This window comes from Cydia splendana, chromosome 12 (genome assembly GCF_910591565.1).
Source record: "Cydia splendana chromosome 12, ilCydSple1.2, whole genome shotgun sequence".
Taxonomy (NCBI): Eukaryota; Metazoa; Arthropoda; class Insecta; order Lepidoptera; family Tortricidae; genus Cydia; species Cydia splendana.
This window is the reverse complement of record NC_085971.1, coordinates 5,806,863-6,037,762: the sequence shown is the minus strand read 5'-3', so window position 1 is coordinate 6,037,762 and position 230,900 is coordinate 5,806,863. Positions and strand designations below refer to the sequence as shown.

Genomic DNA, 230,900 nt, shown 5'->3' with positions numbered 1-230,900 from the left:
AAAGGAAATGACACCAAACTAATCATTATTAACCCAAAAATAGTAAATGATTACCAAATTTCAAACCCCATTTTAATGTGAAATGATAACCAAATTTTTACATCTTGCTATCCTATTAAAGAAAATGACACCAAAATAATACCAAAATTAGAACTCCATTTTAATGTAAAATAATACCCAATTTTTTTAATCTTGCTATCCTATTAAAGAAAATTACTCCAAAATAATCATTGTAAACCCAAAAATAGTAAATGACCACCAAAATTGTAACAACATTTTAATTAAGAATGTGCAAATATTTAATATATCGTTATCCCATTAAATTAATTAATCCACTTCGTCACCTTTTTCTAGTAGCATTTTATTTCTGTAACAGTCGGTTCTAACCTAACCCACAGAACACCGCCTCTAGAAACCTAATATTGGCCATTTTGTTCCCGACGCAAATCACCAAACTGTGAGGTGCGGGAGGGGTGCTCACGGCGTTGCGATTGGTCGTTTTAAACATGGCGCGCTGACACGTGTAAATGTAGGGATGGGACATGTTCATTACAGGTAGTGGGTACTGCTACCAGTGACATCGAAATTTATTGTGGTAAAATTGTTACCAATTTAGTATACTTAGAGTAAACTTACTTAATAATTATACTTATTGATTAATTTAATATTTCATTAAGTAATTTAACAATGTACCTGAAATTTTTACTTAACATATTAGGACATTTCTGTTTAAAGTACTTACCCAGAACTTGAATTTTAAAGTTTAGAATTTTTATATTATTTCCACTCAGAATCGCAATCTCTTTCGATACGAGAAAAAAGTGTCGCCAAAATCTCATACAATTATTTTCTTTTGTCCGTTTTATTAAGGTCATAGAAGGTTGTATTGAAAACATATTAAAATGGACCAATAACATATGCCTATTACAAATCAACTCCGAGTTCTCTCGCACTTCTTTGACGTTCATCATCAGGTCCATCTCGTGACATGAGACCTAACTGCTCACCTAGAGGATTCTAAAAAACCCATACAACATATGTCTATCACAAACCAACACCGAGTTCCCTCGCACTTCTTTGAAGTTCATCATCAGGTCCATCTCGTGACATGAGACCTAACTGCTCACCTAGAGGATTCTAAAAAACCCATACAACATATGTCTATCACAAACCAACATCGAGTTCCCTCGAACTTCTTTGAAGTTCATCATCAGGTCCATCTCGTGACATGAGACCTAACTGCTCACCTAGAGGATTCTAAATAACCCATACAACATATTTCTATCACAAACCAACACCGAGTTCCCTCGCACTTCTTTGAAGTTCATCATCAGGTCCATCTCGTGACATGCGGCCTAACTGCTCCGCTGGCCTAGAGGATTCTAAAAAAACTTACACAACATGTTACCTATATATTATGTCTAAAATGGTACAATACGGTATGATGAAGCACGAAGTTTCCGCAACTGAAAAACCATCATCGTCACATCACTAGTCGAAAGGGAAAGGGATAGCGCATTGCATTTTCAAGGTGACGAAAAGGGACGGACATACTTCGCCTCTGCTTACTGACCAGTATAAAATGAACCCCGCGGACAAGAAATATTATTCAATGAAATAATGAATTTCGCTTTCCTGTGGGATGTTATTCCATCTGTTTTGTAAGTAGAAGTCTTAGATGACTTGCCACACCATTTTACGCTGCAATATCCCATGATTTCCCAATGAATTCAATAGTTTACGATTTATTTTCTTAGACTCGTGCACACTGCTAACAGGTCGTAACCTTGGGCGCAACTGATCGGAGCGGCGCGCGAACAATCTTACATTTGACCTATACACCATACGGGCGGTGACCGCGAGTCGTCCTATAAGCTCGGTCTATAGGGGTTGTTCTGTGAACCTAACCTAACCCACTTTTCTAGTAGCATTTCTTTTCTGTATGGCTCGCAGTTCAAATCTAACCTGGCCCACTTTTCTAGTAGCATTTCGTTTCTGTATGGGTTGCAGTTGAAACCTCACCTAACCCACTTTTCTAGTAGCATTTCGGTTCTGTGAGGATCGCAGTTCTAACCTAACCTAACCCAGTTTTATAGTAGCATTTCGTTTCTGTAAGGGTCGCAGTGCTAACCTAACCTAACCCACTTAATTGATAGCAGTTTAACCTACTTTTCTAAGAGCATAACGAAATGCTACTAGAAAAGTAGGTTAGCTTAGGTAGGTATGCGGTGCGGGGTACGGGGGGTTGAGCGGGAGGGGCTAGTAATTTTGGCGTCATTTTACTTTATTTGGTAATATGTATAAATTTTTTGGTAATCATAGTGGTTTATTTAGGTAAAATATCGCATTAATTTGGTCTTCAAGATTTGGTGATCATTAATGATTCTTGGTGATCATTCAATATATTTGGTATTTGAATACAATTTGAAGTGTAGTCGTAATTAAAACGGTAGTACTTTTGTATTTTTAGGCCTTATTTTTTTGGTGTTCAGTAATTTTTTTTGGTAAGCATGATTTTTTTATTTAGGGTACCAAATAATTTTTTGGTGGTCATTATATTTGTAGCCCTTAAGTAACGGCTACAAATATAATGACCACCAAAAAATACTTTTAATTGCGACTGCACTTCAAATTGTATTCAAATACCAAATATATTGAATGATCACAAAAAATCATTAATGATCACCAAATCTTGAAGACCAAATTAATGCGATATTTTCACCTAAATAAACCACTATGATAGCCAAAAAATGTATACATATTACCAAATAAAGTAAACTTATGCCAAAATTACTAGCCCCGCTCAACCCCCCGTACCCGGCACCGCATACCTACCTAACCTAACCTACTTATCTAGTAGCATTTCGTTATGCTACTAGAAAAGTAGGTTAAACTGCTATCAGTTTGAACTGCTATTAGTTAAGTGGGTTAGGTTACGTTAGCACTGCGACACATACAGAAACGAAATGGTACTAGAAAAGTAGGTTAGGTAAGGTTTGAACTGCGACCTTTACAGAAACGAAGTGCTACTAGAAAAGTGGGTTAGGTTAGGTTTGAACTGCGACCTTTACAGAAACGAAGTGCTACTAGAAAAGTGGGTTAGGTTAGGTTTGAACTGCGACCCTTACAGAAAAGAAATGCTACTAGAAAAGTGGGTTAGGTTAGGTTTGAACTGCGACCCTTACAGAAAAGAAATGCTACTAGAAAAGTGGGTTAGGTTAGGTTTGAACTGCGACCCTTACAGAAAAGAAATGCTACTAGAAAAGTGGGTTAGGTTAGGTTTGAACTGCGACCCTTACAGAAAAGAAATGCTACTAGAAAAGTGGGTTAGGTTAGGTTTGAACTGCGACCCATACAGAAAAGAAATGCTACTAGAAAAGTGGGTTAGGTTAGGTTTGAACTGCGACCCATACAGAAACAAAATGCTACTAGAAAAGTGGGTTAGGTTAGGTTTGAATTGCGACCCTTGCAGAAAAGAAATGCTACTAGAAAAGTGGGTTAGGTTAGAACTGCGACTGTTACAGAAATAAAATGCTACTAGAAAAAGGTGACGAAGTGGATTAATTAATTTAATAGGATAACGATAGGTATATTAAATATTTGCACATTTTTAATTAAAATGTGGTTACAATTTTGGTGGTCATTTACTATTTTTGGGTTTACAATTATTATTTTGGAGTCATTTGCTTTTGATAGGATAGCAAGATTTAAAAATTTGGTTATAATTTTACATTAAAATGGAGTTCTAATTTTGCTGGTCATTTACTATTTTTGGGTTTACAATGATTATTTTGGTGTCATTTTCTTTAATAGGATAGCAAGATGTAAAAATTTGGTTATCATTTCACATTAAAATGGGGTTTGAAATTTGGTAATCATTTACTATTTTTGGGTTAATAATGATTAGTTTGGTGTCAGTTCCTTTAATAGGATAGTAAAATGTAATAAAATTGGTAATCATTTCACATTAAAATGGTGTTATAATTTTGGTGATCATTTATTATTTTAGGGTGGTAAAATAGATTTTTTTGGTATTAAATTTTACTAAATCTGGAGATCAGTTAAATAGCAGCCTTACTTAAGTTAGATTAGAGAAAAAAAAAATTTTTAATGCGAATGTATGAGAATTGTACCTACCTACAACTTTTCAGCCGGGCAATATCGGGTTTTTTGAAGCCTAGGAACACCATTACAGGATCAAAAATCAAACTGCGATCCAATAATTTATGCATACTTGCATAGGTAAGACATCCGTTCTTAGAGACCCTGCACTATTATAAGTAAATATAATATTATACAATCGTCGCGTGTATTTTCTAACACGTAATTTTCTCTACGAGTATGCTTTCAAGTTGATTACTTGCAAGACCTTTACCCTCAACGAGGTAATTTTACTAATCGTCGTGTTGTGTTGAAACTTGTTTTCTATTACATTCAATATGTCACTAGGCTCAATAGTAGGTACTTGTGTTTGCCGACGGAAAGTTTTCATATTTGCAAAGTATTCGAAATTGGAAATTTTCAGAAACACTTACATTTTCTGAAAATTCCATGAACTTTTTCAACATAATCGAAACTTTCCGCACGTTATTATTGCGCGTACGTTATAAGTAAAGCCTGCCTGTAAATGGTACTATATGGTTTTTATTTTTTGTTATAAATAAGTAAATTTTATCAAACAATCCACTTTTAAATGTATTAGTTGTGCCCATGGTTCTGCCCGCGTCTTATTTTTATGCCAATAAGTTTAATAGGTACTTTAAGTGGCATACCTTCGTCCATGTCGTCCATTCCTAAGATATAAGGTTTCTATATCTAACGTAAGAAATAACAGACAGTCAAACATATTTCTTGCATTTCTAGAAAAGTAAGGATTTGAGATCAAGTATGTTCTCGAATCATTCTTATCCAGTGCAGATCTCTCTCTGGCTATCCCGCCACTCAAACACCGATCCCATGACAAGTCTTTTACTGTGTAATACTCTGTCAAATTATGGAATTCCTTACCGTCTTCTCTTCGTAAGTGTCAATCGGTCGCATCGCTAAAGGCGAATTTAACGCATTCACTGCCAGGGGGCGTGGCCTAGGAACAAACTTTTATGACGGTGAACGCACATGTGCGTTGGGGGCAGTGAATGTGTTAAAAAAGTTATGGCTTTCTGACGGAACTTGAAATCTAAAAGATGCGGTTAGGTAGTTTTAGTATATATGTATTATATCATATATAATGTATTATATGTATTATATATTTTAAATATATATATAGCTGTTTACATATTTGTTATATTTCATATCCCATACTTTGTATATACATAATTATAGTAGGATATAGGTTTACCTATCTTGTAGGATATTAAATATTTTATCTGTATGCCGTTTAGTACAGCTTTTATATCTACCGTTCCCCAATTCTCCCTCAATTGCTCAGGGGTTAACTGGAAGAGATACTTGAAAGGGATAAGTTCGCCTTTGTACTAATGCTGTGTGTTCTTTCATGTTTTATGTTTCTTTTTGTACAATAAAGTATTTTACTACTACTAGGTAGGGGAGAGGGGGGTAGCTATCACTGGAGGCAGCTTAGAACATATGAGTTTAAAAATGTATTTTTGATGCAATAATGATCCAAATCCATATTTTGGGCTTGCAACATCGACCCACACAACTGTCACCTGACATATTTGAAGTTTGACAGAACATGAACGAACTAGTAGCTTAGTTCGTTTTCGATGCTACCCGTTAGCGTTATTTGTGCAGATTTGTAAGGTTTCTCAAGCTGTATTTGAAGGAAGTGGTTAGTGAAACTTAATTTAATAGATATGTTTTATCTATTATGTTTAGTGACGAAGGATGAATAATCAAAATTTGCAATGTTTCTACATAATAACGACGTTTATTTTTTTAAGTAGGTGTTGGGGTAGTTATGAAAAAAAAATACGAGGCAGTTTTGATTAGCTGTCTGTTCAAATCTACCCCGGCCATAAGAAATGTTCATATCTGCCCCGATATTGACGGGCATTTAGTATGTAAATTGAAACCGTAATAATATGTATTTTAGTTATTTTTTTGTAAATGCTAATAATGCATTTACCTAAATTCCATGAACTAAGTGGTTCTGTACTTAATACGATTAGTCTTGTTTAATATAATATTTATTAGAATTTTGTATTTCGGTACAATATTACAAAATATTAAATTAGTACAATTCAATAAATAATTAAAACATTGCAGTTTATTGATAAAGAACAAGTAAAAATGGTACGGAATTATGAAAAAAGGAGAATCACAGAGAACCAAAATATAATAAATATTAAATACTCATATAATCCGCTGCTGCAACATTATTGAGGTTGTTTTGAACAATGTTATGTTCAAAACTGCCTCAAGGGGGTAGCTTTTGTAAGATTTCAATACTTTTCAAAGGTACCCCCACTGAGGTACCTTTGAACACTCCAAAAAACATTAACGTACAAAACTACCCCATCTTTGTTGTAACTGCAAATTATACGAGTAAAATGTTAACACGATTATTTCTAGTGACAAACTGTGCCAAGTACAGATAAAAAAACGCGTACATCTCGATATTATTGCCGTTACAGCCCATTTTTCAAATCTGCCCCACGTAAGTTCAAAGCTACCCACTCTTGGGGCAGTATCGAACATTATTCCTTGAGTAGCAAAAATCTAATTTGTACTTTTATCTTTAGCTTTATATATGTGCAAATGCAGTAATTACATAGGTTAATAATGTAGGTTGTTGTGTAGAGGCTTAAAACTGGATTCAATAGGTAATATTTTGAACTATGACAATTAATGTAAAAAGTGTACCAGGCTACCCCCCTCTCCCCTACCTACTACTACATTTTAACACATTAAACACCAAGAACCCGACTGTCGGGTACACTGTTCGTAGCGACTACGCGCTACATACGACGAAACCGTGGCTACGCGCTACGAGCGTAACCCGTAGCACTTAGTGGTATTGAATGTGTTAATAGGCCTACTTTTTAGCGAAAATCCGTTCAGAAAACAAAAAGCGCCTATAATTGTTTTATGAGCAATTGTTCTAAATACTTACCTATTAAAGCATATGTAATTTGGTATCTTGCCTATACATTGAAAACGTATATAAACCAGAATAGCTATGTCGTGAAAATAGGGAAATCGTGACGAAATCAATAGACCGGTGTCAAACGTCACGAATATGTCATTATCACATGACGAATCAAGCTTACTCAACACGTCCTTTGCTTCAACCGTGTTAACAACCCGTTATTTTAGGGTTAAAATACTTTACTTAAAATAAATGTCGGTCCGTTTCAAGACCGTTATCACGCAGAAAAAAACGGTAAGTAGTTCTTCGCGCGTTGTAAGGGCGCGAATATTTGCTTAACTTCATTTTTTGTAAGTAAAAGTATGTAGAACAAGATGTCATTTTTTTAGGAAGTGTTCATTGGAAGGGAACGTTCACAGGCATACATATTTGTCTCTACTTACTTATATTTTTAATGATTGCATGTGAGAATAGACTTTAACAGTACCTACATAATAGATAATAAACAAATAGTTTCTAATCAATGTGTGCAGTGCACGTCCTTAGAAATACTTTACGAAATGTAGGTATTTATAATGTATTAACAAATAGAAATACAATACAAATAGAAATTTTGATTTGTTATTTAAATCAAATCTATGATATAGAATAGAATAGAATTTATTCGTAAGCACAAAAAAACGAGACAATACATAATATAAAAGAAAACTCAAAATAAGATTAAAGTGCCACGAAATGCATGTTGCTGGTGGCTTCCCAGCACTGAACTTCCGATGAGACCATCCTTCATCCTTCATCTTCCAGTGAGAAGATATAAATTAATTAATTGAGGCTTAAAAAGTTGTATTAATTATGTTCCCATTATAACAAATAATAAAAACATGTTCTAATGGAATTTACCAACACTGTCCTACTTGACTTTTTTCTTGAATGCACAAGACAAAACTGTACGAAAAACCCGATAGTCAGAATATACTGGATTGTAAAACTTGTTTTTCGGCCAAGTCAATTTATCTGAACTAAAAACGTTACGCATTCATACGGCGTTATAAGGTGTGTTTAAAAGCAAGTTTTATAAAAAAAAGAATGTGATAATTAAGTGAAACTTATATAATTACACTAAGAAAACAGCTTACGCTGTGATACGCCTTTTTGAGAGTTGTGAAATATGGTAAAGCAGGAAAATTAACCTGTGAAAACTGGTTTAATTATACAATGGTCAGCATAAGTTTAACTTTTCATAATTTTGTAATAATTCCCAAAACGATCGACAAAATAATTACATACAGAACTTGCTCACAAAATTTCGCGAGAATCGGTTGAAAAATGCGCCCTGAAATTCAGAACAGCCGGCATACGTAAGCATTTTTGTCCAAGCCTTCGCTTCACCCGGTCAATTAATAAAACAATGTTGACATTTACACAATAAATTATTTTTTGTAATGAGCACGAATAATCATGCAACACATATTATAATAGCCATTATGGCATGTTGATAACAAAGAAAACTATGTATAATTCAAATAACATGTGAATGAATTGTGCGTCAAAATCTGTAAATGCGTTAGAACGCAAATACGTAATGTATGTACTCTACATATTTATTACAAAGATATGTAAATAATAAAGTTTGTTAGTTTAATGTTGAATTAATAAAATTGCCCATCATTGTTGTAGATTAGAGGTAGTACGAGTATGTGAACGTTTCGACCTGCATTAGTTCATGTAAATAAATTATAAATATCAACCAAAGTTTAGTTCAAGGGATCCGTCAAAGGAGTTTGGGATGTTGACGTTGTTGAAATATTAAAATTAAATAGTATAAGATGCAACTTAAAGGTGTAGGTCGAATGTTTTAAATAAAAGGACGCCTACCTACGGAAGACAGTGTATATTTTATCAATCCGAGGGATAACTCGATGACGTTATGGTGTTAAGACTAATAGACCTCAACAACACCATTTACAATAATGATGATAACGAGATATGTGTATACTTTAAACCTACCTATAAACGCAAATTATGTGATTTACAGTCTTTATTATATCATTGCCTTGGGTCGTACACAACTGCCCCAAGAAAAATATGTTAATCAACCAATCAATCAATCAAATTCATTTCAGGCAAAAAAAAAAATACCCATACAAAATATTAAAATTAAAATTATTAAAATAAAATAATGTAATGTTGCGTTAATGTAAAATAAAATTGGCCGACTTTTTATTATCTATAATCTTAGCCGATTATCGCTTGAGATACTATTCTAGTTAGTTCTGATTTTAACTGGTTATCTGATCAAGATAAGATTGATGTTTAAGGAAGAGTATAAAAGCAATACCTACAGTCAAAAAGCTACAGTTATTATTATTTATTACAGTTGTTGTCGAATATCTACAGTCAGAGTCCAAAATGAAGATTATTGTGGTACTCCTAGTCATTGGTGTGTACACGTCGAATCGTCTTTATTTTCGTTTGTGTAATATTGTATATTACTAGGTATTCACTTTTAATTAGTACATGTAATTGGATTCAACGTTTGTCACTCGATTGATTGATTCATTGATGGTTACGATCGCCTGAGTCACTATTAAAACACTTGTTTTATGGTATTTAAAATAACCAAACATACAATTCTACGGCAGTAATAATCCCTTTCCATAATGGGCAACTCGCTCGTGACACCATAAAAATTGCAAGCGGTCGAACCACTTGAACCGAATAAACTGTGATAGCTTATCATCATAAACGTGTTTCTACTCTCTGCAGGCGAACTATGGATGGCTTTATCCACGTGATAAAATAAGTGTCACTTTTTAACACCGTGTGATTGAAAGAGACGTACGCTGTTTTTATCACGCTGTCAAGTAGACATAAGTACACGACCATAATATCCGTGCAGTAGGGTTAAGATGGTCGGCTCTTTATCATTTGTCACCATGCCTATCACGTTCTGACAAGTATGTAAGAGCGAAAGTGACGCATGACACGACAAGTGATAAAAATACGACCATGATACCGCTGCAGGACATTGACCAAGATCCCGAGTAGAGATCTCAGGAATGTTTTAATATGGTAAATTATTTGATTAAATGAACATAAAAAAAAAAAACAGTTTTAAAAGTTAAATTAATTCAAATAATCGACACGTCCAATTCATCTATGTCCAGAGGGTAGAGACACGTTGTATATGGCACACTTATTTGAGAAGCATAAAAAATAACAAAATACGAGTATCATCATTCATTACTTTTCCACTACCTGTGTAAATTATAACTTTTAATTATTGTTTTGGCACCTTTTCAGCGCACTTCACATCTGGGGTACCACTTAACAGTAAGCCTCAGAACGTGAATAAACATGATGTTAACGTTGCCAGGAGCTCGAAGAATCTCTATTTTCTATTCACAAGGTCAGTTTAGTAAACAAAAAGTGCATAGATTGGTTTACAGAATAGGTACTATCCTGTTCATAACAAAGGATTCTGAGCAGTCAGAGATTCACACGCCTCCCAGCAGAGTATAAACGTTGGGCAGGATACGAAAACCGTAATGTATAATATTCTACATTGACTCATCTTTGAAATAGTAACCTAGTATGTTTTTACAGACTAAACCGCACAACAGGCCAATTGCTAACTCTGGACAAGGATTGGATCCTGGCGTCAAATTTCAACGCCAGCTGGCCTACGGTGATTGTCTGCCACGGATACACCCAAAGCTTAAGCAGCGAGATCAACCAGCTCATCCGAGACGGTACTTTCTGTTCCTTTACTTAATATCATGGTAGGAAATCGTGCGTAGGTACAACTTGTTATATGTTAACTTTATAGTTAATAAGCAGTAAAGACCTCAAACGATCCCAGATGTCAAAAGAGCCAACCCAAAACAGAGTAGCTTGGCGCAGAAGAGTGAGGAGGCCCGACCCCAAAGAAAGGGAACAGGGAAAGAAGAAGAAGAAGAAGATAGTTAATAAGCAGTCACGTAGAAATCGGCATTAATTCCGCCTGTTATACTTTTTGTATGTGCAATAAAGTTTAAAAATAAATAAATAAATATAACAGAATTCAATATATTAAGGATGATGAGGATTCGAAGTATTTATAGCGTATAGAGGACTCATAAATTAAAAGCTTAAGTCGACCATGCTGAGAGATTCCTAGTTGGATGCCTTCAACACATCTGATCATTTCTAAAACTATCTTTTGAGTCCATTTTTGTAGAGGGTGGTTTTTTCGACATTTGTATGGCAATTTTTTAGTTTTGGAAAATCAGATTCTTAATTATCGTTTTAGGGTTTTAAACAACAAAAAATAGTTATTATGTACGAGGCACCACTATACTTTTTATAGTTAGCTATTTGAAAATTGATTACTTTTGTATGTTAAAGTTTTGTCTGTTTATGCAATTCGCGTTTTGATTCATAAAAACTTACTCGATGCTCACTTTAAAACCTTTTTATCATTTCAGCTTATCTAGAAATCGGGGATTTCAACGTTATCATCCTGGATTGGAGCCACTTAGCCCAAGCCCTCTACGCGACCGCGATTGCCTCCGTCCCGTCAGTAGGCCAAGACCTTGGCTCCCTACTTCTGTTCATCCATGATGTAACCGCGACTCCTTTTGAGACCATGCATTTGGTCGGCTTTAGCCTTGGCGCTCACGTTGCTGGGAACGCTGGACGATATACGGGGGGCAGGGTTGGAAGGGTTACAGGTTAGTTATTGTTTCGTACGCGTGCTAATGAACTTGTCTTTCGTTTTCTCAATACTGAGGATAGTGATACCATAATTGGCAAATCAAGTCAAAACGTCAAAGTCAAGTCTCATACTTAATACATATATGCAGTCATTATTAGCTTAATCATCAATTGCACTAAGAAACGGAGATAGGAAATTTCGATTTTAAAAAATATTCAGAAGTGAATCTATTCAACACAATATAAGAAGTTTGGCCTTACCTACTTTAAAGCAATCATTTAAAAATGATTTATTATTCACAACTGCTTTCTGATGTTGTGAAGCCAAACAGGCTAATACCGCAGTATTTAATTTTTACAGGATTAGATCCCGTCAGCCCAATCTGGCTCATAAACCGCAACCGCATTGCTTCCACCGACGGTATCTACGTCGAATGCATCCACACTTACGGCAACAACAGGGGTATCGCCTGGGGAGACGTCGACTTCTACGTCAACGGTGGGGGCTCCCAGCCAGGCTGCGTTCTTTCCATTTGCAGTCACAACCGATCTTACCAGATATTTGCCGCGACTGTTAAGTATAACCACTTGGTCGGAAGACGGTGTGGTAACCAAGATGAAATTGTGGCGGCGTTTTGCTCCGGTCCTGAACTACGTTTGGGCAATAGTGACGTGTATAAGTCTGGGTGAGTGAAGGGGCAAATATTTATTTAATATTTTGTCTGAATATTTGCCTTTATTTTTCTTATTTCTTCTTTAATCGAATATAAAATTCGATGACATCCTGGTTCTTACTAGATTTCGTTAATAGAATTGACCTAACTTTCTCCAACAGTTCACTCTTGAAATTTGGTTCATTCATTCTATTAATATGATAAAAATCTTTCTATTTAGGTAGTATGTTTCCTTCAATTCAAATCGTAAATAAACAAATGTACTCATATGGCCTGGCCTGATAAAAAGTGTTTTGAAATATGTATGTTAATTGAATTCAAGATAATCGTATTATCACCAAATCAGATTAGCCGACTTCCGAGTTTTTATCGGTTATTACTAAGTTTGTTTACTTTTTTTTCAGATCTGGATTATATTACGTCAGCGCTGGGAGAAGCTACCCATATTGATAAGGGCTTGTGCACAAATCACGCGAGGTTCAATAGGGGAGGGGGGTCACGAAACGCAAAACAAAACGTCATGAAATTCGAATAAGCATAATTTTAAGTTGTTAGAGTCCGTCGAAGCGAACTCTGCAGTCTAATATGCACCGACTTGAATGGAACAAGTGAGATCTTTGACATTAATGCTGTCATTTCCACACATTCGGCCCGATTCTAACTTTAAGATACATCAATTAATAGAACTAGAAACGATATGGATTAGATATGTCAGTGTCAAATGTGACGTTTCTTAAAACAAATACGTCACTTATGACACTGACACATCTAATCCATATCGTTTCTAGATCTATTAATTGACGTATCTTAAAGTTCGAATCCGGCAGATTGCCATTGCAAATTCCATGCAGAGTTTGCTTGTTTCGACATGTAAGCATTGAATATAAGTGGTATTTGTTTGTCCCAAAATAAAGAAGTAACAGTTTGTACTAATAATTATATTTAACGATCAATGAATCGCCTATGAATATTGTGTGAACATCGACAAGATGCCAAGAAAACCGGCTATAAGTAGTAAATGGGTACAAAAGTTTTATAAAAATAGGTAGGTAAGTACTTAATAATAAAAAGTAGGTACCTAGACTTGGGTCACGTGATAACCGCCATATGGGATGTTAATTCGACGATCATTGCCCCAAAGTTCAGCGAACGGTCTCATAGCGAAGGGCCTCGCCCAACATCTTGAGTGACTCTCGCTAGGTGACTGAATCAAGATTCAAGAGTCAGGTGCAGTACGCGGTAGTCTTAGACACGGCGCGGATAGTCCGACGGTTCCTCTCACCGCGGCCCTGACCACTGGCAGCTTGGGTCTTGCCCCGCTTCTGGCGGCACCCTAGGTTAAGTTTTTTATAATAAGTTTATATGTTTTTTGTATTGTTTTTATATTTTACTTTTATATCTATATTATAAAAACTTAAGATGAATAGGTTTAGAAAATAAAAATAAACAACCTTTAGGTTTCTATACAAATATGTACAGATAAATATTCTGTAATGAAGTTATTCATCTTGATTTTGATTCGGAACTTTTTGAAATAATAAAATTTCAAAATAAATTTAGGTAAGAAGGAGAATTAGGAGATATATTAGCCTAAGCTAATGTGTTAGTTGACATTGGCAATTTCGTCTACAGGAAACCAGTTTTTTCTGATAGCACGATTCGTTGGCTAAACTATAATCTCGTCTCATTCATTAATAGTAGATTGTTAACCAAGGGTTGAAAGGCACCCATTTCTGTCGAGGTAGTTTGGCGCTCGAACGTAGTGAGAGCGCCAATAGTCCGAGACGGAAATGGTGCCTTTCACCCGAGTTAAACACTCTACTTTTCATATCGAATACGAGGAAACCAAAAAAGACAAGGCAATTTCGCAAAATCAGTAATTGAAGTACCCAATAGACCTACGGCCATGATTTTTTCCTTAGGACTTACTTGCAATCGGAGACTTTACATGTGTGAAGATTAATAACCCCTAGCGAAAAACATTTAGATTGCAATATTTACGAAAACACACATTTTTTAACAAACTGCAGTAATTTTAAAATGATTTGTTCATTATAGTATGAAAATCAGCGGGATTGCCTCTTACTTTTTACTTTTATACTTTTTCGTTCTTAAAGCCGCAACAGACTACCGGACCGCACCGCGACCTTGGTGCGCCGCACCACGTAATAACATAATAAAAGTATTTTAAATATTAAATAACAATTTAATTAATAATATAAGAAATTTTTATATTGTATTTTACTTTATTTCATGAATATAGTGCTAAATAACTTTAAAAACCAATTTAATATCGTACAAACGTTTAACTGTGGCTGTATATGTATAAGATTCTGCCTTTGCTCATTTACGCAAGTGTAAGGTTTAAAAAAATATTTTTGGTGTATTCCTTTTGGTTCCCGCCTTATGAAATCGAGTAAATAGAATTCAACGAAAGAAATCAAGAATTATTTGTTTTTAACAATTTACTTACATAATTTTTTATTAAAAAAACGATCAACGTGGGATTAGTAAAATTAAACAATTACCAATTGTTCCAGGCGAGGAAATAAAGACACTATTTTTCCATTTTGTTTCCACCCAGTTGTTCGTGGGACGGGGACGCAGAGGAGTACACCACTTTTCTGCGCTAGAGCATAAACGTATCACTTTCTTCGCACCTTTTAGAACAACAACGACCCACTTTCAGAGCATGAGATATGAAAAATAACAATCAAGAATAGACCCTCCGATAGTCCTATCATGTCTGAATAGAATCGCATTATAATGCAAGCTCTGGTTGGCATTAATGAACCGGCGTACGTTTTCCGACAACCGGTCCGTATATTGTCGTCATATTTGGGTCGATCGTAACAGACGATGGGCGCAGACAGAGCCCGGTGCATCCGTTTGACGAAGGCACCGTCTCCACAGGACTGGACGACACGATATTTGCATCTGGTATTTGTCATCATGTTAGGTTAGGGTTGACATTCGCTCGGAAGGAACCTACAGGCTGGGGTTCTTCCAAATATTACGTCACAGCAACAGGGGGGGTCATGCCAAGTATGGCAGTAGGTATGTATTAATACAGAGAGTCCTCGCACGTGACACCCCACTTGAATAAAAACCACATTATGAAAATGTCCACGCGTCAAAAGGTCCATGTCCATTTAGCGTCGCTTATATTTGGCATTGTGCACAACCGAATGCCTTCGTACCTTTTAACCTGGGCTCATAACTCTAAATCCTCAGTGGTCAAATCATCCAGGTATCTGCAACTTGTTTGCCCTTGTCACCATTCAGCAGCCTTTCGCGGCAGTTTTCGGTACGCCACGAAGTGTTGGAATGATAACAACAAAAATATATTACTTATTATTACGTACCACCCCCTGCCTGTTGTTTATGTTTACCTCTGCTTGTATTTCTGTTTTCTTTTGTATTGTTTTCTTTTATTTAGGTGTGCAATAAAGAGTATTTGTATTGTATTGTACCATTTTAATGTATTATCACTATCAATGGAAACAGACCCTACAACGAGTAAGTAATGGATCATTGCCATTCACCGCACCAACGGACGCATTGTATCTCCGTCTTACATAACAACAAAAATATTTCACTTGTTTTGCTTCCGATCGCTCCGTTCGATTGCACCTTTCATCTTCGCAAAACCAACACATCTTGAACTTCCATCACCTTCAGAGTGAGCACAATTGGTAACGCATTTAACGGGTTTTGTTATAATGGCCGTGTTGTACTTACATCACACAAGCCTTTACAGGAAATGGAGATAAAAATGTTGTTGGCTTTTAGGTTATGCTAAAGTTGATTGTTTTTGTTTTTCGACGGTTCTTGTTTAATCTTACTTAATTTAAATTAAATTGGTGTGCAAATGCAATCAATAAAGGCACTGCCATATTTTTTTGGCGCAAATTATAATAGACATCCACTAAATTAATTTAAAAAACGTCGCTGACCTTATAGCCTACGAAGCATACGCCCTCGGAATGAATTCACAATGCACAAAAAGCATGATCTGCATCAAATGTCGTCCAATTTTTAAGTCTACATTGTAAAATGCAACATGCGTGCAACAATCTGCCATACGCATACTTAATATTTGTCAAAATAACTTCCTCGCCCGCACACACACATAAATATAATGCACCTCACACCTTTAGGCCCGGGGCGACACGACACCACCTGTATGTATTCCGCGCACATGTGCTAAATATGCCGCCAAAATTAATTATAAATACACTGTCGAATTATTTGTTGGCCCGGAACTTCATTTTCTTGTGTTTATTTATTTTTTTGAAAAAAAAAAAAGATTTTTGTTCTAATTGTTCGTGTTTTGCACAGTGATGTATAGCCCCAGTTATTGAATGCATATTGCTACGGACAGACAAACATAGACTGACATGACTAAACTATAAATAGTTCCATTATTGCCGCTTTGGCTACGAAACCAAAAAAAACCGCGGCTAAAATACTGTTCAATAAACCAAGAAACGTGTTAAAAAGCATTTTTTTTGTAATAGGTAAGTATATAGATTGTTACAATAACTAAAATAGTAAAAGTAAAGTAAAATCGTAAGCAAATATTGTCATGAAACGAAAGCGTACGAAATTGCTTATGAATGGAAGAATAGGCAAGAAAGTCGATCAATGAAAAAATATAAACTTTATAACGATCACGAAATTGGATAAAGTACTCAAACAAGGTTCTTACGTAGGTTTGTTCATTGTTGTTAATTTTTAACGGTACACAACAAAAAATCTAATTGTCAACAGATTAGCTTGCCTAGCCGTTACAAAGCTGTTACGAGAGGTTATTGCTGAACAGCCGGACAGCCGGACATACGTAAGCATTTTTGTCCGGGCTGAAACAGAGACCTTCATACCGGGCTGAAACAGAAACCTGTCGCTCAGTCAAAAACGATCGGTTTGTGTACACCGGCCTACGGAAAACTTAAAATTAAGGGTTTTATTTTAACTGTACGTCATGTATGTGTCTGTTAATGGATAAGGCTTCTAATACGAAGTGATTTTGAAGAATGAAGTTTCAATCAATTCGTATTTATTACCCGAGGGACAAAGTTATACCGATGTCATGTGATTTTAACTTGTTACTTTATAAAACGCAAGAGCGGTAGAAGGAAGTTAGCAAGTACATACATGATATTATTTCATCGTCTATTTTAATATTGTGTTATGTAGGTAGTTACAGTTTCTGCAATGTCTTTTGCTTTCCATCTATCATAAAAAATTACTAAGTCGTAAATTGTTACGACTTAGTAAATTTTACTTTTTAATAACCATTGACCAGCTTTACCCTTTTTTGGAGCGCCCTAAACAGACACGTGTGCTGGTAACTAGTATAGGAGTTCCATACTACGGTAAATCTGGGGCGCTCCAGGGGTTAATAACCATTGACCAGTTGTACCAATGACAATTGATGGACTGATCATCGTCACTCAGCAAAGTAAGTAGGTACTATCAGACTTCCAATACAACAAAATTTTGCGAACATGACAGTGGGTTCGGTGCGATCGACCCTTAGCGATGAACACCAAAGTTATCATCATTATCATTATATTGATATACTTAGACTCATTTGAATCATTTACGCAAAAGAAAATGTGAAATTTAAAGTTTCTATGGGTAACGTTCCACCCCTACATTTAATTTGCCGCTTTTAAAGTGACACGATTTTCTGGACTATACATAATTGCATTTGCATCCAGATATAGAATGCAGTATGCATTGTCCTTGCTGCGATTGAGCGACTAATTTAGCTAATTAGTTATTGTGTTACCCTCTGACATTATGACACGCGTCTTATGTTAGGATACGTACTCATATAGTTGATCAGTGATCACGAATAAATGCGATGATTTCTGATTACTGATTTCAAAAAATGTCTCCTGCTCGAATTTGCAAGAACTGTAAAACATTACAATGAACGTTATCAAATATTTACAATACCTATCATACAAAATCATCACTTAAAAGTTTAACATAAGAAAACAACTCAAAATTTAGATAACTTTACCACACTTGAGGATAAAATGCAACTTTCTCATCAGTTTTTTAATAATAAAAAGTGATTTTGCGAGCTGGTATGGTGTAAACAGATTTATGTAGATAATGAAAACAATAGTGGAGTAACGAGATGAGTGGCGGAAATTCTACTGGCATCGACAAAAGCTAGACTGACTAGATTTATGATGAAGATGAATGGATATTGTTTGTCTGTAACCGTTTGAAAGTCGGTCCTATATTTAACGTATTTGTCTTCGCCATTCTTCGGGTCTAACGCCGTTTCAAGTCCTTTTAGGTCAGCTAAGAAAGAACCTAATCTTAAAGGCGTTGTAAGTTGTCTTTCCTTATGTGCTGAGAACGCTTATACGAATATGTAATTTAATAATATAAGTATTTAAGTAATATTGAATACTTTCAACTTTTACTTACTAGTAACAATGACATTTTTCGATATGACGAATTGCGCCCAGGCGAAAATTGACTCAAAAGTGAGACTTAAATTTTCTAAACCTGTATACCTGATTTTCATTATTTAAATATATGAGCAATAACGTCGTGTATACATATATTTGGCCCTTTGTCCGTGTCGATATTTAATACCTAATTTAACTGTACAATAAAACAATCGGTCGTCAAGACTATCGCTGACATTGGAACAGAGGGCGCTACCGTGGTTCTACGGTGATTTATGACATAAATTAGAACAAGAAGAAGACGTAAGGCATGTTCTACATTGAACTTTTTGTTACCTATTTTTTTTATATGGACATTTGTTTTCTAAATGTGAAAGTGATCTCAGGAATTTCCCTATTAAAAAAAAACAACGGGTTGCACTCCGGGAGTGCCGACAGAAGTGAAAACTCAATGACTAGTCCAAAATGTCTGCAGCACTATGTATAATTGACCCATCCTCCTTTCTATTCAAAAACTTTAGTTCCGAAATTGCTGGTCAGTGAGCTTGTTTAAAATTCGAAATTCAAATTTGTAGCGTTAATTGTTTTTTCTACTCCCGTACTTTTATTTGTCATTTAAAGGGTCGTGCACACACCTTTAAAACCCTACCTTATAGTTGTCAAGACAAGTCTTTAGTCTATTCCCCAAAAAAGAATTTGTGCATACACGCAGTATCTTTTTGACGATTTTACGATACTTCGTGTAATGACCACTTAAAAAATATTGAATGAAATACAGTGTTGCCAACCTTATTTTAAATGTCATCTCTGACAAATAAGTGAACCATAGACATGTTTTTTTAAATTTCATTCATTCATTCATTCTTTCCCCGCCCCTACCCTTCATTTTTGCTACTTCTTGAATTAAAAATATTTGTTAAATTTACAATTTTATTTCAAAGTAAGTGCTCGGTCGTAGAAAAAGTATTGTGTGCAACGTTGTTTAACTGAGTCAAAAAATACTCGTGACGTCTTTATTAACAATTTTCGGCTTCGCCTCAAATTGTTATTCACGCCACTCGCCTTTTTTGACCTCTCTTAAACAACGGTTGCATAAAATACTATAAAATTCGAATAGACATTGTAAAGTTACCTTGCAGACCTCGCATCTAAATATATTTGGTCATGATATTTTGAGGTTTATTCACCAGTACTAGAGTTCACTTTTATTAGCGATTTCATCAAGATGTAGCTTAATTGAATTATATTGGAGTGATATAAAGTTAGAATGTAACTGTGAGATCCTCGTATTTCAGCCCGTACAAGATTAGAACATTGAGCATAAAAGTCCAGTTTTAAATATTTGACCTGATTATGATACGTTATGACTAAAGTTCTTTGGTGAATAACATTGTCCGTAACACATGACGTCAGCGCGTTACGCGTTACGCGTTACGCTGCCTCGAGTTTATCATTTTTTCCCCACCTCAAAAAGTGCTCAGCGCCGCTAAAGAAGTTTTCACTTCAAAAAATTTATATAACTTGTATGACGTTAATCTGTCCGTCAAAATATAGATACTTACTTAAGATATTTGACGAAACTGTCTTTAAGTTAAATCCTACTCATGTTCTAATCAGGCTTCATCTCAAAATCTTATCTACAATAGGTACCTACCAACCAAGCAAGTTTAAGCAATATGAGAGCGCACGTGACTTCAGTATTATTATTGTAGGTACAGTCAACTATAATTTAGACAAATCGAACGCGCGCTCACATAATACGATAATAATGTCCACAATAGATTTATTGAAACTCTTTCTAACCTCGTGTGTCCTTAGTCTGGGAGCAACTGTGACCCATGTACAAATTGCCGGTGTGATTACTCAGTTAACCGCCTCAGTACGGCGGCGGGGACGCGACCAGTGCCATCCCGAACGGGATTTAAAAAAATAAAAAAAAAACGGCGCGTTCTATGTTTGAATATTTAAAGAGTTTGCGTTTTGTTTCTACTAACGGTGCCGTTTTTAGTGTTTCACAATTAAATAGAATAGAATATAATCAATCATTTCTAAAATATATTTTTTATTACTAAAATATTTTTTTAGCCTAACTAATATTTTTTAGTGTCAAAACATGATTGTAGCTTGCGTTAGGTGATATAAAAAGTTAAATGCTGGTTTTTATAAAAGGATTACAAATTATATTCATATTCGTAAGTATACACTTATATTTTTCCTAGCGATAAAAATGAGGGATACATTTTTCTCTTACCGATACTGTTATTATGATAAAAGAGACCCTTAAGATATTCGGGTAAAAATGTCAAATCCAGACACGTCAAAACCAATGTGTCAACCGACACTGGAGGGCTACAGTTATTTGAGCCAATTTAGCTCCTAAGCAAAACCAAGGATCCTTGACCCATGACATTTCTGCAAGGCCTGCTTTGACCTCCGTCTTATTAAGAAAAGACAGAGGCAAGGCGGACCTCTTTACATTGGCCACTTTCCGTTGCCCACACGAGTCACATTTCCGCCCGGTACCCTATGCGAATTAAAAGGTTTCTATTTTAAACTCTACGAGTAAGGGTTTAAGGATTATAATGGTTTTAATGATTGTTTTGATTGTTAAGAAAGGAAGTATATTTTTTAAGGAAATTTCGACAGATGTTCCGAGTGACCGTTGGTGGTAAGTAGGGCCACCGGTATTCTTTGTTGTGTCATGCGTCATGCGTCATGCGGCAGTTGTTTATTGACCCTCCGGTGGCTATTCCACTCGGAATAATATCGCAATCGTGTGACAATAACATAGTCGCCAATATTATTTACTGAATATTTTGATCCATATCATGTAGGTGTGGAGCGATCATTTCCGAAAATATTCATTTTATTACACAATGGTTGTTGGAAACACGTACTTGTTTTGAAAGACCTATCCATCGACACCGCACATCATAGGGTTAAAGCGAAAAAGCGACTTGCTTTGCTTATCGATAACAGTCGATATTTCATTTTGTCAATTTCTCGTTTGTGATAGAAAATGTATACTAGACTCTGGTTTCTAATAAGAACTGGGTCCAGAATGATGTAGTATTATTTAAATTTGCGTGTTCATCCCCAGATAAATGACCGTAACACAGAATGGGTCTGTGGCAAAGAAGAGGGATCCTAGTAAGCTGGCTGGTACTTCAGATTTTATGTGGGACAGCTGATGTTGAGAGCAGCTTGCCCGTAGACCTCACTCCTGATGAGAAAGGTAAGATTGATGTATCTGTTGAATTTAGGTAAATCTTCTTATAGAAGAGCATTTCATGATTTACTTTTATATCAGAAGAAAAACTTGGGATTTCTATCTAGACTGCACCTAAAAGTATGACTCGTCAGACACTTCGTAGGTATTCTATAGAAAGTATCACGTGATCACTGATCACTCATCATAGGAAACGTAATGTCGGACGCCTCGGCTTAGACTATCCTTTAGGCCAACCCCTAGGTTACGTTAACATTTAACTAAATACACATCTTGTCATCACCTATACCTATAAAGTTATAGTGAGTAGGAACTATTGTTGGACAGTTTACGAGTACTTGTAGACCAGGTACATCTATGGGGCCCTATTTTTAAACAGTAATTAAATTTCAAACAAAACACATTTTATCCAATCAACAGTTCTACCACCAACAACGCTAGCATTAACTCCAACAGCCTCCAGTGTTTCCACGTACAACATATCGACCTCCACATACGCGACTGTCATACCCCCCATACCGCCGAGCGACCGCGACCGATTCCTGACATTCGCGGAGTCTGGGCACCATAGGACCTTTATGTTTGCGGAGAATAACACTTTTATACAATTGGATGGAGATATTATACAGAGGTTTCAGTTAAGGTAAGAAATCTGTAGCATATACACAGTAATAATCAGTGATCGTTAATTTTCCAGCAATTTTGGTGCAGCATTGTTGGTTAAAAGCATCTGTACCTATGCCCTACTCTAGGTGGAATAGATGATTAGTGTTAATAACAGTAATATTAACCTTAACCAATCATCACCCTAGAATTTTTTTTAAGAAAATCCTTTATTTTTACTATGCTGCACCAAAATTGCTGGAAAATTAACGATCCCTGGTAATAATGAGCAAGATACCGCCCATTCCGCAACTTCTTAGAAACTTTCAACTTGCCGTGTAAGTTTATCAACACTTCCTTTCGATTCCATGTTCGATTGGCCTTTGGTATATTTATGTCAAACAAAAGACAATGCAATATTATGATGACATCGAACTTACTTAATCTGATGAATGATGATGGATACTGAAGGTGGCGAATGTTTTTTTATTTATTTAGAAACAAACAGTCTTGTATTGTTACATTAGGTACAATAGTAAGTATTTACTAATATTGTAGACTTACAGTTTTCTTAATTGAATTACGTAAACCTAAACATTAAAACATGAAAGTATATGAATTATGAATTATCGATAAGACTCGTTAATAACAATCTTATACCTTTAAACGAGCAATTCTTGTTTATTTATTTATTTATATATATACACGGTGTAACATGAGGAAACCGAATAATTTTAACAGCGTATTCCTGATCATATTTAGAGACAAAAATGTCCTATAAACTTTTTTGAAATTCGCCTAGTTTCAGAGATAATATTAATTTAAAAAAAAAACATGTTTTTATTGTTACATAGTGTAAAAGGCCTTTTTGATGGTGATGTTGCTGCTATGGGACGTGTAGTCTAAATATCCTTATTGATAGATGTCAAAAAGTGACAAGTAACACTTTGCAAAAAGTAGGTTTTACGAAAAAAATCAATTTTAAGTGACAAGTTTACATTTATTTTTTATGTACAAATACATCCAAAAAAATTAAAAAACAAAACAATAAAAACATTTTTTTTTGGCGAAATTTACCTAAACTCATATTACATTTTTTCCTTCTTTTGACCTCAGAAATGCGTGGTTAAAATTATTCGGTTTCCTCATGTTACACCATGTATGTATATTATATATTGGGGATCTCGGAAACGGCTTTAACGATTTCGATGAAATTTGCTATATGGGGGTTTTCGGGGGCGATACATTGATCTAGCTAGGTCTTATCTCTGGGAAAACGCGCATTTGTGTGTTTTTATATGTTTTCCGAGCAAAGCTCGGTCTCCCAGATATTAGGTACTTAAACGGTGTGTTAATAACAATAATTATTGTAACTAGGCTGAACCTCATTGAGTTTATGTTTTTTTAGAGTTGCTTCGATCGATGGCTAATAAAAATTATTGGCGATAAAAGCTTGTATTGAAATTCAAATATTTGAAAAAAAGTTATTAAAAAATACTTATTCGACTTTTTCAGATTATGCAGAGAAATATCATTCAAGTTTCGTACGAGGCTACCTCATGGTCTGTTAGTTTACCACAATGTGAAGAATCCTGTGTTCAAAATGCAGCCATACGCTTTATATGTTATTGTGGAGAAAGGAGAACTTAAAGGTAATATTTTTACAATTATCTTAACAAAAAATGTTAGCTGGGTCGGGCGAATGAAATACTGGGAAGGGTCAGCAAACCAAGCCAAATTTTTTTGGGGTTGAGACATGAAAATCCGCATGCAAGCCGCAAGCGGATTTTCATGTCTCAACCCCAAAAAGTTCTAGACAAGCTACATCTACTGCGGCTAGATTTTATTTTTAAATATTCGCCAACCTGATCTCCATATAGGTATTAATGTCGAAGTATTATATGCTAAAAACCAACATTGCCTATAGCCCATAGGCTAGATTTTATTTTTAAACATTCGCCAACCGCGGGCGCAGCACGGTTCCATTTTTATCGACTATCACTATGCGCGTCCCTTTTGCACTTACATACTTGTTAGAACGTGACAGGCATGGTGACAAGGGATAAAAACGCGACCGTGCTACGCCGCCTGATCTCCATATAGGTATTAATGTCGAAGTATTGTACGCTAAAAACCAACATTGCCTATAGCCCATAGCCCAAATTGTATATTGAGTGCACATTTCGTTGGGTGACCTCACCTTTCTAGGAACCATTGTATAGCACTGAAATTTTACAGTGGTCCACGTATTCGGAAAACACCTGACATCCGTGACGGTGGGCCGCGCCCTGAACAGGGACCAATGGCACAGTGTACAGGTCACAATAGACGTACACGGCGCACGACTCATAGCCAAAGTGGACCAGATGAAGGAAGAGGTGTACCTCAAGGTAAATTACGACCACTACTTTTTACTATAATTTAAGACTAAAAATTCCTGGAAAAAGAAATGTTAAGAACTCTTTTCATTTTTCAGGGTTTAAGCTTCGATACAAATTATGGAATTACTGATAACTTGACATCTGTTATACTCATCGGAGGTAAGCATTAATATTGCAAATACGAGTAGCAATGATAACAATGATAATGATAGCAATAGGTTCTGTAATTTAATATATTTCCAATTTAGATAAATAACAAGCCAGGAATTTTGTTGCCTTGATGCAGTATTGTTCTGAGATATTGAATAAATTAATCGATTTGAAGCGATTCTAAATTTCTAACGCGATTTGAAGAGCTAATTGATTGACAGACATTAATAATTGACATATTAGTGTCTTTTTAACTATATATATGCGCCGAAACAAATACAATTAAACCGATTTCATTTATATTAAGTAGGTAGGTTTTCATTTATATTTATATTAAGTACCAACGTCACTTTCACATTTAATAACAACTGATTAACATCTTATAACAGTTATAACACATAGTCTGGAGGTAGGTAATGTGCAAGTTGCGAAAAAATTGCATAAAGTAGGAAATGTTCTCAGATATTTCTGGAAAAATTTAACGAGATGCTTCCGAAATTTTCCTTTGTTTAAAATTTCGCTTGGAAACTTTCCAACGGCACACCGTAATACCGTCTTTGTTATTTGTCTGCATTTCCAGGTTTAAGCTCAGAAGAAAAGCTGCACGGGGTCAAATACATCATAGAATCCTTCGTAGGCTGCATCAGCGATATGGTTCTAAGTTCCGGCAAGGCGGCCTCAGACCTCCTTCCCATCGTACCACTAATCGCAACCAAACATGAAAACGTCAAAGAAGGCTGTATAGACAAATGCAGGACGTTAGAAAACCTATGCTTCCAAGGGTCGAGGTGTATTAATGAGTATAATGGGTATAGGTGTGACTGCTTTGGAACTAGATATGAAGAGGATTTGTGCGATTTTTACAGTGAGTAAAATAATTTAGGTACGTTTAACAAAATGTACCCGGAGTGACTAAATAGCTATTTCACAGTCAAAATTAAGTATAAATCTAAACTTAAACATTAAATATTAAATGGGTCCACGATAGCCAAACTTGAAAACATCTTCAAACACGAGGAAAATCCAACAAAAAATTTAACTTATCGGAACCGAAGCATGCGGAGCAGGTATTATCTAAAATCAGCCAGAAGTTTCGACTTATCGGAACCAAAAACGAAACCCTCCTTATTTAAAATATTTACAGCAACAATCCTAAATGACCTTCATTGAACCGTATGTCTTTGCAATAAGGACTATAAGTGATCACTCAAGTGTCCACGACGGTGCATCAAAAATAAGTCAACTGGTTTATCGAAATTGTTCAAATTTGGTGATAGTACAATCCACGTAACACCAGTTTCCGGATTACCTGTACGTCGTAAACTATTTATAATAGGTACAAAAGCCGATAATTGTCCACTTTCACCTTATAATTGGGAATGTATTTACGTCATAGATTACTACATGTTAGATCTCACATAATGAAACACGATAAAGTGACAATTCACGCTCACTGCTTAGAGTACCTACTTATTTCGCGAGCTGCAGCCAGGGCCGTAGCTAAGCGGCTTTATGGGGCAATGCTAGGTAACCTTAGAATCCCATTGCCTTATCTTAAGAAATACCATCGACTTTGATAATATTTCGACCTTTAGCTGTAATTACGGCTGCCCTATCTTAAATTCGGATCTATATCTGAATCCCTAAAGTCTTTTCTCCTATTTTTGCAAATCCCATTGCCTTATCTTAAGAAATACCATCGACTTTGATAATATTTCGACCTTTAGCTGTAATTACGGCTGCCATATCTTAAATTCGGATCTATATCTGAATCCCTAAAGTCTTTTCTCCTATTTTTGCATTACCTAATATTGTTTGTCATAATGATCAGTTACCCTAACACTCGTATACCCTAATTTTGGTTTCCCTATTATCGAATGGCCGATTTTTTTTTGTCCTAATATGTTTTTTCCCTAATGGCACTTTCCATATTGAGTATTTATCCTAATGTTATGTAGCATAATTCTTTTTTTGCCTAATTATTGTTAGGCCTAAAAATTATATATCCTAACCATCATGTTACCTAATTTTACTTAGCCTATCGTTGATTGACCTAACACTCGTATGCCCTAATTTTGATTTCCCTCCTAACCTAACCCACTTTTGTGGCAGCAATTCGTTTTTGCGAGGATCACAGTTCTAACCTAACCTAACCCACTTTTGTGGCAGCAGTTCGTTTTTGCGAGGATCATAGTTCTAACCTAACCTAACCCACTTTTGTGGCAGCAATTCGTTTTTGCGAGGATCACAGTTCTAACCTAACCTAACCCACTTTTGTGGCAGCAGTTCGTTTTTGCGAGGATCATAGTTCTAACCTAACCTAACCCACTTTTGTGGCAGCAGTTCGTTTTTGCGAGGATCACAGTTCTAACCTAACCTAACCCACTTTTGTGGCAGCAGTTCGTTTTTGCGAGGATCGCAGTTCTAACCTAACCTAACCCACTTTTGTGGCAGCAGTTCGTTTTTGAAAGGATCGTAGTTCTAACCTAACCTAGTTTTAACAGCAGTTCGTTTTTACGATGGTCGCAGTTCTAACCTAACCTAGCCCACTTTTGTGGTAGCAGTTCGTTTTTGCGAGGGTCACAGTTCTAACCTAACCTAACACACTTTTGTGGCAACAGTTCGTTACCATTAATTATAGAAAGTAATTGTTATGATAACTGATGAATAGGAAAAGTAACTGTTATGACAATTGATCATTAGGGCAATAGCCATTAGGCCAAAACAGTTAGAGCATATTATTTTATGCCAAACATTGTTAGGAATTTCGAAGAATATGGTAAAAAACATTAGGGATCTTGATAGTTATGGTACAAATGCTTAGGACAAATGAGTCTTAGGCTAACTATTACATTATGGAAAATAATCGTTATGACAATTGATCGTTAGGGCATGTGCCCATTAGGACAAACCAGTTAGGGCAAGTGACTTTAGGACAAACGTTGTTAGGGATTCAGAATGACACCCCTTAAATTCAACTCAAGCTACTTACGGCCCTGGCTGCAGCAATTAGTTTTGGCCACATTTACATCCACCTAGCCTTTTCTGTTCTGAAAAATTAAGAACATTAGAGAATTTGGTTAACTAGTTATTACCCACAATTTTGACACAACCCGAACTAATTCAAACCGGTATTTGCTGATAAAAGTCTTTAAAAATTAGGTTCCAGTCTAGTGTTCTTAATTTTCCGATGAGAGAAATCTTATTTCTCTGTATTTGCATGACTATTATACTCCATCTACTGATGGGAAGCACTGTAATGTAACCGATGATGTGATATTACGTCAACGATGACATTGCAGCCGCCACGGTGCTGACTCTTCGGGGCTCAAGTTACGTGTCATACAGGGTGTATGATTGGAAGGACCGGGTGCATTCGACCAATACGAGGGTCAGCTTGCATTTTAAAGTAAGTGATATCTATCTCTCTCCAGTCGTTCCCTCATTCCTGAGGATCGTGATCACTAGGTTTCACATCCTTGATGATCCCTCACTGCTTGATGGAATTTGCTTGAGGAAGTGGCTTCTCTAACTTGGTCAGTCCACCTGGTTGGCGAGCGACCGCGACCTCTCTTACATAACCAAGTACTTAATTTAATAACGACTCCTGAGGTCCTAGCCAAGAAAATTTAGATTTAGATTTATTTATTTCATAATATGAAATTACAATATAAATTATTTTACACTAATCTATACGAATTTATATTATGATCGTCAACCGTCAGTCGTGTCGTTAGTGTGATCGTTATGTGTTTGCGCCGTAGCGAACGAAACGATAATGTCTCCCTATCACTCTTCCATATTAGTGCGTCAGAGAGACATTAGCGTTTCGTTCGCTACGGCTCAAACGATTGGCATCTTGCCTAGGCTAGGCCCCCCGACTTGACTATTTTATGACAATTGCATTTTTTTTTTCGTAAAATGCACTGGCCAACATGTTACTAATTATTTCGAAATTTATAACTTTAAAAAAATAATATCGAATAGCGCTAGAATATCGTTGCTCTTTTGTCGAATGATGCCGCAGCCGCGCTACACATGAAAAAACCACAACACGAAAAAAAAATGTGTTTTACAATATCTTATTGGTTGTTATGCGTGTTGGTGCAGAATTATTCTCTTGTTTGTTTAAGAATATCGAATCGCCACGATATGGCGGCTACTTTAGTACAAATTTATGATAAAAATCTACTTACTTATATAATAATCATGTCACAGCTGGCAGTCACTATGTAGGTAGGTATAATAGAACCTGCAGCTACCGCATGATAAAGAGCCGGCCATCTTAGCCCTTCTGTGGTTGTTAAAAATTTTAGAAAATTAGGCATAAATTCAAAGCGCATTTTAACATTAAATATTTTAAAAATCGGATGTCATCATCACGTTTATTGAGCCTGGCCAGAATAAGCTGAATAAAATTCACGTAATGATCCGATAATTGCTCGAGGTCTGTAATTGGACATGATCGAGAGATTGTCGAACGATATTCAGTTACATGATGACATTCATTGGGGTTAATTATGAGATAACGTATCTCGTTACATGATTTTATGTCTTGATTTTTGCCGCTTTTCTTGGAGTCTTCAATAACGCGGCCACGGCTGTTCACTTGACCGTATTCACTTAGCTTCTTGTATTCGAGTTCAAGACATCATTTCCACTTATTACATTTCCAGACACGTTTCGACGACTCAGCACTTTTCTACGCCAGCGGCCAAATCGACGACAAGCATCATTACATAGCTCTCTCAGTCCATCAAAGGAAAGTTGCATTCCAAATAGATCTTGGAGACGGTCCCATAGACGACTACATTGGCCACAATGTCAACGACAATCAATGGCATAACTTGACCGTTACTCTTCATGAAAAGATACTCGTTGTTTACTTGGATGGCGTGATAGAAACTTATGAGACTCCTGGAGAAGCCAAGTTTGTTTATATTGATCCTGAAATTTATTTAGGCGGTGGACCTGATTTACACAAGATGAAAGGATTGAAATCATTCAATAACTTCGCTGGTAATCTCAAATATGTATACTACAACGACGTGTCGATACTTTACGTGCTAAAACAGAACAATCCTAAGGTTCATTACATTGGAGCTCTTGATCCCGAGTTTGAAGAAATTGATATAGAAGTGATACCAATTACTTATCCGTTCGCAACATCACATATTTGGTGGCCCGTGCATAATAACACGCATAGCTTTAATTTAATATTTGAGTTCAAAACTAGCAAGAACATGGCAGTTTTGGCCTATAGCGAAACTACTACTGCTTCTGGTCAAGGCTATTGGGAGGTGAGATAAAATTAATATTTCAATCCACGACTCACATACAGTCTTATCTTTTTAATGTAGTACTTAACATTATTAAGTGTCCTTTTGTCCTTCTCTACGTCAGAGAATATTTTGGGTAATTATCATCAAGTTGCACTGCAATAAAAGAGGTGAACTAGTTGCTTTGAATTCCTCTGGTTTTGAGTAGCCGTGGCCAAAATTATTTTAGGTAGGTACCTTCCATTTTATTAACGACATTCTTAAAACTCTAATTAACTGCGTTATGCGCAATGAAATGAAATATAAAGACGCCTATGGAACTTTCTAATAAATAAAAGTATTTTTGCTAATATTTTTAACCAGGAGTTTATAAGTTATACACGTATGTTTCACAACATAATTATTATTCATACATTTTTAGGTGAGGATGGTAAAAGAAGAAATAAGATTTGAGCTAGTGTCAGACGTAGGTAAAAATGTGACTGTATTGAAGTCTGTAAAGTTTAATGCTAGCAATGATTGGCACACTGTCGAATTAGAATATACTAAAGGAAGATTCAAGCTGACTGTGGACCATAATAATAAACCAGCACAAATGTTTGGTAAGTATTTTTCATCTAATTTATAAAGGATAATACTCTCCATTAGACAAAAATGGCGCGAACCGACCTATATGTAAATTTACAGAACACACTCTTAAAGTGTCACAAAAGCCCGGTTTAAAAGAGGTGGTGTGAAAAAATGGTTAAGGTGTAATTTCGGTTGTTTGTGAACAGGCTATTATTTTTTTAGGTTTGGACTTCAGTCTCCAAGACAAAATAGTCATCGGTAGCGGTCTAAAGTCAGCGAACTTAGGCCTGATCGGTTGCATGCGGAATGTAAAAATTAATGGACTCCTCATCGAACCAAGGTATTATTTTTAATCTACTTGCTTGATATGTGAATATTATATATTACTTGAAAAAAAACACTGTGGCAACTTATAACGCAGCGCGACCACATCAACGCAGTTAAGATATATATTTCAAGCATTTTTTTGAAAAGTAAAACGTAAAATAAAAAATCTTTATAAACGACATCGGTGACAAACAATACGGTTGCAGTATTTACTGTAGCTGATAAAAGTTTGAAACGCCGAGAAAAAGCAAAAACCCCGATTTTTTTACATTTCTCAAGTCGATCAATGACTTTACAGATACGTTATAAATACCGAGCGAGTGGTAGGCGAAGTGGCCATCGACGATTGCAGATACGTGGATCCCTGCACGAGGCCAAACACCTGCGAGCACGGCGGCATCTGCTCCATCAGAGAAGACAGGGTCATCTGCGACTGTGAGAAAACTGGTATGTTACCAGCCTACAGTATGTACTCATACTGTTTTTGTTCAGATACGTTATAAACAAGAATGAATGGTGGGCGATGCCATCGATAACTGCAGATACGTGGACTCCTGCTACAACAACCCCTGCAACAATGCATGCTAGCATTGGACGCTCTTATAATAAGTACATAGTATAAGTACCTACTACTGACAAAGAAGTTTCTAAATAGGTAACTCCCGACAATTCTTCGTACTTCGGCTCATAGCAATTTAATGGAAAATTTGAAGAGGGTGACAAAAGAATTTATTTTATTGTATAAAAACAACTTTTATGCACATTTTCATTATTGAATGCGTGTGCGACACGACATTTGCCATTCAACTACCTACGAATTAGTTTCAGGAAATAATTAGGATTTTTAAACTTGTTATTTACAGGATACATAGGGGTGAATTGTCACTTCGCCACATTTCGTAAGACATGCGAGGAGTTAGCCCTCCTCGGCTACACCAGGAACGACGTGTACCTCATCGACATCGACGGTAACGGCAAGTTCCCACCAGCACACGTCAAGTGCGAATTTCAAATCGACGCAGATTCCTCTACCACGGTTGTTGAACACAATCTGCCTAGCCAAGTGGTATGTATTATTTTAAACGTTTATGCTCAAATTAAAGTCACCATTACTCACAAGAGTCACAAGGATTCACTGCACTTTCGCTGTTCTTGGATAGCTCATCTGGGCATCTCATTGGGCAAAATATACACGAAAAGCCTACAACATCCTTAGAGTACAGTACAATGACGCTTTGCGAATTCTCACCAAACAACCACGGTTTTGTAGTGCGTCAGCGAGGTTTGTTGAAGCCAGGGTACCTGACTTCTTTGCCATTATTAGAAATCGAATAGCGTCATTCTGGAACAGGGTACGCATTTCTAATAATAGGCTAATTACGACTGTAAATGAAAATATTTACCAAAATGTGTTTTTCCGGCATTGGTTGTCCGCGCATCAGCAACCCAACCGTAAGTAGTTTTGTAGTTTTTTAGTTATTTTTTAGTAGTTATTTATTTTTACATTTATTTCCTTTTATTTTTAAACTTATTGTATTTTAATTTTAAAATTATGTAATGGGTCTATTGCCTGAATAAAGAAACATTCATTCATTCATTCATTCATTGAACAGTTCTGTTTGTTGTCCATTCCACTACCTATAAAAGCCTGCAAAATTTTGAGAGTCAATTTGGTCCTGTGCTGCTTGCAACTACCTTCTACTAGTTAGAAAACAAGTGAATCCTAGTGATTCAGTTATTGAGAGGACTTCATAGATCCATTTTCTCGTAAATTTTAGTACCCAGTTTCGGCGATAGTCGTCATTGGATCTTTTCTCCTTATGTCCAGGATGTTACGATAAAGTGTACCTAAGTATTCTTGTTTCCAGATAAACTTTTATTGCATGTCATAAAATTCCACGGATTATGGAGAATCAAAGTTGATGAATACCTTAAATCTTTTATCTGAAAACCATTTTATATCAAATAAATATTTAAAATGATATTAGGATATAAAATAAATATTAGTTATTTGCATTTCAGGATGTCCGATCAGCATCAGGCCAAGATTTTAGCTTCCGAATAAAATACCGCGAATTCACGGCAGAAATGCTTCAGGAGCTGATCTCCCACTCTCTGTTTTGTCGTCAATATATCAAATACGATTGCAATATGGCGCCGTTGGAGCTACATAGTTCCACTTGGTTCATATCGTCTTCTAATGATACCGTGGATTATTTGGGAGATGTCAAGAGGTAGGTATTCAATTCAGTTTTACAATTTTAAGTAATTTCCATTTTATAACCAATTTTGTGACTTTTGACCTGAATTCCATTAAGGGGCCGGTATATGATGTTTTCGATTTAGACCTCACTTTGTAACCATAATTTGTTCAATAAATGTTTAATAATTGCATTAAATTACACGTAATTTTTTTCACGAAGAAACCGTGTACCGACTCTTCATGCCATTATATTTTTAATTTGCTGTAATTAAAAACTCATTTATTTACATACAATAATTATATATACAGTGGTACTACTAAACGAAATTAATAACTAGCTTAAATCTAAAATAGGCCCTTGAGGCATTGTACCAAGGATGCTGGCGGCATTTCCTCGCTGTATCGCAATGCTGAAACGTTGTGCGAGGTAGCCGCCAACTCTTCGGTCACGTCAACCAGACGCTTCGCGACAAATCGACACTAAAAGTATCAAAAAATCTAAATATGGAGTTCCGTTTGAGACAGAAGCAAAACAATTTTGTCTTTGACAGTAATTGAATTATTGTATGATTTTGAAAGCTAGATAATTCAGCTACCAATTTATTATCGATTTATATTTTTACTCACAAAGACAACACAGAAATTCAATCTCAAATGTAAACTTTCGAACAATTTCCATACATTGACGACATCACTCAAAATTATTCTTCAAGTCAGATGCCCGTTGGGGCTACACCGGAGCACACGTTTACTTCTTCAAATGAAAATGACAGCTTGATTTTCTTGCTTTTGACAATTATATTGACATTAAATCATATACGCACACGAGAAAGCATACCAGTAGATAAATTGTATTTCAAAAAATAGGGTTCATAAATATCAGCTCGCGTCTCATTTAAATTTGATTTGCTCTTATTTACGGGTCATAATGGTTGAAAACCGCAGTAAACTATCTTAAAACAATACGATTACAGTCGAATTTAAGTATTATGTTCCTTCAAAACTCGCTTAAAATGAAAAAAGTTTAAAGACTCATCTTTACTGATTGAGATCAATTTTTATTATGCTGGTATCATTTTGCGTCATTTTAAAAACGTATTTGACTTCTGTACGTCAATGAATTTTAATGACAATTGTAATCTTGTATTATATTATAGAACTTGTATCTTAAAATATTGCCTATTCACAGGAAGAGTTATGTAATTCGTATAAGTAATACGTGAAAGTCTTGTACCTAGATCTGTAATACCATGGATTGCGACGAATAAATTATTATTATTATGCCGTTGGTTCCGTCTATATGTATAATGCGTCTACGTGCTGTTCTCTGAAAATCTTCAAGAAAAAATAACGGCTAGACCAGCACTAAGTACTAGCGAGTTTTTGCGGCTTTGGAGACCGAGATGAAGCTTACAGGCCAATTAGCGCTGTGGCCTGGTTATTGTTATGTATACCCATGTATCGAATGTTTTATAAATTTACTATAAAAAGCAATGTTTTATTTCGATTAGGTCTACATTTTGTGCATATTGCATATCTGAAGTATTTTCGTACTAAACATGAAACTTTCGTTGAAACTAAATAAAATAATTATTCCAAATGTACAGTCACCTGCAATTTATGTTACACAACGAAGGCCGCAAAAATATCTGACACGATCTTATTTGCAGAACCATAAGAGCATGTCACATATTTTTGCGGCCTTCGAAGGGTAGGTACCGTCATTATCACCAACTTTGCCCGCTTTTTTTTTTAAACACGAATTTCTCAAAGAAAATCAAATCATATGACTTTTTTTTGCTCAGCACGTCCATTGTGATCAAACACATCAGTTTATTTGAAGAAAAAAATGTTATATCGTGTTTTTACCCATTTTTTTGCGTTTTAGAGGGCCGGCAAAGATATCCGGGGTTTTCGCCAACATTGCCCACGTCAATTTGGTATTCAAATACAGCTCGTATGATGATGATGTCTAAGGACCACTTAAAGGTTTTGGGCAATCCTACCATTCCCTGTTAATAACTTAGCGATAAGTGTAAAAACTCTTAAATAAATTTGCTGGGCAATGTTGCCTACCCGTTTTTGCCCATTTCCAAATAAGGCTCGCCTAAGCATTTTACAAAGGCTAGGATTGTCACTTTTGAGAAAATCTGTTACAATAGTTTAATGGCCATAAATATGATTTTTGTTGTGTTTTTCATTCGGTAACGGGATAAAACATCTAAATAAAGGATAATAAGACAAATTAAATACAGTATATATTTATAAACTTATTTTAGTGTACAAACATAACCTTCTTTTACTGGCGAAGTTGGGTAAATTAGATGAAAGTGACAACCCTAATCCGTTTTTGGTGGTGGGCAATGTTGGTATGGATGCCAAATTACCGGATTACATTGCCCACCGCTAAAACTTTTGTGTATTTAGGCCTTTTTAGGTTAAATCTCAATAGACATAATGAAGCATAGTTCATGTGTTATAACTCAAACCCGGAAATATTTGTCAAAGGGTTCTCAATTTTTTCTACTTGCATTCATTATTTATTAATTTTTTGCCCGCCGAAATATACCCTATATTAGACAACTCGCTCAAAATTCCCAAGTCAAGTTATGCACAAGTTTGGTATATACTTTGTCAGAAATATAACCTATTTTCTACTAAAAACAGCAGGGTGGCCATAATTATTATCAATGTTTCTACATTAACGTATTTGTTTAAAATTGTCGTTTTGGGCAAAGTTTCCCTGGAGGCAAAGTTGGCGCTAATGACGTAACATATTATTGCAGGTGACTGTAGATAAATGTTTCGGTGATTTTGAGATTATTTTCCAGGTTAGTTTACTAACAATCAAGTTATGCAGATACCGATTTCGTGAACGTATAAGTAGTAAGGTACCGCTATTGTTTAGCGATACCGATTATTTTTGAAGGTAAAATATAAAGATATTAAAATTACAGCAGGGACAACCATTTTTTATAGGTGTACCTAAACCATCATTGGCCGAGCGTTAGCAAAGGTCTCCGTTTCGGCTTGGGCAAAAATGCTTTTGTATGTTCTCCTTTGCAGATCACATTTCTCAACTGATTCTCGTGAAAATTTGTAAGCAGGTTCGATATAACTATTCTGTTTCGCTTTATCCGCCAAAATGGAATTGCCACCCTGCTGAAACTTTATTTATTTAAATTCCTATTGAATGGATTTGGCACCTTATGAAAAACCGTATAGAGTAGTAAATAACATTTTACATCTGACTTAATAACATCTTGTTTTATTCGCTTCAATTGTATAAAACGCGTATCTCGACAAAGCAATATTAGGCAGTAAAACAGTCAACAATCAAATGAATTAAATAGGTACGTCACGTGTGACATGAACAGACAAGGAAAGCAAGATTAAATGCATTGTTTCTCTTTCATCTTTAAATGGAACGCTTTTACCCTCAAAGGAGGCTAGTGGTCAATACTAAACTAAAAGTCCAATCTTAAAAAAACATGATGGGTCACTGACCTGTCCCAGTAAAGTGAGGTAGTGTGCGTGAAGTGCGCTTGTGTGTGAAATGGGGTAAATTGACAGAATCTGAAATTTTACCCGCTACCGTCGCCTTAATAGCTACAGACTTTATTGGAATTCACACATTCCTTATTGGACTTGTTAGGTGTGTATACTGTTATTTACATAGACCTCTTGAAACTCGCTCACATTTAACAGTCTCTGCTTTTTTGTAGAGGTTACTGTTCTTGTGGAATCAACTCAACTTGCATCTTCCCAAACCAAACATGCAACTGTGATGCTAACGAAAACAAATGGCACTCCGACGAGGGAACCTTCGTAGTGCCGAACAGCTTGGGTATTACGGAGATGTTCTTCCTACAGCAGAAGGATCTGACAGAGGAAGCCCAGGGCAGGATCACCTTGGGGCCTTTGGAATGTGTAGAGACAAGTAAGGATATTTTGGTTAGACCAAATATATTTCCTTTCCCTCATCGTAGCACTTTTTCGATTGCATCCTTTGCTACTTTTACTATTACTTGGAAGCCCTTCTTCGCAAGTGGGTAAATAGGCTGCTTTTCTGGTTGAAGTTTCTAAACCGGTCAAAAACCTCTGTGATCGATGTGGCAAAACTTGGGACCGACAAAGATTTAATGGTCCTCCCAAGTACCACTCAAAGTGACCGCACATCATTCTGCTTCTAGCTAAGTTGCTTAACTTGAGGAGATCGGTCCTGATCTACGAGTAGGGGAAGGAGTGCCGGCAAGGGAAGCGCTGCACAGACTTTTTAATGTCAAGCCGTTTTATTTAAAGTTAAATATAGTTAACATTCTGTCCCCAGATACACAGAGATACGTAGTGACATTTACAACATCACAGTCATACATCGAAGTGCCGGGTTGGAGGAAGGGTGACATCGCCTTCAGTTTCCGCACAACTGGCACCAGCGCCATTTTGCTATTCCAACCACCTATCAGACCCAACTATCCATCGTTCATGGTCGCCTTGACTAGTGGTAAGCACTCTTTTAAGTAAAGTGGAATATAATATGAAGCTGTCCAAGACTTACGTACATGAAGGATCGAATATAAGAGCAAAATAACTTTATACTTAACAGAACACGAGCTAACATTCAACTTCACTCTAAACACGGGCACAAATAGAAAACTGGTAATCAACTCCAAGAGGAAACTAAACGGGGGCGAATGGCACAAGATCTGGATCGACTACAACTTCTACCACGTGAGGTTTATGCTGAACACCGAGTACCAGATGCTGAACTTGCTGCAGGAGGAGGAATTTGGTCCGTTTGAGGGCTCAATGTTCATAGGTGGAGCCACTGCGTAAGTCGGGCATTACTTTTGTTTCTAGAGTAGGTATACTGGTCCAATAGGGTTGTTTTTGCTCCACCTGACTTTAGCCCGTACTTAGAGCAGAAATAATCCACATTAAATTGTATTTATTTTGTACCCAATGTATAAGTAAAGGAACCATATTGAACCAAGTCAATGTGCAGAAAAGAAAATATCTGAACATTTTTACTCTATAATTTAACTTACATACATTCGAGTTTTCTTTCCATTTAAAAGTGTAACAGCCGTCGTTCATTTTGTGTCCCATACAAAGTTAGGCCACAACGACAAACTTCAGAACACGGGAATGGTAACCACAATTCCAATAGCATGAAACAGACCATTACGATAGCATGAAAATATTTTTTAATATTTCAGTGAACATTTCAAGAAATCCGCTGCCGCTGTAAGTCAAGGTCTCATAGGATGTTTCAGAGGCCTCGTAGTGAACGGTGAAATCCTAGACATTTACAGTTACATGTCCGTACATTTGTCTGAAATCATCAAAGACTGCAAGCCGTCTTGTGTTCCAAATCCATGCCAAAATAAAGCCACTTGTAAGGAACTCTGGTCCAGTTATGAATGCATTTGCAAAAATCCCTGGGCTCATTTAGGAACACATTGTGAAGAAAGTAAGTCCATTAATGCTAATAACACTATAAAAAATATGTAACACCAATTTAAAATGATGAAGAATTTGGGAGTTGATTTTACAATAAATATTTCTTTTTTACAGACATAAACATAAAAGCTTTAACATTCCAAACAAAGGAAGCTTACTTGAAAAAGAATTATTTAGTAGATAATTCAACAGATGATGAAAAACACAGACTGAAAAAAATGATGACAGAAAATGTACTCATGAACCTAAGAACTTATGATGATAATTCTTTAGTGTTATACGCAAACGATAATCTTAATAACTTCATCCATTTGTTTATTCATAATGGAAGTGAAATCATTTATTTGTTTAATCATGAGGATGAAATAATTCAAATGAATGTAACATATGAGAATATAAATAGAGGAGAGAGTGTTCAAATTGCTATTATAAGAACGAATCATACCACGACGTTACACGTTAATGACAAAAATACTACAATCGAAAAAGTTGCAAAGCTTTTGAGCAATTATACAAATAAACCTTGGATCAATCCAGAATTAGGTGAGATTATCAAAATTGATGTACGTATAAATACAAACAAAAATATAGATTTAAATAACTATCAAATTTTTACAGAGGTTATCTTACCACAGCGTCCTCCAGCCCCTCCGACCGACTATTTTCAGATGAATCTTGGAGGCTATGACAACTATTCGCTGCATTTAGCACCCCGTGTCGCTATACTACCTCAAGGGGGGTATGTGGGCTGCGTGAGAGGCTTTAAAATAGCCGACCATGTTGTTGACTTGCCTCGCAAGGCTAAAGACAATGTGGATCAAGGTAGACATATTAGAGTATAAAATTTTTCGATTTTCTTCTATAGGGTGCTATCCGATGACAGTGTCGTATGTTGGTTGACCAATTATTATGTGTTTTTTTATAAGTAAACATATCAAAGTGTATTTGAGTTGCCCACTGGTTTATTGATATTGGGATAGGGTCTGGGCTTCCGGCTTCCACTTATTCAGAAGGAATACTTCTACGAGCGCTTGCCCACGATCTAAATCAATAATATGATTTTTTTAAAGTGATTTGGCAAATCCATAATATAAATAAGTAACCTAAGACCTCATGTTCACAGACACCGCGGGAGTTCTACCTAAATGCGACATGAAATGCGACTCCGAGCCCTGCAAAAATGGTGGCATATGCACGGAGGACTTCACCAATCAAGAAAGCAGCTGCAACTGTGAACTGACAAGCTATTTTGGTGAATATTGTAAGGAAGAGAAAGGAGCGGATTTTAACGGCGAGAGCATATTGCAGAGAGGGTTCACCCTTAAAGGACCCGTGCTAAAAGTGAGTAAATGCTTTTAAGCATCTCAGGTAAAAATACAGGTTTTTGAAAAACCCCCAATATTATTATTTTTTCCTTTACTACTTACATTCAGATTTAAATCATTCTCATCAAGTAGGGTAGGTATCCAAAATTTTGCTAAAGGACACTTCCATGCAATAATAATTAAGCCTTTAAAATCAACATTTTTGTTTTTATCAATGCCTGTTTTTATTACTAACGCAACAAGAACGGGTTTTAAAAGTTCAGTGTATCTTGTTTTACTTTGGTTTTTGTAATACGTTCCAGGTGAAAATAAAACTGGCTTTCTCCAGCAACGACCTGCGACAGAAAAATACTGTCCTTCTCTTAGTTCAAACAGAAAACCAGTAAGTGACATTTATTAACCCTAGAGTAGTCGCGCCTCTCCGTGTAACGCGAGTGCTCGCGTAGGGAGCATTTTGCCGCCTTTAATTAACATGTTTTTTTGTTTAATATGATTACTAAATCATTTTGTAATAATTTTTATGGGATAAAATGAATCAAATACTATTAGAAAAAGTAACTTGTGTTATAATTTTATAATTCATAGTACATTAAAAAAAAAACAGGAAATCTTAGGTAAAAATTTTCGAATTTTAACACGGCCTTTGCCTTAGCTTACGTAAAAAAACGAAATATTGATATTTTTAACAAAATTAAACGTTTTGATTATCTTCTATATACATTTTAGCAAATCAGTCCTGTTACATGGCTATACAATGTACGTTGCACAGTAACTTTGCACTTATATTGTGCTCTTTTTGGACCTTCTATTTTCCATGGACGGGCATAGTACAAATAATGTATCTTCTCCACCTGAGGGTGTATTTTGGTGTTCAGATGACACGAGATTTGATTCCCCATTTGTTTCTGTAAAGTATTTATGTTTGATCTTTTGATTATATGTGGTATGAACATAGCTCGAAGAATTTCTTTCAAAAAGGTTCGTCACAATAACATGTGCTTAGTAATTTCAAAAAACAATATGGAATAGAATAGATTAAATAATATTATCTATTATTTTTACTTTGTTAATATCAAAACAATATTAACCTTAATAAAAACTATTAATATTTTGACTTAAGAAAAAAAACGGACCCCAAATTTTACTTACGTTAGTAATAGTCGCGCGGTGAGCAATTTGCCGCCATACGCGACACAGATGCAGCAACATTTGCTTCCTGCAGTCAACCACGCACGAAAATTTCTCCAAATTTGGAAAATAGAGAGCTAAAGAACGGGGGGGGGGGCAGCTACTAGGACGCATGGCCTTGACAAACGAACCGTTTTCAAGTAATCATAGTTTTTTCGCCGAGGGCGGCAAAATGCTCATAGCGCGAGCACTCTAGGGTTAAGAAACTTTGCTTTCTATGACGATAAAATGGTAATTTGGAAACTGACTACCAATTTATTATCTTCAGACGCAGTTACTATTTGCTCATAGCAATAACACAAGATGGCTATCTTAAATTTGAAGAAGATCGCGAAGAAGCTGCTTATGGAGTTGAAGTTAAAAACCGAAATTTCTTAAATGGTAAGAATTTCTCATTGGACTTATATCAACCGGGATGTCCGGGATCCATATAACGGTCCATAGTGTGATTACCTTAATTGTACTCGTATTGTTTTTGAGGTCCCGATATTTCGTTAACCCTTCGGGTGGCAGCACCTCCGGTTGAACGGTAGTACAAATGGCGCGGCCATTTTTTTAAATATGCCTCGGCGTGGCAGAGGCCGCGAGAAGGTTCGGTCATAACAAGCCCGTAATTGGCAGAGACCGTCTCGCGGCCTCTGTGCGACGCTGCATTTCGCGCCTAAAATAAAACCGTGAAAACTATGCCTTGCTTGCTCACTCTTGCAAGATGCATTCGTCAATAAACAAGGATGGTATTCCCTAACGGTCGAATTCCCGCGTAAAACAAAGTTTGTTAGAAATGACGTGATGTTCCTGCCCCACCTCGCCCATTACGCGCCGACCGTCGTCGAGCCGCGAACATTCAAACGTAATCGCACTGATAAAAAGTGAAATAAACTGTGTGAATCGTGTTAAATGTATTGTTTTGTCATAAAGACTGCTTTTTCTACAATCAATTGTTTTATTTCGTAACTATACGTATTTTTACATGAAAGTAGAAAAAAATTGGTAATATGAGATTAGAACAAGTCTAGCATAATTCACATAAATAGAATAGAATTCATTGGTATACAATCAAATAACCCATTTTATGCTGAATTCAGTGATATATAGTTTGTATATATCATTCATAGATTTTTTTTGGGAAACGGTCATATTTCTAACACGCGCCAAATTCGCGATGATCACCCGTTGAGGCCCCGCCACTTGACGTATATTTTTCCAAAATGGCTGCGCCATTCAACCGGCTTGTTATGTCTGTCCGTCTCGCGGCCACCGCCACTTACCGTAGAGACCTCGAGGAGGACAATGCCACTCGAAGGGATAAATAACGAAAAGGTAATCACGGTCCATATCCCGGTCGATATAAGGCTAGTGAAACTAACCGTGAATCATTCAAAACTGTTAATTTCTCATTGCTCGATACCGAAAGGAAACGAGAAATTAATAATATCTTACTTATTCGAATTTCAGGAGCCAGACATACAGTATACTACACTAGAGAAGGCGATGACGCTATTCTTTTAATAGATAGGATAGAAATACCTTTAGAAAAATTGCCTGTTCAAGGACCATGGGAAGTTCTGGATGTTGGATCCAATGAAGTTCAAATTGGAGGACTTAATACAAGTGATCCGAGGCTTAAGATTTACAAGGGGTACAACGGATGTCTTTCCAGTAAGTGCACTTATTTTTATACACATGTATTTGACCGAGATATATTAAACTTGAGGAACTTCATCAATAAAAGATATAAAAAGTGTAGTGAAGTCTAAGCCAGGACAATGTTTAAGCCTTCTAAAATCTATTAGAAGATGATTCACTGAACATGAACCCTGCCATATCCACAGATATCTTCGTGGAAGTAAACGAGTACATAATGAAGCCGCTGGAGGAGTACATGATGTTCACACGCGACTCCGAAAAGGTAAGGTGATATGTATCACATGAAATACTTACTCCAAAATTAAATATTTCAATTTTATTATCGTACATAGGTAGGTATTTAAATGTACCACATTTAATTTCTAACTTTATACGTTTATGAATCCACTAAAAAAAGTAGCTATGCTTCCAATTAGTTTTAAAGATTGTGTTGTTTCATATAAATTTATTTTTATTTTCATTTAACTCTATTTGGATTTCTCACTTTGCTTTTGTCCTAGTAGGGTTTCTGTGAATATAAACCGATAAATTTCGTATTTAGAGAACCTAATGCAAAACTATGTATGTCTCAGGTGAACGTGGTGAACGCACTGGGAGTACGCAGCGCGCAGTGCTCCGCTGATTTCGACGAGGCCTGGCCCGACCGCGACCAGCTGGCCTCCGCTCACAATGGGAGCTTTCTTATAGTACGGATCTATGTTTTTATCTCTCTCTGTCTCTCTCATTTTAGCATTTATCCCTATTGCATCCTCTCGAAATGACAGCTGTTTCGGAGCTTAGGGTTCACTTCCCATTCCCAACTATCCTTTTACATCTTCATCTACATATATCGTGTTGACAATATTAACCGAGGTATTGTTGTCATCACCGTAATAGTTATCACATCCACTATAGTCACTACCTTTATCATCGTCATCGTCATTATCGTTATCGAAATTATCTTCGTCGCCTTAGTTAATATTATTTGATTATGACCATTACAAATTTAGCGAAGAGGTAATGAATTTTATTTATCTCTTGCTACTGCAATGTGTTTATTGTAAATTTAGCTAGTATCTAAATTACGAAATGTACACACCTCTTATTTATTTAAAACGTACATATGCCTAATTATGACTTTTTGTTTAGTTAATATAATTTTATCAATGTCATATTATATTTTATCAAAACGCCCGTCCTGCAACCCATACACATCTTTCAAGGATTTAAGCACTTGTTTCAAATGTTTAGAACTATTAATCTAGACTAGACCACCATTTTGTACTTACTTAATCGTCTTCAGAGTTCCGAGTGTCCGAGTCCAATAATACAATAATCAGTGCCCACTATTCTTGCAACATCCAGAGTGGCGACAAGACCTGGGTCGAGGACCCGCCGTCCCGCACGCCTTACGACCTGTTGTACCAACAGCCTGATGCCGAGGAAGAAAACACAGATAAATTCTTCATAGCCCTCATCGTTATTTACCTACTTGGCCTGGCCTACTGCGGTTATCATGTGAGTGTCTCTCAACCCTAAAACATTCCGAAATGACAAAGATAAAAAAATAAATATACATATAATTATTAGGCCTATTAATTAGGGGACATCTTACAGCAAGCACACAGGCAACGTGCTAGGCGACGATATACATACTTACATAGACAAATACGTAGGTACTTATATCCATAGAAAACACCCATGACTCAGGAACAAACAAATAAATGCCCTTACCGGGATTCAAACCCAGGACCATCGGCTTCACAGGCAGGGTTCACTACCCACTACATAGGCCAGACCGGTCGGCCAGATATGTTTAACCCTTAGGTGCATGATGAAAAATATATGTGATTAGAAAATTTACGTCAATGATGGGAAAAATAGTTAAAAAAATCAAAGTCATTTTTTTATATATTTTTTTATAAAAAAAACGTTGCTATCATTTTTGATACTCCATGGAGTAAGCACAAAAAAAGTACTTGTAATCTTAAAGAAATTTAAAACGGAGGATGGAAAAATCGCAGTGAAATCGGGTTCCTGTATTAAATTTTCTTCTTCTGTCATACTTGTAGGTTCTTCTTCTGCCTAATCTTCCTCAAGAGCTGCTTGCAGTTCTTCTAGTGTTGGATAAAACTCAAGATCATCTCCGTCAGACTCGGCATCGTCTTCCGATATTTCTCCACCTTCTAACTGTGCCAGCAATTCTTCTATGTCCTTATCTTTTAATGTTCTATGACGAACCATGCTGTACAAAAAATAAAATCTCAAATACACACCCAAAGTACATGCCAAATCATAGTAAAATGCAAACAAACACAAAAAAAGTCACAAGCCGTGCGAGTAGAAAAATAGAGCAGACTGCATGGAGTATCGTTTTTGATACCACCAAAAAAGACGTTATCACATGGAGTATCGTTTTTGATGCCAACGTAAAACCCAATAAAATATAACAATTAATACAAATCTAACAAAAACGCATACAATGTATGATAAATATAGATACCAACCTTACTTGTACAATTTTTTCCTGTTCAAAATATCACGGGATTCACCAGATAAACAATAATTAAAACTTTCAAATTTCACTGTCGCAAAATGTTACCGCACATTTGACACTTTTGACGTTTAGTTAAAAATGGATGCCCTATGGTTGCCAGTTTTTTTTTATAGTATTGGAGCAAAGGTATCTAACTTCGGTCAATAGACCATGAGGACAAAAAAATATGAATGTTGGTGCGGGGAAAAGACATGGTATCATTTTTGATACCGTATGCACCTAATGGTTAAAGTGTCCGTTAGCTATAAGGTAGGCACTATATAAAGGTACTAAGTATTTAAAACTATTTTGATAAAACAGATGTGGCGAACGCACAAGGCTCATAGGCTTCGTCTGGAGAAGGAAACAGACGAAAACATTATGAAGAACAAAGAAATAGCGACGAAACTACAGGAGCCTAGCTTTGCTTTCATGCAGGTAAGGTAACAGGTATTAAAAAAGATACCTACATTTGTGTTTAAACACATGAACCAATAAACAGAGACAAAAAAATTATAGACCAAGAAAATTCTGCAACAATTTGAATACCTAGCACACACAATGTAAGTGTTATTGTAAACGTAAAACTTCTATAAAATTATGACGTATTAAATAATACTTGCACTGAGTGTGCTATCAAAATCGTTGTAGATTTTTCTTGGTCTAACTCTAAGCTTTACTTTTCTTAATTTTATGTCAATATATTATTTATGCGTATCTGTTTATCTATAATTTATATAATTAAATGTAAAATACCTTTTCTCAAACATGCAATGAAATGTCGTCACTCCGGGCGTTATATCAGGCTTCGAAGTATCACGTTTAGGGCGGAGCAACTCCAGAGAACTGTAAAGGAATTTCATACAAAATTTAAGGCCTAGGCCGGGAAGTAATTTTTTTTAAAATTTCCATTTCACAGATATGTGTGACACACAATCGTGGCATTCAGCCATTAAAGTGATAACACACTATCGCACCGCTTTAAAAAAAACTATAGGCAGTTTATGCTTTTTTTTTTTTAATCTTTATAGGGCTGTATCTCCTAAACCGTGCGTCGCAGCGCAAAAATAATAAAATGTTCGTTCCTCTGTAAGAAACCCTTAATTAATATTAAAAACAAAACACACAAAAAAGAAAAAAAAATAACCAAAAAAAAACTTTATAATGCTGTACCTCCTAAACCGTACGTCGTAGCGCAAAAATAATCAAATTTTCGTTCCCCTTTAGGAAACCCCTTAATAACATTTAAAAAAAACACAAGAAAAGAAAAAAAAGAAAAAAAGGCAAAAATATTTATAGGGCTGTATCTCCTAAACCATGCGTCGTAGCGCAAAAATAATAAAATGTTCGTTCCTCTGCAAGAAACCCTTAATTAATATTAAAAAAAAAAAGCACAAAAAAGAAAAAAAAATAACAAAAAAACTTTATAATGCTGTATCTCCTAAACCGTACGTCGTAGCGCAAAAATAATAAAATTTTCGTTCCCCTTATGAACTCCACGCACTGAATAACCTATCACATTAGGACATGAAACAATCATCATCATCAATTTTTATTATTATTTCATTGCATGTTTAAGTAAAGCACTATACATACCTCGGCGTGAAAAGGGGTTGTCGGCCTCATAACTATCCGGTCTATATGCATTCGGCCGGCAACCCCTTACTTCCCAGCCTCTGTTGCCCACAGCCTACTATTCCCCAGTTGAAAGACGGAGACGAATCAAACAAAGTAGACAACGAGAAGAAGCCCAATGGAGTGACAATAGAAATGAATCCTACAGTCATCGTGGACGTGCCGGAAGACAAGCCTGCCATTAGGAGAGGTTCTTTAAGATTTAGAGGTTTCATTTTAATTTATTTTAATTTAACTTTCATTTTAATTTTAATTATTAAACTTTCATGTTAATTAAAAATTACACAAATATTTTCGATTTCAACTGATAAGATAGGCTAATGGGTGCTTGACTAATTCTATGAGATTTTCAAACTGACAAAAAAAATAATAGGCACTATGGCGTTTATATGAAACAGACATCGGCATGGTCAGTTGAATGAAATCACCTATTCTTTATAGTTCTTTCCAATTTATTGAATAGAATTCGTGTCAAATATTACGAATTTCTATGTAGGTATTCCAATAATTTTCTAATGCTTTATATCCCGCATGGTATAAATTAATGCACGTCAACTAGATCACCTAGTTGTATTTCAACTATTTACAGTCTTGTACCATCAATAGAATTTAGAAATATAATTAACTTATTATCTACATAACTATAATAACAACTATACATTTTTTAGACTTAATAGATAAAGATGTAACATTTGAGCCCCTTGAAGAAAAGGATGAAACAGAAGAAAACGAAGATGAAGAAAGTGAGGATGAAGATGATCACTCTAAAACGGACGATGATCACTCTAAAACGGACGATGATCACTCTAAAACGAACGATGATCACTCTAAAACGGACGATGACCATTCTAAAACGGACGATGAACATGAGGACACTTATGAAAATGGGAATGGCGAAAATGGTCACGGGCAAGACAGGGAAGCAGATTGTGGAGAAATGATGGACAATGGAGAGGAGGATAATTATACAAATCATCAGGTAATTATTAATAAACAGCTATAACTCAGGCCCAGGAAATAACATTTATTAATACCACGTCGGTGGCAAACAAGCATAAGGCCCGCATGATGGTAAGCGATCACCGTAGTATATGAACGCTCGCAAGTTCCTAGCGAAAACCTACAACGCATTGCAACGTTATCTACTTTATAAATCACTCAAAGAGCTCTGACGAGACAAACGTCTACACGGTGGCTAAAAAATAACTGCAATCCCGTTGCCAGGGAGGTTTTAGGATTATACTGAGCAACTTTTACTATGGGACCAACCCCAAAATCGCAAAAAAAAATTGGCTGTTTCAATTTTCTATGGGAGGGTAATTTTTTTGCATGTAAGTACCTAGTTATTTTTCTGCCACTCTGTATATTGGCTATGTACAAAGCGCATGGTAGTGATGGTAGGGGTTAAGAAAAAAACATATATTATGTACAAAGAAGGGTTAATCTGTCGCGTATACATTAAAAATGTCTTTTAAAACGTTATCGTAATTTTACAGCCCCCGCAACGTATCTCCAAAGCCACCGTCCAGGGTCCGCCCACCTTCACCACCCAACTACCCTACAAGATAGACGAAGATGGTTCCAACGAGCTATTGACCTCTAGCGCTTAAAAACTGTATACATATTTTACTATAGATAATAAAGGTTTTTTTTATTGTATTCAGTTCAATTTTATTTTCGTTATCTTTGATCAAATTAATAATTTTACTGGAACGCAAATTTTCATGAACCGGATACTTGAACGTGAAATTTCTTTTTGGGTTCTGCCAATATTTACCACAAAATTACCTAATGAAATATACTTGTGTACCTACATTAATAGAGAAAAAAAAATACATTGCTTTAGGCCAAGCGCGCACTATGATTTTTTGTCTCAAAAATGCAACGTAGGTATGTGGTTAAGTATATGTCAGCATAATGTCAGTGCGCGCATATACCACAGAAAAATATACATCATTACAATATATTGCCCAACGGATCAGCATTGCCATCCAATGCGGCCAGCCTTCTACCGAGACGAAGTTACATATACTTGGTCAAGCAGATCTTGTCAGTAGAAAAAGGCGGCAAATTTGAAAAATGTAGGGGCGAAGGAATATCGTCTCATAGAAAATTTGAATTTTGCGCCTTTTTCTACTGACAAGATTTGCTTGACCATCTATATGTCTTTGTACCGAGCGACTACGACTTAAGTCAAATATTTTATTTATAAGTTTTTAGTGTTTTTCTTATGTTATAAGTATTATAAAAATGTTAATAAATAGAATTTATAACAGCGAGATTCTAAAATCACTTCGCAAAAATTAAAATCGTAGTGCGCGCTTGTCAGCTAGCAAAATTTAAAAAAAAAGCAAAAATAATCGCCCCCGGGTGGGCTCGAACCACCAACCTTTCGGTTAACAGCCGAACGCGCTAGCCAATTGCGCCACGGAGGCGTTGAGCAATGCGGCGAAATTAGTGCTCGGGTTTCGTATACATATTTATAGATGTGTTTTTGCCTTATTTGGTTATGTAAACGGAACTAAACTAATAAAACACATTTTGTAAATTTCGAAAATTCAAAAAAAAACTACTAATTACTGTTTATTATTGTTTAGATATTAAAAAAACTTTAGACAAAACAATGATTATTAATTTTAGCTCGTGAGTGATCGTCTTTATTTGCTGATAAGGAGGATAAGATAACAAAGGCTGGCAACATTCGAAATCCGTGACAAGTCTGAAATCTGTAGTTTTTGGTCGGTTTTGATTTCAGAAGTAGGTCGTGAAATTGTCAGGATATGGACGAAATTGAAAAAGAAAGAATAGCGGCCTTGCCGTCTCAATTGCTCGTTACAACAATATGCCACCCCATGGAATATGTGAAGGTCCTCATCCAATTAGGTTACGAACCTATGCCTCCTCGGCGATCGACAACATTGTTCGGCCGCCCTGCCATGATATTACCTAACGGTTTCCAATACATCAAGTATATTAAAGCTTCGGATGGATTCTTCGGTTGTTACAGAGGCTTATCGGCACGACTACTCGGCCTCATCGCTTCAAGTCAGCTCACGTCAAAGGTAATACACGCAGTCGGGATTGACCTGCCAGAAATCAATGACCCCCCAAACATCATCACTGACGACGAGCCGAAGCTGGATGACTACATCAGGCTCGGGCGCCGGGACATGATCATGCACACCGCGTCCGTAGTAGTGTCTTATCCATTCCACGTTGTGTCTGTGCGAATGATGGCTTCATTCATTGGCAAAGAAGAACATTACAGCTCATTGATAGGCGCTATTATATCTATCTACAAGGACGACGGAATCCTCGGCTTTTTCCATGGGATTATACCTAAACTACTCGGGGATTTGACCTGTGTAGCAGTCACGGGAGCATTAGCTTACTATGTAAACAAATACTTTGTGAAGACGAAGGACCTACGTTACTACACAGTGCCGTTGCTCACGTTTTTGACGAGCACACTGACATACCCTCTGGTTGTGGTGTCCACTTGCATGGCAGTTGCGAGCTCCAGTCTGCAGGCCGGCAACCCTCCAGCCATGCCCAAGTACCCCTCATGGCACGCCTGCTGGCGGGACCTGCTAATAAACAAGCAACACAAACGTGGGGCCTCCCTAATCTTTAGGTACTACATTGCTCCAATTGCAGCCATGCAGTAGTCACTCTTTAGCCCTAAATACATTGCATTTATCTATCTATGTTTATTTGCTAAGTGTTATTCCACAATCACCAAAGTAGATTCAAAGTCTTGTAGAAAGATTAATGTGTACAATGAATGTGTAAATAATTTAGTGAACGGTGTATTTTGTGGATATTCTCGTTTTGCTAGATTGTTGAGTAATGGTGTGGATATATTTAAATAAATATGTTGTTTCTCAACTGTATATTATTTTACTCGCTCTTGGGTTATTTATATATTTAAATTTAAATAAAAGTCATACAAGTATTGGAGTTATTTTATTTTTGCTAAAGTTTGAGCTTTAATGAATTCATCCACTAATTCTTTTTTCAATGTTGCAACAGCTCTTCTGTAAATCGCTGGAGAGAATTGAGCACTGCCGAGAGTTGACTCAAAATTCATGTAATCCATCCAGACATCAACATTATCTTGCCCATGATGATGGACCAAATATTCATAGTACTTTCTTATCAACTTAGCATTTGGTTTATCTTGAGATTTCTCTATCTCAATCATAACATGTTGGACATCTTTTTGAAGAGGTGGGGTCTTGATTAACTCATCATATAACTCCCTGGCTGCCTTTAATCCATTATAATCATACATTTTTTGCAGCAATTTCGGCTTGATTGCTAAGAGGACAGCTGTTTCACAATTTTGGAATTTCTTGTGTAAAGCCATAAGCTGGAAACAAATAAGTAAATCAGTAATAAAAGACGGTAGATAACAATAATCCAAATAAGTCAAAATATTTCTACAATCTTACAGTTTCTTTCTTTTCAATAACATCCAATGCGCTATTCCATAGATAAATGGCATCATCTTGATCCAATACTTTAGTAGCCTCCTTTAGAATAGACAATAATTTGTTTTCATTGTGTTTGCTTAGAAGAATCTTTTCTTTCCATACACTTTTTGCTCGAGGATTCCTCATTGTTGCTGTATCCAATATCTGAAACAATATTTCAAGATCAAGTGGCTACAGTCTCCGTGGAAGAGGTTTGGTTTAGATTCTTATCAAAACTGATGATTCATCTTATCACAGTGCTAAGTAAATAACAGCCACATTAATTACAACAGTGAGACTATTGTACAAAAACACCGGACAAGTGCGAGTCGGACTCGCCTACCGAGGATTCCGTACTTTTTAGTATTTGTTGTTATAGCGGCAACACAGTTCACGGTTCATGAGATACAGCCTGGTGACAGGCAGACGGACAGTGGAGTCTTAGTAATAGGGTCCCGTTTTTACCCTTTGGGTACGAAACCCTAGAAAAAGAGAAAGCCATCTAAATTACAAGTATTACAACTAGCAACAGTATACCTGTCCCAACTCTACACTATTCAGTGAATCTTCTAGTTTCAACAGTTCTATGCCAAAAGCATACATATCATCGGAGAGGAGTCCGTTGTCATGGCCAAACATCCAAGCATCTTTGATAGCAGTAACCTTTTGATTTTCTGAACATACATTCTCATTTAGTCCAAGGAGTTCATGAATAAATTTACTGCATAATTTTTCATCTGGAAACTGCAAATACAATTTAAATGATGTTACTTGTGTGCATATGCACTTTAACGGGCAAGACTGAAAAAAATCCTCAATTCAAGCCTCATCGCCAATCTATAGTCCTAAAAATTCCCTAAAAAGTCCTAAAAAAACCAGTATGTTAATTAAAATAATGTGTGAAGATCATAAAAGTTTCATGACTTTACACTAGGTAAAATTGTACCGTACAATTAATGGAATGATTACTAAAGGGGCCCACTGATTAACAGTCCGCCTGACGGTATCGGCCTGTCAGTTAGAACAAAATTTTGACAGTTCCGAACAACTGACAGGCCGATACCGTCCAGCGGACTGTTAATCAGTGGGCCCCTTAAGACTATTGAACACCCACCCTTTGTAAAGCCTCCTCATAGACACCAATACATCTAAGAAGATTTATAGGGAATTTTGAGTCTTCATCTACAAATTCATCAATTTCCTCCCAGTGGCAACCCTGCAAATAAAAGAAATAGAGTAAAGATACAGCGCCTAAAAAGATAATATAAAATAATTAAAAAATATAGATAGACCTTAAAGTTTTGCTTTAAATAGTATTATCATCATATTGATAATGATTCAGTCATCATTATTTTGATTAGAAAAGAAAGAGTATAAGGAATCCTCAATTCAATCCTTATTGCCATTCTGCTTAAGGATAAAATATAAAATACACAAAGATTTATTGTGCCCTATAAAGGGGTAATAAAATCTTGAATACATCATACTTAGATAAAATGAAAGTGCTGATATGATACGTACTTCTAACTCTTTAGATGCAATATAGGGCCAGACTTCCTTCTTATCATTATGACTCCAAATCTCTCTTTTAACTTCATCAGTTATATTCTCAGTATTTTGGAATTTCAGAGTTAAGTCGCAGAGCTTGAACAGGTATGTGATATCATCAATACTCTTGGCACCATTCCTCCATATCACATCTGCCCTTTTTATTTGTTTTTCCTGTGACAAATATAAAGTTATTGATTACCAACTGCTTTTCTCCTTTTAGTGTTATCTAAATGAGCTTTGTTGTGACTTGAGTCGTCACTGTCGAATTTTGTAGACGTAGTGTACCTATATGGGGTCATCTATTCCTGAGATCTTGGTGCCTCCTAGACATTGAGCCCTAAGGGTGGTATTCCACCTGTCCAATGACAGAGCGTCTCACTCTCTCATTAAAGCACAATGTGAGATACAATACACATTGGACAAAGAAATTGGATAGGTGGAATACCACCCTTAGCAACTGCTTATAGAGATGTTATTACAACAAATAAAATACAGAGTAGGGGTAAACAAAGAAAATAGAGAGAGTTAAGCAAAGAACATAAGAGTTATGTATGGTTAAACAATTAATACACATAAAAAACTTCTACTTACTCTGTTTTTTTTTGTATTGCAATTTTTAGCAGCAATAACTATTACCAGACATAGATAAGTACTTATTGATTAATCGGGCCCTGTATTTAGTGCATTACTTATATCCATAATATAAAGTTACAATGAAGGGAATAAGATTACCTTCTCTTCTTCATCCTCAGCTTTCAAAGCAAGAGCCACTTCAATTTTGAAGAGATCCAAGTAAAGCTCTTGCGCTTGCGGGTGTCTATGGATACCCTTCAGCAGGAAGCTCTTGGCATTGTCAAGGTTGTCTTGCTCCTCGCTTTCCCACAGTGCTGCCATTTGCCACATCTTGGGTTTGTCGCCATGCATCTGTGTGTGTATATAAATTACTAGTAAAAACTGTATGTAAGTCAACAAACAACACCCGTCTGAGAGGTCATCACTTAAAGTTAGAAAGGCATAGGTCCCACAGTAACCTATACAAACACTTTTTGAGCAACCGAGTAGTGAGGGCTTGGAACAAACTCCCCGAAGATGTGTATTCTGCACAAAATGTGAACCAATTTAAAAATAAATTAGACAAGCACATCTATACATCTACTTGACAACGATAACTATTAATGATTACTGGATACAGGCAATATCAGTTGTCACAACTGCCTGCCTGCTTAAAGAATAAAGAATAAGTCAATGTAAAAGTTATTGATAACCCTTCAGGTGGCTAAAATTGTTTTAGTTATTAAAATGTTCTGTCAGTTAAATACATTCCCGCTGCGGGAGATTGCAGCCAAAGGGATAATTAATCACATTTATGAGCCTTTAGAATAATAAAAACAGGTTTTGGCTGATGTCTGATTAGTGGCGAGAACGTGAATTCAATCAGATGTAGATCCCATGTGAATAAAAGATGCATGTATAATTTTGAGCCAGGTTTTATGAGAAAAATTAACTTCGAACTACTTCAAACCCATATTAAAAGGGTGCTGTTTTCAGCAAAGCATATTTACCTGAAGCATCTGCCCAATAATAGCTGATACAGCGTAATCAAAACCCACACTCCTACAAAATTTAATATACTGGAAGTATATTTCCAAATCATTCTGGAACCTGTAAATAAACTGCTTGAATACTTTATTCACACGCTTAGCTATGGCATACTCCAAGTCCTTCTTTTTCTCATTCAGTTTAATCTTCTTCCTTCTAATTGCGATGTCTTCCATCAAGGCTAGTTCGTAAGCTATGTAGTGCACGTAATCCTCTTTCTGTTTTACTCGACGTTGTATTCGATATTCATATTCTTTACGTTTACGTGATATGTCTCTGTGAACATTTATATGTAAGTTCATTAGTAAGATGGATACAACTTGTGTTATTTTTTGTAAATAAAATACAACACAAACCTTATTTCGTCTTCGTCATATAAGCCAGTCCTTCGCATCTGCTCCAGCTCATTTATCATATCCTCAATACGTTGATTGACTTGCTCCGCCATTTTTTATAGTTTTATGAAAATATTATTTCAGAAATACAACTTTTAACTTTCTAAAACTTTAACGTTCTCAAAAGAGAAACACAAGACAGCGTGATATTTATAGGTTAGACCATTCTGTCAAACTGACGTTGTCTTGACAGTTGTTTTTTTTTATTGGTAACACATTTGATGGACCTATCTATACATGACCTATACAGCGGTGCATAGACGATCGGATCCAATCCGCAGATCCGCAGCAAATCCGCAGTCACCCCAGGCAATAAGTTTATTGCACACGGTGCATGTGACTAGGGGCAGAGGGCCTACTGCGAAACTGCCTCTTTATTCCTCTTTCGTATTCGAGAGGCAGATAATAGTTATTTGTTTTACAAGGGGGCAAATTTTGTTTAACCCTCGTGCTAATATTGATACCCGAGCAAGCGAAAGATTGCACAATTGGAATCTTGAGCGTTGCGAGGGTTAAACAAAATTTGCCCCCGAGTGAAACAAAACTTTTCACCACACCAACCCAAAGCAAATATTAAATGTAAAATATCAAACAAAATCAAATCCAAATGAATGTTATTAAATATTTATCATCCACAACAATTCTACCAGCAAACATAAGAAAACAACTCAAAATTTGCATTTGATTACTTTGCCTCACATGTGAATAAAATGCAACTTTGCTATCAGTTTTTGAAGTGCAAAGTAATCCTTTCCGAGCTGGTGTGGTAACAAGAAATTTCTATTTTCGTTTTTTACGGTGAACCTCGTTACTCGCGTGTGCTTTTACATCGTGTAAGGGTGGTATTCCACCTCTTCAATTTCTTTGTCGCATCTCACATTTTGCTTAGTGAGACAGTGAGACGCAATGCACATAGGACCAAGATATTGGACAAGTGGAATACCAACCTAAGTAACAATCCGAATTCGATAAGTAATTAAAATTAAGAATAGGATGCCGAATGCAACTCACAGCATTTTCGACAATGGTAAATTATGTTTTAGATATAAAGAAAGGAAAACGAATTAATTAATCAACATTCGTTAATATTTTTATTTCATAATACAAACAAATCACTGAGTATTGTACATACTTCATTACAGATAAGAGATAAGATTAACAAAATTTAAGTAGTGTACGAGTATGTCTGCATGTGGTAGCTTCATTTAATATTAATACCTGGGAGACCGAGCTTTGCTCGGAAAACATATAAAAACTCAAAGATACGCGTTTTCCCACAGACAAGACCTAGCTAGATCGATTTATCGCCCCCAAAACCTCTATATACCAAATTTCATCGAAATCGTTAGAGCCGTTTCCGAGATCCCTGAAATATATTATAAATTAATAAATAAACAAGAATTGCTCGTTTAAAGGTATTAGATTAATGAAAAAAATGAAAAGGATTAGTCATAGACTTTTGTGCGTCTTAACTCGGTTATGTTATTGTTAATGATTAAGATAGTAACTACTGAAACTTGCAAAACTGTAACCATCACTGGGCAAAAACTTTTAGTGATTAATTAAATAGTCATTAAAATACGTTTTACATCTAGGAGCAGTCTACCTAAAATTATATTATTCTCTTTAATTAATCTAATTTATACATACATTTTCAGGCACTGAAAATAATCACTAAGGCATTCATGTTACCCGACATGAATCTTGTCAAAATGTTATGCCATAACAAATTTGATTATACTGCAGACAGCACAAAATATATTTGCATACACTCACAACAATTGAAATTTCGCCCATCCGTATAAATGAACTTGATCATTCAGTCGCGTATCATTTACAATATTATATGTAATATGTAAGGCATCTAAATGCCTGTAGTCTACCTGGCGGTAAATCTTATTACGCCACCTTCACAATGTTCGATCACTCCTCTACCTTTGAAGCAACTCAGCCATGTCTTTGAGAAGGATTTGAAGCTGTCTCTCTCTGCATCACTGTTTAACACTGGAGTCACGTTGATCTCTGGTATGCACCTGCCAAAGTCAATGGCTGGCAACCACACTTGGAAATCAGAGTCGGGGGAGTATTTGAATATGTCCTGGCAACCTTGGAGGTTGATTTGTGGTACGGGTGGTTGCCGCTGTAGTAATTTCTTTAGTGTGATGAATGTTAGCAGGTTACTCTTTAGGGAGACTGACTGCAAATTTTTCGCGCGGCCTAGACTTCTGTAACAATAAAACGTTAATCGCTATTGATTATGTTTTCAAAACAAACATGGACTGTCTTTATTGAATAGGTTCTGTTACATAACAAGTAATTAACTGTTATTAAATATTTAACAACAGTGAATTTTAGTTGGTTATTTTTCCCCAATGGGGAGATAAGCTGGATAGGAGAATAAGCTGTGTGCGTGATTACTAGTGTCCGACCGAAACCGAATTTTTGACGAAACCGAAGGTTCGGTTTTGCTCTAGTTTCGGTCGAAACCAAACCAAGGTTTGCCCAAGGGCCGCAACATGAGTTTCATGCCGAAACCGAAACTTCCGTCAGACTCTAGTAATTCCGTCCATGGTAAAATTAAAACAATTTTATAATACGAAGAACGAATAAGTACGAAGAAGATACGATTAAGTCTGACCCAAGGCAGTAATTTTTCCACTTTTAAATTTATTCTAAGCTTAATACGAAATAATTTTGTAAAACGACTGTACTTATTATTATTTAAAATGCAAAACATACCTAAACACTCTCATGAATTGTCCATCCACCAGTTTGCAGTTTGACAAACTGAATCTTCTAATCCTCAATTCCTTGGCGGAATCCATGAACGAAGCCACGCATGCGACCACTTGGCCTTGCACACCCACACTATCCAAATCTAGTTCCATCAGCATATTAGGATTCAGTGATGATACTAAACAGCTGACTGTCGGGAGTTTCACATCATTATTACTGATGTCTATCCCTTCTAAAGCATTGAAATTAGCGTTGCACTCATTTATAACTCCAGCTGCGTTCTCCGTTAATCCACAAGAGTTTAATTTAAGCGTCTTCAGTCTGATATGTTGCGTTAACTTTAAGATATGCTTGAAACCTTCATCGGTTATCGGGTTACCACTGATATCTAAGAAGTCTAGTAACTGGCAGACTGGTCTTGAGGCTTTATCAAACATTTGCGTCAATATCCTAGCTCCTTCGGCAGTGATATTATTTCTGCTAATGTCTAGATGTGTTAGTTGCTTCATAGTGCACATGCAGTCGGTGAGATACTTGACTCCATCATCTCCTAAGTTGTTGTCTGAAATCATGATAGCGGTGATGTGTGATTGGTGTGTCAGGGCTCGGAACAGCGGTCGGATTTGTGATGGGGGTAATGTTCGCGCTCCGAGTGCAAGACGGTGTGTTGTGTGACTCCTCCCTATGGTTTGTTGGATTTCCTCACAGGTAGCTGAAATAAAAACAAATTTAAGTTTAGCGTTTTGTTAACAGGTTTTGTTTGTATTGTATTACATACTTGATGAAATATTCTAAATCCATTGTTGGTGCCTTTACTGTAAATTTGACTTGACGTGTATTTACATGATGTGCATCATAGAAGAGCTGACGTGGTTAATAGAAAAATATTTCATTAAATAAGCACAATGGATGCCAACTTGAGAAAACTGCCAATAGCTAACTGAACTAACAGCGCTGATGGCCTAGCGGTAAGAGCGTGCGACTTTCAATCCGGAGGTCGCGGGTTCAAACCCCGGTTCGTACCAATGAGTTTTTCGGAACTTATGTACGAAATATCATTCGATATTTGCCAGTCGCTTTTCGGTGGAGGAAAACATCGTGAGGAAACCGGACTAATCCCAATAAGGCCAAGTTTCCCCTCTGGGTTGGAAGGTCAGATGGCAGTCGCTTTCGTAAAAACTAGTGCCTACGTCAAATCATGGGATTAGTTGTCAAGCGGACCCCAGGCTCTCATGAGGAATGCCGGGATAACGCGAGGAAGAAGAAATAACTGAACTAACACCATAACCCCTTTTATATGGTTTAAATGTCATCATCATCAAATCAGTCTAAATTCATCCACTGCTGGACATAAGCATTAGACATCCTCTAAGAAGCTGTACGGTCGTGCACTTCCGAACTGACGATCTTGACCAGATCATAAGTTCACCTTATTTGGGGTATTTTATACTTACATATGCCTAAAGCTTCGCAGCACTCCAGATATCTTTCCTCAGCCGGCGACGCCTTCCAGTTGGTGATGCAGGTCTTCAGCTCCGGCGAAGACAGCACGAGGCTCAGCGGGTCGTCTTCAGACAGGATGGCGCCGTCCGATGTCATGAGGCTGAACACTGGACGGACGCCGGTCAATCTGAAATGGGGGTTATGACGTGTGCATAAAGTTTAAATTAAACACAGCAAATAATCTTCACACATTAAGACAGGTGGTGATTCAGATGCCTCTATTGTGAGGATCTGGCGTGCCTACGATAAATGATTTGACAACAAGGGTAATTGCCATTGCCAATATTGCCATACGTAAGCTGTTTGCAGCGACACTATCTCAGGGTTAAATAAACTGTTGTCAGGCTTTACTAAAAAAATAGCTTTATTTTAGGGGTGCGATGATTAATTCTTTTTTACGTGTTTGGGTGACTGCTGTTCCTCAGCCCATCAACGAAGCGGCAGCTGACGTCCACGGGGGTTCATTACACATTCATTTCAGGGATGCTATAGGTCATAGAAATCTGTTCCTGGCTCCCGGGCTTACATGATTGCGTTTGATTAACTGCTATAACTAAATCTATTTGTACATTATTACTTACTTGTAATATCTAGTCTTCACTTCATCAACCAGCCAGCTGATTGTCTGTTTGTTTATCATGTCCAACTTCAGCGATATCAACAACACTTTATCCTCCACTTGCACCTTCACCGCCGCCGGCGGCAGAATCTGCGTCTGCGTAGTCCTCCCGTTCTTATTAGATTGTACAATATTTATAGGCTGTATCACATTTAAAGGTTGCATCACGCTAGGATTCATATTCATCATATTGAAGCAGTCTTTTCTTGGACTGTAGTTACTGAATTCGCCTGATGATTTTCTCGAAAACGTTCCGGATATATCATTTTGCTTGCGCGGACTGAAATTGTTGAAATTCTCTCCTGAGGATTTTCTACTGAATGTCCCAGTGGGCGTCAGTCTTTTAGTGTTTCTGGAAGTAAATTCACTGTCGCTTCCACTGTTACTGGATTGATCAAATTCCTGTCTATTTCTTTGGAAACCGGCTCTAAGGAGTGTACTCTGTTGCTTCCAGCGTTTCCTCATATTATCTCTAGTATCTCTACTCTTAGATTCATTAAGCTCTCTATCTATAACAGGCCAACTATTTCTAGACTCGGGGCATATATTTTCGTTGGAGTCCGAACTATTTTCGTTAATAGCAATAATATCGCTCATTCGTTTCTTTTGTTTCTCAGAGGATTTCCTATTATTGCTGTCTATTAGAGGTTCAATTCTGTTAATATTTTCAATGCTGTCTTTAATGGAATCGTAGGTGGGTTTCTTAGCAATAGTTACTGATGATAATGGGTCACTGAGTTTTCTCTTCTTACTTTTATTTCCGCCCATATCGTCATCAAGCCATTCATCGTCACCTATTTCATTGGGGTCTAATAAAGCTGATTTCGGTGGTCCCTTCACATCAACCTCTGGTAAGTCGTCACCGTCAGAAGTCCGTCTATGCCTTAAAGCGGATATGACCGTCCTGTATTCTTTAACTCCTGAGACGTCTTTCTTTTTCTTAGATCTGCGTTCATCTGATGATCCGCTCGACGACTCATCTGATGGGAAAGCCGGTTGATTTCTTCGGGGTGATAGAACTATATCGTCATCGGAGTCATCTTGGATGACGTTTCTCTTTTTGAATCCAGGTGATCTTGCTACGTTACTGTTATTAGCTACAGACGTGCTCGCAGGTGATCGGTCTATCTTCCTACTCCTATTTAAGTAAGAGTTTCCTGGAGGGGTCGGGGATAAGTCGGCCGGAGCGGCCCTGATTTGGCTCTGGAGCCGGGCGCAGATGTTCTTGTACATTTCCTCCTTCTCTCTATTGAGGACTGTATTGGAGCGCCACTGTCGCAGCGAGTCGAGCGCGGTGTGGCCGAGATCGTTCTTGATGGAGGGGATGGCGCCGCGGTCGAGCAGGAGTTGCATCACGTCCATGTAGCCGTTGCATGCGGCGTCGTGTAAGGGCGTTTGTCCTGAAAAATATGTTTAAGTTTAATGAAACAAATATTTAGGAAAAATATTAGTATTATTTTTGTAAATACTCAGTTCAATCGATAGCGATTCTCTTTTGAATTTATTGGGCTTGCGGAAAAAAAATGGGAAATACGTCGGAGGCAGATTATCATACGGCGGCCCGCCTTATGATAACAGTCACTGTAACCTACTTAACCTAGGAATGCCTGCAAGGTGTTAAATGATGACGCTAGACTGCAGGGGAATTAATATTATCAAAAAACATTTTTTAGCAAATTACAAATAAGTGCTTTACCACCAGTGCAGTAATTTTATAGTCTCTCTTTATCTTATTATTTCGGGGGCCCTTCCAGATACATTTCGACCCATAGAGATCTTTTGTGCAAAAGCTTCCTTAAGAGCAACCTTTTACCTACTCAAAAGCATTTTCGACCATCTCCATGTCTCGGATAATGGGCAGCGTTTTGAATTCCTTCAGTTCCAGGTAGCTTGCTCCAAAGTTCTTCATTCCTTCTGGCGAGGACGTGACATTATAAAGTCCCCTACCTTTACTCTCATTTGTCCCACGATCGTTAATCACAGCCCCGTAGTCTATCAATATCTGAGCGATCTCATAATGTCCGTTGGACGCCTTCATGCAACGGAGTCTATCCGGCGAAGTCGCGCACATTGATGGGGTACTTCTGTACGATCAGACGTTGCAGCATGAACTTATATAAAGTCCCCTACCTTTACTCTCATTGGTCACGCGATCGTTAATCACAGCTCCGTGGTCTATCAGGATCTGCGCGATCTCGTAATGTCCGTTGATGGCCGCTTCGTGCAACGGAGTCCATCCGGCGAAGTCGCGCACATTGACCGGGTGCTTCTGCACGATCAGGCGTTGCAGCATGAACTTATTATATTATTTTAGCCCCTACCTTTACTTTCATTAGTCCCACGATCGTTAATCTCAGTCCCGTGGTCTATCAGGATCTGCGCGATGTCATAATGTCCGTTGATGGCCGCTTCGTGCAACGGAGTCCATCCGGCGAAGTCGCGCACATTGACCGGGTGCTTCTGCGCGATCAGGTGTTGCAACATGAACTTACTATATTATTTTAGCCGCTACCTTTACTTTCATTAGTCCCGCGATCGTTATTCACAGCCCCGTGGTCTATCAGGATCTGCGCGATCTCGTAATATCCGTTGATGGCCGCTTCGTGCAACGGAGTCCAGCTGGCGAAGTCCCGTACATTGACCGGGTGCTTCTGTGCGGTCAAGCATTGTAGCATGAACTTATATAAAGTCCCCTACCTTTACTTTCATTAGTCCCGCGATCGTTAATTACAGCTCCGTGGTCTATCAGGATCTGCGCGATCTCGTAATGTCCGTTGATGGCCACTTCGTGCAACGGAGTCCATCCGGCGAAGTCGCGCACATTGACCGGGTGCTTCTGTGCGATCAGACGTTGCAGCATGAACTTATATAAAGTCCCCTACCTTTACTCTCATTGGTCCCGCGATCGTTAATCACAGCCCCGTGGTCTATCAGGATCTGCGCGATGTCATAATGTCCGTTAATGGCGGCTTCGTGCAACGGAGTCCATCCGGCGAAGTCCCGCACATTAACTGGGTGCTTCTGCGCGATCAGGCGTTGCAGCATGAACTTGTTGCCTGTTATGCACGCCTGTGGAACGGGATATGCTACGATTATAATTTTTACACCGTGATTATGTAACAATGATCAAGAAAGAAACAAGTTAGGAATTTAAAAAAGAGAGAATTATAGAGTATACAACTCAAAGAAAGAAGAATAAAAAATAAGAATCACACAAATAAAATGAAAACGGGGAGTGGATTTAATTGGAGTTAAAAACCAACAACCTTCCTTCTTTCCAACCTTCCAACTGTCTTGGAATCAAACAAACCTGTAAGGGTGATATTCCACCTGTCCAATGTCATTGCGTCTCACTCTCTCATTAAGCAAAATGTGGGACGCAATACACATTGGACAAAGATATCGTCGGTATACTTCTAAAACATGATAACTACCTGAAACATAGTTTCGAGAAAACGCGAGGTGAAAGTTTGATCCTCAAATAAGGGAATTTAGAAACGCGTTTTGTCAAATTTACTTTCACACTTAAAATTTCTGGATATTGAAATTGTCTATAAATTGATAAAAGTGATATTTATAAACCGAAAAATATAAAATATTGGCCGACAAAAATATGGCACGTGTTAGTTATCATGTTTTACATGTATAAAAAATGGACTGATTTTTGTGTATTTGTTTATAATCATATAAAAAATAATTACATATAATAAAAAAAATTACAGTGATAAAAAATACTAGTTCAAACGGCATTATAAACAAATTTTAAAAACTAACGTAGAAATAAAAAGTAATAAATTGTTATTATTTACAGGTAAACAGTTATAAGTGATTCTAATATTATTTTTTTTGATTTTTCCCTCCTTTATTGAAGAGACATATGACAATTTACACTCCTTATTAACTAAATTACTTCAAAAAATCATGATACTGATTTTGTTACCGTTTACCGAGCATATTTAAATCTGTTTTAAGTGAATTTAATATTATCTATGTAGTTGTATAATAGATCGCGTATTGAAAGAAATGTCTACAGGTTACTTTATATATTTTGCGTGACCAGGCGGCTTAGCACGGTCGCGTTTTTATCCCTTGTCACCATGCCTGTCACGTTCTAACAAGTATGTAAGTGCGAAAGGGACGCGCATAGTGATAGTCGATAAAAATGGAACCGTGCTGAGCCCGCAGTTTTATGAGATATGTTATTTTAAATACCTTTATTATTTTTTACGTGTACACTATATTTAATTTCCTGTCTGTTAGTACTTTTTTACACTCTATAACTTTGTAAATAATAAACATAAATAAAAAATGTCAAATGTATATTTAAAACAATAAAATGTGAACAAAACTGTATAAACAACTCATTTTTGACCATTTTGTCAGTTATCATGTTTTGGAAGTATACCGACGATATTTGACAGATGGAATACCACCCTTAGTCTATGGTCTATGTATGTTTATTTGGATTTTACATATGTAAGACATATTTTTCAACGATTTCTACGCCAACTGAGTTAAGCTTTGCCCGTTTATCTTCATTCCAAGCTATTTTTGCTTTCTGTGAGTTACGGCAAGATGCTAAATAAAATAATTAAAATTAAGTTTTCGGTTACTGATGAAGTTAAAGTGACGTCACAAAGTTTGTGACTCCCCCCTCCCCCTTGTCACAACATGTCACATTTACTTGACCCCCCCCCCTAAACGTGTGATGTAAGTAATGGATAACCTCAATTTACCCGCTGCAAGAGTGACTCTCCTTTCTCGTTCACTTTGTTAACATAAGCTATTCCAGCTCTCCTGGGCCTGCTTTTACTTCCACCTGCTATCTCTTCATTAAAGTTCTCGTCGTCATCTGTAAAAACGGATAATCATCATCATTGCATATATTCATGGATCTTAGGAACCTGTTCCCTTAGCTCTGTGTTTGCAAAACATACAATCTGGTCTAGTCCTATCCAAAAATATTCTCGCTTGCGGAAAAAAACCTTCGCATTTTGGGCGGTATTTTTCGTCCCATCTATCTGTTAAAGTACAACTCCATTTCGTAAAACCGTGTAGGCACAAAATTCAGCATGCACTTAATTTGTGTAAATTAAGCTGTATAGTTTTCTATTAAAAACTACAAAAAAACTAAACTACAATAATTTTATTGAAATCAACATAGTTGTTTGACTGTTTGTCCCTCTGGGCAAATAGACGATTTTAGATTTTTAGTACTTACCAGTAATATCCTCACAACGGATATCATGCCCAATGGTAGTTGTAATCTCATCACCTCCAGCCGAACTCTCATCTTCAGAGTTCTCCAGATTGTCAAAGTTTTCATACCCGAGGTACCTGAGTTCGTCTTGTGTCTCCTCCATTTTGTCCAACTCGAAGTATTCCTCTTGGTATTTAAGGAGAGATTTGAGAGCTCGGATTTCATATTTGCGCTTATTCCATTCTTTAGCCTGAAAGAAAAGTATATATATTTGTTGTCCATGTTACATTGTATGATTCAATAAACTTTTAATTTTAAACTAATATAAGTGGCTAGTACAATCCATAGGTCCTTCTAACACTTTCACGCTTTCATTCGTCAGTACATCACATGGTAGTGACGGAGTATCTGTTACTCGCCACGTTCAAACATGGTGAATAAACATATAGCATAAATGCTGGTGCTAGATTCCTTTATCAGCTAAAACAGGTGATGATATACAAACTACTAAACCAATTTTCACCAATCATAGAACAGAACACTCTTGACTTGATTTCCACCTATCGATCGAAAACTTTGATCCAAATTAGATTATACTTTTGGTTGCTATGAAGCAATCAAAATATTAGACTCAAATGCACACATAGAGTGCTAATTTTTGCGTCGGAAGCTAAAAAATACAATAAAAGTAGACTTACAGCGTTCCTAGCATGAAGGCAAGCCTTTTCAATCTGATCATAGGGCTTCTTGGCCAAGTAACTAGTCTCAGCAATGTTGTACAGGGTGGTGAAGGCTTCCTTGGGCTCGTCCTTTATGAGTTCGTATTCTTTTTCCAGGTACATTAAGGCATCGTTATACGAGCCCATGTCTTTGTAAGTTTGATACAAACTGAAATAGAATAAAATGTATAAGTAAGTACACTTTGTTCAGGAAATAGATACAGGCATAACATTCTCCAGATTTGAGTTTCCAAAAAGTTAGAAAAGTGTTAGTCATTGTCAAACAAATAATATGAATAAATGTAATTTTTACCTGACGTAGATAGGTATGAGCTGTTTCCCAGCCTCCCCAGCCAGCTCAGCTTGCTCCAGCATCTGCAGATAGTTGGAGACGGCATCATCATAGTTCTGCAGATAGCAGGCGCCGTCGCCAAGGCTCTCGTACACTTTTTTTAACTCTGAATGGTGGCTTGGGTCTATGCCTACTCTTTGGTCGTCTGTGTAGCACATAGCTGCGACTGTTGGAAGACAGTGGTCATTAAATGAGGTTAAACAAGCAAAGCTTCATGCTGTATTTGAATAGGACCTAACAGACAAGTGTTAAAATATTAAAAATATGTAGTTACAGAAAATAAATACACAATTTTGTTTAGAAGGATATAAATAAATAATGGTAAAAATAGACATAATATGTGACGTTCCACGGGAAAAGGTACCTTATGAGGGTTTCTAGTTTCGGAGATATTAAATGTTTTGTAAAGAGGTGAAAAATGCTCAATTTTTTTTTATTGTGTGATCTGAAACCTTAATGCGTAACGTTTGTTTACCTGTTTTTATTTTTGTTATAAGTTAGTTATAAGCCTAGTAATGTCGTCTCAGAGTTTAGTAGAAAAGGTACCTTATGGAAAAAAGATTGAAAATTCCCAAAAAAACTAGTCAATACGGGAAAAGAAGTTTGGTAGAGAACTGTATTAGCATTCTGCAAAACTAATTTGAAAATTTTAGTTCTGGTTGGGGCGCCTCGCAAATATTATAACCGTACATAGACCGACATCACAAATCCAAGTAGACTGCTATTATACCAAAGTTACTCTCGTCAAGTCTTTCTTAACTAGAATAATCTTCATTTGGTTTGGTCGCATGCAGTAAATCAGCCATTGGTTTGCTGAAAAATGCCAATACCCGACGCATTACCTTATGGAATATCTGAGGTCATTGAACCTCAATGCCGCTTATCTTCAATAGCAACCGAAATATATTATTGATAAGAAATAGACGATTTATACCATCTTAACCCCAAAATATTATTAGTTTATCCTAACTGTTCCATCATCATCATGCCTCATCATGTAACTTGACCACAAGGTACCTTTTCATTACATACAAATTATTGGTCTTTTTTAAGATTATTATGACGAAGAACTAATTAAATTGGGGGCAGTTTAATGTAAATTAATATTTTCTATTCATAAAAGATAAACTATAATATGATTGATATTTTGTAGTGATGTATTATTAGATTTATTTCCATAAGGTACCTTTTCGTAAATGTATGGAGCAAATACTGTTATTGTTATGTAAGTTTAAAGTGGCATAAGGGGTTAAATATAGTATTTAGTTGGGGTTTTAGGATTTATTTCATTTGAATGACAGAATTTCTTTCATATGTGCTCAGAAAAATTGATTGTGTGTCACATTAAAAGTAAAAATATTCAATTTTGTGATTTTATATGAAAAAGTCAGAAAATACATTTTCACCTCTAAATCGGTATTGTTTTTTGCTTAAACTGTCTGTCAGTGTCGTTTTCTAATAGATAAAATTTAAATCTTGAGAGCTCATTGCAATCAATCGTGAAAATGAAATAAAACTTTATTTTCAAGAGATTGGTTAGTATACACATAAATCAGTCGATATCAAAAGTTTCTATTTGCATTACAGAACAAGTCGCAATATTTTTTTAATCTGAGATATATAAGGCATTATTATTTGTAGTCAACTATGTAACTTACTTCAGGAACATAGTTTTTTAGGCGGCTAAACTTAAAACTTCTCTATCGTAAAGTTGCTCATTTCACAACATTATTTTCAAAAAATCATATCTCTGTAACTACGCAACCTAGAAGGTTGATCTTTTGTGTTATCGATAGGTTATTTATTGTAGATTACTGGGGTATGCATAACTCCATACCCGCCATAAGGTACCTTTGACCGTGGGACGTCACATATACGTATTAGAGTGCTAGTAGTTTTGGTTAGATTAGTGCGTTATTATTTATTCTTATGTATTTTTTTTTTCTCATTTAAGTGAAGTTTTGTTATATCTTCTTGAGAAATAAAAATTATTAAACCTGATATAATATTTAGATTAAAAAATACAATGTACACTTGTACAGTCAGCTACAGAGGTAGTAGCCTGACCTCCCTCTATAGACTGTTTGTATGCAGAAGGGGTCAACTATCTCTGCAGCAATAAATTACAATTACAACTTACCAACTTTAAGTTTAGACTCAATGCTTTCCCTCTCATCTTCATCAGGCGTCTTCATTTTCCAGGCCTTTACAAGCACTTGTTTGGCGCTTTGGTAGTCTGCTGTCTTACACAAAACATCTGCTTTTGATGCCAGAGTCTCACATAGCTTTTGACCCTACAAAACAAAGTTATAAAAGTATTATCACAATAATGAGATGAAGGTAAAACACGAAATACACAATAGACATAGATTGGGATGAATAATTAGTCAGTACAGACTTTATACAAGAATGGCAAAATATACCAACCTTGTCTTGTAACCTCTTAGCAATCTCCTCAGCTTTACTAAGACAACTCAACGAGTTTGTATAGTCATTCAGCTTATTGCAATAAAGCAATGCCAGCGTAGTGTAACACTGATGCAACACATCATATATGTCCTGGTTGACGCATATGTTGATGGCTTTCTTGAGACAGTCTACTGCCTTGTCGTGGTTTCCTAAATATTCCTGGCACACTCCAATATTGAGGAGCAGTCGAGATCTCATGTCCATCAGCTCATATATGTTTATTTTTCCGCTCAAACTGGAACAGATAAAGAACAAGTTGAGATGTATCAGTACCAAGACAATATGACCATTAGTGGATTTATATCAATCTGGCTATCTTGAGTAGCTGGCTATCTGTTGTGTCGCTTCTCATATTTCATAGAGGGACGGGCAGTCTATCTCGCGGGTGAGATACTGCAACACTCCTGTGCTAAGCCTACTGATATCTTGTATGCAATAATGTAATGTGTTGTAAAATTAGTTGTAGGCTATTGTAGATTTGTGGAACAAGGAAATTGGCAGTATAAGGATATCAACATTTGGGCCACCATTTTGTAAACAAGCTCATTTATGTTTGACACTTGATGAGTTCAGTTACAGTGAGGAGTAATATTTTCTTCAAAGAGAGAACTTTTAAATATGTGGAAATTTGTACCAATGTAGCCTTACATTAGTGCTTGTCTACAAATATATGTGATATTGATATAGGCACATGCCTTTTAAGCTACTTCAATATAGCAGGCACTAGGTACTTTGATTTTGTTTATAACTACATGAAAAATTCTCAGTCATTATAAAAATTATTACTGTGTGACATAGGCTTATCATCTAAATAGCTGCTCGCCTATAATTATATAATAATGTCTGCTTACCTTTCACACAGTGCGAGGCCTTTAAGAAATGCCCGCTCAGCAGCTTTCAAAGACTCTTCCGCCTCTTTGCCGGTAGTGCTCTGTCCTTGCAACAGATATATCCTACCGAGAGTAGCCAGTGCTCTCTGCTCCTCCACTGTGTTGTTGAGTTCCTTCGCTACAGCTGTTGGTTTCACATTTTTCAGTTTAATTACCAGTTTTATATTAAATACTCATATTAGATATATTTTTGGATTGCAGTTTAATATTCTTCTATTAATTTATTTTTCTACAGTGATCTAAATTGCAGGGCGATGATGCTATTAAACCAAAAAGGAAAACGAAACCCAAATGTTTAGATACATACATAATAAGACATTAATGTCAATAATATCTTTATCTTACCTAAATGTCGCTTCTCATATTTCAGAGCTTTGTCAAACTCTGCTAGGAGCATGTACATTTCACCAATCATCCTGTTGCAAGTGCCCCACTCCATTCGAAGCCCCAAGTCTTTGCAGACCGAGGCCTCGGTTCTGTATTCATCCAACGCATCTGCATATCTATTTTTCTTGTAGTAATATGTTGCCAAGTCATTACAAGCCTCAGCGTAAGCTCTTTTATTGCTGCCATTTAGAGCCTTCTTCTTCTTACGTATCAGTTCTGAAACATTTATTTACATTTTGGAAGTTCACAGACAAAAGTAACCTCAACTGTTTGTAAGTGAAAAGTGAGATTCTTTTGAATGCATACTTACTTTCTTCTGCCATCATTAGTTTTTTTACTAAGCATACTACATCAAAATACTATATTAGTCATAAATAAATTGAATACACAATAATTTAGCATTATACACAAGACAAAGTTTACAAATCCGAATCTGTCACAGAAATTGTCAATCAGGAAAATGGCGGGCGGAATCCTATTACGGGGTTGCCATGTATACAATAATAATAAAAAGGTTAACAACCATCGACAATTTATTAAAAGGTTCAACACTGTCGGACGGATTGTTTGATTGTTTTCGGGACGTAACTGCAATACTCGTGTAATTACGACTTAAAAGTCTATGACAGTATTAAAAAAACGATTACGTTGTTTTTGGTCTATTCGCATTTTTGTTTATGATCGCGATGTTAGAGTTGTTTGACTCCCATTGATTCATAGTTTTCATTAAAATTGCCTTTTTATTGAATTAAAGTGACTACAATTATATACCTTGAAGACGTAAAAAACTTTAATAGACAGTTTAAAGCCATAAATACCAGTGTTACTTCGACGTGCATTTTGAATTAAGTTGAAAACCCTCCTGCCGGCTCTGTTTTTGCGCGTAAGTAGGTACTTTGATATTTTGATAAATTAAATTGAATGTAACATTTGTATTCCACGTTTTCCCTAGATTCGATTACCCTCGACATAGTAAACTATTCCAGTTTTTAATTTCTTAACTATCCATTGAACCTAAGCAGGCTAAGCATTAAATTTGCCGGAATTTGCCTATCCTTATGAGTGTCTTTGTTTACTTGTGTACTTTTTCATTTCTGTAACGTTTTTTTTTTTGTGTTATTCTTGAAAACAATGAAACAAATGTTACAATTTCGATTGCGCTTATTTAGAATGTGTTAGATTACCTACTCAATTTTCTAATCCGTTAAATATCTCGTAATGTTGAATAACTACATATTTTTATTACCGAGTCATATTTTATGCTATTTAATACAAGAGTTATATTACAAAATAGTTTTTTTTATTTCTGCATAATTATTCCGTTTCATTTTAAAGCCGTAATCGTAATCTACCAAAATCACTATACTACACGAAATAGGGCTTCTAGTAATCTCCTTCATATTTACTCGTTTACAAAACCTTACATTGAACTCGAAAACATTGAAAAATAAAAAATATACCTATTACGTATAAAAAAATACCTACCTAATACCTGCCTAATCTAATCATAATACCACATTGAAAAGTAAATACCTACCTAGAAATTGTGCGGAAAGAGTCGTAGAATGTAGGTATGGGGCCCAATACATTCCACGACTCTTCTCTTTCCGAACAGACTATCCACACCTGTGACCTGTGATCCACACAAAACAGTAAGTAGGTACCTAACTTAAAAGTGAATGCAATAGGTGGGTATATAACTTGATTATTTTCCGCAAATCCACGTTTGAACTTGAAACTACCGTAAACTTCCTGAATATTGCCTTGCATCGCCTTTCTCCGAGTATTAGGTATAATATACATACACCTAAATATGTAGCTATCTTGTAGATATTTTTAGGATTCCGTCCGCCCAAATGGCAAAATCGAACCCAATGTTTCTTCATTTCCTTCTGTGCGTCCGTCTGTTTGTGTCCGTATGTCACAGCCATTTTGCTCGAAAACCATAAGATATTTCAAGCCAGGTACCAGGAACATGGTAGGCAAACATGAGCAAGGTTAAACTACCTAGTTAGATACCTAGTATATTTTCTGGTATTTGAAATGAATGCTGGATATACAATGACATACATTCTTATGCGTGAACTGGTAGGCCAGAGAGGCGACGACGCGGCGGCGCCTTGGTAGGCGCCGCCCTTACAATCTTCCCCTTATAGGCGTGGTTAATTATACTTCATACATTTTGATACGAATCCTCATCATAACATAACGTAATTATTCGACTGTTGTTGAAACTATTAACCAGTTTGAGATAGTTTCACGGTGGATTTCTAGTTCAGTATCTGTTGTACTAATTTGGATCGAAATTTAGTTGAAGTTAAGAATTTAAATTGCCTGCTGATGCTGCCAAATCTTTAATCACTCCGTAGTCGTCTAATGGTTATAATAACTTTCTACCAACCTTCTGAGATATGTCTAAGACCTAAAGCTATCAACATTCATAAAACTTTTCATAAAACTTTACGGGCCTGATTTAGTTAAATTACCTACATTTTATCCCTTTCATACAAATACATAAACATAAGTAACATAAGTCAAAATGACAGATAAAGACAAACGATTATTAGCTAATTGAGGTTTGTAGCGCGTTTATGAAATAACTTATTTTTGGGTCCCCTTATACATACTTTATGTAGACAGGATTTAACTAACTTCCACTTCTTATTAGTATTTATATGAAAAATCAATGAATCAGAAACATTTGTGATATTGTTTGTTTATTCTACGGCTAGTCTCTCTACGTAAAGTACCGTGAAGTACCGTCACAGATGCAATATGTAGTCAATTACTTTAGTCTTGAATTATTTTCACTGATCTTCCATTCCACTTTGCTGCACCTAAAATGTATTTCAATTCTATTATCTAACCTCGCAACCGAAATAACCGCGGAAGCGTTTGAAAATTCAACCGAACGCGATACCTGTCCGAATCGCATTTCAGAAATATAATATCGGCTTCTCTAAAAATATATCCGTTAGGAAACGACGGCTTAAAGGCAACTTCACGTGTGATTTGTTCGATTCGCATTCCCCAGACGAAATTGGCCGGCGAACCGGCAAAACTGGGACAAGAAAGCATCGAGCATTTTACCCCAGATATTCCTGCGGTTCAATTACACAAAACTGCTGATTCGTCAATTAAAATAGAAGAGTCCCACGTAATCACGTATGCTTTAGTACTTTGTCGCAGTAAGTCGTGATATGCCTCGGCATATTGAAGATTATCAATGCAAAAAATGACAAGGTGGTACGTGTCCACATTGTCGTACATTGTAACTGGTGAATGCGCGTGTCGCTCGGCCGTTAAGTTTGGTTGCGAAACCATCCAATTAAGAATACTTCCAGGAAACTGCCGTAAGACTATTCTTAGTTTTGGATGTGCCTGGAGACAATCAATTTAGATAGATCTTATCATTCTTATCAGAGTTTTCTAAACTGGATCTACAATGTAATCTACTACAATGTAAACATTATTTATTGTGTCTGACCACTGACCAGCCTAAAATTCCTAGATTCTCGGTGCCCTATTCTGTGCGCACAGATCCGGTGTCCGGTGTCTGCACTCTAGCCTTTTATGTTTGAATCCTATCTGTAGTTTTGCTGATACCTATTAAGTGGACAATATTTTCCAAAACCACGTCTGAAAGCCAAACGTCAATGCAAAATTGTGGTGTTTCGACTTTCATTTTTTACTTATGTTTGCCACTGCACAGTTGCAGACAAAATTTAGTTTACGGTTAACCAAAGTTGTACATCTTTTTAGGGTTCCGTACCCAAAGGGTAAAACGGGACCCTATTACTAAGACTTCACTGTCCGTCCGTCTGTCTGTCACCAGGCTGTATCTCACGAACCGTGATAGCTAGACAGTTGAAATTTTCACAGATGATGTATTTATGTTGCCGCTATAACAACAAATACTAAAAACAGAATAAAATAAAGGTTTAAATCGGGCTCCCATACAACAAACGTGATTTTTGACCAAAGTTAAGCAACGTCGGGAGTGGTCAGTACTTGGATGGGTGACCGTTTTTTGTTTGCTTTTTTTTTTCCTTTTTTTTGCATTATGGTACGGAACCCTTCGTGCGCGAGTCCGACTCGCACTTGCCCGGTTTTTTTTTACATTATTCTATTAGTTTTATTTTGGTATTGCTCTGAGTCAAAGGCAATTTACTAACCACTTATAGCAATCCATGCAAAATACCAATAACATGCCAATGTCCTCGTGACATAGAGGTGGGTCTCTATTGTTTCCCAAATAGTTTCAAGTCATAATGTATCGTTTGTCCGAATTTTCGTTAGTCATAATTGGTTTTTCTCAGAAAGGCGTAACTTTTCAGGATTGCCATAAAACAAATCTACCTAACCTATCTACAGAATAACCTTACGAAAATCCTGAAAAGTTAACGGTTTCAATTTTATGACTAACTATAATATGACAAACAATACATTATGACTTAAAGCTTTATGGGAAACAAAGGCCATAGAGGCCTATTCAGATAGTAATTTCTTGGTCTCAAACGGTTATGGATGATCACTATACCTAGATAATTTTCTAGCAGGAACAACATTTGTTTAGTGCTTGCCACAATAAAAATATCGACAATCCTGTTATCGATAACTAGGTACATACTACTTCAACAACAAGACGTACATACAACCACAGACTTATATCGGCTACCTACCTAGCCGCGTGCCACCGATCTTGTACAAATTGAACGTAATCCGTACACTTTTGATCCAATTTATTTTTATAATTTTGCAATGAATAGTTCTTTATATAGAACAGCCTACATAAAACATTTAGGGTGTTATTGTCTTTTTTGTTTATCTTCATTGTAGTATAAAAAAAGAGTTACAAATATACAAAAATATTTAAGGCAGGGGAAGTTTATCCAGTCAATCTTCTGTGTGTCTACTACAAAAACATTCTACTGAAGTCACGTTTTATTTGTTCAGAGTGTAGCATGTTCGCTGACGTACAAATCACTGTACTTGCGGCATGTACTTCATTATGTCTGTGAAGAAAACATGCAGTATAGCTATTTAAAAATATTCACATGTCACCCAACTCATAGAAGTACCTACTTAATGATAAAGAGGCAAAATAGACATTTCATTTAATTCCTCTACTTATTACCAACGTAAAATGGAAATCAACTTTTTATATTAATTGACGTTATTAATTAAAAAAGTAAATAATTGACATATAATGTGATGTTTGCTTATCGATAACAGGACTGTCGATGTTTTTATTTAGTCAATCACTTACAACAAGTCGTTCGTGCTAGAAAAATGTCTAGGTATAATGATCACCCTTTCCAAGGGCAGTATCTGTCACGAAGTGATTTATATTTTATCTGTGCCTTGGACGCCATTCACGCCATAAAGGTGTGCATTCGCATCGTCTAAATGTTGCGTTCGGAGAACACCCGCGTCCCATCTCGAAACGGTACTCGGATTCCGGTTCTAATTAAAGCGTAATGAGTCACCGATCCCGTTCGTTGTTGATTTTCTTAATATTCGCACTATATCCATCCATAAAAAGCATCATGCTTAGTATACCAAATATCTTGTTTCATCTGGGGTTTTCACTGAAAGTGAAACACCAGTGTCCTTGTGTCCAGGATAGCGCGGCTTACAGTGTCTGTTTGGAGTTGGATAGCGTCCCGCTGTTGACTAGCATAAGCAGTCCTTATACTCGTACTGCTCCTGAAACATTAGTTTTGTAGGTATAGAATGTGTGTAATATTATCCCACTTCTGATGTCAGATTTACTTTAATATTATCATTGATAAAATAGGAAATAAGGATTTACATCCTTATTTCCTGATGGATGGATAACTAACTGGCCGCTGCGTTGACGATAGGCTTATTTGCCTACATATAAACCTACAAACAAACATTTTAATTTAAAAGTTTTCAAACAAAAAAAGGTATATGAAAATCCGACTTGCTCATGCTCTTTAAAAAAAATATTCCAAGTTTTTCGTCCGTTGGGAAAAAACTCCCCAAAATCCTATATTTTATCAAAAGTTTAATTTAATAAAAGTTACCTATCACCAAATATCACACCAACTTTACCAATGTCATGAAATGAAATAGATTAAAAAACCGGGCAAGTGCGAGTCGGACTCGCGCACGAAGGGTTCCGTACCATAATGCAAAAAAAAAAAAACAAAAAAAAAGCAAAAAAAAACGGTCACCCATCCAAATACTGACCACTCCCGACGTTGCTTAACTTTGGTCAAAAATCACGTTTGTTGTATGGGAGCCCCATTTAAATCTTTATTTTATTCTGTTTTTAGTATTTGTTGTTATAGCGGCAACAGAAATACATCATCTGTGAAAATTTCAACTGTCTAGCTATCACGGTTCGTGAGATACAGCCTGGTGACAGACGGACGGACGGAGGGACGGACGGACGGACGGACGGACGGACAGCGAAGTCTTAGTAATAGGGTCCCGTTTTACCCTTTGGGTACGGAACCCTAAAAAGAAAGTTAGATAATGAAAATTATGGAAGTTCAATATTTTAATTTCCTATACTTCAAAACCAAGTTACTTACAGTTTATAATGACGTTTCCATTTAGCATAATTGTGTGTGTGTGTACCACCTACTAACATTAGTTGTAAGATTAAAATGTCACTAACGAAATTGATCCTTTGTTATAAAAAAAAAACTGAACTAAAATAAGTCATAATACACTAACACCAAGTAACGTGTTCTCTTTTCATTCTCCGACATTCACGAGGAACAGCGTAACATTTTTAATGCCGAATTTATGGGCGAGTTATAGGGGTAATCTTACACAACCCCGTATTACGCCGACCTAGTTTAGCCAATACTGTAATCTGAAATCAGTGCATTAATGTTTGATAATAAATTGCTGTAAACGCACGGCGGTGCCGCTGTGTTTGTTCAATATTGTCCCAATTTCAAGCGAGCGCCTCGGGTTGAGTAACGATTACCTGATTCACGGCAATGTGGGAGTCTGTTTTTTTTATTATTTGATCTGGAGACCCGTAAAACCTATGTTAATCAGAAAATTCGCTAAAATCTTTGCCTTAGAGACGATGCACTATTAAGGCTGCTATCCCATCAGATCTATGCTCTTCTACGCTTACTATTAAGTGACACCTAGCTTCGTAGCATTGCCAATTTGTATACTCAAACGTAGCTTTGGTACATCTAGTAGAAAAGCAGCCTAAGGTAGGCTTACGGGCCTTACGGCTAAACGGTTGTTTATTAAACTAACCTAGGCGGTAGCAAACTGTCTTTTATAAGTTAAAACACATCAACGAATCATGTAACTTGTGAACAATGACTGACCCCTATTTGACCAGCTCGATAATTGTCACCTGACACTGACAAATTGCTGTACGTATCATGGCCTACAATAACAATGCTACTGAATGCTACCTAGCGGTAGCGACTTGTCGACCAAGGAGTACCTTTACGATGAATTGTCACTGTCAAATGACAAGTTGGTAAAATAAGAGCCCGGTGTTAGCAATTGACATATGACGGCAACCCTCGCTAAGGTTTCCTGTCCAGTTTCGTAATATGACGGATGAATTCCTCTTCCAATGTTGGCAAAATATGAAATGTAACTAAAATTTTTGGAAATAGCTGATAACTCTTATTTTGATTGCGTACCTAATAATATGATTACATAGAGCCACCAAATCCCCTTAATCTACTTACGAGGGGCGTTCAAAATATTCTCGGTATTGATATCTTACAACCTCTTCTTAAATTTCTTTCGTTACTGGCCGCTAAGGTTTATTCATTGACATTAAAAAAAAATATAATTGGAACCGAGATGTTCTTTTGTTTTTCTGCAATTGCTGAACAAACATGAACATCATGTGCGAATTGACAATGTTAACTAAATTAGAACATCAATGCGTCATAAGATTCTCGACAAAACAGGGTAAAAATCAAAAAACCATAAAAGAGGAAATGGATTGTGTTTACCGTGAGTCTGCTCCTTCTCTATCTACCATTCAAAAGTGGTCAAGCGAATTTAAACGTGGAAGGGAGAGTATTGAAGATGACCCTAGACCTGGTCGGCCTGTAGTAGCTACTTCACAAGAAAATATTGATAAAGTGGAAAAACTTATATTGGAAGATGGTCGAGTGAAGGTAAAATCTATAGCTCAAGTAACCAATCTTTCTATTGGTATCGTACATGATATTATCCATGACCATCTTAATATGTCAAAAGTAAGTGCAAGATGGGTTCCGCGAATGCTGACTCGGCTTCAAAAAGACATGCGTGTAGCGTGTTGTTCCGATGTTATTGACCTGTGCGGTGAAAATCCTAATGAGGTGCTGCAAAGAATAGTTACTGGAGATGAAACCTGGGTTCATCATTATGACCCAGAGAGTAAACAAGAGTCCATGCAGTGGCACATTAAGGGTTCAGCTCATCCCAAAAAGTTCAAGGTCGTCCCTTCAGCTGGCAAGGTCATGGCCACGATATTTTGGGATTGTGAAGGAATATTACTAATCGATTATAAAGAAAAAGGTGTAAATATCACACGACAGTACTACGCTAACATTCTACGTCAATTAAAGGATGCAATCAAAGAAAAGAGGCGAGGAAAGTTAACCAAAGGTGTTCTGCTTCTGTGTGACAACGCCCCCGTCCATACTGCTCATATTGCCAAGGCAGCTATTGTTGAATGTGGGTTTGAAACTGTTACTCACCCACCGTATAGTCCGGACTTAGCCCCCAGCGACTTCTTTTTGTTCCCCAATCTTAAAAAGGATCTGCGTGGAATTTTTTTTTCTGACGATGAAGCATTGAAGGCTGCAGTGGAGGAGCATTTTTACACCAAAGATAAAAAATATTTTTATGAGGGATTAAAAAAAAAAAATTGATCGATCTTTTAAGGGGATTAACATAGGGGGGGAGTATATTGAAAAATAAAAATATCAAACTTTTCGTACTTGTTTGTTTTCATTCTCATACCGAGAATATTTTGAACACCCCTCGTAGATCTAAATGTGATTGTTTACTAGTTTAGGTATGTTACATATTTTTACTACAGAATAACTCATATTTATTATGTACGTTTTACAAATGACTCAAAGTGTGTTGCGTACCTTACCTACATTACGAAATAATTCAAAAGTAAATTATTCAAATGTGTTCTCCCAATCTCAAATTCATCTTGATACCCTTCGTGGCTCTCGTTAAACATTCATCCCGTTATAGGTCGTAGGCCCAAATGAGGTGCTCGTCGTATTTCCAGATTTAGCCGAACCCATTACGAACTATATGTGGAAGTGACGATATAGTTTGTTGAACTATGAAAGTTTGAGCGATGGCTCTAACGCTCTTAAAAGATAACGACTAAAAAGCTAATCGTTTCGAACATTTTATAGATCAAAGTGGCTACCTAAAGCTGTTAACTGGTACATGATAATTAAGAATAAGAATAAGAATAAGAATATATTTATTTGAAAGAACCTTGTTTACAAATTGTTTACGTATCCTGTGGCCCCACACTAGGCAAGCCTGTAACGTGGCAGCCGACTTCGCAGTTCGTAGGCTAAGGTTAAGAAAAACTAAAAGTAATCTAATAGGTGGTTAATGAAATTATGAAATTCAAATAAAGAAAAAGGAATGAGAAAGTGTGCGTGTACGCGTGTGTGTGTGTGTGTGTGTGTGTGTGCGCGAGTGTGTGTAAGGCTACAGAGAATGTTATAAGTGATTAGGTGATGACCTTCAACAGCATCTCAGTTTGATTGTAGTTAAGACCTTTCAACCAGTTCTTAATTAAGAATTTTGCTTCAAGAGGAGACTTTTCAGATATGTTGCATGCCTTTACTACTGTATTGTAAATATACGGATGCAGGAAGTTAGGAAGACGCCTCGCGAATGTGGTTTTAGTGATGGGCGTAGGAATTCTAAAGACTCGATTACGGATTAGGGTAAGGTATTCTTCCGAATTTATGGTTTTTTGATGTACGTGAGTTGCGACTCGTAGGATCAATAATTGCCTTACACTAAGAACATCCGCGTCTTTATAAAGGGATACCGTCGGAAACCACCGGGGCTTGCCGAGCATGACCTTGAGCACAAACCTTTGGGCCCTTTCGAGAGGCAGCAGAGCAGAGCTCGTGGAGCCACCCCACACACCATTGCAGTATGATAGAATGGATTCGCAAATAGAAGTGTATACAAGCTTAAGCAACTCCCTCGTAGCACAATTTCGTAGCAGCTTCATAATGAATACCACCTTTCTGACTCTAGCAGACAACGCTTCGATGTGCTTTTTGAAATTAAGATTTTCATCAAGCGTAATGCCCAGGTACTTTACGGTGGTACAATTACTAACCACATCGAGAATTCTACTCGAGTGAATAGCTGGGACATCCTCTGCACTGCCATAAGAAAGCTTGAGATCTGGCCGCGAGTTGGGGGCAGAAGAAGCCGTTTTATGAAAGCATAAGTATTTTGTTTTTGAAATATTAAGTGAGAGCAGGTTGTTAGCGAGCCATTTGGCAATCACAGTCAAACCTGTCTCCGCTACCGCAAAGCAACGTGCCCAGGAGATATCGTGAAACAGCAGAGCAGTGTCGTCTGCGTAGCAGATAATTTCGGCTTGATTGATGGGGAGAGAAATTAAGTCATTGAGGTATATCAGATATAGGGTGGGACCGAGGATGCTTCCCTGCGGCACACCGAAGGTTATAGGGGCTGAATCACTGACTAAAGTGCCGAGTCTTACACACTGTTTCCGGTTTGTAAGGTAGCTTTGGAACCAGTTCCAAGCGATACCGCGAATGCCTAACAGTTCAAGCTTCCTTAGCAATATGGGGATTGAGACAGTGTCAAACGCCTTGGCCAGATCTAGGAAGATTCCCACGCATGATTCTCCTCTGTCAAGGTAGGAAGAGACAAGATTAATAAGTAAGGTGGCGGCTTGTTCAGAAGATCTCTTTTTCCGAAAGCCATATTGTCTTTGGGAGAGTAGGTGTTCTGATTCAAGGAAGTTGATTAGTTGATTATTAATAATCTTTTCCAGCATTTTAGACAGACTGCTAAGAAGAGAAATAGGGCGATAATTCCCGGGGCAGCTCTTGTCACCTCCTTTATGAACGGGAACTACTGCAGCTACTTTCCAGCACTCCGGGAAAGAACCAGATGAAATGCTGAGGTTAAAAATATGTACGAGTGGTTTGACGATATAGTTTTTTAGATTTTTTAAAATACGTGTGCTTATTTTGTCAATGCCGGACGCGCAATCAGGGTTTAAGGACATGATTAATTTTTCTACTTCAGCATCGTTGGTAGGATTTAAGAAAATAGATCTAAGAGGGGAGTTGGCTAAGGCTACTTCAGTCGCAAGTGTGGCCTCACTCGTGTTTTTTTCAGTGAGTATAACATTTGCTAGGTTTTTGCCCACTGAAGAGAAGAATTCATTGGTGTGATTTAAAGAGTCAGAAAAATTTGGCTTGATGGTGGCTAGTTCGGGGGGTGTATGCCTATCCCGATTGAGGTGAGATATGTCTCTAATAATTCTCCAAAGTTTCCTCGGGTGTTTTTTATTATCCAAAAGTTGTTTTCGGTCATAATCGTCTTTGGTTTTTCGTAAAATGCTTATATAAAAATTTCTATATCTAGTATAAGTTATTTTGGCTATTTCATTTTGGGGGTGTTTCCTGTAATTGACATGTAGTTTGTCCTTGACTTTAGAGCATTTAATCAAGCCTGGAGTCATCCAAGGTTTTATAATAAATTTTGAATTACTTACTGATCTGCATGAAGAATGTTTTGAAACTAAGTTAGTCAATATGGAGTAAAAGGCTTCTGCGGCTTCAGTAGCTGATGTTTTACTAGTGACCGTCTGCCAGTTTTCTTCTTTAAGCTCCGCTCCGATGGCTTCAAAATCCTGACTGATCACAGTTCTGGATGGCTTGGTGTGATTAATCTTATCGGGGGCCGTGATACCGATCATAACTAGGTCATGGTCTGTAATGTCAGAGACACAGACCACTGACGCAAAATTCCTCACTGACCTTACAAAGAAGTGATCCAAACAGCTGTTGTTCCTCGTAGGTTTATCAATTGCAGGCATAAACCCCAGACTAGCCAAAACACATAAGTACTCGGATGCATGGGTATCAGTACAGGGAGAGTTGATGTTAATGTTAATATCTCCTGTAACTATAAAGCAGTTTTGATTTAGAGAGTAATTATTAATGAAAGAATCTAATGAGTGTATGAATGGGATAGGATTTACAAAAGAGGGGGAACGGTATAAGCCCAGCAAAGAAAAGCGTTCCGGAACATGTATAAAAAGACTGTCTGCATCCTGTATAACTGGCTCGGTGACTGTGGCATTTAAATTTTTCCTTACATAAGCGACTACTCCGCTAGCTTGATTGTGAGATCTTACAGTCCGGTAAGAGGAGTAACCATCGAGCTGTCCTATAACCGAGCCCTCTTTCAGCCAGCATTCTGTTAAGACAACAACGTCAAAAAGTATCTGTAGTCGGTTGAATGTTACAAGAAACTGATCAAAATTGTGTTGAAGGCTTCTGATATTAAGTGTAAGAACTTTGATAGAAAAATTAGGTTTAATGATATTCGAGCAGTGCTCCGCAGATTCTGCAACATGGCAGTTGACAGGGAATGAGTTGTCAAGTTCATTTCCTATGTCTAGTCCGGCCATGGTTTAATAAAGCGGCGGTTAAGTGCGAGGTTGTTGCAGTATTGCGGCGGCGGATGCACTTGATAAATATAATTGTAGCCTATGATATTGAGTGTGTATATGATAATTGGTGTGTGAGTGTACGTAAGTGGGTGTAGATATAATTGTATATATTTTTTTAGAATAATTAATGTGCATATTAAGCGTAAAATAAATGAGTATGGTAGAAAAAATGAACATATTGGGCTATTTTTTCCTAAGAAAGCGCTAAAGGTTGAGGATTGGAGGCAATCACACAGGTTTCTCTTCTGAATGATCTGAATGGTCAGCAGTCGTCGCAGTCGTAGCATTTCCGATGCCAGGAGTAGCATAGGGATTCTCAGGTTCTTTGTTAGAATCCCCGGCAATACGATCCAAGTCCAGAGGATTGCGGATGTGAATAGCAGCCGCACCATCGTGCTTCCTGACATACACCGACCCTGAAGATGTCCAGCAATGTTTAAATTAATGCGATAACATGTTTGAATAACAGTATTTGTTGACGTTACTAAAAATGACTCTTTATTTTTAACGTTGCCGCGAATAGGCTCACTGTTTAATATTTCACCGACTCGAAACAGTCGAAACAGGGCTGAGTTTCGAGTTCGACCCGTTTCATTCATCAGTTTAGACTCCTAAAATAACGGCACAGATTGGCCCCTGGAACTGAATGGTTCTATTGTAGAACTTCATCTATTATGCAATTGGCGGACTCCAATTGGCTAGCGGTAAATGAAAATCATTATCTCTTGAAACTGGAACAGAGGACGAAACTTGAATAGCGCGAGTTCTACAGGGTAATCCGTAATAAACCTACATATTTAACAATTCTCTCCGATTTTTAATAATGTATCTAATGAATTTTGAGACTTGTATAATTCTCAACATGAAGCTTTAAACAATTAGTGTTTTGATACTGCTTTAAAATTTTCATTAGTGGTTATAATATATGAGTATGAGCATGTAATTTAGTGACCTTATGAGCCCCATAAGTCCCATAACGTAACGCATCACATAACTTGTCGAATCAATGTTGTGCGTACAAAATGGCGGGACGCAATAAACTTTGTGTTAATCTCGATAAAAGAAAGCAAACATCTACTCGGAGACATATAGTCGCGTGGGCGCGACAAGTTATTGACCAACACTATCTATGTTAATCGCATATTTTCATTTCGAAACTCGCAAATCGGGTCTTACACGATTCGTATGTTATGCATGTAATGTACTGTTACAATCGAAATATTCCGAATCGATCGTGCACCGCTTTTTATTAACATTACCTTTTATACTCGTATACCATAATTTTTTCTTGTTATGAGTTCGTCCTACGTATATATGGAGCTGGTCCACCTACTTCGAACTCGTATTGTAAAATTGGCACAGTGAACTTTCTTCTGGAATATTTAGTTTCTTATCCTCGCTTCCCATACGCGTCACTTTGCAATTATTCATGTTAAAGTTTGTTCGCAAAGTAGTTGCCCTCAACTGCTGTCAACTGTAACTCGCGTTGCGGCCTCTGCAAACTTTCGACCTCTCTTGTATATTAATTGTGGTTGTTATTCCTTGGTTGGAGTTTATTCAAATTTAAATATAAATTTCAAATACGCTATAAATAAATTTTTGATGATTATGCTTTATTTAGTAGGAATGATTGATGTAAGAGGCCATTGGTTTGTGAACTAGGGTTGAATGTAATAATGCTAATGTATTGGCTGCTTTGATAGTTCCTGCTGCTTCATCATGTTTATTACACCATTCAATAGAAATGGACTAAAGGGGCCCACTGATTAACAGTCCGCCGGACGGTATCGGCCTGTCAGTTAGAACAAAATTTTGACAGTTCCGAACAACTGACAGGCCGATACCGTCCGGCGGACTTGTTAATCAGTGGGACCCTTAAGTAATCTCACCGTTTCACGGATGATATTTACCATCAAAGGATATTGCTAAAATATTTTGTACCAAATTCGAATTCAAGATGATTCGGAAATTGAATAAGTTGTTTTGAAGTAACCAGTGATGCAAAACGTAAAAAAGCCACAAAAACGGCGAGAACGCTCTATGACGCAGGCAATTTTAGTCGAAGATCAAAGATTAGAGTGCAATGTTCTCTAAATCCTAATACGGATGTTGCCTTGTTTGGAATCTAATAATGCCGTTAGCTCTTAAAACGATATAAACAACTATTTTTGGAGAGTCTAGAAATATTAAATTTATGTTGTCAATCGAACTTTATTTTTTTATGTTGTTAAAAGTCGTTATTGAAGTACCGCTAAATCGTAGAGAACCGTTCTAAATTCTGGACGACGACGTAGCGCATGATTTGCTGATATAGAGATCTTTAGGCCTGGGACTAGCCGTGAAGATCTAGGCCATTATATAGCCATGGCCATCTTTCGTGTTTTTTGACGTGCAGATTTACTTGAAAATCAACCAACTTGATGATCGGACCCGACCGAATTCGCCCGTCTGTAAGCGTGGCGCGAGGACGAGTCCTAGTTTCCTTATTCTAGTATTGTGGACGCCAACCGAGCGTCGGAATTATGTAGATATGGCTGGAGCTTATTTCGAACAATGGGTGTATGAATGGAGGGAGGTAATCGGGCCGAACGGTCATAACGCGGAGTTTCCTTTACTGGCTGCTTTACATGTGAAAAGGGCTGAATTAATTATCGAAACTGTTACACTTTTGAACAATTAACCCATTGAATTTTGTCGATTGCAGTCGTGAGATTTGGATGCGGCGATATCGCTTCGTATTGATAATATGTATTGTCTGTTAGCTGCCGTTGTTTAGTTTTCTTGTTGTTGTTTCATTTTGGTGAATAATGAAGTTTGTTCAATTATTATATTGTCATGCTTGTTTATTTACATTGGTTTGACTAACGCCAGTTGTCAATACTACTACTACTACTACCATTGGCGATTATATTGTGTTTTTACACGTTTTGAAATCCACAATAGGTAGGTACACCTGCTGGAATCAAGAATTCGTCAGTGTGCCGTAATGCCGAACTTGTATGTATTCAGGCAAAGTATTCCCATCACTTGAGCCCTGGCCAGAATGCTCAGCCGAAGCAATGTTACTATTATCTCGCTATCCGTAAGAACTACGCTTAATCAAACAGCTCAGTTGTATTGTATTGTATTGTAGTTGTGTTGTATTGTAGTTCGGGCGATTTTCCGCAACTCGACGACTTGCGCCTATTTTGCGTGATAGGGGGTGGGCTAGTCCTGCCAGCCCAGCTCCTCGAGGAATCCTATCAAACCTTTGATGTTTGGGAGGTCTCTCGGGGATCCGAGATGTTTTGCCCTCCGCTCCGCTGCATTCCAATACCACGTGAGAGGCTGTTTCGTCTTTTTCCATGCCTCCACGGCATAGGGGACTGTGTGTGACACCTGTTATAAAAAGATGTCAGAAGAAACATCTCAGTTATACTGGTTACGCTGAGCCTCGCTGAGCGTACAACTTGCCAGAGCCTTCCAGCAATCAGAATGAAACTCCAGGTCCGATAGCGACTGCAGATAGGATAATCCATTACAGTCTCGCCGGTAACATCGTTACGTTTCGGTTCTGCATTTGCATACAGACGACCGATGAAAATGTGTTCCCATTTATGCTTAAATTAAATGCAAATTTCGTTTCCTCGTGCCGATTTTCCTATAATACCTACCTCCTATCATATGCACTGCTTTAACCGTGCCGCGTTAATTCCTGAATTGAAAAGGGTAATGCACGTGTACTACTCATACTGTATGATTTTCCCGCTTCTTTTTTAAAGACTTATTGAAATATAAACTTACATTTCAATTTATACACTTTAAACATATATACCTGGTTGATATTTTTAACTCAACTCCTCGTTTAAACGTTTTTCCTATCGCTCGGCAACCTAATGAACCTAATTTAGAAATATGAGTAGGCTCTATTTTTCACGAAAGTGACTGCTGAATCTAATTTAACAACAATCAAAATCTGACAAACCGTTTGGGCCCCCGAAGCGCCAAATAACATACTCAATACTTTGTGTAACATACATTATACCTTCTCTTCTTCGTTTGCAGGCAAAAGTTAAATTAACTCATTTCACCACAAACATGAGCAATCGACTAATTCGCACTTTATTGTTACACAATTCCATCGTAACACGGTTCTTAAATTAAGAGTTACTTATAAAGCATAGTTCGGAAACCAGAGCGGCCCATGACTCAGAAAACTACAAAAGATAGTCTTTCGAAATCTGGGACAATGCTCTGCGGAACCACAATGCAACGTCATCCTTGGCACTCCTTTTTGGGACGCCCGTTGTAATATTTCGGGTGTGTTTACCATTGATATGTTGCAAAACGTTACGTACGATTAATTGAAAATGGCGCGTGGGCTTTAATTAAGCACAAAAGATGTTAATAAATTAACTACGTTTCATAAAGTCTTGGAGTGTTTATAGCTTTTTACTTCTTTTGAGTAGGTGGAGCTGGAGTGACGTAGGCTGCGGTCATCAAATGGATGGGTGACCGCTTCCGTGCTTTGAATGTATCGTTTACTCTTTGAATAAGGGTTGTTAGCTACAACAAACAATGCTGGCTTTCGGGCAGCTTGAGAACTTTAAGTAGCACAATCCACAAAACCTACTTTTTCCTTTCATAGGTCAGAGAGCAATCCCTGTCGTAAAAACTGATATGAGACGAGTGAACCCAGGAAATCTTAAAAATACAACCAGGAAAACCCTAAGATAGGGACGATAATGTTTCATTAGCAGATTAGCACTAACACTAATCATAACATAAAGAATGCTCAGCGAGGTTTCAAGTTTAACGGGCAGGCTAGATAACGGTAGAATATTTAATGAATTCCTCAGTTTATGACGATCGCAAACACTTTCTGTACATACGAGTAGTAACATTTCCTCTTTTTATAGCATTTAGACGTCCCAAATTCTTATCATTCTTAGGTCCCGTTATTTCTCGTTATTCTTAGTACTGCGTGCTGGATTGTAGTCATAGTCTTACTACAGGTCGGTTTTTATTTGATGGCACTCGGGAAAATGGGTAGAAAAACTAAATTTATTGTTAGTACGGCTACGATCCACCTGAGCACTAAATTTGGATAGAAACATGGGCGCTATCGGTGCTCTGTGCAGACGGAATGGAATTCTGAAATTACCTGTCTGTTATTTATTCAGTGATGTCCAACATCGTATTAGTTGCATCAAGATGTACCAATATATAGAAATAATATCTATATCCCGAAATAATAGTACGATAAAGATTTATTTATACTACATATACTGTAGTGTGCGATAAATAAAAACTCGCGTTACGTAATTATATTAAAGAACTTGTAAGAGATAATATTAGTGGCCTTCACAAAAAACGTATCCAAGCAATAAAGAACACCCGTTTTACCATCCATATGGCTCCTCTACACGTTGGGCCAACGTCGGCCAATCCAAGGGACGCATTTATGCGTTAGAGGGAGCAAGTGATATTGCTATCTCATTCTACCGCATAGCTGCGTCCCTTGGATTGGCCGACGTTGGCGCATCGTGTAGAGGAGCCAATAGAAACATTCGTCCGACGAGGGTGCCTGCACTGATGTATTCAAAACTTCCACCGGCATTTCATTTATTTCCATCTCCTCTTCACATTAAAAGGATTAAAATTCTGGCTAACTTTGTTGCAAGGTTGCAACGTACAGGTACAGTTGCAGCGATCTATCTTTTGAACAGCCCCTAAACCTCTCTGTTTCTAGCGTTTTGATTGTTTCACCTGTACCAGAGAGCAACGCAACTCTCAAAACGAAACAGTTTCTGACATATCTCCGTTTTGTATTAAAGCTCATCCTATGGTGCGAAACACGAGTAGGTAAGCGCCACTTGCACCACTCCATTAACCCGGGGTTAAGCGGTTAAACCGTTAAGTCCAGTGTCAAATTATACTGGTAACCATGGTAACTCCATCAGGTTTAACCGGTTAACCCCGGGTTAGTGGGATGGTGCAAGTAGCACTAAGAAGTTACAACAAATACGTATCCAACTGAAAATTCGATATTATCCAGCTATATGTTTTTGGACTCTTCAGTCTACACTAATACTCACCACATTTACACACATTATTATTATGTTCAATCACTACACCTTATATTATAAATAAAACAAAGTCCCCCGCCGCGTCTGTCTGTTTGTATGTTTGCGATAAACTCAAAAACGCCTGAACGAATTTTCATGCGGTTTTCACCTTTCAATAGAGTGGTTCTTGAGGAAGGTTTGTGTACAATTTGTTAACCCGTGCGAAGCCGGGGCGGGTCGCTAGTAACATATATGTTCAATTAACATCGCAAGTATCGCAACCAGCCAGATTTAATTGTTCCAGCTTCATTTGACACGTATTCATCGAACACAATTTTCGCTCGATATATTTACGCTACGATAAACATTTTGGTTCCTTTCTCCGTTTACGGTAGTTATCTGCGATGGGAGATTAGAAAGTATCGAATCATCGCTCGTACGCGTCCCCTTTCGTCAGCACATTTGGTGCTTGGGTGTCAACACTGGTTACACAGTATAGGGACAACGATAGTAACTTATCTCTGAACAATTAGAAAGTCACGCTTGATATCCAAATCTTGGGCGCAACGACTGGGTAAATAATAGATACCAAGTTAAGCAACGTTCTTGTCGCATTTTCTTTTTGTTATTATCTCTCAGCGAGACAGCGGGCGTACAGTGGACGGTTTTTTCGGCGTGATAAAGCAGACGTCACTTTTTAACCCCGCGCAGCAGCAGGACTGCAAAAATAAATAATCATAGGCCAATTTTGCTGAGATCGACCTAGTCCCATGTCCCATAGTAAGTTCAGTATAAGGCTCGTGGTATATATGTGGGTACTAGACGATAACCACCTACAAAACAAGAGACAGACACCTACAAAATTATCACGTTAAAAACTACGTCCATCATATCCGTGCAGCTTTTATAAAAATACTAAATTTGTTTAGCGACTAAACAAATGATAAAACCGACGACTTGGCGACTTGTACGAATGACGGTTGATCCTACTAGTCCCTATAATCCAGGTCAATTCATTGTCCCTTTGTGGAGTTTGTCACTTGTTTTTTTTTACTTTTCTGAAGCTTCAAGAATGCTTGTCTGAAGATGGACTACTATATATAAATTATAAATGTACTCTGCCGTAAACTTCACTCGATGAGGTCCGTACCTCAGTACTGGGTCAACAGGTTCAACGCATTCAAGATGTTCGCACAGGTCACCGAATACCAATAACCTTATAGCTGCCTATTTATATTTTATATGTCCGATGCGGATCTCGAACTTTACGATGGCTAGACTTCGTCATAATTCACGTTAAACGTGAACGTGCAGCGATAGCATTATCGCAATTTTCACGCTGTGTTTATTCAGCGGACGACAGTATTGTTCACAAAATTAAACGTCAAATACACTGGAATCCTTCGTATTTTACTAAGCTTTATCATTACTTTACACTCGAATAACAAGGATTATAGTCGCTTTCATATTTAATCGAATGAGCTGAATTCAAAGTTATACTAAAGTCATATTAGCGTGCCATTACGCCGAACGACGAATGGGGTGGTGGCGCCGACACTAAGCTGAAAACTTACAATAGCTCGTAGGTATGTTACAGTAAGTAAGCACAGTTTCAATTTCAAACTTAGCTCATTTCTCTAAACCGACTTTTAGAGTGAAAATTCTCGTTTAAGTTTATCGAGTTTTAAATTCAGACTAGGTAAACTTAGTCATATCGATATTCTCAAAGTTTTCATATGACAAACAGAGGTTTCGTTTGAGTTGGCGCAGCCGAAGTACCAGGCTAGCATAGGTACGACAGGTGCGGAGATTTAGCCGCGAGCGCTGCGCAGTAGGTCAACAGGTTCGCTCGAGCACCAGCGCAGAGACGCGAAGTCTCTCAACCACTTACTTAGAGCTTTCATATACTCCATGCAGCCTGACGTCACGAAAGATTGGAGGCAAGATTGATGTGGCAGGAATTAGGGCAATCCCCCTCTCCGAGCGCATGGCAGAGTTATATTCGGTACGAAACAAAGTGAAGATTTTCCGCTCATAACAATTGTTTGTTTTTGTTCAACAATAGCAACGATTGAAACTAATAAAAAGCTATTTCGGGATTTCGCTGCCTTCCGCTCGGGACGAGCAAGTAAACAATTAGATATTGGAGAGTTTCGGAAGTGTTAAAATCATCTCTACAAAATTGTTATTTAATTTCATCAAGATTTCCGTTAACGATTTCGACGGAATTTATATGTATGGAATGTTGGACATTATACCTAAATGTACTTTTAGCATCATCACAAAAAAAAACAATTTATATCGTAAACACACTCAGTACCAACAATGTACAAATTGATAGCGCACAATGTGCGAAATGGGAATCCATTAAATTTCAAATCGTGCTACTGTGCCTAGTTATTAGGCCGTCGCCGTCCAATAACGGATGTCCGATGATCTATTGTTTGTCCGTCCGTATGTCTGTGAGCTGTCTGAGAATGCCGCGTGGCTACCGTTTGTACAATGCATAGGTTGCTGCGTTATTACCCTGTTTATCTATTAAGGTTCAACCTGCAAATTCAGCTATGGTGTTTGCATTCTCTGTAAACAAATCCCAGCAAACATGATAACGTAAAGTGGGCAGGGTCGTCATATTTACTACGTTAACTTCAGCTTATTAGTAGTGCGGTTACCGCGGCTTCTGTAGGTCCTGAGTCCTGAATTCCTGATGGTCTGCGCGGACTACTGGTTGAAGGGTATTCTTAGTTTGTGATCTAAGAGTAACCTACTAAATCTTACAGTAATACGGCCCCGCCGTTATATATATTAAGTTGCTTGTGTCGTTGAAGTAATGTTTGTTAAAATTATTTTTTTTGTTTAGTGCTACTTATCACATAGGGGCTGTCCATAAATTACGTCATCGATTTTTGACGAAAATCATGCTTCGAATTACCCCGTTTCCTCCTACGTCATGCTACCATTTTGTACATAAAAAAACCAAAAGGTAAATTAACATGATAGAGACAGACCAAGAATAGTCTGCAGCGGATTTGATAGCCCACGCAGTGAAAGTGTTATTTTAAACGTCAAACTTCTATGAAATTATGACGTATAAATGACACTTGCACTGCGTGGGCTATCAAATCCGCTGCAGACTTTTTTTGGTCCGGCTCTAACATATTGGTTATTTACAAACAGGTTTTGGGATTAGATGCCTCTGATAAACATTAGTTCAAATAATATTTTAGGAACTAGAAATTATAAACAAAGTGAAGTTTATTTTTAGAATAGTCCTCTGTGTTATTTGGTGTGGCATTTATTGTACCGTTCCAAATTGCCCTAAAAGAATAAACGTGTTTCGAACATGACACTCCCAATATGGAGCATGCTAAAACGGTGACTATAGTTAATTTTGTTCAAGTCGGGCCTGCGTTCCCCGCTCGGCGTATTGATTTTTGTTATTTGCATCCCGTCTGCTCTCCTGCAGCTATTGTTGGATGGGAGTCGATTGTGGTTACTTTAAATGCTTCGCAATTTTGGACGGCATTTGGTACCAAAGTACTTGCCCCATGGCGCGGAGTGTTTGCGCCGAGCTGCTGCAATGGGAGACATTTGTTGTGTCTAGACTTGCTAACTGTTTTTATCTTCTGCTACTTTCGTTACGTTCAAGAGTATTTAATTACAGCTTATATGTTACGGTTCATTTGTCTTTATGGCACCAATTACGGTCCCATTTTAGAAATAAAAGTTACTGTAACTGCTTTTTGTAGGTATACGGTTAAACTAACTAACGTATTAGACACGCCAATGCAGTTTTAAAAGACATTTATACCGCACCGTTTTCTGCAGTGCCATGGGAAAACCCGATGTATTTGCGTATCTATAAATCTTTCACCGGCGTCTAAATTGGTTTACCTACAATTTTAGTAAAAATGTCAAGAGGCTGCGAATGCGAATGTAAACAGAGTTGTTTATGTCGATCGCTATTTCGAAAGCTACCTGACATGCCACTCCCAGTATTGTCTGGAAATAGTCTTTCACGTGTGTTCAGGAATTGGGTCGCTCGTTCGGGCCATAATTGTTTATCTTTGACTCGTCGCTTCGCCGCCCGTAATGTCCACAGTAAAATGGCATGCTCCTAAACTGCATTGCACAATGAAAATTTAACGTGTCGCTCTAGTTAGAATAGAGGCGGTCACGATACTTTCTGAAATCTCTGTGGGTTATGGGTCAGAAGCGTTAATTTTAGACTGAACTATAGGCATATTTTATGGCTTGCTTGAAATTGTGGATACAGAAAACACTTATATGAATCCGCAACTCAACTTAATAAATCCAACACAAGACAAGACATCGATTGATCAAGAGTTAAAAAATAAATTCAATAATTCAACAAAACCTAGTGTATAACGAAACGTGATTCATTCTCATTAAGTTCAGATACTCCCGATTCACCCCTTCCATAATTCATTCAAAGCACCAACATCCATCATGACGTGTTCACTTAATTTGAATGACATAATCGTCACTACATCTGAGAGCTTTCGTCGAGTCGTCCCACGTGCTCCCTTAATAGTCTAATGGTCTAATCGGCACTTTGATGGTATCTTCCGCCTTAGCAAAGTAAATTTAGTAATTACCGCTCAAGATTACCTGGTAATTTGAGGCGCGGAAGGTATCGATCATTCCACTTAGGAAACACCCCGATAGATTTATTAATCACATAATCACCTTATTACTCTAGTATAAACTCAAAGAGTACCTATTTATATTGCATGCTTGATGAATGATGATATTGTATAGAATACGAAAACTAAAAATCTAAATGCGTTTGGAATCAGTCGACCAAGTTTTACCAGGAGCTGGAGAAATTATTAACGCATTTTTTTTTTTCAAAGTTGCAAGAAAAAACGAGTCGGACGCTTTTGACAAGAAAATTACGTTAGTAGTCGCTTTTCAGATAAAAGCGTCAGTAGATAGATATCTATCTACACGGTTTGCCGTTTAAGGTCTAAAGATTGAACAAAAACTGCAACTAAGAAGTCAGTGCTCCGCAGAAAAACATTCTTGCTATACCATACCTCTTGCTGCTGTTATCGTGTATTGGAGTCTCGGCTGTACCAAAAAAATATTAAATAATGCAAACTCATTAAGACCTATTTTGAAATCAGTCACTATTTTAACAGGCGTGCGTTATCTGAAATTGGAATGGTTTCGTTAAGTGAATTATGCTAATGAAAAATGTATAGTAGACACCTTGAGATCGTCCTTGTCAGACGAAGTACATAGTTCAACGGTCCGTCTGCCCTTTGCGAGTGTAGTCTAGGCCGCTAGACCGTTGTCTCACTCCGTTAACTTATTTTGATCGCGAATTATTAAATTAACCTAGTTCAGTTCGTGTTGCTAGGTAAAAAATTTTTAAAAGATTGAGTTTAAAAAATCTGTTTTTAATAATTATTCTATAACAAAATAAATTTGCTAATCCGCTAAAATTTAAAGAGCTAATCAATCAGTGCTATAATAAGCGCTGTGAGTTTTAATATTCTATTTTGATCGATCATTGTTGTAAGTATAAAGTAACTTCGAAGAATTATGTCAATCGAAAGTTTTTACTTGATTAAGTTTTACAAATACATTAATTCTTAGTTTAGTTACTGTTAATGGTATTGTTTGATCTCCATACTAGAACTCGAATCACACAAACCATTCATCCCATATCCCCAATTCCCCACTGATTATAACTCTGTTTGTCTGTTACCTCTTATGCTTAAACCGCTGAATCGATTTTGATATGGAGATAGTATAATTTTTATCCACAATCATCATCATCCCACACAGACGAAGTCGCGGGCAGAAGCCAGTATAGACATATGTACCTATTATGTATTGATCTAAAAAGTAGAAGATTAGATTACCTAAAAATTCTGTAGATCTTTCTGTTATTAATTTTTTCGTTAGCGGCCGTTTTCAGTATCTGGCAATGCAGACAAAAATATGCAAGTATTTCAGTATCTGGCGTACGTGGGAGACGTCGCTGACCTAGTCGCGTCTAAGTTATTACTATGTAACTCTATTTATCATGTTTGATTTCGTTGTTTAACCGATTTACTTCTCTCTGCTCTTACGCCTCTTTAATGTGACATCTAATAGATGTCAAAAGAGAAGTAGAAACCTGAATCGTGAGAATTTTAAATGAAAATTGCTGGCATCTGAGAGATTTATCATGTCGGGAACAGTAAAACACGCCTACGTTAATAACATGGATAAGCATTGTTCCATGTCTAATTGTCTACAGAAAGAGAAGTTATGAAAACGACGCGTCCGGACAATGAAAATTACTTTAAGTAATTAATAAGATGTACCCTGTTTAATTAATGATATTACTTATACAATCCAACATGGTATAATGATTAGTACAGAGCAGGTTTAAAGAACATACAATTCCGATCATAAGTTATTATAAGTTAATCATCACTTAATTTAGTATTCTGACTAGAGGACTATTTTTGTGAAATAAACAATATTAGTACTTTCAGCATGGATATAGAATAAATAACTTTCTTTTATTATACGGCATTGATTTTTAGTAATAATTGCATACTTGTTCCATTATATTCGATTCACTGTTTGCTTTGTTCCGGAAAATACAGAATAACATCAACATATTTCACTGAATGTGAATGCATTATCTCAAATGCAGCAAATGATTGTTGGTTAATTATGCTCTACTGCGCTAGGCTTTTCGGTGGCATCAAATGCATTAAAATGTAAATTCCATCTATAATTTAAGGCAATCCAGGCAATAATGTAAGTGGCATGACTCAACCTAAAGAATTTCTGTTATGTCGCATTTAGTCATCAACATTAAAATATTCCGGCTTAACCCATGAACTAAAGGTAATGTTGATGTTGCCATTCATTCAGTTTATAGTCCTTTGTATTCGGTGCTTTGCTTTCCCTTCTGAACAATGTTATTTATACTTAAAGCAGGCTTCACTCGTAGATATAATGTGTTAAATCGATCAATAAAATTAGGTGCTGTAGTATATTTTACAATGTTAATATTTTTATTTCCTTTTTAATTGTGGGACGTATCACATTACAATCTATAAATTGTACATGCAGATGGAAATCACAAAAAAATAACGATGATCAACTCTGTCTAACGTTAATTATCGTTCATTTTTTACTGCATGTACAATTCATAAATTTTACAATGTTACAACATTGATCTTTTGACATGATACAGAAATAACAAAAGTTGGTTTGTTTTGAGGCGTCTTTGCCCTAGTTAGACATGGACAAAGTTTTAGAAGAAAAACCTTGTACCCTCATACATATAAAAACTTAAGATCCGTCTCGTGCTGACACAAATACTGTGTAAATATGAAAGTCGAGCTCTTCTTTGTGCGACATGCCAATAAAGTCTATAAAAAGTACTAACAATTTCAATTGTTTACACTCTCACCATTAGGTAGTAAACCACGATTATAAAACTAATATTTAGAACATTATAAGGTTGACTGGTAGAGAATGCCTTATGGCATTAAGTCCGCCTTTTGTACTATAAGGTTTTCTTTTGTGCAATAAAGATTAAATAAATAAATAAATAAACATTCTTCAAAGAATTTGATGTTATTTCGTGGAATAAAATTACGTTTATTATTTTGCATTAGGTATTTAATTTGATTGTTAAAGAAGGTCCAATGTCCATAGCATAATTTATGCCGGCAAACTTCGTGGGCGTATTTTGGGCTAGTATTTTTTTTTTATAATAATAGCGATATTTTTATATTCTTTTTAATGTTTGTTACTTCAGAGCTCCATCATTTCGGAATATGGATTTATTAAAACTAGGTATTTACTTCCAGATTGCTCCCATTTTTGTCAAAATCCAGTTCTGACCATGGGATATCTATGGAACTTTTCAAATCTTTTAGGCATGCATATTTTTGTATTTTCATCAACAAATGGAAGCATTTGTATTAAAAAATCAGTATTTTACATCCTAAGACTTGTTGTAGTTGCTAGAAGATGACATTTCAAACTGTGATGTGTATTGATGTGTACTGATCATGTAATTTTCTGTCATCTTGGCCCTTTAGATGGTAGCAGAGCGTGGTTGTTAAATGTCATTCTAATTTCGAATATCGCGCCTTATTTGAATCCGTCTCGCACTTGACGATTCTTATGTCAATGTCACTTCATATTCTTGTACTCCGTGACCCATGTATTTTACGAGTCCTTTTTATAGAAAATTAAAGCAATCTTTACTAGATTCCCGTTAATTTTCGTTTAATTTATCAGGTTATGGGCCCAGTAAAGCCTAGAAAAGAAGGCAGTGCGAAACTCTCAGTGCAAAAAGTGTAAAAATGTGTACATTGATTTGACAAAAAAAAAACGTGATTTGCAATTGTTTCTTCGTAAAAAGATTGTAAAAAGTGTTTGAAAAATGGCATCAAATAATCAAATGGCATTAATTGAAAAACTAACCGGCCGTGATAATTATGCTACATGGCGATTTGCGGTAAAAACTTACCTTCAACACGAAGAGTTGTGGGATTGTGTTGAACCGGCTGCAGACGCTAAAACAGATACAAAACGAGACACAAAAGCAAAATCAAAGATAATTCTTTTAGTTGATCCTACAAACTACGTACATATTCAAGAGGCCAGCACCGCCAAAGAAGTTTTGGGAGAACTTGTCAAAAGTTTTCGACGACTCTGGGCTGACACGCAAAGTCGGCTTACTGCGTGATCTGTGTAATACCTCGTTAACTGAATGTCAAAATGTAGAAGAATATGTGAGCAAAATAATGAATACTGCCCATAAGCTCCGGAACATAGGCTTCAAGGTGGACGATGAATGGCTCGGAACATTGCTACTCTCTGGTCTACCTGAGTCATACCAGCCTATGATCATAGCTATTGAAAGCTCTGGCGTGAAAATAACCTCAGATTCTGTAAAAGCAAAATTATTGCAAGATGTCAGATGTATCGAGACTGATTCTTCACCTTCAGTATTTGTCGCTAGCAAGAAGTTGCACAGAAGCCACAAGAAGCAGTCTAAAGGGCCAAGATGACAGAAAATACTGATCATGTAATTTTCTCAGCAAAAACAGAAAATCTGACATGCATAACATGCCAAGAAGGTAAACAGACCCGACTACCTTTTAAAAGTGAAGGCCCCAAAGCTAAAAGTTTACTTGAAGTCGTTCACTCGGACCTATGTGGACCTATGGAAACTCAGTCGCTTGGCGGAGCAAAGTATTTCATTACATTTATTGATGACTTCTCAAAGAAAGTGTATGTGTACTTTCTCAGGAACAAGTCAGATGCACTAGAAAAATTTAAAGAATATAGAAACGAAGTTGAGAACCAGCTCAATGCCAGGATCAAGGTTATTCGTACCGATGGTGGAACCGAATATGTTAACAAGAAATTCTCTGACTACTTAAAAGGTGCAGGTATCATACACCAGACAACCACACCTTATAGCCCCGAAAGCAACGGCTTATCAGAGAGGATGAATAGAAGCCTTGTGGAACGAGCAAGATGTATGCTTCAGAATGCCAAGCTACCAAAGAAATATTGGGCTGATGCAGTACACACTGCTGCTTATGTGATCAACCGCTCTCCAACTAAGTCTCTATCATTCAAAACTCCTCAAGAAATGTGGTCTGGACAAAAGCCGAATGTGAAACACATGCGCATATTTGGCTGTGAAGCTATGGTCCACCTGCCCAAGGAGAAACGTAAGAAATGGGACCCCAAAGCACACAAGATGATCTTCATTGGATATTGTGATCATACTAAGGGCTACCGATTTATAGTACCTGAGACCACTACAGTAATAAAGAGCAGAGATGCTGTATTTCTAGAATCTACTGTGAAAAGAGATTATGTTCCTGTAGAACTATCTTCAAGTGACCTGGCAGAAAATGATAATACCCAGGAGGAAGCAAATGAAAGTGTCAGTGACACAGATGTCACATGTCTAGACAGCTCATATGATACAGTATGTGAAAACAGGTCTACCTCAGACAGTGATTATGTACCTGACACAACTCTGGATACAACTGCAGTCAATAAGATGGAGCTGAGACCTAGAAAGAATATGGGTACTAAAAAGTCAGAAGAAAATACTTACCTGTGCTATGACGAAGAACCTATGGAAAATGTTCCTGAAACATATAAACAAGCAATTAAATCAACTGCTGCTGAAAAGTGGAGAAAATCTATAAAAGAAGAATTAGATGCTCATGATGAACACAATACCTGGACATTGGTAGAAAAACCCCCAAATGCCAAAATAATAGGATGCAAATGGGTGTTCCGCATCAAAGAAGAACCAACTGGTCAGCGCTACAAATCACGCCTGTGCGCTAAAGGATTTACACAGACAGCAGGTATTGATTACCAAGAAACCTTCGCACCAACTGTAAGGTATGATTCAATTCGGTTATTACTCTCTCTGGCCGTTCAACAAAATCTCAAGATGGTCCAACTAGATGTCAAGACAGCTTTTCTCTATGGCGAGCTTGAAGAGACCATATACATGGCTCCACCAGAAGGACTTCCTCATGGAGAAAATATGGTATGTAAACTTAACAAATCATTATATGGTTTAAAGCAAGCGCCACGATGTTGGAACAGCAAATTTGATTCGGTGTTGAAAAAGTTTGGCTTTATCAGTAGTAAAGCTGATCAATGTGTTTATATTGGTCAAGTCCATAACAAGAAATGTTACCTATGTCTATATGTTGATGATGGACTATTATTCTCAACTGATGAATTAGCTTTAAAAACAGTAACTGAGGAACTGAATAAAGTATTTCAAATTAAAGTTATGGATAAGCCTAGCAATTTTGTTGGGATGCAAATTGAAAGGTCTAGTGACTATATATTTATTCACCAAACAAAATACATAGAGCAAATGTTGAATAAATTTAATATGCATGATGCTAATCCCAACAGTGTTCCTGTCGATCCTCACATGAAGTTGCAGAGGGGAGAAGAAGAGCCTGAGAGGAATCTGCCATACAGAGAAGCAGTGGGATCTCTCATACACCTGGCAACTGTGAGTCGACCCGATATAACGTTTGCTGTCAACCTGGTGAGTCGATTTCTTAATTGTTACAACCAAACACATTGGAATGCAGTGAAAAGAATTTTCAAATATTTAAAAGAAACAAAAGACTATGGTTTATATTACAAAAACACTAATCAGTCTTCAGAAGTGACTGGTTACAGTGATGCTGACTATGCCAATGACCCAGACTCACGTCGTTCTGTGACCGGTTATGTTTTCCTAAAGAGTGGAGCAGCAATAACTTGGTCTAGTCAAAGACAGCAAACCGTGGCACTATCGACAACCGAGGCCGAATTTATGGCTGCATGCGCAGCTACTAAGGAAGCAATGTGGATCAAACAATTTCTCACCGACATTGGTGAATATCAACAAGACACTTTGTGCCTTCACTTAGATAATCAAAGTGCCATAAGTGTGATTAAAAATGTGAACTTTCATAAAAGATGTAAACATATTGAGGTGAAATACTTCTTTATTAAGGAAAAGTATCAGCAAAAAATCATCTCTTTAGAATTTGTTACAAGTGAAAATCAATATGCTGATATTCTTACCAAAGCTTTGTCAAAAGATAAATTCAATTCTCTTAAATTCAAACTTGGAATGTGTTCACTTGGATCTATATGATTGTTATTTCTTTGAAATTGTTCTTATGTTGTACTTTTGTCAAGCAGCTACATGCTATTGTTATGTTATTTTAAGAGGCTCGAATTCAAAGGGAGTGTTAAATGTCATTCTAATTTCGAATATCGCGCCTTATTTGAATCCGTCTCGCACTTGACGATTCTTATGTCAATGTCACTTCATATTCTTGTACTCCGTGACCCATGTATTTTACGAGTCCTTTTTATAGAAAATTAAAGCAATCTTTACTAGATTCCCGTTAATTTTCGTTTAATTTATCAATTATGTAGGCGGTTTTTTTCTGTTAAAGATTACATATTAGTTTTCCTAATACTTTATACATGTCCACCCATAATAAATATGTAGGTATTTTAATTTTACGTAAAAGGCTATACAGTTTTGCAATAATTTATCTAGTCCTTATTGTCTTTAAGTTCCTGTTGATGCGAGAAATTTATTAATTACTACTCCGGAACTTATTCAGTATAATTGGACTCTAAATCCTTTTTCGTCTAAATGTGATTAGTTAATTTAAGAGCGAGGATTTTACTTACGGTCTTAAGGTCTTGCCGTGGAATTGATAATAATACAGACGCTTTAACAAAACCGTCACGGAGTGTTATGGCATTGTATTTTCCATTAATTTGCTTTCTGAGATCCTCGTGAATGGATCATGAATCATGATGTCGTTGGTATCTATAAAAACCGACTTTGGCTCTTTTGGTTGCAGAATTCTTGGAGAAATTCTGAAACTATTTTATGATTTAAAACAGACGCCGCCGTGGTTTATTTTAAATTAAAATAAAATAAATGTGCGTGCGCAATTTGCGGACGAACTTATTTGTAGTAAAAGATAAATTTATTGCGCTACTGGGAATCATCTTTTATAAAGTTAACAATAAAAGTTTGTACCGTAATAATAGTACCTACTCTTGGTTTTAATTTGTGTCTTGATTGACTAAACTGTAATAACGGCGAAGTTTAATTTTAAGCTCTAATCTTGGAATTTTCGTCTTATTGTTTAGCCTTTATCACTTGCCTCTAAAATGAACCACATCGTGCAAGGATATCGGGTTTAGTCATTGTCAAGGCATTCAGACCGTTATGCAAGTTCACCCACGCCTTCTGCTATCGCATAAATATTGAATTTATTATATTTCGTTTTTTCTAAGAATTGGTAGGTACTATGCGACTCAAACTCAAAATCTTTTAAACTAGAGTAACCCATCAAATTTAACTATTACTTTTATTTACTTTGATATTCAAAATATTTCAGAAATATGTATTGGTTTTTCTTTATTTCACCTCTTGTCACCCTGCACGCACCCTACGTGCACCCTGAAAAAATAGCCATATTTTACTTGCCAATTAAAGATAAAAGATTCTTTCGATTGTTCTCAAAGGGTTCACCTTTAAGCGTCTTTGCTTTGACATTTCTTTTAACAATATCAAATGCAAATCCGTGCAAAACGTGTATGTATACATTCAACAGAATGTTTCTGCTGTAATGTTAATAGGTTATAGCTCCCGAAGCAATTTCCTTTGATTAACCTCGTTCATGGTCACCACTCTAAGTGCACTATCTTCCTCTTATTATCTTGGCTCTAGGAGTGACCCAGTTTCACCGACAGCAAACACCGATATGAAAAGTAATGCGAAAATTTACTAATATGCCGAAACTCTACGCAATATGCCAACAGACTTATGACTAACGACATGGCATTTTATCATAATTACATAGCTTGGAATTTTCCCCATGAAATGCTTTTTCATCGTAATCCCGTTCAGTGTAATTTTATGTCGCATTATTATTATAAGTCACGCAGCTCTGGTGAACCAGGGAGGAGCGAGAAATTCTTCTAAGTAACGTTGTTTGCTGCTTTTGTCATGCTAAGATTGCTAAGAAATCTTATTACGGATGTCTGTCCAATTACTTCTGTTAGTATCACAGTGCTTCTTCGAATAAATATATTCAGTAATTATGATAATACCGCGTCTGCTGCTGCGGTCCGGCTTTTCTTACTTCATATCAAATGTTCAGCCAACACCTGCCATTCACATTATAATGAAGACCCAAAATTATAATGGCGAACTCACAGCAAAAATCAATAACCCCTCGTATGATGGAGCGACGGGAAAAAAAGGAGCTGCCACACACGCCGCAGCGCAATAAATCTTCCTTACGTTTGCTTACCAAGTGTCGCCTGAAAATACAACAAGCAAATTTGTGCGAAGCCGATCGGCACGTTTGTGATCCACGGGCGTGGTCCTCGTATATTTTTATTGCCTCCCTTCGGCGGTGTAAGGGATAAAACATATTACTTAACTGTCGCCCAGCGTGGTGCACCTTCACTATCTACTTCTCTGTAAAACATCATATGTATTTGCTTGTCCAACTATTGAAATCATCTAAGGGGCCGCCGCCGCCTTGATAGTTTGCGTTTTAAAATATAACACATATGTTTTGAACAATAACGTTGGGGTAAAAGCTATCTTTAACCAGGATTACAGTAATTTATGTCGGTTCAGTTGCATCCATGTCGAGCCCTCCAAAATTTTAAAGGCAGTCGACACCGTTGAATGATTTACTTATGGTTGTTTATCTTCGTTCTCAGTAATTAAACTCGGAGGAGTTAATGAGATTGGGCTGATATCCTGTGCAAATGATCATTCTTCATCATTATTCAATTAATATATAATCTGATCCAGCACTCATTTGCCAGACGATTGCTCGCTTTTGATTTTACGATGCGGTTTATGAATCAACGACAGTGCATTCATTAAAACGGGACGCATGTGTAACTGGACCGCTCGGACCGTTTCTCACATGACTAAGCTTCAAGACGATGAAACTGTGTTAAATGGTTCAAGTTTATGGTAAGTAAACCACGACGCATTATAAACGTGAGACAAGACGCAACAAATTATAAGATATATAAGACAAGGTGTTCACGATAAGTCTCCGTTGGCGTAAGACTATTAAAGAGATTTTCCATGAAGCCTTAGGATATAAATAATGTTTATAACGAAATTCATGTCAAGAATACAGTATTTAAAAATAAAACTTAATAAAAGCGCTTAGATAAAATGTACATGTACTAAGTTCTTGTTATTTTAATAAGCTCCTCTGATTTATGCAAAACATTGAGAACATTATTTAAATTCCAATTTACCCTTAAACGAGATAAAGAAATACTGAATGTAATGTTAAAGATGCCGAGTTATACCCGAGCATTTCACAACATTAAATACTTCAAGTGCTTTTGGAAAACTCAAAGTCGTAAACAGTCGTAAGTACCCTTTAAGTACGCACGTATTCCGATTCACACAAATGGCTCTAAAGTGGCTCGAACCAATTTATTAGTTAACCGTATTTTATTCGTCGACAATTTCTTTCACTTATTTCACTATGGGAACCTCTTGATTAGTTTTACGTTCAGTCTTCATAAGCCATCGTCTGTCGTCAACATCTCTTCGGTGTGGACTATTTTCGGAGTCTTTCCTTTCTGTCGTTTCTATTTCAATATTTGAACCAAACTTGTTTTAAACATTATGTAAGACCGGAACGGAGAGTGACTTTCCTGTCATTGTTATTTTAGAGTTATCAGAATAAAAGAACCAACACATAGTTATTTTGATCGATTTATTGAACATTTTATTTCTGTATTTAATGTCTTCATTACCAAGAATTCAGGCCTCTCAAACGGAATTTTATAAAGTTTTTCTATGCTTGCTATTAAGTTAACATGTTCTACTTTTTTATCATCTTAATAATCAGATGTTGGGATTCAAATCTATCGGAGTGGCTAAGGGTTATTATATTGATCTTTTGACCGGCAACACACCAAACGGTCCCTCTTCCTTGTTACGCTATTGAAAAGATTTATTATCCTAGTCTTTTCTTCGTCTTTGTTTATTTTTGTTAGACCTTTTGTCAATACAACATCTGTTTCGGTTGCTCTTCGCTGTCGGCTACTTTTGACTTGTTTCTAAGCCTCGTCTCATCAAATAAGCTGAGTCATATTTAAATTATGTCCTAAATCCTATCCTATCCTTATCGAGCTACTTTCTTTGCACAAGCGGGGTTGTAACTTGTAAGAATAATGGTATCATCTATCTGGCGTCAGTAAATTCTGATATCGTCAGCTTTGTATACATTCGTTATCATATCAGCCGCGGCAACACAAGGCTAGTTCGACGCCCCTCAGCAAGCTCGACGCGCGCCTCCTGCTGCGCTCTCCCCTCGCCTCCGCTCCCCCCGCCGCCTGTTTGACTGACTGACTGATGCAGTTTCCTCTCGGTCGTCGTGGAGTCCACACGTCTCGTCTACGTAAAAAGCTTCACGTATCCGAGCTTTGTATGTTTTATGTGTAAGGTGTCATCAGAATTACGGTGCCGCATTGTCCTCACTTAAATCATCTAGTGCTTGTGAACCTGTGAACGGCTCCGTTGACATATCTTATCTTAAAGTGATTAAAACTGTTTGTTGTTGCAATAGTATTTTAAACTAAGTTTTAACATAATTTTTAAACACGGGATGTTTTGAAACATTAGGATCTTTATCTCAAAGGTAAGTGTACAATGCATTGTACTTAGTGACTTCTTATTTATAACTAAAATTATGGAATTATTAACATGCATGCTATTTTAATTTTGCCGATTGTACTTCGATAGCTTACTTAACTTGTCCTAGTCGTTTTAGTACCTACAGTTACAGTATCATTGTAGCCAGCCCTGACATTGTAAACCGTAGTGAGCTCTTAATACATCCCAATCCCAAGCAACGCTCATTTCTCCCAGGCCATCTAATCCAGGAAACAGTCCTGTATAATCAACGGTAATAGAACTAAAACTTGATCGTTCTGTTGATGACATAAATATTTAATTATTCCACGATGCGACAGGGCAGAGGGCGAGCCCGGTGAGAGAGAGCGGGACGTCAATACCCATACAATTTCAGAGGGGGTTGCCGGCTATGGGGTTTGTGTTTAGGTACTCGTGCGTTCAATTTTTCGGCTGTTTAAGGACCGATCTTATTATACAGTCGACCATTACTTGCAGGAACAGTTGATAGCACTTATTTATGTTGTATGACTTGTATGGTAAGGTAAAGCGGATAAACTGTTACCTACTGTAATCGGGACGATAACAAAACGAATATGGTAATCTCTCTGCTTTGCCTTAAGGTTGACTGATAGAGAATGCTTAATGGCTTTTGTACTGTAAGGTTTTAGTTTGTGCAATAAATAAATATTGAATCAATATGCACAATTACTAAACTCTTATTATTAAGAAATCCTAGATTCTATATCTTAACTAGATGTCAATTTATTTACTCAATTCTACAAACATTTTGCTTCTGTTGCCCAATTTTTTGCGAGACGGCCATCGATCATTTTACTAGATAGTAGATACCTATCCGGTAATTATTAATAAAGATAACATGGTGACAACCAGATACAAGACAAATATGTATTATGTACCTATACCCATCTAAACTATTTCGCATTTAGCTCGCCTACTAACCTAACCTCGCTAAGTTTTAACTTTATACCTGTAAAATATAATGAAAAGGACCGTTGTAGACCCTCATCACCTCATCAGGCAAGTTTCGACATCACTACACTAGTTTGGACATGTTCAAGATTGTTTTATGTTTGCTCACCGATATTAGGTTATCAACTTATCATTACCATGTTTGAAATAAGCTGCTTGTGACATACGTTGTTTAACTTTATTAGTTATATTTACGATGCACGTATTAAAATTCCTTTATTTCATCATGAAAATAGCAATAAAGGCTTCACTGCTATTTTTCAATAAGATGCTTTCTACGTTTACACAGTATGTTGTGTATTTTTCAATATTGTGATAAATTCCCTACCTCATTGTTTACCCCAATCCAATCATTTCCCAATATTGTGTTTTTTTTTTAATGGCATAGATATATTATCCTACGTACCTATCTATCTATTTTATTAATTTGTTATGACATAACATACGTTATACAAATACAATAAAAGGAAAAATGGGGAAAGGCATATATATGGGTAAGGGTATGGGTAAAAATGTAGTAATGTTTTTTTTTTAAATTAAATATGGAAAATAGGAATGGGATTTATAAAGATCATCATTCGACGCGAAAATAAAAGGACTGCTTTAAAATGTGCATTGGGTAAAAAGATATACCATGCATTACATGGGCCGACTTTATCGTGTACAGTCTTTACAAATCGTTTTTTCGTAATCAGTACAAGTTAATACGACTTTATCAAGATCGATGATGATCACTTGCGACGACAAGACTTTAATCTCGTAAATAACAAGCATTCCTACATATGTAAATATTCTCATAAGCAGATTATCTTGTCAGATAGCCCTAAAGGAGCAAGTTTTAATGGACTCCATAGTCTCCATACTGTTACTTCCAAGAAGCGATTTGCAAGATTCATTGTGTGAATAACGATTACACTTTCAAATTTATGTCTTCCAAACAAGGCTGGGACATTACAAAGCTTAACGCCCTCACTGGCAATAATGTGGGGCGAGAGAAATTTAATTTTTATCCGACACCATTTCGCGAGAACTAGATCATTGTTTCACAGCACTATCTCCATACATTTTTCTTTCCACACAATTGTTCACATCGCTTGTCTGTTAAGAGATCACTTAAGATCCAATGTACAGGACATTGACCCATTTATCAGATTCGATTTGAGTCACTTAGCACTAACATCAATTTTCATCATCGTAAATTGCTTATTTTCAAACAAGACGTAATAGAATGTCATATTTATGTAACAAAAGAACTCTCATTTCAAACTAATTTTTAGACTATTGTTAATTTTATAATGGGATGAGATTACATTTGAATTTCAAATGATCTGAAATATGTTACTGTTGAGTCACACTTTCATTCTCACAAGTGAATGTTGAGACCAATTATATGATATGGACCTCTCATAATATTAAATCTATGCTTGCATTAGAGATATCCATGTGAAAAGAATACATTCATCGACATTAATTTATGGGATGAGTGTGAGTGAATCTATTAGTCTTATTTGTAATATATTATCAACCCATTTAGTTTCATTTCAATCATTTTTAGTAGTTCTCTTTGCATCTTCTAGTTTGGTTTTATCTCGAACGGTATTCTTTCCTTTTTGGGGTTCTTCATAGCGTTAGTGATATATTAGCGTTTATTTAATAAATGTCTATGTTGTAAGACAGATACAGTTAAATAGTATGTAGATCTATGAAGAAATTTTAAACTGGTTTTTGTTGACGACAAATATTACGAGTTCTACTAACTCCGTGACTACCTTGGCTACTTAATTTACTAATTAATATTCAGTTAATGTTCCAATAAATTAATCGAGTTCAGTGTAACGGTTACACTTATTTCTACATAATCAATGGAACTAATAGAAAATGGGAGAATACTTTTTCCACATTCGCTAAATTATGTATTCAGGTCAACGACGTAACAAATCGCTACTTTATCCTTATGATTGATTACATCTGTTTGCTTACATAGGTCATCTTCGTTTTTAAGAACCTATGTAGTCTTAGCATTAGCTCCTACAGATCATGTTTTATTCATAATACGCATTCCTTCTTCGCTCAAATATATTAGCTATTCAAGGCATTCCTAATTACGAGTTGAAAATGAGCATCAGACAATCGGATCAAAGGCCGCTGACCTGTCTGCGGTTCCCATTGAATCGGTGTTTGTCATTAATATTTATGGGTCCTCACTCTTCTCTCCGGGAAAGACTTGAGTGTTTGTTCATTTATACCTCCGTCCGGTTCCTTACAGCTTGATAATCAGTGTTAAAGTGTGGTTGGATTGCTGTTAGCGTTACATGGTTTATGGGCAGGCAACTCTGGTACACTGATGATAGTAAATTCATGTTTTAAATCTGCTTATACGTAGCAGAAAAAGGATTGGCTGATGGTATTCTTACAAATTAATAAAAAGTGTTTGAATGTTTCTTTAGCCCTGCGATTATCTTTTACTAGCGATCCGTTCCGGCTTCGCACGGGTTAACAAATTATACACCTAAACTTTCCTGAAGAATCACTCTATTGATAGATGAAAACCGCATGAAAATCCGTTCAGTAGTTTTTGAGTTTATCGCGAACAAACACATAAATAGACAGATTCGGCGGGGGACTTTGTTTTATAAGGTGTAGTGATTATTTATGATATTGTATTGTTTAGCTGTTTTGTTCTGTGCACATACTTGAATCAATTATAAAATGCTCAACATATATTTATTTTACTTCTGACTTATCTCATTTTTTACCGAATTATGTATTCATATCATCATCAATATGATAATTAGGGTTCCGTACCCAAAGGGTAAAACGGGACCCTATTACTAAGACTTCGCTGTCCGTCCGTCCGTCCGTCCGTCCGTCCGTCCGTCTGTCACCAGGCTGTATCTCACGAACCGTGATAGCTAGGCAGTTGAAATTTTCACAGATGATGTATTTCTGTTGCCGCTATAACAACAAATACTAAAAACAGACTAAAATAAAGATTTAAATGGGGCTCCCATACAACAAACGTGATTTTTGACCAAAGTTAAGCAACGTCGGGAGTGGTCAGTACTTGGATGGGTGACCGTTTTTTTTTTGCTTTTTTTTTTGTTTTTTTTTTTTGCATTATGGTACGGAACCCTTCGTGCGCGAGTCCGACTCGCACTTGCCCGGTTTTTTTATAACCATATGACACGGTCATCGTATCGTCGTTACAGTTCCTTGACTCAGGCAGAATCTCGCTTCAAGATAGTGTAGTGTCGTGTACCGCATTTACCGTTTCCTGCCCGTAGCGCACCAATTTTGTATGGAAATGGATGCAGTTGCACCCTGCAACTAGACCTATTTTCGCAAACTCATACCTTATAATCAGCTGTTTCTACATTTACAGCTGTATAACTGAAAACGTAAAGTTCAAAGTCAACTCACGGATTACTGTTATACGAGCTCGCCTCGATACCTCAAAATCCCTTTGTGTTCGGTCGTGGATTTGACTCTTCCGATTTGAATCAAGCTTCCGGTTAATGTGGTGCCTCGAAACGAGAGTCTCCTGGTTCAAGTTAATCATGTTTTGTGTCGAACTCGTCGGTGTCGGTTTCGAAATTTTTACTATCTTAAAATTCATTTCATTTCATCAATTTCTTTATTAATAGTTAACAAATCCTGAGAATTCAGTTTGTAAACAATTAGTAACAATACCATAAGGTTGTTATAATACTCTTATATTTTTATTCTCATAATTTTTTAACTTTTCTTTTTTTTTGTGTTTTGTTTTTGCACGCACAAATAGCTCTGTTTTACTATGTAGAAACTACTTAATAAGCATGATGTTAAAATATTTTCATTAAGGAAACTGTAAGTCTAGTTTTAAGAAAAGTTCCAGTGTTATATATAACTATAAAAGACTGTTTGTTTCTTAAATAAATAAATAAATAAAAAACACGGACGCCGTGCTGAAGATATTGCTCATAAAATACTAAAGCAACTGCAGTATCCTGCAAGGATACCAAATGGATTAGATACTGAAACTTTGTTTGTTTGTATGATCTGCAGGAATGTTTTGCTTACCATAACCACGCCCTGGACATTATTAATACATAATAGCAATTGCTGTCAAATCAAGATATTTCAGTGATGGGCTAGTAAAGGTCTTAAAGCAAGGAAACTAAACAATTATTGGGAATCATACTGCGTTGAGTTAACTTACCACTAACGAACGGACGTGGGACGCGTCGGTCACTCGTTGCGAAACTTAGCTTCCACGAATACTCCTGACCCTCCGCACGCCGTTAGCATAAGTAATCTTGACACTAATACACCCAGAAATGTATACGTATGTTCAGCTACGTAATTACCTACACGCTCTTATCCCCAGATCGAAGATACAACAGTTCCAAACTGGTCGACGGCTTTTCGAAAGCTGTTTGTACATAGATAAGCATCTGTTGTGTAGCGTTTTTATTTCTTTTGCGACGTGCAATTGATTTATGATTGATCCAACCAGACGGACCAATGTCACCACCTTGTCGCTCACCATCCCAAGGCTCGAGTTATCGGCTATTGATCTGCTGCCGTTGGGATCACATCGTTAATTCTACAATGCATTGCACAACTTTTCTATACCGTGATGAGGTCGACACGTGAATGTAAAAAAACGTGCGTGGGAATCCTATTTACGTATTTGTCCTTGATTTATTATTTAAGAATTCATTACGATTATTGATAACTTTATTAACTCAAATCAGCACTTTGAATATGAGCTATCGAGATGGATGCAGAACTTTTCTATAGACTAGAGATCAAGTTTTTTTGCTGATGCTGTAATTAGAAATCTCTGCGGATCTAATGGACGAAAGTCATTAGCGACATCGCTTTAGGCACAATTTAGCAATCGTTCCAGATTCTAGATCATTCTCAAGGCTTCGGATCGTTAATAATTTGCTTAAGAATTCACTAATTAAAAAGAGCATTTAGTACCACATCTGCACAATTGCCGACACATTAGGATTCGTGGTTGATGCTTACGTGCATTTAATTTTAGGTCGTGACTGTAACAAACAGGAATGGTTTTTTGTTAACGTCAACGGAAGCGCCTGTGATGAGCACTGCACGAAGCAAGATTGCCTCTAAAACACTTGTTGATTGTCGCTTACTGATGACTCTCGGAACTCAAGCAATTATCCACCATGCATTTTAGGTAAAATAAGGTGGCTTAGAGGTCATCGGAAACATTAAGTATCTATTTACAATGCAGGATTAAAAAACTAGCGTGTTGATTCGTTTTTTCACGTTCTTAAATGTTAAATAGCGGACACGTTATTTGTAAAATATTTTGGGTCGTTTAATTCGTCTAAGGATTATTATTTAGTATATGTAACTTTTTAAGTCTCGGTAAGTTTAGCGTCGCGTGGTTCCCTATAATTTAGCATGACAGTTTTTGTTCACACCGTTTTATTCGGTTACTTACGATAGCGATCGCCTTAAACATACCAATTTTGTCGCAAAAATTGGTAAAGTACATATACGTCAGTGATAAAATAAGGTATTAGTGTTATTATACCTCTGGACACTTCAAGGTAGCTGAAAAGGCTCTTATTTCGCAATATGCGAGTGATATTAGATGTAAACAAGCTTTTTAAGTAACCGTGTCACGATCAAGACCCGTGGCATTTGCAGGGAGCATTTTTGCGACATTTAAAGGTTAATCGATATCAGGTCAATAAAGTTTTTTGTTAAGTGTCTTGTAACTTGATACTTTTGAGAAATTCATGTACATTTTGAATGTGTCACCGAGCAAAAAAGTGTATAAGGAAATTATCAAATTTAATACTCACTTTCTGTATCGCGAATAGGTGTGTTCTATACATCGTAACAATCCAGCATGCAGTCTTAGAATACCTATAAGAGTACTTATTATTATAAGTATTCCTTTAAAAGTTTACATTATGCACTGCCGCCAACGCACGTATGCGTTTATTTCCATACCAATGGCAGAGTTAGCTATTAGTCCTTCTACCTAGCATATCTGATATGTATTTCCTAGGACACGTTAAACTAGGCGTAAAGTTTTTGCTTGCTATTGTCGTCTGCGTAACCGTTTACAAATGAGCATGATATGTTACTATCGCCGCTAGCCTCAACGGTTTGCTGCCACATCTAACTGCTAACCGACATAGTTCTATGCAACTGTTCGATTTCCACTTTTTATCAGGATTTATTACTATTCGCACATGGTCTCAACGACTATAGATCTACTTACTCCTTTAAGCTTTTTTGTTAAGAGAACAGACAGTAGGTAGTAGGTATGAGCTTGAGCTTCTACAACTTAGAAAAAAATGTTTATGACTGGTACGGTCAGCCAAGAAAGTGGTAGACCACTTTCTTGGCTGACTATACCTAGGTATGCTAAAAATCTTATATTCAAAATATACGTTTGATAGATTTTGTGAACATTATAACTGTGTTTACTTACTTACTGTGTAGGTAATTGTGTAATTTTTACACATTTTGGGACTGGGGTTAAATACGGGAATGTAACAAAGATCGCTCTATTAATCAAAACCTTACTCACTATTACAACTTGGATCAATAATCAAATTCAAATCATCAGTCTACTGACTAATGTCTACACAGTGAATATAGGGCACGTCCCACATATTAGGTAGGTAAAGGGTATTGAGTGTAAAGGGCGTGTGCTCCTGGGCGAGTCAATTAACGCGCAGACTACACCATTAGTTAATCTGTTCCGACGAGTCGTAAACCTGGTATATTACCGCTGATACTTTACGAATATGCGGGTCGTATATCGCCCATAAAATTGTTGTTATTAAGCACTTAGACTACTTAGATATAGAAGCAGCTTCAGCCCTTATGTCGTGTCAAAATTGACCTCAATTAAATAACAAAACAAACATTTCTTAGAGTCTTGATCATAATAAGTACTTACTTACATCAGGAAAGTGTACTTTCATAAATCACTGGAATTATAGCTACCTCTAATACTACTCTTGGTATTGGTATAGTACATTGTGCAACGAGGGGAGTAAGCGAGATTTTGTAAACGAGTCGGGGACTCGAGTTTACAATATGCTTACCCCCGGAGTTACATACAATGTTTTACATCACACTTGCGAAGAAAAAACTAAATTTTAAGCGGGATCATTCTTAAATACGGTGACATTTCAAACATTCGTCCGCCATATTGTCTTGTTTTGGCAGGTTTGGATTCGAAGGCACAGACCCACTCGGATTCAGCCATAATCGAAAATTGTGTAAAAATTAATTTAAACGGCTATTAAATAAATCAAATTAAATATTTTTAAACATACACATAAAAAATAATTTATAAACGTCAGTATTTTCAATGTAAAACTCATTTAAAACTACTTTTTTCGTATGAATTAGTGACATAATTAAAAAAAAAGTCATAACTCACTCGTGAGTTATAGCTTTTTTTTTTCAGAATCTGTAACTCCCGCGGGAACAATATAGGCCTTTGTCCGTCAGTACACCTGCATGAAATAAGATCTTTTTCGAGCAAGTGTGATGAAAACGTAATTTCTTTACTACCACTTCGTTGAATTTATCGAATGTAGTGAAGATATTGTTTTTTTTATTAAGATATGCAGTAATATAAGTAAAACTCTCATATTCAAAATGAAAATCTGTTACCGATTCATTCCTAACCTCCTTTCCCGCCGTAGTCTTGCAAATGGCTTAGTTATGAATTCGAACAATTAGTGGTTCACCAGTGCGTGTCTTTGCCGGGGCTAAAAGCATTGACCCATCTCTATACACTCATAACTCAATATACCTATCGCGTTCGTTCTGCTTTGGTGCTTCTACAATTTTCCTATGCAATTTCAGTTTTTTTTTACAACCAATTTGCAGGTTGGGTGGTTTGAATATGGCATTATGAGATAACATTAAAAACAGCAGTTTAATAGCTTAGCGTGCATTTTGATCGGAGGTCACAAGTTTGAATACGATATGTCTCACGATATGAACGGTTTCCCACGGCGTCTTTTGAGGAAATTGTGCTTCAATCATGTGATAATAATCACTAAAATATAAACTAACACTAATTAGTAATTAATAACTGCTTCCTATTTTATGTCTATTTTAAATGAAGTAGAACACACAGAACACAGAGTGAAAAAATTACTGTGTTGGGTTGGGTCTGTTCTGTTGGGGTTTTTTCCACTTTTAAAATTTATTCTAAACTTAAAGCATCGTTCGCAGACGTTTCTGCTTGTTAAAAATTAAAAGTAGAACACTTCCGGTTTACTAACCGGAAGTGTTCTAAGACATATTCTACTAAATATCTCTTAGCATTATCAGAAACAAAATTTTCTTATAAACGAGTTACCTTAGTTTAGTAGCTACCCTAGGCAACGCTGAATCGAAGCTACTATATGCTCAAAAATGTAAACTTGTGTGGTTTAACGTGGATGACGGAATTGCCCTAGAAACTGGCATATACGTATACAAATATCTATTTCCTTAACCACTACCACGTTTGGTTTTACCACGACGCGTGTGGCAATTTTCCTACACGCCATCACTTCACCATTCTCAAATCCCTCAATCACGTCACGTCAGTTTCGGAACCGTCTATAACAGACGGAGGGCGGTAAATGTGATCGTGATGAGGGTTCTATTTATTTTCAGACACATATGGTTCGTATGAAGAACTTTAAATTTATGCATGTAGTTTGATGTTGTCAACAAAACACGCTATTTTATTTCAACATTACAAGATTTCGGTTGTAGAAATTTCAACTTGACTTGTGATGTGGCAATTTTTCTAAATGTGATGCAATCATTTTCTTGAATCCCTTTATCGCGTCTAATTCAAAATGACAATAACAGACAGTGGGCGGCAAAAGTCGTAGGAGTGTCCCATATCTTTTTACAAACATACGGTTCATATGAAGTATTTTTATACTGTATAGTTTGTGTAGTTTGATGCTCTTATCCGATGAAACAGAAAGTACATATGTTATCTTTTTAAATGTAAACACCTGATTTCAGTAACATGAAGCCGTTGTTGAGTTTTATCACTGTCTCTTCTTGTATCGTATAACAATTTTCCTGCCGCAATTCCCCTCCCTTTATCGTAGGTTTCAAAATGTCAATAACAGACAAACGGTAAAATTGTAAGAAGGGTTCCATTTCTTTTTATATATATACGAGTATGTTTAGTTTGAAGAAATTTTCATTTAAATGCATGTAGTAATGTAGTTTGATGTTCTTACCCCTTGAAAAGTTAAAAGATATGCTTTCAAATTTAATCACCGGTTGGATCTCAGTAACGTGAAACTGTTGATTTTACCGCCATATTGTAACTGAGCTGAAAATACCCGCTATATGTAGTTAAACGGATTCAGTGTTCGAAATAGCTGCCATATATCATTTTCGTAAGTAGAACATCAAAGGATTTAGTTGTATCGGTATGCGACTAAGTGACTTGGTATAATTAACGTACTGCTACTAGTGACTAATAATAATAAGGACTGGTGATCTTCACACAAGTTTATTCCTTATATTTGTTTGTAGATGGTGTCACATTGCGAGCGACCATGTATTGCTAGTTCGCACTACCAATTTTTAGGCGCTTTGATCTCGGTAGTTCAAATAATAGTTCACGGAGACCAAAGCGCTCTATAAAATGTTTGGGTCTGAGACCTCATTTACCATAGCCGCCATGCCAATGGTGAGCATCGCGTCCTTGTTTGGACTTTTGGATATTGACAGCATTTATTATTGAGTGATCTATGATCGCTATGCTGATTGAAATACGAAACTTGTCGGTTTGAAAGTTACAAATATTAAGTTAGTTTCTAAATAAAGAAGACGTAACTTCGAGGCGGGAATTCGATCTGATGACAGCTTTATTTCGCTGTATCGGACTTTAATGACGGTTCCGTAATTCCTTTGAAATGTACTCGCTCGTAATATCTTGAGCTATTAAGAGAAAGGCAAAAATTTCATTGTCTATTCTTCACTATTTATAATTAGTCTTATTTTTAATATACAACATTTCTTGCAGCAAGTTACGTTCATTATAATAATGAATAACCGTTAATTCATCATTAATTTACAGTGAATTAAATTATGTAATTTATTAGGCGTTCAAGTTTAATCGAAATTGAAAGTAGGTACACTATATTGTTTCGCCAAGAGAATAATTAGGCAATTACTTTCACTCGTAAACAAATCTTAAGACATGAGTCAGATCTATGATAAATCAACCACGTTGTACTTCCAAGTAAATAAACATAGACATGTATTTATGTAGATCACTCAAAGGCAATCAGGCTCTATTAGTGATGGGCAGTTCTCGAGAAGTTTCGGAAACAAGAGATTATCGCAAGAAGCTTCTCGAGAAATTTCTCTCGGAAGGAAATTTCCGAGAAAGTACTTTAAATATAATAAAAATTAGATTATTTGTTTTTTGTATGTGTTGATATTAGTAATTTATAGGTATTCGCAATACATTTTGGTGCTTCTAAAACCTTTAAAGGCAAAATTCTCTTCGTCCTCGAGAAATTTCCGAGAATTTCTTGAAAATGTTCTCCGGAGAACTTTCTCGGGTTCATTCAGTACCGTTTAAATGGTAAATAGTTAATAAATAAAACACATTTTTGTTAAACAGGTAATTCGCAACTCGTGTCGATTTAAAACATTCCCTTCGGTCGTGTTTTAATTATTTATCAGCACTCGTTGCAAATTTTCTAATTTTGCACTTCGTACTACTTTTGTATCGTAATATACTATTATGTATTAGCTACTGGAAAAACACATTAAAGGTTACCTCATTAAATGTATTCCCTGTAATATGGGCTCATCCGAAACACTCCACATTGATTAATCACTTCAGGTTCTTTCTTTCCTAATTCGTGTTTTACTTCAACCGGACTTTTTTCGCAAATTATCATATGCCGTACCAAATCTTGTGATATTTTTGCATCTATACACTGCATCATAAAATGAACACACGTCTTTGATACAACCATCGTCCGACAAAGTTCTAAAGTACCTACTCAAACAGTTTACCTTTTTAATTTTAATTTATTAACACGTTTGATTTGTCACAACCGTCCACTTTCTTAGCATTGATGACACTGATAGAAAAAAGCATTTGTACCCTTCCCTATTCAAAAATTACCTAGAGAAAAAAAAATCACAAGCAATTAAAACAATGGAATATTATTGGCGATAAGCGTTATGTACAGGGTATAGGAAAGTTTGGCGGCTTTCTTTTGTTTTATAAACTAGGTACCTGAGATAGTTCATGACATGACCATGATTCTCTGCCAAATATTTCAAATCTGTTTTATTAAATATTTACCGTTCATTTAATTATTGAGTAGAAATTAGTCATTTTGTATTAACTCCATAATATTATATTTTATTGCAGTTTGTCAAAACAGATTTCAAGTTCTTTAATATGAAACATTTTTTGTTTTATTATTGCACAACTAGCTTCTGCCCGCGACTTCGTCTGCGTGATGATGATGATGATGATTGATAAAAACTATCCTTTCTCAGGGCCCAATCTATCTCCATACCATGTCCAAATCGGTCCAGTTGTTTAAGCGTGAAGAGGTAACAGACAGACACAATTTCGCATTTATGTATAATAATATCGGTATGGATTGGCTGTTTTACATGAACGCCAAATGTAGTCGAGAACAATTTCAAGAAATTTCTCGGGAACAAAATTAAATTATCACTTAGAACGTTCATTTCATTTGGCAGAAACCAACTTATCAAGCCAACAGCTGTATATAACATAAATCCAGACTATTTGAGCTTCTAAACAATAATACTCGAAATAACCAGTATTTTTTTCTTAAATATTCAATCGGGAAATTTTCTCCTGGAAAGCTTCTATGGAGAACGTTCCCGAGAAATTTCTAGAAAACTTCTCGAGAACAAAGAGAAGTTGGCCTTTAGTATCGCCTAATTGGTTCGAATACCTTACGCATATTAATCACTAACAGTTATAAATTAAAAAAATATGAAATTTGATATTGTTTTGATTATACAGTGGAACCTGGATAATTGCAATTTCAAGGGACCGGCCATTTTTTGTCAATTAACCAGGTTTTTCATTTAAGCAGGTCGTGTCAATTAACGAGGTTCACAAAATCGTTGTGTCAATTATAGAGGTTTTCATTAATAGAGGTTGCGTTCTGACAAATTTCTTTTATGGAGGTGCAAATAACCATTGAAAGTAGATTTACACGCTTACGTTCTGGGTTTCTGGTCTATATATAGCTTCTGTCTATACTTGCACTTTTACACTACATGAATTACTACTTTATTTTCTTATTAATCATTTGGGTTTAAAAATTCCCTTGAATTGTAGAAGAAAGTTTTATTGGAATGTAAAAAGCATACTTTGTTTTTGATTTAATTGAAACTATTTCACCTACTACAGGCTGTGATAGATACCCAATAAATAAATTGAATTCTGGATGAAGATATAAATAAAATGATCATTGCTATTAAAATATTGTTTCTGCTGTCTACAACTACATTATTTCAATTACAGAGGTAATAAGTAAGACTCGTTTCAATAATAGAGGTAAAAAGAAGAGCAAAAATAACGGATTTTTTTAGCACAGTGTCAATTATAGAGGTCTTAGTTGCGACGTGGTCAATTACAGAGGCAAAATTACGAAAAGCCCTAAAATCTAAATTGCAATTATAGAGGTTCCAAAATTTCAATTATAGAGGCCTTTTGGTCTCAAGGGACCGGGACCGGACTTTTGGTTGCAATTATTGAGGTTTTCCATTTATCCAGGTGCCAATTAACCAGGTTTCACTGTATGTACATTCTCAGAAATTTCCGTCCAAGAGAAATTTCTCGAGAATCGCTGAGAATTTCCAGGGGAAGGAATTCTTAAGAACGAGAAATTTCTCGCCGGCACATCACTAGGCTCTATGTACAGAACTCATTCCATAGAATTATGAAATATTTTTGACTTTGAATGAATTGAATTGGTTTTAATACTTAACCCAAACGATTGTTTATGTATATTTTCTAATGATGTATGACCATGGTCGAATTTTATGTGATACCAGACACTAACTGAATAGATGAATCATATCTAATTATGAGAATCGGTTACGTCCACGTTTTGTCCCCACTATCTTAATTCCAGCCCATTTGGGCTTTCGATTTTCATATAAGTCGCGGCATAGGGCATTGACACATAATTATATACCTTATAACTTTTCCTTGTCACAATGAATACTCGTATGTAAACCGCTGGGTGAAGTAATATAATATATCACTGCGACGTACAAAGTAGAATTTAAACGAGTCGGCTTGCATAGTCAACGGCAGAGATACCTGACGCCCCCAACCCCCAACCCCATCCATTAATTTCCATGTATGGTTCAGATTCAGACGTCGGCAGCTGCCTGCGACGTCTAGTCGAATATATATCTGTGTATAAATAAGCTAACTTTCAAGTGTGAACATTCATAATGACAGCAACGGAAATAGTGACAGCTATAAAACAAGTGACATACAACGGTACCTTGATAAAACACCATAAAGACGTAATGGTCTTCGTTGTTTAACGTACTAACAGAAACACTATTTCTGACCATCGTTGGACCTTATGCCTTTGGAATAAGGCATACGAACTGTCAATTAACAGCTCGGTACTTGGACTTGGACGATGGTACGGTGACCTCAGCGAAGTGGCTGTTAACGGCGTTAACCGAACCGAACTGAACGAGCTATTTTATCTGTCTTTAAAACTTTTCATATTCAGTCAATAAACTCGTCATTTATTTTTAGTCGGTCATAATTTAACACGTTGTGTGGCAATGGCTATCCAAAGTGTTTTCACTGTGTTTGGGCTCTTAAGTTTTTCGTTCCTTAACGTCTTCATAGCATTGCTTCTATTTTTATCGTTAACAGTTGTGGGAGAAGCACTTATGGCTAAACAAATCTGAACTTCCTAATATTAAATTTAAATGTATTGTGTATAAATTTAAATAGGTAATTAAAAACTCATTTATTATACAGGTTGGCCGAAAAATAAGTGCATACTGAGCATCTTTTACTATGGGACCAACCTCGAAATCGCGAAATAAATATTTATCCTCCCATAGAATTGGTTTGCATATCAGTATTGAAGTGTCTATGTCCATTTTCGATGCATTTATGCAGCGAATTAGCAGTGAAAAGATTTACATACATACTTTTGTATTTATAACTTTGATTTTCAGAATGATCCTAAACCAGCTAACATAACGGGCAATAGCAGCAGGCTATACTACGAGCTACGGTGTGAGCCTCTCACATCGATCCCGTCGAGGCAATCTTTATGGACGTTATGACTCATAAAATTACCCACTACTGTTATTATGCCATAATGAAACCCTACTTTTGTGTATTTGCTTCTGCATTCGTACTAATTACTTGTTTTTGTTCACAGGTACGAATGTAAACCTGACGTTTCTCGGTAAGAATGTTTTACAACACGTTCGGTTCGACGCGAACGCGTTTGCGATATTTGATAAGTAGATCGAAATACACTTTTTCCGAAACATCAAAGAGTCCGCGGGGCATATTACGAATAGCGCAAGTTACAAAGTGATACATGCCGAAAAAGACTACACTGCTTTTCTAGCTGTATTGATTAAAAAGAGACGAGAAGTGTTTCGAGAGCAACCAAAATTTACGCTATACCTTTCAAGCTAGTTTGCTAGCGAATATTACAATTAATGTACATCGACTGGACTGGTGGTCGAGAAATATGATAAGCCAGTGTTTGATGTAGATGTAGTATGTAATGAGAATCAGCAACTTCCGCGAACACTAACTCCAATGTCTTGCTGTAGTTCTCAAAACAACAAGCACAGTCGGTGGCAAAATCTTCACAAAGCGAATTATTCAAAAGATCTATATTTCTATAATACCTATACGTTGGAGACCGACTGTGTGCAGTGCACGTCTATATAATTTTGAACATATTGGCTTTGCAGCTTTTTCTGTAGTTAACTAATAATCATGTGAATATTAACAATGGCCGTACCAGAAGCATTAGTGCTCCACTAATGAACAAACTGTGACCTATAATTACCCTCCTATCACTGACACAGTTCGTCGTACCGATTTCTTGCCATCAGGTCGACGATCCACGGTCAATAAATGCGTCACGCAAGGGTTCCCATGTCTAAATGTTAAGTCAGCTTTCATGTGATTACAATAAACTGGCCCTGCCCGCAAAAAGTACCGCATTATAGGTCTTTGACTTTGCTGTAGACGTGTTGCTTCGAGGTGTAATAAATTAGCGATACAACGAAAAGGTCATGTTAGTACCTATATCGTTAATACTGGTTATAACTATTAGTGCAGTAATGCAGACTGTACCAGTATTACTAAACTTCTTACAACCGACACGTACCGGACTAAATCGCAGCTGTAGGTAATTTTTAGGAGGATGGCACGTTGACTGTAATTTTTCTACACAATTTGGTACTGGAATTGGATGCAGTCTATTTGAATCCCATATTCACACCATTTAATAGTTAGAAAGCTTTGTGTACATTTTCCCTGCAAATGTTCAAGACAAATTAATAGGTTCTTACATTGCTTAGACAAAATCGCTGCAACCGGTTGCTACCGAAGCAGGTAGGTTATTTATTGAGAACAGAGAACATAATTGTTGTATTGAATCACCATTAGCAATCGTTCGTCCCTTATTGCCACTCAAAAGAGAAACGGTTCATCAGTAATTTATTGTCGTTTATTATAGCGCCAAATTTTGCAGCATTTTCTTCCTAAAGGTGCAATTTCTTTCCGCTTTTAAGAACAAAAGCGCTCTTGTTTTCATACGTGAACGTTGAATAGCCGAAGTCTAATAATGTAACAACAATAACTCCTATCAGAAACGTCTCTATAGAAACAGTTTGAAGGACGGTGGCAAAACAGCGTGAGTTGAGTGCCCATGTAATATTAGCCACAATACATCTTTATTACTCGTGCCACACTAAGGGCCAGCTTTCGATTGTTGTTGGTCAAAAGAATTGCTGCTTTTGTATGGAGTTTCGAGGGTTCGCTATTACATAGGGTTTAATTCGCGTTTGGCCGACGTGTTATTTGTGTATGTCTAAATTAAAAGCGCGCTTTTGCTTACATCTGGAAATGTAATTTGTTTTAAAGAAGTGACAATAAACCGCCTTCAGTATCGTTTACTTAAGTTAGTCACAAATTGTTTCTACTTATGGGACAAATTGCAACAAGTAGATAACCAAAAATGATAAATAAAATACATAAAATCGTGCAGGTCTTATTTTAAAAAGTAGGCAACCTATATAATGTACGTAATATTAAAAGGTCTGCAGCTCCGCATATTTTTTAATCTGCTTTGTCTTTTGGGTAGACATTCATTAAACATAAAAGCTGTTTTTAATTTTAATGTTCAATGAATACTTGCTTTCTTGTAACATAATAATAGTACATTGTGCAACGTGGGGCGTAAGTTGAATATTGCAAACGAGAGTAAGTTAAATCGCGACGGCTTGCCGGAGCGATTTATAGACTCGAGTTTGCAATATTATTACGCCCCGAGTAACACACAATGTTTTTCATCACACTTGCGATACAAAAATTTAGTATAAAGACAAAAAACTGTTAATTATGGCACTAGAAAATTCATAACTCCCTAGGGAGAACGCTTTTTCTATAACTCCCGCTAAACGTGCGTGCAATTCCACATTTACTGAGCGAGTGTGATGAAAATAACATTATTGTGTTTTATTTAAACTTCATAACGTCACACAGTGTCGCCCTAGCAAACTTGACAAGTTGACAGCTCCCTGCAGCGGTGCCGATTTAATTGCAGTTATTATGCAACCGTCTAGGTCGAGAGCTAAGCCCGCGAACCACCCTTCGCACAGATTCTCACGTTCGTCTTTGCCTAGTGAAACCAGACTCCGACCGTGATTGGTAGGAAAACACAATTGGCCAATTTTGCTACCCAGAGGCGATTTTAAAATGTAAACGCTCCTGAGAGCCTCTCTTCAAGTTCAGACTTTATGGCAAAAGTTAAGATTTACGAGTGTTATTAAATTTTGCCGTATAATATCCGAGGGATATTTATCTTCTTAATTAAAACCACCGTTCTATCTGTGATTAATAAGCCTCTTTTTTGGGTACTTATATCCATGTAATGTTTTCCACAAAAGCCGTTCTAAGAGCGCCATTGTGTTTCGCCATTTGCGGTCTCTGATGACGATAAGCGCTTGAAAGTTGTCTAAACACAACCTTCATAAAGTAAATTGCATTTGCGTTGAAAGTACCTGGCAATTCTTCCTCTACAGTAAAACATCTAGACGATACGTGGGTATTTCAAAGAATTTTCTTTTGATTCCTGTTGTGGTTTCTTATTTCATTCATTTCCGGTAGCGTAAGACATATTATTTTGGTGAATTTCGATTCATACGAAGTTTCACAAACAAGTAAAACCAACAGATTTAAATCTATGGTCAGTCTTTTGCCATATATTTCGATGAAATTGCTTTTAGATTAACTCGTCCAATGAATTCGCAAGTGCAGCCTAATTTATCGAAATTCAGACGCATCAGTTATTTTCCCGGCGGACCGGCGCTTGATCCGGATACTGTTGCGAGAGCCATTCCGCCCTCGTGAAAGCCCAATGGGACTCATTTGACGGAAATCGAGATGCGAGGTACACACGACTGACCCAGATTACGGCACTACACTGAATTCCCCCCGTGTACTAAAAATAAATAACGCTTTTTTCATCCCCTTCAATAAAAAATGCTTTGTCAGTTTTCCGACTGTCACTTCCAATCGTACTACTCTATGATGCAAAGAAATGGCGGTTTATTTTCACAGACCATTATATCGGTTTTCTATTTCTTACTTTGCCATTTTATTTCTTTCCATTGTCTTAACCAGCTAGGTTGCCATTGCTATACCTAGTTCAATTGAAGCAACACCTGCCGCTTGGAATTTTCAAGCGAAAACCGTTCGGATATGAAGAATGCCACTTTAATCGAGTTACCTTTTATTGGCAATCTTAAAACTGGCTCTTACTAGTTTTCGAGATTCCTTCGTTAATTAGCCATAATTTCTTTGACTCCATTCCGCGTTTTTAACTTTAAAATTATTGTTATTAACTACGTTTGAACCTGTTACACTCCTTTTATTTATGAACTCGTTTTTGGAGAGATTCTAATCGTATTTATTATATTCGTATGCAATTAATATAATTTCTCGGCTCGTTAAACTGTCATCATCAATTGTAATTCCTTTCCGGTTAGCTATGGCTCATCCCACTTTCTTGTTTATAAACATACTATTTTTGGAAGTAAAGGAGCGACGAGAGTCTAATTTGCAACGTTCCCAAACAATTAGAAGCCATAGGTTATATTTCGTAATACAGATTTCAAGTTCGTGTCTCCGATTTCGTCCGACAAGGGACAATAGCATCATTACATGTGGGATAAAGTTAGAACGTTACAAACCTTTAGGGCGAACATCTGGCGGCAAATAGCTCTGTAAATTCGAAGCTTATTTTGTTTCACTGTATCTTTAGTATGGTTGGACACAATTTAACAATCGAAATGTTTACAGGATGAGTAATAACGCCTCCATTTTGATCAGTAATAATTAGCTAATGAGATCATGCCGATTTGAGACCTACTTAATCATATATTTTCTTGTTAGTTCATTGTCATGTTTCTAAATACTCATTCAGAGTATAAATATTTACGAAAACATCTGAATGATATGTTTATATAAAATATGCAGGTGGTTTTCACTTGTTACAAATGTAAATATCTACGTGAAAGGAAATTGTTACGAGTATTAGCTTAGCTCATACTTAAGCATATCAACATTTTATAGTTACGTTATATCTGGGATTGATTATATTATATACGAATCAATTTACTAATGTTTTGACATATATTGGCAATCTTAGGAAAACGGCAATTCTATAGATAATGTCTTATTTATCAATCGGGTATCCAAAAAAGGTTCGTAATGACGTGCCCTAATTCGATTCGCAATGAATCCTTCCCCGGTGATTATTATTATTAATAAGACTTTCCTCGTCGAGTGATCCAACGAACCGTTTCTATCGCGACATTGTTTTATATGAACGGGTTGGGCTAAAAATACGTCTGCAATACAGTCACAAGTTCATGGACCCTGCGATTTATCGAGTGCCGCTCCGTCTAGCGCCGCAAGTGCTTTCGTCTGAGCTGAGGCAAGTTTTAAGAACCTCAATCTTCCTATTAGTTCAACCTCATAAAACAGCAAAAACGGTAATCAAGCACAGACTAAGTAGGTGAACAGTATCTTTCTGTTTTACATCCCTACCTTAACTATCCGTATCCATCCCTATATTGTGGAACTTAACAAATCTCGCGTGTAATAGCCAAATCCTTTCTCCTGTGCCAACGAAGTTCGGTGCTCGGAAGGCTATAAACGTCTCTCAGCCTCTCAGCCACATTCCCGTTCCCCTGTCAAGCAAAAAGGTAATATTGCGTAAAGGGGAAGTGGCGAATACGTGAAATTAATAAATACCGAGTCGCGAACAAAACCAACGCGACACTGTGAGCCTTTGACGACGCAAAATGCTTCCCTCCGCCCGCTCGCGATGCGTTTCCTCTCTCCGTTTCCCGGCCGCAACCCTGCATTTTTAAAATTCATTTGCTGGAAAACAAAGTGTTATTTTAACGGCACTTCAAGCTAATTGTAAAGAGTTTAACAATTCTCGTAATTCCTTTTTTAATTTTAAATACATTAAAATTTTCTCTTGAAACTTTTTACTGTTTCACTTTTAAAAATCAGCAGCTGCGAAGCGTCTCAATGGTTATTTGATTTGGTAGAAATATCGGATATCGGACGGCGGCTGCACTGACTTCTCATATTAAACATTCCTTGAAAGTGAGCGAAAGAATCTCAAAGATTGTAAACGAGTAGTTATTTGCAGTGATTCCAGATGCTCCTTTTGCGCGGAGGAAAGGAAATGTTCTGAATAGTGTATTTTACTCTGCATTTATTAAAGCTCGGATTAGAAAACTCGGGACATAATTCCGCAACGCAGACAGCTTAAAAGCTCTAACAGAGAAAGCTACTACAAGAATTTTGGTGCACGAACATTCAGTTTAGACAATACAATCGCCTTTGTTTTCGAAATCTACTCTCGAATAATCGATGTTCGTTTTGCTCAGGCAGCTGTTGCCTAATTAGATTCGGCTCACCTGTTTGATTAATTCTCTCAAAGGTTCTTAGGGTCTAGGATCGAAACGGCTAAAGAACTTTACGCTGAGAGGCTATCGTTGGCAACTGGCTCCCGTTGCGTCGTCTGTGTAATTGAGCGTATGATACGTGCAGGGTTGCCCGGCTGCACCCAGTGTCCAGCTGTTATTCTCATTTGCCGATCGACCGCTAGCGCCTTCAGTCACTAGTAAGTATGACCTTCTATTACGGATACTGAATTGGGATCCAGAGTTCATTGATACTGGTTCGCAAGAGTCGATTGATAAGCTATGGGAAGAGGGATGTCCAGTCTATGGCAACGGTCTTATAGGGCTGCTGCCATATGCACGATAATTGATTTAAAACCTGAAAAACCTGTCGTAAAACCAATTTGGATTACCTTTCAATGGAACTGCAATCATTGCTTTTACAGTTTTTACAACTACGCCGATGCAGTTACCAAGGAATCCGTTGCAAGTGCAGCTTTTTTACAATACACATGTCTGCAGCTGCAGATTTAAGATTAGCAACAGCAACCACAGGAATGCCATATTAAAAACATTTGAGAGCCTATTCCAATGGAATACGTTAGTAATTAGTTTTCGAACACCTGTCAGTGATAGCCCTAAGTTGGCTCGCATTGTCTGACAAGACCTTATATAACCACATATCATACTGCGGTAACCACAGCTGCGCATTGTCGATAGATAAAACATGCACATGTACATAGAAATTATCTGCATGTTTAGTAATACCCACCTAGGCACACGTGCAAGGCAATCACGTTTTGATACCAACCTCGCAGATTACTGGTTAAGCAACCAGAGGAAGCAATCGCCCACAAAAGTGATGAATTAACCAATAACATGCAGGAACTGAAAATATTATGGCTTGTGCGAACCCATTATTACATAGTTTACACCGTGAAGCGCGGAAGTGGCAATATGGTTGAAAGCGTGGCTATGCTTGCTATGTCACACATCGATCAGCGTCCAGGAAATATGATGGATCGTATCATACGCATTGATTCGTGATAGTAGATTCATGTTATGTAAATCAAATTTTATATGGATACTCTTTGCCTTTCACCGTGCAGTTAATACGCTCGTCTTTCAATGCTTACAGTTACTCCCCCTTGTAACGAACCGGAACATTTCATAGCCCGTTTGTATTATTACGGGGGAGAAATTGAGAGAATTATCTTGTGGACAAAAATTCAACTGCGTTGTTGGATTTATTTTGGGTTTATTCCTCTTTTAGTGGGTGGCTTCTGTCTCTGGTGACGCTGATAAAAGTGTTGCCTTAACTACGGCCGAGCGCTGCCGTTATTTCACACTTCAAAAATTCGAGACTCTCAGCCTTCCTTTGAACCTCGGTATGGTGTAATGTCTGTGTTTATTTTCGAACTTTGCTACGCCGTTTTCATTGCTTTAATTAAAACTAAAGATTTAAATAGTTTCATGATCCTTTAACTTGCATTAGTTCTCTTTCAAAATGAGTTTCTGAACGAAAGTGGTTACCCGATTTAACATGCATAACGGCTGAGACAGATTTCGATACACTTCACTGGATTTATTTTATGTACCTAAAATGATTGGCTAGACAGTATCGTTCAAGTGTAAGTTAGCAATGGTTTCTCCTTGAATAAATTTAGAAATCCCTTTGCGTTCAGAAATATTTATTCCTTTCGAGTCCTCAATGACGTTACCGAATGAGGATTACTCATCAATGATTTACATCGTGATTACGATTCCTCGAGGATGTTTAACTTTACGTATATTAAGGATCGTGCGTGCTCCGTCCCTGGCCCTTCGTTCGTGTGTATTACTCATAGCAATCAACGTGTTTTGATCACGGATATATGTTTGCTTGCAACCGATCATTACGAACTACTGCCTTCCAATTTATCCACCTGGTTTAGCAATACTCGTGATTATCATCTACAAAATCTTGATAAGTATTTTAGGTATGTTAATTTCCGATGTACAAACACAATTTGCCTCTTAAGATTTATTGTAGGCAATGTATCTTTGCAAATTTCCAGCCCGCTCTTAAACGGTGTCAACGCACTGCAAACCATTTAAATTATGGCAGTAATTTATGAACTGGACCGTAAAGTATGGGTTACGTAACTTGCAATACAGCATGTGAATTTATAGATTCCCACGGCTGACATAGACGGATATCAATAACTAAGCCATATCTTGACCGGCATTTATAAAATCTAACAGTTCTAACACGCAACCTCACTTTTCCAGTTTACATATGCAAGGGGCTCCGCATATAAAGCCAAAATAGGGCATAAAACGTTTGCTACTACCCTCACGAGCGCAACAATAGGGTGTTTTATGCTCGGAACTACGCACAAATTATGGAGCGGCGCGTTCTGGAGTGTACTCCAAATACCTTCTGTAAAACTTATTTACATATTCGCAGTAAAGTTCGCAGAGGGGAGTGGGCATTTGGAAATGGTATACCGTTAAGTCCGCGGGGATGGGTTAATGCGTATAGGGTAAACGAAATCGGATACAGAACGACGGTTTGCTATGGGTTCAAAAAGCCTTCTTAAGTAGGTAGCACCTGATTTCCAAATCAATGCAAATTTTATGTTAGATACAAAAATTTGGGTTAAGATGAGCTTCTTCAACTCGATTTAGTGCCTACGATTATCGTTGATCTATGAATACTTTACGATTATACGAGCCGATTTAACAACTGTTGAGAAAGGAGCTAGACTAGACTATAAAGTTGCGCAATCTCATCGTTAGGCGTAACATTACAGAATTATTACACTGTAATATAATAGTACAGTCATTATATCCAAAAAACCGACCCTACCCGTGAATAATTAGTTCTTGGATTTTTTTTTCGTAGGTCCCTCGGGGGGGTCACTGGGAGTGTAAATTCAAAAAGTAGGCTTTATCAGGCTCCTGCGTATATTCGAAAAATGATTTTTTCCAAAAAAACGGGTTTTCTTCAATAACTCGGCTATTTTTGATTTTACAGTAAAACCGTAAGGACAAAAATTGTAGGAAATTTGATTCTCTACAAGTTAGTCCAGTCATTATATCCAAAAAAACCGACCCTTCCCGTGAATAATCAGTTCTTGGATTTTTTTTTCGTACGTCCCTCGGGGGAATCACTGGGAGTGTAAATTCAAAAAGTAGACTGAATCAGAGTCCTGTGTATATTCGAAAAACGGTTTTTCTTGAATAACTCGGTCATTTTTGATTTTACAGTAAAACCGTGAGGACAAAAATTTTAGAAAATTTGATTCTCTACAAGTTTGGTCCTCACAATTTTTCTTCTAGGATCGATAGTTTGGAAATAAAATTTGAAAAAAGCAACTAATTCAAAATATTTTCAACATCTCGTTTATTTTCAACTTTACGACATAAATGAAGAGGACTAAACTTGTAGAGAATCAAATTCTGAACAATTTTGGTTCTCACCTTTTTCCCCCCAAAATCGATATTTTAGAAATTAAACCTGAAAAACGCGACAAATTCAAAATATTATCACTATCTCCTACGTTCCACGCTTTACGGCATAAATGAAGGGAAACAAAGTTGTAGAGAATCAAATTCTGAACAATTTTTGTTCGAACTTTTTTTGCACCAAAACGATATTTTTTGAATAGGACCTAAAAAAGCGACAAATTCGAAATATTATCATTATCTCGTTTATTTTCAACTTTACGGCATAAATGAAGAGAAACAAACTTGTAGAGAATCAAATTCTGAACAATTTTGGTTCCAACCCTGGAGATAGAGCGTAAACTCTTTTCCGCCCCACCACAGAGGTAGAGTATCAGGCACGTTTTTTTTATGACGTGGTTTCCCCTATAGGCCTAATCCAGGTATCGATACTAATAACCAAATATAATGTGAGAGTCAAGTCTCATGAATACTCGAGGAAAAAAATAAAAAAAATATATTTCAATTTATTATGGAGTTACAAAAAAAAATTAAAATCGTAACTACATGTATTCTGGTATTTTTAAGGGTTGTGGTGAATAGCAGTGCTACTTAGGTTGCCGATACAAAAAAAAACAGATATATTTCAAAAATTGTAGACATGGTCGTTAAAAATACCATTAGGGGTGTCGATTTTAATTTTTGTGTAATTCATTAATAAATTGAGTTTTTTTTTTTTATTATTTTTCCTGGAGTAGTCATGAGCAGGTCCATCTTCTGGTGCCAGCTTATCGTAAAATTTTGGGACACGTGGTATAAAAGACGCTATGACCAGCGTCTGGGGCACACTGGTGAAACAAGTCCCACTACCTGAAATGGGTAATAATTAAGTTGTAATTAATTAATGGCTAATTAATTAAGTTTAATTTCCAAAATATCGATTTTGGGGGAAAAAAGGTGGGAACCAAAATTGTTCAGAATTTGATTCTCTACAAGTTTTTTTCCCTTCATTTATGCCGTAAAGTTGAAAATAAACGAGATAATGATATTTCGAATTTGTCGCATTTTTTTAGGTCCAATTCAAAAAATATCGTTTTGGTGGAAAAAAAGTTCGAACAAAAATTGTTCAGAATTTGATTCTCTACAACTTTGTTTCCCTTCATTTATGCCTTAAAGCGTAGAACATAGGAGATAATGATAATATTTTGAATTTGTCGCGTTTTTCAGGTTTAATTTCTAAAATATCGATTTTGGGGGAAAGAAGGTGGGAACCAAAATTGTTCAGAATTTGATTCTCTACAAGTTTAGTCCTCTTCATTTATGTCGTAAAGTTGAAAATAAACGAGATGTTGAAAATATTTTGAATTTGTCGCTTTTTTCAAATTTTATTTCCAAACTATCGATCCTAGAAGAAAAATTGTGAGGAACAAACTTGTAGAGAATCAAATTTTCTAAAATTTTTGTCCTCACGGTTTTACTGTAAAATCAAAAATGACCGAGTTATTCAAGAAAAACCGTTTTTCGAATATACACAGGACCCTGATTCAGTCTACTTTTTGAATTTACACTCCCAGTGATTCCCCCGAGGGACGTACGAAAAAAAAATCCAAGAACTGATTATTCACGGGAAGGGTCGGTTTTTTGGATATAATGACTGGACTAACTTGTAGAGAATCAAATTTCCTACAATTTTTGTCCTTACGGTTTTACTGTAAAATCAAAAATGGCCGAGTTGTTGAAGAAAAACCGCTTTTTAAAAAAAAAACCGTTTTTCAAATATACGCAGGAGCCTGATTCAGCCTACTTTTTGAATTTACACTCCCAGTGACCCCCCCGAGGGACCTACGAAAAAAAAATCCAAGAACTAATTATTCACGGGTCAAAATCTATAATGACTGTACTATAACGGTTTAAATGGTGTTAAGTTAAATTGAGAAGACATTTTCGACTACGTTTACCTTCTCAATTTATCGCCGAGGCGTGTTGTTAATTCTGCAAACTGTGAAGGTCCGAATAAATAACAATTACCCACGCCATGTCTCCTAGTTGCCGGTACAAGACTTGATTTATTTTGTAGAAAATTCCTTTAGCTTGAGGCTAATACAGCGGTGATTAGAAAAACGACGTAACAACAATATGTGATGGACCGAAGGTTACTATAAGGTAAACGTACTGGTGCTCGACGCGGTCCCAGCACATGTCATCTTGAAACTTAATTCATTGTCAATAGAGGTGACAGCAAGGTGTCATCTATTGGGCATTAGCATGTCGAGCACTAGTACGTTTACCTTATTATAAGTCAGTGCAAATACGATGTTTGTTATGATTATCATTGTTAAATTTACAACTAAGTGAATTTGTGTAGAGTCGAATGTAATATGTATCACGAAAAACACCAAACAGCTTCTGTAAAAATCAAAATAAAGATATACCTACAAAAAAAATGTTAGTTAAGTTGTTAGAGCTATATACAAGCTATTCTGTAAGGGTCGATCACAAAATCAGCAATCATTGCCACTCTTTAACATTCTGCCATACTTAAGATGTATTGTATGGCAGGTTCCAATTATGTAACACAATAAACAATACATTTTATTAGTTATTATTTCTTAGTCTTCTTACGTAACCGTGGTTTCTTTAGGAATATTAAGGTCGTGGGAGATAAAAGAAATGAATAACGTTATCTCGCTGGCTGAGACAGACGTCCTCTATTCCTCTCATGTTTATGTAATTTGTTTAACCCACCTCAGGTTCCGCCAAATATTTTTTTTGGGCCCGCGCTTTTAAAATCCTAATGCGGTATTTTCACGGGATAAATTGTGTATATTGCGTAATAAGGACTTTTGGCCTTGAGTATACGGGTTCTATAGACGAATTTTCGTTGAAGCTGAAGGTTTACATTTTTAAGAAGATGTGTGTAATCTCCCATCGTACTTTAAGTTCTTTTTTTAAGAGAAAATGTGCTTGTTGATATCTACTTACGGCACATAGTGACATGCGTACGTGTCCATTGATTAAAATTAGTTGTAAAAGAAGCATCATAATAAAACACCTGTGCCGCAGGTGTAACGTATGCATCCGGCCAAAACCAGATCTTGGTCGGAAACCATAACTTCGTACCGCGTTTTAAAAACTGTAATTTTGATAATAGGCGGCGTTTATTGAGTTAATGGACTCTCTGTAGATCACCGCTCTTTCAACAAGGTGCTTTAATAATTGACTACTTATATACCTATTTGTTTGCGATAATTACTGAAGTGATAAAATAAAACAGCCCTATTTATTTCCAAGTTAAGAGTGTTGTATAAAAGTCGGTTTTTAATGTTTTTGTTTAACCATAGAATGTGACCATATAAGTATGTTATTAGATATGTACTTAAAAACAACAGAAAGAACGAACTCACGAACAGGACATACCTACTGACAAAAACACAAAATCTGTTGATAAGAATATAATACAACATGCTTTTCATCTAACCAGGAGATTGCCCAATTTTTAGTCTTCTTACCCTGGTGTTGTACCGATCTGTCAGACCATATCAATTAGTAAAGTAAACATTTATAAACATTAACCGTAACGTGGCTACTAAGTGCCTATAAATAGCACTTGCACGCCTGCTTCTACCACATTATCGTCGCCGCGAGGCACTAAAATAAATATCAGTCGTTTTCACCAAAATGCCTAATTAGTGTTGTTGGTACACTAATGAGACATTTCGGTGGAAATGCTTGCACATTTCGGTGGAGGTATATTTATTCGCTGTTAGATAGAATGTACACTGTGTACTGTATCTTTACAAGCTTATTCTCTGTAAGCATTTTTGACTTAACGTTTAAGAATTATTTTAGTTTGTAAATCTTGGAAATAAAATTTGATCTATGATCTAGTTACCTAGTTAAGCACAATAGGGTTAAACTTTAGCATATAAATGTCTTGAAAATAAATTCAATAACATTTCGTCAGGTGACAACCAAAACTCACTAATTACCATCACAAGTTCATAGCCATAGTGAACCGTATTGATAACTAAATAAAGTTCATTTTTGTTTAATTATTTTTAGGGTTCCGTACCTCAAAAGGAAAAAACGGAACCCTTATAGGATCACTCGTGCGTCTGTCTGTCTGTCCGTCTGTCACAGCCCATTTTCTCCAAAAGTACTAGACCAATTAAGTTGAAATTTGGTACACACATGTAAATTCGTGACCCACAGATGGACATCTTACGTAAACAAATGAATTTTAAACATAGAGGCCACTTTTGGGGGGTAAATGAGAAAATTAAAAAATAATGTTTTTTAAACTATATCGTGTTACATATCAAATGAAAGAGCTCATTTTGAGAATCTTAAATATATATTTTTTTTGTAATTTTCAAATAAATAGTTTACAAGTTATTTAAGAAAAAAATGACTATCCCCCGCCCCCCTTTATCTCCGAAACTACTGGGCCTAAATTTTTGAAAAAAATATACAAAATAGTTCTTTACCATGACCGGAAAACCTATTAGAAATATGCAGTCAAGCGTGAGTCGGACTAATTACTTAGTTTTTGATCCGACCCCTACGGGTTTTTTTAAAGGCAATTCACTCGCGTTTCACATATAAAAAATACATTGTTGAAAATTGGGTAATGTACGGAACCCTTGGAACGCGAGTCCGACTCGCACTTGACCGGTTTTTTGTAATTAGTGAGCTTTGGTTGTCACCTGACGATTTGGGTGCCGGATATATACTTTTGTGAACACACCACCATATCATTATACTTTTTCCCATTGACGATGCTACCGCAAAAGGATCAATATCCTTGAATTGAAGACGCAATATAATCTGAGCCCTCATTATTTTTTCGTCTATATTTCCATGGTATTTTTTTAGGTATGTGGACATCTTTCATTGGCTTTCTATTTTGTATCTGTAAGGTTAGTATTTTTTGTTGGTATTGCTGTCGATGCCCTCAAATAAAAACGAAAATAAATAAATAATAAATTTATTCTTATATGCCTTACCACGTTACCACAGAAAAAATGGAGGCTCATCGCAACATGATAGCGTCGGGTGACAAGCAAAAGTCACTAACTAACACCATTGAAATTATTGGACAATAAACCGTGTTACAAGTGTAATAAAGTGCATTGTTACTTTAATTTTTTGATAGATCGACGATAGATCGGCACTCGAAATGTTACCGTCCATCTCTAATGCTGTACCTTTATAAATATTTAAGTTACTACTCAGACAAGTCCCAATGGTATGCTTCTAGAAGACCAAAAGCCTAACTTCGGTTTTATTTTAAAGTCCTCAGAGTTCATTATCATTTGTTGCCATATAACGCACATTAGTATTTTAGTACACATTACGATGACGTTAGAGTCATAGCAACATTTGGTACTCCCTAGGGCACGAATCCACATTTTATATAATTAATTACTAAGTATTTATTTGTATGTCTACCCTGTCTATTATATGGAGTGGAGTGGAATACCCAATGGACATAATTTCAATGTTATTGGAATTAATATTGGTAGCCATGCAAATAATGTCATTATTTCATAAAAGCTCTGATAATCAGAATGTCACGTAGTTAATTTAACGTGTTTATTGGGTAGCCAGTTTCATCTACAATCATGGTGAATACAAAACGTGATCAGACATCAACCTTTTTTTTCGTCTCTATTAAATATGTTTATGACGTCACTGAGGAAATATGCTCTCTGAATTTTGACGCAAACTATGAAAACAATTACAATCTTAGGATTACCTGATTAGGCTCATACCTATGTATTATAACAAAACTGCTTGATCGACCAGCTCCAACTTAATATATCCAGATTGTATCCCGAAACTACTTTTCCAATTTTGCCTCGCAGCAATTTCGCAGATCGAGAGTTTCTTCGTATGCTTACAAATAGGTAATAAACAGTACACCGGGCACTTTATCGACGTGTCGGTTTTCCGATTTTATCTGAACAGATTTCACGAAAAAGTACGATTTTTACTGTCTTACATCACTTATTACTGCCTGTGTTTTATTAATAAAACATCTGAATCTGAATCTGACATGCAATGTCCATGAGCTAAAAGTGCAAAAAGCATAACACGAGAGTGTTTTACTCTAAATGAGACTGTTTGTAAGTGTTTAAATAACAATACTTAATAAATTTGTAAGATGCCAATAACTCAAATTGAGAGCATACGTATATCAAATAAATAAATTAAGAAATCGACCATACCTAAAAGTAAAGGGATACAACACGTCACTGCGAATGGGGTGCAGCGTCAAATTTCAGTGTGGTTAGTTCCTTTATTTTTAAGATTGCTGGAAAGTTTATATGTCTTTTGCCCTGCCACAGATTCCGGAGGATAACTAAAAGCATATTTGCGCAAACTAAACATGTAAAACTTCGTAAAGTCACACGAACTTTGAACAAGATTATTAGACCATACGTATTCCACACCCTGTCCCGAAGTCGTTTAGTAGTAAAAAACCCTGAAAGTTCCAGGCGTCTGACGCAGGCTGTTTGTCTAGTCTAGTTGGAAATGTTGGAATGAGGCAATAAATTGGAGAGGACGCTACCTCGTACCTGCTAACACTTCGCTTCTCTGCTTACCGTCTCAGACATAGATTAACTAAACTTACTCGGCGCTAAGTGACTATCGATTAAACGTTGCGCAATTGCAGAGACATCGTGTGAAGTTGGCTCACGACCTATTAAACTTTATTTAGATTAAAAATGTTCCACACTTCTAGTATATGAGAAATATGTACCATACTTTACCGTTTCCAAAGTTTATCTGTTATTTTATTTCTCATGCTCCGTATCCCAATAAAGTTTCCGTTTCTATTGTTACGGCTAACTTCTGTTTGTGTTCAATATCTGAAGAGGAAAATGTTATTTCGTTCAAAAAACAAATACACGTACCCATACCGGAGGCGGTGACATTCCCTCATGCGGTTCGTTATAAACCCTCGAATTGCCGCATGGAGGTGGAATAAAACTGGCAGAGTATTGTCCTTGGTCCTGCGAGCGTGAGCTCCTCGTATTCTCAAGGAACCAATACAACGTGACCTCGAGCTACTATCCATAATCTAAGAGCTTTCTGCAATACAATGGGTAGCATGAGTTTTTGACTCGCACGTGTTTGGAAAACAGTTGGAACGATGCTCCTGGCCCACAGACAGACGATCTTATTCATTCGGTCACGTACGTGCGTGGTGCATAGCTACGGAAACCGAGATAAATACATAGAGCAGCACGCTTGATGTGTATCTGCCCACATAACCCGTCTTCACGCCGCGTTCCTGTAACAAGCCAAACAATTAATGCATTTGCTCAAGTTACGGACAACGTTACGTCCGCGTGTAAGTAATTACATTTTGCAACACCTTATATAAAATCTCTCGACACTTATATTTATCGAGGATCTTTCTGGTGACTAAGCCTGATAGTTCTACCGCCCTGGTAAAAATCTGGTCGCAACATATGTAATACCTGGGGCAACACGAACAAACGTTAATTGTTTCTGCTAAGAATTAGAGTAATGGCTTTGTAGGGAGCGTGAAGCGTTTCGGAGTGGGCTACGCAGTGGCAGTTGGCAATGGCAGTAGGGAAGCCCTGTGGTATTGATCGTTCGCGCCCCACGCGTTATGACCATCGGCGACAGAAGGGCGCTCCCGGCTTCACGTAAACATTCCGATGCCCAACATGTGCGCTGGGGAAGGTATTTCGAAGTTGTGCGAAGGATAAGAAGCTTACACGTGATAACTTTAAATCTGTAATGTCACGTCCCACGCAGTTACCGCTAAATTTAGATGTACGTATACGATCTATATCGTCTCTCCCCAAAATTTCCAGGATTTCTGCTTATTCAAATTAGTTTTAATAATTTGTCGCAATTCATAATACTAGCAGTTATAAATGACATACTGTTACAGAAGCGAGTTGAGATAATTAAACATTACAGATGACCATGACAGCGTGAACTATGAATTGATTCATAACTTAGACAAGATTGCCGATTAAGTCGAGTCTCTTGATAACCGATTTATAGCTACGGACACCGTAGGTGAAGTGAAATTGTTAAAGTTGGCGTCGAAATTGCTCCAGTTGAATCTGGGACCGCTTTAGAACCGAACTTGATTGCGAAGCGCTGGCGAGGTAATAACCTCCGACCTGCAATCTAGGGTCTTTGCACTGAGGACCTACGTCTAATCGACGGCCCTGAACGCAGAGAAAAGTTTATCACAAGAAATACTAAACGTAATTGGCATACAAAATTGTTGCTCCTGCTCAATGAACCATAACTTAATTTGCTACAGCTATTTCCGGCCGATTTTATGGATGTGTTGTGAGAATATTTTTTGCTCTTTAAAGATAATTCAAGAGTAACTAGCTGATTGTTCGACGTATCCTAAGAAAAGATCTACCCCGCTAGTAATCATACGCATCATTGGTTCTTTCTTATTATATTGACCTTCTTTTTTGCCTGAACATTGTTCTATAGTTTCGTCTATTTGGAAGTGTTATTTAAATAAATATACATTTATAATACGACGCCACATCCTTAAATTTCAGTCTTCCTTAAAGCTTCTAATGCCAACTTCCTTCCATTAGCACACCGCTTTCAGTGAATCCGACTTGCGAGATTTGTCCCAGTTTACAGTAAACTGTTTCGAATGCAAACATTGCATCATAAGCTCCGACATAAACATCCCGTGAGTCCGTCGTCAGGAAGTAGGTTAACCTAATATTTCTTGAGTTTAATCAGTGAACGATAAAGTTACATTGAAACTTAATAACTTAACGAAATTGTCGCTCGTATTGTTTAACAAAGGATAAGCGGAACTATTTCGTGTCAGCGCCGGAACGAAACTGCGTTCTGTTTATCGAACAAACTGCCCCTATGCGGGTGCATTGTTGTCTCATCCTGTACACAAGGTCCTTTGTGTTGCCCTGCTGAGCCCCGTTGACGCTTCGCGAAAGAGATAAACAAGATTAAGTGCTTATTCAGCACCTACCTTGCGTGTATCTGGGAGGTATCTTGCAAAGTGCGGTGTGTCCGAGCGGTAAACGGAAATTGCGGAAACCGAGAGGGTTACGGAGGGGAATGCCCGTAATATTTTTGTTAAAGCAAGATTTAGGGCGTGAGATAGAAGGGACCGAGTTTATCTTTACTATTCGCATTGATATATTGGATGAACTGCCCAAAGGTCGCGCTGGGTGAGTCAGAATACGATTAAGAACATGCTCGTTAATATTTTAGTATGCTCTCAAACGACGACCGCAACGTTCTACTTCGAAGTGTTTTGAAACAAATTGTTTCGGTGCGCCGCTGAGCTGATATAAAAATTGAATGAACAAGATTCTATTCTCTATGGTAATGTGATCATCACTTGTTTTCTTGCATTATGACATGTTAATCTTTTACGTGATGTGCGTTTTGTTACTCTTATAAAAAAGATATCAGACGTTTTCCAGCCATATTTAGGTTTTAAATTTTTTTGATAATACAACAGCATTTTTACTATAGTGTTGTATAGTAAAATTTCTGTTAAATCACATTTAAACATCTCACATGTTGTCTTACCAAGCTATGTCCGCCTGTACTACCGATGCAGACGCTTCAACGTGACCACGACCGCTCTGTCAAGAGCGATGCGACAGAGAAAAAGAGATGTAAGTACTAAATAGGTTATCGCACGATTTCTTAGTGCTATCGTTTCCACCTAAGAAACCTTTTCGTAATTTTGCTTGACCCCTTCAATTCTTGTTATACGGATGTTCAAGCCGTAGGATTCCAAGTTCGTTCTTAGAGTCAATCCGTTGGGTGTTGTCGACTAGACCGTAATCTGCACCATTGTTTATATCGCCATTGTAGCTGTAACAGCTCAAACGCATGTAGCCACATTGTGTTCTTGCGTAAACAGACGTTACAGGCAAATTGCATGAACATTGGTATGTGGCATAATTAATTCGTAATCCAATAGCTTATGTTTATTCATACGCTTTCATGTGGTAAATGACTAGATTAAGATATTAACAGAGGCAGGTGCTTACTGCTAATGCTTGTGCTTTGAATTTTGGGTGTCGTCCAAAGTCCTTTAGCACCCTTTACTTTCCGGCTTTCTTGCAAAATTTTCTACATAAAGCACCGGGCAAATATAACCTCAGTAACAAAACCCCTAACCTAAGTTACACATCTAAATATGTATAATATTGTCCAGTAGATGTTGCTGTATAGGATAATAATGATGTGATGTTATTCATGTTATTGAATCATGGTATTCATGGTATTCCATAGTGCAGTCGATAATTTAAACAAGTACCTATCGTTATTGTACATGGTAGGGTTTCCGGCGGATAATGTCTCAATAATGGTATTCTCGGTATCAGTTGAGCGTGAATCGTGTTTTGAATAAACCTTATTATTAAACACAGCTCAACGCGAACAAAATCAGAATTTACACGAAGCTAAAACTTGACTTTCACGGTACAGAGCATACTAACGTGCAAGACTCAGATGTGAAAAGATTTTACGAAGTGAAACTGTGATCGAAAGTAAGCGTTGTCGATGCTATTTAGATGTCTGGTATTTTGACAAGTTCTGTTTATATTTGGGCTTACACGTAGCCACTCTACGTCTGGTTTATTAAGGTCTCAAACTCTCAACCCCTAGACGGTGATAAGGTCGATCAGACATTGCAAGGTTAAATTTCAATTTTCAACCAGAAGTTTCCCGAGTAACTCAATTTGGCTAATCGTTGGAAGTTACCGCTGCATTTACACGCTCCAACGGCTTAATTGAACCGTCTTTAATTGCATGCATTATAATTATAACTATATCGTTGTTCGAATGGAATTTGTTTCGCCTTGCCTGATTTCACTGCTGTTATTTTATTTCGGTGCACGATCTGGAATCCAGGGTCTCCCAAGGGTCAGATATAATTTCGTGCTATTTGCGTTTCCATCTCCTGATTTTTACTTGTACATATATACATTTGTGGCTTAAAATGCGTTGTTTTTTCGATTTGCTCGTTACTAAGAGGTTCATTCAACCCATTAATATTTGTAATCGAAAAAAAATAAGTACACAGTATGTGTTTGGTTAATCAGCACTTATTAGTAAACGGTTTGTCAAATGAACAATATTGATTCTAACCTAACCTAGTTAAAACCCATTAAGTCAAGCATAATGCAAAATGCAATGTATTTTATGAGTCCACATGCTCAGCTTTTTCCAAAAAAATAACCATATTGGAAACCATATATTTGCCTAATATTGTAAATACTAATTAAGCACGAAGTGTCAAATCAAGGAACCGTCATATTCAGTGTTCGTCACAGTCAGTATCCGAGTATGACTAAATAAACGCGATAATATGTCGAACAATTAGGGTGTTGGCGGCTCAGGATTAACTATATTCTGAACAGCCATTGTCTCCGCAGCTGTGCCTGACACACCACGTCCGCCAGACATGTTATCATTGTCAAGTTCAACAGAAATACGTGTTGCGACTATACAAACATAGTTCAAATTTTTAAATTAACGGATCTAACGAATTCCTTTTGTCTTATACCAATACCATGTTCATACTAATACCTAGCTGAAAAAGTCTGTATTTGTACGTGTACATGAAGATCTTAAATGCATTCAACACAAACGATCTACTAATTTGTAATTCAAAAAATTGTTTTCGTAAGTTACGGATTATCATGTAATAGTAGAGTTTATTTTCTCATTGACATATGTGACGTTATATATGAAAAGGGACCTTATTGTCGATGGCGCTTACGCCATTATTAACGATGCTCCGATATAAAGACAAGGCTACAAATATAATGACCACCAAAAAATACTTTGGTAAGTACCCTAAATAAAAAAATCATGCTTACCAAAAAAAATTACTGAACACCAAAAAAATAAGGCCTAAAAATACAAAAGTACCACCATTTTAATTACGACTGCACTTCAAATTGTATTCAAATACCAAATATATTGAATGATCACCAAAAATCATTAATGATCACCAAATCTTGAATACCAAATTAATGCGATATTTTCACCTAAATAAACCACTATGATTACCAAAAAATGTATACATATTATCAAATAAAGTAAACTGATGTCAAAATTACTAGCCCCTCCCGCTCAACCCCCCGTTTGCCCGCACCGCATATCTACCTAACCTAATCTACTTTTCTAGTAGCATTTCGTTATGCTACTAGAAGAGTAAGTTAAACTGCTATCAGTTAAGTGGGTTAGGTTAGGTTAGCACTGCGACCCTTACAGAAACGAAATGGTACTAGAAAAGTAGGTTAGGTTAAGTTTCAACTGCTACCCATACAGATACGAAACGCTACTAGAAAAGTGGGTTAGGTTAGGTTTGAACTGCGACCCTTACAGAAAAGAAATGCTACTAGAAAAGTGGGTTAGGTTAGGTTTGAACTGCGACCCTTACAGAAACAAAATGCTACTAGAAAAGTGGGTTAGGTTTTAGGTTAGGTTAGAACTGCGACTGTTACAGAAATAAAATGCTACTAGAAAAAGGTGACGAAGTGGATTAATTAATTTAATAGGATAACGATATATTAAATATTTGCACATTTTTAATTAAAATGTGGTTACAATTTTTGTGATCATTTACTATTTTTGCGTTTACAATGATTATTTTGGAGTCATTTGCTTTAGTAGGATAGCAAGATTTAAAAATTTGGTTATCATTTTACATTAAAATGGAGTTCTTGTTTTGGTGGTCAGTTACTATTTTTGGGTTTACAATGATTATTTTGTTGTCATTTTCTTTAATAGGATAGCAAGATGTATAAATTTGGTTATCATTTCACATTAAAATGGGGTTTGAAATTTGGTAATCATTGACGACCGGTCTGGTCTAGTGGATAGTGACCCTGTCTGCTAAGCCGATGGTCCTGGGTTCGAATCCCAGTAAGGGCATTTATTTGTGTGATGAACACTAATATTTGTTCCTGAGTCATGGTTGTTTTCTATGTATATAAGTATGTATTTATCTATACAAGTATGTATATCGTCGCCTAGTACCCATAGTACAAGCTTTGCTTAGTTTGGGGCTAGGTTTGATCTGTGTAAGATGTCCCCTAATATTTATTTATTTATTTATTTATTTATTTATTGACTATTTTTGGGTTAATAATGATTAGTTTGGTGTCATTTCCTTTAAAAGGACAATAAAATGTAATAAAATTGGTAATCATTTCACATTAAAATGGTGTTATAATTTTGGTGATCATTCATGATTTTAGGGTGGTAAAATAGATTTTTTTGGTATTAAATTTTACTAAATCTGGTGATCAGTTAAATAGCAGCCTAAAGACAATGCCGCGCGACGCTGTGCGGCGTATAAGCACCATCGACAATAAGGTCCCTTTTCATAGATAATGCCCCATATTAGAAACAAGAGTCACCTTCACGCAAAATAGGCGCCAGTCGTCGAGTTGCGGAAAATCGCCCGAATTACAATAAGTATGTACCAATATAAGAGTCGCCTTTACCTGATGGTAAACCACGTTTCTGATGAAATGGCTGTGTGCAATATACATTTTTTATAGGTAATATGTGACGCTTATAAATACATATAATCGTATTTATCACGGTGCGAATTACTTTACATGGATTGATATCATAGCCTACGATTTTACAAAACCATTTAGAAAATAAACTTAGACATGATTTTAAAACGAATTGACTAAATCATAATCTTTGGTTTAAAAATACCGTTGAAAATTTTATTTGTCCTTATTTCTTACTTTGACGTTTGTGTTATTAAAAATAAGCAAACAATTTACTACTACTTAAACGGTGACTAATAAAATTTTACAAATTATAGGGCAGTGGTGGGCAAAGTACGGCTCGCGGGCCAGGTCCGGCCCGCGAAAGGATTTTTCTGGCCCGCCGCCGGTCATTAAAAAAAATGTAGTTATAATATCTATAATATGGCCAGCAATATAATAAAAATATATTTTTGCTGTAAATCTGGCCCTCCTCTGAAATTCCCTCAAGTTTTGGCCCCTCGTCAAGAAAGTTTGCCCACCACTGTTATAGGGGGTAAAATAACTTCTCCAACAATGCAAATCGTAAACGCTACGGTAATACTCAACGTAAACCAACCTATTTTCCATAATCTTAACACCTCAGCGAGCAAAAATACCGAAAGCCGTTTTCACCTCACTCGAATATAAAGTAAAGTAACGAAGTCATAAAACGTTACGAAAAAATACTTTCAGCGGAACGCGTATGTGTTTCTTAAATCAGACCATCAAACGAAATTCAAGCTATATTGTATTATCACGTATTTTCCAATCCCGTGATTTCGTATTTTCTTTACTTTACTCCGTAATGATACGTTTTATGCAGACGATTACCGAGTTCAACATTTTTCTTCTAAATTGTTGAGGGGTGGGAGATGTTTTCGCGATTGTTCAGTGGTTCAAGTTCAAGAGTCGCTCGAGTTTATTGACCGGCTTCGGAACCTGCGCGATGCTCAAATTAGCTTTCCCCCAAAATTTGCCTATTCTCCAACATTCTGTTGGAATGGGGTTAAACACTGGTTAATACAGTATATAGAGTACTAAAGTCTAAATGTTCCTTCTACAGATTGCTACATGGTTTATTACCCCCTTATTCATGAAACTTTACGGGCCTGATTTAGTTAAATTATATTTTATCCCTTTCTTACAAATACATAACACATAAGTCAAAATGACAGATAAAGACACGATTATTAGCTAATTGAGGTTTGTAGCGCGTTTATGAATAAGGGGGTTGTCTTTACCACCGTCCGCCATTATAAAAATTACAGCTGAGCTGAATTTTAAACCAGGCATTGCACGTTGACGGTGCTATCGTCTGACCTGTCATCGTATCAAGCCTCCCAATCCCAATCAGTTTTGAACTTAGCTATTAATTGTATTAATAGTAATTAAAATAACTGATCAGTGATCGCAAATACGCGGTTTCGTACCCATATCTATAGGTACACCATGCGGTTGCATTCACCGAATGATTTCCAGCGTTTTACCGTCGCGAGTATTCACAACATTTGCGTATTGATTATCCTCTTATCTAAAGCGCTTGTGTTTGAGCAAGGCTTCCGCTAAGCCGTTTTATTGCCCTCTCGGGTTTAGCCATCAGCTAGGGAACATTGATTTAGTTGCACCGTGGACAATGGTCATTCTAAGATTCTATTTATGCGGCGTTCATACCTTCCTACTTCCTAGTTTAAATAAATATTTTCATATATGGCATTAGTTATTAGTTTATCTTAATCTATAGTTTTGAATTTTAACTTAATCTGATATAATTTAAATTTTAAACTTGTGAACATTTGGTACAGTCAACAATTATTAATCATTATCTATTAGTTTAATTTGGCAACCTTTCCTTTTTGCTTGAATAGTAAAATTTATGATCCTTCTAAAACTCTTATTATATGGAGCCTGCCAAAAGAAACAGTTGCGGAAATCACGTTGCCAAAAAATTGCGATGTTATATTAAGAATCTTCAGGTAGGCCTAAGGGGTCTTTATCACGCCAACTGAAACTGCAAAGTTTCGACCTAACGGCGTTATATACCAATCGCTGTATTTGACGTAGCATTGCGTTGTTTTAAAGCCACTGACTGATTTATTCGGCAATGGAGCGAACTCGTCGAGTGAGGTTTAGGGGAACAATGGTGCTGGGTTCTTATTGATTGGAGGCAACAGGTAGCTGGGGCGTTCCCCGCACTGGGCTTTCATTCCAACCGCTCTCCGAACACTGGCAAACTCGAAGACAGTATAAATGTGCAATTAAATATGCATGTACAGGCAGATACTTCGAAATTTCATGTTTCTGTATATTCATCTCTGTTGCTTCAATATGGCAAGGATGATAGAGATGGAGATAAAACATCTTCGAGTTTCGGTAGTAACGGATTTTAAAGTAACATTAAACATACGCTCGAGAATTGACTCGCCCTCGCACAGATTATGAGAACGCATACGCTCCTCGTGACTTTGTCCATAACTGTTTTATTCCTAAATTTGACTTCATTCATGAAAGCGGAAAGCAGGAAGGCAACCCAAGGTAGATAAATAAGCTTGATGTTAACGAATTGCCCCGTATGTTGTATTCTTTGGTACACCCTGTACCACACACGGCTTGACTAATTTTGTCTCTGCTGTGGGGGTCACACAGGGTATTATGATAAAATAAATAAACTGTTTACTAACTTTAATGCATGAAATATTTTACGAATGAAAATAAATTTACTTATCATACACGGAAATTCAACTTCATCGACTGATGAACTACGGAACGGAACTACGCTCCAAAACTAGAGTTGTAGATGTAGGCTTCAAGATCACTAAGCTTAAGTGGGACTGGGCTTTACATGTTTGCCGCATGCACCCGGAAAGGTGGGCCAAAATGGTTACTGAGTGGGACTCACAGAACACCATAGACGGTGCAGGCCGGGGTTCAGGCAGACCGAAAAGGAGATGGCGGGACGACTTGGACGCATTCCACCCCAAATGGTGGGAAAATGCCGATGATAGGGTCGAGGGGAGGCCTTTGCCCAGCAGTTGGACACCAAAGTAGACTAAAAGAACACGGAAAATAAATTTTACTATTGTATACAACATATTTAAGTAGGTACAGGCTTAATTGACACGAGGAAAACACGGAACCTTTCCTATATAAAAATATCCTAAACGTCAGGATAATTTATCAATGTTAATAATAACAAAATATTGATAGTAAAAACGAATTTATTATCAATTAAACTCTGACAGGGGTGTAAAGCCTGCGAGCTCCACAAACGCCGTAAGTAACATTGAGACAGCTAACAATACACACCCTTTTTGTCCAGCGCGGCAGACTGTTGCTTAAAACGTCCGCGATGGATACATAGTCAAATGCCCACAGACTCTTTATTATGAAGACTTCACGAAGACCTGCCCTTCATTATGAAGAGTTTACGAAGAGTGACCACTCACTAAACATACCTACTCGTATGCGTTTTTATAATTGTCAAGTGCTTGGAGGTGAGACATCTTATGCATTTGCGCAATTAGATTTTTGTTATCAACTTGACACTAATTTAAATTAGCGGTGACGTTCGGTCGCATAGTGACGAGTCGTTTTATATGCTTCGTCCGTGAGGCAAGTGATCTATGTACTCGTACAAATTACTCACAGGGTTGCTTATCTTTGCCCGACGCCGATTAATTTCCTATTGTTTTCATTTCGTGGGCTTCTATTAGCCGTATCTCGAGTGGGCGTAGCAATAGCTGGATGAAACATTGTATCCTTCCCTGTCGAGAATGCTATCAATCTTATTTTTTTGGTAAAATGATTTGCATTTGTAAGTGATATAGCGGCTCTAGGTAATTGAAATTAATTTGAAAAAGAAAAAAACTGCGGTTTATTTCAGTATACAATAAACCTTCTCACAAGAACCTTTTCAACACACACTTAGTCGTTGTTTTCAACTCAGTGTAAAATTGCAAACTGATTTGCTATGTAACGATTTACCCGTACGTTTGTATGCCCCACTAGCCTCCCTTGAGTACGGTGTGGGCGACGCTGAAAAATGGTCTGTTTACCCTTCTATGTCTTACGAGCGGGCCATAAAACGGGAGCGTCATTCCTTCTTACAATTGCTAAGCAATGGAAATTTTTGGCGAACTAGTATAAGCTATCCGATTAAGCATAGTGGTTAGGAATCTCTCTTTACACTGGTTTTGAGACCTCGACTCGCTCGCGCTATCGAATAGAAAATGGAAATACATGACTAGACCAAGGTTGACAAATTGGATCGCAATGATCGGATGGTTCGGGGTTGTTCTTTTGTTTACATAACGTGTAAGAAGAGTACATGGCGGAGGCGGAAGTAATTGGGTGTACATATTTCTTGTACAAATAACGTCAAACTTTATACAGAGCCTTAAGACAAAATATTGCATGGTTGAGCGTTGCTTAAGATTGAGCTTTGCCATATCGTCAAAGCGGAGCGAAAAATATCATACGCTCAGCAGTACGTGTAAAAGTAATTACTCTTATCGACAATCGCATGAAATTATAATTTCCCACTCCTCGCCTCGCGACTATAGTCATTTATATTTAGGCTTGGGATAGTAAAACAGGTGTTTTAAAGGTAACTTGCATGCGTTATGAGAGTGAGCTTATTTACGTCGTTACATGAAATGTTTTTTCCTGTTTAATTCTCAACTTCATATTCAATACTCATAGTAACAGTGAAACTCTTAACCGACCACTAGTAGACCTTACGTCTTCGCAATAAGATTTACAAATCGTCAGTTAAGTGTGGAAGACCGTTGTGTTGCGTGGTGGTTTGTTGCGAAACGCCCGTTCCCTGGCTCCGCGAAGAGCCGTCAGTATTGTTTGCCGGTGTTAAATTACTGCGGTACCTCACCTCTTCTGCTTATACTGAGGCTACAGTTGCAATGCCATTGTTTACTAATACGACGCCATTACATGGGAAATCATTCTTACACCTGATTACTGAGAATTAGAAGTAAGGAGCCCGATTCTAGTTTTAATTTCTTGTTCTGAAACTGTTATGGATTTGATCAGCTGGACCAGAAATGTCACTTTTGATAGTTGACGGATTAAATCGATAACAGTAGGATGGTGTTTAGCAATAATGTATCAACCCACATTAAATACGCAATAAGATGTCAACTCAAAAAAATGGCGCTTAAAGTTGACATTTTATTGCAAAATGAATGTGGGTTGACACATTTTTGCTAAACACCATCCAGTTTTAGAAAAAGAAATTAAAATCACATTCGGGTTCAAGGTTTATAATTTAGAATTCAGTTCCATCAGTTATTTGACACGAGCTTTTCATATTGTCAGTCCTTTTGTTTGTAATGATTAACGGCATATAAATACAATTCTAACTTCGATAGCTGAATATTGGGCCTACCTTTGGCCATTAATATTAGATCAGCTTCAGAGGACATAATTAAATTATATTATCAGATGACAATGCAGTTAAATAACTTACAGTACGCAAAACTTTGATAAACTAAAATCACAATTAAATTATTTTGACGGAATATTACACCTAGCGTACAGTTCATTTACCTAATCAAAAATATGTAATTTATGCGCCAAATATAACAACGCCAAATATTAAATTCATAATTTTACATTTCAATAAAGTAATAATAACAAGCAATATCAGTCAACCGTTCAAACATTAAATATTTTGACGAACCACAAATCAAACTGCATGTTTCTGAAACCCGACCTGTGTTTAAAATACCAATACACCGGATGTCGTTGTGTATTCTCCTCGCGTGAGAAATTGTTGACAAAATGTCATTATGCCTTGTTACCATCGACCCGTAGTGTTTCGTAAGTCCTATTCTTATCAAGTTCAGTCACACCAAACAAACGTTCGCTGTTAAAATCTCGACCATCTTTATTACTTCTGACAAGAAAAACAAAGACGCAAAATACAAATATTTTATCTGCGTGTAGAGATTTGAGAAGCTAAGTAATTTTCAGACATAGCTGTCGTTATACTTATCCAGTAGATAAATTATCGCTAATTTTTATTGTAAAATTGTCACTTTAATACGTTGACGGAATCCTGGAATTGTAGATTTCATTTTATCATCGTTATAATTTTGATATCCTGCCAAACGTTAGCATAAGAAACGAGATACATATTTTATGATAACAGTTTATGTAACCGATATATAAGAATGGGATAGTTGGAAATTATTATCGACATGTATGTCTCGTAAATACCATAAACATTGGTTGTATTGACGTAGGTAATTGACGCCAAGATTTTCCTTTAATTGTTTGGTTGTATAAAACGTACGAGTATGATAGGAAAAATATAGTTATTCACAGCTAAGCGAATGCCGTATATATTTTTTTATGGAAGTTGCTAGCTCGATGATAACTTTGCCCTAATTAATGATAGACAAATTTAGTTTCAATTATCAATATTATCATTACCCGTATTCACGTTGCATTCAAATATCTCAAATTAAACAAAACTTATTCGCCAGCATCGGCAACGTAGTTAGAATATTATAGAGTCCCATCTTGTTTAGAAGAATTTATTAAATACCTACCTCTTAATTCTGGGCGTCTGCGAAGTTTCTTTATAAAACTCATAAATTACAGTCTCTGGTCGCACAGGTGTGCCGAATAAAGCTGCTATCTATAAAATAAACAAACCAACGCAGTTATTCATTTAATTTCAAATCATCAAAATACTTATAGGTTTTACCGACCCTTCGTACAATCGCAATACTCAATATTTATCAATTTCAATTTTATGATTATATTATAGCCATTGAACAACTGCTACTTATTCGCAAAATATTTCAGAAGAAATTTTCTTTGTCTTCTATTGCAGAAAAGAATATAATATATAATTTATTGAAACTGTTGCCTTTGCTTCTAAATGTAAAACCAACGTGTATTTTCTAATATCCAAGTGAATGGAAATGTAGTGATTGTGACAGGTGTAAATGAGCGTAGGAAAAAGCAAGTAGTAATTCTTGTATTTTTCCGAGTTTTGGTGTGCCCCAGAGTAATCTCTAAATGTAGGTACACAGGGGAAAACACTCAGGGGAATGGAGCTGTTAAAAAATGAAATCTTACTTTCGAAAAAATACACTTGATGCTATCGACTTTTCAAATGTCAAATCAAATTGTTATCGCCAAATGTAAGCGCGTGGGAACATGACTGTATCAGTCATAATACTGATAAGAGCTTAAACACGCCGATAAGCGGCCGATACAAATACCTACACCGTATTACATACGAGTATAATCACTTCACGTGTTTAAAAATATGCGTAACAAATTGTCGGGGAAATTACATGTAAATATATGTGACGTATATTGTATAATTCCCACAATCGGTACAAATATTATAAGCATTGCACTCAACTCTTTTAGTTTAATTTATGGAATAATGGGGCTTCACATTTTTTCTAGATCATTAATTATGTTATCTAAGTCTAGGATTAAGTAAGGAATACAATTTTCTATCAAAGTAATACGTCCTGATCTGTCATTGGTTGCGGTCAGTTAACGTCAGATGGATCGGATTATTTGCTAGTATTTATAATCGCTAATACAAAACAATTGCTACTGGTAATATAAATAGGAACTATTGTTATTGTTAGTTTTTCCTTACTTTATTGGATCAACGTGACTCGCTCTACCTACAGATTATTTATGGACATTACACGTGTAGCTTTCTTGTAATAGCTACTTCTCAACGTACTTGCAAAATGCTGTATTCGTCCTTCAATTCGTCAAGAATCCTGTTTTATCTCGGATCATCAGTAATTAACCATTCGGTCATAAGAAAATAAGAGATTCAATGATTAAGAAAATAAGGGATTTGTTTCAAATGTGCGGCATTACTATTGAATAAGACGAAAAGTAGAGTAAATTGGTGGCGTACCATCCCGTCGTCTTTTCAAACTCGGGTCAGGCGTTCACCACTCAGGTAAAGGTTAGGTCAAATAAAAAGGTTACGACAGTGTTGAGGTTAAAATGTCTCAGTTTTGAAGCTTGGCTGAATGAATTACTTCGTTGCGCTCTTATCTCGGCGTCAAGATAACATTTACATTAGGGTGGTTCACGTTTGTATGGGAAAAATTCAAACTCTAGCTAGAAGAAGCGGCACCCTCTCATTTTGTTACACTTGTTCTGTTGACTAAATATGCCAAGTTTTGTAATCTTATCTCAACTACAAGGGGGTGCTCAAACACTTTGAAATTTTTGAAAGTTGTATGAAATCCAAAACAATCAAGTTATAAGTTTTTTGAGTTTTATGTAAGTAGTAGTTTTCACATTATTTGAAAGTGTGATTTAAAAGTTATTTGGTGAAAAACCATTTTTATTTCTATTTGTTAAATGATTTTTTAGGTGAAATTCTAAAAGTCTTACTTTTGAAAAATTATAAAAAATAAAAATAAAAATGTTTTTCTACTTAAAAACTTATAAATCACATATGCAAATAATGTAAAAACAGATACTTAATTAAAATTCTGAATAATAAATACAACAAGTATTTGTTTTCATACAACATACAATATTTTCAAAGTGGTTGAGCACCCCCTTGTAGTTGAGATAATATTACGAAACTTGGTGTATTTTATCAGCATAATAAGTGTAACAAAATAAGGGGGTGCCCCGTCGGAAAAAAAAAAAAAAATGTTTTTTGAACCACCCTAATTTACATATTTGACTAACCCAAATTTCTGTTTTTGTTCTTAAGCTCGGATTGTGGTATATTAACTTATATATATTATCATAGGATTAAAATTTAAATCCAAGGTCTGTTTGACCAGATAGTTTGTCTGGATAGAATAACATCTGCAAAATAATCTAAAAAGTGACTAGCTCTCGTGTTGAAACAGATACCTACTTATCGCATTTTTTTTTATAGCAGGCAACTGAATAAATCTATGAAACATTCAAAGGAATCTTCCTACGGTATCAGGAATTGAATTTGTACCTTACATACCTACTACTGAGACAAGAAACTCTCGACTCTCTCTATTATTCTTATCTGTTCAAGTGCGCTGTTCATTATTAAATTTATTAAAGATAGAATATTTAATTAATAATTCATAAAATATCCCTATCTTTTCATAAATAACGATTTCCACTTCATAATTCTGTCATATTTAGATGTAATCGAATAATTTCTTCATTTCAGATCTAAAGCCCTTCTCCGAAAAACCGAAAGCCGAGAATTAACAAGTAATATAAGCCGCGTTTGAGCTATCTTTATACCAATGTTTGTAATCTCATCATTATGTTTCAATACACTCATTTCATGAATTCGCCCACGCTAATTCTGTTTCTATCTAATCTACATTTAAAGGCAAGCCGGTTCGATCGCATCACAATTCTTAGAGTCTGTGCGGAAAGAGAAGAGTCGTGGAATGTATGGGGCCCAATACATTCCACGACTCTTCTCTTTCCGCACAGACTCTAGTCTGTTTTGCGTTACTTTTCGGCCGGTCACGCGTCGTTAGTCTTTTATCCTGCCCAAAAGTTTTCCCATCAACGGCTGTTTTTCAGATACTTTCGGCCATAATGGCTTTGATGTGCCAAAACGTACTAAACTGTAACAGTACGTTATCACGCGTGTCCTTAAACTTAATTTAATATGTAATCGTTATAATATACTTACTTATTTTCCTGAATCGTCATGTTACTCATCATAGCCAAGTTTAGCAGAACGTTCTTATCGCTACTGGCAATCGTAGGTGAATATTTGCATTAAACTAGTATTACGTCTGCTCTGTTCTCCGTTAATGGGTGGTCGTTACGAATCTCAAGGCCGTTCTTATACTGGTCCAGCTAAGATTTTGGAACGATGTGAATGCAGAAACCTAACATTCCCTCTATAGTAATACAGAATGTAGGTGTCTATCAGTACGAACTAATGAGCTTTCCGTGTCGAATAGATACTGCGTTGAACGTAATGTATCAGGTGTGATTTCGCGCAACTATGAATTTTCAAATTAGTTACCTTTCAAAGGTCAACGAGGATTTTCGTAACATACATTAAGCAGGTTTTGTTCAGATACCTTTTATTTGCTAAATAAAATAACAAATAACAAACAATGGAGCTGTCAAAAACAATTGAGGACTGGATCTATTATACTAAATTACGTCCTTTTGGGAGTTACGTAGCCACAAACTTTGTTTTGAAAAAATCTAACAGAACGCTTTTTGTTTCCAAAATTCACGTTATGTGTATTTATGTATATGAAATGTTTCATCCAATATAAAAGTTGTTCAGCAACGTTCGGCCATCTTTTTGTGCTGCAAACCAATTTGCGCATTCAGCAAATGGATTCATATTCTATCGAATTATTTCCATTGTCACAAGTTTTTAATTGCGTTGGTTGTTATTTTTTAACTCGAAAGTCGTTGTTTCTGTTATCGAGTTGTTATGCAAGGTGTCGTTATTAACAACGTTTGAGTGTAGTTATTAAATGTCTAATTGGCGATTGTTATTGTTTATTTATTATGCCGACAAATAATAAATTGCGTATTTAATTTATGGCTTGTTTTCTTATCGTGTAGTTATCATATATAATTTCTACCTGGCGTGGCGTAACTATATGATGGCAAAGCCGGTAAATGCCACGGGTCCCTGGCCCAAGAGGGGCGCCTCGAAGACCGGCCCCCATTCTATATTTGCCAGGTGCTTCAGTAGGTGCTGATGTCTGACTTTAGGTACCTAAGGGAAGGATATTGACGGATTTTAACGTGTTGGTGCCGTTATACCTTTCGTAAAATTTGCCTGTTATGTTTATGTAACAAATCTGTTATTTTATTTGTTAAGGTTGAATGTAGGTACTATTACATCATCCCGTTTTTGTATGAAAGCCATAAGGACAAAAACCGAGAAAGTATTGAAACACAATAGTGTTGTGCGCATCGACGCCTACTCAGGTGTATCAATCCACTTGAATGGTTGACTGCTCGCGTTGTATGTATTTGCAGATTTATTTATTCGAAGCTACAGATATATTATTTCCATTAATACTGCCATGCGGGCGAGAGGGTTGCTTGGACTTTACATGTATGTAGATGATCGGCATAAAGACGTGCAAATTCAGACCACGATGCACTGGTTGGCCCAAGAAGTCGACTTTCCCACATTCGTGCTTAATAAGAAAGATACACGGTGGGAAAAACACGCGGAAGCATTTTCGAATTAGGCACGCCTCCCTGGGAGGGTTTTCAATACTCCCAGCTCACACTAAACCCCTACTTTACGAGTACACATAACAAGTATTAATAACAGTTTGTATTGTTGCAGAAGCAGCTTGGCGCGGCGTAGCGGGCGGGCCGCGCCATGGGTAACAAATGCTGCAGCCGCCGCCATGACCCGGAACGACCTCTAGGTAAGCGAACTTGTACAAGTTCACAAACTCGAAGCATAAAGCCTTAGGTATGTCTTGTTCTCCACGCTTTCATGTCAATCCTTCTTTGCCGTCCTTAAACACAAATTACCTACCATCAGAATCTACAAGGTGGCTAAAAAATAACTGCATTCCCGTTGCCAGGAGGTTTTGGGATTATAGTGAGCAACTTTTACTATGGGACAAACCCCGAAATCGCAAAAAAAATTACCCTCCCATATAGAAAATGGACCAGCCAAAATGTATGATACATACCTACAATATTTTTTTTCGCGATTTCGGGGTTGGTCACATAGTAAACGTTGCTCAGTATAATCCCAAAACCTCCCCGGCAACGGGAATGCAGTTATTTTTAGCCACCCTTATAGGTAAAAAAGTAAAGAGCGAAAAGAAAACTAAAGATAATTCGAACACATTTTATTATATTCTTACAGCCTTATTCATAAAAAATCCTTACTTAAATGAGGAATGATCATAGCTAATTCGCTGTTTAGGCTTAATAAGCGTTTATTAATCATGTTTTTTGACATCCGGTTATCAGCAACTGTTGATCTATGCTCTACTTTTTATGAATAATTAAGGCTGTTACATAGAATGTAGACCTACTAATAGTAGAATCCGACGGAAAACTCTGAGCAAACTTGCGGCAGTTTAAAGGCTTCGTCACACAGGCGCGTTTTCCGGGCGGGGCGCGCCGCTTTTACATATAAAACGCTCACGCGCCGCTCACGCCCCGCCCGGAAATCGCGCCTTTGTGACGGAACCTTAAGTTTCCGAAGCTGCCTCGAGGGGGATTAAACCCTTTAAAGAGTAGTATGTCATTAGGGGTCATCCATTAATTACGTCACACGTTTAGGGGGAGGGAGGGGGTCAAGAAAATGTGACATATTGTGACATGGGGGAGGGGGGAGACACAAACTTTGTGACGTCACTTTAACTTCATCAGTAACCGAATTTTTTTTTTTAATTATTTTATTCGCTGTACATTTAAATAACAAGTTTTTAAAACGATAATCGTTTTTATTCTTTTAATTTTCTTTCCTAAGCAGTTTTGGGTTATAAAATTACTAATATTTTTATCGTCAAAAATATTTTGATAAAATATTAATAATACTTAGGTACTTACTTAATTCGATTTGGCGATTTCGTAGAAAAAATGTGACGTCACACTAGGGGGGAGGGGTTTGCCAAATGTGACCAAATGTGACAAGGGGGGGGAGGGGTCAAAAAACCTAGAAATTCGTGTGACGTAATTAATGGATGACCCCTTATCACTGTTTCCGTGTTCGACTAATCGGATCAATTTTGACGTAATTTTGTGGAGTGTCCCGTTGTTTGAAGTTCGGGGTCGTCCTGGCAATGCTGTCAAGTTCGGACTTAATGGCGCTTAGTGGTTTGAAAGGTATTTCGATATAAAATACAGAGAAGTGGGTTTAGTTCAGAAGTGTTGCAGAGCCTTCAAGCGAAAAGCACTTAGTCTTGCAATATATGTATTTGTGAATGGAACACTCTAGGTGCCCAGTAACCACTAACTCAGCTACTCAGCACTAGTCCTGCATTTTCTATCACATACTGAAAACTCTATTCAAAGGAACCAATTTCTACAAATGCGACCGAAAATTCGTAATAAGGTGGGAAGAAAATTAATTAATAATTACCTTAATTAAATCAAAATAACAGATTCAATTTAAGTCAAACAATATTCAAATAATTTCGGTAGACGAAACATCATTAATTCGTGAGAAACAAGATTTTCTATACTCTTACTCGTACAACAATAAATATGTAGCTGTTTTTTTTGTTATCCAAAAACAAAATAAAAACATATTAACTTTAGTTAAACTACAAGTAGAACTTACAATTTTATACAAATACATACCTACCTAAATTGGTACGGTAGGCAAAAGGTGGTTTTTCCTATGTAGGCAGATATGACATAATAAAATTAAGAGCGCTATTACATTTCGGCGTTGAGCGAGTTTAGGTATTTTACGCGCTGCGGCAGGCCGTGCGAGCTCAGTATGCCGATCCCTTCTACCACACTCGCACTACAATGATGGATGAAACATTCTTGATCCTTCGCGAAGCATATTGAAATCAACCATAACAACACTAACTGTACTTAACTTTTAAAGTTCTAAAACTGTTATTTGGTAAGTACGAAAATACTAAATGCAGTGCAAATGTACATTGGGGCTGTTCATAAATTACGTCATCTATTTTTGACGATTTTTGACCTCCCCCCACCCCTCAAATCATCCAAAAATCAAGCTTCGGATGAATCTGTTTCCTCCTACGTCATGTTACCATCATCCGATGTCCAGACCCCCCCCCCCCCCCCCCCCCCACTCCTCCCATTTGAAACGACGTAATTTATGAATAGCCCCATACTCGTACTTATGAAGGTATATTACTCGAAAGAAATTATAGGTACCTACTCGCTTATTTACATGTTTCGTCATTGCATTTGGTACCTATAGGTTGTAAAGTTTGTATCAACGAGGGTTTAAAAACGAACTGGTACTGAGGATCTGATGATGATTAAGGTGGTCACGGATACCAATCATCCATGTAGTAACATGATTAGGCTCGTTTGATTCGCCTCAACAAGATCTTTGACACTGAAGATACACAGGGTCTGATGATGGAGCTGGAAGGTGGCCACGGGTACCAGTCTATCATGTAACTAAACAACTTCGTGTTTGGGCTCGTTTGATTCGTCTCAACAAGATCTTTGACACAAGACAGTACTCAGGGTCTGATGATGGAGCTGGAAGGTACCATTACCAATCAACCATGCAACTAAACCACATCGTGTTTAGGATCGTTTGATTCGTCTCAACAAGATCTTTGACACTAGGTGATACTCAGAGTCTGAGGATGGAGCTGGAAGGTGGTCACCGGTACCAATCAACCATGCAACTAAACCACTTCGTGTTTAGGCTCGTTTTATTCGTTTCAACAAGATCTTTGACACAAGATAGTACTCAGGGTCTGATGTTGGAGCCGGAAGGTGGTCACCGGTACCAATCAACCATGCAACTAAACCACTTCGTGTTTAGGCACGTTTTATTCATCTCAACAAGATCTTTGACACAAGGTAGTACTCAGGGTCTGATGATGGAGCGCGAAGGTGGCGACGGGTACCTGTCTATCAGCTCCATCATCAGACCCTGAGTAGTATCTTGTGTCAAACATCTTATTGCGACGAATCAAACGAGCCCAAACACGAAGTGGTTCAGTTACATGGTAGACTGGTACCCGTGGCCACAGTCCAGCTCCATCATCAGACCCTGAGTACTAACTTGTGTCAAAGATCTTGTTGCGACGAATCGAATGAAGCCAAACACGAAGTGGTTTAGTTGCATGGTTGATTGGTACCGGTCACCACCTTCCGGATCCATCATCATACCCTCAGTACTACCTTGTGTCAAAGATCTTGTTGCGACAAATCAAACGAGCCCAAACACGAAGTGGTTCAGTTACATGGTAGACTGGTACCCGTGGCCACAGTCCAGCTCCATCATCAGACCCTGAGTACTAACTTGTGTCAAAGATCTTGTTGCGACGAATCGAACGAAGCCAAACACGAAGTGGTTTAGTTGCATGGTTGATTGGTACCGGTCACCACCTTCCGGATCCATCATCAGACCCTCAGTACTACCTTGTGTCAAAGATCTTGTTGCGACAAATCAAACGAGCCCAAACACGAAGTGGTTCAGTTACATGGTAGACTGGTACCCGTGGCCACCTTCCAGCTCCATCATCAGATCCTGAGTACTATCTTGTGTCCAAGGTCTTGTTGAGACGAATCAAACGAGCCTAAACACGAAGTGGTTTAGTTGCATGGTTGATTGGTACCGGTGACCACCTTCCGGCTCCAACATCAGACCCTGAGTACTATCTTGTGTCAAAGATCTTATAGAAACGAATAAAACGAGCCTAAACACGAAGTGGTTTAGTGGCATGGTTGATTGGTACCGATGACCACCTGCCGGCTCCATCATCAGACCCTGAGTACTATCTTGTGTCAAAGATCTTGTTGAGACGAATCAAACGAGCCTAAACACGAAGTGGTTTAGTTGCATGGTTGATTGGTACCGGTGACCACCTTCCGGCTCCATCATCAGACCCTGAGTATTATCTTGTGCCAAAGATCTTGTTGAGACGAATCAAACGAGCCCAAACACGAAGTGGTTTAGTTGCATGGTTGATTGGTACCGGTGACCACCTTCCGGCTCCATCATCAGACCCTGAGTACTATCTTAAGTCAAAGATCTTGTTGAGACGAATAAAACGAGCCTAAACACGAAGTGGTTTAGTTGCATTGTTGATTGGTACTGGTGACCACCTTCCGGCTCCATCATCAGACCCTGAGTACTATCTTAAGTCAAAGATCTTGTTGAGCCGAATCAAACGAGCCCAAACACGAAGTGGTTTAGTTGCATGGTTGATTGGTACCGGTGATCACCTTCCGGCTCCATCATCAGACCCTGAGTACTATCTTGTGTCAAAGATCTTGTTGAGATGAATAAAACGAGCCTAAACACGAAGGGGTTTAGTTGCATGGTTGATTGGTACCGGTGACCACCTTCCGGCTCCATCATCAGACCCTGAGTACTATCTTGAGTCAAATAAATATATATAGAATGTCAGGTCGTTTCAAATATTTTTAATCCTGTCCGGTAGTTTATTAAACTGTACCATTATAAATTATAATACTATAAAAACAGTGCTAGGATCAAAGTCTCTCGTTGCGGTTTACACGCACACAGTATAGCGTTTTACACGGCGCCCGCCGCACACAATGATAAAAAACCTCGTCGTCGCCGTTGAAAATGTGCGGAGCCGACCGACACACGTCCTGCCTCTACAAGCTCTGCCGCGGCACTGAACTGGCGCAGCGCGCGTCATCGGTAATATAGAGTAGTTTTCAAAAAATTGCCAAAAAATTATAGTAGAATTTCATAAACACTAATGTATACCAACAGTATAAGCAAACGTTGCAGATTGTTTGAGTATGAAAATGACTTCGATATTAAGTAGATTTTCGTAGGAATTGACACTTGTTTCGGAGAGAAAATCGAGTTCGTTTTACTTTGATTTTCTCTTTCTCAAAGGTATGTAGGAAAAATATAGTTTGATATGCCTAAAGTACAGGGTATTAGTAATACAAAATAGCCAGGTTTAGCAGAGTAAAATTCTCAACATTTCCAAATAAGAGCTCGCCATTCAGTGCTTCACGGGGTTTTTCGGAAACGACCATCAGAAAAAAAATCATTACTAATTTAATAAGTCCTTTTTCTAATATTTACAACGATATTTATAAAGATAAGAAGACGCTTTTACTGGTACAAGTACTCATTGTTTCTAATAATGAGCGCAAAGTCCTGAATTTCGTCGACTAGTATCATCAATTTTGCATTATTTCGACTTTTCTTGTAAGAGCGCTCTTAAGTGCTGTTTATTATGTATCAGCCAGCATTGAACCGTGATGACAAAATTATTCAGGCAAATAATGTGTTGCGGTTTAGCTGTTTATATGTATGTAAGTAAAAGTACCTACATGATTATTCAAATAGGTTGGTACACTTGGTAATAACTTAATGCCTAGAGGGGCTATGCGGATGCAGCCTATAGCCTGCACTGGTCTCGCTATCTTCAATAAAATTACTAACTTTATTTATAAAAGCGTTTACACTTGAAATTCCTCTAGAGATGTTGGTTCTTTATCGAGTTTTATCGCCAACCAGACTTTCAATGTACAAATTTTATTACATCTAACTTTAAGAACTCCCTAGCAAACAAATTTTACTATAATTATATTAATTATGATCGTTAAAAAATTTCTCCCCGATCGCTTTTGTGCTAGGTATAATTATCCAAAACCTTTATTGTTCTTATCCACGAAAGTTTCGAACTTAATTAATCATTTTTGCAAAATTGCCTGGGAATCTTATAACGACTCATTCATTAGTCCTGGTTTCGTCGTACAAAAATTCCTCTAAAACCGCCGACCGTAACTTCGTTAAAAGCGAAACAATGACCAAGAATTTTCGCACGAAACCTAAAGAGCAGCACTTAGCTTCAATTTACATGTGTTTCTGGTCCGCGCATCAGTGTTTTAAGGTTGTCTGAAATCATTGTATTCGGTTGGTATTAATTACTTGCAAATTATCGATTCGATGCGCGTAAAACCAATAATTCATAGTATCTAAAGGAAGGCCAAAGACCTATTTTGCTGCGGTCAAGTGTAATCAATTCAATATTGATGCGTTGTCGTTGGAGATAAATTATAGCATTTCAATGAGGTTGCCCAACGCCAGTGCTAGCTTAACTATGATTACACGAATACAATACGCATAGAAATCATTATCGAATACAACCATGACCTTGCGTGTTGCATTGATGGGATTTGAATGGAGTTAAATTTGAATTCGGTTCGAAGGACTTTTAATTTTGTGGTCTTTTTACGTTGTAGGGGCAGCTTTAGGGAGATAAACAATCTTTAAAAAATAATATAATTTGCGCTCAATATGCGATATATATATGTAGTTGGTCAAATTGGTTGGTTGGTATATATGTGGTTGGTTGTGGTAATTATTTAGAATTCATCATTTGCTTCCTAGAGAACCTAACTTAAAAATTGTAAACTTATATTATTATTAATATGGACTATGGAAAGTAGTATCAATGTCATTACTCATTAGTTACTAAGCTTATTTTCTGTATTCTACTACAACCTGGATTTATATTTAGTAGCTACTAGTTTAGTACTTACTTAGGATAAAAAAACATATGTAAGCAATATCTGTTACAAGCATGCCGTGTTTGCCTGTAATTGGGTGAATACTCTAGCAATATTATTTTATAACTTGTTATTTATTGGTATTATACCTGTTGGCGAACCTAATAAATAAATAAATAAACCAATTTGTCAGTCAGTAAGAACCAGGAAAACTATACTCATCCTTTTCTTTTGGGTGCTAGTACTAGTGTAAGACAAAGATAGTATGATTCTCTCTGTCTGTGATTGAAATGAGACAGTCCTTTGTCAAACTATAGATATTGCTAAATACAGCATCTTTATAAAATCAATGATTGTACTTACCATTTTTTATCAGTGACAATTTCAATAAAATTTTGTAAGACGGCACAACGCCTCCGATGGTTTAGGTCTTCCGTTCTCCCCCTGAACTTGTAAGCTGAGTCTGAACTGAGCTAACTTTGCACTGGTGATTTTCCGAGGTTCCATGAAATATATTTTACGACTCTTGGCTTGATTTGTTGGCGATGGTAGGATGCTTAAAGACAAAGTAGTATCGATAGAAGTCAATTTTGTTTAGGATCCATATTTCGTTATTTAATGCGCGCTTCGAACCGCTTGGGATGTGAAATCTTGCTCGTATTACTTTCTAAGAAATAGCGATCAATTTGATACAAAGTGTGTCCGAGCTTAGTCCTCGTTCAGTGTAAGTATTTGCCCGCCTGGTTCAGTTATTTGGCCTGTTGGGATCTTGCGCACGTACCAGTTTAACTTATTTGCAACTTATTGACATGAATAGGAAGCAGTTCAAGAAGCGATCGGATTATTGTGTGTCACTTCGCAAGCTTTAAGGAAAATATAAGTTCCGCCATGTGCAGTTTTTTTAAACTTTATTGGGATTTTTACTCGACACTAACATATTGGCGACTAAAAGTTCGGTCACTGACCTGAAGTAGGTAAAAAATGAAAAAATGATTCATTACCATAAAGTTAAAGGTCAGATCTAAATTACCATATGTCACTTATAATTAGAAACAGTTGAAACAATTTTATTTACGCTAATATTTATTGTTTCCAGTGTACCCAGCGTACAAGAAGAACGAGCCGGGGTTCACCGCCTGCCCGTCGCTAGAGACGCGCTACACCGGCGAGCCCAACAACCGCGCGCCGCGCCGCACCGCCGACATCGTGCGAACACGAAACCCGGGAACATGTGAGTAACCTGCACATCAGACCGGCTATTTTCTGTGGCTTGTTGCTCTGTCCTGGACCACATCATCGAGTCTGATATAACCAGTGTAACTAATATAACAGTAGGTACGAATGAGAATCACTGCTAGTGGGTTTTACGCTGTAGCTTGAGAATACGGTCGCGGTTCGGAATACGGTGTATAACTGGCATTCATTAATTTAGACGACAGCAGTTATAAAGACCTTTTAAATGAGATCCTATTCCTAACATAAAACTATAGTACATTATTGTCGAGGCTCGGAAGTAGCTACTTGCAGGCTGAGGATTCGTATTAAACGGACGACCTTGGGAGTCCGTTTAATTGAATCCGAAGCCAGCAAGTAGCCTTCCAGCCGAGTCATATATAGTGCTTTTCTCAAAAATGGTGCGAGAAATATACATATTTTAGAAATATTTTACAGAAGCAACGTTCTTACGTATATATTTTCACAGAAAAAAGTAGAAACAATTGAAAAAATTAGCTTTGCCGCCTTTTTATTTTTTTAATAAAAAAATAGAAGTGTATTTTACTGCAGAAAATACGCCAACCTATTTGAGACAGCTAAATAGTCGCGGTACTAATCATCTGTTTGGCTGTTTAATGGGCCTGTGCCTTCATTTGATATGGCCATTTCAACTTTTAAAAAGTTTGGAACTCGACAAATAATGGAATTTGTATGCAACATTGCAGTCCCAAAATCGAGACTGCAATGTTTTTAACTTTTTAATTTTTACTGACCATAAACTACGCGCTTCGCGACCTATTTTTTAGACGTCAAAGTCGACTTTGCCGTCCATTTTTGAGAAAAAATATTTCCATGGCCAATTCGCAGGTATAACCAACGGCGGACGGCGTGTAGTCAAAGCGCTATGCGCTTACACGGCGCGCGCCGACTCCGACATCTCGTTCCGCAAGGGCGACCGCATGGAGGTCCTCAACGACGCCGAGACGGACTGGTGGCGAGTCTTGCACCTCACCACCAGGCGGGAGGGGCTCGTGCCTGTCAACTTCGTCGCCGAGGAGAGCTCTGTCGAGTGCGAAGAGTGAGTATAGAACTCCCTAATTGCGACCAAACTTATGCCGGGAACGCTCTTACTTGTTTAATCGTTTGCATTTGCAACGAGGAACTTTGAAAGGTGTGCTCTTAGTGTGGTTTCTGTAAGCGTACTTGTGATGTCCATGTTGTTTTGCCTATGTCATATTCATGGGACTACCAAATTAAGGTATCTGGACTTTGAGGCTACATCATCCATTTGACAATTTCAAAACAGTACAACACTTTCGTACTTCTTGATGATAAGATGATGTGAAATGTCGCGACATATTTAACAAATTCATATGAAATGGATCGTGGTAGAACTACCTAACATAACCATAATAATCAATAGTTAACAAACATACAAAAAAACGCGGCTTGCTGTAAAAAGGCTTGCAAACCAGCTCGGTGGCTTCTGGGTACCAACGGTGACGGCCCGATCCCACCACACATTCTAACCAGACCTTTCTGCTAAAGGCAATCTCAACATTCCAGTTGGTTCTTCCCCACCGTTTCAAGAAAGGAAGCGGACAAGCTCCTACTAGCTGAGAGTAATCCTCGGGGCACGTTCCTCGTGCGACCCGCCGAACACAACCCGCACGGATTCAGTCTCAGTGTGAAGGATTGGGAGGAAGGCAGAGGGTACCATGTGAAGCATTACAAGATCAAGCCGTTGGACAATGGAGGGTTCTATATAGCGACGAATCAGACGTTCCCGAGCTTGCCGGCGCTCGTCATGTCGTATACAAGTGAGTGATTTCGTTTATTTCACCTTAAATGTTCTGCACTTATATTACGCTAAATTTAATATGTTAGAACCTATTTTTAATAGCACTCATGAGACAGTAGCGCCTTATTAACAACCAATTGAGTTGCAAGTACAGTCAGAAGCAGCTAAGCGAACTGTGTAAAATTGTTATGGCAATGGCACGACTTTATTTTTAAGAGAATAAGAGCATTTTGATCACCCTGCCTGCTTAGCTACTTCTGAGAACGACAGGAAAGTAAAGGTCTTGATGGTAATAAAATATTTAAAACTGAAAACTTTTACGTTCCGCGACTGTGCATAATGACTTTTATCGCAAAACGTCCCGTATATTTCTAGGAAGATAAAATATATAAAAGAAACTGCTTCAATTTGCATGCACTTCATTCTGTGATCTTTACGTTCGTTTCAAGAGCGAAGCATACTTACATCTACTACCTAGGTACTCCTGCGAGTCTAGCGGCGATAGCGACTAGAGTGAAGTAGAGTGATAATAATACTTATTTAATTATGATAACGTAATTTATTAATAATAGTTGCTTCGTGACATCCACATAGGCACATACTAGACAACATTATCCTATATTGGAGTGTGAATTTATCCTCAAATTCCAAAAGGTATTCAAAACGCCATCACTTCATATTTTCAATTACGATGTAATATTTATGATAAGACCACTTATGATAACGTTAGCTTCTTCAATAGAACTACTTGAAGCCCAGGTGTATCAATAACATTCAAATGACTAACGCGATGACAATAGTTTTCTATATGCACTTCCGTCTATCGCCATAGAGGCTTTTTTAATGAAATCGTGCTTATCGACCCGGCTTGAGTCACGACTGTAGAACCAAACACGAATGAATAGTAAGGACTGCTAATCGCCGCGGTAAGTTGAGTCTCTCAATGTTATCATGTTATATTGGTACATACCGCCAAATTTTGCCAGTTCAAGATCAAGATGCGTTGACCTTTATACGGCATTCAAAAAAATCAGTAAGTATAACTATTAAAACGCTTTGACGCTTTTAGTTTTGATGTCCTACCATTATTACTTTATCATAATAATACTTATTTAAGTATATTTTAGGAGAATCACACTATTGGACAGTGTTATATTTAAACTCTTTATTGTTTGTGTAAAGGGAGAAAATCATATGTAGGTAGATTTTTATGTTATTAGAAATAACATTTAAGTGCGTTCACTTAATTTGAGCTTCTAGCTAGTGTATACAAAGCCATATATGGCTGTTAATATTCAACTCTATTGACAGCTATTAAAATCGAAATTCAGCAAATATTTTTATGGCATGCCCTAGAGAAGATTAAGTAAAAAAGTTACGTTACAATTTGCTAATTATGCAATTTTTATTAATCTTGACTACGAAATATGAATCTTGCTCTTCAGAATAGTGAAATAATAGGTACCCGTAAAATATATCAATTTTATCAAAGAATATTTAGTTATAACCGAATATAACTTATAAGACCTTGGTAAAGTGGCGCGATCTATGTTTATAATGATTGTAAAGAAAAGCAACTTAGGGCCACTTGCACCATTCACCAACCCGGGGTTAACTGGTTAAACCTGGAGTTACCATGGCTACCAGTACAATTTGACACTGGTTTAACGGTTTAACCGGTTAACCCCGGGTTAGTGGGATGGTGCAAGTGGCGCTTAGTGAACTTAGCAAAGCAATTAGCTGTTTTTATTACTGCGCCGTCTCTGTCTGATCTAATCCACCGCCGCCACCCTAATTTCAAACGTCCACCGATTTACATACAGTTGGCTCGCATGTGGGTTACACCCGAATATAAAGCAACTATTCAGGCCTTTGTTTGTGTTCTTTGCCCAAATGGCTTTTGTTCGGGGACTTTGTTTTGTGGACATTGTAAGGGTTCGTAATAATAATTAGAATTACGGGCAATTTAATTAGCCTAGAAGTTGGCGGATATAAAATGTTATGGGAATTTAATTCGGTTGTTTAATTTATTTTGTACTTATTTTATTGCAACAATATTAATTTAGAGTCGCTTCTGGACGCTTTTTTTGCTAGGGGTGTCACAATAATTGGATTAAAATCAACTGCGTAGGTGACAAAAATACTTTTTTGATGATTTCAATCGGTATTTTTCAGTAATGATTAACGAATTTTATTATGTATTGACATACTCTAGCAACATGTTTATGTTTATACGAGTAGGAATTTGTATTCACGAAGACATCTCACCTAATATGGGCATTTGGTACGTTACAATTTAGTAGTCACACCGCCACGTCTTTTCAACAGTGTTGACATGATTTTGGCGACTTTTCTGAATCGAAACTTCTATAGTACCTATCCGTCCACCAAGTTAACGACCGCGATCGTTATCTGTCCCTTTTCACGATCATATACATTTTACTAGACAATCACAATTATACTCGTAGCATAACAACCCCGCATTTACCTAAGGCATCAACGAGAGCTGAGTGAGCGTGTTCCTATTGCCTTTTCTTTAGGTTAGAACAGGGGTGCGAAACTCCTCTCTTCGGGCAAACTCGGCTCCGTTCGGCTCAGCATTGCTCCGAGCAATGATTAGGGTTGACACAACTTGACGTCCCTTTGCGTGCAGCACGGCCACAGATAAGATAATGGCTTGAATTTTGACAACCCTAAATAGCCGAACGGGATAGTGCCATATATTAGAAAGGGATAGCATGATTCGAGCCTGAACCGCTGTCAAACTTCGGTTTATTAGGAAGTTTCCTTTCTGTACGGTAGTACTATTATTTATTCTGTGGTTGAAATGTTTGGTCGCTCACCGTTCCTCTACCTCCTTCAGCTCTAGTAGATGCTTTTGCTTACATACGGTCGCTATCAGATATATTGGGAGCGGCCAAGCTGTTCACATACACGCCAAGAAAAAAGCCTATTATCAAGGCGTTAATGTTCATTTATTTTTGAGCACTTTAACCGCTACACTATATTTGATGGCAACTGTACTTACGTAGTTGTAAAATAGTACTCGTACTAATATTAATCTTTCATTCCACCCTTACTACATAAGGCCCTTTTTTGACTTGCGTTACAAAATCGATGCATCCTTCCCGATTAGAAGGAAGGCGAAGTCAGGAAAGGGCCTTAATGCAGAATACTGAATAGTAACAACCAAGCATGTGATTCACCAAACCCCATAACCCTTCATACAACATTATCTAAGTAAAGATGCTCACGTATTGCAGAGAACGCGCTAGGCCTCTGCCACGTGCTGGCGCGGCCCTGCCCCAAGCCGGAGCCCCAGATGTGGGACCTCGGCCCCGAGCTGCGGGACAAGTGGGAGATCCCGAGGAGCGAGATACAGCTCATCAGGAAACTAGGACAGGGGAACTTCGGAGAAGTCTACTATGGAAAATGGCGGAATAATATTGAGGTGAGTTAATGCGACTGTTTAAAGATATCTGCACTCGCCGTCTGTTCGAGCCCTAGTTCCGATGTGGGAGTTACGTGATAAATAGGAGATCCCGAGGAGTGAGATACAGCTCACCAGGAAACTGGGACAGGGGAACTTCGGAGAAGTCTACTATGGAAAATGGCGGAATAATATTGAGGTGAGTTAATGCGACTGTTTAAAGATTTCTGGACTCGCCTGTCTGTTCGAGCCCTAGTCCCGATTGGGGAGCTACGTGATAAATAGGAGATCCCGAGGAGCGAGATACAGCTCGTCAGGAAACTCGGACAGAGCAACTTCGGAGAAGTCTACTATGGAAAGTGGCGGAATAATATTGAGGTGAGTTAATGCGACTGTTTAAAGATTTCTGTCACTCGCCTGTCTGTTGGAGCCCTAGTCCCGATGTGGGAGCTACGTGATAAATAGGAGATCCCGAGGAGGAGCGAAATTCAGCTGATCAGGAAGCTAGGGCAAGGGAACTTTTGGAGATGTGTACTATGGAAAATGGCGGAATAATATTGAGGTGAGTTGATAGTTAAGATATAGTGTGAAAAAGGCAAAGGAAATTGGAGCCCCTGACATTCACAGCCTTGAGCTCCCATTGTCTCGCTGAATGTAAATCAGACTAATCAATGTTGATCAAAGTTATGTATTATTTATTAAATTCACCCCATTATTTATAAACAATCGAGTGTAAGGTTAAGCGAACAAGTCTAGGCCAAACTAATTAAGGACGTTGTGTTCATTCCCCGAATTCACTCATCGAAGTCAATCTAATGTAATATATTACTTGATCAATAGTAAACCGATTGTGTTTATGCAACGGAGCCGAATACTCGAGCCGGTTTTACACTGTCATAAATAACTTTCTAAAAACTTGTTTCCTTACGCAAAATAAATTTCTAATTCAACGCTTTTTCAGGTCGCCGTGAAAACACTACGAGAGGGCACCATGTCCACACAAGCGTTCCTGCAGGAGGCAGCTATTATGAAGAAGTTCAGGCACAAGAGACTGGTCGCGTTATACGCGGTCTGTTCAACACAGGAACCCGTCTACATAGTCCAAGAGTACATGAGCAAAGGCAGTCTTCTAGAATTCCTCAGAAACGGGGAGGGCAAATTCCTACACTTCGAAGACCTTGTCTACATCGCCGCGCAAGTCGCCTCCGGCATGGAATACCTCGAATCCAAACTCCTCATACACAGAGACTTAGCCGCCAGAAACGTACTAATAGGCGAGAATAACATAGCCAAAATATGCGACTTCGGTCTCGCGAGAGTCATAGAAGACAACGAATACTGCCCCAAACAAGGGTCGCGGTTCCCGGTCAAATGGACCGCCCCCGAGGCGATCATTTACGGAAGATTCTCAATCAAAAGCGACGTATGGTCGTACGGTATCCTACTCATGGAGCTGTTCACGTACGGACAGATACCGTACCCGGGACTACACGGGAAAGAGGTCATAGAGCAAGTCGAACGAGGGTACAGAATGCCCAAGCCGGTGGGGCACTGTCTGCCGGACGACATCTACCGGCTGATGCTGCAGTGCTGGGACGCCATCCCCGAGAAGCGGCCCACCTTCGAGTTCCTCAACCACTACTTCGAATCGTTCACAGTGACCAGTGAGATACCGTACAGAGAAGTGCAAGACTAGTGCTTAGGTGCTGTGATATAGTAGATTAGTGCGAGACTGTGTAAGGTCCTTAGCGAATTATGGAATCGTGGTGACGGACGCTTTCGGTGCCTAGAGAACGCTACGGTTTCATACTTTTAGTATTTTTATACTCGAAAGCGTTATAACAATACAGGAATGTGTGAGCTTGTCGTTTTTATTAGCCGGCTTCCGTTTCCGAGCCGCGAGCGACAATGCCGATTACGAAATTACGCATAAGTCCACTAAAATATTTTTAAGAGTAAAATATAGTTGTGCAAATTTTCACTTTATATTTTCTTATTTATTAGCGACGGTAGCTTTATGAGCGCACGTAGTATTGTTTTGCATTTTGTACAAATGAGAATGTTCACTAAAAACGTAAGCAATAAGATTAAAAACAATATAAAATGTTAACACGATATTTTTCATATTCTAAAATGGTATGTGATACATTATCACTTAAGGCACAACACTACAGTAATTAACTTAAAAAGAAAACTAGTAAAGATCTCAAAACACGCCTCATTCATATTTTCAAATCTTCTCATCATACCAATATCAGTTGTCCCATTTTTTTTGCACATTAATTTTAATGTACACACATTGTAAACCTGTATTGCGTACAAATTAAAAAATACTGCCAAGTCTTTATAATAAATCAAATATATACTCGCTCCTTTGCCATTGCAAGCAATCTACACTTCAAGTCACATTGTGCAATAATGATCAGTTTAGTCCCAGCAAAGGAGTGCCCTAATGTAAAAAGACAAATTAATGAACCTAGCTTTAGGACCATATACCAAAGAGATTTGTACATTGTGAGCGAATGGTAGACGTAGAGGGAAGGTATTTAATTTCTAGCATAGTTAGAACTTGTGACCTGTGTAACTTTAATATAATTTTGACCAATTATCTATTGACATGTAACAATTGTCCCTGACAAGCCTGTAGATCGCGCATGAGAGGAGGCCTGTGCCCAGCAGTGGGACGTATATAGGCTGAATTATTATGTAACAATTGTAAAATATTTATAAACTAATTTCAATTTAAACGACTGATCATTGATCTTAATGTTGGTTACCTAATGTAATATTTTCTGTTTTTCTACACTTAGGTATGCCTGGCCACTCGCTGTGGTTTTTTATAAGACGGCTTTGCTGTACAATTTGCGGTCAGTTTTGTCACAAGTGTAAGACTGCCTTTATACTTGGCCTGTATAGCAAAGTAGTGGCGAAATCGCGGCGGTGTGCAAGTGCCCTAACAAGTATTAAACCCTTGCTTTATTCACTTAATCATCTCATCATCTTAGGAAGTGTATAAAGCCAATGAAAAATAGTGTCTTAAATAACATTCCAAATATTCAAACACGTTAAATTTCGACACTTTTGTATGAAAATTGACTAGATTTTTAAGATTTTGTACATACAATGAAATAAATGTCATTGATATAAAATATGTATTTTTATTCCTATTTAATACATTTACAGCTTTGAACATAAATATACGAAAAAATCAGTACAAAAGTACTCAAATAAAAACGGAGTTTTAAATAAGGTCAACCGAGGCAAATGCGTCTTTCAAAGATATATTCTATACTATGCCGTCTGCATTAAAAGTTCAGACACCAACTGACCACACATCGAACAGAGAGGGTTGCAATAGTTCTAAAATGTTTTGTTTCGAAGAAATCCTTAAAAGACGAATTTACCTCAAGGTACGTTTTTACGTACGAATTTACCTCATTTATCCCGGTCGACCTTAGGTAAGTAAAGGTAGTACAATATTTGCGACATTCGTAATCTCATTTTGTGACAATATTTACCATAATACTTCAAAATGTATTCTTAATCTAATGTCTTGTATCGTATTTTGTCATACAATTACTAAAGTAACTGTTGCTAAGGGTGGTATTCCACCTGTCCAATTTCTTAGTCCAATGTGTTTTTGCATTTCACATTTTGCTTAATGAGAGAGTGAGACGCAATGCACGCACCAGGAAATTGGACAGGTGGAATACCACCCTAATAATCATAAATTAATATTTTAAATAAGTATTTATCACAATGTAAAGGATTGATTCTAGAATATTTAAATACAGCTTGGCAAAAAAGAGTAGAAATTAAAAAGTGGCAACACTGTAGTGTCGTCCCTTTCAAACCAATTTATATAAAGGCCCCTGTACACACTGGGCTAGCGCCGGCCACGGTAAGAGACTAGTGTTACTTTCGAACATTGTAGATATAAACTGTACAAAGACTGATGAATTCTTGGGTGTTATAAAAATACCGACAAGTCCATCTTAGAAATATACTACCGGCTATGCCGTTCAATTCATTACCTATTGACCGCAACTGACTGCTACATATGAAAACGAGTGTAGAACACATACAACACGTACTGTTTATAGGGTTCCTTCCGTACCCTAAGGGTAAAAACGGGACCCTATTACCAAAGAAATATGTAACTTCCTCTATTACTAAGACTCTGCTGTCCGTCTGTCTGTCACCAGGCTGTATCTCATGAACCGTGATAGCTAGGCAGTTGAAATTTTCACAGATGATGTATTTCTGTTGCCGCTATATTCGCTATAACAACAAATACTAAACACAAAATATAATAAATATTTAAGTGGGGCTCCCATACAATCAAACGTGATTTTTTTGCCGTTTTTTGCGTAGGTGGTGCGGGAACCCTTCGTGCGCGAGTCCGATTCGCACTTGGCCGGTTTTTTAAGTCCCCATTGTCACTCAATTCTGTTTTTAGTCATTCATTAGTTCGTTTATTAGGTCTCAATAAAAACTTGAGACACTTGAGTTCTTTCTTGAATAGACTCATCATTTCTGCAACAAATATCAAAGTATCGAGTCTTCATATCCAAGTATGATCATTTGTTTTTACTCTTATTTAGACAGAACGTAAATAATGAATCACGGAATGTTTATTACAGGACCAGAGGCCTTTTGAGTTACACTTCAAAAATACTCTAAAAATATACTGTATTAGATACAGGTGCAGGCAGAGTCTAGTAAAACTGTATCGAGTTCTCCGAATTCAGACTCAAAACTCGAGCTAACTTTATAAAATCTTATGTAAAGCATGTGCCAGACGGCAGACAACCACAGTTTCTGCAAGATGACCTTGGTAGAAAAGCAGTGGTTTTAAGCCATGTAGCAAGTGGTTGAAACCAAATTCCGCATGACCTTTAAACACCCTTGGTAGACAGCGTGCTTTGCCAACCATGAAGTTTTGGGCTCGTATTAAACCATGCAGACAGCCGCGCTTCTACCTCGCTTCTACCAAGGTCATCTTGCAGAAACTGTGGTTGTCTGCCGTCTGGCACATGCTTAAAATTGACGAAATATAAAGTGAGCCGATCTCTCGGAACAAGTTTGAACAATATCGACTTAATTTATATTTCGTCAATTTTACCTAGTCGTGTGCAGCTGTGTAGCGGTCAGCGGCAGCGGTATAAAGGAATGACTCACGCTAGACCGGGCCGAGGCGTCCGACGTGTCATTTCCTATGACAGCTTTTCGGTGATCACGTGGTGCTTTCCATAGAAAACGAAGCTCCGGACCAGCCCTGGCCCGATCTAGCGTGAATCATCCTTAACTTTTCTATGACCCAATGAAATCAAATTAACAACTATACAGTATCTGCATAAATTTTGGACTTCATTCTTAAATACCTATACTCTGACTGGTAGCAGGACTGCGTGTAATGCAAGCAAGCGAGAACTATGCCGGGCACATAGCCCGGGTTCTTTTTGCTGTAGTGGTTCAGGTATATCGCCAGGGCGACCAGCATGCCGGACCATACGTATCTGGAAAAGAAAGGTAAGTTTAAAAAAGAGGGGAATTTTGAGCAGTGGGGAGACACTCCTGACTTCGGTCGAACTCGGCTCCGTTCGGCTCAGCATTGCTCCGAGCACTTATTAGGGTTGGCACCACTTGACTTCCTTTTGCACGACCACAGATAAGATAATCACTTGAATTTTGACAACCCTAAATAGCCGAAAGGGATGGTGCCATATATTAGAAAGAATAGCATGATTCGACCCTGAACCGCTGTCAAACTTCGAGTTTGTAGGAAGTGTCCTTGCTGTATGGTAGTACTATTATTTTGTCGGGTGACAAGCAAAACTCACTAAGTACTATCAAAAAATTAAAGTAACAATGTACTTTATTACACTTTTAACACGGTTTATTGTCCAATAATTTCAATGATGTTAGTTAGTGACGTTTGCTTGTCACCCGACGATTCTTCTGTGTTTTGAGGTAGAACCGATAGCTTCTGGGGCAGAAAGGTTATTTATGCGAGCGTGAACTAGAGGGCGTTAGAAAAAGTTGAATAAAGGTAGACCAATGATCTAATAAAATCGCAGGGAACACATCTAAATGAGAATAGCTTCAAAACCGGTCTTGGTGGAAGATCCTCGAGACTAAGGGCTCATCTAGACGATGCAAGAACTCGCATGCGAATTTCATTACATTGAGGGTTTTGATCGGTCGGTTGAATTGGACGTAACCAACAGTCCGCAATGTAACTAAAATCGCATGCGAGTTCGCGCGCCGTCTAAATCAGCCCTAATAATGATGACTTCATCATAAGATTAGGTATCCAGCAACTGCCGGTTCAAGTCCGCTCATGAACGAAAGATATTCATACATTTATAGATCCTATCCATCAATGGAACTTTAATAGTTGGCAAATTGATCAAGGTAGGAAATCAAAACCCTCGCTCACGTAGAATACAGATCTGCACCAGTCGGGCGCTGCTTTAGTCTATGACAAACAAAACCTACCAATTAATGTAGAGACATGCAATCTAAGTGAATCACTGTCCGCGAGTTTGATAGCTTAAGTAGATAGCGCTTTGTAGCTTGTAGCGCAATATTTTGTGGTACAATACCATCTACTACATTAACTATCGAAGCACGACGATCTTAGACTTTTGATACACATTTTAAATGTACAATTAATGAAATTGTGTTCTAAGCATTGAGTAAGTAATATAAGAAAAGAAAGAGTGGTAACTCCATACATCATTTTTCTTACCAAAACGCGCGTAATTTCGTAATCAACATCTAGAGTCATGTAGCGGAATTTATCAGTACTGCTAGTTCACATTAGATGTCTCGGCGAACGAAAACACTAATGCTCAACAATTTTCAGATATTATAACCGGATCAACTGGAAGTCTATTTTATATATTAGTTGTAAATCGTTTTAGTAGTACATTTTTCGTCAGTAGCTACACTTGTGACATCTGGTGTCAAGTAGGGGTACTGATAGTTCCACTACTTGGCGTTAGATGTCGACTAAGAAATAAAGCGCGTTTTGGTAAGAAACCTGATGTATGGACTTACCACTCTTTCCTTACTTATTACTCTATGGTTCTAAGTAACTTGTAACTTACTGGAAGACGAACGGCTTGCTGAACAGCACAAACGATATGACGATAGACAGCGCCTTCCGCATAGTGGTGACGGTGACCGCCACCGTGGCCCCGCTTATCCGGACCAACGTCAGCACCGCCTGCAGCCCGAGGTACCCGCTCAGGCTTAGGAGGAATATGTTGGCGTACATGGTTAGCGGGCTGCCGACCTGAAAACAGACACAAAATGGTCATAAAAGGTTAAATTAGGACATCAAAAAAATATTAATTGCAGCCGCAACCGCTGAAGTAAGCGTTAAGAATACGTTAAGTCTTTGTAAGGCAAAGGGAATGATTTTGAACTTTATTTCAAAGTGATAGGGTTCAATTTTGTATAATTCCTGACACCCTTATAAGCCTTATAAATAAAGAGTTACAATTTAAGCGGTACCTTCCTACGCCCACCTGTTTAGAACCTAACCAGGGACAGGCGTGGCTGACTCCGCGATTTCGTCGCGTCGCAACAAGTAGCTACTAAGTACATCCGTCCCACACCAATTTTGGTGGCTAGCCATAAGCCGCGCGTGGCGCTTGCGCCACTTAGCGGTCATATCTGTCCTAATCGTAACAGACGCGTTTTGTTAAAGAGTGAATCTTCTGTACCTAGTACTATTATTTATTCTGTGCCAGGGAGGGTAAAATAGCTTTTCCATTATGGTAACACTGCTACAATTTACTTGTATTGAATACAAAAAAGCTTTGCACTACTTTATCCATCTAAGCGCCACTTGCACCATCCCACTAACCCCCTACCTCCCTGGTTAAACCGTTAACCTAGTGTCAAATTGGACTGGTAACCATGGTAACTCCAGGTTTAACCGGTTAACCCCAGGTTAGGGGGATGGTGCAAGTGGCTTAGTATTATTATGCTCACCTTTGAGCAGTAAACATATCCTTTAGTCAATATCCCCGTGCTTCCAGTAATGACTACTAAATAAACGCAGGCAATGGCATAAGAGTAGAAAACCACTTCATTGTTGGACGCCTGGAATTGTTTCATGGCCTTCTCTTGCACGTTGCCGATGATGGCGTCGCAGAGGAGGGCTAGGGATATCACGATCACTCCGATTATGTCGAAGTTTGGAGATGTCATTGAGTCCGCTGAAACAGGTAATTTAAATTACCAATAAGACTAATTCCATGATTCTTTTGGTCAATATGTATTACATAACTGTTACTACACATAATATGTGTGATTTCATAAGTAAATAATTACTAATGAAATCAACATAGGTAAAATTCCTGCATTCAAATCAGAGTTAAATATTTCTGTTTTGAGCATAAATATTTGTTTCAAAGGTTTGAATGTTTTATTCTGTGTTTTTATTGTCTCTCTCTAAGTAAAACGTTAATCTTAGTAAGATGGACTGTCAATTGTCTGAAATAAATGAATTTTATTTTATTTTATTATTTATTTATTTTAAAGGATACGTTCATCTGAGTAAGATTAAGATTAAGAAAAATCGGGCAAGTGCGAGTCAGACTCGCGCACGAAGGGTTCCGTACCATATAAAAAAAACAAAAAAAAAAGCAAAAAAAAAAACGGTCACCCATCCAAGTACTGACCACTCCCGACGTTGCTTAACTTTGGTCAAAAATCACGTTTGTTGTATGGGAGCCCCATTTAAATCTTTATTTTATTCTGTTTTTAGTATTTGTTGTTATAGCGGCAACAGAAATACATCGTCTGTGAAAATTTCAACTGTCTAGCTATCACGGTTCGTGAGATACAGCCTGGTGACAGACGGACGGACGGACGGATGGACGGACGGACGGACGGACGGACAGCGAAGTCTTAGTAATAGGGTCCGTTTTACCCTTTGGGTACGGAACCCTAAAAAAAGATCATTTAGCTATTCTTATATTTAGTTCTCTGCTGGTTCTCTGATTCTATGGGATTGAAATTAGTATTTTTAAAATGAAGTATACTTTTTATTATGCTTAGAATGAGTATTACCTAAAGTAAACATAGTAAGGCCTATACACATGACCACAGCCGCAACATAGTCCAGGAAACCGTATCTCTTCCCCAGTATAATGATGCTCCCAATCATCACCGGTATGAGCTTGCAGCTCTTGAAGATCAGCTGTGTTGGGTAATTCAGGTAACTTAGGGCTAGGTTTGAGAGTGACATGGTTCCAAGTGTCAAAGCTGCCAGTAGAGCATATACTTTTAATGGTACTCTGTAACATTCAATTGCTGTTTTATATTAAATCTAAACAAATTATATTATAAAAAAAAACACCCATCTCAATGTTCAAAAACTGTAATATCACCCTTCACTCTACATGAGCTTTTCGAGATAGTGAACAAGATAGCTTTTCATGGACTCATAAATCAACTTCTGGGGACATTCATTTGATAAAGATGATGTACACCAAGGTCTCCAAGCAGAAATGGTGTGTAAGAGCTCTTCTATCTCTATCTTATGTATCTTATAAAAGATAGATTTCTTGCATTCCATACTTTAGATTTAGATAATAATTAAATATTATAATTTTTATTCAATCTTGAAATCATATTATATTAATATTAAAAACTTTAAATAAAATCATAATACTCACTTCCTCTTAATGGGATTCCTTATCAACGATTCCACATAACTGAGCGCCATAGTAATAATAAATTGTACTAAAGTTATATACAAACTCACAGGCTTCACCTCCGGCTCAGAGAATATGAGCTCTAAGTAAAATCCATAGGCTAAATAGCATATAAATACAAATATACAACAACATATGAACTGTGTTAGCTGGCTATATGGCGTTAGATTGAGGCAAAGTATATTAATCTCAGTTTTTTGACTCTCTCTACCATTTCTTGAGTCATCAATCTTAATAATAGTGTCTTTGGAAGACATTGTGTCTTTAGAAAGATTCTTGTCGTTTTAAATCTTCATTGTGATTTTTGTTTTCATCTGAAACGGAAATTGTTGTTTAGGACCGCATAGTTTCAAGTGTTTTGTAAATAGCTACATTGAACTGCGTGGAAAAAACCTCAATATTTTTAAATCTTTGTAAATGGAAAAGAGAAAGTATTCATGAAGCTTGTAAGTACCTTGCGTCACCTCTTCAAATTATGTGGTAAGATAATTTAAATGCACTTGTTATTTCGAGACACGTAGCCTCTATTTTCAAAGCTCCTCCTCCAACAACTCTAGAATAGCATGTCAGCACTTTGACAGTTGGCCTGATACAGCTGTTTAATTTGACGTAAGTTGTCTGTACGGCTGGTAACATTATAAATTAATTTATATGTTTTAAAAAACTTTAAATTTTTAGCAAATATTTATTCAATGATTGATCGGACTTCAATATAAATGTAAACTTTGACATGGTTGAATGGGTCAGTTTTTAAGTAAATCTTATTTAAAAAATTTGTACACAGTGTTGTCAGCTTTGTAATCAATATTTTCCTACCATTTGGAAGAATTTATCTTTCTTATTTCTATAAAATAATTCGTCAATCTATAACTGGGTCAAGCAGATCTTGTCAGTAGAAAAAGGCGGCAAATTTGAAAAATGTAGGCGCGAAAGGATATCGTCCCATAGAAAATTTGAATTTCGAGCCTTTTTCTACTGACAAGATTTGCTTGACCATCTATATTTGTCCTGTTGTGATATGACCTTATCCATAATAATTTTATTATGTTTGCATTGCGGAACTTTAATTCATTTTAATATGCATACATGACGAATAGTGCACATGCGCCTGATTTAATTATTAGTTTAATTAGGTAAATAATATTTTAAATATGTAAGTAAGTATACATTTTAATTTACCGATTACTACTATCATTAACTGCACAATAAAGCTGAAAACAGTCTATTGAATATTATTGAGTTTAAATAACTTTGCCTCACTTCGAACCTTCGAACGGTCCGGCGAGATCCACATGATTTCTCTCCTTGGCTTGATCCAGTATTGTTTCGTCTGACAGTCTGAGTTTCCTCGAATTTACTTTACTGCCACCCGAAGGGATAAGACGTTACGGAATTTCTTTGATAGAGTATGTGCGGAAAGAGAAGAGTCGCAGAATGTATGGGACCCAATACAGTTCATGACTCTTTTCCTTCCGAACAGACTCTAAAGCACAAATAGGCGTTTGTTTCGTGCGATTTAATTACGCTAATTTTAGTCATGGTGGCGATTGACGCTCATTATTCACTTGATAAAATTAAATTTTCACTAATGAAATAAGCTAATTAAGATTAAGCTACTGCACATATACTTGGTCTAGCAGATCTTGTCAGTAAAAAAACGCGGCAAATTTGAAAAATGTAGGCGCGAAGGGATATCGTCTCATAGAAAATTTGAATTTCGCGCCTTTTTCTATTGACAAGATTTGCTTGACCATCTATACCAACCCTATTCCTACCAATTTGGTAGAATATTTTTGTTTTTGGTAGAATTTTATAAACATGACATTAATTTCTGGCTACCCTATTTCATGTGTGTGTGGTTTAACAAACAAAGAGGAATTTGCCAATTTTTTTATTAAATAAACCCGTTTATTTCATGCTTATCAATTTTATCGTGTAGGTACGCAGTGTTTTTGTTAAGTGTGCTAAATTTCTAGGCCACGTAGAAGTCTATATTATCCGATTTGCGCGAATAATTTTGGTGTCATGTCAACTTTCGCAGGTCTTGTAACCGAGTAGTCAAACTGGATTGAGGATAATGATGGACTCGGACGCGTCCGGAGCGGACTTCTGCCGATTCTGTCGCTCCGAGGCGACGTCGGACCGGCCATTGTTCCACCCGTGCATCTGCACCGGGTCTATAAAATGGATACATCAAGAATGTCTCGTTCAATGGATGCGATACTCGCGAAACGAGATCTGCGAGTTGTGCGGACACCGGTTTTCCTTTATGCCGATTTACTCGCCGGACATGCCGGGTCGACTGCCGATCCGGGACGTGGTCGGCGGGCTTGTGACGTCAGTCGCGTCAGCTGTTAAGGACTGGCTCCATTATACATTAGTAGCACTCGCCTGGCTCGGCATAGTGCCACTCACGGCTTGTAGGACCTACCGCAGCTTGTTCCTGGGCTCCCTGGACCCTGTAATCTCTTTACCATTTGACATAGTCTCAGCTGAGAACCTGGCTAAGGATGTTTTCTCAGGCTGTTTTGTTGTGACATGTACTTTATTCTCATTTATTGGCCTGGTATGGCTACGAGAACAGATAATGCATGGAGGAGGCCCTGATTGGATGGAACGGGAGAATATTCCACCACCTGCTGCTGAAGATGCTCCGTTACCTGATAATAACAATGACAGGGTGAATGATGGGGCGGGGGATGACGGGGGAGCCAGGGAGGAGGCCCCAGAAGCTGCAGAAGGGGATTTAATAGTTGGGGATGAAGCAAATTGGAACCCTATGGAATGGGATAGAGCTGCAGCGGAAGAGTTAACATGGGCGCGTCTACTGGGCTTAGATGGCTCTATGGTTTTCTTGGAGCATGTATTCTGGGTGGTGTCACTAAATACATTGTTTATAGTGGTGTTTGCATTCTGCCCGTATCATATAGGGAGACTGGGGGCAGCAATGGCTGGTTTTAATGCAGATGGGCCATTCTCGGGGCCCCTGACAGCACTAGCAGGCTATGTGTTGGTCGGAGCCATCTTGGCCGTGCTGCACGGGGCAGCATCACTGCTCCGCCTCCGCAGTGCCAAGAAGGCGCTGGGATTCTGCTATGTGGTTGTGAAAGTGGCTTTGCTGTCAGTTGTGGAGGTAAGTGATTTATTCTTACAATTATTATCAAATAAGAAATCTTAAATATTTATTAAGTGATTTCTAAATTGTGCAATTACAATTACTAATTAGTCTAATTACAGTCATTTATTACATTATGAAACAATAATTACTATTACTCTGTGTAACTAAATGTAAATTAAACTACAATCAGATGTGAAATTTGTGTTTGATGCTAAATTAATTGAAACATGCATAATAAGTCTATTACAATACAATGTTGGACTTAACACCTTATAGCATTCTCTGCCAGTCAACCATTGGACTAGGCTAAACAGAAACTGAGTGTAAACATTGTAGAGTAGACTCAATTCAAGACCATTTACAATTATTTCAGTTAGATATGTAGGTTGTTTATTAACCTGAGATCATGGTTGTTATCAGTTAGTTTTGGTTTTCCTTGTGTAATAGGGTATTATACTGTATTTAAAATGAATTATTTCACACCATGCATGGAATAAAGCACAGATAATTATTATAAAAACACAGATAGGAGTTATTTTTAAACACAAGTTCTATTTAATAAATCGGATAGAAATACAAAAAGTAGGTGCGTTGACCATGACGTCATCATGTAATGTTTCATATAAATTCCATATTAGCAAATCGTTTTGACAGTTCTAAAAAAGTACATAACTGATTTGACTAGTAGGAAAATACCCTATTGGGACCATTATAATTAGAATCTAATAATAATGTCAGTAAATAAACAGATGTTTAGGCATATGTATATAGCGGGGTTCCATAAGAGAAATCGCAGCACTGGAACCTTTACAGTTCTTAAAGTACATACCAATTAATCTGTACAAATCCAGCACGCCTACCACGAAAAACGAAAATCGCACTTTCGTTTTCTGCCTCTATTGCTCTACCATATTTGTGCGTTAGGGCTTGTGCACAAATCACGCGAGGTTCGATAGGGGGTGGGGGGTCACGAAAAAATTACGATAGATCACGTTGGGGGAGGGGGGGTATAAGGAGACCTCACGTGTATTTTTCTACAGTGAACGAAACTAAGAAAAAAACCTACCACATGAGTATATCTACTTTTTCTCGGTTTCGTTAAACATAAATCTTCACTCTACACTTCAAAATAGCGAGTCTATTTAATGAAAATAGAAAAATAAACAAAATTTTCTATATACAATACAATTTATTTATCTTAAAATGAGGTCGAATGAAAAAATTTCAAAAAAATACACATGAGGTGGTGTGGGGGGAGGGGGGTAGCCAAAAACCTCACCAAATATCACCAAGGGGGAGGGGGGGTCAAAAAGTAGCCGAAAACACCTCGCGTGATTTGTGCACAACCCCTTAGTAGCAGATAACGAAATTTCGATTTTCGTTTTTAGATTAAGTAAGTATGTAGGCCCTCAAGTTCCCAAATTCCATGCATTTATACCACAGATACCATTTATACTTACAGATAAATTCCATACATTTATACAACAGCAGTAATGGATATGTTTAATATCAATTAGTAGTAGTACTAAATCACTTTATTGTACAAAAATAGGTTCACATGAAATTCAAATAAACGTAGGTACAAAGGCGAACTTATCCTTATAAGGGATCTCTTCCAGCTAACCTTAGAGTTAATGAGTGGAGTTATCTAACCCTTATTTTCCCTTTTGCAGATCGGAGTGATCCCGCTAGTATGCGGCTGGTGGCTAGACCTCTGTTCCCTCTCCATGTTCGACGCCACCCTCAAGGACCGCGAAGCCAGCCTCCAAGCCGCCCCCTGGACCCTCATGTTCATCCACTGGCTTGTTGGCATGGTCTACGTTTACTACTTCGCTTCTTTCATACTGCTACTAAGAGAAGTACTGAGGCCTGGTGTGCTTTGGTTTTTGAAGAACTTGAATGATCCTGATTTCAGTCCAGTGCAGGTTTGTGTTTTACTTTCTTGTGAAGTTTTGTTTTCTGAATTTTTTACCTCTTGAATCTTCAAGACGAACCAATAACGCGTCCGAAATGACAATCTTAGTTCAATTCAATTTTAAATTAATAATTCAAGGTCGTTTTTTAGCTGGTAAATTTAGACCCCTGGGATTCTAAGGGTTATGAGTTCAAAAGAAAGATTACCCTATTTTGACTAGTAGTGACGACGTCTAGCTTTGGCGTTATTCTCTTTTACGTTTATAAAAAGTATGTCATTATAATTTAATGGCGTTATTGTTAGTACATACATAGTCCTCAGAGGCGCCATATGAGGCCGTCGTATCTCTCTGGCACCAAATCCAGAAATAACCTCAGTGTGATAACCGCTTAAAACCCCCACGACATCATTTCACGATAAGAATTATCATGTTGTGTATTTAATAAAACAGCATACCTACAATTTTTTGTTTGCCAGGAAATGATCCATCTATCAGTATGGAGCCACATCCACCGACTGGTCGCGTCGGCCATGATCTTCGGCACGGCGGTGCTGTTCATGCTGTGGCTGCCTATCCGCGTCATCAAGCACGCGCTGCCCGGCTTCCTGCCGTACGCCGTGGCCGTGCACGCCGAGGCGCCCGTCAACGAGCTCAGCCTAGAGCTGCTGCTGTTGCAAGTGAGATACACTCTTACTGCCAGTACAAAGGAAGGACCTTTAATGCGACTTGTACCATTACACTAACCCGGGGTTAACCGGTTAAACCTGGAGTTACCATGGATACCAGTACAATTTGATACCGGGTTAACGGTTTAACCGCTTAACCTCGGGTTATTGGGATGGTGCAAGTGGCCCTTAGTGGTGCTTCAATCATCGGTTGGGAGCCGGCCGCAAGTTGACGGTTATTGTACTCCACAGTCGCAACATGTGTATCGGTAATTGGGTTCTTTAGCGGCACCTCATTCTTATTCAGTCGCGTAGAGTTTTGTCATTAATATTCTTGAGCTGGTGCTTCTTTTTGTGCTGCGCCTCATGAAGCACAGTTTGTACACCACGGCGATCGTCGCAGAAACGCACGTTTACCAATGACTTGTGCAATTGCAAGTCAGCATGAACATTGCTGCAAGCATAGAAAAAAATCGAAAGCTATTTAAGAGGGCCAATCCGTACGCATCGTCCATTGAGCTCGAGGGGTTTCACTAGTTTTAAACTTGGCCGTACGTCGGTGTTCAGTATAGGTGCACACTCCCGTTTCATCAGCTGGCTAAAAATCTTCAGACACGAGTAAGTAAGAAATATTGGTTTGAACAATAGTATTTTGTTGCAGGTGATCCTCCCTGCTTTGCTAGAGCAGTCGCACACGCGCACTTGGCTGAAGTACGTGGTGCGCGTGTGGTGCGGGCTGGCGGCGGGCGCGCTGGGGCTGCGCTCCTACCTGCTGGGCGAGGCGCGCGGCGAGCCCGACCCCGCCGCGCCGCCGCCGCACCCGCCGCACCAGCTCGGCGCCGCGCACCAGGTCAGTCTCTGTCTGCAGTACGTGGTGCGCGTGTGGTGCGGGCTGGCGGCGGGCGCGCTGGGGCTGCGCTCCTACCTGCTGGGCGAGGCGCGCGGCGAGCCCGACCCCGCCGCGCCGCCGCCGCACCCGCCGCACCAGCTCGGCGCCGCGCACCAGGTCAGTCTCTGTCTGCAGTACGTGGTGCGCGTGTGGTGCGGGCTGGCGGCGGGCGCGCTGGGGCTGCGCTCCTACCTGCTGGGCGAGGCGCGCGGCGAGCCCGACCCCGCCGCGCCGCCGCCGCACCCGCCGCACCAGCTCGGCGCCGCGCACCAGGTCAGTCTCTGTCTGCAGTACGTGGTGCGCGTGTGGTGCGGGCTGGCGGCGGGCGCGCTGGGGCTGCGCTCCTACCTGCTGGGCGAGGCGCGCGGCGAGCCCGACCCCGCCGCGCCGCCGCCGCACCCGCCGCACCAGCTCGGCGCCGCGCACCAGGTCAGTCTCTGTCTGCAGTACGTGGTGCGCGTGTGGTGCGGGCTGGCGGCGGGCGCGCTGGGGCTGCGCTCCTACCTGCTGGGCGAGGCGCGCGGCGAGCCCGACCCCGCCGCGCCGCCGCCGCACCCGCCGCACCAGCTCGGCGCCGCGCACCAGGTCAGTCTCTGTCTGCAGTACGTGGTGCGCGTGTGGTGCGGGCTGGCGGCGGGCGCGCTGGGGCTGCGCTCGTACCTGCTGGGCGAGGCGCGCGGCGAGCCCGACCCCGCCGCGCCGCCGCCGCACCCGCCGCACCAGCTCGGCGCCGCGCACCAGGTCAGTCTCTGTCTGCAGTACGTGGTGCGCGTGTGGTGCGGGCTGGCGGCGGGCGCGCTGGGGCTGCGCTCCTACCTGCTGGGCGAGGCGCGCGGCGAGCCCGACCCCGCCGCGCCGCCGCCGCACCCGCCGCACCAGCTCGGCGCCGCGCACCAGGTCAGTCTCTGTCTGCAGTACGTGGTGCGCGTGTGGTGCGGGCTGGCGGCGGGCGCGCTGGGGCTGCGCTCCTACCTGCTGGGCGAGGCGCGCGGCGAGCCCGACCCCGCCGCGCCGCCGCCGCACCCGCCGCACCAGCTCGGCGCCGCGCACCAGGTCAGTCTCTGTCTGCAGTACGTGGTGCGCGTGTGGTGCGGGCTGGCGGCGGGCGCGCTGGGGCTGCGCTCGTACCTGCTGGGCGAGGCGCGCGGCGAGCCCGACCCCGCCGCGCCGCCGCCGCACCCGCCGCACCAGCTCGGCGCCGCGCACCAGGTCAGTCTCTGTCTGCAGTACGTGGTGCGCGTGTGGTGCGGGCTGGCGGCGGGCGCGCTGGGGCTGCGCTCCTACCTGCTGGGCGAGGCGCGCGGCGAGCCCGACCCCGCCGCGCCGCCGCCGCACCCGCCGCACCAGCTCGGCGCCGCGCACCAGGTCAGTCTCTGTCTGCAGTACGTGGTGCGCGTGTGGTGCGGGCTGGCGGCGGGCGCGCTGGGGCTGCGCTCCTACCTGCTGGGCGAGGCGCGCGGCGAGCCCGACCCCGCCGCGCCGCCGCCGCACCCGCCGCACCAGCTCGGCGCCGCGCACCAGGTCAGTCTCTGTCTGCAGTACGTGGTGCGCGTGTGGTGCGGGCTGGCGGCGGGCGCGCTGGGGCTGCGCTCCTACCTGCTGGGCGAGGCGCGCGGCGAGCCCGACCCCGCCGCGCCGCCGCCGCACCCGCCGCACCAGCTCGGCGCCGCGCACCAGGTCAGTCTCTGTCTGCAGTACGTGGTGCGCGTGTGGTGCGGGCTGGCGGCGGGCGCGCTGGGGCTGCGCTCCTACCTGCTGGGCGAGGCGCGCGGCGAGCCCGACCCCGCCGCGCCGCCGCCGCACCCGCCGCACCAGCTCGGCGCCGCGCACCAGGTCAGTCTCTGTCTGCAGTACGTGGTGCGCGTGTGGTGCGGGCTGGCGGCGGGCGCGCTGGGGCTGCGCTCGTACCTGCTGGGCGAGGCGCGCGGCGAGCCCGACCCCGCCGCGCCGCCGCCGCACCCGCCGCACCAGCTCGGCGCCGCGCACCAGGTCAGTCTCTGTCTGCAGTACGTGGTGCGCGTGTGGTGCGGGCTGGCGGCGGGCGCGCTGGGGCTGCGCTCCTACCTGCTGGGCGAGGCGCGCGGCGAGCCCGACCCCGCCGCGCCGCCGCCGCACCCGCCGCACCAGCTCGGCGCCGCGCACCAGGTCAGTCTCTGTCTGCAGTACGTGGTGCGCGTGTGGTGCGGGCTGGCGGCGGGCGCGCTGGGGCTGCGCTCCTACCTGCTGGGCGAGGCGCGCGGCGAGCCCGACCCCGCCGCGCCGCCGCCGCACCCGCCGCACCAGCTCGGCGCCGCGCACCAGGTCAGTCTCTGTCTGCAGTACGTGGTGCGCGTGTGGTGCGGGCTGGCGGCGGGCGCGCTGGGGCTGCGCTCCTACCTGCTGGGCGAGGCGCGCGGCGAGCCCGACCCCGCCGCGCCGCCGCCGCACCCGCCGCACCAGCTCGGCGCCGCGCACCAGGTCAGTCTCTGTCTGCAGTACGTGGTGCGCGTGTGGTGCGGGCTGGCGGCGGGCGCGCTGGGGCTGCGCTCCTACCTGCTGGGCGAGGCGCGCGGCGAGCCCGACCCCGCCGCGCCGCCGCCGCACCCGCCGCACCAGCTCGGCGCCGCGCACCAGGTCAGTCTCTGTCTGCAGTACGTGGTGCGCGTGTGGTGCGGGCTGGCGGCGGGCGCGCTGGGGCTGCGCTCGTACCTGCTGGGCGAGGCGCGCGGCGAGCCCGACCCCGCCGCGCCGCCGCCGCACCCGCCGCACCAGCTCGGCGCCGCGCACCAGGTCAGTCTCTGTCTGCAGTACGTGGTGCGCGTGTGGTGCGGGCTGGCGGCGGGCGCGCTGGGGCTGCGCTCCTACCTGCTGGGCGAGGCGCGCGGCGAGCCCGACCCCGCCGCGCCGCCGCCGCACCCGCCGCACCAGCTCGGCGCCGCGCACCAGGTCAGTCTCTGTCTGCAGTACGTGGTGCGCGTGTGGTGCGGGCTGGCGGCGGGCGCGCTGGGGCTGCGCTCCTACCTGCTGGGCGAGGCGCGCGGCGAGCCCGACCCCGCCGCGCCGCCGCCGCACCCGCCGCACCAGCTCGGCGCCGCGCACCAGGTCAGTCTCTGTCTGCAGTACGTGGTGCGCGTGTGGTGCGGGCTGGCGGCGGGCGCGCTGGGGCTGCGCTCCTACCTGCTGGGCGAGGCGCGCGGCGAGCCCGACCCCGCCGCGCCGCCGCCGCACCCGCCGCACCAGCTCGGCGCCGCGCACCAGGTCAGTCTCTGTCTGCAGTACGTGGTGCGCGTGTGGTGCGGGCTGGCGGCGGGCGCGCTGGGGCTGCGCTCGTACCTGCTGGGCGAGGCGCGCGGCGAGCCCGACCCCGCCGCGCCGCCGCCGCACCCGCCGCACCAGCTCGGCGCCGCGCACCAGGTCAGTCTCTGTCTGCAGTACGTGGTGCGCGTGTGGTGCGGGCTGGCGGCGGGCGCGCTGGGGCTGCGCTCCTACCTGCTGGGCGAGGCGCGCGGCGAGCCCGACCCCGCCGCGCCGCCGCCGCACCCGCCGCACCAGCTCGGCGCCGCGCACCAGGTCAGTCTCTGTCTGCAGTACGTGGTGCGCGTGTGGTGCGGGCTGGCGGCGGGCGCGCTGGGGCTGCGCTCGTACCTGCTGGGCGAGGCGCGCGGCGAGCCCGACCCCGCCGCGCCGCCGCCGCACCCGCCGCACCAGCTCGGCGCCGCGCACCAGGTCAGTCTCTGTCTGCAGTACGTGGTGCGCGTGTGGTGCGGGCTGGCGGCGGACGCGCTGGGGCTGCGCTCCTACCTGCTGGGCGAGGCGCGCGGCGAGCCCGACCCCGCCGCGCCGCCGCCGCACCCGCCGCACCAGCTCGGCGCCGCGCACCAGGTCAGTCTCTGTCTGCAGTACGTGGTGCGCGTGTGGTGCGGGCTGGCGGCGGGCGCGCTGGGGCTGCGCTCCTACCTGCTGGGCGAGGCGCGCGGCGAGCCCGACCCCGCCGCGCCGCCGCCGCACCCGCCGCACCAGCTCGGCGCCGCGCACCAGGTCAGTCTCTGTCTGCAGTACGTGGTGCGCGTGTGGTGCGGGCTGGCGGCGGACGCGCTGGGGCTGCGCTCCTACCTGCTGGGCGAGGCGCGCGGCGAGCCCGACCCCGCCGCGCCGCCGCCGCACCCGCCGCACCAGCTCGGCGCCGCGCACCAGGTCAGTCTCTGTCTGCAGTACGTGGTGCGCGTGTGGTGCGGGCTGGCGGCGGGCGCGCTGGGGCTGCGCTCCTACCTGCTGGGCGAGGCGCGCGGCGAGCCCGACCCCGCCGCGCCGCCGCCGCACCCGCCGCACCAGCTCGGCGCCGCGCACCAGGTCAGTCTCTGTCTGCAGTACGTGGTGCGCGTGTGGTGCGGGCTGGCGGCGGGCGCGCTGGGGCTGCGCTCCTACCTGCTGGGCGAGGCGCGCGGCGAGCCCGACCCCGCCGCGCCGCCGCCGCACCCGCCGCACCAGCTCGGCGCCGCGCACCAGGTCAGTCTCTGTCTGCAGTACGTGGTGCGCGTGTGGTGCGGGCTGGCGGCGGGCGCGCTGGGGCTGCGCTCCTACCTGCTGGGCGAGGCGCGCGGCGAGCCCGACCCCGCCGCGCCGCCGCCGCACCCGCCGCACCAGCTCGGCGCCGCGCACCAGGTCAGTCTCTGTCTGCAGTACGTGGTGCGCGTGTGGTGCGGGCTGGCGGCGGGCGCGCTGGGGCTGCGCTCCTACCTGCTGGGCGAGGCGCGCGGCGAGCCCGACCCCGCCGCGCCGCCGCCGCACCCGCCGCACCAGCTCGGCGCCGCGCACCAGGTCAGTCTCTGTCTGCAGTACGTGGTGCGCGTGTGGTGCGGGCTGGCGGCGGGCGCGCTGGGGCTGCGCTCCTACCTGCTGGGCGAGGCGCGCGGCGAGCCCGACCCCGCCGCGCCGCCGCCGCACCCGCCGCACCAGCTCGGCGCCGCGCACCAGGTCAGTGTCTGTCCGAAGATGGCTGGTTACCTGCTGCTCTCATACTAATCTCATTTTGTTAGAGGTGGTTCCCACGCTGAGTGTTCCTAGGTACAGATTAGGTCTCCGACGGTTTTCCTTATCTTCAATACGATCTCGCAACTTGGACTCAATGAAAAAATTGTCCAACTGAATATCTATTCGCTTTTGGTTTCTGTCAAAAATATAGTCCTTGTACCCTACAATATTGTGTTTTTCCACAGGCCCTAATGCGCCGCGACGGCCCGGCCGGCTACGAACCGTACGTCCGCGTGGCGTGGTTCCCGCTACGGCTGGCCGCTCTGCTCGTCTTGGTGTCTCTATCCTTGGTGCTGGCTAGCGCTCTCACACTGGTAAGGATAAGGACGTCTCTCTCTAGCTCAGTCGTAGACCCTAATGCGCCGCGACGGCCCGGCCGGCTACGAACCATACGTCCGTGTGGCGTGGTTCCCGCTACGGCTGGCCGCTCTGCTCGTCTTGGTGTCTCTATCCTTGGTGCTGGCTAGCGCTCTCACACTGGTAAGGATAAGGACGTCTCTCTCTAGCTCAGTCGTAGACCCTAATGCGCCGCGACGGCCCGGCCGGCTACGAACCATACGTCCGCGTGGCGTGGTTCCCGCTACGGCTGGCCGCTCTGCTCGTCTTGGTGTCTCTATCCTTGGTGCTGGCTAGCGCTCTCACACTGGTAAGGATAAGGACGTTTCTCTCTAGCTCAGTCGTAGACCCTAATGCGCCGCGACGGCCCGGCCGGCTACGAACCATACGTCCGCGTGGCGTGGTTCCCGCTACGGCTGGCCGCTCTGCTCGTCTTGGTGTCTCTATCCTTGGTGCTGGCTAGCGCTCTCACACTGGTAAGGATAAGGACGTCTCTCTCTAGCTCAGTCGTAGACCCTAATGCGCCGCGACGGCCCGGCCGGCTACGAACCATACGTCCGTGTGGCGTGGTTCCCGCTACGGCTGGCCGCTCTGCTCGTCTTGGTGTCTCTATCCTTGGTGCTGGCCAGCGCTCTCACACTGGTAAGGACGCCTTTCTATAGTCCAGTCGTAGGTTCTAATGCGCCGCCATGGCCCAGCCGGATACGAACCACGTGACGCCAAGAAACCTGTTTTTCTACTTAGCGTATCTGCACAGTTTCTACACTTCACAAGTCACAACTTTTTAGCTTCGCACCCAGCCACCTTCAAGTAACCGGGAAACAAACATTTTAAAAAGTCCTTACAGATTTAGAACCCCGTTTGTAATCTTAAAGTCGGTTAAACATGTTGTAAATTAATTTATAATTGTTTTGTAGGTGATCCCAGTGGCGATAGGCAGGAAAGTTATGGCGCTATGGTTGCCTAAAGCGTCAGAAGGTGTACACGAACTTTATACTGCTGCATGTGGTAAGTCCCTTTTTGTATTAACATTGTAGTACCTACTACCTAGATTGTACTTCATTCTGATGCCCTTATTGAAAAGAACCTCCTTAATTAAAAGCCTAAATATGCAGCAGCCATGGATGAATTGTGATATGTGGGCTACGTGGGGAGTGCTAAATTTTAAACTACAGAAGACTATGAATCGATTTTGAGTTCTGAACGAAAAGGTTTTTAAATTTAAGAAATTACAACCGTCTATTCTTATGGCCACGATAGCCGCCGCGATGGAAACTCCGTAATTTGGAGACATGAACCCAGACCCAGAATGATACGAGTATGTGTAAATTGTTTAAAGCCCCGTCTCCATATCGCGCGGCAAACTATCGAACATTGGCTCGCTCGAACGTGCCGCGCGACGAATCATTCATTGTCGGTTTTTCGACGCGCGGCAAAGGAATGTTCGCGCGCAGTTGGAACGGATGTGTATATATTTCAGTTGGCTCGCGCGGCCGCATACATGGATAATGAAAAGTGTCGTACATTAATTAAATTATACGGCACTAAACAGTTTCTATGGAACAGTAAATGTAGTGATTATCGCAACAGATCATTTTTCTATTTGGCTATACTTCGTTCCGAATAATTTATTTTTGTGATATAATGTGGTCGATCGTCGGATCGCCTGCCGCGCTATAGTTAAAGATGGTACCAAAATTGGCTCGCGAGCCAAAATACAGGTTTGCCGCGGTCGAACAATGCTCGCGCGGCCGCCGCGCGATATCGAGACGCGGCTTAACATTACGGAGGTATCGTATGATTTTTATTGTGGATGGATTAGCTGCCGGTGGTGAATATTACAAAACCGGGTGTTACATCAGTCAAATCTTACAATAAAAAAACAATGCGTGATGTAGTTCTGTATTTTTTCTACATTGTTTGGAGTCCTTGGAGGAATGTGATACTGTGTACTGTGTTTTGCAAGCAAAAAAAAGTTGTGCTCTCTGCGTAATTTGCGAAAAACTCCTAAAATTTCGGACTTTTTTCAGATTTTACGGTTTCATTATAAAACTATGGGTTTTTGGTCAAAATTTGCTGTGTAATGTTGAAAGTATATTAAATTTGGAACAATTTAAGCCCATAAACAGCGCTGTATGTCAAATAGTTCTTGAGATATAGAGCTTTAAAAAAAAGGGATTTTTTTTCCTTGAATGAAATTTTTAGTTTTTCCTATATTTTAAGACAAATATCGGCACAAACGCTCATCCTATGAGGTATATTGCAATAAACAAAGTTGTAGCAAATTTAATTACCTTTCATTTAAGTGCAAAAAAGCGTCAGTAAGTCATACAGTTCTCTAGTTATCGTAAAAAAATGAAATTGCTATAATGGGGAAGGCACCTAATGTATTGTTTAAGGCATTGTCAAAATCCCTACAAAAGGCAGTACCATCTACGAGAACGTAATCTACGATTAGCTTTTACCGGTTTTCCCCGATAGCAGCAGAGCGATATCGGAGATCAACCATTTTTAAAATGCACCCCCCTCTTAAGGACTTCATTCATTCAGTAATTAAATCAAGATACAATCTGTAGTTTGGCTTGTTTCTCGGCCCCACTTTTTGGTTGTAGCCATAGATCCCACGATGCCGATTCTGATTTATGTTTTTGCGTTTTTGGATTTGTATTTATGGTTTTGAACTTGTTTTGATACGACCTTGACAATAGTTCACGGTAATTGGCGTGGTGTTGGTGAAACACCCTGAAATTACTGGAAGTCATGTCATTAGTATCTAGCTCGCGCTCGCTTATTGGTGCTCTTGAGTGTACTCTGAGTCGTGGTAATACAAGATCACGATAAAATCCTAACCATAACAAATTGATACATCAGAATCAGCTACTATTACCCACTCTAGGTATACGTTTGTGTTATAATCCACGGGTTTTAACTAGCAATATCCTATTAGTCTTTACTAGATAGGTGTATAAATTGACAAACCATATCATTAATAGAAAAAGAACTGAACGAAAGACGTAGATAAGTATAGATAAGTGTGTGTTGACATGATCTGAAACAAGTTCAAACCCATAACAAATTGTTAAATCAGAATCGGCATCTTGGAATCTATGGCTACAACCAAAAGTGGGGCCGAGAAACAAGCCAAACTACAGATTGTATCTTGATTTCATTACTGAAGGAATAAAGTGCTTAAGAGGTGAGTGCATTTAAAAAATGGTTGATCTCTGGCATTGCTCTGCTTCTATCGGGAAACACCGGTAATAGATAATCGTAGATTGCGTTCTCGACGATGGTACTGCCTTTTGAAGGGATTTTGACAATGCATAAAACAATACATTAGTTGCCTTCCCCATTATAGCAATTTAATTTTTTTACGATAACTAGAGAACTGTAAGACTTACTGACTTTTACTAGCACTTAAATGAAAGGTAATTAAATTTGCTACAACTTTATTCCTTGCAATATATCTCATAGCATGAGCGGTTGTGCCGATATTTGTCTTAAAAAATAGGAAAAACTAAAAATTTCATTCCAAGGAAAAAAATATCCTTTTTTAAAGCCCCATATCTCAAGAACTATTTGACATACGTCACTGTTTATAAGCTTAAATTGTTCAAAATTTAATATACTTTCAACATTACATAGCAAGTTTTGACCAAAAACCCATAGTTTTATAATGAAACTGTAAAATCTGAAAAAAGTCCGAAATTTTAGCAGTTTTTCGCAAATTACGCAGAGAGCACAACTTTTTTTTGCTTGCAAAACATAGTCTGACATTCCTCCAAGGACTCCACACAATATACAAAAAATACAGAACTACATCACGCATTGTTTTTTTAAGAGATTTTTTTGTAAGATTTGACTGGTGTATGTGGTGTGTTCCCCCTAGGCATGTACGTGTGCTGGGCGCTGGGCCGCGGCGGCACGCTGCTGGCGGGCTGGGCGCGCGGCGGGCGGCGGGCGCTGCTGGCGCGCGCGGCCACGTGGGCGCGCATCGCCGCGCGCGCCGCCGCCGCCGCGCTCGCGCTGCTCGGCCTCGTGCCGCTGCTGTTCGGCCTGCTGCTCGAGCTGGTCAGTGTCCACTCTACTATATGCTACCTACACAGCTACGCTAGGCACGCTGCTGGCGGGCTGGGCGCGCGGCGGGCGGCGGGCGCTGCTGGCGCGCGCGGCCACGTGGGCGCGCATCGCCGCGCGCGCCGCCGCCGCCGCGCTCGCGCTGCTCGGCCTCGTGCCGCTGCTGTTCGGCCTGCTGCTCGAGCTGGTCAGTGTCCACTCTACTATATGCTACCTACACAGCTACGCTAGGCACGCTGCTGGCGCGCGCGGCCACGTGGGCGCGCATCGCCGCGCGCGCCGCCGCCGCCGCGCTCGCGCTGCTCGGCCTCGTGCCGCTGCTGTTCGGCCTGCTGCTCGAGCTGGTCAGTGTCCACTCTACTATATGCTACCTACACAGCTACGCTAGGCACGCTGCTGGCGGGCTGGGCGCGCGGCGGGCGGCGGGCGCTGCTGGCGCGCGCGGCCACGTGGGCGCGCATCGCCGCGCGCGCCGCCGCCGCCGCGCTCGCGCTGCTCGGCCTCGTGCCGCTGCTGTTCGGCCTGCTGCTCGAGCTGGTCAGTGTCCACTCTACTATATGCTACCTACACAGCTACGCTAGGCACGCTGCTGGCGCGCGCGGCCACGTGGGCGCGCATCGCCGCGCGCGCCGCCGCCGCCGCGCTCGCGCTGCTCGGCCTCGTGCCGCTGCTGTTCGGCCTGCTGCTCGAGCTGGTCAGTGTCCACTCTACTATATGCTACCTACACAGCTACGCTAGGCACGCTGCTGGCGGGGTGGGCGCGCGGCGGGCGGCGGGCGCTGCTGGCGCGCGCGGCCACGTGGGCGCGCATCGCCGCGCGCGCCGCCGCCGCCGCGCTCGCGCTGCTCGGCCTCGTGCCGCTGCTGTTCGGCCTGCTGCTCGAGCTGGTCAGTGTCCACTCTACTATATGCTACCTACACAGCTACGCTAGGCACGCTGCTGGCGCGCGCGGCCACGTGGGCGCGCATCGCCGCGCGCGCCGCCGCCGCCGCGCTCGCGCTGCTCGGCCTCGTGCCGCTGCTGTTCGGCCTGCTGCTCGAGCTGGTCAGTGTCCACTCTACTATATGCTACCTACACAGCTACGCTAGGCACGCTGCTGGCGCGCGCGGCCACGTGGGCGCGCATCGCCGCGCGCGCCGCCGCCGCCGCGCTCGCGCTGCTCGGCCTCGTGCCGCTGCTGTTCGGCCTGCTGCTCGAGCTGGTCAGTGTCCACTCTACTATACGCTACCTACACAGCTACGCTAGGCACGCTGCTGGCGCGCGCGGCCACGTGGGCGCGCATCGCCGCGCGCGCCGCCGCCGCCGCGCTCGCGCTGCTCGGCCTCGTGCCGCTGCTGTTCGGCCTGCTGCTCGAGCTGGTCAGTGTCCACTCTACTATATGCTACCTACACAGCTACGCTAGGCACGCTGCTGGCGCGCGCGGCCACGTGGGCGCGCATCGCCGCGCGCGCCGCCGCCGCCGCGCTCGCGCTGCTCGGCCTCGTGCCGCTGCTGTTCGGCCTGCTGCTCGAGCTGGTCAGTGTCCACTCTACTATATGCTACCTGTATAGCTAAGCTCCAGATGTCTAGCCTGTGGGGGAGAATTTCTGCAAGTCTTACTTGGAAAATAAGAGAGATTGCTACGTCTTTTGAACTTTTTGACTCTTCAATAGGACTAATTGGGAATGTCTACGTGTGCTCGTTAACATTCTGCGAAAAGTGTAAAACGGATAAATTTTAACTTGGAATTTGCTGGCGCTTTGACAACTTTTCACTGGCGCTAAAACACTACAGCGCACGCACCTTATTATAGTTATTATCAATTTGTTTATTGCTAATATTTAATTTAGCTTTATTTAGTCAATCTTTCCATTTGGTACTCCTCGATTAATCCGTTATTGCTGGAGACTGGAACATAAGCGGAAAGTCGACAAAAACTGTTTTTATATTTTATAAACAGCATATTCTAATACCACCCTTTCTTATTAGTAAAGTGAATACATTCTTTCAGGTCCTAGTGATCCCCCTCCGAGTACCTCTTGAACAATCCCCAGTGCTATTCGTGTGGCAAGACTGGGCGCTCGGCGTGCTCTACACGAAGATCGTGTGCGCGCTGACAATGATGGGGCCGGACTGGTCCATGCGGCGCGCTATTGAGAAGGCGTACAGGGACGGCATACGAGAGATGGATCTTAAGTAAGTACGCTTTAATAGTAGTGGCCCTAGTAGAGATCCCTGTGGAACACTGTGACACGGCACTTTGTATGGTTAGTTCAGTTTAACGTTTTTAGGATTGTCTCGAATATAGTGTAGTTTTGTTCTATGGCAAGGAAGTCTTTGATGTAGCAACAATATACATGACAGGCATTCAGCCAATAGGAAACAAATTGAAGCTGATGGTGTTGCTACTTCAAATTAAATCCTAAATTTATGGAATAATATTTATAAATATTTAAATCAAAAACTTAATTTATAAATACAAAATAGGTTGAAATATATTCAAATAATTGAATATGATTTATTTCTTTGGGTTATACTTGCATATAAAATTATTCCATGAATTTCATTAGTTACTGTTATTTTGATTGTGTCATCCCAGGGACAGAATGGTTTGAGATCATTTCCTGGCTGGTTTTCGCCCCGGATGGGCATCTTTTATACATAGAACAGTGAAGCGAAGTACATCATGCTCTGGTAGCATCGATCAGAGGCTTGGTTATGCAGTAGCCGCTGCATCCATGAGCTAGGGAGCTCATGCTGTTGTTATTTTGCCACAAACAGTAAGTAGAATATGATAATATATGGATGTCCTCAGGTGCAACTCCTTGTTGAATCTTTGTTTGACCATTTCGCTTTGTTTCCAGTCTGCTGGTAAAACAATGTTGGTGGGAGGGAATATCAGAGCTGTGAGATGAGTCCACTCTAGGAATTTCCAGCTGGTGAGAAACTTAGATCATATAATGTCTCTTAGGTTAGCAGAGCACATGCTTCTAGTTATTAATCTTGAATTGTTTCTTTCAGCTGATTGGGGTTTTTCGTTTTTATGTTACTACGTATGTGAAATCAGTTCGCATATCAGAGTATGGAAGTCTGTCCATATTCCTAAAACTTCAAGTGTGTCTGGTGAGCAGTTCGCCATAAGAATTTCGCTCTTCTGCTGGATGGAGGTGACGTCACCTTCTAACTGAGACCTTAGTCCTTCGGCGTTGCTCTGCGGTGTCGGGTCAGATTCCCGCTGCAGCAAATCAGCTCCGGCACAGCGGAGGATCACACGTCGGGCTTGAACTGGTGGAACATTGTTATGAGGTTGGTGTACGCTTTCCTTCCGTCCTAGAAGCATTTCAAAATTTAAAGTTAAAGAATTTAGTAGAATCATATGTGATGGCAAATGATAATTTAGGGACTAACAAATTTAGATAGGTCTGCTTGTAAATCATTTTAGAACCATTTCTGGCACGACCCAGCTCTGTCGTCTGACATTATTAAAATAAGGTGCTTATGCTAGCTTAATGATTTACATGTAGAATAACTGCCCATGTTCGAATTAGTAATAAATGATGTGTCACAAAAACTAACTTTCATTCATGTCCTTTATTGCCCTGAATAGTTGATGGAAATAAGTTTAGCACCTGCTTGAGCTTTTGGTAAGATTTAGTTTTTATTTAATTTAGTAACTTTAATTGTCCGTGAGTTTCCTCAGGGAAAGCCCACAGCCGGGCTAGGAATATTTACGTGACAATTTGGCGCCCAACGTGGGGGCTTAGATCATATAATGTCTCTTAGGAATAACGCTTTCAACACCTTGAAGAATGCATTAGTGACAGCTCCGATTCTGGCGGTTCCAGACTTTAGCAAAGTTTTCTCGGTACACGCTGATGCATCTTCATATGGCGTAGGTGGCATGCTCTCACAGACTATTGATGGCCAGGAGCATCCTATTGCGTACGTTAGTCGTTCTCTGAACAAGTGTGAACGTAATTACAGCGCGACGGAAAGAGAGGCTCTTGCGGTTTTGTTTTCGGTTGAGAAGTTCCAAGCATATTTAGGCTCGCGTCGGTTTAAGGTGATTACGGATCACGCGTCACTAAAGTGGTTCATGAACCTGGAAAATCCATCGGGCAGGTTGGCACGTTGGGGTTGCAGACTGTCTCAATTTGATTTTGATATTGAGCACAGGAAGGGCTCCGACAATGTCGTACCTGATGCGCTGTCCAGGCTCATGAAGGTTGACGCCGTGGACCAAGTGAATCCTAACGACGTGACTGACGAATGGTATGACAGGACGTTTAAAGGTTGTGAAACTTTGCCGGCCAATTTCCCAAACTATAGTATTAGGGGAGGGAAATTGTACCGGTTGAGTAAAAACAAGTATAATCTTTTGCGAGAGTTTGACTGGAAGGAGGTAGTGCGTAAGGGTGATAGGAACGCTGTTTTACACGCGAATCATTGCGAACCAACCGCGGCACATTTTGGAGTATTTAAAACTCATAGGCGGTTGTCGTTGACATACTATTGGCCAGGGATGTATAAGGACGTTGTCGATTTCGTGAAGGCTTGCGATACCTGTGCAGCCTATAAGCATTCACAGAAAGCGACTCCAGGTCTCATGGGACAGCCAAAAGTATGTGATCGACCGATGTTAGCGTTAAGTATTGATTTGGTAGGTCCCCTTCCGCGCTCTCGTGCAGGATTTACGTTTTTGTTTGTGGTTACGTGTTGCTTTTCAAAGTATACGCTTCTTTTTCCGCTTCGCCGCGCAACCAGCGCGTTGGTGGCGAAGACTTTTGAGCACCATGTCATTTTGAAGCACGGTGTACCCGAAACCGTAATTACTGATAACGGAGTTCAGTTTACGGGATCGGAATTTAGACAGTTGATGAAGCGTTATAACGTACCTAAAGTTTTTTACGGACCTCGATATACTCCACAGGTAAACCTGGTTGAGCGATACAATAAAACGGTCATGACAGCTGTAGCTTCGTACGTAAAGGAGAACCATAGGACTTGGGACGAAAAATTGCACCAAATTCAGTTTGCAATAAACAGTGCAGTAAATGAAACCACAAATGAATCTCCTTTCTTTTTAGTTCATGCTAGAGAGCCAGTTATCAATGGGTCGTTTTATAAGGACACAGATAGGGATTACGAGCCGGGTGTACCTAGGGAGGAATATGCGGGTAATTTCGGGATTTTAAAGGATATTTTTCATCAGGTTAGGTTACGTTTATTGAGAGCACACGAAACAAATGCTAGGAATTATAATTTGAGAAGACGTCCAGAACAATTTGCAGTAGGCGATTTAGTATGGAAACGTAATTATGTGCAGAGTGACGCACAAAATTTCAGGATGGCGAAACTCGCCCCGAAATATGTTAAGTGTAGAGTAAAGGCAGTGTTGTCGCCTTTAGTCTACGAGTTAGAGACGGAAGATGGTCACTGTATAGGATCATGGCACATTAAAGACCTGAAAGGGAAGGTAGCAGCTTCTGGTTTGGTGAACGGTGGACGTGCGGCTCGCGTACAGGGTACTGCTCGCCGCGCCACCATCGTTGACTGAACAGGGTGAACGGTGGACGTGCGGCCCGCGTACAGGGTACTGCTCGCCGCGCCGCCACCGTTAACTGAACAATAGAGCTCACACAGGTTTTTATGGTTGTAGTTTAGCAACAGTGTTAAATATTGCAAAGTCATATTTAATCACCAATTGTCAGAGACGTGGCGAACAGGTATAACTGTTTCACCACACAGTATGAACGTGGAAGGATGCTACGAACTGAAAGGGATGAATGTATGGAGCGGCGCAACCATAGCTCAATTAACGTCAAGAGCGTTGTCTTTAATGTGAAGTTTTTTGCTGTCGTGCGAAGTCACGCAGGATTTAGGTGTTATGGTGCTGATGGTTTTAGCCAACACGTGGCGGATTCCGTGCATGTGTGGATTGGCGTTGTTTTTTTTGGTGTGAGAAGGAGAGGCTTTATTTTGTGAGGTATCGCAGGGCGCGCACTGCATACCGCGGACGTTGTTTTTCGGTATGGTTATGTAGTCCGTTTATTTTTTCTCTCAGCACACGTTCTCAGGCACATAACACATAATAATAATTTAGCTAACTAGCGGTTAGTAATTTTGGATATTTAGAATTTTGTTTGGAATGCAATTTCGTATTAAGCTACTCTAGTTTATATAGGTAAACTTGTAGTAGGAATTGTTTGATTTTAATTTTGCCCGGTCTAGCAGAGAAGATTTTGAGTATGCTGAACATCGGTCCTGGCAGTTGGTTTGGTTTTGCCAGCGCAACTGGGTAAAGTTGTGCTGGTAGAACCAAGGGATGGTTTACTGGATAGTTGGATATTGCGATGTGGATTTTTCCGGCTGTGCGGATACCACATATTTTTTTTGTATTTAGGTTGTGTGGGTTTGAGAAAAAAAAAATTCAAAATTTATTGGTTTATTGGTTTTGGTATGTGGAGTTGTGTGGTTTACTTTGGCTTTTCTGTTGGATAGCAATCTCGATCCTGCGGCAATCACTTCGGTGGTGGTTTTTGTTTTGGGTTCTCCCATACTAAGTATGGTTGAGGTTGTTCTGTTTGTTTTTTTTTTCGTTTCTTGTGACACATGATTTAGATTAGATAGTCGCTGAGGACAGCGAGCGTTTTACCCTTGGTAAAACGCAACAGCGGGGAGAGGGGTATTGTGACACGGCACTTTGTATGGTTAGTTCAGTTTAACGTTTTTAGGATTGTCTCGAATATAGTGTAGTTTTGTTCTATGGCAAGGAAGTCTTTGATGTAGCAACAATATACATGACAGGCATTCAGCCAATAGGAAACAAATTGAAGCTGATGGTGTTGCTACTTCAAATTAAATCCTAAATTTATGGAATAATATTAATAAATATTTAAATCAAAAACTTAATTTATAAATACAAAATAGGTTGAAATATATTCAAATAATTGAATATGATTTATTTCTTTGGGTTATACTTGCATATAAAATTATTCCATGAATTTCATTAGTTACTGTTATTTTGATTGTGTCATCCCAGGGACAGAATGGTTTGAGATCATTTCCTGGCTGGTTTTCGCCCTGGATGGGCATCTTTTATACATAGAACAGTGAAGCGAAGTACATCATGCTCTGGTAGCATCGATCAGAGGCTTGGTTATGCAGTAGCCGCTGCATCCATGAGCTAGGGAGCTCATGCTGTTGTTATTTTGCCACAAACAGTAAGTAGAATATGATAATATATGGATGTCCTCAGGTGCAACTCCTTGTTGAATCTTTGTTTGACCATTTCGCTTTGTTTCCAGTCTGCTGGTAAAACAATGTTGGTGGGAGGGAATATCAGAGCTGTGAGATGAGTCCACTCTAGGAATTTCCAGCTGGTGAGAAACTTAGATCATATAATGTCTCTTAGGTTAGCAGAGCACATGCTTCTAGTTATTAATCTTGAATTGTTTCTTTCAGCTGATTGGGGTTTTTCGTTTTTATGTTACTACGTATGTGAAATCAGTTCGCATATCAGAGTATGGAAGTCTGTCCATATTCCTAAAACTTCAAGTGTGTCTGGTGAGCAGTTCGCCATAAGAATTTCGCTCTTCTGCTGGATGGAGGTGACGTCACCTTCTAACTGAGACCTTAGTCCTTCGGCGTTGCTCTGCGGTGTCGGGTCAGATTCCCGCTGCAGCAAATCAGCTCCGGCACAGCGGAGGATCACACGTCGGGCTTGAACTGGTGGAACATTGTTATGAGGTTGGTGTACGCTTTCCTTCCGTCCTAGAAGCATTTCAAAATTTAAAGTTAAAGAATTTAGTAGAATCATATGTGATGGCAAATGATAATTTAGGGACTAACAAATTTAGATAGGTCTGCTTGTAAATCATTTTAGAACCATTTCTGGCACGACCCAGCTCTGTCGTCTGACATTATTAAAATAAGGTGCTTATGCTAGCTTAATGATTTACATGTAGAATAACTGCCCATGTTCGAATTAGTAATAAATGATATGTCACAAAAACTAACTTTCATTCATGTCCTTTATTGCCCTGAATAGTTGATGGAAATAAGTTTAGCACCTGCTTGAGCTTTTGGTAAGATTTAGTTTTTATTTAATTTAGTAACTTTAATTGTCCGTGAGTTTCCTCAGGGAAAGCCCACAGCCGGGCTAGGAATATTTACGTGACAACACCATGTGGTAACGTTACGAAATTTGACATAATATGTGAAAACTACAGCCGTCTGAGACTCATTCACGATGTAGATTGAAGTTCCTACTAAGAGTACTAAGTAATTCCTATTATATACAAAAGTTGATATTATTAAATAATAAAACATTATCAACCGTGTCAAATGCCATTATATAATCAGCGACATTAAATCACCTTGTATACGTTGCACAGTAGTCCGTTTAAGCTAACTCTGCACTGGTTTAGACGTGACAAAATGTGGTGTGCCTTTGGTGACACTATCATACTCCATCACTGCATAGTCTGTGTTAGAAATGAGGTTACGTTACACGCTTTCTGCCTTTGCCTTCGTTCTTCGTTATTTTGAAATGCAGTAAAAACATTTGTCGTGTACAGGTTCATCCTGACGGAGGTGGCGGCGCCGATCGTGTGCTGGCTGGGGCTGGCGCTGGCCGTGCCGTACGCGGTGGCGCACAGCGTGGCGCCGCTGCTGACCATGTCGCCCGCGCAGCGCAACCTGCTCGCGCGCCGCGTCTACCCCGCGCTGCTGCTGCTGCTTGTTCTGTCGGCGCTGGCGCAGCTGCAGGTAATGTTTACGATAATTTAGTCGGCACGTTCGTTAATGCCTTAGTCTCCGGTTGACAAGAACGACTACCTTCATTTTTATAAAGAGTGGATTCCAATATTCCAACCAGGATTCCAACTTTGTTTATTATTTCTTTATTTATTTATTTATTTCTCTTCTTAAGTTAGGCATTTTACAATATCGATATAAAAGTAAAATATAAAAAACAAAACGGACTATGTTTATTGTGCATAAGGAAGGACCCTCTAGGCATGGACAGTCACATTTATTGTTTACCCTTCAAGGGCCCTCCACACTCGTGCGCGAATCTCGGCGTGAAGACGCGAACGCGACTGTGGCGTCGATCGATTTCGCAGATTGTTCGCGCCTTGTTCCCCGTTTTTCGTCGGTTTTTCGGCCCGCGTCAAAGGAATCGCGAACCGCGAACTCGCAAGACTCCACATTACACAGTATTTTGGCTCCTCTGTGGAACGATAAATATTAATTATATTATGATTAATTGATTATATTCAATTAAGCAGCTATATTTTACGGTTTTACAACAAAACAAAATGGAAAAACAGCTTAATCACGTATGATGCCATAGATAACTAACTGTTAAGCTCGATCAGCTGATGCTTTTCCGCCATCTTCCGGCAAATCAAACTGTGAAATCGCCGTGAAGTTGTGCGAGTGTGGAGTCATCCGTCAACGATTCACGCACATAGTCTGGAGAGGGCTTCAGAACAAAGTTGGACATTTTCAAAGTTAATTTTAATTATCTCTTCCAGATTCGACAGTTCCGCAAATTATACGAGCACATAAAGAACGACAAGTACCTCGTCGGGCAGCGGCTCGTCAACTACGACCACCGGCGACATAAACCGCAGACCGTCGCCGCCAACTGAGCGAGACAGGCAATGAGACAGAGAGAGAATAGCAAGAGTTGACTGGCCACTTTCCATGGACGTTCTGTTTTAGACTACAGGTTTTGTTTATATCAAATATGTTTTTGAGGATTGCCGTAAAATATACCAACTTTAGATAAAATGATCATTTTGAAAGAGGTGTGATGATATTTTTATTCAGGTTAAAACAGTCTACAGATGGGCCGAACATTCGGTAATTATTCGGTATTCGGCCGAATAGTTCAGTTCGAACTGCCGAATATTTACCGAATAAACAAATCTTTTTAAGGGCGTCCGCTAGCTGGTAATGGTGCACTTCGCGGCCTGGCATGAGACGGTTCCGTTTCTTTTCATATTTTCATAAACATTCCCGGCCGGTCCAGAGGGGAGGGGTCGAAAAGTTCAAAAACACGTGCGGAGCGGAGTGCAAATCGCGGACCTGTGTGAATTTGTTTTCAGCGTTTTAGGCAGTTTTAGCCTAACCGAATATTCGTATTCGGCAAAGTCCATATTCGGCCCATCTCTAAATCAGTCCAATATTAAATATTGGAAATATTGGATTGGAAAAATTTTCTGCTTTCGATTTTACGGTATGCTCAAAAACAAGATTACAGACTGCTCCTCCAATTATTAAATGATTACTTTGATAAAGGTTCTCGTGTATAATGGAATAGTTAACTACTTAATGCACTCTATTTCTTAAATTATAATTATATTTCCTTTATGACATTTGTCGACGTACCTTTCTGTAGCTAACTTAGTTTTGGGTTATAAAATTTATTGATTGTGATTGGGCTAGGAAATGAGCCGAAACAAACTAAAATTGATTTTTTTTATTAAAAGACATTAGAGTGAGAATGTGGTTTTTGGGAATTGAACATTAGTAAAGTCGAGGGTGAAACAATGAAGAACGAACGACATAAGTGATATATTATAAACACGTATAAAAGTGCTTTTCGAATGGCGAGGCAAGGCGTACAAACAGCAACACTGTGGACCTTATTACAAAAGGCGTAAGGTCTACCGGTGGATAGTTAAGAGTGTGGGCGATAAACTAAGGCCCACTTGCACCATTCCACTAACCCGGGGTTAATCGGTTAAACCGTTAACCAAGTGTCAAATTGTACTGGTAACCATTGTAACTCCATGGTTTAATCAGTTAACCCTGGGTTAGTGAATGGTGCAAGTGGCCCTAATAGTAATTAGTTTTATCGCCGATAATATGATTGTTTCCATTCTGCCTCGAAAAGCACCATGGTATGCTGTGGCAACATTTAAACTAGACTTTCCGCATGGTTTTAAAATAGAAAAAAAATTATAGACTGATCAAAAATACAAATAAATGAAATGAGTTTAAATTAATTTAAATGGATTAATCTATGTATTTAGGTACGATATTCTATTTATTTAATATTTTTATGTGTCTAGTTTGTTATTCTTTTACAACATATATAATATACGTGGGGAGGCCTTTGTCCAGCAGTGGGGCACCAAAGCTAATAAAAAGAAACCAAATGAACAAAGTAAGAATTTTGGTCTACTTTCATTGTTGAGCCTATATGAATATTCGATTTATATATTTTTCTTGGACTATTTTTGATGAGGCTATAATTAAATATATTTTAAGTACAATTCGATGTTGGGAGATGTATTTAACAATGATGTATTTTTTTATGTCTATGTATTTATTAGTATTTAAGTGCACCTCCCAACCGGTTTACCTTGGCTGCTTTGTTGGTAACATTTTAAAATTAACCGTATTACCTTTGATAAGCCAATTTTCAAAGGCCTATTTTTTTAATGTAGGTCATTAGTGTCATTACTACGGTGACGTTTTACTGAGGTTTTAAATTAATTATTTGTTAAACATTTTTATCGTACAGTCGCCATCAGATATATCTGAGCGGCCTAGGCGCTCACAAACATCTGAACACGCCTCTATTGTCAAGGCTGTGTGTTCAGATATTTTTGAGCACCTTGGCCGCTCCAATATATTTGATGGCGACTTACCACACTAATATGATAGAAAAATTAGTTCGTAAAATGAGACTACCATGAATATGTAGTTATGTGGGAAAAGGAGAACAATGCTTCTTGCAAAAAAAAACGAATAATCTTTTTTCGTCGTTGACGTCACATTTTACTGAAAATTAATAAGGAATTCCTAAGATAGTCATAGTGAAATGGTGAGAATACGCAAACTTAATTACAATCTCTTGAATGTCGTTAAAACATTATAGGTGAGAAACAGCCAAGGAAAAAGCACCTACCTACCCTATTGTTTCGTAGTATTTTACTTGACGGTATTTTGGCTATTTATCATTTGGAACTAACGAGAAACAGAAAAGTTCAAATGTAAAAAGTGAGAATATCGTCTTACCCCCCCTTATTTATAAACGCGCTACAAACCTCAATTAGCTAATAATCGTTTGTCTTTATCTGTCATTCTGACTTAGGTATTTGTAAGAAAGGGATAAAACATAATTTAACTAAATCAGGTCCGTAAAATTATATGAATAAGGGGGTTAGTTAAAATATGTAACTAGTAATACCACTCTAGGGTAACGTATATTTTTACTTCAATCTTACTTTACGACCCTTATGCATTTTTTACAATGGTAACACTGCACCTTTATAAAATATATGCCGCAGATATAACAAAATAGACCATTGATTTTTGAGGTATGTAATTGGCTAATAAATCCGTTTATTTAAGACAACATAGGTCCAACACAATCATATTATAATGTAAAAAGCAGAATTAGTAATAAAATAATAAACATTCATTCATTCTTTTAAAATTATGGCTTCAGTGCAGTGGGACTATTTCACCAGTATCAAGGTATTGGGAGCAAAATACGACGACTAAAATTGTACGGTTAGTACAAGATAGTGTACGATGATTTTATTAGCTCTTGTAAAGCGATAGCTGGACTTTACAAGTAGCACGTGGACTACCGGCCGTTGACTCCAAAATGGTGGTTAAACGCATTTCAAGATCAATTCTCCATTCAATGCACATTACCACATTAGTTTACTGTTAAGCTATCGATATTACACTTTAAACAATATTAATGAGCAAAAAACAAAGGAATTAATCACGACGCGTGACTATCAAGATGGCGCTTGAACCGGAAGTCAAATAATAAACAGTAGGTATAGAAATGTTGAAATATTTGAACATTCCTGACATTTATAAAAAGGCTAAGGAAGAGGTGGGGCCGTCTTACGATATGTCTTTCTTACTCTTACTTTAACATTCTAAGTGCACGAGGTCATTGCCAGAGTAATTTGCTTGAATGCATTAAAACGAAAATGTATGTAGAACAAAGAGGTTGAAGGGTTTTAATATCTGCGGTCTATGTCGCTTGCCAAACTTGTAACTTTTGGAAGACTTGAGGTTTTTACGTGTTAAGTCTTCGTGTTGTTATCAATTTTTAAGTATTCTACTCTTATTATGTTATTTGTAGTAGGTCATCGTTGACTTGGGTCGGATAATGCAAGAATTTAAAATACTATTTACATAACGCCTAGCCAGAAATATATGAGGTATTTATTTACTTAAACGTTCATACTGAAATATGTTTCTGGTGCGGCATTACTTGTATTTGATTCCCTAGTATTGTTAAGTAGTTTTTACTCTTTATTTATTTTACACTTACTGCTCAATCTTGTATCCAATTTCTTTCTTGTTATTTTTTTAAGGTGCTAGAGTAGTATGTTTATCATGGATATTAGAGGATTTATCTCTTTCCCACTTATTTAGTGTGAAAGAGATAAATGGCAGTCCAGCGATAAACTATTATATGCTAGTAACTTAGTTTTTTAGATTTGTTTTTGTTTCTTTGCCCACGCTACTATACTATGTGTTGTAATTTTAATGTAAATTTTAAATAGTTATGGTCGAATGATAATATTTGATAGTTAACGGTGATATTGTACCGTTAGACGGCTTTAGATGCAGGAATCAGCAATTTGTAAACAAATTAAATGAATTATTGAAAGCCATTGTTTTTTCATGGTATCCACAGACAAGACATCCTCCAGACTGAGCATAGTAGCTCTACCCCCTCTGCCACGCATACGGTAGTTTTACTCCATTTTAGAGTCGAAAGTGTCTTTGTGTGACGTCCGTGTCTTTGAACGGACCATTCACGGCACGGGACCTAGCTCACCTCGTCCCCCGCACCCCTGTATTTTTGGCAGCATCGGTTTCATGAAATAATGGCTCTAAACTCCGTCTAGAGGATTCCTAGTCTATGATGGTATCTAACCCCTCCACACTTGGGTGCAAGAACAATAGGATCAGCCATAAATATATATTTTTTTACAACGGTTGTAATAACGTCTTTCCAACTACTGTGCAAAAAGACGAGAAATGCTGTGTCGCGCGAATTCGCGACTTGACAGTGCTAACCGCATAGGTGATAGTGATACTGCCTGAGAATAAGGACGCGAAGCCTGCCTGGGACGGTTGGCGGTTGTTTCTTTTTGCCAATTAAATTTTATACATATCACCATCATCCATCACTAAGTACTTAACCAAAGCAAGATTTGGTTGATCTAATCGGAAAACCTTTTTGTCTATAGTCTGTGCGGAAAGAGAAGAGTCGTGGAATGTATGGGGCCCAATACATTCCACGACTCTTCTCTTTCCCGAACAGACTATACTATACTTACACTACTGTAAGCTTATAAAATACCTACATGTCCGCAAACGTCAGATTCCTGATTCTTGGCGTTCGTCTCAACCGGGTTTCAACAGTGGAAAAGCTCCTTAAGGCCTGCAGATGAGATGCGCATCGCGACCGGCGACGGGAGGCGCGAGCGCAGTCCGCCTCAGCCGCCGGCGCGCGCACACGCTTGCGTACGCACCCGCGCGTCCAATCACGACGCGGTAAATAAACGAGTGCAGAAGTTCGCGATAAGCGGCTCCGCTGCGCTGTCAACAGACGATAGTGAGTTTTTGTGCGAGCTTAATTGGGGGTTAGTGCACGTTAATTAAACAGTGACTTCTGAGTTTTTCTTGAGGATTCACAGTGCAGAGGACAAATTTTAAATAACGTTACTTTATTTATTTTGCTGATCTTGTCTGCAAGAGGTTGCCTACCCGCGTAGTCACGCTGTCATGTAAGTACATAGGTACTCGTATGAAGTCACCGCCGCGCGTGGCGTTATCTTTAGATCCTCACGTGTGATAATAATTACGGAGGCAGTAGAGCGGTATTCCACTTTGCCTTCATTACATTAGTTGCGACATCGAAATCGCTAATGGGTACCTACAGTTTTCAGCAATAAATTCGTAAGACGTTATTTTTTTCTAAGGTGGATTGCAGTTAGGGGCACGATTTCCTTGTACAGTCACCCAACGAAAGCCGCGAAAATATCTGACACGATCTTATTTGTAGAGCCATAAGAGCGTGTCACATATTTTTGCAGCCTTCGAAGAGTAACATATTATTGCAGGTGAGTGTACCTATCAAAAATCCAGATTTTGTATATTTGTTTTTTCTCTAGACAAAAGCGGGAAAATTTACATATTTCCCTGAAACAGCCATCTCTTCCGTCCCACGCTCGCTGCGCTTGAGCTAGAGGGCTAAAGCAGTTTACCTAATTTAGAATCCAACCCGGGTAAACGTGCAATAGTAGATTGTTAACCAAGGGATGAAAGTAGTGTCCGACCGAAGGTTCGGTTTCGGTTTCGGTTTCGGCCAGTTTCGGCCAAAAAATCATGTTTCGGCCATAGTTTCGGTTTCGGCCAAAAAACGGCCGAACCTTTCGGCCGGGCCGAAACTTACGAAATGGTACTTCGGACAAAGACTAAAAGTTGGGGAATAAGTAGGATAACAATATTAATACCTACATATACTGATTCATGTATAGGTACAGAAATTAATTGGTTTATTATAAAACACAATTCCACTAATGAGGGCGCCACTGGACGCTCGACGCAGTCTTAAGAGGCTGTCAATACCTATAACGCGCACCCTGTCTAATTGTATCGGAGTGAATGAGATAGCACTGTCGCACATAGCCGTTGGCCGAGTATCAGCTCGGCCCGAGTAGAACGATGTCTTTTTCGCTCTTATTCACTCACTTATTCAGTCATTTTCCTATCTACCTCTAATGGCAAATTTTAAGCGAGGCTAAAGGCTACGCTCAACTAGTGCCGCAAAGTTGATTTTCTCAATAGTTAATATTTTGCGAGGCTGAACAGCTGACTATTGATTAAAACGAAGAAGAAACCCTTAAAAGTGTCTCCAGTACAATTTTTCATACGAATGCTCGACCTTAGCCTCACTTTTTACCTCAATTTACCATTGGTTTGTGTTCCACATGTCCTCTACTTCAGCTTAGCCTTTGGCCTCGCTGCGCCATGCTCGGCCTGCGGTCTCGCTTTTAAATACAATAGACATTGGTTGGAGTCTGTGTTCAACTACTTATCCTGAAGCCTGAAGCACGGCTTTGACTTCGCATGAAAGTTCGCCTCACTGGGGCATTTCGGACTTTTAGGCCCAGGTGAAGATCGGTAGGTACCTTGCGATATTGTTAACAAAAAATTTCGCGCTCGCTGCGCTCGCGTTTTTGGTTGACCCTGTATCTACATGTTAGCTTGACTGATGAATGAATAGAGTTAGAGTGCAATGTTATTTATACGTCACAATTTCATAGAAGTTTTGACGTTTAAAATAACACTTGCACTGCGTGTGTTATCAAAATCGTTGCAGAATTTTATTGGTTTAACTCTAGTAATTTTCTTAAAAAACTGCTTAAGTAACATCAATTTCAAGGACATTGGGTGTTGATAGCCCCATAATATGTGTGTAAAAGCGGTTTTATGACATTTTTCAACGATTTTAACAAGTCTACAAAAGTTTCGGTTTCGGTTTCGGTTTCGGCCGAAACTAGAGCCAAAGCCGAACATTCGGTTTCGGTTTCGGTTTCGGCAAAAAAACATGTTTCGGTCGGACACTAGATGAAAGGCACTCATTTTTGCCGAGGTAGTTTGGCGCTCGAACGCAGTGAGAGCGCCAATAGTCCGAGGCTGAAATGATGCCTTTCACCCGAGTTAAACACTCTACTTTTCATTCCGAATACGAGGAAAGTAAAATGCATGTGTTTTTTTTTAAAACATGACTAAGTATACATTTTTATAGTATTTTTTGAGGGTACATTCAATTAACAATTTAGGCAAAAGTATTGTTTTTTATGGAATAGGGAGTCAAATATCAGAATGGAAATTGTATAACAAATCCATTTATACACAAATTTCAATTGCTTATCTTAAAAAAAATCGTACGTGGAACCTAAAATGCTCTAGTGCAGAAACGTATCATTTTCTGCACACCTTTTAGAACAACAATGACCCTCTTTCAGAGCATGAGAAATGAAAAATATTAATGTCGTGTCCAAACATCGGCAACCCTACTCCTGACCACAGAAATGTTCAGAAATTGTGAAAATTATCCTTTAGGTTAGCTCTGTTGTGCACGAAATTAGATCACCTGGGTGACCTGGGTCAATTAAGTAGGTACTATATCTAAAATAATTTTTTGTTCGCCTTTACGTCATTTGGGTACTCACACGGAAATTTCTCATTTTTTTATGGGATGCGACCTTAGAGCATTTTATTAAATGCGACATTTTCATTTGCAAAATGGGAACTCCCTTAAGGTAACGCCTTGTGAAGTTTTCCAAAAATATTTGAGACCTTTTCAATTTTTTGGACATTCTCGCAACGCAACTTGCACATCTACTACAATGACCTACATATAAAGGTAACACAGGTGGGCAGTATGTATGATGTATGGGCCACTAGTTGCCTGAAATAAAAAAAAATCATTCATTCATTCATTCAATAAATAATAGTTATTTGTACAACAAGAGATCAAAGTTTGATATTTCTTTAAGTGCTTATTTTGAGTACCGTGCAAGCGAAAGATTCTATAATAGATTCACGAGCGTTGCGAGTGAATCTAATTTAGAATCTTGAGCGTAGTAAGGGACTCAAAAGCGCACGAGATGTAAATAACTTTACGTCACCCTAGGCCCATAAGTGGGATTTTCTTCCCACGGGACGGGAAGAAAATCTCACTTCCTGGCCAAGGCAAGACGTAAAACTTTATACAAACCACGGGCGGTAATTCGTAAAGCCCCAGATCGCATATTTATGCCCCTCACCCTCGGTTCGGGCCACAAACACCTGCGATCTGGAGCATTTACGAACTTACCTCCCTAGGTATGTAATGTACTACTCGTATTGATCTCGTGAGGTACACAAAATTTTTCACCTGCGCAGTGAGAACATACCTATTAGACAACTTGAAAAATGTAATCCTTCTTCATCACTTAATAAGCTGCACTCATGTTTTCTTCAGATATACAAACAATTAAGTTTAATTACCGCAATCGAACACAAAAACAAAACGTAATAATAAATTTCAGTAAAATAATATGGAAATAACGAACATCACCTGACACTTCAATCGACAACTTTTTTTTGTAAAAAAAAAACTTTTTAAGATACGGTCCGAATTGCGGATACGTACCTATTACTATTTGTCAACTATGGTAGAAATTCTTAAAAGTAAAATAATTAATTTTGCGTGATAATCTGTGTATTTTTTTAGTTCATTTTTAATTGTACAATAAAATACCTAAAATATAGTATTTTATCAGTTTTTATTAAATCTTAAACTTTATTTTTATTAATTAATTATTAAGAAATGTGGTATGAAGTTTTCGGGGGTCTATTATAAACCCTCAATATACCGTTGAATGCCGTTTTAACTTTTTTTGTCTGTTTCTTTTTGCTAACAGTGTGAAAGGGACAGAGATAATAGAACCCAAGTATTTCGAACTTGTATTAGACCCCGCATGTTGAAATGATATTTCACTATAAAGGTCACTTGAATGTAATTTTGTCTCACTCATTTTCATCGCATTTTGCTCACTGTTGTTGAGAAGCAAAGTACCCTTGTTCGAGCTGCTGAGGTGAAATAGTTATTTGTACAACAAGAGATCAAAGTTTGATATTTCTTCGAGTGCTTATTTTGAGTCCCGTGCAAGGGAAAGATACTATAATAGATTCACGAGCGTAGCGAGTGAATCTAATTTAGAATCTTGAGCGTAGTAAGGGATTCAAAAGCGCACGAGATGTAAATAACTTTGATCTCGTGTAGTACACAAAATTTTTCACCCTAAGCAGTGAGAACATACCTAGAGGGACAGAGATAATAGAACCCAAGTATATCGAACTTGTATTAGACCCCGCATGTTGAAATGACATTTGACTATAAAGGTCACTTGAATGTCATTTTCAAAATCAAAATGCGATTTTGCTCACTGAGTGAGACAAAATGACACAGTGAGCAAAATCGCATTTTGCTCACTGTTTTTAAGAAGCAAAGTACCCTTGTTCGAGCTGCTGAGGAGAAAATAATGTTATGTGTTTAATTTAGTTATCGCGCGCGGACCAAATTTAAAAGTAGCTGTAGTAACTGTCAATCAAATAATTAAAATAATGATAATTCATGTTTTATGGTGGGCTTTAAACGAATCGTTATTCAAATTCAAATAGTTGACCGTTGTGTGGTCGCCATAAATTAAGCCAAGATAGTAGTAACATTCACAGGTACCTATTAAAAGAAAGGTACCGTATTAAAGCTCAAGTTATAGGTTTGTATGATCTTTATAATGGGGTATTTTTGTTACAAACGGTTTATTAATTATTTGCATAGATTATCATAGTTATATTTGCATTCTTATAATAGGTAAGTACCTAGATGTACCTAGGTGTCTCGTTTTCATTTAACCGTTGTACAATGTTGCAGGCTGCAGCGGCAGCGAAATTGATATCAGCCAACTTTAAGGCTGCACCACACTGATATACCTACTCCCGCCGGATTTAAATTAATGTACCTATCTATGGAATTGTGCTAAGTCTCGTAGCATAAGGCGTATCATTTGACCGGCTAGCATGATTGCTTAAAGTCGCGCTAGATTAGTGGCGTCGCGCGCGAGAACGCAACTCATGCTAACAGGTCAGGTGTGTAAACACCATTTTCATTATAATTTATAATGTTTTAATATATTACAACATTACAAGACCATTATAATTTATAATGGTCTTGTAAAATATAGGCCTTTTAAGATGCTGATAAACAAGATATTTTAACATAATCGTACATAAATACCTATACCTACTGGAAACTCCGTACGATGCCATCATCGTCCGTGATAGCGCCATGTCGTCGGCTACACGATTAATTGATCATAGTGATGGTATCAAGATGAAATAGTCGCTGTGCATTTAGGTGTGAAGCTGACGCCGCTCGTAACTTGTCGTAAGCCTACACTTGCGTTGTACCTACGTGCCTATTCTCACTGTTACGCGAGTGCAGGTGAATCGAGAGCCTGAATCATTTACAAAAGCGAAAGTTTATCTCTTCTTTTTCCGAGAGGTCGTAAGGATACTGAACCCTTTGAGTTCTAGTCGGTGACATCAATCTAAATCGCCCGCGTTTGTTTGACCAGCGAACGGTAGGTAGACAAATCAGAACTTTAATCTGTGTATGTACCTACCTACCTTCGATTACTTTGCTGACTGTACCTTAATACGATCGTAGTGTGGAGAGTTTGGCCTTAGCTTAAAATTAATCGAATAAATTGGTTTTTATAGCTTCAGTACTACAGATTAGTGACAAGTTTCGTGCTTTATGATGACGGACTATATTTGAGGTCGAGGCTAAGAATCCTAACTTTTAGTACCTAACAAAAAGAGCGCTTATACTGGTTTGCCTGACTGAGCTCGTCTGTAGTCGGTAGAAGATCTGAATACTTATTATTACTACCCCAGCACTAGCGCTCCCACGCGACACCCGACACCACAGTACAATACAGACACCGCAACGTGCTACGCCGTCCCGAGGTTCATTCACTAACTTATAGTCTAGTGGTTGCTTTAGGTCTACGCATAGGTCTAAGGAAAGTTTTTCATCTTACACTTCATTTTGCCTCCCAAAATGTCCCCCGACAAATTCTGACGTTTCAAACGAATGTCGCTTAATGTATCGATCAACACTATCAACGTCAGGCGCAATCAACTGTCTTGATAGAGTCGGACCAAAAAAAGTCTGCAGCGGATTTGATAGCCCACGCAGTGCAAGTGCCATTTATACGTCATAAATTCATAGAAGTTTGACGTTTAAAATAACACTTTCACTGCGTGGGCTATCAAATCCGCTGCAGACTATTCTTGGTCTGACTATAGAGATTTTTGCCATCACATCACTATCGAACATCTTCAAAAGTATTTGAGTTTTGCACTCTCGTGTGGAAAGAAAAAGAGTCGTGATATGTATGGGAACCAATACATTCCACGACTCTTCTTCCGCACAGACTACCTACTCTGTAATGTAGAGGCCTAACGGAGCCGACATCACAGAATAACTAATAGTACTACCGAAAATTCACTCCTTCACAAAAGTCACATTTAGGTATAAAATTATACCTATACTCGCCGCCTGCAACAAAATTGAAACTTATAACCGCGCACGAACGGTGAATCTTCTTTGCGCGAGCGCCACGTGACACTACGACTATCGTGCGGTCGAGCGGCAGCCCACTGCCATACACCTGCCGGCCCGGGCGGCGCGCCGGCCAAATGTACCTAAACTGCGTAGTGACATCCCCCTGCCGACATGTCTCATTGATCAAGGCTTCTTTTATTTAAAAATCTTCTGATCGCGGCTGTAGCAGCAAACGTAAAATAAAAGAGCGATTTATACTGTGAGTTATTATGCGTATTTGTCCCGCGCCTGTGAATGGAGTTGAGGATATTAGGAGCAAATCACGGGAAAGTATAAAACGCATTGTGAATAAAACAGCGGCCTGGGGTGCAAGCGCATGTATCTTAATTCGCACGTCGCGCCCGTGAGATTAGCTCGCGGCTCTAGTGGGTACTTGCGCAAATCGTCCACCATGGCGCAGTAATCGTCTCGTGGGAACGGCGGGGCGCGTATTAAAATTCATTATATAAATTGTGGAGTAGTCGGCGCGTGCGGCGCGCCGCCCCAGTAATTGCGCGCCCTCAGCCCTGACCCGCGACCTGCCGCGCCGCGCCGGCCACTCGCACTCTCGAGGGCCGCGCGCCGCGTCTCTATCACGCATCCTCCATCTCTAATACTCTAGAAATAGCGCGACGTATGTATTGCTGGAGTTGTACCCGTAGTAGTTATTACCTAAATATAAGAATAAGAAGAATAAGAATATATTTATTTGAAAAGAACCTTGTCCATATGTTTTGTTTCACCTATCTAGGTACATATATCGTATAAACATATGTATAAGGTCCGGTCTATTATCCCAGTGCACCACAATAATGTTATCACAGAAGATGAAGAGATAATTTAGTGTGTACGATACTGTAAACCACGCAACAACAACACGCACGTTCTCTTCAACTTTAGATGATTTGTTTGTAAAACTGTCACTCACGTACGACTCGTATGCGTATCATGTTCAGCAGTGTAGGCGTATTTTATGACGAACCTGTCGTTAGGTATTAAATCCGTTAGCCTTTCTAAAAGTTAAAGTAGGTAAAGTATACCTTAAGATTTTTACGATAAAAAAAACTGTTTCTTACGTTGTGAGGTTGTGACTATTCAATACATTTTGATACTCAGATGACTAACATATGTTGTTGATAATGTTGATGTTTCATACGCACAAAACATTTGAATATTTTGTAGCCACTAATAGTCTCTAAAAACGTTGGTTGACCAGTGACCACAGCATCGAAATCATGCCTACCATAGGTATTATAAATACAATAAATTTTCTTTTCACAATCATTCTAGGTGTTGTTCTTCATTGATCATTACTACACAGTACAGCTCTTATATAAATATTCAACGTAGGTATAAGTAGCATGTGAACAGTTATCCATCATAAAAGCGACTTTCCATCTCATTGTTTTGCCGTAGTAGTCACCGCATGAGAAATGATCTGGAAACCTCCACTAACTTTTAGTTTGTTGTTGTTAAGATGACATTGAATGGTACCTAATAACCCAAAAACTGCTGGCAGATTTTCGCTGCAAGTCTACTTCCATAATTCTTAAATAACTACCATTTCATAACACCATTGTTGACACTTGATATTTTGTACAATAAAATAGATTCAAGTAACGTTAACTACATTAGGTTATGAAACCAGGGCGTTTTCATATTTAAGTATAACATTAACATAATTCCTTGAAAGACGGTGTCCTACGAAACTGACTCTCGGCAGATTGGGGTCTCAATCCCTTAGGACTTAGGAGTTAATGTGGTCTCCAGGGAGCCTAGCCAAGGACCAAAGATGACAATCGTTTGCGCCGTAGCAAACGAATTCTCTCTCCTCTCTATTGCATTAATATGGAAGAGTGATAGATAAACTTTAGCGTTTTAGAACAAACTTTAGGTACTTATGACGGATAAAATTGTCAATTAATATTCAACGATCGGTGCAAAAGAAATAATTACGTATTTATTATTTAACTATACTGATAACCAAGCTTCGTGCCGCTTTGAAGAAATAGATCGCGAGTTAATTTCATTCGTTAACTTGGTGTTAGTTAGGCAGGGAGAGTCCACCTTCTACGCTGGATCTAAATCCAATCAGATAGTAGCCAATTAATTAGAACCCTGAACCATCGGCTTACCTACCAACTTACACGGATCGTCAAATTTTTAAGAGGTGCAGTCCCCGCGCGCTTGTTGTGGCTCGTGAAACTGCATGATTTGTATTCCGAAACGACGAAAACAAAATCGGACGTCAGCGTCCGTAAAAGATAATCCGGTTTCGGGCCGTCGTCTCTAGCGTACGCGGGGCGTGTGATGTGACAAACTCACATTTCATCATGCAATTGTACTCCCAAATGCGGACCCAGCGGTCCATCCGCGGGCGCTTCTGCGAAACGTCTCCCTCGTGCATTCCCATTGATTTGGCGAGTGGACTTCTCAAGAAATCCATTGTAAATTGACCTCAAGATCCGTTTTAATTGTTAAGCGCAGTTATTCTAGTTTGATTGTTGGACTCACCTGTGCTAGGCAAGTGATTGTAATCACACCCCAGCTCCGGTCGTCGCAAATGATTAGGGAGCTTGTACACTGATAAACGTCAGTCATTCTTAGCTAGTTTTTGTTGTGAGAGGAAACATCGTGCGTTTTCTATATAAAGCTATATCTTATCCACTATCATAACCATATCAAATAACTAGCAAAATGAAAGTAAACTTTGCAGTCCTGTAAGCCAAGCACGTCTGAGAGACAGAGAGTTAGAAACAGGCGCCGCTGCAGTCCGTTTAAACAAGACGCAGTAACGCTACATAAAAGCCTGCACGGTTAGTGCATTATTGCAGGCGATGTGGGGCATGCATTCCTTGTTTTTGCGCTCGGAGCGGTCGGGCAGCTCGTCTAGCTGTCGCGGTACTGTTGCGCTCTTATCAGTCTTATCACGCCGCGCTGTCTGCCGCTTAATTGATGGCTTGTCGCGAGGCGCGCGACTAACGAACCGGCCGCACCCACATGACTACTACAGTGTTGAGTACATTAGCACACATGATTGTCTTCTTAAACACCCTTTCCTGGTGTTTGGGTGGCCCTTACTACATTTGATGCTGATAGGGCTGTTTCGGGTTGTTGAGCCACGACTAGATATATCAACAAAATACAGTTTGTAGTGAAGAGCGGCTGGTGTGATCTGAATGGCCGGAGAGACTGCTATAGCTCGGTGAGATGTAGAAACTCTCTGGGCAATGTGATTGTCTTAAGTTTGTGTCCGCCCTAAAAACGCAGCAATGTCGTACTCCGCGCCGGGTCGTAAAAACCACGTCGCGCTCCAATCTGCCCCGCGCCCGCGCGTCGCAACCCCAAATATTCTTCGAGATGTATCCACTCATTCGAAAATCGGCACGCGTTTATTGGTCACGACGAAAGCAATTGGTTAACAGCCAATCCCTTAAACGACAAATTAATAACGGAAAGTCCATAAACGCTTACTAACTTTTGTCAACTGATCGTTGTGAAAGCTTTTTCGCGCGAATTCTAAAATCAGTGTTTTTTTTCCATCATTTGTTAGAAACAATCATGCGCCCGTTAATTTATGTCATACAGAAAAATACCAAGTTTTCTTTAGTGATAATTTCCGTGCCCTTCTTGCCGTCTCGCTATAGGTATGCCTTACATATTCACTCGGTTAAAAAGTCCTGCTATATATATTGCAGTTAAGCTTAATAGATACTGATGTGCATGATCTGACCTTCGTGATCACATGTAAATGAAAAGATTAAAGACGACCGAATTGTTCACGTAATAACTGCATTCATCAATGTTTCCCACGCATGGAGCTCGTGCTTTCAGCGGTGTACAATGCCTATGTTTTCGAGTCGAGCGAACACTGTTCATAGGTGGTTTTGTATTCGACTGTGAGCGCTTGCCGGGGAATTTAGCCCTTAGACTACGTAACAAAGTATGTTGTGGTTCGTCTTTTAGTGTATTGGTTGGTAAGACTAAGATCTGTGAATTACCACCTAGGAGAGAGTACTTCACTCGCGTTTCGCCGCGTCACGGTGTCTAACGATGTTCGTACGCTGGTACGGCGTTACATTAGAGCCAACTGTTGGACCTGAGAGCTTGTCGAAGCCTCGTTAATATCAATCAGTCAAGAATTACGATCTGATTTAGTAAAACGATTATCGCTTAGCACCTTGTTAGAAGCTTTAATGGTCGAATTTGCCAACGCACCGCTTTAACGGGCTCGTTGGGATTCATTGGCCGTGCAAGATAGTCTGAATTAACCTAAGAGAGTTATGTTATAATAACTTAAAACGGAATCTCAGAAGGGTAGTACAATCTGCAGATACAGATAGGTACCTTTATATTTTATTTAAGTTAAAGTACCTAAGTAGAATAGAGGACATTCCTTCAAAAATAAATAACAAACATATAGAGATGTCATGCTCCACTCAGCATGCAAAGGCACGGCTAGGTTTTTGAAGGGCGTTGGATTCCTGTCAAACCAGCGGGGTGTGCTGTGCGGGACAGCATACTGCGCGACTCGTAATACTCACTATCTTTTATTATATATAGCTAACTACTCACCATAAATATTTAACTATCCAATTAAAGGGGAGATGCCAATTAACGTCCTACGGGTTACTTTACACTTAGCGGATTCATTATTTTTAATCTTCAAAGCAACATCGAAACTTTTACCTACCCATAATTGCCATAATATAGAGCTCAACATGAAAATCGTCTACACTAAATACAGCCAGGTTGTCAAGTATTTTTTTTTGTAGCTAAGGAAGGAAAAGTGCATAGGTATTAATTTCTCTCTATTTTTCAAAAACTAATTTCATGAGTAGATTAAAGCCCTATTTAGACGATGCGAGAACTCGCATGCGAGTTTCATTACATTGCGGTTTTTGACCAGTTGGTTGAATTGGACGTAACAAAAAGTCCGCAATGTAACTAAAATAGCATGCGAGTTCGCGCGCTGTCTAAATCAGCCTTAATTATGTTTTTCCTTTATATTCAGAGTGGGGCTAGAGCTGGGCGAGGCTGCCTTGGCGCCATGCCGGCATGCTGCTGCCCGACCAGACGTACGAAGGCGCGGCGCGGGCCCTGGCGCCCGGCGCGCCCGCGGCGCCCGCGCGCCTGCCGGCGCTGCTGCGCGCGCACCGCGTACGCCCGGACTTCTTCTGCGCCAACCGCCCGCGCCGCCCGGGACATCCGCGCAAGTAAGATTACTCTATAGACCGACCGCTTAAATGAGTCCTCGCCTGCGCGGTACGGCGGCGACGGGGTAGGACGACTAAGGGTGGCGAGGAAGGTGCGGGCGCCGTACGCCTGCCGCCAGCACCTTCCCCGCCATCGCCAGCAGGCCCCGCCGCAGGCGAGCACTCATTTAAGCGGTCGGTCTATAGATACCGTTTTATTAACCTTTTCGACGCCGTGTCAAAAACAAAAGCTGTCACTCGGACGCCACGTCACCGAAGTGTCAAAACTGAAATTGAACTTTATGCATATGCACGTAGGTCTGTGTTGCTCTGTGGTCTGTGACCGATTTATCGGTGCGGATATATCGGTCATTGGCGTCCAAAAGGTTAAGAGTGGTACTATGCGGTAATTGCTATTAAGATTATAATGAACATACCAGTGTATTCGAATGCCGTTTTTTATTTGTGAAGAATGTGTGGGACCTATTTCGAATACATCCGGAAAGATGGGCTAAATTGTATGGTCAAAAGTGGTGAAACACATGTGAAGTCGTTACCCAGTAGTGGGATATAATCTAAATGTAAAGAAACACTTTTGTTGCAGGGCGGTGACGGAGGGTGCGGGCGGTGAGCGGCGGCGGCGCGTACGTCTTTCTGCGACACCACACGGTGAGTACCTTATATTTGAGTAGGTGTAATAAATACCTTATTAGACTTCACAAAAGGCCTCTCGACATAGGCTTGACATAGGAAGAAGGAGCACAACCCCACGGTCCAAGGCTTTTAAGAGGGTGCGCTCAATATATAAAGCTGTGAGGCAGTCTTGACTTCTGTCTTTTATATTTATATCAAGAGTGAGACGTAGCCGTTCGTCAGAGCCACATAGGACAGGACAACTTCGTCGAAGTGTCTCCAACGCTGACTTATAGTAACGGCTTACCCGTTCGGCTACTCAGTCAACAAACTCACAAATCAGCGGCCGCTGGCGTGCTTTTCCTAATCACCCATTGAACGTGTCAGCTGTCCCGTCCGCTATACACTAATCGACGAGGCGCTCCATTTTAATAATAATATCTGGGAGACTTGACGTGAAAATATATAAAAACTCAAGAATGTACGTTTTCCCAGAGACTTATAAGACAGCTAGATCGATTTTCGCCCCCGAAAATCCATTAATAAATATATGTAAAGAAAAAATACACCTACTTTTAAACAAATGTAACACTCTAGGAAGTGACAGAAGGTGATGTATAGAAGAGTCGTGGTATGTATAATACATTCCACGACTCTTCTCTTTCTGCACATACCTATTACCTACGACCTACTCTATCTATGGAAATGTTCCCTGTTGATCGGTGTAATTCTGTAATCCCGTATAGGAACAAAAAGTCGGCGCAGCGCGATCGCGTCGATCAGTATCAATCAGGAATTATGTCGTTTCCGTTAACTTTTTGTACATTAAGCCGTAGGTGTCGTAAGCTGTGCCCATTCTGAACGGATTACACACATAACGGCCAGCGTAAAACAAGACTAATTTTATTAGTCAAAAAAAATATTGTAGGTACTTGCTTATTTGCCTTGGAGTCTTTCGAATGCTTCCTGTGGCCGTACTCTAGTGGGCTCCAATGTTTAAGTTTTATGAAATGCAAGTAGAATCTTTGACGGTAAGCGCTGGTGGCCTAGCGATAAGAGCGTGCGACTTTCAATCCGCGGAGGTCGCGGGTTCAAACCCCGGCCCATACCAATGAGTTTTTCGGAACTTATGTACGAAATATCATTTTGTATTTACCAGTCGCTTTTCGGTGAAGAAAAACATGGTGAGGAAACCGGACTAATCCTGATAAGGCCTAGTTTACCCCCTGGGTTGGAAGGTCAGATGGCAGTCGCTTTCGTAAAAACTAGTGCCTACGCCAATTCTGGGGATTAGTTGTCAAGCGGACCCCAGGCTCCCATGAGCCGTGGCAAAATGCCGGGATAAAGCGAAAAAGACGCTGAAGTAGAGTCTTTGACTCCAATAACTTTTTTACCTTGCTGCGAGTAATACGGCATTGAAGCATTTGAAGAATGACCGTTAATAAGGCTTGCAACATTTAAAGTTTAGCAAACATTGTTTTTGTTTAAATTTTAAACAAAAACAATGTTTGCTAAAGTAGCTATTGTCTTTGTAAATTAGCTTCTAACGCAAAGTGATAAAATGCTAATTTCTGTAGTAAAAAGTGCCAATATGAATATATTATGAGCGTGTAAATAAAGCCTTATTGACCGAAGCGTAGCGAAGGTCTACGTTTTGACTCGAGCAATTTGCTTTCGTATGTCCGGATGTTCTCCTCTACAGGTCGCAATTCTTAACTGATTCTCATGAAATTTTGTGACCAGATTCTATAACTAAATATTTTTTTTTTGTCAATCCGGTTTTTGGAAATTTTAAAAAATGGCGGAGTCGTGATACCTGTCGCCTAAACAAATAGTCGTATCGATATCATAAGAGTTTTTTCTTTTTGAGACATGTTTACAGAGTTAATAGCAAAAAATGCAGAAAAAAATTATCGCTGGTTTAAGCGGTATTTAGATATTTAGTTTTGTATTTCCGGATGTTCTCCTCTACAGGTCGCAATTCTTAACCGATTCTCATGAAATGTTGTGACCAGATTCTATGACTAAATAATTTTTTTTTGTCAATCCGGTTTTTGGAATTTTTTTAAAATGGCGGAGTCGTGATACCTGTCGCCTAAACAAATAGTCGTATCGATATCATAAGAGTTTTTTCTTTTTGATATATGTTTACAGAGTTAATAGCAAAAAATGTAGAAAAAAATTATCGCTGGTTTAGGCGGTATTTAGATATTTAGTTTTGTATTTCCGGATGTTCTCCTCTACAGGTCGCAATTCTTAACCGATTCTCATGAAATTTTGTGACCAGATTCTATGACTAAATAAAAAAAAAATTGTCAATCCGGTTTTTGGAAATTTTTAAAAATGGCGGAGTCGTGATACCTAGATACGCTTAAACAAATAATCGTATCGATATCATAAGAGTTTTTTCTTTTTGATATATGTTTATAGATTAAATGTCCAAAAATTCAGAAAATGTGTATCGCTGGTTTTGGCGGTATTTAGATATTTCGTTTTTACTTGAGAATGAGTAGCTAAATTTCGTCGGTTTTAGTAAGAACTATCATGGCGCATTTTGCAAACGTTCGCTTTTTTTGTTTGCATCGGGAGGTCCCTGGTTCCATCCCCAGCAAAGAGAATAGATAGTATAGAGGGGTCCTGTCATTGTCAATTTTGTAGTCACGGTACATTTACTGCCATCTATCGACACACGATTAAAACTTAAAATAAAATTGAAAATGTATAAAATAATCAAAATATGTTTACGGATAAATGATTCTTATTTTTTATTGTTCCATACTGACCCATGTTCTTTCACTGATATGTGTTAAAATTGTTATTACCAAACGGTGTCGTTAACGCCATCTAGCCGAGAATAGGCCAAAGGTAATGGCGCCATCTATTCGAGAATGACTTTTCCTTGGCCGTCCGAGGCACGTTTTTTTCTTAGACTTTATTTATCTTATACGGAGTTATATATATCTCTGCCTCTACTATAGGGACCGTGCGCGTTGGAGGGTCTGCCATCTTGTGGTCTGAATCGGAAACATGTACATTGCCAAAGCAAGTTCTACCATCTACCGTTCTTGTAGGTACGTTTCCTTATGCATAGTATAGGTTCTGTCATCTTGTGGGCTACATCGGAAGCATAATGATCTAAGGGTTCTAAGGACTCACTATGCTAAAGGGTATCTCATCATCATCAAACGCCGTAATTCTCATAGCTGTAACTCATATCTTTGTTAGTGTCCGACCGAAACATGTTTTTTTGCCGAAACCGAAACCGAAACCGACTGTTCGGCTTTGGCTCTAGTTTCGGCCGAAACCGAAACCGAAACTTTTGTAGACTTGTTAAAATCGTTGAAAAAATGTCATAAAACCGCTTTTACACACATATTATGGCGCTGTCAACACCCAATGTCCTTGACATTGATGTTACTTAAGCAGTTTTTTAAGAAAATTACTAGAGTTAAACCAAGATAATTCTGCAACGATTTTGATAAGACTCGCAGTGCAAGTGTTATTTTAAACGTCAAAACTTCTATGAAATTATGACGCATAATTAACATTTGCACTGCACTGCGTATACTATCAAAATCATTAAAGAATTTTGTTGGTCTAACTCTATTCATTCACCAGTCAAGCTAACATGTAGATACAGGGTCAACCAAAAACGCGAGCGCAGCGAGCGCGAAATTTTTTGTTAACAATATCGCAAGGCCGGGTACCAATCTTCATCTGGGCCTAAAAGTCCGAAGTGCCCCAGTGAGGCGAACTTTCATGCGAAGTCAAAGCCGTGCTTCAGGCTTCAGGATAAGTAGTTGAGCACAGACTCCAACCATTGTCCATTGTATTAAAAAGCGAGACCACAGGCCGAGCATGGCGCAGCGAGGCCAAAGGCTAAGCTGAAGTAGAGGACATGTGGAACACAAACCAATGGTAATTTGAGGTAAAAAGTGAGGCTAAAGTCGAGCATTCGTATGAAAAACTGTACGGGGGACACTTTTAAGGATTTTTTCTTCGTTTTAGTCAATAGTCAGCTGTTTAGCCTCGCAAAATATTAACTATTGAGAAAATCAACTATGCGGCACTAGTTGAGCGTAGCCTTTAGCCTCGCTTAAAATTTGCCATTAGAGGTAGATAAGAAAATGACTGAATAAGTGAGTGAATAAGAGTGAAAAAGACATCGTTCGACTCAGGCCGAGCTGATACTCGGACAACGGCTACGTGCGACAGTGCTATCTCATTCACTTCGATACAATTAGACAGTGTGCGCGTTATAGGTGTTGACAGCCTCTTAAAACTGCGTCGACCGTCCAATGGTGCCCTCATTAGTGGAATTGTGTTTTATAATACACCAATTAATTTCTGTACCATGAATCAGTATATGCAGGTATTAATCATCATCATCATTTCAGCCTATATACGTCGTCCCACTGCTGGGCACAGGCCTCCTCTCATGCGCGAGAGGGCTTGGGCTATAGTCCCCACGCTAGCCCAATGCGGATTGGGGACTTCACATACACCTTTGAATGTCTTCGCAGATGTATGCAGGTTTCCTCACGATGTTTTCCTTCACCGAAAAGCTAGTGATAAATATCAAATGATATTTCGTACATAAGTTCCGAAAAACTCATTGGTACGAGCCAGGATTTGAACCCGCGACCTCCGGATTGAAAGTCGGACGTCATATCCACTCGGCCACCACCGCTTCAGGTATTAATATTGTTGTCCTATTTATTCCCCAACTTTTGGTCTTTGTCCGAAGTACCATTTCGTAAGTTTCGGCCCGGCCGAAAGGTTCGGCCGTTTTTTGGCCGAAACCGAAACTACAGCCGAAACATGATTTTTTGGCCGAAACTGGCCGAAACCGAAACCGAAACCGAACCTTCGGTCGGACACTATTTGTATACTATTCAGTGAGCTGGTGGTCGAAAGTAGGTCTACATTTCATTTCTTTTTCTCTATATTTTTAGACATAAATATGCAATGTATATACTTTTTATAACGCGGAATAGTAGGGCTCTTTCACGAAATTTTAATTTTTTGTGTATATATAAAAATAAGAAAAATTTTGGCATTTATTCGGAAAAAAATAAATTAGAATATTTTTATTTTTCATTTTTTTCAAATTATTTATATGAAACCGTATAAATTAAATATCAGAACTGATTTTAGTATCCTTGATTTACCCGAAAATGATACCAAACTTGCGCACATAGCCAAACAAAATTTTTTACAAATTTCGGGGGGCACCCTCCCATATGTCAAAATTTTGCATCAAAAATCCGGTTGGCTCCCCTTCCTAAATCAATCTGTGAGTCAAAAGGAGCAACTCTGCAAAAGGAAATTCCATCATCATCATTTGCCGTATATCATACTTTCTTGTCGTGAGCGCCACGGACTAATTATCTTATACGGAGTTACATATATTTTATTTATGTAACTCCGGTATACATTTACGGTAAGGAAGACGAATTTATCTAGTACATTGTAGCCCGGGTGTCGTGAGCGGCCGGCGGTGCGCGACGCTATCGCGCGCTTAATTGGCGTTATCGCCGACACCCGCCGACGCCGCATTCAATTGCGCGAGAAATGCACCAATATTTATTGTCAGCGGGCAGACCCTGAACTTCCATTTGCTTCGCGAGCTACTCGAGTTCTTAGGAGAACTCATATGTATGTATAGGTACTAAGGCGTCTTCCGCAAATCCGCCATTGTGCCTATTTTGAGCGCGACTCTTCTTCTTCTTCAGGCGCCTCTCCAACTAGTGGAGGTTAGCAGTTAGCTCTGCATATTTTTGTTTGTCCTCGGCGAGGCGAAAGAGTTCATGCCACCCTTTTAATCCCGGTCCATTCTCGGATGTTACGCAACCACGATTTCCTTCGACCACCATCTTTCCTTTTTCCAGCGACCTTTCCCATCATGATCAACTGCAAGAGTTTCAATATCTTTCATGTCTGAGAACATGCTGTAGGCCGTAGATAAGCAACTTTGCGTTGTTTGACCGTCTGAAAAGCTTGCGTTTCTGGCCTGCTCGCCGAAGAACCTCCTTGTTAGAGCCCTAGTCTATGGTTAGCGCTAATACTCTAACCACCGCCGCAGCTCCTCGACGAATCCTAACAATGTTTTCAAGTTGCTGCTTCCTGAAAGGTGCACGGGGCCCCTTGGTATCTTATTCCTTTATACTTCTACTTTCTTAGGTAAAATCCAGAGGAATGTATATTTTCTATGTTATAGAGACATTTGTTTTGAGAGATCCGTAACAAGTAGGTCTGTATATAGTAACAACTATGCGTAGCCGGAGGGCGGATTGCGGTTGTCATTCCAATGAGACGTAGGTGAGCTGTCGACGTATTATGGATAACTTTATCCACTTTATCCACGTGATAAAATAACTGTCACTTTTTAACACCGTTGGATAGAAAGTGACGGACACCGTTTTATCACGCTGTCACGTAACTCACGTAGAACAAGAACGACCATCATATCCGTACTGAGCGGTTATGAGAGGTCAGAGGAGACGTGCGGAATCAAATAATAGCATTGCTTGTAATTCAGCATAGCGGAGAAGACTACCAATGCTATTGGTCGATACCCGCGTCTCTTCTCATCTCCGCCTCAGTGGAAAGGCAGCCACTGGCTTGCGCCGCTTGCGCGAGCTTTTGACTCGCCGTGCTATTTAGTAAGAGGGAATGACACCCAAGTGTTGTTGTAAGGCGTGCGGCTGACGCCATTATCGACTGCTGGGCGTTGTTACGATCGCGGAGAATCTATTTTGCTTCTATTGCTTTGTGTTTTCCTTCAGATGCCTGCTTAGTGCATTGTTTGATAGCCTTAGCTTAGGAAAGGATAAATAGTGGACGTGGAAACATATTCTTATTGGAGACATTTATTTTCAGCGCCGTTCGTAGATTTATTTTATTCGATTGTACATAGAGTTGATTAATTGTCCATAGATTGTATTGAATTTTAAGAGTTTTTGTAGGTATTGTATATTCAAATTGTCGTGCGTTAATAGCATCTACCTACCTTGGCAGCACCGGGGAGGCTGAACGCAAGCAAAATATTCTGGGTTTAGTATTTTTTATAGCTAAAGGTACTCGTAGTTACATCTCAATACAATTTTGCGTTTTAAGGTTACAAATTGTATGTGACAGCTGTTACCGTACCCAAGCTATATGAAAAATATGTACCTACTATAGGTATAATCCAGGTTGGCTATTTTATTGGTATTTGCTGAGGAATGACTTCATTTGCCCGGCGAATTACCAAGGATACCTAAAGGTGGTGCTCGACGCGGTCCCAGTACATGTCATCTTGAAACTTAAGTCATTGTCAATAGAGGTGACAGCAGGGTGTCATCTATTGGGCATTAGCATGCATGGAGCACTAGTACCACCACCTTATTTATATTCTGGAACTGACATCGCAGCGATAAAGGCCGGGTTTATTCTATCATCTGATAGCACACAGACGCCTGTTATGTACTTCTCCAAAAGATTTTGATTTTCATTCGTTGATTTTCACGTCGTCACTCTCCATCTCTCCAATTTACCTGAGAGCGGCGTTCGCTAACGGAATACGTCGCCAAAGGATTAAACAAGCCAAATTCCAGTTCCATCCGATACATGGATATCTCCGCATCGGATGAGACTGAAATCTGCATCTCCATGATTGACTAAAAGCCGATCTTGATATCTTTCGGGCCGGGGTGCTGTGACCCGAACAGTGTAGATCGCGGTCGATTAGCGCGCTCGTTAACGAGGCGGCGACACGCACGCGCGGCGCACGCACCGGCGCCGGCGCCGACTAGTTTTCCCCCAATCCGCGGGCTAATCGCACAGCTTCTGATCTTGCACAGGTGTCGGAAAACTTTCAAAGAAAATAGTTAAGAAACAGTTTTTTGTAGATTGAGCAAGTTCTAAAGCAAAATAAAATTTGGACAGTAGATAGTTAAGTAGTTTAAGTTCATAGATAAGAGGATTAGGGTGTGTTTTCACCAACACTTAGCGATTTTGTTGCATTTTTCCCTTTTATTAATGTCGGTTACCTGAGATAAATAAATAGCAAAAGTGGACATAAAGTTAATAAATGAAAAATAATCAATAAAAAGTGAACCCATAAAAAAGTGTTTCGCGAGGTTCGAGCACTCGATGGCGGTGGGTAAGTGATATTGTTCATTTGCGTTTTAAATCTCGAGCTACAATGTTGGGTAGAAGCAAGAAAATAAAGACTGTTGCCAGCAAAAAGCAGTGACGTACGGGAAAACAAGCAGTTTCGTGCAGAACTTCAAATGGGCAATGGGCTCTATTGAAAAGTTAAAAGCTCCGTGCGTTGCATATATGCAACGCGCGGCGGGCGCCCCCAGCCGCGCACCTCGGCGGCAATCGCCCAGTTTTTACACGGGATGCAACACTGTAACCTTTGTAGGGTTCCGTACCCAAAGGGTAAAAACGGGACCCTATTACTAAGACTCCGCTGTCCGTCCGTCCGTCCGTCTGTCACCAGGCAGTATCTCATGAACCGTGATTTGTTGCCGCTATAACAACAAATACTAAATAGTACGGAACCCTCGGTGGGCGAGTCCGACTCGCACTTGTCCGGGTTTTTTATTAGCTCTGCAATTCCAGGTGATTCAGACTACCAAGTAAACCAGTAGGTATAATTTTATTGGGCTCTTCGATTGCTCGATCAGACGCACAGGGTTAGGGTAGTTAATTTTAGGCTTCGACTCATCTCTCTCTCCCGAGAGGATGCACGGCCTGTAGTCGAAGTCCTGAAAAGGTGGTAAAACAAATAGAGCCGCCAATCTCCAAATAATACAGGGTCATATACTGGCGACGGATCCTCATTGGTACGAAAAATTACCACTCTAGTTTCGATTATGGACAAAATCTTCTAAAGGATAACTCACGCTAAACCGGGCCGTGCCCGGGCCGAGGCATCCGATATGTCATTTTCTATGACGGTTGATCGGTGAGTCATCCTTAATGGGCGCACTTAATGGACGACGGTGATGTTGTTTAATGTAGAACTGGCATTAGGTACTAAATGGAAGACTACCTACAGTATAGATTATTTTCTGCGCAACAATGTTGCTCCTTGCTACGAGTAGGTAGCTACGATTGCGGCGATTGCGCGTTGGTAGCCGGCGCTAACGGGCTAATAATTCTTATAGGTAACCTAGTATTCAAGACTAATCCAAATTCAACTTGTCTATGTCAGAGACCTAAGTGGCCAAACCAAGTGGCCAAGTGGTGAATCCAAACTGTGAACTCGCGATTTGCAAAAACGGTGCATTAAGTAAGGTAATACGTATGTACAAGATATAAACGATACTAATTCATTAAAAGATTTATTGGATATACATATAAAATTCTGTCAAAAGATCGACTTACTCCAGCAAAACCGTAGGTGTAAATTTCATGGGTGAAAACTATTGATGCAAACTAGGCATGCATTAGGTAGGTACTTACCTATACATATATATTTTTGTGGAAATTTACTATGTACATGGACATCAGTAGATCCCTTCTATGTAGAAGTACACGAGCGGTAGAAATATGTGAATACAGAGCCAGATTTAATAAAACGAGTGAATCCAACGTAGACCAAACCCTCATGATACTGCACTTCTAAACGAAATCCAAAAAGGTTTATATCAATATGAATTGTCTAGTAACTTACCGTCTTTTAAATCACGACGTGAGTAAGATCCGAACAGTCACATACGTCTTTCTTACTCTGTGGTCTTGCAATTCTAAAAATGAACGTATTTCTCGACGCGAATTAATCTTGATAACGAGGGCGGTGCTCGTTGTTTTACACGGCTTTACCCGTAAGGCCTGCACCACACTAGACGCGTAATGTAGTACGGCACCGGTTCCTACAGTAGATTTAAGCGTACAGAGACGCGTTCACATGCTACTTACCTACTTGTGAATTAAGGACAGAATTCACACCGCTCGCGATGCGTACGCTAATTAACTAAGGCAACATAA

The 230,900-nt window shown here is 39.1% G+C and overlaps 8 protein-coding genes, 1 long non-coding RNA gene and 1 other non-coding gene across 14 annotated transcripts; 6 read left to right on the top strand and 4 right to left on the bottom strand.

The window, feature by feature from the left end:
• Nucleotides 1-10,332: 10,332 nt before the first annotated feature.
• On the top strand, nucleotides 10,333-12,870 carry LOC134795770 (phospholipase A1 member A-like; the record flags this gene model as incomplete). Its single annotated transcript, XM_063767707.1, has 5 exons — nucleotides 10,333-10,460; nucleotides 10,658-10,803; nucleotides 11,518-11,763; nucleotides 12,108-12,432; nucleotides 12,825-12,870. Coding segments are annotated over 5 exons (891 nt in total), but the record flags the coding sequence as incomplete, so codon positions are not given.
• An 8,039-nt stretch (nucleotides 12,871-20,909) lies between these two features.
• LOC134795359 (axotactin) lies at nucleotides 20,910-49,013 on the top strand. Its single transcript, XM_063767187.1, has 31 exons — nucleotides 20,910-21,049; nucleotides 21,958-22,092; nucleotides 22,507-22,729; nucleotides 24,205-24,341; nucleotides 24,928-25,079; nucleotides 25,166-25,229; nucleotides 25,801-26,085; nucleotides 28,523-28,629; nucleotides 29,897-30,520; nucleotides 30,921-31,101; nucleotides 31,292-31,409; nucleotides 31,695-31,843; nucleotides 32,260-32,462; nucleotides 33,419-33,630; nucleotides 37,325-37,539; nucleotides 37,930-38,103; nucleotides 38,206-38,431; nucleotides 38,819-39,072; nucleotides 39,177-39,605; nucleotides 39,681-39,884; nucleotides 40,186-40,403; nucleotides 40,690-40,769; nucleotides 41,844-41,956; nucleotides 43,031-43,234; nucleotides 43,408-43,484; nucleotides 43,795-43,908; nucleotides 44,567-44,719; nucleotides 46,059-46,175; nucleotides 47,442-47,580; nucleotides 48,041-48,351; nucleotides 48,869-49,013. The coding sequence occupies exons 2-31, from the start codon at nucleotides 21,978-21,980 to the stop codon at nucleotides 48,980-48,982; spliced, it is 5,712 nt and encodes a 1,903-aa protein (XP_063623257.1). The 5' UTR covers nucleotides 20,910-21,049; nucleotides 21,958-21,977; the 3' UTR covers nucleotides 48,983-49,013.
• Nucleotides 49,014-49,733: 720 nt separating this feature from the next.
• Nucleotides 49,734-49,807, bottom strand: Trnan-guu (transfer RNA asparagine (anticodon GUU)). Its single transcript has one exon. It is a non-coding gene; the product is annotated as a tRNA-Asn (tRNA).
• A 257-nt stretch (nucleotides 49,808-50,064) lies between these two features.
• Nucleotides 50,065-51,260, top strand: LOC134795358 (mitochondrial carrier homolog 2-like). Its single transcript, XM_063767186.1, has one exon. The coding sequence runs from the start codon at nucleotides 50,153-50,155 to the stop codon at nucleotides 51,038-51,040; it is 888 nt and encodes a 295-aa protein (XP_063623256.1). The 5' UTR covers nucleotides 50,065-50,152; the 3' UTR covers nucleotides 51,041-51,260.
• Nucleotides 51,261-51,326: 66 nt separating this feature from the next.
• On the bottom strand, nucleotides 51,327-55,531 carry LOC134795357 (U3 small nucleolar RNA-associated protein 6 homolog). The gene is made up of 8 exons (XM_063767185.1): nucleotides 55,354-55,531; nucleotides 54,961-55,273; nucleotides 54,131-54,322; nucleotides 53,369-53,569; nucleotides 52,962-53,063; nucleotides 52,385-52,591; nucleotides 51,827-52,012; nucleotides 51,327-51,744 (listed from the first exon to the last, which is right to left on the bottom strand). Exons 1-8 carry the CDS (start codon nucleotides 55,443-55,445, stop codon nucleotides 51,334-51,336), a joined length of 1,704 nt encoding a protein of 567 aa, XP_063623255.1. The 5' UTR covers nucleotides 55,446-55,531; the 3' UTR covers nucleotides 51,327-51,333.
• Nucleotides 55,532-56,610: 1,079 nt separating this feature from the next.
• On the bottom strand, nucleotides 56,611-70,713 carry LOC134795370 (tonsoku-like protein). The gene is made up of 14 exons (XM_063767199.1): nucleotides 70,578-70,713; nucleotides 70,226-70,483; nucleotides 69,842-70,004; nucleotides 68,949-69,225; nucleotides 68,662-68,815; nucleotides 66,483-66,687; nucleotides 66,149-66,338; nucleotides 65,472-65,700; nucleotides 64,987-65,102; nucleotides 63,133-63,319; nucleotides 60,213-61,650; nucleotides 59,583-59,758; nucleotides 58,132-58,840; nucleotides 56,611-57,617 (listed from the first exon to the last, which is right to left on the bottom strand). The coding sequence occupies exons 1-14, from the start codon at nucleotides 70,591-70,593 to the stop codon at nucleotides 57,272-57,274; spliced, it is 4,464 nt and encodes a 1,487-aa protein (XP_063623269.1). The 5' UTR covers nucleotides 70,594-70,713; the 3' UTR covers nucleotides 56,611-57,271.
• A 250-nt stretch (nucleotides 70,714-70,963) lies between these two features.
• LOC134795374 (tyrosine-protein kinase Src64B) lies at nucleotides 70,964-170,316 on the top strand. 4 transcript variants are annotated; one of them, XM_063767206.1, is made up of 8 exons: nucleotides 70,964-71,150; nucleotides 120,752-120,778; nucleotides 154,839-154,923; nucleotides 162,786-162,920; nucleotides 163,772-163,982; nucleotides 164,471-164,724; nucleotides 167,981-168,156; nucleotides 169,097-170,316. In XM_063767206.1, exons 3-8 carry the CDS (start codon nucleotides 154,875-154,877, stop codon nucleotides 169,829-169,831), a joined length of 1,560 nt encoding a protein of 519 aa, XP_063623276.1. In that variant the 5' UTR covers nucleotides 70,964-71,150; nucleotides 120,752-120,778; nucleotides 154,839-154,874; the 3' UTR covers nucleotides 169,832-170,316. The 4 variants fall into 4 exon arrangements, with proteins under 4 accessions (XP_063623276.1, XP_063623273.1, XP_063623274.1 ...); XM_063767203.1 differs by having other exon boundaries at nucleotides 70,965-71,150; nucleotides 167,969-168,156; XM_063767204.1 differs by lacking the exons at nucleotides 70,964-71,150; nucleotides 120,752-120,778 and adding an exon at nucleotides 104,802-105,309 and having other exon boundaries at nucleotides 167,969-168,156.
• Nucleotides 170,317-170,694: 378 nt separating this feature from the next.
• On the bottom strand, nucleotides 170,695-178,429 carry LOC134795380 (adenosine 3'-phospho 5'-phosphosulfate transporter 2). Of its 2 annotated transcripts, XR_010144805.1 has the most exons (7): nucleotides 178,337-178,421; nucleotides 177,834-178,186; nucleotides 177,226-177,452; nucleotides 176,143-176,369; nucleotides 175,251-175,438; nucleotides 170,868-173,654; nucleotides 170,695-170,776 (listed from the first exon to the last, which is right to left on the bottom strand). XR_010144805.1 is itself a non-coding variant. In XM_063767213.1 (6 exons), exons 2-6 carry the CDS (start codon nucleotides 178,127-178,129, stop codon nucleotides 173,477-173,479), a joined length of 1,116 nt encoding a protein of 371 aa, XP_063623283.1. In that variant the 5' UTR covers nucleotides 178,130-178,186; nucleotides 178,327-178,429; the 3' UTR covers nucleotides 170,695-173,476. The 2 variants fall into 2 exon arrangements, 1 of the variants encoding a protein (XP_063623283.1); XM_063767213.1 differs by having other exon boundaries at nucleotides 170,695-173,654; nucleotides 178,327-178,429.
• Nucleotides 178,430-179,679: 1,250 nt separating this feature from the next.
• LOC134795356 (E3 ubiquitin-protein ligase MARCHF6) lies at nucleotides 179,680-207,522 on the top strand. Its single transcript, XM_063767184.1, has 11 exons — nucleotides 179,680-179,811; nucleotides 179,914-181,005; nucleotides 182,664-182,915; nucleotides 183,383-183,583; nucleotides 184,233-184,421; nucleotides 189,656-189,784; nucleotides 190,724-190,814; nucleotides 193,696-193,877; nucleotides 195,874-196,058; nucleotides 202,442-202,631; nucleotides 203,402-207,522. Exons 2-11 carry the CDS (start codon nucleotides 179,950-179,952, stop codon nucleotides 203,516-203,518), a joined length of 2,592 nt encoding a protein of 863 aa, XP_063623254.1. The 5' UTR covers nucleotides 179,680-179,811; nucleotides 179,914-179,949; the 3' UTR covers nucleotides 203,519-207,522.
• A 733-nt stretch (nucleotides 207,523-208,255) lies between these two features.
• Nucleotides 208,256-220,951, top strand: LOC134795392 (uncharacterized). Its single transcript, XR_010144810.1, has 3 exons — nucleotides 208,256-208,648; nucleotides 220,103-220,304; nucleotides 220,888-220,951. It is a non-coding gene; the product is annotated as an uncharacterized LOC134795392 (long non-coding RNA).
• The last annotated feature ends 9,949 nt before the right edge of the window (nucleotides 220,952-230,900 follow it).

Excerpts from the sequence above, each read along its gene's own strand:
- LOC134795380 (XM_063767213.1), bottom strand. The coding sequence starts at position 178,129 with ATGTCTTCCAAAGACACTATTATTAAGATTGATGACTCAAGAAATGGT. Across the intron at positions 176,370-177,225 it reads CCTTACTATGTTTACTTTAG|CGGACTCAATGACATCTCCA; the intron begins GTAATACTCATT and ends TACCTGTTTCAG. Across the intron at positions 175,439-176,142 it reads GATATGTTTACTGCTCAAAG|GTCGGCAGCCCGCTAACCAT; the intron begins GTGAGCATAATA and ends GTCTGTTTTCAG.
- LOC134795370 (XM_063767199.1), bottom strand. Across the intron at positions 65,701-66,148 it reads GCCTTCATGCTAGGAACGCT|GCTAAAGAATGGAATAAGCG; the intron begins GTAAGTCTACTT and ends CTTTTCTTTCAG. Across the intron at positions 58,841-59,582 it reads CTGCGAAGCTTTAGGCATAT|CTACCTGTGAGGAAATCCAA; the intron begins GTAAGTATAAAA and ends TTTTTATTTCAG.
- LOC134795359 (XM_063767187.1), top strand. The coding sequence starts at position 21,978 with ATGGGTCTGTGGCAAAGAAGAGGGATCCTAGTAAGCTGGCTGGTACTT. Across the intron at positions 24,342-24,927 it reads GGAGAAAGGAGAACTTAAAG|TGGTCCACGTATTCGGAAAA; the intron begins GTAATATTTTTA and ends GAAATTTTACAG. Across the intron at positions 28,630-29,896 it reads GGGTCAGCTTGCATTTTAAA|ACACGTTTCGACGACTCAGC; the intron begins GTAAGTGATATC and ends TTACATTTCCAG.
- LOC134795357 (XM_063767185.1), bottom strand. The coding sequence starts at position 55,445 with ATGGCGGAGCAAGTCAATCAACGTATTGAGGATATGATAAATGAGCTG. Across the intron at positions 52,013-52,384 it reads ATAGTGTAGAGTTGGGACAG|ATATTGGATACAGCAACAAT; the intron begins GTATACTGTTGC and ends ATATTGTTTCAG. Across the intron at positions 51,745-51,826 it reads TTATTGAAAAGAAAGAAACT|CTTATGGCTTTACACAAGAA; the intron begins GTAAGATTGTAG and ends ATTTGTTTCCAG.
- LOC134795374 (XM_063767203.1), top strand. The coding sequence starts at position 154,875 with ATGGGTAACAAATGCTGCAGCCGCCGCCATGACCCGGAACGACCTCTA. Across the intron at positions 162,921-163,771 it reads AACACGAAACCCGGGAACAT|GTATAACCAACGGCGGACGG; the intron begins GTGAGTAACCTG and ends GCCAATTCGCAG. Across the intron at positions 163,983-164,470 it reads AGCTCTGTCGAGTGCGAAGA|TTGGTTCTTCCCCACCGTTT; the intron begins GTGAGTATAGAA and ends TCAACATTCCAG.
- LOC134795356 (XM_063767184.1), top strand. The coding sequence starts at position 179,950 with ATGATGGACTCGGACGCGTCCGGAGCGGACTTCTGCCGATTCTGTCGC. Across the intron at positions 184,422-189,655 it reads AGCTCGGCGCCGCGCACCAG|GCCCTAATGCGCCGCGACGG; the intron begins GTCAGTCTCTGT and ends GTTTTTCCACAG. Across the intron at positions 202,632-203,401 it reads CGGCGCTGGCGCAGCTGCAG|ATTCGACAGTTCCGCAAATT; the intron begins GTAATGTTTACG and ends TATCTCTTCCAG.
- LOC134795358 (XM_063767186.1), top strand. The coding sequence starts at position 50,153 with ATGGACGAAATTGAAAAAGAAAGAATAGCGGCCTTGCCGTCTCAATTG.